Genomic DNA, 248,969 nt, shown 5'->3' with positions numbered 1-248,969 from the left:
ATAGAATGGCCAAGATCATATTAGAAATCACACCAAAATCTATACTATTATAAAAAGTATGAATGAGGGTGTGGAACTTTTCTTGACTAAAATGTCCACATTTGTTATTTAGTTCATCTCTAATTATGAAGGTTGAAAATGTAACTTCAATTAATGTTTTTCACCTCATTTAATCCCTTCTCATTAATTCATGTAAACTCCCATTCTCTCTTATTTAATCACATATTTAAGTTAATTTTTCACTAATAAATGCTACTGATTAGAAACAATATAAATCAATATATTTTAAAACTTACTCAAAAACAAAATCATTCTTTATCCAAGTGATGACTAAGCAATTTAACTATTCAAATCAAATTGGCCAAATAGTTAGTTAATAAAATTTTTGAATAGAAATAAATATAAAAAATTATAAAAATGTAGAAAAAGTAGACACATTTATGATATTTTTTATTAATTAAAATAAAAAAAAAACAAGTGTAATAAACAAGAATTATTTTTATTGATGATGAAAATGAAATATATAATCTAAAACTAACAAAAAATGAAATTATTTTCCTATTTAGCGGAGATCAAAATTTCAACTTTTGGGTTAAATCTATCATTTAATGTCATAATTAAATAATAAAAATTAATAAAATATAAAAACACAAAAATAAAAAATATATATATACATAAATTTTACAAAAAAAAACTTTTGGCCACATGTATAATACCATATATTTAACATATTAAATAAAAAATAAGTGTAAATAACAATATTATTTTTACACAATAGAAATAAAAAATTATAGAAAAATTGAACACATATATAACCCTGTATTTACACTACTGATGATGTGCGTTATGGTCGCTCCCTTCTAGAAGGCAACTCGAATGTCGGACTACTACATAGCTAGGTCAAACTGCAAGACAAGAGGATCAGAGCTCCCGGGGTACTTTATTTGATTTAGGCATTCTGATGCTTAAGTTAGCGAAGGAGGATTTTGAAAGAGTTGATAACTTAAAGAACAGTAGATTGCGAGAGCTAAATCGCGTGTACCTTATGAGATGGCAAAGCCTTTATATATGCGAGTTGTTGTAGGCCTCATGATGCATGTCCGAGATCACCGGCTTGTCTAACCTAGAGTCAGTTTCACCCCCGAAGATGGATTCCGAGTAAGTTGATAAGGCTTATCCAGGTCTGGTCGTATCGGACAGGATGTAGATAAGGTCCATTGGCACACGACGAGATCTCGAGGAGATTGGAGATAGCTAGCTCGCTTCTAGAAGGAGGCTATGTGGCACCTTGGCAAGTCGGTGAGTGTGACGAACTGCTTGGGGCCTGGTCTTGGCTGAGTGACCTGAGGTAACTAGGGCTGCTGAAGTGTCACCAAGAATGGGTCGCTCCACATGTCATCATGTCACAGGTCGGGCCAAATTACCCCTCAGTGGTCGGTTGGTTATGATTATGGCAGTATGGGCTTGGAAGTAGGGGCATAACTTCCAAGCTGCCAGAACTAAGGTGAAGGCTAGCTTCTCTATGTTGGGGTACCCGGTTTCAACTGCATGTAGATCTTTGCTTATATAGTAGATGGTTTGTTGCACCATGTCTACTTCCCGTACTAGTATCGAGCTCACTACCTCGTCATTTGTAGAGAGGTAGAGTTTCAACTCGTCTCCGAGTTCTGATCGAGTCAAGAGTGAAGGTGAACTGAGGTACCTTTTGAGCTCGTCGAACGTGATTTGACACTCCTCAGTCCACTAGAAGTCTTCATTCTTTTTTATTGCTTTAAAAAATGAAAGGAACCGCTCAACCAACTTAAACATAAAATTCAGGACGGCAATCCGGCCTATTAATTTTTACACATCTTTTATTGACCTAGGTGGTTTCATGTCTAAGATTGTCTGGATTTTATCCGAGTTGAATTCGATGCCACGTTGGTTCACTATGTAGCTATGGAATTTGCTTGATGTGACCCTGAAGACACACTTGTTCAAGTTGAGCTTCATGTTAAATTTTCTTAGAATTTGGAAAACAACATTTAAATCATTAACTAAAGAGTTTGAAAATTTTGTCTTCATGACCATGTCATCAAAATAATACTTAATTGTATTTCCAATTAATGGAGAAAAAAATCATGTTTACAAGTTACTAGAAAGTTGTTCCAGCGTTTTTCAGTCCAAAGGGCATTACTTTATAATAGTATAACCCGAGCTCAGATACAAAAGCAGTTTTGTCCTCATCTTCTAGGTCCATTCGGATTTGGTTGTAGCCAGATTAGGCGTCCATAAATCTCAACAACTCGTGCCTCGAGGTTGCATCTACCAAGTAGTCTATTCTAGGGAACGAAAAACTGTCATTTGGGCAAACTCTGTTGGGGCCGGTGTAATCAAGCACATATGCCACTTGCCGTTGTTTTTTCCACGAGCACTAGATTGGCTACCCAGTTTGGGTACTGGACTTCTCTAATGAAGTTTACTGCAATGAGCTTCCCGATCTCCTCATCTACTACCCTCCACCTTTCTAGGGTGATGTTCATTTTCCTTTGCCTGATTGGTGTGATTAAAGAGTTCATATTAAGTTTATGAGTAATGACTGATGGGTCTATGTCGGGCATTTTTGCTGTTGACCATGCAAAAAACATCTAAATTTTGAAGCAAAAAACTTATCAATTGCAACCAAAGTAATTCTACTCTGAGATTTAAGAATAAAAATAAAAAATTTTTAGATGAAGTAAGGAGTATAAGTGTATTATGTGATAGGATATTTAGGCTGCATTTGGCATTCCTTATTTTAAAGACTTATCTCCTTTTTGCAATTAAAAATTCAATATTCATAGGGGTCGTAACTCATTTTAAGCATACGTACAACATCACATCAACAACTTCAATTAATCACACAATTATCTTTCTTAAAAGATAATAATAACAGAATTCCACCACTGCCGGGACAATTCATCTAACACACAAGCTGGGATACCCCTCAATTGGCTATGCTAAGCATAGTTGGAGTCCAATAGGAGACTCCAAGTCTACACTTCTTTTCACGTCCATGATAACCCATTATTATTGGTCAGCCTAATTGATTTTTAACTATTTAGATCTCTCTCTCTGGTTCACGGGAATAAATATAACATCAAGAAAAGTTATGAAATTAATAAAGGTTTAGTTACAATTAATATATCTGTTAGATTGTCTAATTAATTACAATTTGGGGGCCAGTTAACACGAATCCTTTCCCACCATTTTGTTCTATCAAGGTTTCTGTCAAATGATGAGCCTTAAATCATTTTTTCTCCACTTCAATCCACAACTTTTTTGCTCTACCTTATGTTTATTTTAGGTTTTTCTGCTTGTACCAATTCCCACCTTACCAGCGCAGTCGTTACTTGTCGATGCGCATGAAAAACAAATCTATCAACTTTACCACATATTGTCACCAATTAGAGACATTCTTATATCCTCTCTAATGTGCTCATTTCTGATTCTGTCTAACGTCTTTGTTAAACAGTTAAAATGTGATATTTCTTCTCACCATATGATTATTTATCAAAGCCCGAAAAGTTTGAATTGTCCCACGAAAGAAAAATAAGGATTCAAAAGAGTATCGTTATTATTACCTTCTAAAAATTAGGTGTTCAACTTGGGCCAGGTTGGGCTGGGAATTTGTTAAATTGTCAATGGACCTTAACCCTAACCTAAGCCCGATGTAGTTGAAATTCCTCAGACAGCCAGCCTTGCGGCCCTAGTACAAATTCGTGTGGCTGAAGTTCACAGGAAATTTGGAGACAGAAAGCTGTTCGAAGTTAAAGAGGACAATTGCAGAGCAGATTTAAGTTTCTCATCCAGGTAGAAGCAACCCATTTTGATGCATATTCTATACCAACTGACCTACATCATCTTGCAAATTGAGCACATTACAGTGGTTGGTACATCCTCAACCATCTATTCAGAGGACAAAGCAATGTGATCTTTGTAAACAGCATAATAATGACAGTAACTTAAAATTCTCATCCGTGTGAAAAATTTAGGATTAGATTCCTTCACTTTCTCATTAGAAGAACCACGGTATGTGCTGCAATACTTCGGTTTTCCCCAAGGCTGTCAACCTTTTCATGAGTTTTTGCTTTGAGGTTAACGACAGAAGGATCTGCTCCGAGCAGCTCAGACAAGTTGGCCTTAATAGCTTCTTTGTGCGGGCTCAGCTTTGGTCTCTGCAGAATGAGGGTTGCATCCAAGTTTCCAAGTTCATAACCTGCCTCATGCATGAGCCTGACCTGAATTGGCTCCAAAACTTAATAATTAATATCACCTCAACATCACAGGATAATGCTATCAGCTACCTTCTTGCAAGATCTTAAGAAAGGCTATATTGGAATATGTCCAGAAATGATCTCTAAAAGAGCAAAAGGCAGAATATAAAGATGAAGCAGAAAGATAGCGTTCAAGAGCACAAGATGAAACTTTATCATACTTTATGATGTCATTATTTCAAGCTGCAATTCATTCAAATGTATACAATTAGAGAAACTTCTAGAGAATGATCACAAATAATACGGTTTGAACAGTAAAAATGCATGAAACAATGATTTTGCATCAAATATATATTTTACTGAATGCTAAAAACTGAAGAATTGTGATACCATATGCAGAAGGCAGAAGCATGTTCCGCTTGTTGCCTGTCTCTATAATATTGGATGGCACATTAGGAGCTACCTCGGATAACTTCCACCCCTTCTTTTACCTTTTAATTGTGAAGTTTCTTTTACATGCGATGTTGTGTCGTGATTCCTAAGTAACATAAGGCTGTGTTTGGTTTGAAAGAAAAGGTAGGGAAACCTAAGTGTCAGCCCAAATATAATTTACCCAGAACAATAACTTTGTCCTTTAATTTGGACTTATAAAAAGCACAAACGGATGGCGAAATGGCACTTAAAATTTTCTCACTTAAGGTTTTCTTGCATAGCGTGTATACAAAGAAACCAAGGGGATGCCATGCAATGCTCCAAAAGGTTTTTTATCTCATTTCAGTTACCAAGCTAAGGAAGATGGAAGAAGATGACACGAGTCATTCTGTATTTTGTTTTTGTTGTATTTTTGCTTGTTTTATTGAGGTTTGTTTCTCCTAATTGAGGTCTGTATTGCTTGCCTTACCCTTATTGCCAAAGCTTGACATTTTCAATTCCTCGTCTTCAATAAAGTGCAGTTACCAGCCCAAGAAAGGTAATACGAGTAAATTCACACAAGTTGAAAGTTCTATATAATTTCAAAGTGATACCTTGTTAGAAGATAACCTTTTGTCAGATCTTCAAGCATCCACTAAATGGATCACTGTTTGGTGCAATGACAAAACCTCAAGACAGACAACCATGAGAAAGTAGGTTCTAGTTTGAGAGCAGCCATTTCATGCAAGAAAAGGCTGAAGGTTAGGTCCATATCCAAATCCAACCTACCCCTCCCAAGAGCCTGGACCAATATTGTATAGTGGCCCTTCAAGCATCCACTAAACTTTTTCAGTAGAGATTGCATCAGCTGTGACCATGGTTGCAGCACTTCCTTGCAACCCCCCCCCCCGCCAAATTAGACACGGGCATGCCAGCCCTTTGTCAAAATTCAAAACATCAAATGACCTACTTTTTAAATATTTAATTGGGGACTGCAAGGAAGTGCTTTTACTGTGTCACAACAGACATGAACTCTTTTTAGTATGCTGCTGACTAGTTTTTATTCCTTTTTTTTCTCATTTTCATTAATATTGAAAATTGTGTCAATGATCAAAGTGAAGTCTGTATAGACCATAGGTTGTGGACTCAAAACTCAACTGGGAGAGACTACAGCAAAGTTGACTCAACTCCTAATCCTGAGGACCTGAGTCATGGTATTGACTCCTTTCCATAAGATGGTCAATTCATGATATCAACTCAGCTCATTCCCTTGATTCAGCCAAGCCTCACACCTAGTGGCAATTATGTAAAGTTCCATGTGTTTATTTCAACCATTCAGGTTTGCAACAATCGGGGTTCAAAGTATCAATACACCCAATAAACACGAACATACGTATTGGGTGCTTTGGGTGTATCAAAAATTATTTTCAAATTTTGACCAGAGGTGATATTAATGTTGTTTAACATTTAAAACCATGCACCACTCAGTTGGTAGGATCTCTGAATCGTTGTAGCAGAGACCTGGATTTTTTTTTTTTTTTTTTTGGGGGGGGGGGGGAGTATTAAGGGGATGGGAGATGGGCTACCCACTGTTGTGTAGCCTTATGAGGCAAAATAAATTAATAAATAAAACAAAGCTGTGCTTTTTGGAAAATCCTTAAAAAAGGTGTATTGGATAACTTCAAGAATGATACAGAGCATATTATATCAATACTTTGAACCTTGGCAACAAGTGGACATGCAGCATAGGATAAAACTATCTTGAACCTGGAATAGAGACTAAAGGAAGAAGATAACAAGTCATTAATCATCAAGGGGACTAAAGGGAGTAGATCTGCATTTTCAGGGTTTTTTTTTTTTTTTTTGAAAAGTTAATGTAAGAATTTTATTACTACCACAGCAGAGACCAAAATATGTACAACTATAGGAAGCTTCTACACAATGAGAAGCTGTAAGAAAAACCAAAAAAGAAAAGCAGACAAAAAAATTGTCTTATCAACTCATCACTCTGGCACACCTTATGGAACACATGTTGGTTGCACTATATCCAATTATCTAAATGATGCCACTAGGATGGATAACCAGATCAGCTTGACTCTCCTATTATTTTCAGTTACAGAAAGCAGAACTAATCTTCTAATGGCATCTCTCTCAATTTCAAAGTTCCTCTCTCTCTCCCCTCCTTCTTTGGCTAATGTCCTTCACATCCTCTGTCTCTTTGTCACCTCTCTCACTTTTTCTGTACCATTTCTGCCCCTCTGCCTTGCTCTAAAAACAAAAGCATGCAAATAGAGGCACCATAGGGATTTTTTGTTTCAGATTTTCTTCGCTCACTATTTGTTCTTTCTCCTTTCGTGTTTTCCCCAATTTGCAAGTACTTAAATTCTATTCATGTTGTCGTTAAATTCATAGTTAGGGTTTTGTTTCGTAAATAATTTTCAGTCTTGATTTCACAATTTGTCTACAATCATTAGATCTGATGATTAATGTGACATTTTTTGCATGCAGAATTGAGTCTTCAGATATTAGAAGGGAAGAGACAGTGGCTTGAATTTCAATGTGCTTCTCTGCATGTCCACCTCCCTCCCAGCTATAAAAGTTTTACATGAAGAAGATTGTTATTGATTTGATCTGCACTGGTTTCAGTCCTAGAATGAAAGAGAAGAAGAATAGAAGAAGCGTGCGAGCGAGAGAGAGAGAGAGAGAGAGAGAACCCTCAGTTCGAACTAGAGGATTCAAATCAGTTCTCTCTAGTCAACCAGGTTGTATTAATATGTTTCTAATATGAAGTACAATGACAGTTATGCCCCTTATTAAGTATGGGAAATGAAACTTAGTTGAGGTACAAAACACGTAACACTAATCAATTAAAGTAAAACAAAAGGATCAAACTATCCTTTTACAGTCAACTCTAACACTCCCCCTCTCAAGCTGATGAGTATATGTCATATAGTCCCAGCTTGCTACATATGTAATCCACTCTTCCCCGACTCAACCCTTTGGTAAACAAATCTGCCCACCGACTTCCTGTGTTCACATGTGCAGTATTTATCACTCCACTAAGCACCTTTTCTCTTACAAAGTGGCAATCAACCTTTGTATTCTGTTCCTTCATGGAAAACTGGATTAGAGGAGATGTGGACTGCAGCTTGATTGTCGCAATACAATTTCATAGGGCTGTCAACTGAGTACCCAATCTCCTGCAAGGGGTTCTTTAACCATACTAATTCACATGCAGTGCGTGTCATGGTTCTATATTCAGCTTCAGCACTGCTCCATGCTACTAGAGTTAGCTTCTTGCTCTTCCATGTTAACAAATTCCCTCAAAGAAATATACAAATACCCTGTAGTAGATCTTCTATCAAATATTGAGCCAGTCCGATCAGCACCTACTAGCCTTCTATCTCAAGACTTCCTCCAGTGTTGTATAACAAATCATGACATAGAGCTCCTTTCAAGTATCACACAATTCTTAAAACTGCATTCCAATATGGAACCTGGGATTCCACATAAACTAGCTTACCACACTAACTGCAAATAATATATCCAATCGAGTAATAGTCAAATAATTTAACTTACTCACTAACCTCCTGTACCTCCCACCCAGCCCCAGGATCCTCAAATTCCTCACCCGCTTCAGCATTTAATTTGACATTTGGCTCCACGGGTGTTTCAATTGGTTTGGCAGCCAACAATGTTGTCTCCTCTAGCAAGTCAAGAACACACTTCCTTTGGCACGAATTAATATCATGCTTTGACTCTGCTACCTCTATTCCCAAGAAATACTTTAGTTTATCAGGATCCTTTGTTTGGAAGTTATCATTGCAAAAAGGCCTTCAGTCTGTCAATCCCCATCCTACCACTGCCAATTATAACAATGCCATCTACATATGCCACCAATAAAATCTTCCTAGCATCCAAATCATAGTTGAATACTGAATGATCAACCTGACACTATCTCATGCCAAAATCTTTTACCTTATTGATTCGATCTACACTAGTTTTAGTCCTAGAGTGAAAGAGAAGAATAGAAGAAGCAAAAGAGAGAAGAGAAAGAAGAACTAAGAGAGAAAACCCCGAGTTCGATCTAGAGGATTCAAATCAGTTCTCTCTAGTTGACCAGGTTGTATTTGTATGTTTCTAATATGAAGTACAATGATAATTATGCCCCTAATTATGGGACATAACATTTAAAGTGATATATAAAAAGGCATAACACTAATCAATTAAAGACAAAAGGACCAAACTACCCTTTGACGATCGACTCTAACAAAGTTCCTTTCTTGATTTCCACTTTCCACATTGTTTAGCTGTCCTCTAAATAATACAGGACTGACTAACCAACTCAAGCATATTTGTCTCTAAGCTTTCTCATTTTCCATAATTTGTTGACTCATCAATTCTTGGGGCTCTTTCCCATTTTAGATTTTATGCCCAGTTTTTTTGATAAATAATAGAGACAGCCTTAAGGGGCTAACTACAAAGTTTTCATTTGGGGAATGATGTATTGGTACTTTGCTTTGACCCATTTGCAAGGGTTCTTTTCCCTTTTATACAGGTTTACAAACTCAACTATTGAGGCTTGGGCTGCTTGGGAGGCCCACAATTTAGCAAGAAATTTCAACAATAGATGTATATCAATCAAAGGGGGCTCCAAACTTGTCATTGACTGCCTTAGGAACAGGATCAAGCTGCCATGGATACTGAAGACCATCATTGACAACTGCAAGATGATATGCCAAAGCTTCAATGGAGAAATTGACTATCAGCATGTCTATAGGGAAGCCAACAAAGAAGCAGATTGGTTAGCAAATCAAGCCCATATTTCTTCTGTACAATCTGGTTTGATTCCTAGAGCTTTATCCTTTATTAGTTGTATGGATTATTGGGGACATGCTACGCCCAGAGCTGTGTAGCCCCTCTTGTATCTCTCAATTTATCAGGAAAAAAAAAATCATAGGAAGGTATAGAGTTATCACCATACAAAAGAATCCTTCATGCTCCCCTCCTAGCTAAGCTATCAGCCTCCACAATAAGATCCCAAGGAATCTATGGTATAAAGGTCAGTAAGGAGTTCAAAATATCTCTTATCTCATTAAGATGAGAGTGCCAAGATCCATGGGACAGATCCCAATCCATTAGCCCACCGAATGGAATTAACCAAATCACCAAGAACTATTGAATGCTTTAAGCCAGTGAGCAAGGTGACCACCTCAGCTTTGAACCGGTGCACTGAAGAATCAAATTAGAAATCCACTCATATTGGTAAAGACCACCCAATGGATCAGGGATAGACCTCTACTCTTTGGTCTTATTCATCTTCAATCTTGTATGGTTCAATGATTCAATGATGCCTAATGTCTTGTAAATGGGTAAGCATGGGCTGTCTTGGAATCTCCATTAAAACAGTCTCTTTGGGGTCCTAAGGCCAGAGCTCAAGGAGATTGTCATTTGCTTTTTTCTTGTTTCTCTCTTTTGTGTCCTCTTCTACATGCTATGGCTGAATCCTGGATATTTTATCTATGCAACCCTCATTTAGTGAACTAGTTAATGCAGAAACTTTTTTTCCGAAGTGCAGTCCATAAGGATTCAGGATATAAATATACAACAAACCCCATCTAAGCTATCAATCTTATAGATCAAAACTCATCCACTTTTTATCCTTCCCTCTATCATTTACCATGTTTAGATCAAAAGATTCCATAACCAATTTTATCCTAGAAGAACAATTTTGACTACCATATTCTATTCTAAGATCTATAAGAACATCCTTTACTTTCTTGGGAGATGAAATCATGATTAGACACACTAATTTCTAGAGGCATACTAAAGATCAATATTTAAAAAGGCTTATGCCTCAAGGCAAAAGGCATATGCCTGAGAGTGGGGTGGCTCATAACTCAAAAGTGCCCAGGGGTTATAGCCTGGGGTTTGCACCATGAGGCTAAAGCCTTGCACCTGCAAGGCATATGCAGAAGGATGCAAAGCACAGTAAATAGCAAAGTTCTAGCCTCATTATTGCCAACCCACAACAGTTTAAAACATTAAAAAATGGAAAACATAATTTTTTAGTACATCACATCTGCTTGTACACCACATATATGGTATATGAGATCATTCCTGCCCTAACTAATATACGGCAAGAAAGGAGGTAATCCCTAATCAACGAGAAACTTCTTTGTTGGCAACCAGAAACATGTTGATAACACATATCTAACATGATAAAATTCCACCCGAAGCAACAAACCATCAGCATGAATAGCATAGGGATGGAAAAGAAGAGTGAGATGTTTACAAGGAAAAAAAAATTGTTGAGGATAAAGATGTTGTCAGGGGCAACATGAAAGGGGAAAATGAAGAATATATCTGAATATTGTTAATTTCTTGGGATTATTGTACAACATGTCAGCATCTGTGTAGACTATATCCAAGTTCAAACAAAAGGGTGCAGGATTTTGTTAAAAAAAAAAAAAGGCAGTGATGCTACCTAATTTTTTAGAGGAAAACAGCATCCTAATGGCTTTTGGATCCGAAAAAAAAGGCAGAATTATTCATAAGAATAGCCTGTAATGGATGGATTTATAAGATACAAGAGCAGAAATTCACGCCCCGTGCATAACTGAATCAAACAGAATTACTAGGTTTATTGTCTTGACAAGTGAACTGTGGAGCCCATCTAAAGAACATATCTAGATCCTAAGCAGTTAATGATAATCAAGATAACTTGAAAAAGAAGACGGAGAGTTCAAAGAAGCCCATGATGGAGTCAACTAGTAAGCTAGCAATTAGAAAACACACCGCTTCTTTAATGAATACAGATGACGCCGCTCCCTTCCACTTAGGATCGTTATCCGGAAAGATTTGTCCAATGTCCGGAAGCCCCAGAGCACCCAAAATCGCATCTACCACGCAGTGAAGCAACACATCACCTGCAACAACGACAAGAACCAGAGGCTTCCCCCTTAGAATTATACTTGGAGTACATTCGATACCAAATTATACAATTAGAACCCTAGAATTACCATCTGAATGAGCTTCACAGCCTCTGTCGTGAGGGATATTAATCCCTCCGATGATGAGCGAGTACCCGGGTTCCAATCTATGAAGATCGAAGCCGTGGCCAACTCGGAACGGCAAAGACTTGGATGAATTTCTGCTCGTTGGTTCTTTCTCCACTTCGACAGAAGTGGCCGAAGCTGCCGTTAAGGGGGATATTGATGAAAGAGAAGGTCGAGAAGACGATGAGACACGATCGGGAGAAAAGTGGTTACCGTTGTTACAAGGACGGAAAGATGAAGATGCGATGGGAAGAAAGAGTGTCGGTTTTGCAGTAGTTTTGGCGGGAATTACAGAGGCGAAGATGGGAGAAGCCATTGCCATGGAAAGCTTGAGAAGAAATAAGGGAGATATGGACCACAGAGGATTCTCTCTCCTGATGCAGTTATGCTTGTCAGCTCCAAAGTGACAAAGAGGTCACTTCTTGCTTATATTCGCGCCATATTTTCAGGTTGGTAGGGCTGGGAGGAAAATAGCTTGCAGTGTATAATTACAGCAGTCTGTGGTGACTGTGAAACGTCTTGTATTGGTGACTTGGTGTGAGGAAGATAAAACGAATTTGTTTTTTATAACAGGATAAATGCTAACAAAACGGATTGGTCGATCCGTTTTGGCACGGTCTCTTTGATCATCACCATGTCTTGCATTCTTGCTACATCGAAAATATATTTGATCCACAAAATGCACCACGTCACGGCGTTCACACCACCGTAGAGAGGAACGGTTTGACCAACCTGTATGGCTAGTTTTCCTCATCCGCAAAGAATGGTATCCACAGACCACACTCCAGAGTTTTGTCCGATCAATGATTGGGTCACCCGTGGTTGAATCACTCAATCACCTGTTGTCTAATATGCTGAAATGCAGAGCCTATGATAGATCAGAACCGTTGATATTGAAGCAGGTTTTCTGAATGTGGCATGTGTAATATCTGGGACAATTGGAGGTTTACACATCATCGAAAGCTCATAATTCATAAATATATCTGTTTTGGGCATATTTGATGTATAGAAATTGTTAGAGAGGTGGAGGAGACATGGACAGAGATTAGATACAGATTCTAGTGAATGAAATATGGCATTGGAATTCTGGAGTTCGTGTTTGGTAGAAATATAGCGTGGGTTTTGTTTTTATGTGCGTTTCGTGGTAGGTATTTATTAAATTGTTGTTACGGTATTTCTAAATCATCATTTTTTTGCATTATATTCATCGTACGTATTGATATTTATAAAAATGGGTTTTGATTTATGTGCACATCAACCATGGGAGGAAGTTTTATTTTAATACTTTTCCCATCCCAATGGTTGAGGGTTTATTCATTGTTACACTGATGTAGTGCCTAGTTGCCCATAAATGGTTTATCAACTAGTTTTATCAATTTTGAAGACAAATCAATTACAAACATTTAGTTAATAAACATAAGCTATACCAAGCACATGTATATTCATTGTAAGCGGTGGAAGCGGGGCATTGGTGGGGGGAGGGTAAATCTCCTACTAACAAAACACTTTCCAACACTACCAATATAACCCGATATCACACATCTCATGAGGTGGGTCTTAGTTTCATGGCAATATGTGCAAACATTTGAAAGCCATAACTTTGCACTTTGTGGTTTGATTGGGATAATCTTTTTTTTTTATATATTTTGAATAACTTTTCAAGATCTATACGTCCTAAGGGTCTTACGCACTTTGCCTTGATATTTTTGCAAAAACCCCTTTTTTGGCCCCAAATTGCATATTTTAATATTTTTTATAAATAATTTTTTTAAAAACATAAATAAATGTAACATAATACATATATTTTATGTAATTAATATATGTAAAACATAATTATACTATTTATCGATAAAATATGTATTTTTACACACACACATAGTATTGACACAAAACAGTTTGACTCGTTTGACCTTGATAGTCGAACCGATGACCTATGATCCAAAGGCAAAAATGGGTCGACCTCCGTGTTGGTTTTTAAAAATTGTTTATCATACTTATTATTGTTTAATATGTCAAATATATGATGTTCAAAATGTTTTCAAATTTTTTTAATTTTATATTTTTTGCATTTTTATATATTTTTAAGTTTTATTATTTAATTTTGGCAACATAGATTGGCTTATTTGACTTGAATGGTTCAATTTCTTACCACCTCCTAGATGAAAATATGATTTTTTTTTCAAGTAGATTTTAAAATATAAGTTTTTATGTTATTGAAATTATTAATTTATTATGTATGAATTTAATTATAGAATTTAATGATGTGAAGAAACAAAAAATCTTTAAATATATGATTCAAAGAAGGTGAAAATTAATACATTAAATGTTTGATTTAATGTGAGAGAATTGAATGCATTGGATATCTTAAAATTATCTCTTTTCCACTCATTTAATATCAATAACCAATTACCTTATTTGCCCTCGTTTTTTATCAATAAATTTAAATATAGAGGGATAAATTTCATTTTCAAAAAGTTCAAAAATATTCTTGAGGCTATTCCAACTTTTTAAAATAACCAGTAAGTGGGTATGTGCATTGCATGTGAGAGGTTGTCATGATAGTGATTAAAGTAGGGAAAATTAAAAAGAAATTGTGGAAAAATTTTCAACACATTATAGAAAAATCAATTTTTGATTAATTAGAATGTTAAGTCCTTTAAGCATGTGCTGCCTAGGTTGATACTTGATAGTGTGGATAGCATATTCAATTTCAAATTATAAAGGAACCATTGAGAAAATATTTGAGTAAAAAGCATCAATGGTTCTTGATGGTTGGTTGGCAATTGGCATCCTTTGAGGTGTAGAAAGGTATCATCTCCAAGTTGTGAATGTTAATTGGCCCATATATATTCCTATTAAGGGTGCAACTTGACCAAGCCCATCCCAATGTATCAAACACATGGTACGTTTTCAAGGTCACCAATATATCAATTCCCTAAATACAAATAATAATGTAATATCATTTGTTTTGAATTTTAAAAGTTAAAACCTTCCTTGACATGTATGCATTGATAAAATATCAGGGCAACATAATTTAATAAAAAAGTTCAAATTGGATGTAATTTCATTTGTTTAGAAATGTACATGCGTGCAATATTCCTATCTAGTAGTTAGATAGGCTTAGGGTCATTTTCAATACATTAAACTTTGATATTCAATCATATTTCTACACAACTTTTTGGTCAAAATCGATCTCCATTGTCTAACTTGGACTCTCTAGCATTGGTGAAGCGCCGATGGAGAGAAACACAGTGAAGTATTAGGTGTGTTGCCAATTGGTGAAGCATGGTAATCATTATCTATGCAAATTACAATCAATGTATATAGTATGAGTACAGTATAGAGAAGTCTACTTTGTAAATCATTGTACATAAATTAAATACACAAATAACTACATTAATGAAGATTATGAAGAACTACTCATAGTCCAATCACAGTTATCAATAAGCAACAAATATTTGTGATACCATCAAAGATTCAATAATGTGAAAATCAGACCATATAATTTTGTTCATCAATAATGGTCCATCAGAATTTTATTGTATTATTCATATTGTTGCACCTTTACTCTTTGTTGTAGATATTGTTAGATTCATCATCTATCCCAAGCTTGGACATAGGAGACTATGAACAAAATACGAAAGATGTTCAGAAACTAAATGGAGGATGCGCATCAAACTCCTCTTATCTCTACTACTACTTCAACAACAGTTCAATAAAATAAAGCCAAAATCTAGAAACCAACAGATACTAGAAGTAAGCCCAATACATACCAAAAGCCAGAGACTGGTAGTCCTTGTAGTAACAATTCCTTTTTGTTTCCTATATGAAAAAAGAAGATTTGTAGACATGCATGGCTCACATAAAATCACCTTCTGCATGCATTTTTGTCTTTCCATTTGTTTCCTGTTTTCTTTGTTATTTCTTTATATTGATTATGGATCAGTCAGCTGTCAGTGGCCGTGTCTTGCAACACCTAAAATGAGACTTGATGATGGTAGTCATGATCTCCATCTCAACATTCTCAGCATCCCAACAACCTTAGTGAATGGTGGGAAAACCTTGGGGTTGGCATCCCAACAATGTGTCATGATCTTTCTCAATGCAGAAAGACAATCATTATGGATGATAGACCAGACACCTTTGTTCACAACTGCAAATGCTGCCTGCATTGTTGTCATATTCTATAAGGGAAGCATGCCGATTATGAGCTCCCATAGAGCAATTCCAAAGTTGTACACATCGACATTTTGTGTGTATGGCCTATGTTGGATCATCTATCCGTGATATCAAACAATAAAAGCACTAAAGTAGCCCCAATTGGAAATTATTTGTTATCGCTTAACAACAAATTTATAAACATAATTCATTTAAAAACAAAAGCAAAATAAACATTCAACATTTGCAGGAAAAAGAAAAAACACCTATTTCACAACAAAAACAAATTAGAATAATGAAAACAAATGTTGTGTTTTGGATCTTGATCCTAAGAGAAATAATGATTAAAGGTCAATCAACAATATGTGGATAATGTTTCAAAATATGAACCCAACTGTGGGACTGGATAGTTTCACCAAAACCTAGGCAATTTAGTTCACTTTAAATTGTTATTTTTTCAAGAATGAAAAGATTCCAAAGAACCAAAGATTGGATCTACACACCAATCAAACCAGAGCTTTCAGACTTAATCTAAACATGGAAAAAGCAAGGATAAAAAATTTCGTACTATCTCTAGTAGCAAAGCAGAAGCTTCAAACATCATTTTGAATGAAAGTTTGGGTAAATTTGAATGAGAAATTAATTGATGTAGGCCTAATGAAAGCTTACAGGGCACCATTATGGATGTTTTTCAAAAAAAATTGTAAATGTAAGATAAACTTTTGAAAATAGTAGTACAAGAATCCATTCACAATAAGACTAAATTTATAGCCATATCAGGAAATATAGGATTTAGTGTAAAGCATATGAGGTATGAATATTTAAATTTGTTCATACTCCTTTTGTATTTCTTTCTTTTTTAAGTAGAAGAAAATTCCTGAAATTGTACTATATTTGCCATTTAATATCAATTAAAATAAGTAATATGCCATCACATAAGTTCTATACTAAAAATTGAACTTTAATGAGGATTAAGTACTGAATTGAAACAGAAAACAATAATATTTGGAGATCAATAAGCTCGAGATAATTATTTTTTTTCTTCTAATAATCTTATCTTGAATCCTACCTTGACAGTTTGGGGTGGTTTAGTACCAGATGCCGAATCCTTCCGAGGATTAGCCAATTCCATGGTCGACCTTGATGATGTCTTTGTACCACTTCTTGTTGTAGAAATTAAAACTACACTTCCCTGCGAAAAATAGATGAAACTCATTTGAAATTATCAGTAAACGAAGATCATAAGAAATGAATTAAAAAAATAAGAATCTTCCTAGCTTTGAATCCCATACCTTTGCAGTAAAGGGCTCTTTGCACAAATGAAATGCATCCTGAATTTTAAACTCAAATTCAATTGAGATAGATAGAGAGGGAAGGAGGGAGGAAGAGAAAGGGACATATTGGTTTTCAATTACGATTTAATTAATAGTTACAAGAAGGAGGTAAAAAAGCCAAGAGAAATATCATTCATGAATGAATAATGGAGAGAGAAATACACGATTAGAGAAGCTCTAGGATCATCATACATTTGACGCTCTCAGGTGTCCCACAAACAGAAAAAGAAAGAAAGGCGAAGGAAAAGAAAAGAAGAAACAAATATACCCTCCTCTAGCCTTTCTAGTACGCTAGAACTTGCAAGGATTTTATGATCAGATTATTGACACGTCATAGTCGAAAAGAACAGGATTTTTTTTCTCAAAATTCAAAATTTCACCGACATCACCACAGTTTGTATGTGTAGTTGGAATTTGGATAGGGAGAGGACATAGGAGACTTACTGTTAAAAACTGTTTGTCTGTAAGAGATGGGGCAAGCAATCGGGAGTTCATGGGACACTTTGTGGGGGGTTTTGATCAACGGTTAGCTTCTTTAAGGAAGGTTTCTTGGTGGGAATTGGAGGGGGAGGTGAGAATGAGAGATCTACCTCTATTGTTGTAGTTGTTCATCAGCTACTGTGGAAATTGAAGGCTTTATCAGATTGGATAGTATCTCAGGCCTGCGTCTCCTTGTTAGCGAGGAGGAAAGGAATGAACTACTTAATCTGGACAATGTAGGAGTTCCTAGAAACCCAATATTGGGAGAAGCCCAACATTTTCTCGAGATGAATCCAGTCAAAACAATATGGAGCAAACGGAGATTTCAATAGTTCATATGCTCAAAATACTTTTCTCATGACCAAACTCTCTTGTTGAAGGATCTTATAAACAATATCAACAGGTAATTGAAAATAACAACAGCGGACATCACTGTGACTACGACACCCTCTAAATGCAATTTTGTATTATGTTGAAAAGAAAGAAAAATACATAGAATATAAACTCAATAGGAGAAAAACCTTAAAGTGGTGTAACTAATGCTATTTATGAACAAAATAGATCAGAGAAAAAAAAAAATGGAAGTTCATTTGATATAGGCAAACGTAGGAAGAATTGTTTGACCTTCTGGCTTCTGGCTTCTATTCAAAATGGCTTTTGCCATGCCACAATTTTGTAACCGATGGAACAAGGTAGGAGTGGAAGTTGGGCGTATCTCATGTCATTTAGTGTGGAAGTAGGTGTTATTAAAATAAAAGTACATATATACCCTCAATAAACATAGATATGTGAGGGTAAAAACTATCCAATGAAAATTCCTAAAGTCATTGCACTACATTCATACTTTTATATATAGTATATATATATATATAAATTATGTAATATTTTAATTACTTTTATTTAAGGGCAAATTACAAAGACCCCTGTACTATGGGGTCTATGACAAAGACCCTCCAGTATTATGACCATGAGACAAAGGCCCCCTTCCTTTAGCCTTCCGTAAAAAAAGGTCGTTACAATATTTTTTTAATCCCTATATTACCCTTATAAATATTGTTCATCTTCCCCGACCTTTCTCTTTTCATCATTGTCTGCCAATCAATGGGGTATCAGGCCCTCGAGCTGCAATACATCATAATATAATGATCGGTATCAACAGTTTGTCACCATCTACAATGCACCCTTTTCATCTCATTTTCTATTAATAAAACCTCAACAAGCACTAACTTGTTTTTTTCTTTCTTTTATCACAGTGAGCCACATGGAAACCAAGAACAAGACCAAGACCATGACCAACTATCCAATGATCTATCTATAATTAAGAATACAAGATTTTTCTTACATATGATATGACAACTTATAATGATATGATCTTTTTGCGGTTTGGTTGCTTGCTTATATGCTTCAAACTTTCTCTTCAAATCCCTATAATTAAAATAGGCTGCATTGTGATTGTGAAATCATAAGAAATCACGTAAATTGTCTTTGTTCATTTTTTATATATTTTTTGTGGTTGTAGGGTTCCCTCATAATCGTATACGTCCAAAATACTATTCTCTGTTATTTATTTTTTCTAAGCTTGTACAATGTCCAATCAAAAGAATGTTTCATTTCATTTCACAACCAATCCAATTTGACTGAGAGAGAATGATGGAAAGAGAGATTGGGGGAGAGAGAGAGAGGGAGAGAGAGAAATGTGAAAGAAGTTCAGGGGAGATGAATAATATTTATAAGGGTAGTACGGGGATTAAAAAATATTGTAACGACCTTTTTAAACGAAAGGCTAATGGAAGGGGGTCTTTATAATTTACCTTTTATTTAATTCACTTATAATACTCAATACCCAATTGTAATACGAGTTTGGTTGAAATCCGATGTAAATCCGAAGGACATTCGAATTGAATTCGAATATAGACGAATCAGATTTAGATCTACCCACACCCGATTTGATTGGATTCGTTTCATTACAACCGTGCAAATTTTATAAACAACGTTCTAAATTTTCAGTTGCGGTAAATTTTCCTTAAAAAAAAAGTACTCGAGCGTCGGCCCAGCACTACCAGCGACTTGGGTCCACAGTTTCTGGTTCGAGATTCGAGAATAAAAATTCCCGCTCATCTGTGTATCCGTTTTGTTTGCTCAGAGAGAGAGAGAGAGACGCAGTGAAATGTCTTCAGATCCCATGGACGATGTTGATCGCCTGTTCGAGTGCTTCAAATGTGGCGTCTCACCTCCTCGTAAGCTCTTCAATCTCAATCTTGTCCTATCATAAATCAAAGTTAGTACTACATTTTATTCGTCCTCGCGACCATTCAGGTTATCCACTCTGGAGATGGGGATTTTAAGTGGAAATATAAGTAGTTGCATGATTATATCCACCACAGTCACACTAATCGTAAGATTGATTCAAAGGTTGTAATTTAGAGCCCATCAACATATCGAGCAGGTGTGGTTATTGCTTCGTAAATATATCGAGGTGAATTAAAATTTCTCTTGTTGATAGGTAATGGAATGTTGTATTCTTAGATTATGCCCCGAGTTTACCATCTGAATTTTCTATTTTCTTCTTCCTGTCTCCATGTTTCACTAAGATCAGTTTGTTTATTCCTTCCAAAATGCATACTTTACCTTAGTGAAATTTTAACCAGCGTTGGACTTCCCAGTTAGCATAATGGAAAGCTATTAAAAAATAGGCAGAAAGCAAGGAGTGAAAAATATCATAAGTAAAATAATACATTATGCTTTGCTGTTTTACGACATACCATACTCGATAAGTTACTTTCCTCCTGTTGCTTCTGATGAAATATTTAGTTTTCATAGTTCTTGCGTTTGCGATTAATCTTTTATCATTTGGTTGTATGCCAGAGTCAGCAGTGAGAGAAAGAAGGGCTCACCAAGACAAACTAAAGAAGGCAAGTTCAAGACAAGATGTCTCTGCACTTTCTGGCTTTGCATCTCCCAGTTCAGCTAGACAAAAACCGCAGAAAACAGCAGATCTGCTCTGCATGGAGAACGTAGGTCCTCTATGATAATTTCAGTTAAAAGTTAAGATTGATTATTGCCTGTTGCATGGGTTATATGTGCAGTTTTTGTGTTGAATTGGCATTTCCTGTTATCTATGTTGCATTGGATTTGGTGTGGGTGCGGTTATATGCTTATGAATTGGATCCATCTGACCTTGGAATCTGGGGATACAGGGATTCAACTAAAATTGACCCACCAATAGGTACTAATTTATCCACACACCATACAATGAATGATAAACATTAAAATTCCAATTATGTAAATAAGCTATTTTTGATTTACATGTGCTCCATTGTTAATATTCAAAAAGTGAAGTGTTAACGGTAAGTCAAAGCAAATAGATAAGCTTGTTACATGATAATTAAAAACCTAAGGGGTTTTGGAGCAAGATGGTGCAATGGGCCATTTTTCAATTTTGGTGAATGGAATAACTAGGGATTTTTTTTTCTTGCTATGAGGGGCCTTAGACAAGGAGATCCCGTGTCCCCCTTTCTATTTACCCTAGTTGCCGGTGTCTTGAGTGATTTGATTACAAAGGCAGATGCTGATAATTTGCTTAGAGGTTGGAGAGTAGGGAGGGAGGAAGTGGTGGTCACACACCTATAGTTATGACATCATTTTATTTTGTGAAGGAAAAGCAGAGGAGCTTGTGAACCTAAAGAGGCTTGTGAATAAATTTGAGAGTACCTCCAACCCTAAAGTGAATTGGGGTAAGAGTTGTGTGGTGGGAATGAACCTAACGAGTGAAGAGGTGAATACTTTAGCTAGGCTTTTGGGGTGTGAAGTGGGAGATTGGCCGTTACAGTATTTGGGGCTACCTTTGGGAGGGAATCCAAACTCAAATAGCTTTTGATACTCAGTGAGTGATTGAGAGATTCACAAAACAACTGGCAAATTGGAAGCGGAACTACTTTTCATTGGGGGGTAGGATAGCCCTTATAAAGTCAACACTAGCTAATTTACCGATATACTTCCTTTCCGCCTTCAGAATTCTAGCGAAAGTGGAAAACCAATTAGAGAAGATCATGAGGGACTTCTTGTGGGAACTAGGGGACATTACCACCTAGTGAAGTGAGAGATGGTCTCTAGGTGTAAAGATAATGGAGGCTTAGGAATAGGAAATATCAGGTTAAGAAATACAACCTTGTTGGGGAAATGGTTATGGAGATTGCCGTTGGAACATGATAGATTGTGGTATAGAGTTATAGTGAGCATTCATGGATTGGCAGACAATGGTTGGGATGCGGGTCTTGATCCTAGGGCTTCTCGTTGCTCTACTTGGAAAGCAATTCATGGTACCTTGCCTTCTATGGTTCCGTCAAATTCGATGCCTGTGCATGAAATAAAGTGTTGTTTTGGGAAGATGTCTGGGTAGGGGAGAGTTCCTTTAGTGATAGATTCCCCTATATTTATTCACTTTCAAATAAACCTGTTCATGGGCCGGGCCGGGCTGGGCTCAGGCTAGGCTTTGCCTCTTTATCAACAGAAAATGTGTAGGCTCGAGCGCGAGCTCGGCCTGACCATCGGGCCTAGATCTTGAGCTCGAGCTTGACCCTTATATAAAGCCCAAAGCCCGAGCCTGAACCCAAAGTCCGACTTGTACACAAAATGTCTTATTTTTAGTGTACTTTTATAAACTAATATTATATTAACTTATTAGTAATTTAATAAATTAATAAACTAATTTGTATTTCCTAATAGTAAAATAATATTTATTAATAATTTAAGAAATAAATATATTATATATATTTATTATATATAACATAAATGCTTTTTTATTATATGTAATAGTATCGGGCCAGGCTTATTTGAGAAAGCTTGAGCTTGGCTTGAAAATGACCGGGCCTAGTATTTAAAACCCGAGTCCGAGCCCGCGGGCCTAAAGTTTTGTCCAAGCCCGAATAATAATAGGCTGGGCCGAGCCATTGGGCTACCCGGCCCATGAATAGGTCTACTCTCAAAGAGTAAAAGAAAAGTAATCTCTTCGGTCTATATTAATAATTCATGGGACTTGGGACTGAGGAGAGGGCTAAGGGAGTTAGAAATGGCAATGTTGGATGAACTTGTTACTCTTTTAGGGTCAACCTATTTGGTTCAATCTTGCTTGGATAGTAGAATTTGGAAACCTTCCCCGTCTGGAGTCTTTACTTGCGCCTCTTTCTTTTAGGCCCTTCAGCCTTCTAACATTGCAAGGATTTTTCCATCATAGGAGGTGTGGTGTAGTCCTGTGCTCCCAAAAATTAGGGCTTTTTGTTGGGGGGCAATACTTCAAAAAAATCAATACCCTACATGTGTTGCAAAAAAAGAGGCCAATTTTCTGCCTCTCTCCCCATGTTTTTAGTCTTTGCTTGGGTGCTGGTGAGACCATCACACCCCTTTTAACCTCTTTTCCTTTTGTACTCTTTATTTGGACTTGGTTCTCTACTCTCTCTTTGGAAACAGGTGGACACCTCCCTTGGACGTGGTAAGCCTATATAACCTAAGTATTTTCAGGCAACAAAAGAGGCGTGGTACAGTCATGTGGAGAGCAACATGGAGTGGAGAAATCTAAGGAGGAAACTATTTAAAGAATATCCATCGTGATACATTGGTTGAAATCAATTGACTTGTTTAAGGATTTTGTTAAAATGTTAATATTTTAAGTTTAGTACCACAGGGTACTATTGTACTTTCTCCCTCTTTTGTTTTGTTTTATGTCGCCCTAGTATAAATACAAAAAGCTGGTGTCACTAGCTTGACTTTTGGCTCTCAATCTCTTTTCTCTCCTCTCTCCTCTCTCCTCTCTCTTCCTTTCTTCCTCTCTTCTGAATAATATGGTATCAGAGCGGGACTATCAGATCTGAAAGGAGAGATCGAGCAAGCCTTTCTTCTGTCTTCTCTCTTCACCAGCTACAATTTGCTTTACTGAAGATCCAAAATACAACATCGGACCGAAGTATCTTCTCTCCCTTCCTTTTTTTTTCCTAGTTGTGTACTAGGACAAAACCTGTAGTAGGTTCACTTGTTTGATGTGAGGTGATCATCACCTCTTTCTTTCCTTTTTTGTGGGATTGGCTGATCCTTGTGATGTATTGTAGGTCAGTGATGACCTTTATATGTTGCGACAACAGCCTTATGATGGGTTTGTAGGTCAGGAGATGACCTGTATGTGCTGTGACAACAACCTTTTGATTTATTATAAGCTAGTGATGACCTGTTAGTGCCGTAACAGCAATTGATTTATTTCTTGGTGATTGAAAAGTTGAGTTTAAAAAAAAAAGTGGTTGTCTCTAGTCTGGGGAAATTGTGTGGACTGGAGACAAAATTTATCTTTTTGGGTGTTAGACTGCACTATTTTAAGGTTTTTTGTGCCTACTTTGAGTGTTACCTAAAGCTGTTACCTTGAGTGGTGAAGATTCTGCCACATCTGGTGTTTCCTCAATGCAGAATGGAACGAGTGGCGGTATGGGGTATGGATTTATCCTTTCCTATGGCTGTCATACCCATGGATGGCTTAAATTATTTAGAATGTTCGAAAGGGATCAGGTTATACATTACTGCAAGGGGAAAGATAGGGCATATAATTGGGAGAATTAAAGAACCTAATTCTGGGAGTGCTAAGTATAATAGATGGAACTAGGGAAACAACATGGTTATGTCCTAACTTTTAGTGTCTATGCAACCTCAGGTGAGAAGGAACTTTATGTGGGCTGAAACGACTTATGAGATTTGCGAACAGGCAAAGTCAACCTATTCTGAACTACGTCATTATGTAAAAATCTATCAATTACAAGCAGAATCATCTACTTGTAAACAATGGGAGAGGAGTATTTTTGTGTACTATTCAGACTTGACTTCCATCTGGAAGGAGTTAGATCACTATCAAAGTGTGGACTGGAAGTGTGATGAAGATGCAAAAGCGTACAAGTCCCTTGTTTCTCAACAACATGTATTTGCATTTTTCCATGGCTTGAACCCTGTGTATGAATCCATCAGGGTCTAGATCCTAGGAAGCAAGGATCTTCCATTTGTCTAGGAGGTATATGCATTAGTACAGTCAGCGGAAAGTAGAAGAAATTTGATGAATAATTATGAGGGGGATGCTGTTGTGTTGGCAGCGAAAGGGAATGTTGCTACAGGTGGGGCCATGGGGGAAATCTCTTTAAGAAGGGGGACTTTCAGAAAAGGGTGGATGACAAAGACAAACTATGGTGCACCCATTGCCAGAAATCCCAACACACTCGTGATACATGTTGTGAACTTCATGGGAAGCCAAAATGGGCTCAAGAATTGAGTAAGAAGCAAGGTTCAGATCTGAATAAGAAGTCTAGACAGCAAGGTCAAAGAAAACTCACTATAGCAAACATGGCTACTCAGGAGAATCAGCCCCCTACTACTATTGTAACTCAGACACACACATCTGGTTTTGACCCTAGGGAGGATATTATTAATTCCTTCTGTGACCATTTAGAACTCTATGGTAGAGCAATTCGTTAGATAGATGCTGTGAAGGCTTAGCCATGATTTTTGCACCTACGTACAGGTGTTGTACAGGGGTATGTGATCCCCTGTCACAAGTATGTACTGTGTTTAAATTGGTGTGTGAAGTGTGGAGATTAGAGCAGTATACTCCTTATTTCTGGACTGTTTAGTTGCTGCTAGTAGCCCTTCAGTATTGTGTACCTGTTTCCAGAAGCAGAGTGTGGAGTTTTGTGCCCTAATTGTGATTGTTAGAAGTAGTACTGGTGTGGAGATTAGAGCAGTATACTCCTTATTTCTGGACTGTTTAGTTGCTGCCAGTAGCCCTTCAGTATTGTGTACCTGTTTCCAGAAGCAGAGTGTAGAGTTTTGTGCCCTAATTGTGATTGTTAGAAGTAGTACTGGTGTGAGCACTGGTCTTGTGCACCTGCAGTTTTGTTTTTGACTTGTAGAGCTGCCTTTGAAAATGGAAAATGATGATTCTGCTTCATCTGGGGTTATATCAACCCATAGTACAGCAGGTATGGGGACTGAAAGTATGATGTTCCTTATGCCAATTACTCCTTTAAATGATCTGAACTACCTTGAGTGGGCCAAAGGTGTAAAATTTTATGTAACAGCAAGGGGAAAAGCTGGTTACATAAATGGATGGGTGAAAGAACCCAAGAGTGGGACAGCTGAACATGATTGATAGGACCAAGAAAACAGTATGATGATGTCCTGGCTTCTTGTAGCCATGGAATCTGATGTGAGAAAGAACTTTATGTGGGCAAACATTGCAAATGAGATATGGGAACAGGCCAAAACCACCTATTATGAGCAAAGGCACTATGCTAAGATTTACCTGTTACAAGCTGAATCCTCAATTTGTAAACAGGGAAATCATAGCTTATCAGCCTATTATTCGGCCCTTACCTCAGTATGGAAGGAATTGGACCACTATTAGGCTATAGAATGGAAATGTGATGATAATGCTAGAGCCTATAAGAAGCTGGTTTCTCAGCAGCGGGTTTTTGCCTTCTTGTTGGGACTAAACCCCATATATGAACCCCTTAGAGTTCAGATTTTAGGAAGCAAAGAGTTGCCTTCAGTTCAAGAAGTTTATGCCTTTGCTCAGTCTGAGGAAAGTAGGCGGAGTGTGATGGTTACAACTGAGGGGGAGCAATAGGTAGCATTAGCTGCAACGGGTGGAAATAATATGGGAAAGAAAAGTGACTCTAGGAAAGCTGATGATAAGGATAAGTTCTTCTGCGCCCATTGCCGTCGTTCAAGACATACGTGTGACACATGTTGAGAGCTCCATGGGAGACCAAAGTGGGCTGTAAAGAACCAAGAATAGGGTAAGGTACAGGGTCAGAAGAAGCCTAATACAACAAATGCGGTAACCCAAGAAACTCAGTTTGCTGGGTGCCAATTGATACTACTCTAGAGTACTTTATTGGTTCTGATCCCAAGGAAGACATTATGAACTCCTTTCGTAGTCACTTGGAATCTTATGGTAGGGCCTTGCACCAGATGGACAAATCAGCTACTGGTAACCTTTCTACTTCATTTGCTTCTACATCAGGTAATGCGGCTTCTTCCTTCCTTGTGTCTCCATTGCCATTGATTCCCCTTGGATCATTGACTTTGTGGCTTCTAATCACATGATCGGTATGCCAAACATATTCAAGTGTTATAACTTTTTGTCAGGAAGGTATAAGGTGAGACTTGCAGATGGATCATTTTCCTCCATTGTAGGTCAAGGATCAATATCCCTTGCTCAAGGACTTAACCTGAATAATGTTTTGTATGTCCCTTAACTTCCCATCAACCTTCTTTCTATTAGTAGTATCACAAATTCATTAAACTTCAATGTAACATTTTTTCCTGATTCATGTATTTTTCAGGATCTAACTTCTGGGAGGACGATTGGTAGAGGAAGCTTAGTGGATGGTCTCTACACTCTAAACAACAAGGCTGGTTTCTCGGTGTCATCCTCAGAGTCGCATAGTCAGTCAAATAAGAGTCATTTTTTTTTTGTGGCATAATTGGTTAAGTCTTGTGTCATTTGAAATAATAAAGCCTTTGTTTTCTTTTTTATTTAAGTCCTGTTCAGTGTCAGATTTCCATTGTCAAACGTGTCAGTTGAGCAAGCAATGTAGAACAATATTTCCTTTAAGTAATAAAAGATCAAGTTTCCCTTTCCATATTGTGTATTCTGATGTGTGGGGACTTACTAAAATAACTTTAGAGGGCGGGTATAAGTACCTTATCACATTGATTGATGATTTCTCCCGCTATACATGGGTATTTCCCATGCGTAGCAGAGATTTCCAAAGGATGGTGTTTACATAGTTTCATGTTGAAATTAAGATTTTTCAATCCGATAATGCGAAGGAATATTTCCATGGTGAGCTAAATGAGTTCTTTGCTTCCCATGGATCTATTCATAAGAGCTCATGTGCAAGAGCACCACAACAAAACGGTGTTACAGAAGAAAGAATAGACGCCTCCTTGAGGTAGCCTGAGGTATGATGTTACAAATGAATGTTCCCAAATGTTTTTGGGCTGATGTTGTACTTGCTGCTACTTATGTCATAAACTGCATGCCCTCTAGAGTGTTAAACTACAAGGCCCCTCATTAGTTATTGTTCCTCAGTTTCCTTTATTTATTTATTTTTGATTAATCAGTTTCCTTTATTTTTCATTCCCATGAGGGTGTTTGGTTGTCGTGCTTTTGTCTGTGACTTATCCCTGTCTCATGGTAAGTTGGGTCCTCGGTCTATTCCATGTGTCTTTCTGGGGTATCCTTCCTCGCAAAGGGGTATCGATGCTTTGATCCCGTTGGCCATAAGCTCTTTGTCTCCATGGATGTCTCTTTTTTTTTTTTTTGAGTTTGAACAGTTCTTCCTTGCTTCTCCTTAGGGGGAGAGTAATGTGGAAGAGGAGAAGCAGGTGTAGGTCTCCCTTCCTTCTATTCTGGATCTAGCTCCTTTTCATGTCTTCCAACGTCAGCACTGTAGAGATTAGCAATGTGACAAAGATATGGAGCCACCAAACACTAAGCAACCAACACTGTTTGATTCCCAGGAGGTAAGTCCAACACTTGTTGATCCCCTAGCTCCTGTTTCGGTTGTGGATGACCTTGACATTCCTATTGCTCATAGAAAGGGGGTCAGGTTCCCCTTCTACAATTGAAAGTATTCCCATTCCCAGAAATGTGGCAAAGGCTTTAAAATATCCTGAATGGACAAATGCTATGAAGGAGAAGATCACTACCCTCCATAAGAATCAAACATGGGAGTTGGTGAATCTTCCAATAGGAAAGACCTAGTGGGGTGTAAGTGGGTGTTTACAGTGAAACACAGGGTAGACGGGACAGTTGAAAGATACAAAGCAAGGCTGGTAGCTAAAGGGTACACCCAAGTTTATGGTGTTGACTATGATGAGACATTTGCTCCAGTAGCTAAGATGAATTCAATACGGGTTCTTCTATCATTGGCTGCAAACTTTGACCGGAAATTGCATCAATTGGATATAAAGAATGCCTTTTTAAATGGTGATCTATAGGAGGTGTACATGGTTTAACCCCTAGGTTTCTGTGCCAAATCCAAGGAGCAACTTGCTGATATTCTCACAAAAGGACTTCCACGCCTGTGGCACTATGAGTTGTGTGACAAGTTGGGCATGATAGATATATTCAACCCAACTTGAGGGGGAGTGTTGTTAGATTTAAGTTTTTTACTTCTGCTGTTAGAATGCTGTCAGCCTAGGCTGCTGTCAGTATGTTCTTTTCTTTATTTTAGGGTGTCCCGCTAGGGACCTTCTTGTAATTTCTTTATATTTTATTTGTTATATCACATTAAGATAAAGTAGAAGCTGGGCGCCACCAGCATAGTTCTTTTGACTCTCACATAATTTTTCTTCCTCTTCTTTTCTCCTCTCTTCTTCCTCTTTTCTTGTAAGAGAACGATTATAATTGAATAATAAAATTTAAAAATATAAAAATACAAAAAATATAGTAGAATTTGGCACATTCTACTATTATATAGCCATCATATTAAAGAAAATAAGTTTGACAAATAAGAATATTTTTATTGATGTTGGAAATGGTATACAAAATGTAAAATTGTCTTGAAAAGGAAAATGTTTTCCATTCAAGGAATGGTTCAGAAATTCAATAATCTAGGTCTTATACAGTCATCACATTATATAAAAAGGAGTTGTTTTTATTGATAATGAAAACAGAGCAAAAAGTTTAAAATTTACATAAAAATAAATCTGTTTTTTTGTGTTATTGTTATTACAACTATTATCATCTAAAATTGTCACGTGCAATGCATGTGCACATTTACTAGTATGATAAAATAAGAGAAATTAGACTAATATGCGTGGGCCTTTTCATGCAATGCTATATACTACATTAGTAAGAAAAATTGAGTTGACACAAGTTGAAGGGTCTAGAAGAGCTAAATGCAGACTAAAAAGAACATGAGCTGAAGCAGTGAGAAATTATTATAGGGCTTACAATTTAACCATGGATGTGACCCTAGATAGAGTGGAATGGCCAAACAAGGTAACTATGTAGCGGGATAATTAAAGACTTGCTGTTGTTGCTATAAAGCTAGAAATTGCATGGACCCATGGTTTTTAGGAAATAAAGGACAAATTTTCCAGAAGTTGGAATGGTCTCCCTTGTTTGAAGTGAAGGAAAGAGCTCTAACTTTTATGGTTACATACACTTAAATTGACCAAAATGGATTGAACAAACTAGGGGTGAGCATTCGGTTTTTTGGGTTCAAAACCGAACCGAAAAACCGAAATTTTAGGAACCGATCTAGTGAAATGAAAAACCGAAACCGAAACCGAAATGTACTAAAACCGATTAAACCGAACCGATTTTTTTTTTCAGTTATTTCGGATATTTTGGTTAAAACCGAAATAATGGGCATGAGCATGAAGCACTTATGTACCGAAGCAATTGGACGTAACAGTCTAGCACTACCACGCTGGGCACTGTGCACTTGGAGTCTTGGACAATAGGACTAAAGTCTGGATTTGAACTCTGGACTGAAGTCGTCGGCTCGTCACTGGTTTGCTGCCTCCCTCTCTGTCTCTCTGGGGTCTCTGAAATCCTAAGTTTCAAAGGCCAAAGGTAAACTCAGAAATCAAAAGTCACAAAGTTCAGAACAGTAAAACTAGAAGGAAGAAGTGAAGAAGAACTATTTTGTTGATTGGTTTCTACGAAAAGGGAGGAGGACTGCGGTGGCTGCCTATTCATATTCCCTCTTTTACTGGATTTATTTAATTGTTTAATAAATTTGGGCTTTCGGAAAACATTAGATGCAGCAGGGACCACAATTGTATTGTGTCCCATCGAATGACCCAAGGATATAGAGTTTCAAAACTAAATAGGTTTTTTCGGTTAACCGATCTCTCAAGCATGAGAACCGAAACCGAAAACCGAACTGTGTATTAACCGAATTCCAAAACTGAAACCGACCAAAACACCGATTAAACTGAACCAATTAAACCGAAACCAAAATTTCGGTTCAGTTTTTCGGTTTTAACCAAATTGTGCTCATCCCTAGGACAAACTTATATTATATCCATATACAAAAGGGGATAATAGCTTATTTACCCCACCAAAATTTTTATATTGCTCATCTGGTCCATTGCCTTGGTGGTAGGCCTCCAAAATGCTTAGTTGGTCGCCTAGTGAACACATGGGCAACACTTCAACTGCAATGATACAGACCATGCTCTGTTTCAACTTTAGAAGCCAAAACTGCATTCTGTTTTTCTTCCATGTCACATGGTCCTTTTTCTGATGGACATCAATGTTTGGAAGTTGCTATTATCTCTATATTTATCTGATAGAATTTCTTCCTTTGTTCCATTGGCATTTTAGTTTACTGTCCATCTCAAATGAACTATATCTATAATTTCTCATAATCTCATTAATGTGAATAATTATCCCTTCAGCCTGGTACAACAATGGCTAAAGCAATTGCATTTAGCAGTGGAAAGCAGCTATCTCCAGTCATCTTTTATGGATCTCCGTATGGTGTGCCAGCAAAAAGACCATACCGTTTGTTGAAATTGTTAAATGAAATCCGTGAAGATCTCACAACTCAAAATAGCTTGCAATCAAGGTAAACACACATTTAAATGATTTTTTCTTCTTAGGAGTTTACTCATGCCAATTGTTTTTATAGGGAGGATGTTTGGGCTACATTCCCCAGGCAAGATGAGGCCATAAAATTTGCAAAGGGCCATGCCTATGCTCATGTTTTCAGCTATCAAGATCATCTGAATGGACAAAGAAGGTTTCTTGTCTCAACATATGCTGAGTTTTGGAGAAGGTTATCTTTATTATTCTTCTTTTATAATTATGTATTGTTAACCATTAAGGGGTAAATTGCTGAAACCTCCCCTGAAGTTTGGTAATTGCAATCACCTTCCCTGAACTTTCTGACATAGTCGCAAGTAGACCCCCTTTATTAGAATCCTCCAAAAAGAGGCATGAAAATGTCCAAAATACTCATGCAGATACTTTTGACCAAACTGTTTATTTTCCAATTTTTCTCTTCAAATGAATCGCTAGCCCAAAACCCTTCCATTCTCTTTTCTGAAATTGATTTATTTTCCAAATTTGCCTTCATATCAATCACCCAAAGGTAAAGCTTCATCTTTAAATTCTCTTTTTTTTTTGTTGTTTATAAAGTTTGTATTTTTTTTTTCTGTAAAAACTAATCTCAATAGTAACTGCATAGGTATTTTGGACATTTTGTGCCTCTTGTTAGAGGATTCTAACAGAGGGGGTTTACTTGTAACTGTGTCAGAAAGTTCAGGGGAGGTTTCAGCATCGGTCAGAGACTTCAGCGGAGGTTTCAGCAATTTACCCAGCCATTAACAGTCATACTTTGTCTTCTTTTCTTTTCAACTATTGTCTCTTGCTGAAAGTGAGTTGTTTCAGGTACAAAAATATGGATCCCAAATTTCGCCATCATTATGAAGTGATTCAAGAGGTGATGACATCTGTTGTTTTTTTTCTTGATAGGGCATTTATACAAATACATTTAACGAAAAGAATTCATTAAGTGGAGTGGTTTTGAATTTTTTCATATATCCATATGTTATCTTTTCTTTCTTTTCTGTTTTGATTAGCATATTTGGTCAGTAACCAGTTGTTAGACATCAAAGATGATTAATGGAATTTTTGTTTTTTTTTTCCTTGTTTTGTTCATAATGCTTGATCAGTGTTTTAAAAGCGAACGACGCAAAAAAGGTGCAAGGGCTATTTTGCGCCTGAGGCACAAGGCGAGGCGCACGCCTTTTTGAGGCAAGGCACACAATTAAAAAAAATCTAAAAAAAGCTAAAAAATAAAAAAATTCAAAAAAAGCAAAAAAATTATAAAACATAATATTAATAAAAATATAAGCTTAAATTTTAAAACAAATGTTTTAAAAAACCTATTATCTAAAATTAAAATATATAAACATAATATGTGTAAAGCATATTCAAATGAGAATTGAAAAAATGAAATCAAACATATAAAACCCACAATCTCCTTTTTTCGCAATTACATCAAGTAGCTAATGTGACATATTACATTCCCAATTCTACGAGCTGCCTTTGTGCCACGCCCTTGAGGCTATCCCAAACAAGTCCATGTTAGGGTCTTAAAATTATTATTTTTTGTGTGAAAACTAAGAATTTAAGACCCTAACATGGGCTTGTTTGGGGAGGGGCATGGCACAGGGGTCCGGGGCTCCCGGACCAGTTGCTAGACCCAAAAAAAGGAAAAAGCGTCAAATTTTCAAAAGGCACATGCCTAGGCGCACGAGCGAGGCGCCTACCCTAAAATGCACCTCGCTTGTGCACCTAGGCATGCCTTTTAAATCATTGTGCTTGATAGAAGGATGACCATTCATCTAGATACAAGTATGGTGCATCAAAACATTTAACTAACTGAATGCTTGTTCATGAAGCAGCTTTTAGATTTAGAGGCATTAATTCACTCTTAATAAATTTTGTATATGATGGGATGAACCAATAAAAGTATGCTCGGTTATCATCCACACGAGATCTTATTCATGTAAATTCAAAAATTCCATTTCAGAGATAGCCTTAACTAGTAGAGTAGTAAGTTGGGATGGGTTCTCTGTCCTCAGCAAAGATGATATAATCTTTTGGCATATCCAAAGAGTTGATGTTTATGGAACATTCTTTGACACTGGAATCGATTGCTTTGAGTCACTTAGCAACACTAGTTAATATATTTTGACACTGGAATTCATTATTTGGAGACATCTTGACACTGTTTTGAGCCATTTTCAAGGTTTTCTCTTTCAGTAAATCCTGACAAACTAACTGCTACTTCCAGGGTCTACCATGTCATTTGTATTTTGACTTGGAGTTTAATAAGAGAGCAAATGATGGAAAAAATGGAGATGAAATGGTTGATCTCTTGATTTCAATCATTTTAGATGCCTTATTTGACAAATATTCTATACAAGGGAACCAAGAGTGGATTATAGAACTTGATTCATCTACTGAAGGTATTTCATTGTTCTAGGTGGCTTGATGATTTCATGTTATTTAGCAGAAAATTCTTTAAATATGCTACTGACTGCATAAATTTGTGAACCATTGGGTTCCAAGTTTATTTTTGTGCTAGTTCCTTATCTACTCCCATTCCCGTCTTCTGGACATGTGCTATCAGGGTGAAGTAGGGGTTGTCGATGTTACCCAAATACAGCAAGGGCATGGGTGGAAACGTTGTTGGATATGGACTTTACTCTAAAAATTTAAGTACCCAACATGATCCGGCACCTTGTAGAGGTATCTGGGTATTACAGGTTAAGCTCCCATACTTCACCCTCTTGACAAATAGTATCATTAAAGGGCCAACAGTATCATTTCAACTAAGATGTTGGCTCAACCACCTATTTCTGTTAAGCTGTTTTTTAAAGAAACAGAAAGTGCTAGTATAAATTTATAATTTTCCTCTGTTCAAAGACAAGAATGCTTGGTTAATCTCTTTGATTTATATTTTGACACTTCTACTTGTAAGAGACTGGATTTTCCATGCAGAATGGCTTTGTAGATTTAGAAATTCAAGTTAGAGTATGTACTCACATTAGAGACTTGGATTATTTTCTTTTTCTTTTTCTTTTTTAAGTCCAGGGCCATCCATCAAATGAGAAACTAAGATCAAATAGCACAGATAGGGCGAAACCTGGACAATGGACATGTTTTATCTTTCTTTCCTATTGTTGTCTCCCATCTGGAGAACTGAAAATTTGGCTAATCCATTTCTTCAGTTTTTGTCCATTCCTGTGATTACATGCTTGGCAAATATAACTTTGCATAGATTTGTTTTCATCCTTCAGATCATCCTAAGTGATATCACTTTTGAGCCATGAGATGCTATTGCAAAAGTGACAAGGAAGAGTGGTCTGACAGAAGCTTCTATTTCAAATGGCATCCTATTTGTTTTCTTTTTTCTTTTTTTTTTTTTTGAGAAGTAACAATAAATTTCATAAAAAAGAAAGATTACAAGACGAAGGTAATAAGAAATCACCCGAGAGAGACACTGAACACTCAAAACACTCACTGAAATCAAAACAGACATTGCACTAGACCTCAAACATCCAAAAATCCAATAGACTGAAACAAAGGACATTAAAAACACCCTTTTACCCCTAAATCAAAAGACTGCTGCACACCTCCTCAAGACCTTTGTCCTGACACTCTGGAACGGAACACTGGCAAACAGCAAACACTGGCCCTCTCCTCAATCCTCCTCTTCAAGACCTTTGTCTTGACCTTCGTCTTCTTTGTTCCAAGTCTCTTCCCCTCCCCTAGTAACCACTTTCTTCAAGCTCTCTTCTCTCCTTTTCCTCTCAAACTCCTCAAAGGCTTTCCTAGCAAACCCTTCCCCACCTAGTAACCACATTCTTCGCGCATTTCTCTTATACACCTTCTTGAAATTCTTTGTTGGTCCTGCCCCACCAATCCAAGTTTCAGTTTAGAGAAGACTTTAGTTACATGAATAACTTCCTTGGGATGGGATTCGTAACTTATTTTCTCTCAGCTTAGTAAGAGTAAAAAGAGAATATGTAATTTGTTTATGAAAATGGAAAGAGGAAAGGAATGAATTAAGAAAAAAGAACAAAAAGGAGAAACTTGCATGATTTAAATACCAGTGGTCTGTAATTTCTATGCATCTATTATTCTCCCCCACCCCACAGTTTCTCATTTTTTTTCCTGTTTGTACAGTTGGGAATAGTGACAGGTGGGGAAATCTGACGCAATACAAGGGGGTGGTACTGTATCATAGGTGGGGGTTTTGGAAAATAAAATCAGAAAACAAATAAAAATATGTGAGGTGGGGTAAAGTGAATATTTCTCTAAAAAAATATCTATGCATCTATTTTAATTCATTAAAAGATGACCTAGATCTCATTCAACATAACTTTTGCTATTATTATGGTATGTGAATCATGAAATGACAACATTTTTCTGCAGAAAAAAATACTACAGTAGAATTTGTATGGCATATACGAAGCTTTGTCCTGGAATATGCATCCTTCTTGTTCTATCTTATGGGTGTTAGTTCATGAGAAAGTGAAGAGACAAGAGGAAAGCCAATAGTCCAGATCTGTTAGGGTTGATCAATCTGATCGAACCAACCCAAAAAGAGAGTATTTATATTAAAGAAATATGAACGGGCAAGTTTGTCATTACAAAAGAATTAAAGCAGCTGTACATTAATGCACACACCTACTAAAATACAAGACAGAAAGATAAAATTACATAAATACCTTCCATCTTCTCTACACTCCCCTTCAAACTAATGTTGGGGGATAAGCATCAGTTTGTCTATAAGAAAATTACTAACAACAGACCCGTGTGATGCACAGGAAGATAAAGAAGACTAAATGAAAGAAAGAGGAAAAGGTCATAGTATTATGCACAAACATCTACATATAGACAATCACTCAAAGCTAAAACTCTTCATTAAATTAACATTTCCTTAATAGAAGCAATTTTTAAACCTTCTTTAAATACAATCAAATAATGCTAAAATGATAATTTTATTCTATCTCAACCTAACAACCCTGTTAGTTCGTGCGGGAAGATGCATCTTATGTTTGCAATTAATGTAAATGAAATTGCAGGGCTAAGAGCTGGTTTAAGCAAGTAAAATGAGTGTTTTCCATGTATGTAAAAGCAAGGTTTAAAATGTCGATGTTGATGGAAATGTCGCTTACCAAAATATAGGACATATGTCAGAAATGTTGAGGGGAAATATTGTAAAAATTAGAGATGTGGAAATATGCAATGATATTTAGTAAAATGATAAAAGAAGCATTAATACATATTTCTAGACTATTATCTTATTCCCAACATTATATAAAGCTAAGAAACTAAGATCAATAACAAATTAGTAAATGATGGTTTACTAATTTAATATGCATTTTGATGTTTTTACAAGGTTATCTGATATTTTCTTTTCTTATTTTTAATTCTGATTTATTATAAATTCTAATATATTTATTTCATGCCAATAAATAGAAATACATTTATTCTGATTTTTTAAATATTAAAGTTATAATACATTATGTTTTATTATAAATTTAATAAACTGATTCTCCTTTTTGTAGTATTAAGGTTATGATAAATTCTGATTTCTTATAAAACTTAATGAATTTATTATGATTTTTAATACTAAACTTATAATAAATTATGATTTAGTATAATGTTTAATAAATTTATTCTGATTTTTATATTAAATGTAGAATATGATTTATTATAAAATTTGATAAACATTTTCTGATTTTAATAAATATTTTAAAAAGTGCTAACCAATTAATATTTTGTTACTTAAAAAATATTTTATGTTTTATATTATAAAGTAATTAATTTATTCTTTTGTTTTTATATTTTGTTAATTATTTTTTATCAATATTTTATTTGAAATATTAAATAGAAATTATTAATGGATTAATTTGTATTAATATATTGTATTATAATAATATGATATACTAATATATTATATTTTTAATGTACATTAGTTGACATCCTATCAATATTATCGACATCCTGCCGACATAATAGGAAAAACTGTCTTCTTTGGTTATTTGGACCGATTTGGTCGACATTTCCGAAATATTGGAAATGTTGACCGAAATAATGTAATTTTTATATTACTATCCATTTCCATGTCGGTGAACCTCGACATCGACATATGTCGGGTGACATTAGGACATTTCGCGACATTTGAAACCATGTGTAAAAGTGACATACGTAAATATCTGATTCTCACTTCTATCCTCATTTTCTAATATATATTCTATTATAACATATATTACAGGTTTGTTAATATGAATAACCTTAAATATAATGCTTGTCTTTTTAAAAAATGGAAAAGATATAAAACTTCATTTTTTAAACCAAAAAACAAAATTTAATAACCACTCAAAGCAAGATCAACTTGTAAAGCTTGTATAATGAAAAGAGGTGCACAAGACCAGGTGTAGTGGTGAGACAGAGAAAGAGCATGCCTAGCTAAGATATGTGCAGCTCTATTGCAAGAACATTGTACAAACTTAAGAAAGCAGGGGCAAATAAAATCAATTAACACCTTACAATTGGCTACCAAGGTTTGGACTTGACAAGGAGGAGAGGAATTCTCTCCCAACAAGGTGTGGATGATAGTGAGCATATCCCAACCAGAGCAAGTGGTCACTTATCAATGGAGTCGTAATAAGCCACTATTAACAAAAAACTTCAATTAATGTTGTGGCTATTTCTTCAATAAAACTTGCTTAACTTGCTTACATGCTTACTAGAAATAAAAGCTAAATTATGTTTTTCCTCCACCTCTGCCCTATCAAAATACAAAGTAGTGGGACCTTTTTTTTGTCCTAACTTTCCATTTCTCCTACAATAAAGAAGAGAACCTTAATAAAACCATCTGGTTGAGCTTCTGAAAAGAAGTTCCCTAATGAAGATTAATTAGAAATACAAGGTTAATAGATACACAGTGGAAATGGGAAATGCTAAGCAACTTTACAAATTGAATGCAGGGTATACTAACATCTTTAAAAGAAAAGTAAGCAAAAATACCACCTTCACTCACATAGTTTTAACTCAGAAGTCTCATGCTAAGATTGGTGTTTCACCTACGTTTGCCTCAACCTCTATCCAATCTGAGTAGTTTCATTGAGAGTCTGAGACCTTTAAAAGGCAAGTGCAAAAAAAAAAATGGCAACAATAAGTGATCCATGGGAATATTACAGTTTATTTTGATATGTAAATATAAATGGAGGAACGAAGACAAAAAAAAACTCAAATTACATGGGAGAAACTATAGATTCAACAAAAAACACAATATACATCAGCCAAAACTATAGAAATTATGGCTCTCTACCTATAGATTAAACATTAAGGTCAATCTCCCTAAACATTTGAAGACATCTTAGGAATATTGTATAGGTACATGATTCCGAAACTACATAGTTGGAACAATGCTTTTTGAATTTACGTTTATATGTTTTGGAAGTTCTGAAACCAAGATTTAGTTTCCTTTTTTTTTCTTTTTCCAGAAAGGCTATCAAGGATGAAATAATAATATAGCATGAATAAATCATTTCAAATAATGCCTACAACATCATTTCAAATACAAAATGATAGCTAAGGAAATGGACTTACCATCGTCACTTCGTGCAATCTCCATTGTTTAATGGTGATTAGAGAGAGCTCAGAAATAACATGGATGATGAAAGAGGTCAAAGGGAAAAGGTCTGAAAATATTAAATCTTGGGTTAATTAGAGCAATTGAACATACATTACTTTTTAGGGAGAGTGTGCGCAAGAGAGAGAAAGTGTGTTTATGGAAGAAAGGTTTGAATAGATTAAATCTTGGGTTAATTATAGCAATTGAACATTAATTTTTAGGGAGTGTGTATAAGAGAAAATGTGTTTAGGAAAGAAATGTCGGAATAGATTAATGCTTGGGTTAATTAGAGCAATTGAACATACGCTTACTTTTTAGGGAGTGTGTGTGTAAGAAAGAGAACGTGTATTTGGGAAAGATCTTAAGATATTTAAAGAGGTTGAGTGGGGTGGGAGAGAGAGAGAGTGAATCAAAGCCAATTAAACATTTATAGTAGAAAATGCTAAAAATTTATATTAGAACCATAGAGGGGCCCCAAAAGGGTGGAAGAGGTAATTTATTGACAAAAAGGATCATTTTGGTAATTTCAAAATAGAAAACCCACTCGTGTATGAATTGAGAAAAGCAATGCTTACATGTGAGCAATATGGTGACAGGACCCTTGCCTCCTCTCTTTCCTCTTTGTTATATAGATATAGATGTCGGGCTTTGGTCATAGCTTTGGTGAAGAGGTCTGCAAGCTGTAGGCTTGAGGAGACATGCGGGAGAGAGATGTTACCTGCAAGGAGAAGATCGCGAATGAAGTGGCAATCCACCTCAATATGTTTAGTGCACTCATGAAATATTGGGTTTGAAGGCAATCTTGATTGCACTCATGTTGTCAACAAACATGGGGATGGCAGATGAGTAATCAATGTCCAAGTCATGAAGTAGAGCCTTGAGTCAGACTATTTCACTGCATACTGAGCACATTGTTCTATACTCTACTTCTATAGATGACTTGGAAACGGTTTGTTGTTTCTTGCATTTCCAAGAAATCAGAAAATCACCAAGAAATATACACCAACCAATAGTGGAATGACGAGTGTCAGGACAACCCGCCCAATTTGCATCTGCATAAGCTTGATGTTGGGTGGAGGATGAAGATGAGAAAAACAAGCCGTGAGATAGAGTGCCCTTGACATAATAGATGATTCAAAGAACTACAGAGAATTAGGGCTAACGTTGAGCAGATACAAACTGACTCACAAGCTGGACCGCATAGGAAATGTCCGATGTAGTCATGGCTAGGTAGATAAGGCTACCTACAAGCTGTCGATATAAAATAGCATCGGGGAGAAGCTCCCCTTGTTCTTGCTTAGTTTACGATTAAGCTCTAAAGGTGTATCCACTTGTTTAGAATTAGTCAAGCGAGCAAGTGTCACCAAATCAGAGGCATATTTCTGTTGATTGACAAAATAACCTTGAGGACATTGCTGAATTTCAAGCCCAAGAAAATAGGTGACAGGCCCAAGATCCTTCATTTTGAAGGAGTTGTTGAGAAGGAGCTTCAAGTTGTTAATGCCATCTACATCATCTCTGGTGATGTGTATATCATCAACATATACCAAGAGAAGAGTCAACCCTTATGCTCGCTTGAGAGTGGAAAGAGAGTAATTTGAAACATTTTGCTGAAAACCAGCCTCCAACACCATTGTATAGAAGAGGTCAAACCAAGCTTGTGGAGCTTGTTTAAGACCATATAAAGATTTCTTCAATTTACACACCATAAGAGGATATCATCACAGTAGCTGGGAGGTGGTTTCATGTAAATTGTTTCTTGTAAATGCCCATGGAGAAAGGCATTCTTGACATCCATCTGGTGAATTGTCCATTGTCTAAGAGTAGTAATGGCCAAGGGTAAATGGACTGTTGTCATTTTAGCCATTGGAGCAAAGGTCTCATCATAGTCAATTCCATATTCTTGCTTGTAGCCTTGAGCAATCAGCTGGGCCTTATATCTGTCTAGAGTGCCGTCTGATTTAAGTTTCACTTTGTAAACCCATTGGTACCAATGATGGAGGCATTTGGGGGAGGAGTAACAAGCTCCCAAGTATCATTCTTCAATAAAGTCTGAACCTCTGAATCCATTGTATCTTTCCAATGCTTAATTTCTATAGCCTAATTGTAAGACTTAGGAATATCTGTGGATGACAGAACAACTGAGAAGGAGCTATGACTAGAAAAGAAGCCATAGTGGTTAGGTGGACGAGAAACACGAGATGGCTGATGCAAAGGAACGGATGGAGGCAAATCAACAGGATGGGAACAAGAACTTACAGTAGTGATGGATGGAGAGGAATGACCAGTCACTAGTGCTGGTGGTGAAGGCATAGGCAATGGGCGAGCTAGATGCTTTTTGGAATAAACCTGAAGTGGCCAAGATGTGGGAGGAGAATCACCTACAGAGCCAAAATGTTGTAAAACAGAAAAGGATGGTGTAGGCAATTTACTAATATGTTCAAAGAATGAAAAGTTCTCAAGAAAAATGACATTATGAGAAATGCACAGTCTTCGGACTTTGGGATCATAATAGAGAAATCCCTTGTGTTTCATATTATATCCCATGAATGCACACGTCGCTGATTAAGCTGTTAGCTTAGTGTGTTCATGAGGAGGAAGATGGACAAAACAGGCACAACCAAAGACACGAAGCATGGTAGATTAGGTGGATGGTGAAACAAGAACTGGTGGGGAGAAGAATTTTCAAGGATAGCAGTAGGAAGAATGTTGATGAGATGAACAACAATGCGGGTCGCCTCCACCTAGAAGGTAATGGGAACATGGGAGTCTTGTAACAACGATCTCACTATACTAGCAATGTGACAATTCTTGTGCTCAGATACCCCATTCTGTTGAGGTGTACCTGGGCAAGATCTCTGGGACTGAACACTATGTCGTTTCAATCAAATTTCCCTGTGCATTAGGTTTGTGAGCTGATGAGGAGGCATTATTATTTGGAGTCTGTTCAGCTGAGGCTTGATAAGCCTTATTTTGTCCTTTCTTGGGGGGCTTGACTGGGCATTCCACAATAATGTGTCCCTGCTGTTTGCGGTAGGTGCAGAAAATTTTCTTCTTGCAGTGGGATGCCACGTGTCTGTATTCCTTGCATTCATAACATTGCATCTTTGAGAAATCCTTCCCCTTCTGTTTGGTAGCTAAGAATACAATATCTATTCCATGTTCCTTCTTTTAATCAAGTGCAGACTGAGTGAAGAGATGAGTTTCCTCTCTTAATAACTCTCCAAGTATTACATCAAGATTGGGTATAGGCTTTCTGTTGAGTATACTAGAGCGTAGAGTCTCATAATCAGATATGAGATGCATTAAAAAATGCAGTCTTTCTCTTACTGAGATGTTTCTTCATAGCTTTCACACAACAGTCCATAGAGAGGTCCCCCAAAGTGATTTAATTCATATTCAGTCAAAAAGTTCACAAACCCAACATAGTATTCCTGAATCTGCTTCTCCCCTTGAACATAAGAGAAAATATCAACTTCAATATGATATTGCGTGGACATATTTGATTGTTGATACACCTTTTCAAGGTAGTTGAACATGTCATGGTTAGATTTGAGTCCTCTCATTGGAATATTGACATCCATAGTGTTAGAACCAAGAATCCACGAAACAACCTGTGCATCCTCAGTTTTCCACTATTTCAGCCCTTTGACATCATTAGCTTTGGATATGGGTGTGGAACCGTCAATATAACCCCACATACCCCTCCCTTCAACAAAATACTGAAAGCGAAACTTCTAGAGAGCATAATTGTTTCCATCGAACTTAGCAGAAATAGTTTCATTCTTTTCCAGATCCATGTCGAGTAAGAACACAAGGCGAAAACTAGTTGAAGCAAGCAATATAAGCAGAGAACAAATTCAAGAGAGTAAAAAACTAAGAGAAGAGACCTCTTATAGTTGAAAGATTGTCCAAGATACAGCAATAGTTGAAATCTGAGAACACAGTCCAAAAAAGGAAAGACTGGTTGCTGCCGCCTAGAAGAGGTGTATAGATCTCTCTCATTTCTTCTCTGATCTTGATGAAACTTTCAGAGGATGATGTATAGGACCAGGCGACACTTCCTTTTAATTTTCACCGCAAACGGATGTCTTCCGAGAGAGATCCAATGAAATCTCTCTTGCTGGATGTGCAAAACACAAAAAACTGGTTCCTGGAATGATCAGAACAGTCCAGAACCAATCGATGATGAGGGCAGCTATCAAACAGATTAGAAAAGGAGTAATGGATCAGAGAACAGCCTGCTCTAATACCATGTTAGTTTGTGAGAAAGTGAAGAGACAAGAGGAAAACCAATAGTCCAGATCTGTTAGGGTTGATCAATTTGATTGAACCAACCCAAAAAGTGAGTATTTATATAATGGACAAGTTTGTCCTTACAAAAGAATTAAAGAAGCTGTACAATAATGTACACACACATTAAAATACAAGAAAGATAAAATTACATAACTACCCTCCATCTTCTCTACAATGGCTACAAAATCAAGTAGTATGCTGAGTGAAATTTCATAGGTTTCACGTGTCTAATTAAATTCTGCACATTCATAATATTTTTTTTGGCAGAAAAATTTTCGCGTCATTTGATCATTCGCATACCAAAAACTGCCTTCAAGGACAACTTACATGCCGGTGCATTTGTTGCTGAGGTATGCCTTAGGGAAGCATTTTTGTGCATTAATTGTTTATTTCCTTACTGATTAAGTCCTATATGCATGCCGATATCCTACTGAAGTTCTTGATTATTCTTAGTATTTAAACTTAAACTCAAAAAATCCTTGTCCCAACATAGGGTCAACTACATGAATCCTGTTGTTCATTCCACTCTGTTGAATGCCATATCCACTGTTAAATGTTGTGGCCAACAGATTCTCAGAATTTTCTCTATGATAAATTTTACTTGATGTCCAATTACTTCTTAGCTATGATACTCAGTTATGGCAAAGGAGCATCATGTATACAACGTGGATATGGAGCCTGTTAAATATCGAACATAGATATGTAACCTACTTATCTAGGATGCATATAGGGTTGCCTTGTTTGAAGCATTTGTACTATTTTGGGCTTGGGTCTGGATACAGGATCAGGTCCCTTCAAAATTTAAAAAATGCGCAATTCAATCTGACCCAAGTTGCACTAATCTAGCTAGCAAAGCTTCCTAGCGCACAAATTCCTTAAATTAGTTGAACCCAATTTGTTGTACAGCCATAAATCATTCTATGTAAGATGGGATCTTCTACAGTTTATAACCATGAACTTGCTAGATGGGAATTTCTGCCGTCTCAGATATATTTTTTCTTCACCTCTCTGTGGATAGATTAAGTAGTGTTGGTTTGCCACTGTTTGATGCCATGATATCAGATATGCTCACGGATTTGTAGTGCAAGGGAGAGTGATCGAAGACTTGATAAACTTTTTATCTCAAAAGATCCAAGCTCTGATGAAATCCCTTGTCAACTTTTTGTTGATACTTCTGTATATTCTCGAAACCGCTGTTTTCGTCTATTTCTGTCCTCTAAGGCAGGGAAGAATTCAGTGCTTCTATCCACTGGGCGCTTCAAATGTAAAAGCATGGTATGAAACTTACTCCTGTTTAAATTATCACTAGTTCCATACTCTTATATTTAAGTCAGTATATGCTATCTTCATTTTTTGTTTTGATTATTTTCTTTGACTACAACACACCTAAGATGCGGTTGGCACTAATTTCAATCTGTGCATGTGAACAAGGAAAGTTGAAAATCTACAAGGGTTCAAGGCTGAACCAAGAAAACAAGTAATCAGAAAACTAAAACCAAAGCAAGAGAAGCTGAAGGGGTGTCAAGAATGATCAACCACCACCCTATATAGCCATATCTTTATTGAAGAGGGGCTTAATATGTTCAATTACAGTTGCCCTTCTGGGCTAAGAATTAAAGAAATACGTGACATAGTACTACAACTATGGGCTACTGCTGTAGACCAATTGTGTAGATTCCTTCTTTCTACAGTGCAAAAGCCTTTTCATGGTTCCATTCACTTGCCTGATGCCTGATCTGTGTCCTAAGCCCAAACAGCATAGCATAAAACAAAAGAAGGGTCCTTCAGCATTTTCCATTCATTTCATTTTCTTTTTTAGTAATTTTGTCATGCATTTCATTTTGTATTGCCTTGTTCACATTTAGCAAGCTCTGCTACATGGGCACAAAACATAGGTAAGAATTTAGTAGCAGCGAGTTGGTTATACTCTGTTCCTTCCTCTGTATCTTCTAAGCAGGGCTATACTCTGTTCCTTCCTCCGTTCTTTCAGGTTGCACATTGCATGACTTGAATTTTAAATAATTTTCCTCCTGTACTTCGATTTTATTTCAAGAGCAGAGGCCATTACTCAATGTTGGTCCCGGCAATCTGGGGTCTTGAGAGATATGAACTGGACATGGGCCTAACGTTGGGTATTCTTTTTGGACAAAATGGCAGTTCTCACACTCAAACCCATGTTCTCACGCTTGTCAGCCTGAGATTTTACTATTACTCCAAGCAATGGCTCTATTTCAAACACATAGGGATCAAGCTAAAGTTACCTTGAATGTCTCTGCATATTTTTGAGAAAGGCTCTATTTTCATGTGGATAACATTCTTGACACATTCTGAAAATAGACCATCTGATTTTTCAATGTGAGATATGTACTATGTTAGTGTCGACTGTATAGGGGTAGTTTAGTCTTTCTATTTTATGTTTAAGCTGATGTGTAATGTTTATGTTAAGTGATGTGTCCCATACTTGAGTAGGAATATAACAATCATTTGTTTTATTTAATAGAAACCTATAAATATAACCTGGCTGACTAGAGAAATATACTTTTCTCTCTAGTTCGAACCAATGTTCTCCTTCTCTCTTCTCTTCTCTTCTTCTCTCTTCTATCTCTTCTATCTCTTCTAATCTTCCTCTAATACAAACTTGGACCGGCCCAGCACGACGGTTCGCGGGTTGTGCCAAGCCCGACACGACCATGCAGGCCGTGCTGGGCTTGGGGTTTTAGGTCCACGAGCCAGCACGACACGACATGACTGAGCTAAGTGGCTTCAACAGTTTGAAAAGGAACAATCAAATCTGATAGCTAAACCCTATTAGTTGACCATAATATGAATTAAACTCTAATTAGTTGTACAAAGACTAAGCTGCCCCCACTTAAGTATGGGATACAGGAAGTCTCTATTAAAACTGCCACATAAGCACATAACTTAACAAAAATAAAATGACCATGGGCTGTGCTGGGCCAAACCCCAAAATTTTCATTGGGGAGGGTGGCACGACCCCCAAAATTTTGCGTGGGCCGTGCCGTCCCACTTTACACCTCTAATCAGAGCCACTGTGACAAAATCAGATCTGGCCAGAATTCTGTTCTATCGCCATTCAGCATAGGGTTTTACAGTTTTCTTCTTCATCTGTTGGAGATAGGGAAAAGGGCTGAAAAGGAGTGGTCACCCTTTCCCTTTGGAGGTTTTCATGCCTCCAAGCAGTGGTTTAGTGGGTGTTTGTGGTGGTTTGTAGGAAGCCCTCTAATCGATGGTACTAAGAGGGCTGTTTCAGGTGGTGCAGTGGACAGTCGAGTGTCAGGTTGGTTTTTGGTGATCAAAAAGGTGGGCTATATGTTTGTTTCAGTGTGAATTGAGTGGTTGGTGAGTTGCTAGTGTTATGGTGTGTATTTGTCAGGTTGGTTTTTGGTGATCAAAAAGGTGGGCTATATTTTGTTTCAGTATGAATTGAGTGGTTGGTGAGTTGCTAGTGTTATGGTGTGTATTCAGGTAGTTGTGGGATAGTTTTGTGGTGCTGAAAGTGAAGAAATCAGTGATGGGTATTATTGAAAATTGTGACTATAGGTGGTTTCACTAGTGTGCAGTGTGGTGAAAAGTGATTTAGAAGTTTGATATACGAAAGAAAAAAAGGGAATTCAGATATGGAAGACAGTAGTGAACACAAATCTAGTGTTATGGTTCCCATCGACTACCTAAATGTTCAGATGACTTCTATCAAATTGAATGGGGGGAATTATGTGCATTGGGCGAAATCTGTAGAGGTCTTTTTTAGAGCTAAGAAGAACGTGAAGGATGTAAGAGAAGAAAAACCTCCTGCTGACTCTCAATAGTTAGTGACTGGGAACAAGAAGATGCATAGGAGTACCATGCATCTTCTTGTTCCCAAATCTCCTTGGTTGTATCTAGGAACATAAACTTCAGACTGATCTTGGGTTCCATACCATTCCATAACCATGTCATAGTATTGGGCGAAATCTGTAGAGGTCTTTTTTAGAGCTAAGAAGAACGTGAAGGATGTAAGAGAAGAAAAACCTCCTGCTGACTCTCAATAGTTAGTGACTGGGAACAAGAAGATGCATAGGAGTACCATGCATCTTCTTGTTCCCAATACTATGACATGGTTATGGAATGGTATGGAACCCAAGATCAGTCTGAAGTTTATGTTCCTAGATACAACCAAGGAGATTTGGGACCATGCCAAGAAGTTGTACTCGGGACAAAACAATACTATTAGAGTGTATAAGCTTTATTAAGAGTACTTTAATCTGCAACAGTAATCAAAGTCTTAAGGAGTACTATGTTAGCATGAGGAACCTTTGTAATGAGTTGAACGTGTACCATCCCCTCACTTTTGATGTTAAGATTCAGCAACAACAAAGAGAACAACTAGATGTAACTAGATTTTTAGTAGGGTTGAAATCTGAATATGAACTAGTGAGAGCACAGGTACTAGGAGGATCAGTTCTTCCATTTCTAGAATAGGTATTTGCTTGTCTTTGGAGAATTTCTATTGGGCCCACAAAGAATTCTACTATCTCTGACAAGTCTGCCTTTGTAGTGACGAGAGGGGGACATCGTGGTGTTAGAGGCGGAGCTCAAAAAGTTAAGCCTGGTCGTAGTGGTAGCAGTGGATCCATGTATGGTCGTAGTGGTGGTGGTGGACCCATGTATAGTTATGGCGGTGGATGTGTTGGAGGTCGAGATTCAGGGGGAGCTCGTGGCAGAGGACATAGTAATGGTCCGAGGAGGTGTACACATTGTGGTATGGAAGGGCACACCATTAATTTTTGTTATGATTTGCACGGCCTACCTTCAACTTGGGCAAAGTGGCCAGTGATGGTAGTTCAAGACATGATATCCAACAAGCTGATCAGATGCCCTCTACATCTATGGATGCCTCCAGGAAGGAGATGATGAGTGTCTCATGTGATGAGTATGAGCGATTTATCCAAGCCACCTCTCAACAGAATACAACTACTCTCCCACATTCAAGTATGGCTTGTCTGGCATCCAAACCCACCTCCTGGATTATCGACTCTAGAGCTTTTCGATCATATGACTGGGACTCCAGGTGTGTTCTCCTCGCTTTCACAGTGCTCCACACCGCACTTTGTTACCCTTGCTAATTGTTCCACATCTTCCATTTGTGGTGTTGGTAATGTTGACATAGACCTTAAGCCCTATCCTTAGTTTTGTATGTTCCCACATTCCCTTTTAATCTTATGTCTCTGTTAGTAAGCTAACCAAGTCTCTTAATTGTTCTATCACCTTTTACCCCTCTTCTTGTGTTTTTCAGGATCTCAAGACGGGGGTGAAGATTGGTAGAGGGCATGAAGCTAGTGGACTGTATTATATTGATGGTGGTGGTGGTGGTTCGCCAACAACTCTTTAGAAGTCTCTTTCTCCTCTTCAGTGGCACTGTAGACTTGGTCATCCATCGCTTAAATCATTGGAGTTGCTTATTCTATCATTGAGTCGTCTTTTTGTTTTGGATCGTGAATCGTGCCAGTTGGGGAAACTTCATGTTCCCTTTAGTCATAGGGTTGATAATCATATACCGAGTCCTTTTTCTTTTGTTCATTCAGATATTTGGGGTCTATAGAAGCTAGAGTCCTTTTCCTTTGATGATTATTCAAGGATGATATGGCTTTACCTAATGAAAGAAAGGAGTGAATTGTTTTCCATTTTCCAAAAAGTTTATGCTGAAATTCACAATCAATTTAGTGTACACATTAAGATTCTTCGTTCTGATAATGGCCACAGATACTTTTATACACTGTTTTGGGAGTATTTGGAACAACATGACATTATCTATCAAACTTTATGTACCTACATACCACAACAAAATGGGGTGGCTAAGAGAAAGAACTGCCATCTTTTGGAAATTGCTCAGTCCTTTTTGCATCATATGAATGTATCCAAACGTTTTTTGAGTGATGCTGTACTTACATCTTGTTTCCTCATTAACTGGATTCCCACACCCATCCTTGAAGGTCATTCTCCTTTCACCACTTTGTTTCCTACCTTATCTCCTTTTCCCTTTACTCCCAAGGTTTTTGGGTGTGTATGTTTTGTTCGTAATCTTGGACTTGGAATAAACGAATTAAATGCACGATCCACCAAGTGTATATTCGTTGGCTATTCCCAGACCTAGAAAGGGTATAAGTCTTATAACCCTAGTTCTCGACGTTCCTTTGTTTGCCCTGATGTTACTTCCTTTGAGTTTGTTTCGTTTTTTTCTAGGTCCGGTGATGTCTCTTCTTCTTCTTCCTCTCCTCCTCCTCTTCTAGTTTCTATTGAGGACACCATCCCATTTGTTTTGGTTGTGACTAAGTCTTCACCTCCAGTGCAACTTCCTATTGAATGGCCACCCATCTGCCAAATGTATACGCGTCAACAACATGTACCAGTTCCTCCTCCAGCTTCTTCACTGTTGACAGATTTGGTAGTTGTCCCCCCACTAGCTCCACCTCTTGTTTTTGACCTTGATCTTCCTATTATTGCCTTGCAGAAAGGTAAGTGTAGTTGCACACTTCATCTCATTTCCAATTATGTTTCTGTATTTCACCTTTCTACTTCCCATCATCAGTTTGTTTCTTTGTTGTCTTCTATTTTAGTTCCTACAGATGTTTAGGAAGCCTTGCCTCTCCAGGGTGGCGCCATGCAATGGAAGAAGAACTCTCAACTTTGGCTCATAATCACACGTGGGATATTATCACACTCCCTCCTGGTAAGCATGTTGTAGGCTGTAAGTGGGTATACACTATAAAGTATTTACCTGATAGTAGTGTAGTGCAATTAAAAGCTCGACTGGTTGCCAAAGGCTATTCCCAAACATATGGTATTGACTACACAGAGACCTTTTCTCCTATTGCTAAAATTGGTTCCATTTGTGTTTTGATATCTCTAGCTGCTATGTATGATTGGCCCTTGTTTCAACTTGACATCAACAATGCCTTTTTGCATGGTGATATCCTTGAGGAGGTCTATATGGAGCAGCCACTGGGGTTTTTTGCTCAAGGGAAGGATGGTAAGGTGTGTAGACTAAAGAAGGCCATTTATGGACTTAAATAGTCCCCTGGTGCGTGGTTTGGTAGATATAATGAAGAGATAAATAAGTTTGGTATGAAATAGTGTCAAGTTGATCACTTAGTATTCAACTATGATTCACATGTTGAGAAGATCTTAGTGGTGGTGCATGCAGATGATATTGTCATTATCGATAGTGATATATTGGGGATTGATAGGCTGAAGACCTTTCTGCAGGTGCACTTTCAAAAAAAGGACCTTGGTAAATTAAAATATTTCTTGGGGATAGAAGTAACAAGGCCTAAGCACGGTATTGATTTGTTGGAGGAGACCAGATCGTTAGGTGCCAAACCGACTGAAACACCTATGGAACCAAATACCAAGTTAAGCATGGGTGAGGAATTTGAAGATCTTGGAAGGTACAGGCGGTTGGTGGGTGTTGAGTTGGTTTGAGTTGTTTTTTATTTAGTTAGGAAGTTGTTGGGCTTTAGGCCCATTTGTTTATGTTTTTTTTTAAGTTGTTGTTCAGCTATATTAGTAGCCGCCCTACTAAGGGCATCCTTGTAATATATCATCCTTTAAGTTAAGTATAAATATAATGAGAGGTAGGCGGCTAGGGTTAATTCTGAATCCTGGTTGACTTCCTACTCTTCTTCTTCTTCTCCTTTCTTCTCTACTGCTGAAATCTTCATCTTCCCCCTCTTTCCTTTCACAAGAAACTCGACTAAATCTGCAATTAGTTATTTCTACTTGGTATCAGAGCGGGCCGAAGGTTCCTTGAAGTTGTTCTCTCATGCAGCTCTAGATCGGCTGACTGCATGGTGATTTAAGAGGCTGATCGAAGCTCTCAGGTAAGCCCAGTTTTTGGATTTTTTTGGTGGATCTGTGTACCCTGTAGCTGGTCTAGGGTTTCTCATCAAAATCAGGAAAAACTGGAGAAAGGAGAAGTCTTGTTTCTGTTGGACTCTTCAATTTTGACCTAGGAAGTGGCGCCCTAATTTTTTAGGGTTCCGTGGAGTTTTTTGTAAGGGGCGATTCAAGTCTTGCCTGATTTGGAGGCTTCTAGAGAGAGCGACTGCCTCTTCTCTCTCTTCTTCTGTCCCACAGAAAAGGATTCTTTTGTGGGAAGAAAGTCTAAGACACCAGAAAGGTGTTGTTGGTTCCAAAAAGTGTTTTGTTTGATCTTGTTGCAAATTTTAGTTATTTTCTTTACATTTTTTTAGAAGCATGCAGGGCCACGGAGTTGAAAATAAGTCGGGGAGTGAAATGAGACCAGTGGGAGGAGGTGCTGGAGACCCTTTCGGGGTTGGGACCATTACTACAGTTAGGTTGGATGGTGCAAATTACTTAGAATGGCCACAATTTGTAAAGATGGCCATTGGTGCTCGTAGGAAATTAGGGTATATCACTAGTGAAGAGGTGAAACCTGAAACTAGCAACTCCCGGTGGGTACAGGAGAATTATATGGTGATGACTTGGTTGTGTATTTCCATGTTGCCCCTTATAAGTAAAAATTTTTTATGGGCAATTATAGCTAAGGAAATATGGGATGGGGTTGCAGAAACCTATTCACAGAGGGAGAATTTTGCTAGGTCTTATCAATTGAGAAATCAGATTATTTCTACAAGGCAGGGAGATAGATCTGTTGCAGCCTATTTTTCATTTAAAACCTTGTGGCAGGAGATTGACCATTTAGAGACATTTGCTTGGGAAACCACTAAGGATGCAACTACCTATCAGAAACATCTAGAGAAGTATAGGGTGTTTGAATTTCTTGCTGGCCTTAATCCTGAGTATGATATTGCACGACAACACCTTCTTTCCAGGGACTGTGTTACTCTCCCAGGCATATGCCTTTGTGTCAGGGGAGGAGTGCAGGAGAGATGTGATGATGAAAAACCTTATTCCTGATCAGTCTGCCATGGTAAGTGCTGTGAAACCTAAACAAAGTGGAGATCGGGGTGGTAGTGAAATCAAGAAGGAAGATAAAAGAGATTTGATCTGTGACTACTGTAAGAAGCCTAAACACACAAGAGATACTTGTTGGAAGCTTCACCCACATCTTGTGCCGACTAGATTGAAAAATAAGAAGGGAAATGCACACATGGCAGTTACTGGTGACATTCCGGTCCCTCCTACTACAACTGCTCTGGAGTCTGTTGCAGCTGCTGCAGTAAGGGCCGAACTTGAGAGATATGGGCTACTTCTGAACCAGCGGGACACAGCCAGTTCCAGTTCAGCCGCAAGCGGACAACAGGGTACAGGTGGCATTGGTGGAGTCCACTCTACTTCCTTTGCTCACACAGGTAGTTCACACATCACTGCAAATTATGTTTCTACTTCAGGTAAGGAGGGACCTCCTTGGATTATAGATTCTGGAGCCTCAGAGCACATGACCCAGAGCTCTACTATTTTTTCAACTTACCAGCTCTGCTCTGGCAGAGATAGGGTCTCCACAGCTGATGGATCCCATGTTCCTATTGTTAGGAGGGGATCTGTCAAGATTAGTGATTCTATTTCTCTACCCTTTGTCCTTCATGTTCCCAGATTGAGCACTAATTTGTTATCTGTTAGTAGTTTGACTAAGAACATGAATTGCTCAGTAATTTTTTCTCCTGGTCATTGTATTTTGCAGGATTTGGACTCAAAGAGGACTATTGGGAGTGGTCGTGAAGTAAATGGAATCTACCTCCTGGATGTACTTCCTCCTCATCAGACTCATCATGTCAGCAGGGATAGTGAGTTAGGGTCTGTGGGTCAAATTATGCTTTGGCATAACCGTTTGAGCCATTTACCTTTTTCTTCTTTGAGTTTTTTGTTTCCAAAACTTTTTGAGTCTATTAGTTTGTCAAGTCTGGAGTGTGAAGGTTGCAGAAAGAAAGAACAGACACATTGTTGAGATTGCAAGAAGCATGATGATCACATCTATAGATCTAGTTCGGTTTTGGGGTGATGCAGTTCTCACGGCAGTATATCTAATTAACAAGGTGCCCTCTCGTAGACTTGGATTCAGCACCCCATTCAGTCTCCTTTTTCCTTGGGGGCAGATGTTTCATATTCCTCTCATGGTGTTTGGGTGTGTCTGCTTTGCACATATCCTTGGTCCTCACCGCTCGAAGCTTGATCCCAAGGCAAAAAAGTGTGTCTTCTTTGGATATGTAGAGAATCAGTAAGGGTACTGCTGCTATGATCCAGTCACTGGGAGCCGGTATGTTACCATGGATGTCACCTTTTTTGAATCCACATACTTCTTCTCAAAGAATCCTTCTCAGGGGGAGTGTTTTGGGGAAGTGAGTCAGCAGTCTATTCCTCTCCCAGTTCCAGTCCCTGTGTCTACTCCTGTGCTTGACCACCGCCCTGTGTCACCTACCTTGCCACCTCCTTTGCGTTCTGCCTCTCAGTATTACTTACGATAGAGACTTCACAAGGAGGTTGATTCCACTACAGCAGAACTCACATCACTTCCTACTCTTTTCTTCTTCTCCTTTCTTCTCTGCTGCTGAAATCTTCATCTTCCCCCTCTTTCCTTTCACAAGAAACTTGACTAAACCTGCAATTAGTGATTTCTACTTCCTTCATTTTGTCAAATACGACCTTTATGCGGGGGACCAAATTAAATTCTAGGAACATGAGTGGGTGGGGATTTCCTCTATTTTTTCCTCATTATTTGTGTTTTATTACCTTAAAAACAAGCCTATTTCCACTTACCATGTTCCCTTTAATTCAACATCTGGGTTTGATTGGGACTTGGGGTTTAGAAGATGTCTTGCTCTACTTCAAATCCTTGAAGAGGTCTTCCTTGATCCATTTAAGTCTAATGGTCGAATTTGGACTCTCTTTCCTTTTGGCTCCTTTTTCTTGTGCTTCCTTTTTTAAACTCTTAATCCTCTCCTAGTACTTTGCAACCTTTTTCTTGTTAAGGAGGTTTGGTATAGGCCTATCCCCCTTTCCCCCCATGGCCGGAGCTTTTTGTTGGGAAGCTTTTCATGAAAGAACTAATACTTGTGACTTGATCCAAAGAAAGAGACCTAAGTGTTGCTTATTCCCTAATTAGTGTGTCCTATGTAAAGCCAATGATGAGATTTTCCATCACTTATTAACCTCCTGTGCTTTTGTTGTTTGTATTTGGAATGGTTTTTCTCTTTGTTTGAATGTAGGTGGAATCCCCCAGTTGATGTGCAAAGCCTCTTTGGTCCAACAACTGCTTGGCCAAAGAAAAGGGGAAGGCTCATGTAGAGACGTACAAGGGCTGCAGTAAAAGAAAGAAACAAAGAAGCTATAATTGAAAGCATTATGATTAGGGTGGCTCATTTGATAAAGTCTTTGGAAACCTTCTCAAATAAGTCTTTGGAATCCACTTGCCCCATATCTCCCCAAATCCACAGCCTCTTTTTACTTCCAACAAGGACCAATCCACCAAATTGTAGACTTTCGCTAGGTTTAAGTTGCAAATCAAACCTTTTCTTCCAGTTCTTCTCATCTCCACACACTCATTAGCAATCAAAATTTGATCTATAATTTGTCTATCTTGCGTAAAGACATCCCGATTTGAAAATATGACGGAGGGAAGAACTCTTTTAATCCTCGAAGACAAAACCTTGGATATTATTTTATACAAACTATTAACTATGCTAATTGGTCCGAGGTCTTTAGGATGAGCATTGCCAACCTTGTTTGGGACCAAGGCAATAAAACTGGCACTCAAACCCGATAATGTGGCTGGATATGGATTTAACCTTTGGCACATAACATGGCTGCTCTCAGATTTGAGCCCATGTTCTCATGCTTGTCAGTCAATTGCCATTGCACCAAACAATGACCCTTCCATGGATAGAGCAGAATAGAGAGGAAAGGATTCTATTGCCAGCTTCACCAAAGTGGGATAAGGCAGACAACAACAATGATGGCAATCATGATATCTTTGATTTTTTTTTTTCTTTTATTGGATGCATTGGTGCATCTATGAAAGTAAAAATTCCATTGTTCAATTGTAATTTCTTGAGTACTTCATACAGCAATAGGTGAAAAATCTTAGGCTACATTGTGTTTTCTCTAACTTGAGTTTAATAACTATGTCCAATTTCAAATTCCATGCTCCAATGAAATGTGCTGATGAATTGTAGAGTGAGGAAGAAATGTTCATGGCATCTCTAATTTGCAACATGGATACTGATTGCAAGAAGCTCCTTATTTGCAAGATGGATTTTGATTGTGTGAAGACCCTGTGCTTTGATTCTGAGGTAGCCTTTCACTAATTGAATAAGTTTACTTCCCCTCTTTGGAATACCCTACTAAATCTGTGCACTCTGATCTTTACAACACATTGAATTGTTCCTTATAGGTCAATGGTAACTTTGGACAACATTCTGGATCCTCCAATGAACTTGCATGGCATGCTTGCACAAAGGATGTTCCAACAACCTACTTCATGGGGAAATCACCATTCCCAACTCTAGATGCATTTGTGGAATCTATTGCTTCCATTGGAAATGTAGCAGGTGGTTCCATATATTTTTTTCTTGCATAAAATTCCTTGTTCAAGGTTGTCTTATTCCAAATTTATTAATATCTTATTTTCAAAGGATAATATACAATGGTTTTCCTTCTTTAGAGATTGAATTTATGTTTCTAGTTTGGTTTTAGAGCAGATTAGATGGTGCTAGTAAAACTGTTGACTGCGCTTTACAGAACAAAATGTTGGCAATAAAGAAACAAGTAGGAATATATACATATAATGAGATCATTTTATGGTAACTCCAGACCCTAGGAGTCGATTGTAAAGAGTGTGATCTGATAAACCATCATTTTTACTGTTTTCTTTGTATTTCTACTTCTACCTTTTAAATGGTAGGGAGTTTTTCACACATCTTGCAATAAATATTTTTGCTCTTAGTAAAAAAAATACATACATATAACAATAGTAGGTAAGATGTGGAATTAAGGATATTGGGATGGATGAGTATGAATCTTTGAAGGATAGAATTAGAAATAAGAACTTTCGTGGAAATCTAAGTGCAGCAACAATAGATGGCAAATTGCTGTAAAGTTGACTAAGATCTTTAACAAAGGGTGCAAATTAAGGTATTCAAATTGAAGAATTTCAACAGTGTTGGGCCTTGGTTTCAGGCTAGGCCCCTCTGAAAATTTTATAAATGCTCAACCAAGGCCTGCATAATAACTATATCAACAAGAAATGATTCTATGAAAATTGAGCCCTAAAAGTGCAAGGATGTAGATTGATGCAGTGGAAAGCACATGAACAATTATGGTTTGATCAAACATCATTATTGGATTAAAAGCAATGGTGGTAGAGGAATGATGCATCCACCTCAAATATTTTGGGAAAAGCCTAGTCCAAGTGCATATCTAGTAGACAACACAGGTTTCTGCAGTGGATCTAGCAAGCATGATGCTTGCTCCGTGTAACAATAAAATCTAGAAACAATTAAATAGAACTCCAGGGATTCAATAAACTAAAAGAATGTAGGTCCATACCAACATAACTTTGTCAAATACTCAATATAATCCTTTGTTGAGGAGAATTTCGGATCGCCCACCTTGCTGCAGTGTACAGGGTTCTTGCCTACTTGAAGGGTTGTCCAGGGAAAGGAATTTTGTTCTCTAAGCATAACCACTTAAGAATAAAGGTGTATACTGATGCATATGGGCAAGTTCCCTTGATGACAGGTGGTCTACTTCAGGTTTCTGTGTCTTTGTAGGAGGGAATTTAGTTTCTTGGAAAAATAAGCATCAGTCAATAGTTGCTTGTTTCAGTGTTGAGGGGTTGTACATGCCCATATTAGAAGAGCTGCGGGTTACTCTATTTTGATAACCAGGGAATAATCAATATTGCCATAATCTAGTACAGCATTGGCACTGTACATGCCCATATTAAATATTGTCACTTGATTTCTCATCCTTTGTTGTGCACAGGGATCCTGTTAAGATGTTCACATGCTAATTTTTCCATATATTCATGTTTATTGTCTTCTTGGTTATTTCCTATCATTGCAGGAAGAATCCGAAGTTGGTATTGGTTCTCAGAATATGGTTTGATGGTTTATAGTATGTCAAAGAACAGATATTGTGAACGGATTGGCAGACAACATAAAAGCAACCATGGTAGGTATTTCTGGTTATTATCTTTTCAATGAAGCTTTATGCCCATTTTACCTTTTTGTGTCCAAAGAAGTTTTGTAACACATATTTGACATTTGGAAAAACTTAGCAAACATATCTCTATGCAACATTGTTAGTGCTTTCAAAAGTCAGGCATATATTTAGATGTGGTTTTATGAAATTAAATGTGAATTCCATGCTATCTATGACACTAATGAATTGTATTACTTCTTTATGTTGCTGATCAATCATGATCATTATTGGGATGAAAACTGTCAAAATGCAAAAGAAAGCAGCAACAGAACACATGGCGTATTCTAGATTGAACTTTATGAGTGACAATCCCATCACTTTACTTTATTCTCTTGTTTGTGTCGAAATATTTCTCAATGTCTTGATTTTACTGCTGAAAAAATATTATTCTATTACCTACACTAGAAGTCAATCATTGCATATTTTGCACATGATTTTTTCAAGTTACAGTAGATTTACAAATAGAGTACAGGTATATAACAGGGGCCTTTATTTCAGGAGTATTTTGGTTGTTGTGTAGGTTCCAATGGTGATCAAAGCAACTTTATCTTAAATTATGTGTTATGTTTTCTCAAAAAATATATATTTTTTGATAATTGAATAAATTTTATTATCAAAAGATAGAAACTGTTACAGACATCATGAGGGGGACGCAAGGTACAGCCACACCCTTGTACAAATAGAGTACAGGTATATAACAGGGGCCTTTATTTCAGGAGTATTTTGGTTGTTGTGTAGGTTCCAATGGTGATCAAAGCAACTTTATCTTAAATTATGTGTTATGTTTTCTCAAAAAATATATATTTTTTGATAATTGAATAAATTTTATTATCAAAAGATAGAAACTGTTACAGACATCATGAGGGGGACGCGAGGTACAGCCACACCCTTGTACAAATGACATCTCTAAATCTAGAAATTACATCACAGCCCAGTAAAGAATTTCCTTAGAATCCCCTTGTTTGGCTAAGAAATCTGCCATTGCATTAGCCAACCTGCTCACCCATTGTATTCTAGTTGTCATGTTCTTTGTTAGCCACTTGACTTTCTTTAGTAGGTCTCTATAGTGCCAAGTAACAGAATCAGATCCAGCATCCACCCCACCACCACCTTAGAATCTCCCTCTACAGTTACGCTGTCCACACCAAGTGGATTTGCAATCTGAATTCCTTGTACATCAGATAACAATTCAGCTCTAGTAGAATCTCCTATTCCCACTGGACCTGAGAACAAAGATAAGATGTTGCCTTCCTCATTTCTCAGAACCCCACCTACACCTGACAGCCCTGGATTGACCTATCTGCTTCCATCAAAATTCAACTTTATAAATCCTTCCAAAGGTGGAGACTAAGCTACATAGATCCTGTTTCTTCCAGTAACAGGATCAATGTAGCTTGGTCTCCACCTCTGGGAGGGTTCTGAGAAATATATTTCTTCATGATAACATTATATGAAGGTCTTTGTATTTTTAAATGGGAATTTGCCTATTGGTTTTCAATTACACTAAGAATTCTTGGTATTACCTGAATTGGCATCCTGTAGGAGGTTTCTCCTTGGCATGCTTCTTAAAAACCAAGGCTTCAATGGTGATCAAAAAAACTTTATGTCAGCATTTAGGTAACAATGGAGTGCCTAGGGGCCTGCCTAGGCAATGAAGTTTGACAAAGAAAAAACCTAAAAATTTATGTTGATTTCCTAGTTTTATAACCAATCAGCAAGCACAGAAATTGAAATAATTCGATATAAAATACTAATGAATTTTATATTAAAACATGGTAAATCATCATATCTAAAAGAAATTGAAGGAGCTTGTCAAGTTGTAATCAGCCGATTGCTGTCAAATACTCAAAGGTTGAAATACCATGGTGTGTAGACATCAAATAAGAGAAGCATTGAGCCATTGACATTACCTACCAATCTGAACTGCTTGTTTAGTTGGATCCCTAGGTCTGCTAATAGGATAGCAGGCAGCTTAGCTAAATCAGAGGTCAATAAGAAATAATTTGAGTGGGGAATGCCGGTTCCAGTGGTAACACATCTGTAAGTTAATTGTTGTTTGATTACTTGATATTTGTCAGTATAAGACTGTTGTGGTCCTGAATTACCTACCTCACTAACTCTTTGGAGGGTAGGAATAATCTTTATATTATCCTTATTTTCTGTAATATAAATAATTATTAATGGTTAAAAAAAGATAATAGCATTTTTAAGTCTATTATTTTCAATATTTAAAACACATGTGCAATATGATAAATATTTAATTGAGAACTTGTTTTTTTATCAGAAATATATATTTTATTTATTATTAAATTTTGAACCACACGAAACTAGTACAATTTGGTGATGGGAGTGTCATTCGTAACTTTTAACCTCGAATTAGTACAATTTTCAGTCCCAAGTTACACAGCCGCCCAAAATAGTTGCTGCCTCAAGGCCCCTTGTTTGGCAATGGAATCAGGTAGCCCATTTGCACTCCTAACCCACTTGTATTCAGCCTCTACTTCCTTTGCAGTCTTTTCCACTTCCCTAATCACATGTCTGAAAGTCCAAGGGGTACGTCTGTTGTAACTTGCCCCTGAAATAACTACTTTTGATTGAGTGATTTAATTGAGAACTTGTTGCCTAGGTGATGCCTTGACAACTGAGTGATTTATAAGGGATGTTATTAATTTGGCATTGTTAAATTGAGATTTGGATGGCAAATTTGAATAGATGCCCAATCTCTACATATTATATTTTTTATATTGATTATTCATCCATGCCCATTGGCAGAGTTGTGGGCTTTAATTGTTGAGAATGACATAGCAACTGCAGTCATAAAACAGTTAATACAGATATGTTCATTCCTTTCCAAGATCAAATCCGATAAGCCTAAAATAATTAGGGAGTTTACATTTAGCTAATGGTGGGTGAATAGGCAGCTGAATGAAGATAATAGGGGCTATAGATGATGACAGAATGCAGGTAATGGAACTTGAGAGGGTTATTTTTGAACTGTTAAGACTTGAGAGAATCAAATGGATGAAATATGGGTATGCTGTCTGATTATCTTAATGTATGGATGAAAATGGGGTTGAGTTGGAGAGAAGTATAACTAGTTTAGCTTAGTCTTTGATAGAACAGCACCAACAACACCATACTTGCAAGCAAGGATTAAAATATTGATATAATACGCCTAATATGGGGCATATTACATTAGTATCGGATCACATTGACACAGGATACACTACGATTGGAGGTGTATCCTGTTAGTCATGTGTACCGGTCCTAAATGCCACCATATCAGTGCATATCATACAGTGTCAGTCAATATGGTCCGACACACACTGATAAGGAAGCATATTGAACCTTGGTTTGACAACAAGCGTGCTCACTATAAAAAAGGGACCTAGCATGATTTGAACCTAGGAACCCAAGTCGCTCAACATCTAAGTGTTACATGCATCCTTAACTACCAAGCTACCTTTTATTTCATGACAATAAATGAAATAAATTAACTTTTATTAATGTTAAAGTCTACATGCAACCAAAAAAAATATCATACACATATGTTCAACAACTTCAGCTACAAATTAAAAAGAATAATATTCAAAATTAGTATTTCCTAAACCAATAGGATAAATAATCTATAAAATCCACATTTGTATCAAAAAAGAATTTTAATTTCAAGAATTTTATATAAATAAAATATTAATAACAGAGTAATTATTTTAATACTTAGCGTTTATAAATTTGCACATTATATCTATCTTAAAATTTTTATAAATTACTAATTAATATTTTAATTTGCATTAAATAACAATGCATTTATTATTTACAAAAATGAAAATATTGTTTACAAAATATTTGTGAATATAATATAAATTGAACCTATCAAATCCACTAGTTTACATTTATATAAAAAAACTAATTTTTTTATTTTAGAAAATTTATAAAATACAAATATTAATAATAATTATTTTATTAATTAAAATTTATGAATTTTCATTTGATATATATCTTCTAAATTTTTAATAGATTTGATATATTTTTACAAATTATTAATTGATATTTTAACTTACATTTTATAATAACCAATTTACTGTTAAAATGAAAATATTGTTTACCAAACATTTGAGATTAATTTTTTAGTTGATTTTTTTTTGTTAGTGTTAAAAATTAAAAATAGTAAAATAGAAAATTTTGATATAATAATTCAAATACAATAGTTGCATATGTTTCGTGCCTTGGACTTTAATAGAAAATAAAATAATAATGGCTTTGTGCATGTATTATTTTGTAAAAATCTATTTAATGTGTCTTGGACTCTTGGTTGATTTATTATCAGTAAATTTGTAGGATATCTATGCATTTCGCTATATTAATTGTAATATATTTCTTCATATATACCATTAAAATATGCACTTCCTATGTATTTATACATTATTTCTAGCTATTTTGACGTAAAACTTAATGTTATTAATATATTTATGGAATTTGTATGCATTTCCCTAGTATATCCAACATTTCCATTTTTTTCATCCGTATCCATGTGTTTCCAAAGTGTATCCGTATCTGAGTTGTCCAATGCATACCCAACAACGATACTTTGATCCTTGCCTACAAGCATCATTAGAAACTAAAACCATAAATTAAAAAAAAAAAAAAAACCATTCCATCCATCATTCTAAGCAGAACGTTATAAATAGATCAGACCTGTTGAATTGGAATCCAACACCTGAATGGAAAAATGGTCAATTATCTATTATTAAAATCTGAGTATAAACACCAGATTTGGTTTTATCTTTTTTTATCCTTATTTGGAGACTCTTAGGTTATGTCTAATAATTCCGTAGTGCTCTTGACAAACTGCTGAGTTGGGGGACTTGGTAAAAAGGTATGGCTACAGAACAGAAACCTGGTTGGTGTCTACAGACGAGTTTGCTAGTTTGGAGCATCAAAGATATTCTTTCTGATCCTTCATTCATGAAGAAAAAAAGAGCTCCCCTATTCTTGCTGTACAGAGTAGAGTAGCTTTATTTATGGTGATTCTTTGATTTCATCGAGTTTGATCCCCCCCCCCCTCTGTATTCTATATAGTTGCTGTCCTTCGGTCGTTGTTTGGTTTTCTTTCGACTTTTTGGTTCTATATATGTGAACATGTAAAGCTAGCAGCATGGGCATTGTCCATCACAGGGAACTAAAAGCACAAGTAGACAAACCACAAGCATGGATTTTTGTGCAAATAGAGGGGGTAACAGGGTGCCATGTCCCATAATGCCCATATATGACTATCAACATGGACAATAATATGGAATGCGAAAACATGACTCCTCATTTCCTAAAACCCTGGGCACAAACAAGGGGTGCATAGGAATCATCTTTTTGGGCTCATTTGTAAGATTTATGATATAGTTTAGAGGCTGCACCTCATGCCTCTTTGTGGGGATTTTGTTATATGCATCCTTTGCTTTTAATTAACAAAGTTACTATTATCTATAAAAAAACATAGGTATGGATATTGTTGCCTATATCATGCTTTTGTATCAAGTTTTTGGAGCTAGGTGTCATTTCTCTAGGCAAATGTCTTGTCAAATTTATGATATTTTTATAATATCACTTGTTAAAACATCATTTTACATATTTGGTAAGTTTTAAATTTTATAGTCTATATAGAAGTGCCAATGTAGTATCTAGTGTGATATTGGGTATGTATTGTGTCCAACACTAGTAGCTAGGCTCGTACAGGTATCTGGGTATCATTGGTTATGACTTGTCCCTTTGTAATGTAATGGTTCCACAAGAGCCAAGCCCATGATGCATATTTGTTGTTAGTACTCTCCTTTTTATCTTTATTTTATAGTGGGTTCATCATTCAATTCAATTAATCCTTGAATTCTGTTCTACCGTTCTACTTTGTTCAGTTCCATACCCATTGTTAGATTATGAATCCTTAAATCATTTGTACTATTTTAACTCATGTCTTTTTTTTATCTGCCCCTGGCTCTTCTAAACCCTTCAACTTGTAACAGATCACTTATTCTTGTCAACACTCTTGGCCGAATAGAGAAAAGAACAAGAATAATATTAGAGGTGTCAAGAATGAATGACCCCCACCTCAAAGAGTCTCTTATGTATTAAAAGATATGTACAATTACAAGAATGTCCATACAGGGCTGAAAGAGAAAAGAAGAATAAGATGTAAAAATAATATACAACATGGACTATACTAATAAGGTACATCAAGTTATAGAGTCTCCACACCCCCCTCAAACCGATGCCTCAACATAAGCATCGGTTTGTCAATAAGAAAGATGTCGAACTGTAGTCATAGCTTTGGTGAAGATATCAGCAATCTGCATGCCCGAGGCTACATGAGGAAGTGATGTAGACCCAGTAGTGAAGAGATTTCAGATAAAGTGGCAGTCCACCTCGATGTGCTTGGTCCTCTCATGGAAGACAGGGTTATATGCAATCTTGATAGCACTTGTATTGTTTGCATAGAGAGGAATAGTAGTAGGAACCTGAATGCTAAGATCCATAAAGAGAGACTATAACCAAACAATCTCACTACAAATTGAAAACATGGCCCTATACTTTGCTTCAGTGGAAGACTTGGAGACTGTTTGTTGTTTCTTATACTTCCAAGAAATGAGTGAATCACCCATAAAACACACCACCCAGACGTGGACCTACAAGTGTCTGGACAACCAGCCCAATCCGCATCAGCATATGCTCTCAACTGAATAGGAGAGGAGGAGAAGAATAGTCCCTGGGAAGTTGTGCTTCTAACATATCAAATGATGCGATGAACATCAATCATATGAGGTTGACGAGGAGCAGAAACAAATTGACCAACAACCTGGACAACATGAGAAATATCAGGCTGAGTCATAGCAGTGTTTTAAAAGGTGCGCCTGAGGCGCAAGGTGAGGCATTTTCGAGAGTAGGTGCCTCGCATGAGTCAAGGCGCTCGCCTCTGCACCTAAGGCGTGTACCTCAGACCAGGCGCCAGGCGGTCCAGGTGCTCGCCTATATTTGTTGCCTTTTGTTTTTTAATTTGTTTTTAAATTGAATTTTATATTGACTTTTATAGATAGATTATAATGCTATGTGTATAGACTATTTCCTTTTATAGATAGATTATAATTCAAAAGAAAGTCACGACCCTCTCGAGAGAAAAAAACTTGCCATGCAAGGCTTCTTAGACTCCCAATATCAATCGAAGTTTCAAGCCCTCAACCCCCACGTTCTTCTTGGATCAACAAGTTCAGGCCATCTCTTAGTCAGACGACCAACAGGATTTCAACAATCAGCATCAGGTATTTTAGTATTTGTTTCTTTTTTTACACTGAAAACAAGGGTTCTGCCCGCCCCCTTCTTCTCCTCCTTCTCCTTCTCCTTCTCCTTCTTCTTTTGCTTCTCCTTCTCCTTCTCCTTCTCCTTCTTCTTTTGCTTCTCCTTCTCCTTCTCCTTCTCCTTCTTCTCCTCCTTCTTCAGTTCTTCTTGTTCACAGAAAAACAGGGGCTTCGCCCACTCTTGTTACTTGTTTTGTTTTCATTGTCTTTCTTCTGAAATGTTTTTACAATAAAATGGGGGCTCTGCCCCCTTCTTACACTGAAAACAGGGGTTCTGCCTGCCCTCTTCTTCTTTTTCTTCTTCTTCTTCTTTTTTGTTTTTTGATATTTTCCTGATTTCTTAGAATTTCTACATGTTTTTTTTCTTTTTTTTTAGTTCTTTTTTTAATTTGTGTGCCCTTTTTAAAAAGGCGTGCACCTCGCCTTGCGCCTCAGGCACATTTGGAACCTGTCGCTTTTTGTGTGCCTTTCGCTTTTAATGAGTCATAGTGAGATAAATGAGGGACCCCACAAGCTGGCGATATAAGGCAACATCAGGAAGTAATGAACCTTCAGATTTAGATAGCTTAAGATTTAGCTCCATAGGTGTATCAACATGCTTTTCATCATTAAGATCAGCAAGTTTAACAAGGTCAGAGGTATACTTCTACTGACAAACAAAATACCCTCGATCACTACGATGTACATCTAGTCCCAGGAAATATGTGAGAGGCCCCAAGTCCTTCATGTGAAAGGAATTATGAAGTAATAGTTTCAATTCATGAATTCCTTCAGCATCATTCCTATTCAACAACATGTCATTAACATATAGTAAGAGAATGGTAATACCCTGAGGTCGTCACTTAACAAATAAAGAGTGATTAGAAGAACTTTGGCTATATCCAGCAGCAACAACATCACGAAAGTGTTCAAACCATGCCCTTGGAGCTTGTTTTAGACCATATAGAGATTTTTTGAGGCGACACACTAAAGAAGGATAACTGCAGTATCCAAGAGGCGGCTTCATGTAGACCGTCTCCTTCAACTGACCATGTAGAAAGGCATTCTTCACACTAAGCTAGCATATGGTCCAAGACCGAGCAGCAGACACTGCTAAAAGAACACAGACTGTGGTGATCTTTGCAACAGGAGCAAAGGTTTCTTCGTAGTCAATACCAAACTCTTGACTATATCCTTGGGCAACTAAACGTGCCTTGTATCGATCAAGAGATCCATCAAACTTCAGCTTAATGTTGTAAACCCAAAGACTCCCAACAATGGATGCATCTGGAGGAGCAAGCACAAGATCCCAAGTGTCATTCTCATGTAAAGCATGAATCTTTGCATCCATGGTTCCTTCCAATGAGGGCTACTATTAGCTTCCTGGTAGGAGCGAGGAACATCTATGGAGGATAGGATAGCAAACAAAGATCTATGGTTCGAAGGAAAACCATAGCAGTCAGGAGGTCTAGATATACGAGTAAAACGATGAAGAGGAACAAAAGTATGAAGAGTGTCTGAAGTAGAGGTATCACTTATAGGAGCAGTGGTAGGATGATGATTTGAACCAGGAGGAAGGAGAGTCGCAGGCACAGGGGCTGGAGCACGTAATCGCTTGCGAGAGAAGACGATAAAGTCCTCAGTAGAAGGAAGTGGAGCATCCTTTGAATTTGGCAAAATAGAAACAGACAGTGTAGACAATTTAGCAATTCCAACAAAAAATGAAATGTGCTCAAGGAAAACAACATTACGTGATATACGAATGTGGCGAATAGAGGGATCATAACAAAGAAATCCTTTGTGGTCAGGACTGTAACCCACAAAGGCACACGTGACAAACTGTGCAGACAATTTAGAACGTTCACGAGAGGGAAGATGAACAAAGCACACACATCCAAAGACATGAAGCATAAATAAATCTGGAGAACGACCAAATAACTTTTGAAAGGGAGACACATTACCAAGAACTGAGGAAGAAATGTAGTTGATCAAAAACACAACTGTGTTGGCTGCCTCTACCCAAAAGGAAGGTGGAGTATGGGACTCCTACAATAATGTTCTCACAACACTAAGGATGTGTCCATTCTTGCACTCGGCTACACCATTTTGCTGAGGAGTATCTGGACAACTTCGTTGCACTTGTATTCCATGATCCTTCAAATAGGATAAAAAATCTCCATCAGTTTATTCTCCTCCTGAATCTAAATGGAGAATACGCACATGTGATTGAAACCGAACCCGCACCATAGCATGAAACAACTTAAATGTTGGGAACACCTCAAACTTGTGGCGAAGAAAGTATATCCATGTGTACCTGGTACAATCATCAATGAACGGCACAAAATATTTGTATCCAAGCCGAGAAGAGACAGAAGCAGTCCAAACGTCACTATGTATAAGCTCGAAGGGAGAGGTAGCATGTTTAGATGTGTGAGGAAAATGCAAGGTACGACTCTTACTTAAGCAACAAGAAACACAAGATGTATCAAAGGTGTGAAAGGAAGGAACTTTATTCTTAATAAGGCCAGAATCAAATAAAAATTTTAATTTTTCAAAATGTAAATGGCCCAGACGTTTATTCCATAAGTCCCAAACATTATTTCTATGATTGAGCAAGGAACTAGAAGTGGAGGTACTGAAATAAACTGATGATGCTGCTGTTTGAGGCTTCTCGAACTCCAATGCAAACAGACGGCCTAGCCTGCACCCCTTCTTCCCTTTCACCTTCCCAGTGTTCCAGTCTTGAATCAAACATCCGTCCTGAGAGAAAATGAGAATGTTACCTTCATCAACTAATTGGCTAACAGAAATCAAGTTTGTAGTGAGGTTAGAAACAAGAAGGGTCTTGGTAAGAGGGAAAGATGCTGTGGGTGAAAGCTTAAGAGACAGATCACTACTATCAATGATGTTTAACTTTTCACCATTGGCAGTAACAATATGTTTGTGATGGGTTTTAGTAAGGTTACTTGGTTGATTAGGGTAGGCTCCTATCATGTGGTTGGTAGCTCCAGAGTCGATGATCCAAATATGAGAAGGAGAAGCACAATAACCGGAAAACTCACCAGGTAAGCCAATAGCAGAAAGAGCAGAAGGAATAGTAGACGTTACTAGTTGTCAAATGTTTTGCTCAACCATAGATGCCAGAGAACCACTTTAACAAAAGAATCGCCACTATCGGAGGCCATTTCAGTAAGAAAACAGCAGTCTAGGCACAAGGATATCAGAGACAACCAAATTCAGCAATCAAGAAGATGACAGTCCATAAAAGGCAAGTTTTTAAGGCTGTCGAGTCAAGGCCTTTCAAATATGAATCTGAAGTCTGAATCAAATAAATAGGAGGCAAGAAAACCCTAGGACAACACCAGATCTAGGGTTATAGATTGATTGAGTTATCCGATTGAGAGAAATCTGTGATTTACCAACACATCAGACGCCTTCTTCACGAATAGGGAGGTATCTTATGCTGATTGAGGCAGTCCTTTAAAACTCCAAACCAGAAACTGAGTGTAGGGTTAAGGAGAGCTTGAGAGAACCCTTTGATCTGGAGAGAAAAACTTAAATCGCAGGCTGATGTTGAAGGCCTGAAGTCCAAAAAAGGTTGCAGTCCAAAAATGGAAACCGTAAGTGCTGCCACCCCAAGAAGAAGATCAGAACTCCTTCGAAAACTTCACCAAATCAGGTGCTGTTTGTAGGTGGAATAAATCAGGTCTAGGCTACACCAGATTTGAAGTCCAAAGCTGTTGCAGTCCAAAAAAGGAAATTGTAAAGTGTTGCCGCCCCAAAAAGAAGATCATAACTCCTTCGAAAACTTCACCAAATCAGATACTGTTTGTAGGGAGAATAGATCAGGTCTAGGCGACACCAGATCTGAAGTTTGGACTCAAACCAATGTCTCCCATCTATCTAAAGAAATCTCTCCTGTTGGTTGTGCAAAGAAGAGCAGAAAAGGGTTGATCAAGACAGCCCTAATACGACAGGTTTACTGCTTCTAGTAAGGTTCAAGAGAGCGAGAAAATAGATCAGAGAGCAACCTGCTCTAATACCATGTCAACACTCTTGGCCAAATAGAGAAAAGAACAAGAATAATTTTAGAGGTGTCAACAATGAATGACCCCCACCTCAAAGAGTTTCTTATATATTAAAAGATATGTACAATTACAAGAATGCCCATACAGGGCTGAAAGAGAAAAGAAGAATAAGATGTAAAAGTAATATACAACAGGGACTATACTAATAAGGTACATCGTCATAGTCTCCACACTTCTGACCGGTGTTGTAGATGGTCTTCTCTCATATGACCAAACTATTCCTTTGAATGGTAGTTTCATCACTATTGATCAAAAGGCTTGCATTTTATTATATTTTCTTTGTAAAAAAGGCCACATTTAATATATTTAATAATATACAAAAGAGAAATATTCCGCATAAAAACTACAGTCATATATCAAGATAGATTAACAAGATTTGGTCTATGCAGTACTGGAATGTGTATGGAAGTCTAAGGAACTGAATATACAAAAGTCAGTCATTGAAGGGGACTGAAAGCTGGTCTTAAGTTGGTTACAAGAAGGTAGTGGACTTTGGAAATTTGCTAATGAGAGGAGGGAGATTAAATGGCTAACTTGAGGACTGGAAATCAAGTTTCAGTGTGTCAAGAGAACAGCAAATGCATTTGCTGATGCTTTGGCAAAGCAGGGGGTGGGAAGGGATAAAATGTTTTGGGTTGTTCTGTAACTTATTCTTTTTTGTTATCTTCCTGGAGAGAGTTAAGCCTGTTTATATCTCTCTGGAGCACTGTAACTAAATTCTTTTAATCTAATGAATTCCAGTTATTAATAAAAAAAAAAAGTAACAAAAAATAAGACCTCAAAGCCCTATAAAGGTGTTCAAATTGAAGACCCTTGAACAGTTGAACTCCTTGGAAATCATAGACCAAAAGGAGCTTCCTGTCTACTTTCCCTAAAACTTCTTCCCAGCTACCTAGCCTTCAAAATATGATCGTTGTCTTCTAACTCTGAAAACCACTGTTGGAGAATAAAAACCTATTTAGGGACCTCACCTCACAGCTTAAGCTTTTAGGTTGAATGATTCCTTGAGATGGTATCAGAGTCTGTTGACCAAGTGGTCTAGTGTTAGATAAAACAGTAATTGAGTTTTGAAGAAAAGATCATGATCACATGTGTATTATGGGTTGATCTAAATGGTATTTATATACAGGTAATATTCACAGTTGCCTTGAGTGAAAGGAGAAAAAAAACAGACTACAACATGTAACATGAAGAGTTGGAATTCTACTAGAACCTAAACGTGTGTGGTGAATGGGCCATATCTCTATCAGCCCCTTCAAGCTGGATGGGGGTGCACCAACATTCAGCTTGGGAAGAAGAATTGCTAGTTGAGAAGGCAAGAGGCCCTTGGCGAATAAGTCTATTAGTTGGTTGCAATCAACACATACCGAACACCCAACAGTTTGCGAACCACCTACTCACAAACAAAGCGGTAGTCTACTTTAATGTGTTTGGTGCATGCATGGAAGAGTGGATTCTACGTAAGAGCAATAGCAAAGACGTCACCATACTAGATCACTGCTGGATGAGCAAGGCAGCGATATTCAGCCTTAGTAGAAGGAGCTACAGTGGGTTGCTTCTTAGCAGACCAAGATATAAGATTGGACCCAAGAAACATGCAAAACCCATTTGTAGAGTGACAATCCAAAGGGCAACAGGCCCAATCAGAACCACAATAAACTGTAAGTTCAATAGGAAGGACCAAGGCAAAGATGAAGAGATCCTTTCAAGTAGCAGAGAATATGCTTCACCATTGTGAGATGGGCCTCAATAGGTGACCAAAGGAATTGACAAGCTTGGTTGACAAGGCGATATCAAGCCTTGTAAGTTACATATTGAAGAGTACCATTGATGCTACAAAGCCTAGAATAAATGGATGGATCAGATAGTGGGGCACTATCACAATGTCAAGTTTAGTGATTAAGCCAAGAGAAAATATGGGCTTGCAACCAACCATGTCACTACGATCTAGAAGATCCATAATGTACTTGGATTGAGTAGAAGATCAAGACTGTAATCAGTCTTGAATCCTAATAGATTTTAGGTTTACAAAAGTATAAGAAAAGTGAGAAAGAAGAAGGAAGAGAAGAGAAACAGGAAAACACAAGGAGTTGAAATGAGGGACAGATTCTAACACATCTGCCGCCGCCACTCTCTTAGCATTTATAGGTTATGTTCAGTACATAATGAAAAGGACAGATCTGCCCTTAGTATGTACATGAAAAATAAAGTGAATAAAAAACTGAAATAAATAACAACTAAATTAACAAACTGACCCAAACTGACACTACTATAACTGAAAACAAATAACTACACATGCTGTCCTATGAACACAGTAGGGACCACTGATGTGGGGCCCAGATCAGTGTTCTCTATACTCCCCCTCAAGTTGGGAGTAGATATCTATCATTCCCAACTTGGATAGGACTGTCTAACTTCTTCCTTGGTGCAGCCTTGGTGAGGATATCCGCGAGCTGCATATTAGATGTGATATACGAAAGACACACTTCTTGTGATGTGACCCTTTCTCGCACAAAATGTCGATCAACTTCGATATGTTTAGTTCTGTCATGCTGCACTGGGTTGTGGGCTATATTAATAGTTGCCTGATTATCACAATACAACATTAAGGGCTTTTCATAGTCAATACCCAATTCTTCAAGTAGTGATCTCAGCCATAAGATTTCATCCACTCCGTTAGCCATTGACTTGTATTCCGCTTCAGCACTGGAGCGGGAAACAACACTCTGCTTCTTACTCCTCCAAGAGACAAGGTTACCTCCCACAAGGGCACAATATCCAGAGGTAGACCTCCTGTCATCAACACTCCCAGTCCAATTGGCATCTATATAGACCTCCACCCTCATGTGATTATTGTTCTTGAGTAGTATACCTCTACCCGAGCATCTCTTCAAGTATGCTAATATTCTCTCTACCGCAAGAAGATGAGAAGTTCTAGGGGAATGCATATACTGGCTAACAACACTCACTGCATAACTGATATCTGGCTGAGGCAGAGATATAGGAGCTTTCCAACCAACCGTTGGAACATAACTTTGTCTTCAAGAGGCTCCCCGCCCTCTGCACTAATCTTGTGATTTTGTTCAATGGGTGTATCAGCAGGCTTAACACCCAACTTTCCAGTTTCCACCAACAGATCTAGAACATATTTTCTCTGAGAAATAAAAATCCCCTGCTTGGATCTAGCAACCTCAATACCCAGAAAGTACCATAGTGCACCAAGATCTTTCACCTCAAACTCTTGATGAAGGAGTTGTTTGAGGGACTCAATCTCATGGCTATCATTTCCTGTCACCACAATATCATCAACATTTACTACAAGTAGTGTTAGAGAGGACTCCACCCTCTTGATGAATAGTGTATGATCTGACTGGGCCTGTACATAACCAAACTTTCCAAAGGATAACCTGAACCTATCAAACCAGGCTCTAGGTGACTGCTTCAAACCATACAATGCCTTGTTCAGTCGGCAAACCTTCTTACCTGTCTCTGTATCATAGAATCCAGGAGGCAAGTGCATGTAGACCTCTTCCTGTAAGTCTCCATTCAGAAAGGCATTTTTAACATCCATCTGGAACAAGAGCCAAGAATGATTTGCTGCAAGGGATAACAAAACTTGGGCTTTGTACCTTTCAATAGAGCCATCAGCATTATGCTTCACGGTGAACAACCATCTACATCCCACCGGTTTCTTTCCTTTTGGTGGATCAACCAGTGCCCAAGTATTATTCTTCAACAGGGCATCCATTTCGATTTGCATTGCATCTTTCCATTCTGGAACTGATAAGGCTTCTTGCACTGTTCTTGGAATAGGGACATCGGCAATGGAAGTGAGATAGGACCGGTAAGAGGGAGATAGGCGATCATAGGATAAGAACTGTGAGATGTTGTGAGCTGTAGAAGTGGTGCAATGCTGTTTCCCTTTGCGGATGGCAATAGGGAGATCAAGGTCATCCATAGGAGGGGAAGTGGCAACAGTGGAAGGTGTCTCAGTAGGCTTTGGATCTGGAGCCGCAGAAGGAACTGGAGCTGGCCGGGACTGCCGATGACTAGAATCGACTTGCCTGCATCGCCTGTGATAGACTCTCAACTCCTGATCCCTCTGACCACCCTCACCACTACAGCCTTCATCACCCAGCAGAATAGGTAAAGGAACAGCCCCACTCCCACTGCGCTCCCCCTGAGGAAAGAAACTCAAAACAGCCCCACTCTCATTGCTCTCTCCTGAGGAGAAACCCTAGGATAATAGGGTGTCTCCTCAAAGAAGGTGACATCCATGGAGACAAACCTTTTCCCTGAAACTGGATCATAGCAGCAATAACCCTTTTGAGTTTGTGCATAACCGAGGAAAATTCATTTGGAGGCCTTAGGTTCAAACTTTGAATGATGAGGCCCGAGAAGCTTAACGAAACAGGTACAACCAAAGGTTTTAAGGTGAACAATGAACAACTCCTCGTCTGGGTATAGAAGGGAAAAAGGGGTTTTTATATCAAGAACCCGGGAAGGAACCCGATTAATGAGATATACTGCCGTGAGGATAGCATCACCCCATAAGCGAATAGGTACATTGGAGGTAAACATAATGCTTCTAGCCACCTCCAATATATGCCTATTCTTCCTTTCGGCAATGCCGTTCTGCTATGGTGTATAAGGGCAAGTGCTCTAGTGAATAACTCCATGGCTAAGAAGGTAGGAGGTCAATGGCTTAGCAAAGTATTCCTTTGCATTATCAGATCTAAGGACTTTGATTTTGGCCCCAAACTGAGTGAGAATCATCTGATGGAAGTGTTGGGTCAGAGCAGGAACCTCATCCCGAGAACGCATAAGATAGACCCAAGAAAAGCGGGTATGGTCATCAACAAACAGTAGAAAATATCTGTACCCACCCATAGAAGAGATATGATATGGCCCCCAAACATCAGTATGCACAATATCAAAAGAGGAATTACTCCTTTTATTACTCAAAGAATAAGAGGTTCTACAATGTTTGGCAAACTCACAACTCTCACACCTCAACTTTGACAACTCAACAGACTCAAATAATGCAGGAAACAAACTCTTCAAAGACCTAAAAGACAAATGGCCTAATCGATTATGCCAAAGCATAACCGGACTCACAGACTGAGAAACAAAAGACTTCTTATCCACTAACTCCTCCCGACGAGTACTCTCTCCAAGCAGATAGATCTCGTTCGTCTCACGGCTAGTCCCAATCACCTTCCTCGTCTCCAAGTCCTGAAAAACACATCGGTCAAGGAAAAAGGTTACTGAACAGTTCATGTGTTTGGTAATACTATTAACTGAAAGTAGGTTAGTATCAAGCTTATGGACATGCAAGACAGAAGATAAAGAGATAGTATCCAGTAGCTTGATGTCACCTTTGCCTGAAATGGGAACAAGAGAGCCATCAGCAATGGATACTCTATCTCGGCCAGAGGACAAGTGATAAGAAGTGAACAATGATGGCAAGCTAGTCATATGGTCAGATGCACCTGAATCTATTACCTAGTAGTGGTCAGTATTACCTGGAGCTGAAGCATGGTAAGCTGAGGCTCGAGTACCTGAATGTGCAAATGCTGATGTGGCAGGAGCTGGTGGTGACTGAGATGACTGAGCTGAACTCCCAACTTCCTTTTCCAATTGTATGAGGGCAGCCCGGACAATGACTGAAGTCTCTAGGGATGTGCCTAATGAAGATGCTGAATCAGTGTTTATGGCCACATGAGCATTACCCTTATTATTTCTTAGTTTTGCTGGGACTAAGTGAGGATGTAGCTTCCAACAAGTGTCTTGTGTGCTTGGGTTTCTTGCAATGTTCACATATCAGGTCCCGTTTATCCTCCTTCTTCCGGTTCCTTTCTGGATCACCCCTTGACTTAGGTTTAATAGTTGTTAGGGCTGGGAAAGGGGGCTGAGGCTACATCATGACTTTCCTCCTGGTCTCTTCACTATGCACCAGCGAGTATGCTTGAGAAAGGGTCACACTATCTCTTGTCAATATCTGTTGTCGCACAATGTCATATTCTGAATTCAAACCAGCCAGAAACTCAAATACCCTATTTGTCTCAACTTGCTTTCTCTGAGTCTGTACATCTTTGGGGCTCTCCCACTCAAGGGTCTCTAGATGGTCAATCTCATGCCATAAGGATTTCAAGGTAGAGAAGTAGACAGAAACTGGTTTCTCTCCTTGTTTAAGGTTGTTCACCTCACACTTCAGTTCATAGGCTCTAGCAACATTAAGGGGTTGGAAATAGGTTTCTTTCACAACATCCCATATCTCTTTGGCTGTCTTTGCCCACAAGTAATTTCGGCTGATATGTGGCTGCATATAATTACACAACCATGCCATAACCAAATAGTTCTCTTGAACCCACTTGGTTTATGTCGGGTCTTCCTTGGAAGGTTCTTTCACATCTCCCAAGAGGTAACCCAGTTTTCCCCTTCCTCCAATAGCCATCATGGCTGATTGAGCCCATTCCAAGTAATTTGACCCATCAAATCTCATAGTTGTAATCTGAACTCCGGTTTCAGATACACTACCATAACTGTTGTTTCCAAAACTACTTTCTCCCTGACCTTTAAACTCCATCTTTGGTTAGGAACCAGTGGCTACAAACTGTTAGAGCCACTACACCAGAAAACAGAGTAAAACCAATGCAGGTCTGAAATCTGATCTGATCCGAAATCTGATCTGATCTGAAATCTGATTTGAAACCAACACAAATCTGATTTGAAATTAATCGGCTATCACAGTATGTGCAAGAAACCAACTCAAATCTGATCTGAAATCAATCGGCAAGCACAGTACCAGGCAGTCTGTCAAGTTTTTATCCTCTAGAAGAGCAATCTGAGATGCTATTTTCTGAAACCACTGCTGTGGGGCCCATTGCTGCGAGAGCAGAATTAGGGTTTCAACTGTAGGTCTGAAATAAGTGCTCAGCTGCACTTTCCAAGCAGTCCGTACAAGTGGGACCTGTCGTAGGGTCAATATGAAACCCTAAGACTGATCACCTCTGAGAGAAGGGGGGTTCGGCCCAACAGTCAAACCCTAGAAACAAACTTAAAACAGTTCGGCCTCTCCTTCTAGATTGGTCCAACCCATCTCGACTGATTGCAGTCTCTGAAACTAAATAAAAAACTTACTTATGGATTTTGGTTTACTGCCTTCCAGGGTTACTTGAACCCTAACCTTCGTTGTTTCTTCCTGATTACCAACTCTTTGCAAGCCGCGGCAAGTCCTCAACTGCTACAAACCTCTCCTGATAATCTCCAAGAATCAGCCGCCGAATACTTCTTCATAGGCTTCCAGCCCTAGCTAGTCCTCATGTGGTCGGCTGGACTAGACACACATGAGAAGCCCTAGATAGGCTCTGATACCAAGTAGAAGATCAAGACTGTAATCAGTCTTGAATCCTAATAGATTTTAGGTTAACAGAAGTATAAGAAAAGTGAGAGAAAGGAGGAAGAGAAGAGAAACAGGAGAACACAAGGAGTTGAAAGGAGGGACAGATTCTAGCACATCTGCCGCCGCCACTCTCTTAGCATTTATAGGTTATGTTCAGTACATAATGGAAAGGACAGATCTGCCCTTAGTACTTGCATGATAAATAAAGTGAATAAAAAACTGAAATTAATAACAACTAAATTAACAAACTGACCCAAACTGACACTACTATAACTGAAAACAAATAACTACACATGCTGTCCTACGAACACAGTGGGGACCACTGATGTGGGGCCCACATCAGTGTTCTCTACAGATTGATTAAGGAAGATACCATGTTCACATGTTCATGATGATGCATGTGAACAACAAGAAATTAGGAAAGTGGCCTGGTGTCTTTCATTTCAAAGGAGCCACCGAGAAATTTAGAGACGAAATGAAGGAGCTGCTAGTTCCTGTAATCATGATATCGTCCACATAAATTAGGAGCAATCTAGTGATGCCTCCATGATGATAGATAAAGAGAGAAGGATCCGAATCAGAAATGTGAAATCCAAATGCAACAAGAGTTGACCCAAACTCTCATACGAAACCCTAGGTGCGTGGTAAAGTCTATGGATGGACTTATGCATCTTGCAAACATAATTGGGTTGACAAGGATCAATGTACCCAGTTGGTTGAGCCATTAGACCTCCTCATGGTCACCATGTAAGAACGCACACTCAACATCAAGCTGACAAAGAGGCCAGCCTTTAGTCACAACCAGAGAGAGAGCAACCTTTAGGTCCTTTCTGGTAGTTTGCTTCACAAAGGGGTGCAAGCGTGGTGGGACCATAACCCATAGGTCCCAGGATCGAAACTTGGCTCCAATACCATCTCAAGTAACTGTTCAACCTAAAAGCTTAAGCTATTAGGAGAGGTCCCTCTTTTAGCCCCAAACTTTACTCCTGGAGGGGGGTACCGTTAAATTTTATTAATTAAAACCACAAAAAGCCTATGAGGGGGACATAAAAACCTTACCCCTCGCAAAAACCTATACAAGGAGACCAAAAGCTCATATAATACATCTATGTCTAATGGTCTCGATAGGAAAATTAAATAAAACCTATCTACAGCATATGAAAGGAAAACCAAAACCATCCTCTCAAACCAGCCTCTGATTTTCTGGAGATAAATCATCAAAACTATTGAAGTAAGAATCAAAACCGTTAATACAAGCTAGCTTTGCTAAGCTATTGGCCATCTAGTTACCTTTTCAATAATTGTGAGTAATTTTAATGTTCTGCATCTGAGAAAGTAACAAGAAAATTATCTTGATCCAATGGCTGATGTGCCAAGGCCATTTTCTTAAGCCTTTAATAATATCCACCACAAAAAGATTTTATTATTCTCTAACAACCACAAAAGATAGCACGTTATGCACAATATGCTCCCCTCTACTGTGCCTCACATAGGCCACAATTAATTTGAATCTGGTAAGTTAGTTGGGGGTTACTGGGTATTTTCTGAATAACATATGAAGTGGGACCATAAATGTAAAGAGAACTCACAAGGTAACAAAAATGAGGATTGATCCACCGCTTCTTGTGAGCATTTGTTTCATTTATGTGAGTCTATTGTCAAAATCTTAGTCCAAGATCAAGATCCACATAAAGAAAGAAATTTTCAATGGGATAGGTGAGGGCCCTCTAACCATACCCAATAAACATTGAATGTATGAACTTCCTGAACAATATAAAATTGGTTAGGATACCCCTCATACACTAGACAAGAGTACCCTAGCTTCCTAACCATGCTCTTTATGGCCATATTTGTTTCTTATGGCTTAACACTGTAATTTGTCCTCTGTGCATCAAAATCTCCACTTGTCATTTGCTTAGTAGAACTTTTTCCATCAATTTGTGGGGATCGAGTCTTACTTCACCTCTACATTTAGGGATGAAAACCTCACTCCAAAAATCACTCAAGACATCATCCTCCAAAAAAAATTCCCCTCCCCCCCACCCACACACACACGCATTTCTGCTACAACCATAGAAATAGCAAAGAGTAGAGTGTAGTAAAATAGATTATTTGCTAGGGCATTACATTCTTTCCTGCCTTAAATGGATAAGACATTTCCTAACGTCCATCTTCTTGCCAAACCATCCTGACTGGATCTCATATTAACCTTCTTGTAATTGGCCCTAAAGGGAAGGCTTAAGTATCTTCATGGAAGGGATCCTCTCTGACATCCAAGGTCCAAAATATCAAAACTTATCAGTGAGTATTGACCAATACATATCAATTTTCAGAGTGACCAATACACTGAATTAATGGAATTAGGTGTTTCAAATTAGTTTGATCATTAATAGCTGTCACATCATGCCTTTTGTCACTTTATCAAATCAATAAAGTTAAAAAAAAAACATTGTGTTTCGATCAAAATGATCTTTCAATACACAACTTTTGCATATCAAGAGTATCAATACTTTGAACCATGCTAACATCTTAGAGTATCCACCAGCCTCTCCATGCTTGGAACATCACCTTGAACACCTAACTCTTAGCACGGCTAATCCTAAGACCACCTAACTCTTAGCACGGCTAATCCTAAGACCTAAGATTGCCTCAATGGAAACCTGTACATGTCTTGAGTATCCAAGCATCTCATGGTGTGTATAAGAAAAGAAGATAGTGCATCAGAAAATTGCCTTCTGCATAAATCTGGTCAATTCCTCTGCAAAGATCAATGAATAGTAATAATGGATCTCTTTTTCTTATGCTGTGATCAACACAATAAAGCCTTTGAGAGGGCATAAAAAATATTCCTGATTTTTTTAGCATGTTGGGCCTCTTCCTTACTTTTCTTGTGGCATTGATTTTTTTCCCATTTAGTAATACACCCTTTCTCGAAATGGGGAAAGATAGGAAAATGGTTTTGAAATAAAAAATATAATTAGCATCTATTTTGTTTTGTTGATCAGAATTTTATGATACTAAAACATTTGGTATGTTTCAATAGAAGCTATTGAAACATGTATCATGATTTAATTTGATGTTGCATTGGACTGTCAATTGGCTGCATAGAAATGTTGGCTTGTCCCGATAAATTATGTGCCTTGAATTTGAATTTTGACCTATGATGTGGCCAATAGCCAACTTACTTCAGGTGGACCTGAACTGAGCTGTCTATACCTGTTGGTCCATTTGGGCAGCCTCTGGGATAAAGTCTCATTGGGCCAAGTCAAATTACAGTGAACAAGAATTTTCTGTCCGTGTGTACTTTGTAGTTGAAACTTGGACCTAATATGTCCTAACCTTTCCCAATTATAGTGGTGTAAGCGGATTGTGCCCATGTATACCCTTACCTGGATCCTATAGTATGCATCATTTCCATGTCTTATCAGGTTCAGTCCTGGATATGTCAGAGGTTATCTTTATTGAAGACCCAGACTTACCAAATGATCATAACTACTTGGGTATGCAGAAATTATCAAATTCTTATTAAAAATAGAAAAATGTATTTGCTTTATTATCTCCCATAAATTTCAAGATTCGTACTGTTTATCTGACTGGATTAGGGGTTGGACCAGTGAAGACCAGCTAACCAGGCAAGGACTCAGACCATGCTAACCAGAGATGGTGATTATGTTGGTATATAGGTAATTGGTTTCCCATTGCTACCCCTTGCCAGTATATAGCCTTGCTGGCTTGAGCCTGAGCTTGGAGTTTGACTTGCATGCAGAGCTGAGGCTTGAAATCAGGGCCTGTTCTAAACCTGGTCAACTTTCCTTGGCAGCTGTACTCCAGTTGGAATTGATCAAATGGATAAAGAATATAATGGATAAAAATGGACAAAACTTTCAGATCACCAAAAAAAAAATTAGCCACCAAGGTTGGATAGTTTTCATTTCTTAGAATATTAATACTTCTATGACATTTTTTGCCTCATCTGAAATATTTTGCTCAAAATTGTTTGTTGTTGATGAATTTGGTTGCATTTTTTTGTTAAAATTCTCAGAGACCTTGTTTCAATGTGCTGATCTTAAAACAAGCTAATGATTGTCTGACATCTTGTCGGTTCAGTGATGTACATTGTTGACTTAAGAAGGGCCGTATATTATCAGAAATGTTATGATCCTGATTGCAAAGGTAAGAAACAACCTTACCTGCCTTTGTTGTCTTCATTCTGAGACCATTTGAAATGCATAAATGGTCATTTTTCACTGAGTTATGATGCCAGGATATCGATCTCCCTTGCGTCCAATCCCTGGAGATGTTTTTCCTGATACCATGGCTGTACTCAAGTCGCTACAGATGGAGCATCCTGGAGAGATGATATATAATGACCTTCACCAAGATTATGATGAAAATAATTTGGAGCTTAGTTCTTATAGCAATAAGAACGTTACAGATAGCTGCATGAAAGATGGGTGGTGGCTTGAAGCGATAAGAATGACAGATGACATTGAAAGTATAAGGACACAGGAGCTTGTTGACACGGTTAGTTCACTCCATTCATCCATACATGTTAATTCTGTTCTCATATTCTTGGTTTTCTTTCGAAAATTTTGAATATGCTGTTCAAGGTCTTCTACATTAGACATTCAGTTGCAACAGACCTAACAAAGTAACAAACCTCAACTCATTTATTCTTATTTTGAATGTCTAGTGTCATTTCTTAATATGTCATTTTAACTTCTATTAAGTCTTAACTATTATAAAGGACATTCCTCCAATCATTCTGATGGTTGGTGGTTCATGCATAGTTATGATAATACACACAAAGCCAGAAAACAATCTATGGGTAAGTAGCTAGTAATAATAGGAAGGTGCCCCAAGTTATTGGAAGTTTTCTTGTCATTGAAAATTAAACTTTGCATTTTTTGGACTGTTTAATTAGGGAGTTTATAGTGGTGCCCTTTTGGACATCCTGATACTAATTATTTCCTGAGATAGGCAGGACTTTTTGTTATCATCTTTTCTAATAGGTGCTAAGCACGGTAGCCAATAACCACCTTGGTTTCATCTCATGTAGCAGAAAATTACTTCAGGCTAGAACAAAATAATTCTATTAAGACATTTCTATAAAATAAACAAAAAAAATTGCATCATAACTGTGATCCTGTGCATCCTAAGGCTTAAACCACCACCATCGTCATCATCCATGCGTTGTCCCAACTATATGGGGTCGGCTACATGAATCCTATTTCGCCAATCCGTTCTATTTCTACTATGGTTCACAATTTCCCAAAAACATAGCAAAGTTTCACCAAAATTGTCCCATTTTCCCCTAGAGGCAAAATAAAAACATCCTGGAATGAAATTTTCCAAAAATCTCTTGATATTTCCATGATATTTCAATGGGTCGGCTACATGAATCCTATTTCTCCAATCTGTTCTATTTCAACTATGGTTCACAATTTCCCCAAAACATAGCAAAGTTTCACCAAAATTGCCCCATTTTCCCCTAGAGGCAAAATAAAAACATCCTGGAATGAAAATTTCCAAATATCTCTTGATATTTCCATGATATTTCAAATCTTGTTATAACAACAAAAAATTTAATTTGTTATAGTGCAAACATTCAAATTATTGGCAGAATATGGGGAAATTTCACTAGTTTTGCAATAATCATTGGGAAACGAGTGCAAGGCATAGAAACTGCTCAAACTACTTTTTTTTGCATAAAACTAAAAATGGTTATTTGGTTTTATTGATTCTAAACGTTTGAATTGATACCTGCAAAGTAGAAAGCTCTTTTAAAAATTTTAGTTGAATAATTATTAAAAATAACTTATTCTTTATAATAGTTTTACAATAATAAAATTCATAGTACTAAGTAATATAGCCTCACAATTCAAAATAGATGTTATCCTAAAGATTCTCAAAGTGAGGGAGTTAGCAGTAGTTATATTCGGTTATTAAGGATGCTTGCCTTGTATGTTAATAACTGTTCATATTTATGCTTATTTAAGATTTTTAATCTTTTATCATTTGTGAAATATGGTTGGCATAATATTTTAGATGTAGGTTTGTAACTATTCCATTTTTAACATTTACATATTTTCCTAATATTTTAAATATTTTTCCTTTTTCCTCAGATTTTTCAAATATCTGATTGAAATTTACAAAATTTCCCAATTGTGCATGGTGAAATACCTAATGAAATTAAAACTCCAAATGATGAACTAAAAACGTGGCTGCAAGTTCATTTTTGGAAAGTAGTAGAGTCAAGTAAATCTTTTCTAACTGGTCACCTAACTGTCAAAAAATTCTCTTAACCAGTTGGAATGTTGGATAGAGTAAAAAGAGAGAATGACAGAATACCTATAAGGTTGAATGATGGACAGAGATGTTAGAAGAAAAGATAGGGATGAGATGAAATTGTGATAAGAGTACAGTGTTTGACTTGGAATAGGATAAGATTAGTTGGAGTTCAATTTGATTTGCATTTGTCAGTCCATAAATAGTGATGTAATTCTTAGATTTATTGATGCAATATTGCCAACTTCCTTTGATATTTCACATTGTTAAGATGTGCCGAATAGGGGTAGTTTAGTCTTCTTCTGTTTATTAAGTAACTTGCTTATGTGGCAGTGTTATTAGAGTTACTCTGCCCCACACTTAAGTAAGGGCATTTCTGTCTCTGTAAACATTATTAGAATCTAATATAGATTAAGGGGGTCGACTGAATGGATTAACCATCAGATTTTCGACAGACCCTTCGTCTCTTCTTCTTCTTCTTCTTCTTCTTCTTCTTCTTCTTCTTCTTCTTCTCCTCTTCCTGTTCGGACTACTATAGCAGCAGTCGAAACATGGTATCAGAGCCATGCTCCTGACCTACGTCAGTTGGTAAAGCACCTCAGCATTGTTCGTGACTCTTCACCTTCGTTTCTGGTCAGTCAATGGAGAGAACTGGTTCGCCCTAGGTCAGAAACATTACAGCTTGTCTCTCTGCTGCACATAACCTTCTTCAACAAGGAAAGTGACTTCAGCAGTGAATGGTTGATTGATATTCTCAAAGGAAGGTCGGTTCTCTCTTCTTCTAGTGTTACTTATATTTCTGGGTAGAAACCCTACAAGAAGCTGTTAGTATTGATTAGAACCTAGAGAACTAGGTTCATTGTTGCCCTAGGAAGGGCTGTGTGTGCAGTAGCCGAATGGTGTAGGTCTGCTGTAAGCTGTTGAATGGTGTAGGGCTGCTGTAAGTTGTTAAGTGGTGTTAGGGCTGCTGTAAGTGGCCGAGTGGTGTAAGGTTGAATTCAGTGACCTTGTCGAACTCCTTGTGGTTGTGTAATGCCCTCTTAAGTGTGTTAAACAAGTCTGAACTGGGTGCAGCAGATTTGACTGTGTTGTGGTGCTTGTGATGCACAATTTGTTTTGAGTGGTTGTAAGAGGGCCTACTTGTGATTAGTGAATGGTAAACTGATGCTTATGTGTGACGTAAGTGTGTGAAGTCAGCAGTAGTGTGAATAAGAACAAGTGTGTGCTTCCACTGTTGTGTTAGAGGCAACTGTGAAAGAGTACAATGGCAGCAATAGGAGATGGCTACAATGATTAGAAACCTAGTGTAGTAATTTCCTCCGACTACCTAGGGGTACAAATGACTTCAATTAAGCTAAATGGGGACAGACAGAGAATAGGGGGATAGACAGACAGAGAACCCCACACAGTCTGATAGATCAGCACTTGTGACAGCTAGAGGTGGTGGACATAGTACAAGAGGGGGAGGTCATGCTCCCAGAGGGGGCCGTAGCAATTTCATGATTGGTCGGGGTGGCCGTGACTCAGGGGGAGGCCGTGGCAGAGGAAAAAATAACTCTACAAGGAAGTGTACTCATTGTGGTAGGGAAGGACACACAGTGAATTTCTGTTATGACCTACATGGCTCTCCCTCTAAATGGGCTAATCGTGCTGTAGCAGGCGAGGTTGTTATTAGTGACAGTAAACTGGCAGACCAAACACCTCCCACATCTACATCTACTTCTGGGAGGGAGACGATGAGTGTTCCGCTTGATGAGAATGAACAGTTCCTTCAAACTACTTCATAGCATACCATTGCCACATATGCCCAATCAGGTATTGCTTGCATGTCATCTAAAACTCCTTGGATTATTGACTCTGGAGCCTCAGATCATATGACCGGGACTCCAGGTGTGTTCTCTTTCTGAAACCTCCACATCACAAACTGTTACACTTGCTAATGGGTCCTCATCTCTCATCTGTGGTGTTGGTAAAGTTGACATGGCTTCTGTCCTCTTATCATCTGTTTTATATGTACCTAAGTTTCCATTCAATCTTATGTCTGTTAGTAAAATAACCAAAGCTCTTAACTGTTCTGTTACCTTCTTTCCTTTCACTTGTGTTTTTCAAGATCTCAAGATGGGGAAGAAGATTGGTGGAGGGCATGAAGCTGGTGGATTGTAATACCTTGACGGTGGTGGATCTTCAATTGCACTTCAGACTTCTCTTACTCCTCTACAATGGCATTGCCGACTGGGACATCCATCTCTCAAGGTTCTCAAGATGTTGGTTCCATCATTGAGTCAGTTGTCAGTTTTACAATGTGAGTCATGTCAGTTTGGTAAACACCGTCATGTGCCCTTCAGTCCAAGAGTTGAGAGTCGTATGTTGAGTCATTTTTCTTTGGCTCATTCAGATGTTTGGGGTCCAATCAAAATAGAGTCTTATAATGGGTACAAGTATTTTGTCTCCTTTATTGATGATTGTTCAAGAATGACATGAATTTACTTAATGAAAGAAAGAAGTGAATTATTTTCCATTTTTCAAAAATTCCATGCTGAAATACGCACACAATTTGGTGTTCCAATCAAAGTTCTCCGTTCAGATAATGGTTGTGAATACTTTCTTACTTCATTTCAACAGTATTTAGAACAACATGGCATTATTCATCAGACCTCGTGTGCTTTCACCCCTCAACAAAATGGGGTGGCTGAACAGAAGAATCGTCATCTTCTTGAAATTGCTCGGTCTATGATTCATCACATGAATGTTCCTAAAAGGTTTTGGAGTGATGTTGTACTCACTGCATGTTTTCTCATTAATCAGATGCCCTCCTTTATTCTTCATGGTCGGTCCCCCTTCTCCATCTTGTTTCCCACTTTATCTCCGTTTCCATTAACTCCTCATGTCTTTGGTTGTGTATGCTTTGTTCATAATCTGTCCTGGAATAGACAAGCTAGATGCACGCTTAATTAAATGTGTCTTCCTTGGCTATTCTCAAACTCAAAAGGGGTACAAGTGTTATAATCCCATTGCCCGAAAGTGCTATGTTTTCCCTGATGTCACATTTTTTGAGTCTGTCCCCTTCTTCTCCAGTCATGAAGCACCCTTGTCCTCACTCTTACCTCTTCCTCTTCCTGTCAGTGATTCAGTTCCAGAGGTTGTTGTTGGAGTAGACTCATCATCTCATCCAATGCAGGTCACCACTGAACGACCACCAATCCGACAAGTATATACACGTCGAACGAAACCGGCCCCTCCTCTTGTTTCTACCTTATCTGCGGATCCTCTCATGGCTCCTATTGCTGAACCTTCAGGACCTACCCATTACCTTACGGAAAGGTAAACGTAGTTTTACACTCCATCCCATTTCCAATTTTGTTTCATTATCTCGTCTTTCTACCTCACATCGCCAGTTTGTTTCACTTTTGTCTTCTATTTCCATACCTAACAATGTTCAAGAAGCTCTTAGTTCACCTGGATGGCGGCGGGCAATGGAGGAGGAACTTTATGCTCTTCAACATACTCAAACGTGGGAACTTACTACTCTCCCACCTGACAAGCATGCTGTGGGTTGTAAATGGGTGTATACTGCGAAATACTTGCCAGATGGTAGTGTGGAGCGTCTGAAGGCCAGACTTGTTGCTAAAGGTTACTCATAGTTGTATGGTGTGGACTACATGGAGACATTCTCTCTGGTGGTTAAAATCGGTTCCGTTCGTGTCCTAATTTCCTTGGTAGTTATGTATGATTGGCCTCTCCTTCAACTTGACATAAAGAATGCCTTCCTCCATGGTGATCTAGTGGAGGAGGTATATATGGAGCAACCACCTGGGTTTGTTGCTTAGGGGGAGGGTGGTAAGGTATGCAAGCTGAAGAAAGCAATTTATGGGTTGAAGCAATCTCCACGTGCTTGGTTTGGGAAGTTCAGCGAAGTAGAGAAGAGTTTTGGAATGAAACAATGCCAGGTTGATCACTCAGTGTTCAGCTATGACTCAGAATCTGGGAAGATTTTATTAGTGGTCTATGTGGATGATATTGTCATCACTAGTAGTGATAAGTTGGGGATTGGCAAACTAAAGGTATTTCTACAAAATCATTTTCAAACAAAGGACCTTGGAACATTAAAGTATTTCTTGGGAATACTTTAGAAGGTGTGAATCTGTGCCAAAGGAAATATGTCCTTGATCTATTAGAAGAAACAGGACTGTTAGGTGCAAAACCGGCTGAGACCCCTATGGAACCAAATGTTAAGTTGAGTAGTGATACAGGAGAAGTATTTGAAGATCCTGGAAGGTATAGACGACTAGTGGGAAAGCTGAACTATCTGACTATCACGAGACCCGACATCTCCTTTGCAGTCAGAGTGGTGAGCCAATTCATGCAGAACCCCCGTATACCTCACTGGGATGCAGTCCTTAGAATTGTGAGGTATCTGAAAGGAGCTCCAGGCCGTGGGCTATTGTATAAACCAAGAGGAAAACTTGAAGTAGTTGGGTATACAGATGCAGACTGGGCAGGCTCAGTGAGTGACAGAAGATCTACTACAGGCTATTGCACATTTCTGGGAGGAAATCTTGTGACATGGAAGAGTAAAAAGCAGATGGTTGTGGCCAGAAACAGTGCTGAAGTCGAATATAGGGCCATGGCTCACACTACCTGTGAATTAGTGTGGCTAAGTAATCTCCTACAAGAAATTGGGTTTCACATGGATAAACCTATGAGATTGTACTGTGACAACCAAGTTGCACTCCATATCTCATCCAGTCCTGTCTTTCACGAGAGAACAAAGCACATAGAGGTTGATTGCCACTTTGTGAGAGAGAAGGTTCTTGCTGGAGAGATAAATATAGAACATGTGGGCTCCAATGACCAGTGGGCAGATTTGTTTACAAAAGCTCTAAGCTCAGGGAAAGTGAACTATCTATGTAACAAGCTAGGATTATATGACATATATTCTCCAGCTTGAGGGGGAGTGTTAAGATGTGCCGAATAGGGGTAGTTTAATCTTCTTCCGTTTATTAAGTAACTTGCTTATGTGGCAGTGTTATCAGAGTTACTCTGCCCCACACTTAAGTAAGGGCATTTCTGTCTTTGTAAACATTATTAGAATCTAATATAGATTAAGGGGGTCGACTGAATGGGTTAACCATCAGATTTTCGACAGACCCTTCTTCTCTTCTTCTCTTCTTCTTCTTCTTCTTCTTCTTCTTCTTCTTCCTGTTCGGACTACTGTAGCAGCAGTCGAAACACACATGATATCAGAGCAGGTATGGTTTACTGATTTCTGGACATGCTTCCTATCTTTCATTTCTTTTCCCTAGTTTTATATTTAGTCATTCTAGAATTCTATTCTTTTCTCTTGTTCTCATTTTTCACTTTTATCACTTCTCCCACAAAATAACCAATTTCACCTTTGATCTTGTCTCATCCAAGCATAACTCCCTTGTTGTACTGAGTTCACCATTGAAATCTCTCCAATCACTAACCTAGCCTCTCACTACTAGACTTCATCGCTAACAGAGAAGGAGCTTTTACTCTATGCTTTCCCAAGACCAAAGCATCTGGCGAACTCTGATCCAGTGCTTCCAAGGCACATCCTTACTGTGACCACCACTGGTTCTGTTGTCGGGGCACATTCTCAAGTCAGAATGAGATGGGTATCCACATCTGAAGCATCTAAACAGAGTTCTGTCTTTTTCTCCATCAGATTTACGAGTCACACCATCCACCATTTCTATTAGCATACCCAGGCCTACTGTGACATTTCTCTGGTTCCCTTTTTTATCTTTCATCAGTTCACCACCATTGATCGGAAATGGAACAATCAAATAGTTGTTCTGTTATATCTTCATTATGACACCTGTTTGGATGCTTCAAACATTTGTTTTCTCAACCAACCTTTGATGGTTCCTATCTTTTGGATGGTTCAGGCTTTGTTGAGTAAGTTCCCCAATTCCATGGGACCATGGATGCATGCAAGCCATCCATCGCGCTATGCTGATCATGGACACATGGCAGTATTTTTCTTCACCCTTATATGCATTGATAACAAGTTCCCATGCAATTGGTGCCCCTTTTACAATTGTCTTGTGTGACACCTTTGGTGCAACATGCTCATTGCATCTTACATGACTGCACATCAATGAATCAGTTGAACTGGTTGAATCAGTTCGTCTTCAAAGGACTGTTGCTCTTCTATAATCTGGCCTATTGATGCCCCCTATCTTAACAGCCCATTGTGGCATTTTTTGTTTTGGCCCATAGTGGCCCATCTTTGGTTTAGTCTATCAATGGCTCAATGCATCTCTGTTAACCCATTGTAGTCTTTATTGCCTCTTATTGGTCCACTTTCGTATTGTACTGATGTGCCCCATTATCTGATCAGCTAAAGAAGCCAGCCCATAGAGGCATTTTGGATGACCTCATGAGATCTATTGTTGGTCTGTTTTAGCCTATCTTCTATTTGGCCTATACTGGCTCATTGACAGCTTTGTTGATCAACCCATGAAGACTCTTGAAGTAGCAGGTTCTTGTCATTATGCCATGTCATCACCAGCTCAGTCATTTATTACTTGCCACATCATCATCATAATAGCTGGATTGGAGGATTTAGACACACCATCACATTTCAACAATCTTGATCTACCACGAAAATCTTTGATCCACATGTATTTGAGCGGGCATGTTAGAAGATATGATAGGGATGAAATGAAACTGTTGTGACAAGATGTTTGAGTTGGAATGGGATAGATTAGTTAGAATTCAATTTGATTTAGGTTTGTCAGTCTATAAATAGTGATGTAATTCTTAGATTTATTAATTCAATATTTCCAACTCTCTTTGATATTTCACGAGACTATGGAAAGTGTGGAAAATAATATTGTTCTACCTTACGCGGGAGTGTAATGTAAAGTTCTGCAACCGGTTAGAAATTGTTTGCAACTTAAAAAAAAAGGTTAGAAAAAGTTTACTTGTGTCTATTATTCTCTAAACTTTAACCGACTGCCACATGTTTGTTCTAGATATTGACTAAACTTTCCTTAGTCTAGATTGAAGAAATAATTCCCCTTCCTAGGTAATAGTTAATTAGGTTAAACTGAATACTTGGTTACCTGGAGTCTTTAGATAGTTGGTAAACAGGTATACATTCCACACTCTATGTGGCATAATCCAATTGACCCATAATCCATGTGATTACCCCATCAAATTTATCAGTTTTTGTCTTTCAGTCAGTTATAGTTCTGCTAATGATATCTCAACATGTCTGTCTATTTTTTTTGTTGGTTTATTAACACTAATGCATTTGAATTTTCATCAGAACGCATAACAGAATGCTTTTAACTAGTTACTATTCCATATAAAAGTTCACTTGAATAATCAGAAAATAAAAGGAAATTTTACTTTTTTTTCTCTTCCCACTTATGTTTTCTATACCTGACCTGATACTCAAGCAGAAAGTTGATGACGATGATAGTGAGTGGTGGATGGCTGTGGAAAGGACTGCCTCCCAGGCTGAACAAGCACAAATTCAACGTTAGTTTGACCTTGAGAAACTATTATAATGGAAATTTCATCATAAGCTGATAAATGAATAAGCAGCAAAGCAGCAAAGGATTAAGAGATGAAGAGTTGCTTTTTGGCAGCAGTATATCAACATCTCCACCACGAATATAAGGTTGGCCAGTTTGCCCTTTCTCACCAGCGCTGAGAAGATTACTATTTCCTTCTTTCAGGTTGATTTGGTGATCTCACCAGGATCCAAGGGTCAGTCCGTATATATTGCACTTCTAACAATGTCAAGTTCGATGCATAGAAATCATGAATATGGTCCAACATGCAATGAGGGACTTTATTAGCTCAACCTATTGCTCAGGTATGAACTCGTGTATATTAACAGCAAAATCGACTTGGATAGCTCAAAATATGCCAGGAAGATCAGGACTCATATCTCATACGAGCCAAAGGATAACTGGTATTAGTCTTTACATGAAAGTGGTCCTTCATTAGCTTCCACGAAGATAACACATCAAAATCTCATCCTTTACCTAGCTGAAAAAGAAAAGATGCTGCAATCATAATGCAGGTCTTGAGACTGTAGATTTAATCCGATTCAAAGGTTGAAATTTTATCCCCAGATGATCAGGAAGAAAATGAGTTGCCCTTGATTGAAGAGTTTCCAGCTGTGGGACTTCCCAGACCAACATTTAACTTGGGAAATCTCCCTGGTCTACGTATAAACAAACTTGAGGATGAAAATGATGCGGCAGATTGTATAGTTATATTTAATACAAATTTTTCATGTATATATAATTGTGGTGAACATTCCATCTATTTTATTCCTTTTGAATTGCGCAATATCCTCATTTAGTTTGGGATGGAAGGAAAAAACAACACAATTGCGCAACTATTTGGAGAAAAGAACTACTATTACTAGTATTAATTAGTATTGTTGTTATTGTTATTATTGTTGGTTTATCCGTTAGTCCATTTAACCAGTTATAATGCGTTTCACCAAACTTACCCAACTTGATATCTTCACGCGGTTTTGACAATAACAGTACCTTGAAAAATTCAAAAGGGTTAAAGTATAATACCAAAAGACATGAACATGATATCTGAAAAGTTTGTCCAATGAACTGGTATCATAAACGCGTTAACATTGGTCAAAGCTTTTTTGTCATCATGTCTTTCTGGCACAAGTTTTTCCAATTCAAAAAATGCCAGTATCTCCCTTCCGCTCTGTCATATTTTATCAGGTAGGCAGAACTGTTATCCTTAGATTCGAAGTGGGAACTATCAACCATGTGGATGACTGGGAAAGCATTAACGTAGGAACTGGATAGCATTAGATAAAGACCTTGAATCTATTGCTAGCAAGTTTCCAAAATTTCATCACATGAAGGTTGATACGTATTGTATTGGAGCCTTCTTGATATGGCTTTATAGCGGGTGTTTTGAGTTGGTGAGTGGTTCAGAGGTAGACCAGTCCCTCAGAATCAGATTCGAAAAAAAATATATAAAAAAAAATTAATACAGATACACCTTACCAGCATATTGCCTTGTATCAATATTTTAAACCTTGATTGCTAGGGCTGTCAATGGGTTGGGTCCAACCTGATGGACCCAAATTGATTAGATCAGTTTTGGTTTCAGTAACAAGAAGCCCAGATCAAACTGATAAATCTGCAGAAAGGTTATGCCTTTTACCTTTGTACTTGAATCTTGAAGCATGTAAATTTCCATTCTTTGAACTAGTCAAAACTCTTGAAGCATGTAGATAATAGACTTCAAACATGTTAGTTATTTTTCTGATTTTTTGTACTCGGTTTTGCTCTGATTTGCTATTAATAAATGATGAACTAATCATAATTTCTAGGTTTTTTATTTCAGTACAGTTAGGAAACCAGAGGATGTTATTCAAGAAAATTTTACTACTTCATTTAGTGAAATTCCACCTCTTCATTTCACCTCTACATTTGAATCACTTAAAATAGATTGACAATCAAAGAACTTGCCATTACATTTTTTTTCCTAAGCAGGTTTATTATAATTAGGTCCATCAGGTTGGATCCGATTATCCCAAGAATCGATCTATTCGGTTCTATGTCTAAAATTATAGACCCTATCAAGTCTAGGTTGGTCCCAGGTCTTACATATTTCTTGTTGGTTCAGGGCCAGTTCTACCTGTTAGAGAATATCAACTTATTCAAGGACCTCACCTAATAGCTTAAGCTTTTAGGTTGAATCGTTCTTTGAGATAGTATTAGAGTCACTTTGACCAAATGTTCTAGCATTCGATCCTCATTACCCTCATTATAATTAATTAAGTTTTAGCACAAGGTATGAGTAGGCCTGGGCTTGTTCTCACTTTAAACCCAGTGGGCTTTCGTGTGAAGGGGCGTGCTAGAGAATATCGACCTATTCAATGACCTCACTTAACAGTTTAAGTTTTTAGGTTGAATGGTTCTTTGAAACTACCTAGAACTAACCCAGACCCAACTCATTGACCAAGGTTTTTAAAACTAGACTGAAGAGCCCTATGGGCTCTAGTTCCTCAGTCAAACGGTTCAACCGTTCAGTACAAATGGAGAGCCTGCTTAGACAAAAATTAAAAATAAAAATAAAAAACAAAAAAGGCCAAAACCATTGTCCGAGTCAATAGTTCAACTACACGGATCATTGGGGCAGGGGGAGGGGGGGAAGTCATCCTCAACCTGACAACCTCCGACCATGGAATATGGGCCTCTGGATCTGTTATCCTACTTGTTCCCACATCTATACCCACTGAACACCGCCATTGTATATTGGGAACATCTCTCTATTAATGTAAAGGGAAATAATCCCAATGCGCAACTGTGGGTAAAGATGTGAGAACAAGTAGTGGGTCGTAGATCCAAGACCTGACCATGGATATATTTTTCCTCATTGTCCAAAATCCCAATCCAATTCTACCCATTCCCGAGTTCACATTGGCGCCCCACATGCACATCTCAGCGTGTATCCAAACATTCCCGTACTTGTCATTGGAAGATATTTCCGGTACGCTATTGGGATGTGCTGTGGGGCGCTGAAGAGAATTCCTCATTCCCAATGTACAGCCGTAGTCTCTTGTGGGTAGGAGATGCGAATTGCCAAATTCAGATTTCAGTCATACTTTCCATACAAACACGATCACGCTTCCCAGGTCTCGAGATTGAGAGTTCATTTTGAGCCACACGTCTGCACGAAGATGCATTATGGTAAAGCCAATGGTAATAAAATCCAGGATGAATCCAACAACAGCAAGGGCAAAATGCATCCAAGATCATGGTTTTTAAAAACAACCCGGAGACTGAATCGGCCAGGGGTCCGGCTGCCGGGTCAAATGGTCCGACAGTTCAAATCAAATGGTCAGCCCATTCTGAGAAAAAATAAAAAAACGGTCAAAACCGTTTGAATGATTAACTGCCCAGGTCAGCGGTTTGCTGACCAAAATCAATGGTATTGGGCAAATTTCCGGTTTTGGGGAAAACCAAAACCAGTCACCTGACTGGTTTCCGGTTTTTCCGGTCCGGTCCGGTTTTGAAAACCATGTCCAAGATACATAATACACGGTGATAAAATCCAGTCCAACAGAAAATCCAATGGTAAAGCTTTTTGGCACTTTTGACGGGAAAAACATCTAATTGCTTGTACCGGTGGGTGTTGCCTTGCTCCACCCCTCTCCCTTAATTTATTCCATTATAAACCATAAACACATAATCTACATGGCTGGATAAGCATACAACACAAATGAGCAACCCAAGAAAGACTAAGATATCCTTGGCATGGCCAGTAAGAATTGATAGAGAAACGTAGAGAAAACTCAGGACGTTATAATGAGAAAGATTCAGTTGGAAGTATCCACGAAAGAACCCCTTGGTTGTTTGCATCCATGCTCTGGAACCAGATGATCGGAGGCTGCTCTTTTTAGTCTCAACTGAAAATAATGCACCAGTGAGAAACTAAGTAAAAGGGGTGCCTCTCACATATGTGTGTATGTGTGTGTGGACATGGTTATGTGAAGTGCAGAAGTCAAACCTTTTCCTCCGCACGTTGATAGAACTGTCTCAAAAGAATATTTGTAGATTCAGTTGATATAACTGCTAGAGTAAACAAGGTTAGTGATTTCCACGAAAAAACTTATGGAAAAAACAAGATGAAATAAGTGGATACATGACTACATGCCTCAACTAAAAAATAGGTGCAAAAACCTGGTATTATCACAGATCTAGTCCTAGAGGTTAACTGACAAAGGGGACTTGCTATGCCAATATGGTGAGACTTACCGCCATTCAACAGTATTATTTAAAAATACATTTAGATCTTGATCTTCTTTTTCATGATGATTGTGGAATGTACAAGTGTTTTAAAAGGCATGCCTCGGGCATAGATAGGCACGTAAGTGAGGCTCTTTTTGTTTGCCTTGCCTGAACCCGGGTGTTTTCGCCTGCTTTGTTGTAAAGTTACCACCAGTAAGATGTGAATATGTAATTTCTTGTAGGTCTTGAATGAACCTATGATGATTAGGGTTTAAACTGGTTAGCCTATGTAGGTCTTGAATGAACAAGGCGAGACAAGTACAGAATGTCAAGGGGAGAGGTAAGCTCTCTTAACCCTCCCCACAAAAAAAGTACGTGATTACAATAAAGCCCAAAACAATTGAACCTTTCCCCACCCGTTGTTTGAAAAGTGCATCTATAAAGGAATTAATGTTGTTTTTCCCCAAAAGTAGCACCTCATTTTGTTTGGGCATACGCCTCACCTTGCACCTCAGGATCTAGGAACTCGTTGCACCTCAGCCTTAGACAAACCCTCACTCACCTTCCCTAAACCTGCCCATAGCCCCACAAACACAATCATCAAAATCACCATTTACTTTTCATTTTCCCACCAAATTGGTAACCAGTCCAGCCTTGGATCATTAGTCCTACATCATCTAGTAACGAGCTATCAGTCCCATATCATGCCTGCTTGGAGGATTTTGGGTCCCTGGGTCCCTCATCAACTGAGTTTCTAAGGGTTCCACTTCGATCAGCTTAACCAATCCAGATTCAATAATTGTGTCAGAGAAATGAGGATAAGACCCCATTAGAAGCTAGCTACTTGATCACCTCATCCATCTTCATATAACAAAATACAACTCCTCCTTGGACAACATGCAGTAAATGAAAGCAAATAAAGCAATAAGAAAGCTACTTAGCAAAAAGAAATATGTATCCAAGATTCAAGTATAGGCTGCAGAAAAATTCTAGAATTCTAAGTTCAGCTTCCATTTTCCAATCATCCAGATTTAAACAGAGAACAAAAAAAAATCCCTCAAAGCAGGAGCGAAACAGTAATGCAGGATGTCTAACCCCATCAAACTAGTTCAAAACATCAAGCACTTGCCTCCAAAGCAAGACAGCAGTATGCTGGGCGTAACCAAAACCTAAAAAGAAAACTATCCTGCTACAAATATATTCCAAATGCAATGCGAAGGACCTGTCTCTGCAACTTTCTTCTTGCACTAAGAGAATAGAACACAGAATATCAGGGAGTGCAGGTTAATGGATTAGCCCTCAGTAATTGACATCTATAAATGTAAGCCACATTTGATTATTTCAATGCACAAGAAAATGGAAAGGTCATGCAAAGAGGATATACAATGAAGCACAGAGAAAACTTTCATGGAGAAATTCTCCATATCCCCTAACACTCTTTAACACTCTTCAAGTTCCAATTTTTTTATGAAACCTTTTACATGATAAAATTTTCATTGGTAAATGTTTTCATGTTAGCTAACGCTCAAGCATGAAGTGGATAGACTGAAAACCAATGATACTTGGGTTTTAGACAGCTGGAGGGTGTGTGTGTGTGTGGCATTTCATGTGGCATTACAACCTCATATGCTCTAGTTATTAGATATCATATGCAAATATTAATTATATCATACTTTTACTGATGTATTCATATTTATTATCTGATCAGTAAAATTATCATGAATATGTTAACAATAAAAAAATAGTTGTGTGATTTTAATATTTAACCAATTATCTATCATTCTTTTCATAATTTGAACATGCTATTAATGATATTGACATGACAATTAAACTGTATGTGTCCATGTATTGGAAATCCAATTAGCATTTGCAACACCGTTTGATAAAAGCGAGAAAACTTGTGGATTACTGACACACCAAGTCCAAATGCAAAAGAAGAAAATCTACACCATATCATGAAATATGTAGTTCTAGTATGAAACTCCCAATACTATACCAACAAAGGATATGCAAATTCTAAAGCCATTCAGCAGGAATGACTTTGCACATTAAATGTCCAAAACCATATTTGAGCAGGGTGTAAAAATTAATAACAAACAAAATGATAGGATGATATAGCGAATATGTTTCTAACCTTGGTTAGGTGGTGGAACAGTCCGGTTATGAGTAGGATGATAAGTAGCAGGTGTAATCTTCTGAAAATAGACAACAAGATAAACAAAGGAGATCAATACCATAACAGAGGAAAAAGAAAATGTGGAATTATGATTAGAAGGGGGAAGCTGTTCTGATTGTAGATTCTCATAGTTTACTTGTGGATGCCATATGTTTATTTTCTTTTTCTAATAAATGGTTGTTGAAATACTAAGATTAAATCAGCTCAAAAAGACTTAAAAAAGACTTAATGGTAAATGAGATAGAACCAAGGCAAGAGAAACCAAATCAAGAACCAAAATTATATCAATCCATCTATGTTCAAGATCTGACAAGCTGCATCCATGAAACTCCTTCAGTACACGACACCAGTATGCCATCATGAATCCATCTTCTTGATAAGTTTGTTCTCTTGGGTTCAAAATTTTTGTTGTTTCCTTTCTCTCTACAGGCCTCAACATAGTGCAGACAGAACCAATTTCCATAGAATGGTACCCCTTTTCTGTAGCCCTCTGTGTGCTGTAGGCTTCTTTTCTTCATTTGTTTGAGAGGAAATATCTAGGGTCTATTAAGAGGAGAGCTGTTCTTTTTTTTTTTTTTTTTTTAGTGATGGCTCTACCATTTCTTGTTTTCTCTTACAATTGGAGATTATTCTCCTGAAATGAAGTGCTTAATTGGTGGGTTAAGGTATTAAGATAATAAAACCGGTATTATAGCGGTAACCTTTTTTCAATATTGTATTTACATCATTACATGACATCACAAAAGGGCATTTTCTATCAAACTTCTATAATCAGGAATTTTTTTATTTTGAAAAATTAAAAGATAACATATACCTGCACTAGAATAACATTAGAACCAGAAAAAGCTAATGGTTAAATCCTTACTCATCGTGGTTTTTGTGAATTCTAAACTTAGTTCATGGATTCTCACTAAAACAATTGTGTTAACCTACTTAAAAAAAAATCTAAGTACCATAATCCAATAATGATTTTTTGACACCAAGCAAACTTCAATATTCCACTATCATTTCCTTTTACTATGAAGCAATACTTCGGTAACCAACAGAGGAAATACATGGGAAACATCTTTTTTTTTCATTTTTGATCAGCAATGTACATTGGCAGCATATTAACCTATGATATCCGAATATGTCAAGTGTAATGTTGGACAATGTGTAATTTAGAATTAAAATACAAGTGTCTGAACAATAATGTACCAAATTAAACATGGGCATTTATTATTTCTTCATTCTACTACTATTATTATGAATTGCCAGGTGGACTTGGCTGGATACTTAGGCATTATTGTGTAGGAAAGGTCTTAATTAATTCAGAGCTAACAGTTAATTTTATGGATACAAACTTGCTCTTTCTTCCATGATTGATAGCAAACATCTTTTACCATAAATGATAAAGTTTTCAACCAAATAAAATAAACATTCAAAGGGTACAAAGGTCTCCTCTAATTGTACATGATCGCTTCCACTTGCACATCCAACCCATAGATCGTTTTTCTAGCATAAATATGTCAAGTTGATTTCCAATTCTGAGGCAATTACGTAATTTCAGATATTTTAAGCTAAAAATGTCCACTTACAAACCCTAATTTTGCACTAAAAGAAAACCAATTACAATGTCCAAGTGATTAAAAACAAAACAACTGGAAAAAAAAAATAAACTACTACGATCTTACAAAGTTGTGGGAAAATGAGAGAGGTGATAGGAGACAGAATGACAGATGATGAGATGAACTAAATCAAATTCAAAGCTTGCAAATTAAGGTACAAAGAACATGGGATCGCACTACGGGTTGATTAAAATGGAAATATACAGTGAGAAAAGGGGATAAAACAAATCCTTACAGAAGGATTGGAAGGATCCGATGGTCGAAGTTGGCTGAAATTGTGAGGATTATACGAAGGCCAATCCCCGAGCATAGACCCCATGAAAAGCTGTACTACGTAGCGAGGAGTAAGAATATGAGGGGAGGATAAAAGAGCTCCCCCTAGAGCTCCATTTTAAGGGAATCAAGGAGGAAGCCCGCAGAGGCTAAGAGGGGGCGGGATATAAGAGCTGTCCAGAGCTCTAAAACCTATAGCCCGGGAGCCTCAAACGGTCATTCCGGGTCTCTTCAAAATGGGAGGCACTTCAGCTTCTTGCAGCCGTGAATTGAGAATATCTCCCACTGAATACAAACATACGGGTAAGGAGATGATCCTGATGCACGGCTGCAAAAGGATGTGAAAAACAGTCTGAGGACTGTTTTAATATTTTATGACGATCAAGCGTGTTTTTGAAACTGTGGGCGTTTATTGAATAAACGCCACCAAATATGCACCATTTAAATATTTCCTCATTATGTAAATATATAGGGGCATGCAAAAGTAGACTTCGGCTTATGTGCATATCTTACTGGAGAAACTTCCCCCAATAAGTAAATTCATTGTTTTGCTAATATAGCACCTAAGTGTTAATAAACGGTTCATCATTATTTTTTTTTTTTTATTTTTCAAATAAATCAAGTACAAAATGTTTAGTCAATAAATATTTACAAACACATACCAAATCTGATCAAACCCACAATTATGCGGATTCTCTCATTTGTAATGTTGTGAAATAAATGCTTACTGAGGCCATATTTGATTGTTGCTTTGGGCCTATTTTTTAATTTTAAATCATTTTGAACAAAAATAGATAATAATGAATAATACTAGAGTGTTTGGTTACAAACTTATTACCATGGACTATTCTTTTCAAATGAAAAAATCAACTCATAACACAAAAATTGAAACATCCTATGAGATGAAAAAATAATCATGCCCAATCTTGTTCATTCTCATTTTTTAAGATCATGTTTGGAAGCATGGGTATTTTTTGGGACCGATTCTCAATAAAAAAATGCATTGATTTTGTTTGGGAGTGATTTTGCCATGTGGGCAGTGAGCAACACAATGTTGTTTGGTAAGGTGATTTTCATCGCCGTTTTTCATGCATGTGCACATATTACCCCGTAAGATGATGTGCACTAATATCATACCAAAATATATAACGATACTTACCAAATGGTCTAGATTAATTGGATGATTGTTTTATAACATTTGGCCTAAAATTTTAAATCCAATGATTGAAAATGTTATTGGAATAGATCAACAACACCAGCATGAATAACGGCATCATATTCAACGGTTGTGCGTGATCCAATTCACCTAAATGCTTCTGATCATCCAACCTGATATACGAAGGTTCTCAATTCACCTTCTTGCTATATGTTTTAGGTGTAAACACCCTTAGTAAATCACTTCCCACCCAAAGAAGAAAAGTACAATGGTGACTAGTGGGAAGAATGAAGAAGAAAATATGTTTCGTTGCTTAGTGGGCCAAGTCTATAGTAGTTTGTAACCAAACATCCCCTAAATGCTTATGATCATCCAGATTTAAGACTAATGGCAAGCTACGTGGCTTAAGTGACCACCCTCTCTGACCTAAGGATAAAGTCCCATCTTTTCTTTTAGCTTGGAAGGCTGGCAATACATACATTGATACACAGGAAAGAGAGGAAGCTACCAATGGCCGCTGTAGAACCTATAATGGCGACGCCTATGAAAGTATATGGACCACCCATGTCCACTGCCATTTTAAGGGTCTTAGCATGTCTCCTCGAAAAAGAAGTTGAGTTTCAGCTCATCAATGTTAATATGTCAAAGGGCAAACACAAGAAACCCGATTTTCTCAAGCTTCAAGTATGAAATGATATGACCATACCAATTCTCAGGCTCTTAACTGCATACATTTTTTATCCCCTATATATTTTAGTTCCATTCTGAACCTTCTTCTCTATAACAACCCTTCAGACAAGTCCCAACCTTTCAAGACGAAGATATTTCTCTATTTGGTAACTAATATATGTTCCTCCCTTTTATTTCCTTTTCTTTTGAATATGATTTCAATCTTTCTACCAAATAAGCTTAATTTCTTCCAAACATCCCCTAAATGCTTCTGATCATCCAGATTTAAGACAGATGGCAAGTTATGTGGCTTAAGTGACCACCCTCTCCAGCGACGACAGTGACGAAGGAAATGAGTAGAGGTTACAGAGCATCAACTGTGAGAGGAGAGAACTTTCGACGATAAGAAGAAAATGAGTAGAAGTAAAACCCTACCACTCATTGTGTTAGAATGTTCCAGTGGGCCAAGAAGCACTGGAACATTCCCACTAGTGACAACTCATCTACACGTAAGCACCACATAGGATACAGGTATTTTCCATATCAGTCAACTGTTGGGGGCAATGGTTCACCGAAGCATGCAATGCCAAATTTATGAGGCATGCACGTTTTTCTAAAAAATGCTTGAACCAAACAATGATGCATGTGGGTGTTTGTTGAATTGCCTACATGGATCCAATGTGGTGTCGTTTTTCAAAAAATGGACACGCTTCCAAACATCCCCTAAAGAAACTCTATGCCAACAACCATTAATCACTGTCCTAGGTCTACCAAACCACCACCATTTGTGTTTATTGGTGGGTTGTTGTGAAAACTTATGCCAAGGGGCATTGATCACCAACCATCCACTAGTAAGCATCTATGTGATGATTTTGGAGACTTAGGTTGGCGGTCTATGACCACTAACACTGATTTGTTTAAAAATAAAAATAAGCAACATAGGGCACTATCTGGTTCGAAAATAATTCATTTTTAAGATAAAAGTGTTTGGTTCATAGCAATATTTTCTCATTCTACCCATTTTTACCCATTCTTATCCATTTTAGAATTTCATATTGGATAAGAATGAGACGAATGAGAATTGAACCGAAGATGGCCTATGGCCTAGGAGCCTCAAAAAGTCATTATTTTTTGATAGATGAAAGGGTTTTAACTGTTTAGTCCACCCCTAGAAATCTTAGCTCCACCCTAGGGGTGGAATGAATCCTGACCGTGGATTGATGCCATATTCACAAGCAGAATGTGGTTTATAGGGGGGGCTATTAGTAGACTAAGAGGTGGCTTTAATTTCAGATTTCTGAGGGGGAGTACAATCTACTTATCCCTAGATGAAAAGGCACTTATTTAAGAGTATATGTATTTTCAAAATAATGTGTTGGGTCAAAACATGTCATAAAGAAAAGAACAATTTTCTTAAACTACCCTTATTGATTGACTAAATCTAACCTTATTGTTTACATATTGTCTTAAAAGTACTTCTATTGTTTTTGACAATTGTCTAAAATCTCCCCTACCGTCATTAAATTGTTCACATGTGACAAAAGGTGACTGATATATTTAAAAAAAAATCCTAAAATACCCTTTTATCACAACTCGGGGCATCCTGTAGACCGAGAGCGAGATCCACACGGTTTTCTGGCAAGAGAGGATGGTTCACCGCCTTGCCTTCTCTTGCTTTTGAAGAGGATCTAAATACCAATCGAAAAGATACCCCACGATGGAGAATGGGAGTGGCGAGCAAACAACAAAGAAATTTTCAATCGCATCTTGTTTAACTTTGACCTTCTGATAATTCTGCCCAAACATCGCCACCTTGCTTGGGGGTGGTGCTAAGGACGTAAAGAAGGGTATGTGCGTGACAATTCAACCCGCACAAACCCATTAATTTTATATTTATGTTCTTAAAAAAAAAAAAACTAACTATTTCTTAACAAATAAGTTGGTTATAACTTGGTGGTAATAGCAATTGCTATTTACACAAGTGGTGAAGGTTCAAATCACATTATATCCATGCTATTTTTACACAAGTAGCAAAGCCATTTGACTATGTTTAGGTTTTGGGTTTGACCAAACAACTTAGGTTCAAACCGATCAGACCAACTTGAACTATCTAATTGGATTGTCTTCGAACTAATCACATCAAGGGTGGTTGAACTGTTTAGATTTGGATCAGTCCAGTTGGATTAGACTAGAGCGGTTCAATCAATGGTAGATTGACTTGGACCGATCCATATCATGTTCGTGCATGGATTTGGGGCTGAACCGACTGTCTCAAAATGGGTCAAGATAAGCAAATCGGACCTGCCCGAATTCGGGTCGGGTTGTGCATAAACAGTTAGGGTCGGACCTCTCCCGCCTAGATTTTTTTTGAAATCAGGTCAACCCAGATTGTTGTGGCCTAGGTCGGATCGGGTTTGGACTAGGCTGCCAAATCAAACGAATTGAACTAAGGTGATCTGTTCATATTTAGACCAAGTTGAGTTGGTCCGGACTTGGTTCATATTTAGATCAGGTTTGTTTATATTTGGATTTATGTCCATATTGACCAAGTGTACCCTTACTGTTTGAAATACTTCCCTTACCTTTAACATTCCATCATAAACCATTCAAATATGCATCACGTGACTTATAATTTTTAAAAATATCCAACTTACCCTTGTGATACGACAATTGTCGAACTTGTTTTCATTCTCTTCCTAGTTTTCTTCCTCGTTCTCTAATCCTTTGGTAAATCTGATACGATCGAATCTTTCGATCCCTCGATTTTGACTGTTTTGTTTTATATTATTTCTATTCGCTTTTAGGTTTCAGTTTTCAAAGGCATGGAAAATTCTAGGGAAGGTTGCGATGGAGCAAAGAAGAATGAAGAAAGCCCTAATTCTGTCGCAAAAGCTAAGACTGAATCAAATTTGGCTCCATCTCGGCAGACTTAGATGGAACTAAATACTAATTTGGAGATATTTCCCTTCCTTGCATTTTTCATCAAACCAAACATAACCTAAGGGATCTTTTGGGTTTGTTTATTATGATTCTAATGGTAAGATTTTGGCTGCTTCAGGAGGACAATGTTTTACACAGGTTGGCCGAAAGTGGAATTGTAGACTATTTGGAAGGCTCGAGGCTTTTTATTTGTGGTTGTTAGGTTGGATAGTTCTGTGTTGGTGGCGACATTATTTACTGATTGCTCAAATCTTCCGTGGCAATGTTTGATTTTGGTGGACAAAATTCTCTCTCTATTTTTAAATTTGCTGAAGTTAAATATGTTAATAGATCTTATACTAGAATTCAGATGTCTTGTCCACAAGAATTTTGTTCACGTCTTCCCACAAAACATTGCAGTCACAAATAGGGACATCACATGCACCCTTTGGCTCTGCAGCCTTGCTAAGTTGCTATATCCCCACTCCAAAAGTCTCCTTGAAACCTTGTTATATAATTACTTTGTATTTCTTTCCCACACTTATGGGAGATGTTCCGTATGCACGCTGGTAGTGTTCTGTGGGTAAGGATGTAGGAAGAGTTTGTGTACAGGAGATTCGAGCTCGTTAAGTAATATTGAAAAAATGCAACAAAACACACAACTTGATACGTTTTTTTTTTTAATTTAGATCGATGTGAATTCAATTTATCAAAATAATATTATGAACTCATTAGCACAAAAAAGACCTTTTTGTTAAAAAAAACTTAATATTTCCATTTTAAACGACATTAATTGTGTGTTTGCCAAACAATGGATTTCACTTGTTTTTTTCTTTGCTCTTGGTGAAATAAGATGAAGTGAACGTTGTTTTATTAGAAGTTGGTTCAAGTTATTTTTTTTTAAGTTCCAGAAACAAGTTAATTTTAATTGGTTTGATTTATGATATGCAACATCAAAGTTATTTTAATTTTTTTTAATAGTATACAATATTTTTTATCATTTTGAATTTAATTTATTAATGCTAATCAATATCCAATTGTTTGCATAAAAATATCAATATCCAATTGTAATTCCATTCCAATTTGAGCCAATGGGTTGGGCCAGGGCCAGGGCCAGGATAGGGTCAAAATGGAACTAAATACTAATTGGGATAATCGGGTCGAACTCGAATAAACCCAATTATACTTGGCATCTATGATTACGAAAGATGACAGTTTATTTTTTTTTTGGGGGGGTAAAATATAAAAATCTCCCGAGTTTTTTCACAATCATAAAAACCTCCTCTGTATTTTCACTTTAACATAAACCTTCCCTATACTTTTTTAGAAAATATGCAACTACATCCCTTCGTAAATAAAAAATCCAATCAAATGTATTTACTTTTTTCAAAATGTCTATCTCACCCTTATAAATGCTGTTATTTTTCTTCCTGATAATTGAGAACTAGGGTCGTCGACCTTCTAACCCATTTGAAAAGGTCAATCTACAACACATCACCTACAGTGGCAGAAGCAAGGGAATCATCCCACGACATTGTAGCCTCTCCATGGGTTGGCTAGTGGGGGCCTCACCGCCGAACTACAAGCTTTTCGTAGGATGGCTACTGGCTAGTCGGCCTCACATCTACCATGTTCTATCTCTGCTCCAACAATTGAAAAAAGTGAGAAACAGAGTTATTGTCATTCGCATGTCACAACAGAAGAAAAGAGTGGAAAAATATCACTACAAGGTAAGCCATTATCCATTGAAGGTGGCTTCTTGCTTTCAGTGCAAGAAAGACCACCCAGAGTCAAAAGAAAAACAGTAAAATATTGAAATGACGACTACTTGAAAAAGGTTTGAATAAGGAAGGAACTGGAGCATGAATGTCTGAAACTAGAAACGATGGAAAGAGAGGTAAAAGGAAAAAGAATCAGAAAGTGGATTTCGAAAACGGGTCGAAGGAAATCAATCTTCCTAAACCTCGTTTACATCCCAGCCCATGTGCTTTATGGCTTACGACCAGTATGCAAGCTCTAGTCTAAGATGATATTAGAATAGTATTAGTGTAACGAGTGAGACCGGATCTGCTCCTCACAGAAGGCGCCTCACATGAACATCGTACCATGCATTGGGAACATGCTCCCAAATCCCAATGTTCCCAATGAATAGTTGTCCATGTGAGGTGCCCCTGTGTGAGGAGCAGATCCCGTTCCATAACGAGTTGGGCTCGAATACCCATTTAGCCATTTGAATATTTGAATACTGTAACAAGCTGCAGCCCAACTTACAACCGTTTGTTTTCCCTGCACAACTGAAGAGAGAGAAAGGGAGCGTGGGTGATAAATTGATAGACCATGTCGAGAAAGGCCACAATGGACATAGCAAGCGTGCGCACGGTGACTCGGTTCTCAATCCTTTGAAGAAAATGAACAGTATTGTCGAGAATATTTAAATAGATATGCATAAGGGAAAAATAGGTATTTAAAAAAATAAATACATTAGGTCAGTTTTTTTGTCCAGAAAGGGAGGTAGTTGTATATCTTTATTAAATATAGGGGAGATTTTGTTAAAATGAAAGCGCATGAGAGGTTTTTATGATTGTCAGAAAACTCAAGGGAGGTATCTAATTTGAACTGTAGACCTATAACAATTCAAAATTATAAACAACTCCACCTATAACACTCATACCAGCCAGTGAATTGGCATCAATTCTGATTTGACACCTACCTCCAACTGTATGGTGGAGATTGGATTTTTGAGGTGGAGTGCAGTCTAAAAACCCTTTTTTTATGGAAAACAATGATGACAACTTACAACTTAATTTCGATTATATAACCCTAATAAAACTAATAAAGTATAAATCATGCATTGATGGAGGTAGATTTGGCCCGACCCCTTGGCTGCGCGACACGTGGAAGAAAACGGGGTGACCTGGCAGGAACGCCAGCTCGGCACGGCAACATAGCATGGCCATATCCCAAGAAAAGGCCCGAGCTTCCGAGCTCCCCAAGAAGAGGCCCTAGCTCCCCAAAAGGAACCCACACTTCCTGGGAGGCAAAACCCGAGCTCTCCCTAAGAATCTTGAGGTTAACAGAAGCTCGCGAGGGGCAAAGACCTGGACTAGCCCACCTCGGGTCAGTCTGGAACATATGCCGGCACCTTGGACAGTAGGGCGCTCCCATTCGAACTCAAGACTTCACCTCGTGCACCACTCCAGCACCTTGGTTCTAGGTCATGCAACTGTGAAACAGTACCTGACAGGTCCGTACTCTGAGGCAGCACACCTGACTGGTCTGGATCTGATAGATGGTAATCACGTCGTAATGGCCACCTGCTACCGTCATCTCAGTTGTGGCAGAGACGACTCTGACAGAGAGGGCAGTGACGGTTATGTCTGCCCCCCACAGAGGTGGTTATACCTGATTTGGCAGAAATTTGAGAGTGAGTGCACTAGGTGGTTATAAAAGACCTTCTTCCCCCAGAGAAAGAGATACTTGATATTTGTGCTTTCTGGTCTTGAAATCTCTTATTTTCCCTTGCCTTTCAAGAATATTAACTTGAGCTTCGGAGTATTCCCACCGGGTTCCTCCTCAGAAATCTCCAATTTCTTCTTTGTTTCAAGCATCTTCGACTCCGTCTGAGGCAAGGTTACCGGCAGCTAAGACCGACCGGGTCGTGCATCATCATACATTTTTAATCATAATATTATATATTTTTTTATGGAATTTGCCCTTTTAATACAAAATATATTAAAAACTAGAAAAAATCTAGGAATTCCTTATATATTATTAACTATATAGTCAGTTTGGAGTATAGAGTAAGAAAAAAACAGTTCTGACCCAATTATTATATAAAAATCGGTTTGGTCAATTTGTTATATTAGTGAGACCTACCCATTTTACAACCAGGGTGCAACTTGTGTGGGTCCAACCTAAGCTTAAACTGAGACAATTCAAAAATTTACACAGGTTGGGCTTAGATTTTTTGGTCATTTGCCCCAAGACTTTGGTTTTTATTTTTATATTTTATTTTTTGGGCTAGATCCAGACCCACTCATTAAAGCAAATAATAAATCATTAATAAAAATATTAAACAATAAATAATTTAATAATTAATTGTTTTTTTAATAATAAAATTATTAATTAAGTATTTGGTATTAATAAAATATAATATTAATAATAACTTATAAGATAATAAAATATAAAATACTAATTAATTAAAATATTTAATTAACTAATTATGGATTTTAAATAATTAATATTAAAATACTAAATAATAAAAGTATTATTAACTAATTAATAATCAACAAAAAATAGTTAATAATTAATTAACTAAGTATCGAATGAATAAATAAATAAGGATTTTATTATTAATATAATTAATAATTTAATAAAAATAATTACATAATAAAAATTTTAAATAAAATAATTAATTAATTAATAATACATATTAATAAAATAAAATTTAAAATATTAATTCTTAATTAATAATTAATTAGATAATTATCAACATTAATTAATTGTACACTTATTTCATTAAAATATAAATAATAATTAATTAATAATAATAAAATATAAAAAAATAAAACTATTATTGATTAATTAATTAATAATTATTATTAGGGTTGATTTTCTCACTATTTTCCCTTTTGCAACCAAACAACGGAATATAACAAATTTCCACCCATTTGCCCTTTTCCAACCCATCCCACCAAGATCTTCCCACAAAACAAACGGAGCCGTAATCGACCATTAACCCGGCCCAGATTTGACCCCTATATTCGGTTCGACCGGATCCGTTGGGAACCCTACGTTAGTTTTAACTCGACCGCCCTTTGTAAGTCTCTCTCTCTCTCTCTCTCTCTCTCTCTCTCTCTTCGTCTTCCTTTCCGAGGCACCCTCTCTGGGGCGAGCACAGTTTGAACACAACGAAAGAGAGGATCATCGGCAAGAAGAAGAGGGCATGGCAGCACCCGAGGCTCCTGTCTGCTACGTTGGAATTGCGAGGCAGTCCGCTGCCTTTCGACTCATGAAACAAATGGCAATTCTCTATTCTTCCTCTTATTTTCCTTCATCAGCGGTGTTTTAGATTACACAGAATAGGGTTGTTCAAGTTTCAATTACACTATAGATGATTTCAGGACAAACATTAGGTAAATTTTATCGTGGTGCCTTTCTGCTTCAGGGATGGGAAGAAGGTGAAGGACTTGGGAAAGACAAACAAGGAATTAAAGGATATGTTAAAGTTAAAAACAAACAGGACACTACAGGTATATTTCTTCTTCAGTTTTAGACCCTTTTCTCTATTTCGTTCGAAGTTTTCTTTTTTCCCACGCGAATTTAATTCGTTCGCATATTTTTTTGTCAGGTATTGGTATAGAAAAAGTCACTAACAACTGGGCATTTGATACTGTACAGTTTGACAGTATTCTGAAAAGATTGAAAGTGGTAATGCCTTTTATTTTTTATTTTGAATATTTGATATTTTCTTCCGTTCTTCCCAGAAGATGTGAATAGAAACACAAGGTACTCAGATTTGACCCATTTCTTTTTTATTGGATTAATTGGCAGCAAGTGGCAGAACCTGATGCTGAAGGTAAAGTAAATGGAGGGATGCGATATTATTGATTCTATTGTGAAATGATTTGATAAGAATTAGCTTTTTTATGCAGTCCTTGAGAAGAATGGCACTCAAGTAAATGTAGAAAATGATACTTCCAAAGAGGATCAGGATGCAGTGATTAAGGCCACTAGACCACAGGGAAGGTCGATACATTTTTTTTATTATTGTTTTTGCATATGGGTTATTTCCTTTATAGTTATTATTTTTTTCTCTTACATTTGTTTTGATTTCATGTGGATTTTAAGCAGATACAAGAAAAGAGAGAGAGGGAAGCTTGTTCACACATATTCTTCCAAGGATCTTGAAGGAATTCTTGTAAGTTCCCTGTTTCTTCATAGATTTTCCTGCTAGATATGTTGCCACGATATTATTGTTCTTCAGTTCATCATCAATTCCTTAGGCTGTGTTTGGAAACGACGCAAATGGAGTGTAAATCCTGGTTCAGGGTAAATTTGCACTTTGGTTCACTTTTGCCTGTGTTTGGCAACATTACATTTATGCATTGACAAATGACAGATCAATGCATATTTACATTGATAATAAGATGTAAAAGTACATCAATAAAAAAGAAGTAAACTTGCATTCAAGTGGGCTTTCGAAAAAAAAGCATATGCTTTATTGAAATTCATGTTTGCATCCATTACAGCTAAAAGTATGTTTGGTAAGAAGGTAAATTTGTCAGTGCAAAACTAACCCAATTTTACATTTTATATGAACCATTTTACACTCTACATATTTGCATTCACACTTATTTTGTTTCCAAATGCAGCCTTAATCATGGCCTCTATCCTAAATGGTATCTGTAGTAGTCTTTTTAGTGTCATCTGAGTCTGGATACCTCTGTCTTTGTATGCAAGTTATAAATTTATAATGCATCTAATATATGATTTCAAGTTCCAACCGAAGGATGAGATGTTCAAGTTTCCAAGTTTATATGTTCTTACTGTTTCAATGCTTTATGGTTATTTGTGTCATTGTATTATTCCAACAGTCTAAATTCAATCTAGAACATGGGTGTTTTGAAGTTGTCTGTTATGGTTCTAAAGGTTAAAGAGCTTGGCTTATTGCATTCCAACAGCCTGAAGGCTTTTTGGTAATGGTCAAGTATGCATCAATTGGTATCAAAGACTATCACCACATGTTGAGTTTGAATCATGGAAAGGCATACCTAGAGTGGAGTGTGATCTATGATATATCATGGAAAAAGTTACGTGGTGTAGAGTGAGAGCTATCACAGAAACAACTACTTGGAGTAGAGTGAAAGTCATCATGAAAAGGGTTATCTAGAGTAGGGTGAGAGTTGCCAAAGGGAAATGGCTACCAGCCACTAGAGTGAGAGCTGCCCATAATGAGAATTTCCAAGGCATCTGTTGTGGAAGCATGGTGGTATGCTACAGTCTTGAAGGTTAAATGATCCCGAAAAAAGGATGGGGCATTGGATATTAGAGACTTTAGACCAATAAGTTAGTTTAATCTACAGTCCATATAAACTCTTTGCCTAGGTATTGTCAAGGCGGCTTAGGGGAGTGATTCATGAGGTGGTGGGAGAGACTCATATGGCATTTGTGGAAGGAAGACAAATTCTAGATGGGGTCTTGGTGGTTAGTCAATGCATTGATTTGAGGCTAAGGAACGGAAGGGCTGGTTTGGTGTGTAAGTTGGATATAGAAAAAGCATATAATCATGTGGACCGGGGCTTCTTGGAAGAGGTGCAAAGATTGATAGGATTTGGAGAAAAGTGGAGGAGTTGGATGTATGCATGTGTTTTGACAGTATCTTTTTCAATCCTTATGAATGGGGTGTTGTTGGATTTTTTTTTTATGGGAAATAGTAACTTTTATTAAAAATAATGGATAAAGATTATAACTATCACCATCCAAGCGCCGGATGGAGAACCCTTTGACAAAAACTGTCTCATATACAGGCCCAAAACAACTCCTGCCTATTGACTCCTTGCTTAGCTAAAGCATCAGCCATACCATTTGCTGATCTTCTTGCCCAATTAAACCTCACACCAATCTCCCTTGTTAAGCTCAGTGTTTTAAAAGCGCAAGGCGCAAGGCGCAAGGCGAGGCACACACCTTTTTGAGGCAAGGAGCACAATTTAAAAAAAAAAAAACTAAAAATTCAAAAGAAATGCAAAAAAAATCAAAAACTTATAAAACATACTATTAGTAAAAATATAAACTTAAGTTTTAGAATAAATGTTTTAAAAAACCTATTATCTAAAATTAAAATACATAAATATAGTATGTAAAGCATATCCAAATGAGAACTTAAAAATGAAATCAAACATATAAAACATTTTCAAGCATATAAAACCCACAATCTCTTTTTATTTTTTTTTCTCAATTGCATCAAGTAGCTAATGTGACATATTACATTCCTAATTCTATGATTCACCTTTGTGCCACACCTCTCGAGGCAAGCCCAAACAAGTCCATGTTAGGGTCTTAAATTCTTAATTTTCACACAAAAAATAATAATTCTATAGTTTTAATTGCTTTTAAGAAGATATTTTATTAGGATGAATGAATGGACAACATTACCAAATAGGGGATTCTTGAAGCTTCAAAAGGCGCAAGGCGACAAATTTTCAAAACGCACACGCCTGGGCTAAGGTGCAAGGTGCACCAGGCACATGCCTGGGCTAAGGCGTAAGGCGCGCTAGGCGCACACCTAGGCGCACCGGGTGTGCGCCTTTTGAATGGGCTGTGCCTAGGGCCTGGGCGAGGCACCAACCCTAAAATGCGCCTCACTTGTGCGCCTAGGCGCATCACTTGTTAAGCTCGAGATTTCTCTTTGCTGTTGTCTGAAAAGCTAGGTGGATGCTTACCTAGAGTGGAGTGAGAATGAGATCCATTATGGAAGAAGTTACATGGAGTAGAGTGAGAGCCATCATAGAAATAGCTACTTGGAGTAGAGTGAAAGTCATCATGGAAAGGGTTATCTGGAGTAGGGTGAAAGTTGCTAGAGGGAAAGGGCTACATGCGACTAGAGTGAGAACTGCTCATAATGAGAGTTGCCAAGGCATCAATTGTGGAAGCATGGTGGTATGCTACAGTCTTGAAGGTTAAATGATCTCAAAAAATAGGATGGGGCATTGGACATTAGGGATTTCAGGCCAATAAGTTAGTCTACAGTCCGTATAAACTCTAGGCCAAGGCATTGTCAAAGTGGCTTAGGGGAGTGATTCACGAGGTGGTGGGAGAGACTTAGATGGCGTTTGTGGAAGGAAGACAAATTCTAGATGGGGTTATTGGTGGCTATTGAATGCATTGATTTGAGGCTAAGGAGTGGAAGGGCTGGTTTGGTGTGTAAGTTGGATATAGAAAAAAGCATACAATCATGTGGAGTGGGGCTTCTTGGAAGAGGTGCAAAAATTTATTGGCTTTGGAGAAAAGTGGAGGATCTGGATGTATGCATGTGTTTTGACAATATCTTTTTCAATCCTTATGATGGGTCATTGGAATTTCAAGCATCTAGAGGGTTGAGACAAGGGGATCTGATTTCCCCTCTGTTTTTTGTGTTGGTTATGGAGGTTTTGAATCTATTAATGAACAAGGGAATGCAGCTGGGTTGGGTTGAGGTGTTCAAAGTTGGGTCGGATGGGCCTTGCATCTCATACTTGCAATATGCTGATGGCATGCTTATTATTATTTTTTTGGATACTTAAGTGGATCTAGAGTGCGAGAGCTATTCTTGCTAATTTTGAAGTGCTGATAAGGTTGAAAGTGAATATTGTGAAAAGCCTTTTGATTGGAGTTGGGGAAATTAGAAGAGAGGAAATGGAGCAGTTTGTTGCTATTCTTGAGTGTCAGGTAGGAGAGTTACCTTTCCAGTATTTGGGTCTTCTGGTTGGCTTTATGGAGTCCTCTTATAGAGAAGAGAGTGGAGAGAGAAGGTTGGAGAGTTGGAAAGCAAAGTATCTTCATTGGGAGGTAGAATTACCTTGATAACCTTGATAAGAAGTGTTATCATGCCTTCCTACTTATTACCTTTCATCGCTGAAAATCCCATCAGAAGTGGCCGGGAGGGTAAAGAAGATCCAAAGGGGTTTCCTTTGGGAAGGAGTTGGGGGCTCTAAGAAGTACCATTTAGTTAAATGGGACAAGGTGTGCAGGCCAAAGGATTGGGGAGGGTTGGGTATTAAGGTTGGAAATCTTTAATAAGGCACTGCTGGGAAAATGAATCTAGAGGTTTTGGTTGGAGAGGGAGAGGGAGAGGGAGTCTCTTTGGAGGAGAGCGGTGGTAGGGAAATATGGGTTGGGAATCAACGGAGGTGTCTAATTCTTATGGGGTGAGTATATGGAAAGGAATAATGGGGTTCAATTCAACTAGGAATTCAGGAGTTTGGTTCGATTCAAGGTTAGAGATGGTGCTAGAGTGAGATTTTGGGAGGATGATTGGAGTGGAGTTGGGAAGCTGTGTGAGGTTTGCCCAAGGTTGTACAGGCTGTCGGAGCATCAGCTAAGGATTGGTCAATGCTATGAAGTCAGAGGTGAACAGGTGGTTTGGTGGCCGAAGTTTAGAAGATCACTGCAGGATCAGGAACTGGAGGAATTCATTCTGTTGCTGGAAAGATTGGAGCAGTCCAACATTTCAATCTCATCCAGTGATGGTCTTTGGTAGATAGAGAGTAGGGATGGAAAATTTTCAGTGAAGTCCTTCTACTTGGCCCTTATTAAAGACCATCTGACCCCACTGGACAGGCAAAAGGTGTGTGCGAACCCAATCCCACCAAGGGTGGAAGCTTTTGCGTGGTTGGTCTCCCTGGATAGTATCTTAACAGCAGATCTCACTTGAAAAGCAGAGGTTTCAGCATGGCGAGCTTTTGCTATGCGTGCAAGATGGAAGAGGAGACAGTGTGCTACTTTTATTTTTTTTATCAGCCGTGTGCCACTTATTTTTCCCATGCAAGGTTGCTAATTTGATTTGGAAGTTTTACTCTGCGCTCTTCGGTGTGAGTCTTTCAGCCAAGTTCCACTGCTGAAAGTCTGGAGCTGCATACCTTTTGCAGTGTTTCGGGCCATCAGGAATGAAAGGAACAGAAATGAATGAGTGGTAGAAATGCCTATGATGATATGGATGAGTAGAAAAGCTAGAAAGGATAGCAATAATTCAACAATGGATATGGCATTAAACAGAATATAATGGCGTAACAGGATTCGTGTAGCTGACCCATATAGTTGGGATAAGGCTTGGAGGATGATGATGATGGTCAGGTATGTAACATTCATATTCTTATTCTTTTTATTGCACAGTATTTTGTTTTGATCAGCAAAGAAATTCATTTATTAATTTAGATTTTGAAATTAAGCTACAATAATGCCCAAAATAAGGATGGTCTATCAGCTCCCTGCTCGGCTAACACATCCTCCAACCTGTTAGCTTCCCTTTTACCCATTTAAAAGTAGAGTTAAATGTCTTTGCAAGTTGGCCAATCTGTCTAAAAGTGAATCTGAGTTTCCAAGGTGTTGACTCAATTTCCTTTGCCCATGTTATGATCAGGAGGGAGTTTCCTTCAATTTCTAACTCTCTGCCCCTAATTGTTCAGCAAGCTTCAGTCCTTGCAATAGTGCTTTTGATTCATCCTGAAGCGAGTCACCTAAACCGATTGGTCCCGAGAACAAGGCCATCACTACTCCTTGATGGTTTCGAAAAACTCCCCCTATTCTTGCTCTTCCTTGGTTGCCAAATGAGCTACCATCAAAGTTTAGCTTCAGTTTATTTAAACCTGGTGGTTTCCACTTCATTCTTATAATTTCTCTACGTGGTTTTGAGAGTGCCACTTCTCTCCAATTTCTCAAGAAGTCATCCGTGGGGATACCTTTGAACAGTTCCAAGGTTTTAACCCAATGTACTGATCTGATTTTAATGGCTTCAATCACCTCCTCGAAGGATTTACTTTTTTCATTGAAGATTCTATGATTTCTCTCATCCCAAATAGACAAACCACAGTTGCACGTACTATCTTCCACATACATCTTCCCATTTTTCTTCTGTTGCCTCGGGAAATTTGGGTTGAAAAGTCTTACTACGTATTGTGGGGAAGCCCATCTGCAATCAAAGAGAGAACAAAAATAGTCCCAAATACAAGAAACAAATGAGCAGGAGAGAAGTAAGTGAGAAAAGGTTTAACCACGAGCCTTGCAAAGAACACACACATGAGGAGAAAGGCACATGTTTAGCCTTCTTTTTTGTAGCACACCACAGGTGCTTACCTTCCCTAGGAACATTTCCCAGCAAAGAGCTTGTACTTTAGGAGGAATTGATTTGCACCATATTTCTCTTACAGGGAAATTTACCCCCACACTATCCGATTGGGCAAGTCTATTGAAGAAAGAACAGGAAAACAAGCCATCTGAAGCAGGATGCCAAATTCCATTATCAATGCCATTTTGGTCTAGGTAAACCATTTCCAGCAGTATTTATTGCACAATGTTTAACAAGTCTGAGAGCTACAACTTGCTAATTTATAGACCTGTAATGGTGTAAGCTACAAAACTTTATAGCAAAGAGAGATCTTCTAGATGACATGTCTATGATTGTTCTCTAAACTGCATCGTTGAACATATGACTCTAACTCAAGGTTCAAAATCGGCATGCATGATACCAAAAATTGGGTATTGTGTGTATCGATCGGTTGACTTTTTTTTTTTCCACTTCGTTATTTAAAAATGGGCTTGTTAGAATGGATATTAACTGTTTCTTCAAGTGTTAATATCCCCCAACTCTCAATATTTGCACTTCGGTGGCCTTCGATACCAATACAATACACACAATACAATGCAATAGATATTGATATTTAAACTTTTCTCTTGCCTACAATCCTACAGTAAAAAGAAACCTCTTGATGACTTCCATAGAGAATTGTTTTCTAGATTGCAATCCCTTTTCTAGCCATATGGAAGGATTAAGGTGTTATCCCACTATGTCCATCTGATAGAAGGTCTCCCTGATTAGTACAACATTAATAACAATGACAATAATATTAATCCTCTTGATTGATAACATGTGCAATGATCTTACGCATGACACATGGTGGCCATTAAAGCTGTTCATGCATCGGTTCGGTTTGGTTGCATTTATTTGTCAACCAAACTGAAATAATCAGGTTGATTTTAAGGCCAACTGAAACCAACCAACAAATAGTGAAAACCAACCTCATTTTTCATTTTGCTTCATTTTGTTTTAATCGGTTTTAATTAAACCGAACCGAAATCAATGCTTATAACATAAAAATGTCAATCTTATATAAGTGGGCCCATCTACCTATGCTCCCTACAATTGCAATTGGCCTATCAGTCTCTCTTTGTAGTGTCAGTCCTCATTAATTATGTCGTCGCTTCATTCTCATAGAGGTATGGTTTGCTTTTATTTGTTGCCAGTTACCTTTTACCTTTTACCAAATTGAATGGAGAGTGACATGGGTGAAAGGACAAATAGGGAGAATGGCAGTTGTCAAAGTGTCAAAGGAAAAGATTCATAAAAAAGTGTCAAATGAAAAGAAAAAAGACAAAAGATAATAGTCAAACACAATATGAAAGGCATATATAATTATGTGGTGGTTTGGGTCGGTTTCACATCGGGTTACAAAAGGTATAACCGCAACCAAACTGAGTAATCTGTTTTTGCCATCTTTTAAACCGAGACCAACAGAATCATTTTAGAAACCAACCATCTCGGGTGAAATGGTCAGGTTTGGTCGGCTTGATCAGTTTACAATATCTTGTGAACAGCCGTAGTGGCCATTGGTAGAAAGCTATTTGGTTGATAATTGCAGTCTAAATAGAGTAAAGGATCTGGTGGTGATAAGTTAATAATGGTGTTTTTGGTAGTCTCCCAATTTCGTGATCGATGGTTTCCATAGCTGTAAAAATTCCTTTTCTAGCCAGGTTGGTGGAAGGCAAGGACTTGTAGACAAAGGGCTAGACAATATGGAGGGTACTGCTATTTTTGATATCATCAAAATGGTCCTCGATAATCTACACCAGGGACACCCTCATTCCAAACGACCTGCTTTTCAATATGCATGAGATATTGTCAATGGTAGATATTTGGATGTCTGTTGTTAAATCAGGCCCAAAAACTTAAAATGAACTTGAAACCAGTGTTTTAAAATGTGTGGGAGGCGTACGCCTCCAGGCGAGGTTCTCCCAAAACGCCTTGAGGCGTATGCCAGAAGCACCGACACCTCTGAGGCGTATACCTTAGGTGCAAGAGGCGTACGACTCATGTGCTTTTTTCATGAGGCGTGCTAGAGGCATATGTCTCATGCACATCTTATATAGAAGGACAAAAAAAAATCAAAAAAAAAGGAAAGGAAAAGAAAAGAAAGGGAAGGGAAAGAAAAAGAGGAAGAAAAAAAGAGAAAATGAAAGAGAAGGGAAGTAAAGACAAGGGGAAAGAAAGTGGTTTGCCTCCTGCTCCTTCGACTGGGGGGCCCCGGTCGCCCCCCTTTCAACTGATGTTATGCATCTTTATTCTTCTTTATACAAAAGATTTTTATTAAAAATAAAGAAAAAATGAGATCCTCCCTTCTTCTTCATTCTCCTCTCTTTCCTCCTCCTAACCCCCCGCCTCTGGAGGTTTACACCTCCTTTGTTTGGGCTTACGCCTCTTGCATTCTGAACTATGCCTCATGCCTCTAGGTAGTGGAATGCCTCGCGTCACACATTCGCATTTTTAAGTTGACTTATTGTTGATCGAGTGCATTTATTTCTAATTGGCAGGTCTTGGTAATGTGTATGAGGAGGTTATTTGAATTTACTTATAAATGGTTTTCAAGTTGATGATCATGACATTCATGTTGAGAAAGCTTGATTTCTCCTTTAGTCTGAGGGAATGGACCCCAACTGATTCCCACACATGCAATGCCAGCAGTTTCTAAATTTTTTAGTTGCAGTTTCACATGCCTTGAAGCGGGGATGTATCCTAATTAGGCAAACTGATAATTGGAGTTTAACAGTTACCAAATCATGGGATTCTCCATGGGAACCATGAAATCGATATCATGTCAATGATTTCTGTGGCATTTCTATGTTTCCTTAAGTCACCAGAAGTGGCAAATGTTTGATTAGCTTCAGTGACTGGAGTATTCTTCAGGGCAAGGTTAAAACACCTGCATCAGCCACAAATTCTGGGCAGAAGAAACTTTCTAACTCAGCTTTGCCTGAAAGAACACAAGGAGGCAAAACTGACCGAAATAACACTTTGATGCAAAAATATGGAATCAAGTTTGGCCAAAAGGAGGATGAGAGAATCAGAGTAAAAAGACGAACTTAAGAGAACCCTCACCCTATAGACGAATTCTCCTCCAATTTTTTCTTCAAGGTTCTGGTTGTAGAGATATCACTATCATGTTCTAAGGCTGGTTGAGTGCTAGCTGCTGAAGATGGAGAAGAACGAAGGGTTCTCAATGGCCGGAAAATGGAGAAGAGTGATTACAGCAGAGAGAAAAGAGTTCTTGATGGAAGAAATTGTATACCAGAAGAAGCTTACGATAAAGATAAGGAAAGGAAGAAGAGGAACGATACTTTTAGTGGGTGAAGCTGTATCATGGTTTCAGAGCTTCCTGCACAGAGTTGGTGTAGGCCCTGGAATAAGTACCATTAGGCAGTTAAGGAGGGAATATTTCGCCGAGAGAAGGAGAAACTCCAATGGATGGTTCATTGTTTTGGAAGAAAGTTTTGAGCAAAGAAAAAACAAAGGATCATCATACCAGAAGGCAACAAGCTGCAAGGTTGGAATATGATTGCAAACGAACTTCACCGGAGAATGGTTGAGAGAAAGAATGGAGTGGTAAGGGTACCAGAAAAAATGACAGCAGTACTGGGAAAATGACAGAGAGAAGGAAAAAATGGAGAGGTTGGGCTTAGAAGAAAATGATGAAAATCCAGACTCAATGGTCTCTTACAACACCAGAACCAAGGACCTCATTGGAGGAGGAGAAAGGAAGTTGGGAGCGAAGATTAATCCTATTGGCAAAGAAAGAAGTAAACAATTGGAAAGGATTACTAGAGAAGGTGACATCCAAGCTTGGAACTCGCCAAACTGTGATATTAATCCCTTTCAGTGACAGAAAAGCTGTAATGGATGTGGGGGGAGGGAGATAATGGACTTCAAAACCGTAGAAACAAGTGAGGGTACTGTAACAATAGAGAACTAGTGCCCTTCGGCTAATGCAGTAACAAATGGCGATGGGAGTTTCAAGTTGAAGCTTCTGGGTTTGCTTTTCCATTTATGGCGAAAAACCATTCTCCAAAAAACAGTGACAGCCGTGGGTGGTGCTCTCCTATCGTTCAAGACGACAGACTTGAGAGCAGTGAATATGAAGGTCGTCGGTGTGAAACCTGAAGCTGTTCCAAGAACTCTCAACCTCTGTGCTGACGGTTACTGGTACAAAATCTGGATAGCCTCGGAGGTGGAAGCGTCGCTCTGGTATGGAAGGTCGGAGCTTGAAGATGATGGTGATGTGGCAAGGTGGGTTACACTTGGCGAAGAACAGGGAGGGAAAGATGGACACGTGAGAAGACTTGGGAAGGAAATCTCTCTTGCGAATGAAGACTCCCCCACTTTGGAAGTTGAACGGCCAGAACCCAACAGTCACCCATTTAAAGAAAAAATTTTAAATCTTTTTGAACCGAAAAACATAGAGGGCCAATCGTTCGCAGAGGTAGTCAAAAGGACAACCTGGTCGGACCAAGGTCTGGGCCCACCTAGAGGAGAGAAATTTGTGTTTAGTTCCCGATCTGACCCAACTGGTTTCTTAGTGGGTCAAACAAGGTCCAACCGGGAGAAAGGACCAATTGTCTTACTCGACTCATGTGATACTTTAAAAGGTCACGTGAGCCAAGTCCATTTGGGTGCGACTGGAGACCATATGGATGTTCTATCATCGTTCTCACAGAAACTACAAAAGAACGATTCACGAATCAACCAAAGTAACAGAACTAAGGTGAAGTTAAATTTACAACGAGTCCCAGTCTCCAAATCCTAAGTAGGGAACCAAGGAAAATTGAGAGGAGAACGAAGAGGACGTTGGCTGGGTTCACTGCAAATCCTCAAATGATGACTATGAACCAGATTCAGAGACAGAGAGCGACGGTTTTGGGGAAGATACGAAGGAGAAAGAGGAAGTGGAGGACCTGCTTAGTGCAACTGCCGAACTGTTTGTTGGGGAACATAATGGGTTAACTTCTACTCTAAAACCTCCTAATAATGGTGGAATGCTGAGAGAAGCAGAGTACACTTTGGTGGATAAAGGGGAGAACTGTGTATTGGAAAGAGGAACACCAAGTTAGAAATTGAATAGTGGGCAGGGAAATTGTAAGATAATATCAGTCAATCTTCAAACTTCGAATAAAGGTATCACAGAGGGGGATAAACGATAGAGCGATGGAAGTAATTGTGTGTGAATCAGGCTCAGGAAGCTCCTTGCTAAAATTCATTTTGGGAGTGAATTGTGAAGTCTAGACCCTTGTCGAACCTACCTCAAACTCAGTTCCAAGTATGTCTGTGCCTTTAGGTTTTGGTACTAACTCTAGCTCTGGTCTTGCTGTTTGTACTCTAGGTTTCGGATCTGCTTCCTTGCAGTTTGCCCATGATGAAGTTGAGACACAAGAGAAAGAGCAGAGAGGGGAGAAAGTGTGGAGCATTATAGTGGAAAAGCTAAATGAATTGACAAGGGAAGCCATAGAGAAAAAGAAGGAAAGTGAGAGCGCGGACAGAGGGAATAAAATTACTGGAGAAGAGGTGGAATATAGAAAGAGTGAGGGAACAGAAGAGAAGGAACCAGAGGAGTTTGAAAAGGAAGAAGCAAAAGAAGAGTCATTGGATGAATTTGTGGGAAAATTGGGTTGTAAAATAAAAAATTTGAATGATCTGAAAGCATACTTGAAGAATAGAAAAGAAGAAGGGAAGGTGAGAAAAAGAAAGATGAGTGAAGCTGAAAGGCTGAAGCTAGATGTGGAAGGGGATAAAAAAGTCAGTGAAAGAAAGGGAAGGGGAAGGAAAGGAGGAAGATAGGAAGAAAAGAGATTGGGGACAGGCTAAGAAGGCAATATGAAGATTGCGAGTTGGAATGTGAGAGGTTTGGGGAATATAAGAAAGAGGGTGTTAATAAAGGAGCTACTAAGAAAAGAAAATCCAGATATACTCCTAATTCAGGAGTCTAAGCTCATGACATTTAATAGTAGGTGGGCCAAAAGTGTATGGAGTGCAAATGGTATCAGTTGGGCAATGAGCCCCTCTTGGGGATCTTCTAGAGGAATAGTGACCTTGTGGAAAAATGAAGTTGTTGAAGGAGTTGAAGAATTGGTTGGAAAATTTTCAGTTTTTGTCAAATTCAAACAGGTGGGTGATGGTTTTGAATGGGTTTTAACTAATGTATATGGCCCCAATGGGTACAAGTAGAGGAATGAGTTGTGGGAAGAGCTAGGAGATATAAGAGGATTATGGGAAGGTCCTTGGTGCTTAGGAGGGGATTTTAATGTAATTAGATTCACTGAGGAGTGTAACAAGGTGCAACAAAGAAATACTACAAGTATGAGGAAATTTAATGAGTTTATCAATGTGTTTGAGCTCAAAGAACTGAATCTGTCACATAATTGTTTTACATGGTCCAATCTCCAAGCTGATCCAAATTGTTCAAAATTAGACAAATTTCTTTTTACTGCTGATTGGGAAGAACATTGGGGAGATTTGATGCCAAGGACATTGCCTAGAGTCACCTTTGATCATTAGCCAATTTTGATTAGTAAAGTGGAGCCTAGGAATAGAGGACCCATCCCATTCAGACTTGAGAATATGTGGCTGTCCCATCCATGCTTTAAGGAGAAAGTGAAAGAACGGTGGGTAGCAAGTAATCCAAGGGTCAATTGGGAGGGTATGAAATTTCAATGGAAGCTGAAAGAGTTGAAAAACAAAATCAAAGAATGGAATATTCTTTAATTTGGGAGGCTTGAGGAAAGAAAACAACAATTGATGAATTAGATTGAGGAGTTAGATGCAAAAGAAGAACAAGGTTTGTTTGTGGAAAGGGACAAAGAGCTTTGGTGGGAGTTCAGGAAAAACCTGGAGGATGTCCTCTTCAAAGAAGAAATTAGCTAGAGACAGAAGTCCAGACACAAGTGGGTAAAGGAGGGTAATAGAAACACAAATTTTTTCATGCTATAGCCAATGGCAGGAGGAAGATGAACTTGATCTCCAAGCTAGTGATTAATGATGCAATGTTGACTCAACAAGAAGAGATTGAAGGGGCCTTTGTGGACCATTTTAAATCAATCTATAGAAGGCCTATGTCTAGTATATTATGGATTGAGGGTTTGGAGTGGCCAAGACTCCCGGAAGAATCAAGGGTGTGGTTGGAGAGAAGCTTTGAATTGGAAGACATAATGGTAGCCATATTTTCAATGAATAGATCTAATGCACTTGGTTCTGATGGCTTTACGATGGCTTTTTATCAAAATTGTTGGGAGGTATTGAAGGAGGATATTCAAAAAGTGTTTTCTGAATTCTTTGAAAGATGGGTGATTAATCTAGGTCTAAACTCTACCTTCCTGGCTCTGATTCCAAAAAGGGAGATGCTTGTCACCCCAAAGAGTTCGGACCCATTAGTTTGGTACACAACCTTTATAAAATCATTGTTAAGGTGCTATCTCGGAGGATTAGAGAGGTGCTACCCTTAATAATTTCCCCAAATCAGGGTGCCTTTGTGAAGAATAGACAAATTGTGGATCAAATCCTAATTGCAAACGAGAGTGTGGAAGATTTCAAAAGAAGTGGGAAGAAAGTGTTAGCGTGCAAATTGGATCTCGAAAAGGCATATGACTTGGTGGATTGGTCATTTCTATTGGAAGTCTTAAGAGTCTTTTGGATTTGGGTAGAAGTGGTGCAAGTGGGTGAAACGATGTATTAGGACTTGCCACTATTCCATTTTAGTGAATGATAGGGTGGTAGATCATTTCCAAGCTACTAGGGGCATCAGGCAAGGAGACCCCCTTTCTCCTTTCCTTTTTACTCTAATTGATGAAGTCCTAGGAAAACTCATTGAGAGGGCAAACTCTAGAAACTTGGTGAAAGATTGGAGGGTAGGGAGGAATAGGGTTCCAGTAACACATCTACAGTTTGTTGATGACAATTCTTTTATGTGGTGGGGATGAGGTAAGTTGGGTGAGTAATCTAAAGAAAGTGACCAATGTATTTGAACATGTGTCTAATCTAAAGCAAGTGACCAATGTATTTGAATAGTTGACTAATCTTAAAGTGAATTTAGACAAGAGTTGTGTGATTGGCATTAACTTGAGTGAAAGTGAGGTGGAGGATAGAGCCCGAATTTTGGGTTGTGAGATTGCTCAATGGCCATTGATCCATTTGGGCTGCCACTAGGGGATAACTCAAGTAAAAAGAGTTTCTAAAGCTTGGTGATTGAGAGATTCACTAAGAGGTTTAGCATCTTGGAAGAAAAATTACCTATCCATGGGAGGCAGGATAACTCTGATTAAGTCAACATTGGCAAATTTGCCTGTGTACTTTTTTTCAGTGTTTAAAATGCCTGAAGGAATATGTGGGATTTTGGAGAAGTTATTGAGAGACTTCTTATGGGAACCGGAAGAGGAGAAAAAGGATCATAGGGTCAGGTGGGATATAGTTACCAAAACCAAAAGTGATGGTGGGTTTGCTTTAGGCAATTTGCAGAAAAAGAATGAAGCTCTGTTGAGGAAATGGCTTTGGAGATTGACTTTGGAAAGGGATAAATTATGGGCTTTAGTTGTCTTAAGTATTCATGGGCAAGCGACGGATGGCTGGGACTCTGGAGTTTCAGATAGGGCTACGAGAGCTTCTCCTTGGAAATCCATTCATGCCATACTTCCTTCTTTCCTTCCTTTAATCAGGTATGATATGTGCTCCGGTAACCTAATGAAATTTTGGGATCATGTTTGGGTGGGAAGCACTCCGCTGAAAGAGCTTTTCCCTTGTATTCTTTATCACGTTTTAAAAATGAGCCAATCTCCACTTTTTTTACCACTTCTAGTTCAACCATTGATTGGAATTTGGGTTTTAGAAGGGCCCTTAGAGACTCGGAACTGAACCTCATTGCTGACCTGCTAAAAATCCTAGAGGAGGTGGATATTGGCCACCTTAGGAGGGATAGTAGGACTTGGGCTCCTTCTCCTTCGGGTGTCTTCTCATTTTCCTCTTTCTTCAAAGAACTAGCTCATTCCCCACCTGTCTTTGGAATCCCTTTTCCAGTTTTGGAAGTCTGGGGTAGACCAATTCCTCCCAGAATTAGTGCCTTTTGTTGGGAAGTTTTCCTTGAAAAGTGTAACACTTGCGACTTACTCCAAAGAAAAAGGCGTAATTGGTGTTTATCCCCACGCTGGTGCCTCCTTTGTAAGAAGAATGGTGAGACTTGTTATCACTTATTGGTTTCTTGCCCATTCGTTTAAGAAATCTGGTGTTGGTTTTTCTATCTTTTTGGTTGTAGGTGCAGCCCCCCTCCCCCTATTCCATTCTACTACTGTTAGGGGGCTGAAGAAGAGAGAGAGGGAAAATTCTGTGGAGGTGTGTAAGAGCAGCTATATGTTGGACACTCTGGGAGGAAAGGAACCAATGGACCTTTCATAGGAAAGAAAGAAATAAGGGTGTAATCATTGAACTAATTTCTATGAGGGTGATCATTAGGTTAAGACTTTGCAAATTTTTGAAAACTATTCAGAAGGAGATATCATCTGGAAGTGGAGAGAAGTGGCTTGGTCAGCTCCAAGGAAGAATGTATCTTTCCCAGTTTGGTCCCCTTCAGCATCAGGGTTCACTAAACTAAACTTTGATGGTAGTAGCGAAGGAAATTCAGGCCTGTCAGGTAAAGGGGGAGCTTTTAGGGATGATGAAGGTTGAATTATCGCTTTGTATTCTGGTTCTATTGGATGGAGGGACTCTCTTAGAGCTGAAATATTGGCTGTTTTGGAAGGGTTAAAAAGAGCTCAAGAGTTAAATTTCAGAAAACTGATAGCGGAAGGTGATTCTAAGTTGGCTATAAACTGGTTAATGAAGGATGATTCTAGTTTGTGGAAGTTTCTAAATGAAAAGAAGAAAGTTAGACATCGCATACAAAATATGGAAGTCAAATTTCAATGGACTAAGAGGTGCGCCAATTCTTTGGCAGATTCATTGGCCAAACAAGGGGTGGGAAGAGTTAATTTTTTCTAGGCAATATTGTAATCTGAACTGCTTTCTTGGGAGGGTTAAGAGTTTTTACCCCTCCTTTTTTTTATCAATAACTGTGAATTGTATTAATATTATGAAAAGTTACAGGGCAAGGTAGCTAAACAATCTTAGCTCCTGAGAGCAACCATTAAACACCAAAAAAACGATTACAATACAGCCCAAAATATAGAATTTCTGTTCACCCCTTGTCTAGCTAGACCATCTGCCAATGAGTTCGCACTCTTTTTACCCATTTGTATTGAATTTCCATGTCCTCAGTCAGCCATTTAAATTTCCTCTTTTTATTGCTGTAATTCCAAAGTCTAAAGCTATCATCTTTCAGCCAGTTTTCCACCACTTCAGAATCTCCTTCTATGATCAGCTTGTTAATATGCATATCATTGATTCTTTGTACCCTTCAAGAGCTGCAAGTATCTCAGCCCTCAAAGAATCTCCCACCCCTACTGGTCCGGAAAACATAGTTAACAGATTCCCTTGTTCATCTCTTACTACTCCCCCTATTCTGGATGGCCCTGGATTACCCATGCTGCTGCAATCAAAGTTCAGTTTAGCAAAGTCATGAGGTGGAGGGAGTCAACAAGAGTTTGAGGCTTTCTTTATTGGAACAAGTTCTGCTATCTCCTTCCATTTTCTTTGTAACTCATCAACTGAGAATTCTGCAAACAAAGCCAAGGTTTTCTGCCAGTGTATAACCCTAATACGGATGACCTTCAATATTGCTTCCAAACTTCTCTCCTTATCTGAGAAGATCCTTTTGTATCATTTTTTATTAATATCTATTAATAAAAGTCTTTGTTATCTATCCAAAAAAAAAACTTCAGGGCAAGGTTTCTTCAAGGGGGCATTTGTATCACTTGTGTCTGCAACTGATTTCAAGCTAATAGATGATAGAGTTGATTACATATTGAATCATATTGGTATCTTGCTTATTGCCATGAAGGAAAGTAGTGAATGATGCCGAATTTAGACCTAATTGGTCTTTATGTTAAGGGTTATAGACTGTATGTAATCCGGTTAGTTATTTCATGGCCTTGGCTGGAAAGGAATGGGGGCACAACCAATGGGTGCAACTAGGCAGATGAGAGGGTGATTATTTCTGTAATTAGAATTGTTTTTTTATTAGTAACTGAAAAACTTTATTGATAACAATGTTCAGAAAACCGGACTGGGCATTGAACTGAAAAAGGGAGCGAGGTTCATGGGTCAGAGGTTCAACTAGAGTCAAACCATGTGGCGTAATATATAATTATATTATGCTATAACATATATTTTTATTTTAGTTTCAATTTTTTATTATTAAAAATTAAGATTTTATCTAAAAAATATTTTTTTGGTAACTAAGTGGGGCAAGGTGCCTTGGAACATGTGGGTCTCAAAAAGTTACCTAAAAAAAGATAACCCCAATCGGACAGTTGAGTGCAAAGTTATGGCCTCCAAAAGTTTGCATTTAAGTTAAAAAAAATGAAAAAAAATCTGGTTACACAAAACTTGGACTGGTTCACAGGTTGGGCCAACTGGGTGGATGGTTTTAGCCATTTTTTGGTGATAATGGTTTTAGGGGGTATGACTGAAGTCACTGAACCAGCCAGGGGCCCAATTCACAGTTTAACCAGTTTAACTGCCCAGTCTGGTCTGGTTTTCTAAACATTGATTGATAGCGAAAATATAATGTAAGGTATAATTGCATAGAAAAATACTTTTCAACCATTAAAGTTAGAGCTAGCCCAATTTTACTGTCCCCAAAATTCTAGCAGGTCCCAGGAAGAGTTGTTAATTCTTTATTGATGATTATATCAACACTAGTTTCCCTAGAACAAATCAACTAATTAAAATCTAGATACTATGTTTTGTTATGTAATGAAAGCTGCATTAAAGCATTTTTTTCCTTCTATAAACAGACTGTTGCACTTATTATATGCAACACAAGTACATATTGTCATTCTTACTATGAATTGTTTCTGCTACTCCATCAGATTTAGTATCCTCATCTTATTTTCAGGTTAAAAAGATGGAAGAAGATGTTCAGAGAAATCTTGATCAAGCTAGTGAGTTGACAAAGGGATATGAATATCATGCTGAAGGTGGCTTTTATAGTCCATACATAGAAAAAATAAAACTCTTTCTTTTGATATCACTAGTGAAAGATTTTTCTATCTAATAACTGGTGATAATATTATTGCAACCTTTGAATTGCTTTTTGCAAGTGGTGATATGTAATGAAAACCAAGCCGATATCCATGGCACTCTAAAAGCTTAATGCCTTTCTCCACCATTCCTTTGATGCTCCTCTTTTTGATTGGTAACATGTACTGTGTCCTATAAAAAAAAGAAGGCATAAAGTCTACAATCTATATGCACAAGGAGTAGAAGGCAAAGGAAAAATAAAGAACCTCCATGGCTTCATAAGTGTCGAAAAAGGCCTGTAAGGCTTTGGAAAAAATGGAAGCCCAAGTATATGCACCCTCAAAACCCAAAAGGAATCAAAAACACCTAACTTTGAACAATTCCCTTCAACAAGCTCCATAGCATTTGAGAGAATCATTATTATCACTTTGCCCAAGGTAAAAAAAAAAACTGCAATCTGACCATAAGTAAGAACATATCAACCCCAGAAACCCAACTAACAGGAAAGACAAAATGCCAGTACTCTGAATATAGAAACATGTTAGAAATGTCATACGAAAATAGTCTAACAGTTACAGACATGGTAGAAACATTGTTAACAATGCAAAACTATTTAATGATACTTTATGAAATGATAAAAGAAGCATAGATACCCCCTTTTTGATTATTATCTTCTTCCAAACCATCAAACAAAACCAAGAAACTGATGGACAAAATAATATGCAGGGGAATTGTCCTGTATACTTAAAGAGTTAAAAATACATAGTTCAAGCAAAATTATTACTCATGGAATGTGGAAATGATTCTAATAGACCAATCAAATAATCTATTACATAAACAAAAACTAAGATTTAACATCATATCTAAAAATAATTTTTCTATCTGGCTTCCTGGCTCAAGGTGGTTATCATCTCCATTAGGCAGGTGATAATACTCCTGCTCTACATATCAGCAACATCATTGCCAACTAATCATTATGATACCATCTCATGTTTTCCACATAATGCTAGTAGTTTTCCCTAGAGAATATGTTGATTCTAGTTATACCTTGTCTTGGTACCTATGGAAATGAAAACGTGTTGATATTTTAAGCTATGCTACTTCTCTGCTGATAGAATCTTCTTACTGCACAATTTACCATTCACTTAAGGATGGCCATTTGATGTTATTGTGGTAAAATTTATTGCTTCTAGCATTGTGCTGCTAGTTATAGTATTTGGTGCCAAAATGCTTATTTCTGAAATGAAACTTCTGCATGTTGTGACAGGGAGTGCAAATGAAAATATGCCATCGGAATGGTGGGGCCATAAATATGGATTTGTCTCAGGAGGTTTTCTTGGAGCAGAATCTAGAGCAAAAAGGACTTTAATGTCTGACAACCCTCAATACTCTGACAAGAGGACTGCATTTGTTGAAGAAGATCAAGAGAATCTTTACAAACTAGTCCAGGTACCTTTCCTTTTTGTTGGTCTGAACTACATGACATAGGATATCTTTTCAAGAAATAGTCTTGTTTTATATAAACTAAGCAAATTTACCTATTGGAATGCGTATATACTTGTGTTATGATATGCATAACTGCATATGTTGCAAGCTAGTCACAAAGTGATGAAATACGAGATAAATTCTGACCAAGCACTGAACAAAATTTTATTTGTTAAGGCACTGAAGAAACCTAAGGGTGGTCTTTGAAATGTTTTAAATAAGGAATCTGTTAAACTAAGAAAACATAGAAATATATATAAACTTGTTTCTCACGTATATATTATATTGAAGGCTCAGATGATGATGACAATATTGTTTTGGGTTTAAAGCGTAGTGATCTGTTTCTTATGTGTATCTATATATAAAATTGGTGAATTAAGCACTGGTGGCAGTCCATGCCCTTAACAAATACCTAATTTTCCAATGAAAAGCTACCTGAACTATTGGAAATTTTCTTTTTCTTTTTTATTGATAACAACCAAGGAGGAATATACGTTAGTGTAAATATTATGAATTGAGTACAAGCCCCTGTTTCAAAACCAGCACCATGGGCATCCTAATCTAACAAGAGGCTCCTTTACACAACGTATATAAATACTAGAAGAATTACAAAAGACATCTATACCACTTCCTCCATTGTCAAGCTGTTGGCAATTGATCTTTGATATGATAACTAAGGCCATGTTTGGTTCAACTCTCATTCTTGCTCATTCTTTCCAATAATCAAATTCTTGAATGGACAAGAATGGGTTGAAATGGGCAGAATGAGAAAATATGGCTATGAACGAAACGCTTTTTACCAAAAATGAATTCCTTTTTTTGGCAGGAATGAGTTTTAGACGTGTTTAGTTACAAATTTAATTTTCATTCATTTTTTTCAACCAAAATAATAATATAGGCATACTTACACTACTCATTAGCAGATATATAGTGGAAACATGCAAGATCCACACCACCACCACCACCACCATCATCCATGCCTTATGCCAACTATATGGAGTTGGCTACATGAGTCCTGTTTTGCCAATCCATTCTATTTATAGCCATATCCACAGGTAAATTATTAGTGCTTAAATCATTTCATACTACTACCCATGTTCTTTTTTGTCTACCCCTAGCTCTTCTAGCCCCTTCCACTTGTAACAAATCACTACTTCTAACTGGAGCTCTTGGTGGTCTTCTATGCACATGACCAAACCAAACTATCTTAGTCTTCTCTTTCCCATTTTATCACTTATTGGAGCTACTCCTAGGTTTCTATGGATAGCTTTTCATTCCCGATCCTATCCTTTCTAGTTTTTCCACTCAACAAAAGACAATTCAACCATGTGGGCCTCACACATGGTTCAAAGTATCAATATGCCCTTGTGTATCAGTAAAGGCATATCAGTACTAAAAACTTGCACTTATATATTTATATCTATATCTATATCTATCTATATATCTATATCTATCTATCTATCTATCTATCTATCTATATATATATTAGTTTTTTTTTTTTTAAATTGGTTTTTGGGTAGGTTTTTATATGATACAATATGATACTATTCACCCGATACAGGGTGTACCGTATCAAAATTTTGATCATTGGCATCACATCAATAACACAACATATAAAAAAGAAAAAAAAGACAAGAAACTAGAAAAACTTTTGCATTTGGTTGCATAGAGGAAATATAAAAGAAAATTTAAAGGAGGCAATTAGTACCTATTTAAAACTAATTAAAATGAAATTAGTTTGCTGAATTGACTAGGCAATTGTGCAAATGAAAAATAGAGCTTGGGAACTTCCAAATAGAAATCGTAAAATTAATAAGATGAAGTACAAAATGTTTAACAATTTCATCAAATCGATAATAGTATATTTAATAAAGATAATATATTAAGAAAGTAGTTTAACTAAGCAAGGGTTCAAAGAGCACAACTGTTTTGGGCACAATTGTAATTTGGGTTGGGTCAGCTTTCTAAAGTTGGATTTCACAACGTATTGTTGTATCTGTTTTTCTTCTAATTAATGGAATCTTTTCTCTGTTGCTGATAAAAAAAAAGAAAGATAATATATTAAGAAAGTCATGATATATGGTAAAACGTCATATAATCATGTGCTCAATTTTCATTCTTCAAAGAAGTTCTGTGCCAACAGTCATAAACTGTTAGACAGTTTTGTATGCCCTTAGCTTCAATCCGATTTGATGTACTTTTGATATTTAGTGTAAATAAATAAAGTGCATGTTTGATTCATGTTGTTTGGTATAATTCTGTGTAAGACCCTAAAACTGGACACTTATTGAGACTCGTGTTAGTTTTAAATGTTCACAGCCATTGGATAAGTCTGGGGAGATTTATCCTACCAAGGCTGATACTGGTGTGCCACCAAGTGTTGGGATGGCCTGTCTTGGCCACCAGGGTAAATCCCAAGGCACATGCAGTATGGGATTACTCGAATCCTTGAACCGGACCAGATTTCCAGTATTGCTCTGGACCTTGGAGACAGATGGGCAAAACTGGAAAGTTACACCTGACCCTTAGACTCGATTATGACACTTCACTAGGTGTCGGATCGGGCTGCCTTTGATATGCCAATCAGTGAGATCCTTAACGGGGGTCAAAACCTGGGCATGTTGGGGCAGTCTGAGAATTCATCTGAGTGGGTGGTCATAGTGACAGGATCAGCCCCTTTGTCGGACAAAGGTAATGATAAGGAATGCACTCTCTCTGATGGAAACCAAACTGCCGACAGTTGATTTCAATCGTTGGAATTTTGTTTTGCAAAATTTATATATGATATATACATACAGTTTTTGAAATGTTTGCAAATGGTTTTAATTCCCGGGATCCATGTGAGTAGAGAGTGCGGCACTGTTTCTTGCAACCGAGGGAGAGGTTCTCTTTTGTCGGGCAGTGCTTGATCATTAAGGGCTGAGAGGTTAAGTGTAAGACCATTTAGGATAGCACCTGATGGAATAATCTTGCACCTGCCCACAATCCCTGGGTTTTTATAAGATGGCTTGGCCCAGGGACCACTTAATGTAAGTGTTGGGCCCATAGGGTCCATGCGATGGGCTTAGGGGTTCACTGAGCTTTTCAGTGAATTCGGTTGGGCCGAACCCATGTGGCTGGTGTGTAGATCAATGCTTAGGTCCCACGCCATACAAAGAAGCCCAACTAGGCAGCAGATTGGAAACTAATAAAGCATTGAACACTTAATGGGCCAAAAGCCCATTTCGAGCTGGGCTGATATGATCACCCATCTGTGGGGTGGATCTGGGATTAAAGTTAGCAAAAGGGTTGGGCCTTTAACCTTATCCACTCTAGGAGACCAAATTCAAATCAGATTTGAATCTGGTATCCTCCTGATAGGATCATGAGTAAACTAACTTACTCTGCAGATAGGATTAAGATCATCCCCTATCCAAATACTGATTTGGATTGGGATAACTCCTAATTAGGAGGTTTTTTAATCAAGAAGAAAAGAGGAGAAACCCTAAGAGAGAAAAAAATAATCAGATTCCGAACCTAAGGGTTGTGTGCAAGAAATTATCCTGCAAATTGAGATTAGATCTCATACACACTCCAGAGAGAAGAGAAGCAATTCAGCCATCTTCGTCTCAGGAGTTCTCCTCCAGCCGCCGCCATTCTTTCTTTCAAGATTCGATCGTTGAAGAAGAAGGATATCAAGAAATTGGTTCTTCACATCAATTTTGCAGAAAAGACTGAAAAGATTTGGTGCTCTGAGTTTCTGTGGATTCTTGCGAAGGATTCAGTGTGTAGGACTCACTCTACTGGTTCCGTTCCACATACAACTGTGTCATCTCCAGCAGGAGCGGATCTTGGTGTCCTCTTTGGGCGTGAACACCAACTTTCGGAGATACTGCTTCTCTGGATCAGGTATAATTCCTCCATTCCCTTTTGATTCAGATCTGGTTCGATTATGGTACAAGTAGGATCCTTGAATGTTGTATTCTAAATTTAGGGAATACGATTCCCAATTGGGAGAAGGTAGGAAAATTTTTGAAATTTGCCCACCCATTCCGCAATCTTTATGGCGTCCATTAGATGGATCCTACCATTCTTTAATAAACCACCAGCATAGATTTTTACCAGTGGTCATGTCCATTGGCATACGTTTTCATGACAGCAGTGAACGATGGACAGTTGGCTGCTTGCTTTCTGCTAGTAAAAAAATCTAGGCTGGCGGTTTTTGAGATGTAGGCCAGCAGTTATGACTATTGGCATAGAGCTTCTTTGAAGAATGAAAATGAGCAACATGGAGCACTATTATTTTTAATGCTGCAAGTTACCTCAATATGGACTCTTTTCATTTTAAAATGAATGAGGCCTATGGCAAGAATTTTGTAACCAAACGCTCTCATGTAATTCGTTCTTGCCTAGAATGAGTAAGAATTGAAAGAACAAGGCCCATGGAAGCGAACCAAACATGGAGCCTCTGTAGTCCTCTGTCCTCTAGCATGTTTTCATATCCAATCAATGATAATAGAAATCTCCTGCAATTAGGCACTTGTGGCCTAAAGAACAAGATAGTGGTGATCTATGAGATGCAGTGGCAGTTCTGCGGCTTCTGCCCTCATTGAGCCACCTGAATCCACAGGCTTGAAAAGTAAGTGATTAACCAACTTTGAACTACCCCACTTCCTTGCAAGGGCAATATAAATGAGGTGATGAAGCTCCATTTGCCATTCTTTTGAAGCAAATCATGTATTGACTTTCTTATTTTTTGATCAGCAAAAGTGATTTTATTAAGAAGATGATAATGGATTTAGTACAGATAATGAGTAGCCTTGGCTACCCTAATAATCTTTAAAATTCCACCTAGGACTTGCTTTACATCCTTACACCTGAGCCCCAAAACAATGTTCCCTATTAGTCCCTTGCTTTGCTAGCTGGTCCGCAAATCCATTTGCTGTTCTTGGAGTCCACTGATATAATATTTGCATATCCTTCGTAAAATGAATAATTTTCCTGATCTCATTTCTGAATACCCATGGAATCTTCCCATCTTGCTTTAGCCAGCTTATAACTACTTTGGGGTTGCCTTCTACCACCAACTTCCTCACCCCTATTTCCATGGCTTTTTGTATTCTGAAGACCACTGCTTTCAGTTCAGCTGTAATGGAGTCACCCCTACCAATCGGGACCAAGTACAGCCCCACCATTGTTCCCCTGTCATCTCTTATGACCCCACCAATTCCAGCCACAACCGGGTTGCCAAAGCTGTTTCCATCAAAGTTTAGTTTGAGGAATCCAGATTCAGGAGGATCCCAACTTCTTAGAGCCTTCTTTTTTGCAGCTGACGAGGATGCTACAGTCCTCCAGTTCCTGATTATGTCATCCATAGTAAAGTCTGAAAATAAGTCCATAGGTTTCACCCATGAGATAACTCTCTGATTTCTTTCCTCCCATAACATCCATAGTACTGCTGCCTGTGTGCATCTCCACAGAGTTTTTCCTCTTCTTTTTGGTCATCTGAAGGTGGAGGCTTCAAACAGTCTTCCCAAGCTCACCGGGGTATCCCACCTGCATCCAAAGAGAGAAAAAAACCAATCTCAAATGGTGCTAGCTACAGGACAGGAAACAGATATATGAAGAGCAGTTTCACCATTTGATTCATACAAACAACACCAATTAGGTGAAAGGCACCAATCAGGCCTCTTCCTCTGCATCAGATCACAAGTGTTAATTGCACCATAGTAGACCTCCCAGCAAAAAGCACCCACTTTAGGGGGAACAGGTCGACACCAGACTCTCAGACTGGGAATTGGACCCCAGGGTGATTAGAGGTCAAAGTTTTGAAAAAGGATGCACAACTGAATGCTCCAAGGGGATTAGGAATCCAGATTCTAGTATCTGGCTTGGTAGGATCAATGAAAACCCCGTCAAGCAGCTGAACAATAGAAGACACCAAATCCAACTCAGAATCTCTCACATTTCTGTGGAGACCCAAATTCCAAGCAAAACCAGATTGTGAAGGAGAAGGGGACAGGAAACCAGCAATTGGATTACCCTTGGGGCAAGACAGGTCATAAATTGATGGGAATAAGGTCTTTAAAGAATAGTCACCCACCCATACATCTTACCAGAATTTAACTTTGATACCTGAATTGAGATCATACCTGACATGATTGAGAAACAAAGGTACGATTTTGTGAATTGCTTTCTGAGGAGAAGCGCTGGAAGCCCTGTAAGACATTCTAGCATCCCAACTATTCTCAGAGAGCCCATGAATGCTAGTCACAATCTTGTGCCACAACCTGTTTGTTTCCTGTGGGTATCTCCATAACCACTTTTGTAGTAGAGCCTCGTTCCTTTCCTTCAACCTTCCTAACCCCAAGCCTCCAAACTCTTTCCTCCTAGATATTATGCCCCGCCTCACTAAATGATCTTTCTTCATCTCTCCCGGTTCTCACAAAAAGTCCCTCATTATTTTCTTCAATCTCTTCCCCAGCTTGAGGCATGCTAAACACCGAAAGGTAATAAACTGGAAGGCTTGCTAGGGTAGACTTAATGAGGGTAATCCTTCCCCTCAAAGAAATGTAATTCCTTTTCCACGCAACAAGTTTCTTTTGAAACCTTTCCACAACTGGATTCCAAAAATTTATGCATTTGGGATTTGCACCGAGGGGAGGCCTAAATACTTGATTGGCCAATCACTTCTTAAACATCCTAATTCCTCAACCCACAAATTAACATCTTCTTGTGCTAGATTAATCCCTGCCACCTGATTCTTATTAAGATTCACCCTCAAATTTGTCACTTTTTCAAATAGTTTATCAACATCCTAAGATTTCTTGCTCCTACCTGATCTCCAGCCTTGCAAAAAATAATGATCATCCAGAAATTGTAGATCAGTTAACACTACCCTCTCCCTCCCAACTTTCCAGCCCTTTAACACCCCCACCTCCTCTGCCCTCGAAATCAATCTACTAAGGACCTCAGCTAATATGTTGAAAAGGAAAGGAGATAAAGGGTTCTCACTCCTTGTCGGGCACCAAAGAAATCCTTGACTGTTCCATTCACCAATACTGAGAAGTGAGAAGATTGTAGCACCCTTTAATCGATTTACACCATCTTGCTCCAAACCCACACTTCCTTAAAGCCTCAACTAGGAACTCCCAGTCCACCCTTTAATCGATTTACACCATCTCACAATGCCCTTCCTTCCAGCTTTCTTGAAGTCCTCCACACATTCATTGGCGATGAGTATTTGATCTGAAATTTTTCTCTTGAATAAAGGCCCCTTGGAATTGAGAAATGATTGATGAGAGGGCCTTTTTTAACCGAAGTGAGAGGACTTTTGCGAGGATTTTATATTGACTTGTCACCAAGCTGATTGGCCTGAAATCCTTGGGGTGGCAAACACCAGATTTCTTGGGAATCAGCGCAATAAAAGTGGCATTAACCCCTCTACTAACAATCCCCTTATTATAAAACTCCTCAAAGACATGCATTAGATCATCCTTTAACCACTCCCAACAGTCTTGGTAGAAAGCCATAGTGAATCCATCAGGCCCGGGAGCTTTAGAGCGATCCATAGAAAAGATTGCTGCCTTCACCTCATCTACCTCAATTTTTTTCTCCAAATTTCTACTCACATCATCTTCTAGGGCTGGCCAGTCAAGTCCTTCCATCTCCCATCTTCCTGAAAGAGGCCTTCTAACCTCCTAACAGAAGACATTATTCCTATTATTTGAGAGTGGATCTACTCTTTTTGTCTCTTATTTTTCCTTGTATATGCGTGTGTTCCCTCAGGGGGGGGGGAGCTTCAAAAGCAACTTAAGAGGGGATAGGGTCGTGTTGGTGTCTCCATTAAAGGGGAATAAAGAAGGAAGATGACAAGAAAGTTCCATTAGGTTCCAAAACCCAAGCTGACTTTCAGAACCCTGTTGAAAGATGAAAGCCTCAAAAAGGCACTTCAATAGATTGGTGGCAGAAGACTGTCATCTTGAAAGCATTTTCTCTATGTATGATGTTTCCTTTATTTCTGTTTTATTAGTGTTTTATTTCTTTTCATTTTTATTTTTCTTTTTTTTCCTTGGAAGGGGGTCTTTCTGCTGTCTCTGGGGCTCTGATACCAGTGAAATTTCATGTGAGCTCTCTAACAGGTCCCCCTGAGGGTGATGGTAAACTATAGCACATTCTTGATGATAAATACATCAACAGTTGGCAGTATACATGTTATGTCGTGGTGGAAAATCTCATGCCTATGAGTTGAAAGCAGATGAAAGAAAAGCATAATTTGGAATGTACATCTACATTATAAAGTGTTCAATGCTATTTTTCTTTCTTTTGCAGGATAAGTCCACAACTGGAAAACAAGGGTTGGGCATTAAAGATCGTCCAAAGAAAGTAGCTGGCTGCCATTGGAAAGGACAGAAGACATCTATTAGTGACAGTGATGAGGATGATTCTGCTGATGTTGGTTCTCTGGTGAAAAGAAAACACAGTGAAGTGATTGAGATGGAAGGGAATGGTGAACCAAAATTGAAGTTGAAAAAGCTATGTAAACATTTTCTTCGTGAGGTGCTCATTCAAAAACTGCAGTCTTGTTTCTGAAAAAGTGAAGGTTGTTTTTCATCACTGACTGACTACTCATCACAGGTTCCAGATAAGTCGCTTAAGCTAAAACAGCTTAAGGTACTTATTGATGAACATTCAGCTTCTATTTTCTCTAGCTTCTCTTCAAAGCGGGATGCCATCTCGTACTTGAAACGAAAGGTATGACTCTGAAGCAATTGTTTGATTCATGGCAAAAGATTTGAGTACTTAAAAAGCAGTACCTCCTTTTCTCTTTAATTTCTGAACTCAACCGATTTTACTTAATGATCATCTGATGTGATAGCAAATTAGCAATGAAAATGATAATCTGTTATAATGGAGCCGAGCCCCCTCTTCCATATAAATGGTAGAATTTATTACAATTTTAAAGCCTATACAGGCTAAGTTGATAATAAATTCAGAGGAACCCCTAAAATACTCGAGCAATAATTACTTTTGGCATCTTCAAAATGTTTTAAATTTATATGAACAATGATTTTTGCAATTGCTCTTACTGGTCTTCCACGGTCAATCACACCAAGTGAATTTTCTTGACCATCTGATAATGGTGACTTTTAGGATGGTGCTTTGTTTTGGTCAAAAGAAGGTAGGTTGGATGCACACGTCACCCAATTGTGCTGATTTTTTGTTAGAATCTTGGCTTCTACTGATCTTTTTCACTCTTTCATGTTTGGCAAATATTAAGAAATCGTTGGCATAAAGATAAAAAAACTAAGACCATTAATAGAAATCTAATTATGGGCCTACAGAAAAAAAGATGTAGTTATGGATAATCCTGATGTTGAATTGAGGAAGTGGACTGATTAGTAGAATTGGTTAATTGGGCTGTTTGGTATATAGGGTGTGAATCGTGTGATGGGCAAGTTTGTCGTTTAGGGAAACTGGATTCAGTCAGTGTAAGGCCCGTTCCAACAACTTGAATATCCTTACATTGAGAATATCTCCCCATGAAATAAAACACAGAAGTATGGAGATGTTCCCAATGCAAGGCTGTAAAGGTTGTTTGAACGGGTCTTGCACTGACTGAAGCCGATCTCTCATTTAGGTTGTTTGATGTAGTTGGTGGGCATTTTGGGTTTTTTAATCTTTTTTGTTTTTTCCTTCAGGTGATGTCTTATTATCTTTTCTCCTTGTATTCCCCCCTTTTTTTTTTCTTTTCTTAATGAAGTTTCCTTTTTAACCATAAAAAGTCTAATTATGGGCCTAGTTCAAAATGTCGATATGGCTGATATGCCGCTCATTTCTCTTATTGTTTTTAGTTTTTTCAAACCTGGTTCAGAGGGGTCGGTTTAAGGCCTGTTTACCTCCTGAATCGGGTTAAACCCCAAAACACCCCCTGTAGGGGTGTATCGGGAATCCCTCGATACGATATATACCGGCTGATACAGCAAGATACATATCGAAGTTTCGAACCTTGGGCCAACTTGGTAATGTGATATTGGCATTCTTTTTTCCTTTTGTTGGTGCAGTTAGAAGGAAGTCAGAAGTTTTACGTGGTCGGAAAGAGAGTGAGTCTCTCAACAAAGAGAGACTGAAAATTTCGTTGGGCATTGGCAAGCGTGTAACGATCTGTACATTGCTACCGAAGCAGTGATGCTGAACGAAGACCATTTACTATTTATTATGCTGTTCATTTGCATTTGGTAGGTCAAACATGGATTTGGAGATGTGGTTGCTTAAGTTATAAAAACCTTGCAGGGTAATAGCAATATTCTCAGGTCATATACGAGTTTTGGTAGGTCAAATGAAGATTTGGAAATCTTATGATTGATTGTTATTAGTGGTAAACTTTTTTGTTATATGGTAATGACAAATTTCTTTCCGGTGACTCGTGATCACCTTGGTGACTTGTGAATTTGCCGTGTAATGTGGAAACACGTCCAAATCCCTAGTAGTTTTAAAATCTACTCGGTAAGACAACCCCACATAACATAAATAAGCCATCACTTATATATAATCCTGAACAAAACGTTTAGACTTTACATGCCCTTTAAATTTCATTTTTCTCCTTTCTTTTCTTCATTGCCTTCTATCTCCCGATCAATTGAACTAGCTTGAGGCAACACTCATGTTTGTAATTGATTTGTTTTTAAAACCGAGAAAAAGTATTTGATAAACCATTTATTGATAAATTGATGTGATTATATGCCAACATCAACAGAATGATGAATAAATGTTTAACCGTGCCACATTAATAAATCATTTATTGATAAACCTTAATGGTTGGCATGCACATAAATCAAGATCAACTTTTATCAATACTTATGCATACGAATAGGCATGATGGAATAAATGCTGATTTGGTGATAGTATGGCACTGTTTATTTATGAAATAAACAGAAACTTTACCAAACACTGCCAAAAAATTTGGGTTGTAATTCATTTGTTCACTCTGATCTTGATTCTATGATGAGGTGTGTTGGCCTACAAAATTAACTTTGGTTTTCAGTTTTGAAATGTCAGAGGTACCTTGTTGTTTCCAATTACTGCCGGTGTTTTTGCTCTTTTTGATGAGCAAATTACTGCTATGTATTTTTGACAATAGCAAGGTATTTTATTGATTCTCCTTCCATTATGAGAGATTGGATCCGCTCCTCACACATGGCACCTCACACCGATTTCAAAGGCACATCCCACCAAGGTTTTTAAAATCGAATTGAACAAGGAATCGATCAGGGGTCCGGTTTTTAGGTCGAATGGTTTGACCTTTTGAATTAAACGAATGGCCCGTTCTGACAAATAATTAAAAAATTAAAAAATTAAAAAATGGCCAAACCGTTGAACAATTTGAATGGTTTGATCGCCTAAATCAGTGGTTTTTTTACCAAATCAACAGTTTTTTGGGAAGTAACGATTCAGGGGTAAAATGGAATCGATCACCTAACCGATTCCTGTTTTTTCTGGTCCAACCATCTAATCTGATCCAGTTTTGAAAACCATGCATCCCACCATGCATTGGGAACATCTCCCTTGTGCCCTTGTGTACCCTTGGGTACAAGGGAGATGTTCCCAATGCATGGTGGGATGTGGCTGAGGTCGTTGTGTGAGGCCCTATGTGAGGAACAGATCCCAATTCTCATTACAACACGACAAAAGAGGGGTTCAGGTACTTATGGCCGTAGGCTCTCAGAAATGCAATCATTCCGTTTGCAGAACTTGTATGACATTTTATAATATTAGGGATTTTTGGACTGCAATCCCCCTCAGAAATTGAATTTGCAGCCCCCTCCTAGTCTATTATAGCCCCCCTCCCCCCTATAAACTGCATCCTACCCATGAATTTGGCATCAATCCATGGGTAGGATTCAGTCCACCCCTAGTCTACTAGAAGCTCCACCTAGGGGTGGATTGAACGGTAAAAACCCCTTTATATTATTTAATTTGTAGTTACCAAGATGTGGGTGTCAAACAAGCTATATCATTTGCATCAAACCTGAGCCTAGCCGACCCAGCCCACAATTTTATGTGGATTAGACTTGGATATTAGTCTAAAGTTCAGGCTTTCTTTTTTTTTTTTTTTTTTTTTTACTTTTTGGGCTGGCTGGCCCAACTTATTCCCCTACTGCTCTTAGTAGAGATGGAAGAAGGGAAGAAAGAGGAGGCAATAGGGCTCAACATTTCAAATAGGGCATATTTTGAAAATTTAGTGAACAGTTTGAAAGGTTTAATTTATCCTTTTTATCTATTAACATTTGAAGGAACAAGGTATATACAAGTAAATCTTGAAACTACATGATATATGTAAGTGATTTCCTCAAACTTCATAGTATACATATTATCCCATCCCAAAATATACCAAAAGAACAAGGTCTAACTAACTACACATTATCTATCAATGAGCATGGGCCTTACCATTGCTTATAAAAAATTGAAAAAAAAAACCTGAACCAAACTGAGAAAATTGAATCGATCAATTTGGTTAATTTGGTTTTGATTTGGTATTTTTGAAAAACCAGAGGACTAGTTTAGTTTTTAGTTAACCTAAAACAACCAATGGTTAACAAACCAGCCGGTATATATACACATTTTATAACTAGTAATTAAGCACATGCATTACACGTGAAAAACTTTTCTTCATATTAATTACTTAAATTTTAGATCTATCATAGTTAAGATAGATATTGAAAATTAACAAAAGTAACAATATGATTAATAATTAAACTTAAATATTTATTATTCAATTATAACATCATGGATTTCTTTGAAAAGTTGGATCATTGACCCACCATCTAGATAAGAAAATAACATTGCTTTTGGATTAGTTTTAAATTAAGGAAAATTATAGTTGGAATTGCTTGTACATTTAAAATTAGGCTACAAGTTGGTCCATAAACCAGCAAAACTCTAACAACTGGCTCTACATTTCAAATTTTAAAAACCCTCGCCATATCATCGGAGGCTTATGTGGTTATTACCAATATGGGACTTATAATCCATATTGGACACAACAAAAGGCTTATACTAAAATTGCCTTTTAATGTTGGATGATTGGAAAATAAAAAAAAAGGGGTTGTAGTTTCTCTCTGTCTCTCTCTTCCAATCTCCCACACAATCACTCACAATCATCTTTATCTGCTCAATGACTATGTGATTTGAAAATAAATAAAAATGGTTTTTGTATTTACGTTCTATATATCAATTTATCACATTCTCTCTATCTACTTATCATTTTCCCTCAATACCTCTCATTCTCTTTCTTGGTCGATTTTTCCTTCTCCCTTAATTTCTATCATTCTCCCTTAGTTTTTCTCCTGCTCCTCTCATTTTTTTTTATTTTCTTACACACATGTATGGTATTAATCAAATCGTATAAAAGAACATGAGACCAACTTTTTTTCGCTTCATGGGGCTGCACAACAAGGGGTAGTCCATCCCCTTTCCCTTAACCCCCCAATCCCTAGTGGCAGCAGGATTTGATCCCAGATCTCTACACAACATGAGACCAACTTGGCATGGTTTAAAAATTATTACACCAATTTGATAAAAATTCACAAGATATTCTTGATATAAAATTTACACCAACTGGGGAATGATAGATATTGAGGGAGAAGGAGATATCGACCAAGAGGGAGAGTAAGGAATAAGAATGAGAAAGATTGAAAGATGACATATATATATATATATATATATATATATATATATTTATATATTTATTTATTTATTTATTTATTTATACATGAGAGAGAGAGAGAGTGAGATTTTTGTTGTGTCCAACATAGACTAAGAGTCACATGTTGGCAGTAGCCACATAAGTTTTGTTGGTTTCTGGAACAACCTGCAACCTAATTTTAAATGTACAACCGACTTTGACTACAATTTTTCCTTTAAATTTTATATTTCATTTACATTATATAAAATATTTTTTACTTCACACTTAAATTTTGTATTACATTTCCATCACTGATAAAATTATTTCTTATTTATAAAACTTATTTTGTTGAATATAATGAAATGCACAATATTAGAGATGTACCCCTATATTTTATTTTTTATAAATATATAACATTAGATATGTGCCTAAAATTTTCTATATCTTTTTTTTTTGTGATTCTCTATATTTTTTTATTATTAAAAATTTTATTATTTGACTATGACATCATTTAATTTCTAGGTAGATTTTGAATTTGGCATTCCATTTTCACCATTAATAAAAATATTTCTTACACTTTATAGTTATTTATTTTAATTTTTTATTATTTAATTATGACATTATTTATTAATCCATTTGACTCCAAATGGCCAAATTGCTACCCACCACTGGGAGGGAAGAAAATGGTTTTGTTTTCAAATTACTTTTCAAAATGGCTAATTTTTATACTACTAAAATTAGTATTGTGGATTTAAATACAAGAATTTAATGATGAGAAAAATATATCTTAAGTATAGGATTTAATGAAGGAGAATAAGAAAATACTTTTATTTCCATTTGATTTTAAATTTTACATTCCATTCCCATCATTAATAAAAACAATTCTTAATTATCATACTTATTATTGTTCAATATGTATGTTAAAAATGGTCCCAATTTTTTTTTAATTTCTATTTTTTCATTTTATCTATTTTTTAATTTTATTATTTAGTCGTGACAACATGGATTAACCCATTTGACCCAAAATGATTTAATTTCTAGGAAAAGTATAAGCTTTTATGTTATTGGAATTATTAATTTATTAAGTATGGATTTAATTAATAGAACTTAATGATGAGAAGAAACAAAAATGACTTAAATATATGATTCAATGAACATGAATGAAAGTTAATAACTTAAATGTTGGATTTAATGAAAGAGAATTGAATATCTTTAAATTACCTCTTTTCAACTCATTTAATATCAAGAACCAATTATCCTATTTGCCCTCATTTTTTATCAATAAATTTAAATATTGAGAGGTAAATTTTGTCCTTAAAAAATTCCAGAAATATTATTGAGGCCAGAAATATACTTTTTAAAGTAATATAAATATAGTATAGGGTCATTTACTAGAACACTCCTTATAGTTTCACAGATTTACTTAAACATACCTTAGTATGCATTTTTCTAAAACATCCCTTATAATTTGCAACCTATTTACTTAGCCAACCTTTAATTAAGAACTATGTGTGTGTGCCATATGAAAATAGTAACATGATCACCTAAACTAAGTGGAAAATGTTCAAGGGTATGGACCCATGGTTGTTTATTCCAAAAGTACTCCTAACACTTTTTTTTTTTTTGTATAGAAAACAAAATTGAACTGAGCAAATAGGGAAAAATAGAGTGATTGCAAACCGTAAGGAATGCTTTAAAAAAGCACAAACTATAAGGGTGTTTTAGTAAATGACCCTATAATATATTATAAATATGCATATTTATAACATATTATATATTTTATATATTTATACATTTATTTAATATATATATATATATTAAGAATATAAAAAACCAAGAAACTGAAGAACCAAACTGGTCAAAACCAAAACTGGTCAACCGATTTGATTTGGTTTGGTTTCAGTTTGGGGATTTTCAAAAACCGGTAATACCGGTTTGGTTTAGAAAAGCACCGCTAAATTGGGCCTCATCATTTTCATGGCTGAACCTGAGCAACAGAAGAAACTCCCTTGCGTCCGAAATAATATGCATAACTTTCTACTAAACGTACAATTCAATTGTATAAATCTACATATTTCATGCTGGTATAAGGGCTGCCAGGCTAGCCAAGCTTTTGCTCTGTTCAGTGCAGGGTTGTTGAACGTGAAGCAGGGATGCACGTTTTGTTCGCTAGGTCTCTCTCTCTTGAGTGCATGATCCAACGTCTTAAAGGTGTGAAGATTGAAGAAACTTGGTGATGAACCTTTTATTTTAAGGTAAATTTTTTAAATTATTCTTATGATTTAGCTAAATGACTAAGTGTATCCTTATTGTTTTAAAATTGACTAACGCTATCCCTACTATTTTTGACAATTGACTAATACTTCCCTTACCGTTTGCATCTATTATCTTTCTGTCAAAACCTGCATATACGTGAGACCACGTGGTGTTTAAAATTCTTTTAAAACCCAACATTACCCCCTCCATTGTCCCAAATTCATTTTCGAGAGAACCAAAAAACACTATTAATCATCCCTTTCAATTCTCGGCACAACGGCAGCGAACAGGCATTGACCCTCTCCACCTCTGACCAGGTCCCTTCCCCGATCTCTCTCTTTCCCCCTCTTCTTCTCTTTCTCCATCTTGATCTCTTTCATCGTCTTCTTGACGGTGAATAGAGAACTACCACCAATGAAACCCTGTTGGTAGACCAGCTGTACAGTTCGACAACTAGGGTACAAAAACTTGAGATGCTAACAATGAGTCATCACGATGATCTCAGCAATGGCCATGAGAGCCGATTGGCACATGCCTGATTTAGGTACAGAAACAACACCGATAAACAATCTACCCCCATCTCTTCACATCTCCACCTCGTCGGAGGATCAAACCAAAGAATTTAAGAGGCTACTACATCCTAAATTGCTTTGCCTGCAAGAAGGCATCTCAACTGCAAACAGGAGTTGAGCGAAGGGACCTGCAACGTGCTTATAGTTGATTTACTGAGTGGGGACTTGTGTAGTGACAGCCAAGAGGGCTGATTTACTAAGACAAGATCAGATCATCGTCTCAGAATAGCTGATGGGAGACTCGATAATGGTTTGAATAATGGAGCTCTGAATGGAGCAGAGCTCTGGGTTTCACGCTTGCTGTCTGGTCAAGGAGAAGATTTGGTATGCTAAGTCGCCACGACTGGGGATATAAAGGCAGATTTTGGATGGGGAAACCGAAGGAGTTGGCGTCAATCAACAAAACAGGGGCCATATTTATATCGAAAAGCTGCAATGGAAATGGGGGGCTGAAATCACTTTGTTGCTTAGAGGACCCAAGATGGATGCCTTACCTTCTGTATTTGTTAATGGTCTTAAGGGAAAAGGCTATGTGGTGTACAGCTCTGGACTCTGAAACTTGAACAGTATGCGATTGAAGAGGTTTTCAATCGCCGCTTCCATCCATGGACCAGTTGTTTTCATCGTTTGTCATATGTTGCTTTTCTTCTCAGAGTTTAGTGTCCAGAGCTTACATTTCCTTCTCTCCTCCCCTCATCGGCAAACAAAAGTATTGAAGCGATTGGAGTTAATGTTTAAATTTGAAAATTTAAAAGACAACAATGGATAAAATAGTTTGCAAACAAAATGGTCAAGCCCCGTAACTACGATCTGCACGGAGAATTCACAACTCTATGCAAAGACCTACCTGCCTTGAACGGCTCCAATCACCAAGGGCCTCCCGAAGAAGAGCTCCAACAGGGTTTGGTGAACCAATGTTTTTCCCTTTTTTACTATTTTGTTTTAAAAATTTGAAGAAAAATAAAGGGTAAAATAATCTTTTTGCCTTTCTGTTAAAGGGGAGTAACAGTAAAGGAAGTATTGGTCAATTGTCAAAAACAGTAGGGATAGCATTGGTCAATTTTTAACAGTAAAGGTACACTTAGTCCATTAGCTAAACCATTACCCTTTATTTTATCAAATTTAAGTGCCTATGCGTTTTTGGTGGCAAAGCTACGTTTGTTTTGATGTAAAAGTGAGAATATCATTGAAAATAGGTGGTACCGGGTAGCAACAGCAAGTGAAAACCTTCTGATAACTCAAGGTGCTTACAGTTATCACGCTTGAAGATTATAAGAAATCAGAATAAACAAAACCTAGATAAGGTGAAGCTTTCCATGCCTTTACCACGCTTGGCTCGTGATGGTCCAAGACTCCAAGCTCGTGAACTTGTTTGGCTCTAGGTGCTGATTTTACCATATCCGGAGTTCATTTCTTACCCACTAGATTCATTTAGTTATGAGTCAAAACAGAAGCGGACGACAAACCCCCAAGACCAAGAGGTTTGAGCTAAAGTACTGAATTTACTTTTCATTGTTCATTCTTTCAATTGAAATGATGCACAAGGCTTCAGAAAACATCTCTACAACGATGGGCAACTAGTTTGAAGTTTTAAGTTGCAAGAGACTAGATTGATTGGCTGCCCAAGATGCGGCATTCAGCTAGATTTTACATCCGCTGCCTATAAACAAAACCTATCCCTTATCCCTTCAAGGGAAGAGAACATAATCAGGAGATGGAACCAAGGATAACAGGGAAAGAAGAAATATATAGGTAGGGAGGTTACCCTTAGATGTAATCAGATTGTACAATTTTTGTTGCAATATACTTCCCCAAAAAATCATAACCATGGAAATGGAGTGATTCAATTTCTGCCCTTTGGCCACTCTGAACCATTAATGTCAACTCTTCCCTATAGTTTTCCTACGGGGTAAAAGGACCACATCAGAGAGCAGTTTCAGATCACAAAAATCAAAGGGAAAAAAAACAAGAACTCTCTCTCTTGTATGATTTAGGATGTATACTTTCAATAATATGAGAGGGCAAAGTTCAAATTGACCTCACCTGCAACATCTCAGAGGACATCAAACTTTGAGCAATTTGCAGGTCCCGTGGCTTCAGCGGATTGAATGATTGTTCAGGTATAAGGTGTAAATCACACCCTCGCATACCCAACCACCTAACATTGCAAGCTGAAAAGAAGAGCAAAGAGTACATGGATATCCATAGGATTGATTTATGCTAACTTGTATTGTAGCCAGGAAAAGGAAGAGTACCATATTTGTAGGCCTCCAAACCCATTGTTATACTTCCAAACTTGAAGGTACAAAGTATAGCCAGTCCTGCTGGGTTCCTTCAAAATAAGAACAAATAAATAGAAACAGAAGTTGTGAGCACTAATAAAATATATGATGTGGCATGAAAAGAGGTCCTCATGGTCCACCAGTCAACAAGTGCAAAGATTGGAAGATCTGGAAGAGCCCGGGTCAATCGATGTAGAAGTACCCTGTTTGAAATTGTAGAGATAGGCTTCGATGAGTTGGAAACAACCAAGGGAATGAACACATTCATTGATCAAAAAATAAAAAAGAATGAATACATTGAAACACATCCTTTGGATATGAGAACTGTAGAATATCTAACTAATCCAATAGGAGATGCAATTGAGTTTATGCTATAAACCATATAATCTGATTAGAATTACCTCGTGGCAATGTCTGGATATCCCTTGGCTGTTATAAGTATACTTGGGATCTGATTAAAAATCCGGTCCTCAGCCAACCTCTGGAATATAGCATGCTATAGAAATATACAAGTCCTATGTAAGAACAGTCTAGCTCACATACATGGTGAAGGGAGTCAATTGCTCAAATAGAATTACAAGGGGCAATTTACCTTTTCCACCACAATGATGTACCTAGCATCTGACTTGATGACCAGATTCTCTAATGAATTCAAGTCACCGGTAATAGCATGTCCAGAAGATCCACAAGTAGAACAGTCAACAATCTCTTGATTTGGCTCCTTGATTCATGTTTTGGATTGAAAAAAAATATCGAGTAAGCAGCTATGCATGAAACCTTACTATGGGGTTCAAACCTAACTAGCAACATCTAGTTGAAATGGGTTCATTAGTTATGACCTTATACGTAGATCAAATTTCTAGGAAACCAGTCTCCAAAAAAACACAATTTTCATATTCAAAAAAAAAAAAAAAAAACAGCACATGATATGGGAAGTTAACATACAATCGACATACCAGAAGAGAAGCCAAGAGACTGAATTTAACCATCAATTAGGGAGTTGCTTGAGTCAACAATTACTTATCTGGATCATATTATTATTGATAAGGTAAAAATACCATTTCTAAGAACAGCTTCTCTAAGTTATTGGACATTTAAAGAACATGAGTGCTTACAGCTTACAAAAATCATGGCTTAACAATATGGGTATAAAGCACCTGTATCAAAAAGAACATGGTATTTTTTTCTCTTTAATTTAATGCATTTAGGCAAAACAAGAAAAGAAATATATACCTGAAGAAACAAGCGGCCTATGAGAGCCCCTCTGCTAGATGCCATGATCCCAAGGCTGTAACGACTGCACCGGAGAAAGGCAACAACATCTGTGATGCAAATCACCAAATATCCCAGAAAGTTAAATAGCAAGATGGTGTTCTTAGGAAAGGAAAGGAATACCTAAGGAAAAGAAAACCAACAGGGAAAATTGCTAAGCAAACCATGTCCAGTGGGGCATTGACCTTGGATGGTTTTGTTAACTTGCAGCTGAGAAGTGAAGTAATCTGGAGAACTACAAAGCAACTTGTAAAAGAGCTCCCTCTGAGTGACCTTCTTCTCATGAACCAGAAGCTCAATGCAGATTTCCATAACTTTCCATACTGGAGTAAAATGATTCAGCAAAACAACTTAGGCTCCATTTGTTTCTAAGTAAAATGAGGAAACAGTAAAATTTTACATTTGGTTCAGTTTTGCATTTATTTGGTTTAATTTCATTTTACCCACCCACTTTAGAAGGTAAAATTTAACTCCCTAAATCACAACCTTACTAAAAACTAAGTACAACAATGATTCATTATTTAGAAGGAATTTTTAATGGAAGAATCCTTTTATTCTCTTCTTCAATCTCCTCCCTCACCTCTCAACTTGCAATTTGCATTTTTGGCTCTCGATCAATTGAACCAGCTCTATCACATCTTCAAAGAACAAAACCTCATATAATGTTTTCTCTAATCCATAACCCCACCTCAAAAAAAGCCTAGACGTTATCTCAGATCTGAGGGATCTTGCCTCATCCCATTTTATTTCATCAATCGGTGCATCCATCTCTCTCGGTCCAAGCTTATCATGGAAATTAAAGGTGAAGATCTTAAGACCATTTTTGTTAGAAATAATAAGATACCATTTTAGTTCCTTAAAAACATTGTAATCAGAAAGCAGTATCTCAACAAACATTAAACCAATACATAAAGTCTGATAATGGCTGCTATTGCAAAATAGAAAACCATTAATTGTTATGGAAGTATTATCTTTTGACACTGTAATGGTCTATGAAAGTTATGAGCAGAAGCTCAAGGATATAAGTAGTTCTCCAACTCAAGACTTTCCATTTCTTCTAAGCTCGTACTACTAAGAAATGTAAATTAGGAGCAATCAGATTTTTCAAACTTGGTTTTCATTAATAGATAGAAACATTTAAACCTAGCATAAGGGTTCTTTAATGAAAGGCTTTTAAGAAGACTGGACTTAACTTACCAGACAATATATGATGATGGAACCATGTTTGTCACCAAACAGGAAAAAGATTCTTTCTCTAAAAATAATCTGAAAATTGAGTCTAACAACCCAGACCCTACACGTTCTGTGGTGCCTGCTCAATCCATGGTCCATACTTTACAACAGAATAAGTTTGACAGTGCCCTTAAGGCTTACAATCAAGATTGAGTCTTTTATGAATGACTGAGTTAAATTCTTATCTAGGTGAGGTGAAATGGGTCATTAAATTATAATTGTATTACTGTTATCTTTTGATTCTCTAAAATTTTTAATTTCAGTGGCATACATCCAAAATTCCAAATAGTGAAGTGCCCCACTCCACATCATTCTAGAAAGCAGTGTAAAATTTTTTATGGATGCCATCAAAAGTGGAAAATTTTTCATTATTTTTTTTTATAAATGAATTTTTTCACTATTCTTTTTGAGCTAAAAGGTAACAGATTTCACTATTTTTTTTACCAATAACAGAAAGCAATTTTATTAATGAACATTAAAAAGATACAAGATGCTACAAGAAACAAGGGGAGAGGTAAACTCTCTTAACCCTCCCCAAAGAAACAATTCAGGATTACAACAGTGCCCAAAACAAGCAATCTCTTTCCACCCCTATCAGCAATGGAATTAGCACTTCTCTTCACCCACTGCAGATTTATTTCCATATCCTGGGTCAGCCACTTAAACTTCCTTTTTCATTAAAATAGTACCAAAACCCGCTTTCCTCCTTTTGCAAATAACCAATTTTGAATCACCTTTGATAATCAACTTTCTAATGTTTAGCTCCTTTGCCCTTTGTATGCCTCCCATTGCCGCCAAGACCTCTGCTTTGAGTGAATCACCCATTCCAATAGACTGAAAATAAAAAAGAAAAAGCAATAACTTTCCTTTCTTCATCCCTGAAAACTCCTACACTTTAAGGACCTGCGCTTCCTTCACCGCTTCCATCAAAGTTCAACTCAGTGAAACCATTAGTTGGTGAAGACCATGAAGGACTAATCGCAGTTTTGAGGGGTGCTGAATTTGCCACTTCCTTCCAATTTCTAAGCAGAACATCCGTATGATATATCCTTGAAACTTTTTTCATTATTTTCTAAACTAATGTGGAGTAGGGAACTTCACTGTTTGAAATGGATGCCACTGAAATTGAAAATTTTACATTGTTTTTAAAATAATTTGGACTAGGACCCACATGAGGTGGTGCACATTTCAATATTTAGAAGAATGCCATCAAATTTTATAATAGAAAAAATATCTTTATTTTTTAGAATGATGTAGAATAAGTCACATTAGTAAGTGGAGTGTGGGCAGTTGGGGCTGTTTGCAAGAATGGCTTGGGTGAAAGCTTTGGGCTCTTTGAAGTTAGTTTATGTTTCCCAAAGGATTTTAAATCTCTCTTGTGGTGTTGGCAGTTCAATGGTTTGTCCAAGAAAGAGTCTTATGGGAACTGATTCCACCAGCAGTGATTTGGACAGAGAGAAATAGGGATTTTTTTGAAAATAAACACAGTACAATAGATATAATGTTAAAAGGCTTATGGGGCAGAATTTACTCATGGGCAGCAATTCACAGACAGCTAAGGATATACCTTTCATTTCCTTTTTTTTTTTTTTGATAATATGATATTTTTGTATCTAGATTCTAGATCTGCAGTGTAATCAGCTTCTCAGTGTTTTCCCCTTTGCAATTTCTTTTTTGAACAGGGGACAGGGCCTTGTATATTTTGTTCAGTTTCCTATAATAGATAATTAGCGTGTAACTAGCGGACTGGTGGGTTGGATGAGCTGAAATGTACTGTGTCCGGATGCACACGATATGTTAATAACGAAACTACGCTAGGCACATCACAATTTTGTGCAGATTGTTTTTGAAGCTTTCCATATATATTGAGGGCATGTTGCACAAAACTGTTTTGTGTTTTTTGTATTTTTGTAACTACCGTCCTAGCAGAACCGGATATGGAATGCATGCAGGCCCATTGTCAATTTGGCATACACAATGCGGAGAGCCTGCATTTCTGGAGGTTCATCAATGGCAATGGGACTCGCCGACTGGGAGGGATGACCTCATAGATTAACACTACATGGTCATTGGCATTTAAACAGGTTCTCATTATGTGTATATGTTTTACATCCAAACCTTCAATTCTATATTCCTGGATGAATACAAATGGGGACAAATAAAAAGTGCGTAAAAACTGCAATACACTGTAAATTTTCCCTAGATAAAATCTTATTTGGAAATAAACGGAGCATGAATTTTGAAGAAAAGGTCTACATTATTACCTCTAACGAAGGCCTTGGTAGCATTGGTTTTCATCAGAGATCTTGCACAGAAAGAATGTGAAAGGAAAATTGATGACACGTCGGTCAACAAGCCATGACTCACTCGTCTATTATTTGACCTTCTGTTGATCTGCTCATGAGACCAAAAGAAGGATTCAATTGCAGAAAATTATCTTTGTTTGAACACTTCAAAGCACAGACAAGCATCATTTGTTCACTAAAATATCGAATTATCTCAGGAAAAATGTCGAACCATCAAACTTAAATTATAATTCGGAAGGTCTTGCTGCTTCTCAGTGGAATATTGAGGGATATGGAAAAAAATGCTCACGTTCGGAATTGACAATATACTTTACTTAGAGAGAGAATGTGTTTCCAACGAATCTAACCAGAGGAAGGCTGCTGATCGATGGATTTGGAGAAATCAATGTCCTGAGAAAATTCAGGACTGCTACTTCGATTCTTGCTCGAACCTGAACAAAATACATTTTGAGAGAAGAGATATTCCAGTGAAAGAACAGGGGAGAAGAAACAAAAAATTGTAAATAGTAGTCGGAGAAGACAGGGGTTGTGATGACGACACCTCAGATGGTGGAAGGATTTCTGCGTAGCAGAGATGCTGATCTGAATAGAACAAAGAACTCTTGCAAAAATCCTCCATTAGAGCGAGTTTTTTCGCTCGCACGAGAGACCTCTTCATTAGGCGTGGGCAATGCTCGGCGTACGGATTGGTCGAACTTGTATTACGATACGGTGCTTAGAAGTTAGGACCTTCACCGTGTTCCGGGCCTTCCGACTCATTGTATATCTCGTTATTGCAAGGTATCGTCTTAAAGACGGGTTTAGCATTTGCAAGTGTACATGTACCATTAATATGTTATTATTTATTTAAATTAGATCGTTAAATTATAATTATAAAAAATATATGATTTATCTAAAAATTATACTAGCATGAGAATGTAGAAGAAGATCCATAAATTCGAGACTAAGACACAAACTATACGCAATTATTACATTTTTATTATTAAATCAATTATTCTATATTTTATCAGTATTCTTTTGTATATTACCAAAAAATAAATTAATTACTTAATTTAACCTTAAAATCTTAATACGCTAGCTAATAGGTATATAACTTCATACTATCAAGGAGGCGGATAAGTAAATTTTGATTCATATTTCATAATATGGATATATTTATATATTATAGTGGCATTGGTCACAGTATAACTTATAACATAATGTTATAAATTTTGATTAATGTTATAAATTTTGATTGATTGAATCCTTTCCGGCACCATATAAATATCTTTCCGCCACCAAATTTTCTTATTTTTATTATTAAAAAAAGGTTTTCCTATTTCATAATGAATTAGAAAGTTTAGTTCGTATCTTTTAATAATAAATCAAATTCAATCATTCAAATCAAACTCGTAACTATTAAAAATCAAATTCGGCTTTCTTCAGTCCTATTGCTGTGAAGGTGAAGACAGTTTCAGACCATTGCTGAAGACTGATTGTCGTTGGAATATTGATGGCTGGCGAACTAATACTGTTTCAGACCACAACGTCCCACAACACATTTTTGTCGTGGAAATATCTCCCAATGATAATATCAGAATTGATGATGTCATCATCAACAGATATTCCCAATACATAGCGGGGATGTGCTGTGAAATGTTGTGGGCGCAAATCTGAACTCATTGTACACTGGTGCCTTGTGAAGTTGACTTGGAGCCATCCTACTCTGTACTCTCAAAGATATTCCATCACTCTGCTATTATCATGGAAGTAGTTTTGGTCCTTCAAATACCTGCTCCAGCATGCTTTACTCTCTCTCTCAAGGTTGATGCCCATCTACAATTCACACTTATTGATTAAGGATTTCCTACTCACTTTTCCTACCCACTCTCTACCTGCAGTAAATTGGAGTCACACATCTCTCAATTCATGGCGGGTAGAGAGTGGATAGAAATAGTGAGTAGGAAATCTGTATTTTTGTGAGGCTAATCGTGATGCGAACACTGATTTCAAGCCATCTTTTGTGCTTTCCCTACTTTTGGAGCATCTAGCATGCGAAAAAGCAAGAACCAGCTTACTTTTGAGCAAGAACAGCCTTTTGTTCCTGCAATCAGTGATGAAAATACTCGAGCCACTGGAGATTTCTACTACCCAGCCTCACTGCTGGTAGGCCTCCCTCAACACTGATCTCAATTAGAGACGCTTTAATTTGGCAAAAACCTCCGGCTGGCCTCTTTAAAATCAACATTGATGGAGCTATTGCATGTAATCCGTCTGGCGCAGGCATTAATGCATTATCATCAGAGTCAGAAACATGGGCCGGTTCCTTTTTGCGAAAGGGGTTCAGCCTCTCCTTGCCCAGCCACTATGGCTGAAACATGGACTTTATTTGAACTTTTGAAGGGTTAAAGATAACCCAGGATCTGAACCTTTTTAATACAATTGTTAAAAGTGATGCCAAGTCCATTGTTGATATTGCGTTGATGGATATTTCTGAGGCACCATGATGCATTCAGAACTTGATTACGAGCTGCAGAGGTCTTTTACATAAGCCTAAGAGCTTTGTTTTAGGTCAGTCCAAGTTGTAATGCTATGGCCCATAAGAGCTATAAGTGAGCAAAATTTGCTTTATCTTGTATACACGTTTTCTTGCCCCCCCCCCCCCCTTCATTTCTACTGTTCTGGGGAGAGATACCTAACTTTGTTGTTATTATTATAGTAAAGGAAGAAACCTATTATGCTGAAAAGACATGATACCAGAAAAACTTTGACCAACCATCTCCCAGCAAAAGGCTTTCCAGAAGTTAAATTGGTATTAATCTCAATCTATTACAACAAACATGGGAACCTTTTTCCTTTCTCATTTTCTCATTCTGTTTTTAAGTTTAATAGAACTGGTAAATAACAGTTTGTGCCTTTGGCTACAAAAAAACATACATGGCAGCACAAAAATCAGAGCCCATTTACACTCACATATTTACTATCATGCCACTTTTCTAAAGAAATGCTCTATTTGCAAGCAGCCTTGAGATTGCTGGGCACTAGATTTGAGTCTCTTTGGCAACATGGTATTACCCTTATCATCCTGCACATGATAACAAATTAATGCTTTACTTATGGATTTGAACTGCTAAGAATAGGTGTTGAATTAAGCAGTGGAGGAGAAGACCCACCAAGAATGATTGGTTTTGAGATCTCAAAACTTTGATTCTGCCTCCTCTTCCATCAGCTCCAACAGCAATTAAGCTTCCACAACCTGATTGTTGCTCTGGTGCCTTGCTTTGGACACGTCTACACCATTTACCAAGATATCTCTTTGTTCCATCAGGCCCAATAAGCCCCCCGGAAAAGCATTGATCTCCTGTAGGTTTTAACATGAATTAAAAAATCAACAATGTAATATGAAATGTTTCATAAATTTCTATATAGATGCCATCAGATAAGGTCACCTGTGAGGAAGTGCTCTATGAACACAATATCGAGACTCACCTATCCTAGAACTTTGCTTATAGATGGTCCTGTTAAGCTTAATATATGGCAATGATGAACTTTGTTGATCAATACCTGTTCTCAGGCAGCCCGTCAGGTTCAGCTTTACAATGCTTTGGGCTCAAGGCCCATTCAAAACTTGATAAAACCTGAACCAGAGCCTAGCCCATGAACAGGTCTGTTGGGCCATCATTCAACAAATAATAATAATAATAAAAAGAACAACAACAACAACAACAATAATAACAATAATAAATTAACAACAACAATAATAATAATAATAAAGATGTAAAATATAGGTAATATTCCTTTGTGGCTGCCTAACTTGAATTTCAGAAAGCTCACCTGGCTGGGTAATGGGAACAGGAGATGGAGTCTCTTTTCTAATATGAATTAAAGGCGAAGCATCTGTAGTGTCATCAACAAGCAATTTCACATCTTTGGCTAAAACGCCAGCAGAAGTTTTGTTTATGTAATTCTTAGTAGCAATGCTTGAATCTGAGAACCCAAATAAATGGCCATCCTTATCTATAACTGAGTAATCATCATTATCTGGATCCAGAATGACAGTCGCATCCTGCTTTGAAGTATTTACACCTAAATCTTTGCCAAATTTAGAATGGTCCATTTTCCTGGAATGAAATGTATCATTGTTCAAGTGTCCACTTTGATTTGAGTTCTTGATGGATTTAACAGGATGCACCAATTGACTCGCTGATGGACTATTATTGATACATGGAGAGTTGGGGTTCCGATTCAGATCATTTGTATCAACCCCCTTGGTGGTAGTTTTCTTGGAGGCTTTCAAAGCCCTTAGGGCCTCATTATCCTTTTCTTCAAGAGCTGTCTCCAGTTCTTGCACCCTTGACTGGTAGAGACCATAAAAAAAAAGTTCAGGTCAAATTTCAAAACCAGAAAAGGATGCATTTAGCAAGTACAAAGCATACCTTCAGCTTCTTTATCTTCTCTTCAGCCTTCTCAAGCTTTCTAAGAGAACGATTCTCTCCTCTTCCTAGCAGGTTGCATTGGGCCATCAATTCTTTGTAGCTCCTGCAGCAATGTATGGGAATAAGAATCATATAATAGATAAAAAGAACATAACCAATACTTCGTTTTTACATTCCATAAGTTACACCTTAGCTAGGTCCAAAGCTTCCATCAAAGTGAAAGATCTGATTGAACAGAATCTGCTACTAAATCTGATTAATCTGATTTGATCACTGACAACAGCCTAAGAGTGATCAAGTCTATCCTGGAGGTGCACTTAGGGAAGGAGTGTAGTCCTTATTAGGCAGGACAAGCTTGAGCAGAATAAAAACATCATAATAACAGTGCAAATTTTAGGATATGAGCATTCTCACACAATTAAGTTGATTGACAGTTCTAAACAACGACGATATGTTACTTGAACTGATGCTTTAGTCCAACTGACTTATTGGTTCATCATTGTTCCAATAATAATAGATCTCATGTGTATAAACCCAGTTGAATGGTGTTGAACTATGAAACTGTAAATGGTTGAGCCATAAAGAAGAATATAGGCCAGAGCTCAAAGTTCAACATCTTTTTTTTTATCAATAACTGTGAAATGTATTAATTAAGATTAAGAAAATTACAAAGCAAGGGGGCTAAACAATCTTAGCTCCCTAGAACAACTTAGCTCAAAGTTCAACATCTTCTTCATTTTAATACCATATATTCAAGTTTAGCCCTCACCTGTCTCCCTTATGTTTAGTTTATAAATAGTCGTTGTAGTTGAAATCTCAGAGTTGAATTAATAGAATAAGGGTATATTTTAATTTTTAAAGTTAACTGCAGGTAATAGCATGATGATCTTTCTCTTTTTTCTACCTCTTTATCTCTAAATTTGCAATATTTCTTCTTTTCTTTTTCTTTTTTTTATCAATAACAACAGCTTCATTAATTTTAAAAGAAAAAAGGGATTATGGATACAAGAGGGGAGATAAAATATCTTAGCTCCCCAATAACAGAAGACAGAGAGAAAAAAATAAAAACTAGCCCAAAAGACAGACTCCCTATTCACCCCTTGCTTGGCCAACCCATCCGCAAATGAGTTGGCACTCTTCACCCAGCTGTATTGTATCTCGAAGTCCCTACACAACCATAAGAACTGTTTCTTTTCATTGTTATAATTCCACAAACCACCATCCTCTTTCTTCAACCAGCTAACCACCACCTTCGAATCACCTTCCAGGATCAAACGACTGATATTTAATTCCTTTGCTCTTCGAATTCCTTCAAGCGCTGCAAGGATCTCTACCATAAGAGAGTCACCTTCTCCAATAGGGCCAAAGAACAAAGCAATAACAATCCCTTCCTCATTCCCGAAAACTCCTCCAATCCCAGAGGGCCCTAGACTCCTTACACTATTGCCATCAAAATTCAACTTTATAAAACCCAAGGGGGAAGGGGACCAAGAGGGACAAAGAGTCCTCTTGCACCTAGCAGTGGAAGCAATCTCTTTCCAATTTCTTAGCAAGTCATCCACGGGAAAGTCTGAAAACAACTCCAAAGATTTTAGCAAGTGGGCAGCCATTAAAAGGATTAGGTATAATAGTTCTTCCAAGGTTCTTTCCTTATCAAAAAAAAAAAAAAAAAAAAACGTGAATTTCTTTCTTCCCACAGGGATCAGCACACAATTTCCCTAATACTCCTCCACATAGTCTTCCCTCACTTCTTAGGCCATCTAAAAAAAGGAGAACAAACTTTGGATACTCTCCAGAGGATTCCAAGTAGGGGTGAGAAAAAAACCGAACCAACCCAAAAAACTGACTGAAACCAAACCGAAAAATCAGTTAACTAAACCGGTCGATTCGATTTCGGTTAACCATTTAATAAAACCAGCATTTAGTCAAACCGACCGATATATATAAAGTAATCTATATTTATATAATATATATATATATATTATTTATCATTTCTTTTTGAAAATCGAATATACACTTTCGATGGTAGACTTTTCAAACTTTCTCTTTGAAAGTTTCAAAAAGAGCTTTGAAAATCGAAAATGGAAAGTTTCAAAGAGAAAGAGAAACTTTTGACCTTGCTAGAGTGCCAAACTAGAGACTGTCAGACTCTCAGTCTTGAAAATCGAAAAGTTTCAAGCTTTAGCCCTTTCTTTTCTTTTGTCACGGTGGTTTTTTTCCACTAGCAGTTTCTTCGAATCACACTCTCAATCTCTCACAATCTCACTCTCAGATTCTCAATTTCTTCCCCAACAGACCGACGGCCTCCGATGCTCCACCCTCCAACTGAATCATCAATGGCTAGCGTCTCCTCTCAGATTCAGCCTTCACTCTCTCAGACCGGTATCTGGTGTCTTCTCTCAAATATGAAATCTCAATCTCTCATCTCTCAGTTTCTCTCTCTCATTTCAACACTCTGACTCACTGATCTCTCTCAATCTCAGCCACTCATCTCTCTCAATCTCTCTCTCTCATCTCTCTCACTCTCAACTCACAGTTCGTTCACTCTCTTCAGACCATCGACAGGGAAGGTTCCCCCCCTCTTTTTAATATTGAGGGCATAATAAACAAAAAAACCAAACCAAACCAAACCACACTGGTTAACCGGTCAACCAATTAACCGGTTGCATTAGTTTGGTTTCAGTTTAGTTAAATTGAAAAACCAAATAGTTCAGTTCGGTCCAAAAAATCACCCTAACTGAACCGTGAGCACCCCTAATTCCAAGAACACCCAAAGTGGGAGAAAACCCACTCCCGCACAGTTTTAGTAACCTTACAAGAGACCATGAGATGATAGCCAGATTCCCCATTAGCTTTACAAAGAGCACATCTATTAGGAAGTAAACAATAGTTGGGTCTCTTTCTCGGAAGTAAGTCAAATGTGTTTATGCTTTCCAGGAAATTTTTCCAACAAAAAAAACTAACCCGAGGAATAGGCTTGCTTCGTATTTCCTTAGCCGGAAAGGACAACCCAAAAGGGGTGGAAGGCTGAGTTAAGGTTTCCAAGAATGAAGCACAAGAGAAAGTACAAGAGGTAGATGGGGTCCAAAATCTGGTGTCTTCCTTATCAGGATTTAGGAAAACATTCTCAAGGGTGGATAGCAAAGGTAACAAGCTGTCCAAGTCTGTATCCCTAATTGTCCTACGCAGGCCTAGGTTCCACCCAAAACCAGACGTGGAGTTTGAAAGAACCAAGAAAGAAGAGATAGGTTCATTTTTCAAATCTGACTGAGCATACAAGTACGGAAACTGGTCCTTTAGAGGTGATGTGCAACATTTCTTCTCTTTCTTTTTCTTCCTTTTTTTTTTTTGTTTTCTGGATGATCTACTCGTAATTTCAATCCTTAGTTTTCCTCTTCCCACCATGTGAAGATTGTGAAGCCTTTCTTCTCATCTTACATCATCACCCCATGTTATATACATGGTAGATTGTAGGCAGCAATTCCACATGAAAAATGTGGAAATTTTCCTACCTCTCTTTGGTCTCTAGTGAACAATACAGTGTAGGACAACTATATGGAACTGCGTTTGAGCAACAATTATAGAGTATTTAGGAAGAGAGGAACTCAAGGCCTCAAGGGTCTTTTCCAGTATATCTAATTCTTTTGAGATTGTAATTGATTTGATCAAAGTCAGTGGCTCATTAAACCTGGACGAGAGATGAATTCAAAAACCTAATAGATTCCATAATTAAAAGGTGGCAATTGTATATCTCTTTTCTTCGTCCATAAGCAAGGTGTGTTTAAGCCTCTTGGGCAGTGCTACTGGGCCCAGCTCTAATGACTATCCCATTGGAAACCTAGGCATGTTTATGACACTTCAGGGATTAGGCGGTGGAGATCATACTCATTAGTTTGGTACCAATTTGGAGAATATTGGAGAAAAGACTGATATTACTGCCAGGTCATAAGCTGAAGCATTAGAATCTTGTAAATCATGATACAAATTACAATTAGAATGAATCACAAAGACTCCCACTCAAATCCTATGATCCAATCCTTTTCTAAGATCTAACAGTCATTATCTTTTTCATTTTGGTAAACAAGAACTACATTAAGCAAACAAAACCAAACAACAGAACAGACATAGAACAACAACGAACAGAGAAAACGGCAGCTAAACAAATCAACCTAAAACAAGAAAACCAGATACCTAAATACCGAAACTACCAACAGAGGAAAGAACATCTAAAGGCCAAATGGGCACAACAGAAGTAAAAGGTTCAGTGGTTGAACAACTCCTTAGAGCAAACTCATGGGCAGCCTTGTTTTGAGATCTGGAAACAAAAGCAAGTTTGACATCAAGGCCCTGAATCCAGACTCGAGCATCTTTAACCACAAAGCAAATCTCAGACAGCACTTCCTTCTTGTGATCCAGGATAGCCAATACAAGGTTTCTGCAGTCACTAACAGTTATTATCTGAATCTCACCATCAGTTCGTGAACCTTATGATTTATCTGATTCAAGCAATTGAAACCAATTTGATCAGGACCTAGTTCTGTACTTTGTTTTGATTTCTAACTTTTCACTGGGTTCTTGTTTTAGAATCATTACCAGAAATCTTGTTTAGGTTACTTAAACCTTTGTTGAGTTTATTTCCATCATATGCAAGTTAAAAACCATTATGCACATAGTTATGTTGTCTTAGGTTCATAATGTGCAGTTGGTAAAGTTTGTTGTCTTAAGTAATAGTTAATTATATGGTGGATGTGGATTAAAATGAGGTAAATACATTTTTATATGCTTTAGCGTGGGTATCTTTAAATTTGACAAAACTCTGAATAACAGAAATAACCATATAATTTGTGAGATAATCCACCTTCAGGAGTCTAACTGATTCAATAGTCTCTATAATTTATAATACAATTTGATTTAAAGAAATGGGTTGAAGCCATATTTGGTAGGGTTTGAGCACATTAAGGTGGAAGTTGACTTGGGTTTTTGGTTGGATGGGGATGGCTCTTCTGGGCCATGGAGCTTGAAACACTACTAGGGAGTTAAAAACTTTGGCATCTAGAGCTAACATCATTCAGATGGATCCCTAAATCTGCAAATGTCTTAGCAGGTAGACTTGCCAGTGCTGGTTAGAAAGGTCTATTTTTTTATCAGGCTCTTTTTCATAGTGGTATTCCTCTGTAAGGAAAGTGATTGCATCCAATTGTTTTTAGGATTTTGTGGCATCTAGTTGTATTATGGTCTTGCTTCAATCCATTAAGAAGTTTCTTGTGTTTGAATTCAAAAACATGAGTAGACACACACACACACACACACACACACACACACACACACACACACACACACCAAAAATAAACCTAGATGGCTACTGGCATAACCCTATTGATTTAAAAAAACAAGAATGGTTTCAATAGCTAAGGAAGCATTTTTCATATTTGACATTGCATAGCCTTCTCCATACTTTATAAAAAACATCTTAGCAAAAAGTCAAGGCATAAACATGTCAAAACTTTCATCCTTTCTATATTTCTACTTCTATAAACAAGTTGCACATCCTTGGAACTTGGTAAAAGATTCCAAGTTCATTCATCAAAATAGCTTCGTCTTCATCCTTACCATACTCTTCTCATTCCTTAATACCTCTAAGTTTATCGAAACAAGAAAAAGGTCAATCAGATTTGCACCTTTGTAATGATTTTTTATCATTTGCAGTTTTCTAATGAATTGGCTTGACAATTTGTCTACTGAACCCTCTAGAGTGTGGTGTAAAGTTCTCTATATCGTGTTCAATTGTTCACCCAGATGCTACTGTGTTTGATCACAGGTTAGTCCATACCCCTATCACTCTGCTCACTTAAAAATGGACACGAGGGGTCCACAGATACCTTAGGAACATCGGTGCAATCATCAATTACACCAATGTTCTGACATAATGACAGTTATAATACCCATGTTCTGACATAATGGAATGGGTATTATAATCATCCCTGTCATATTTTCTGTAAGAAGAAAAGACTTCATCAAGCACAAAACTCCCTAGCAACCAAAAGGTTGGGTTCCTTTCTTTCATCAAATCAAATAAAGATGTATTTCTTTATTTTTGAAAATAAAGAAACAGCAGTGAATTGTGTTATTGATCAAAAATAAATAAATAAACAGCAGGATTTTTTTAAAATAAAACACCTTCATAGATACTGATAAAAAAATATTTTTTGTATCTACTCATAAAGGGTTTGTACAGCAGGAGGATAAACTTGCACAGCGCCTCTGTGTAGCTTTTGATTGTAATTTTTTGCATACTTTAATGAAATACTTCACCCTTTTTCAAAACAAAAAATAAATAAATATGTATGTCTTTACCTTGTCATCATTGTTTACTCTTCTTCAACACACTAAAATAACAAATTGCCCCTATAAACTTGTAGGGGGACTTGATATTTATTATACTAGAGGTACCTAATTGATACTGTTACACATGCCAAATCAGCATCCATAAAGTCTTAGGTTAACTCTCTGCATGTAAGAACCACTACAAGCCCCAATTAAGTTCTTGATCTTTCTCTTTTTTTTTTCTGATAAGTTCTTGACCTTTCTCATGTTTCCAACAAAATGAGAACTCGACAGAAGTGTCTCTCTTTCATTATCAATTTTAAGATGCTTGACATTCATTTAAACATACTTTTCAAGAGTCACGTAGGTGGGCATCTAGGTGACCACTGATTATAGGCCACATCATGCTTGCATCATCAGACCATGCCTTCTGGTTGAGAACATAGTAGTCAAAGCACCAAGGGGAAGACAAAGGATCACCTAGCAGCCTAGGTGGGCATCTAGGTGATGGATATTTAAATACAAAAAAAAAAAAAAATTAAATCCTAAGTTAACTCCCTAGTAACCTTCATCAGGTAAGTACACATTTAATATCAAAACATAGAAACCAGCATATTCACACAAAAAAAAAATACTATCGAAGTCTCATCAGTTGGCTCTTGTGTGTTGATTGGCCAAAGCCCTCAAGAGCTTCAGGCGGCTTCTGCAGACTTGTTTGTTAACCAAACCACAACAAATAAGAAAACAATAAAAAAGAACTAGTGTGTGACAAAATTATAAACCCAACAAATGAATAATTTAGTATAATAATGTACATTATAATATTGTAAACAAACAAAATATAAATATAAAAATATTAAAGAGCACCTTGTGCAGAAACAATCAGGTGATTGGGTGAGGTGATCCATCATAGGCGTTCAGTCACCTAAGCATCAGTTTGACAACTACAGTTGAGAAAACAATAAATTGGCACACTCAAAGAAGAGGTATTTGCTGGTTTTGAAGCCTTGAATTGCCGGTTCCAGAACTATCACAAAAATGAACTAAATGCATGATTTTACCTTTTTTTTGTTCCAAAACCAACCGGAACACATCCATAATGATGGACCAAATATTCCCTAAATCACCATGAATAAACCAAAATTGAAGCACTGCCATTTCTTAGGCTTCCTCTTGGGGGAGGGGTTTATAATGGCCTACACTGACCAACCATGATCAAAAGCAAAATACACCAAGTATAATGGATTAATCTCTAATCTCCATCAACTTGATTTTGGTAATGGTAACACCTTTCTTTTCGTGCCACAGCACAGCCCAAGAGTAACAATTTTGTCGTTGCCTTCTTAATGTCAAAAACCATATAACTTCCATTTGCGGTGAGATTATGTCCATATCTGGAATTGTCATTCTAATCATCTTCAAAATTAATTGAGACCAGTGCATCCACCACACATTTAAACCATGAAATGGCTTTCACACTTGCATTAACATTGCCTCTTCTTTTTTTCTGAGAAAAGGACAACTTTCATTAAAAGAAAGGATGTAAATGAGGAGACATACACAACAGCCAAACCAAAACCCAAAACCCAAAAAAGGAAACCTCCAAGGAATTAAATTCTTCTCAGCTGATAACCAATTCTTTGATTTCATTGAAGATGAAGCTGAACCTCCAATGTCCATCTTTTAAATTCTTCACCCAGCTGATAACCATTTTAGAATCTCCTTCCACCACCAGACCAGTTAAATTCAGAATAGCTGCAGCTCTCAAACCCACTAACAAGGCATGAATTTCTGCTTCTTCCAAGTCTGTTATACCAATCAGCCCACTTAACACCCATAGAAGATCACCATTAGATTTGATGATTTGGCCCTCAATCCCAACCTAACCCCTATGACTCAAAACACTTCTGCAACTGCCGTCAAAGGTCAAACTGAAGAACGAAGTCCACAGGGGTCTGGGAGAAAGGCTAGAGTGACTAGGAGACATCATACACAAGGAGTTTAGAACCTGCCACAGGTTTCAGTCCATATCTCCAAAAGGCACCAAACCTCTTTTCAGTTGATCATGATTTTTTTCTAGTACATTCATGTTTAACACATTAGTTACACTTGGCACTGCCAAATTTCATTATCTTTAATGAATGATTCTCCACCACGCTTGTTAGAAGCATCAAGTGAGTTTTCATAATAGTCAGAACCTTTCTGCTTCTCCGTCTCCTTGATAAAGTTATTCTAGTTGCCAGGAAAAGAAACAAATCCATCATTTACAGCAATAGAGAAACCAAGCATTTGGCAAGCTAAAGACTCTTCAGACATGTAAAAAGTTTGAATATCACCAACAATGATTGCCTAGCCTATACTGGGACTGGTGAAATGTATAAAATATTTTTCCTTTTTATGTACAAGTAATATGCAATCTAAGTCCATCCTTCTAAAATATTTCCCAATGAATTTAGGAGTGAATTTTCAAAATCAAGGATTTTTATCTTTAGAACTGTTGCCAACCCATTGCCCAACAATTGTCATTACATCATATTATTTTACTAAAAATCCACCAAAAGTTGTCTGTATCTGAACAAGTAATTTGCAATCTAATTATTCATGCCAATAATTTTAAACAAGGATTAAACAGAACTAATCAGGGAGTTCACATTGTCACCCCACAGAGCACTCCACGTGCACCCTACAGCACATCACCGCATCCTGACCGTGTATAGGGAACATCTTCCAATGACATGTACGGGAGATTTTCCCAATGCACACTGAGATGTGCATGTGGGGTGCCCATGGAGCACTGATGTGATCTCCTAATCAGGGATCACCTGCAAGATCTATAACAATCCGTTCCTCTCATGCTTAAAAGAAAACAGAGCAGCAAGAAAACTTACTTGTTACGAAGGACCAATGACTTCTTTAGGACATCTATTGTATCTTTGGTGTTAGTTCCATTACCAAACGAAGCAAGCTTCAATACTTCTTCTTCCTCCAGGTTCACATCCGATACTCTAAGTTGCAAAACTTATGGTGAGAGTAAACTAACAGAAAAATAAACAAAGACAATAATTTTATTTTCTTCTTACTCAGAACTTCCCTTACAATTTGAGTGCAGCAAATTCTTTAGCCAGAGCCACATTCCTTTCCTGAAGCCTGGAGCACTCCAATGATAACTTTTCAAGTTCCTGTAACATATAACATCTAATGGAAATGGTGTAAAATATGAAAATATGATGCTTATAAATTTCATCCCTATTCAGAGAGTATAGAATCTAATTTAGGGGGAAAAAGAAAAGACACCTCGGATTTTGAATGAAGCAACTGCTGAATGACCGCTTTCTGTTTCAAAGCTTCTTTTTTCAGTTCCAACTCTTTCTTCAAGATGTCCTTACAGAGACAAAGCTGAGAGGAAATGGCAATAAGAACCCAAACGGAATGTGAATAAAAAGAAAAGTAGCCCTAATAAGATTTCTGCAAGATGAAGATTCAATATAAACATCCGTAATCAGAAGAACAGACAACACACAATACACAACAATAATTGCAAATATATGACTAAACCAAATACCTCTTCGCTGAGGTCTTTGAGATCACGCTGTTGGCGCTCAAAAGCCGAACCAAGTCCCGACATCTTCCCCTCCAACCTCTTCACTTCCCTGCGCAACGCCGCAGGATCTTCTTCCTCTCCGAGGAATGGTTTCTGAGACCGAATTAAATCGGCGGAATCGCCAATCCACTGGAAGTAAAGTCTTAGGGCATTCTCTGGAGAACAACATTGCTTGCAGACAGGACAAGTGCTCTTTTTTGCCTTGGAGCAGTATTCAAACCATTGTTGGAGGCTGTTCTTTTAAGAGACGAAAGAGGTCTGATTAATGTTGTCGTCCATGAAGAAAGTAAGCAGCGATAGAAGGGGAAAAAATACAAACCAGAGCTCGTGAAAGACGTGACCGCAGGTCGAGATAGCTTGTAAGTCTTCGACGATTGGTTTGAAATCCTCGTAACAGATGGAACAGATGGTTTTGCCAAAGCCGCTCTCATCGCTCATGCTTGTTTGCTCCCAATCTTCCAGTCACGTCGTCCAGACTATCGAGTCCAGACTCTTCCCTTTTATCCTTTTTCCTTCAATTCCTCTATCGCTTCCTTCATGTAGGGCGATTTTAAAATGGCAAAATAAACGGCAGAGAAGGGAAGTGTAAGCGGGAAGGGGAAGACATCATGGAGGGAACCAAAATTGCACAAAAATAACAAACTACCATTTGTGCATCCGTGAAGTGCGATGGTGTTGTGGGACCCATTTTGTGATGTACCGTCGTGATTGTTTTTCCCATACCTGTGCAAACTGCAAACCCCGCACACACACACAGCACACATCTCACTTTCGGACTCCAGTCTCTCGCTCAGTCACTCGTAATGCGTAAATCGTAATGCTGTGGTAACTAACTGGTGGGAGAGTCCGGACCCAGGACCCCGGATCGGTGTACTGGGAAACATCTCTCGTCATTCGTGTTGTTATTCGTGAGAGATATTTCTAATACACGATGGATGGGGCCGTGAGGTCTCTGTAAGATGCGTTTGTGAGGAGTAGATCCCCATTCGTGGTGGGGCCCAATTTAGGGCCTTTGGTTCAGCTCACGAGTTGGATCTCCTCGCAAGAAAACTGTCTAAGACTCCAAATATATCTGTGTCCGCACATCTCATCGAAAGACTGGGACCCACTGTACATGAATGTGTAGAGAGTCCGGATCACCTTTCACAGAGCGCTCCTCACATTCACGTCGACCTTACAGTATGATCATCCGTACATTGAGAACATCTCCCATAATTCTCTATATTATTTATGAGACATTTTTCTATTATACGGTGGGAAATGGCTGTAAGGTCGGTGCGAGAATCACTTTATAAGTGCATATGAGTTTAAATCAGCCCCCACAACATCCTACATCACATCCTCTACATTGTGGGGGTCAATTTGATTTTAGTGTACATACAAATGATGTTGTATGGGTTTGATTTCGTTTATATTTATTGAATAAACGTTTGTATTTTATTTATGGTAAAATCAAAAAATATAATAATTATAATTGTTTATAATAATTAGGCACCATTAGATTCTACATCAGCATAATAGTGAATAAGCATTTAGCTATTTGTAGAATCTTTTAAAAATAATTTCCACAAATAGTTGGCATACACAAAAACTAAAGTTTATTATTTTCATTTTCAATGCATGCAAAAGAGCAAGAGAGAGAAAATGTTAAAATGACATCATCAATAAACCTTTACGGAATAAACATAAATAGAACCAAACACCCTCGTTGAAAGTTGAAAGGCATCTAAAGGTTCTTTGTGGGATGGATAATAACGACTTTGGGTCGGCATGTGGGCCCCATGTGTATTCACGTGCTGGGTGCTGCTCGCTCCACTGTGTTTCGCGGGCTACATGATTATACTGAGGTAAAAAGTTGGAGGATGGACTACCCCTGTACCCCGCGAAAAAATCAAGTAGGAACAGAGGAGAGTTGCACACCAGGTCAACTGCGCTATACGGCCCATAACACGTAGAGCCGATCCAGGCGTGCGGCGTGCTTCCCTTTTCAGAGTGATACACTTGTACCCAAGTGTTCATCGAAAAAACAATACTTCAGTATTACCAATTACCAAATCCATGTACTGACCCAACATCTGGATCTGGATGGTCCGAATAGAGAAGTTTATCAAAATTGTAACTCTTAGGCCATGTTCGTTTTTCGTAAAGTGGAGAGGGAAAGTTTGTAATCAATTGTGGGACCCATGCTAAGTTTTATCAAAATTGTAACCAATTTATCTGCTTCGAATTTTAAATTTGTGTGGGACCCATGCTAAGTTTTATTTTCCCGGATAATGATACTCTTACGACACTCGGGTAAATTGGTTTCCCGAGTAGGGTAAACAAATAAAAAGTAATATCTCAAAATTGCCCCCACAAGATAAGAGTCCCTTCGACTTTTTTTTCCCAGATCTCGGCTCTGTGTTTCTCCTCTCACCTCTGGGCTCTGCATTTCTTCTCCTCCATTCAGATTTTCTCCTCTCACCTCTCGGCTCTGCATTTCTTCTCCTCCATTCCGATTTTTTCCTCTCACCTCTTGGCTCTGCATTTCTTCTCCTCCATTCCGTTTTTCTCCTCTCATACTACAACTCTCCCACTCCTGTCTCCCTTCAACTATCTCTTCTGCCTCTCTCTCTCTCTCTCTCTCACACACACACACACCAGTCACCACCGCTGCTGAGTTCAAAACGGCAACTAGTCGCCATCGCAGTGATGCCTCTCAAGCCCTAACATAACCCGCCGAAGAGCCAATCTTTCCCTTTCATCACCGCCAAACAAAGGACTTCCTTGAGTCGTCTTCAAGAGACAGGTATTCTTCCGTAAAGGCATCAAGGCCTCCTGCAGGTTGTATTCCACTCAAACATTTGAGCTTAGTAACTTACAGCAGAAAACGAAAACTGTCGTGTCCGCCGGTTTTCGCTTGCTTGTGTGGTAGGAGAGCCGCTAGCTGTGTAACGGCTGCGGCAGCTCGATCAATTGCTGGGTTCACGGAGTCTGTCAAGTATGGTGTTTCGCTATCGCCAGTTCCAAGCGGCCACTCCCTTGCCTCAGCTCGTTATGTGAGTATGTCTTCTGAATTCTGAATTTATCCACCTTCATTCTTCTTTGAATGTGAAAAGGAAAGGAAAAAAGGTTGGTTACATAAATCATAAATGGATGTTATCATGGAAAAGGGGTACCGGATTTTGCTTGCTGTCGATGAATGGATGCCGAGGAGACCCAAAAATCCCAATCAGAACTGTTGAGACCAGGACTTTCCGGTGGTTGAAACACTAGCGATGGCTATGGAAAGTCTCAAATTCAAACTGATTGTTTGTATGCTTGATCAGTACTGTTGTTTATGATACTATTTTTATTGTTTTCCAGATTTTGTTACCAAGACTATGGAGATTATGGTGGGTATGGTACTCCTGGAGTCACTATCTGCCCTTATCAGGGTACTTTTCTTGCAGAGAGCATGAAATGCTGTAGATGTGTCAGTTGCAGCACCTTTTAAAGGAGCCAAGGGGCAGAAAGGCCTCATAGAGCGTCAACTGGGACTTTTGGGTGCAAAGCCAAAGCCAGATTAATGCAGAGGCATGCTTTTATTGAGTCCGTAGCTATCTGCTTATATACTCTGACCCTATAGTTAGTTCAACTCCATTTTTATTGAGTCCAAGCTTCTATAGTTAGAGGTGTCCTTTTAGTTAGTGAAACCTGAAGTTTCTAGCCTTACCATAATGCAGAAATTTATTTAATCCATTGTTCTGCTTCTGTATGTTTTTATTGATTATTATTTTTTTTCTATCAAAATAGGTGATTAAGGGACTTGACGAAGGGACTATGAGCATGAAAATTGGTGGAAAACGTCGACTCTACATGTACTGTTGGAATGCCATGATCTCTGGACTTGCACTTCATGGTTATGGCCAAGCTGCTGTAAGACTATTCGATGGTATGAAAGACAGACACATAAGGCCTGATGATATCACCTTTGTTGCCCTTCTAAGTGCGTGTAGCCATGCAGGTTTGGTTGAGGACGGCTACCAGATATTTGAGTCCATGGAGGACTTTGGGGTCCTTCCCAAGATGGAACATTATGCGTGTATGGTTGATCTTCTGGGTCGTGTTGGTCTCCTTGACCTTGCATACAGTTTCATGAAAGCCATGTCGTTTGAACCTGGTGCAACTGTGTTAGGTGCTTTGCTTAGCTCTCGTCTGGTTCATGGGGATGCTGAATTAGCAGAAACTGTATCAAAGCATATCATCGACAAGGCCGGTTGTCTGAGCGATGGAGAATACATGATGCTGTCTAACATGTTTGCATTGCATGGTAGATGGAAAGAAGCAGATAACTGGAGAAGAATGATGAAAGAAGCAGGGATTAGTAAAGTTGCTGGTTGTAGTACTATAGAGGTCAATGGTAGAATGTACAAATTTCTGGCCGGAGACAGAGAAGGTGGTTAAAGCTAGCTTGACGACATCAAGACCTCAAGAATACTTGATTAGAAAAGCTGGGTTGCATGAGTTCCCTTGATAGTTGATACTTGATATCAGCATATTAGCATCAATCATAAACATGTCTGATCCAGCTTCCAACATCTTTCAGCTCTTCTAATCAGCAAATCAACATCTTCAACAATTTCTGTTAAAACAAAACAATGGTGACACCAATAAATAAGTTATAGGTTTTGGATATCTGAGGCTAACTGTATTGTGAAACAAAGAGCACTTTCTTCAATGTGTTTATTGAGGCTGAAGTATCCATTATACAGTTTACTAAAATAGCATACATGCAGGATATCTGAGGCTAACAGTCCAGTCACTTGTTGCCTTAGCTTTTCTATATCAAAGCCTTACAAAATGCTTTGATTTTAGACCATCTGATAGCCTTTCCAATTATCTATTCAGTTGTCAATTAATTCTTATTTCTTTTTTCTATTTTTCAAGTTTTAAGTCTTAAATGCCTAAAATTTGAGCCCAAAATAATGGCAGATGGTGCTTATTTCTATCGTTCTAGAGGAAAATTTTGAATTAGGCTCAAATTGGGTTTAAAAGAAGAGGTAGCATGGTTTATTTCCAAAAATTTTAAGGGCATTTAAGACTTTGTGACATGTTTTTCATGTCCAAGGGTAAAATTGGAAAGAGATGAAAAAATAACAATTTACCCAAGAAAGTAGGTGTTGAATAAGGACATGGGAAAATAAGAAACTTCATTTACCTAGATAAACAAAAAAAAGAACATGGGTAAATATATTTCCGAAAAAAGAACATGGCCTTAGTCCTTTCAAATTCTCTTCAAATAGTACTTCACTGGTACCCGATATTATATAAATCCCAACGAACAATAAATTGGGAACTGATTTTGATTTCCAAAGGTAGCTTCGTACCCCGAAAGTAGATACTAATCCTATTTACACAAAAATTCAAGGCGAAGATGTTTTATTTAACAAAGTTTTCTATTCTTCCTTTTCTTTTTGTTATTCCGTCTTATTGAGACCTGCTATGCTGTTGCAGGAAATAATACGCCGGCTGATTCAAGGAGTGAAACGTAATTAAAGGAAGTTGGGAAAGGATGATCAACGCGAACAATGTCCTCTGTTACCAGCCTCCGACCTCTCAAGTCTCAACAAGAATGCTTTGCTGGTCAAAGATCTTGATGTTCATTATGTAACTTGTTCACAGTTCTATTTTCTTTATCAACATCTCCGTTTGCAAATTGTCCAATTGCTCTTCATTTAATTGTTCCCAGCTTCCAACCACGATAGAATTGGCATTTGCTAAAAACAATGAAAGTAAAATATAGACAGCGAGAAGTATCGCAAAAACTATGACCAAATAAATGAAAGGCAATGGATACCCAGCACCTTCTGTATATATTTCACATAAAATACATAAGATGCGTATCATTTCAAGGAACAGCTGACCTGACAGATTCGATTCAGGGACCCATAAATTACTAATAAAAAAATAAAAAAAAATTAAGCAAATGGAAATGTACAACCCAATAGAGTCAGCATTCCTTCTGGTGGGCCTGTTGCGGCTTTGGTAATTTGTGGTGGATCCTTGGGAATAATAGTTCACGAAGTTGTCTCTCAGCACTATACTCTGAAGTGGCCTGCAAATAAAATTCATTCTTTCATTTACAGAGATAACATTTCAAACTCCTGTCCCCAAAAATTTCGGATATGCTAGGCTCTTCAGATTCATAAGATCATAGGAACAGGAGCTAAAAAATCAAATTGTAAGAAATGAATTTTACATTGAAGATGACATACCAATAGGATTACAATGCAATCTAGCAGTCCTGAATTGTGCATCTACCAGTTTCTGGTCAAACTGATAGAGACCCAATCCATACTGCACTTCGTGTTAGGATAGAGATCTGTTACCAACACAACGCTCCCAACAATCACTGCAGCCACACATTGGGAACATCTCCCTTGTCACTCATGAGGAGATGTTCCCAATGTGCGACTGTGATGGATGGTTGGGACAGTGTTGGGAGCAATTGTTGGTAGCAGATCGTAACTCTTTGTATTAGTTCATAACACAGCTTACTCACAACAAACAATCAAGTGAGTAGCATTGTTGGCTGTTAACTAACATGGAGAGTGAACGGGCTCCAAGAGAACTTTCCTGAAAGTATAACATTTGGTTTGAGTCTTCTTCATGATTTTATCCGAAGCAGAAACCTCAAACTTACAAAAGGAAACTTAAGAAGACCCCTTAACTGAAATTGCCTGACTAGGGTGTTTGAATTCAAAGAGATTACAGAGCAACAGAAACTTCAAGTGCATATTAGATATAAAGATTTTTAATCACCAAAGCATACCCGTGTCTTAAAAGCAAACCGCAATGTCTGGACCTGTGTTCCTGAGCAAACCCTCAAATCAAAACCAAGACTATCTACACCAACAAGCGCTGCCTCCTGTATCAATTTGCAGAAACAGTCAATATCTAAGATAACCGATTCCAAAATTTCATGTACTCTAGGAAAATTCAGATTAGGGTAGATGTGCAGTTACTCTACAATACAGGCTCATAATCAATGTTTTAAAACACAGAGGCGATGCGAGGCATTCCACTACCTAGAGGCGTGAGGTGTAGTTCAGAACGCAAGAGGCGTAAGCCTCCTCAAATAGGAGGGGGGTTAGGAGGAGGAAGGGGGATTTCATTTTTTTCTTTATTTTTAATAAAAAAAAATTATATTAAGAAGAATAAAGATGCATAACATTAGTTGAAAGGGGGGGTCTTGTCAAATTGGGGGCGAGCTTGCTTTGCTCGCTTGCCGGAGCGGAACAAGACCCCCCTAACTCAAAAAAACAAATTAGACTGCATCGAAAAGGGGGCGGGGGGGTTCGCCCCCCAACAGAAGGGGCAGGGGTCAAACCATTTACTTTCCCCTTATCTTTTCTTTCCCTTTCCTTTCCTTTCCTTTTTATTCTTTTTTCTTTTTTTTCTGTCTTTTTATATAAGATGCGCATGAGGTGTACGCCACTAGCACGCCTCATGAAAAAAGCGCATGAGGCATATGCCTCTTGCACCTAAGGCATACGCCTCAGAGGTGTCAGCGCCTATGGCATACGCCTCAGGGCGCTTTGGGAGTGCCTCGCCTAGCGGCGCGCCTCTAGGCATACGCCTCCCACACCTTTTCAAACATTGTTCAGAATGCATGTAACCTTTCTCCTAGGGATGCAAACAAATCGGATCGGATTCAAATCAGGGCATATTCAAATCCGATCCGACACTGTTCATGTCGAGTCCGATCCGATCGGATCTGATAGGACTTGATTTGAATTCGAATTCTAACGGTAAGTTGGATCCTCTGATCTGATCCGATCTGACTTTAAAAAAAAATTAAAAATTATTAAAAAAATAAAATATACTAATTTAAATAAAGTAAAAACAAAAAATACAAGTATTTTTTTAATTATTTTCATCATATATATACATGTTTTTATAAAAAAAAATGTAACAAATTTATAAAAATACAATATAAAAATATATTTATAAATAAATGAATAACATATATGTATATATATATTTATAAATATATAATATATATCAGATCAAATCTTCTCGGATCGGATAGGGGTGATCCGAATCTGATCCGTTCCAAAGATCTGAACAGGGGTGATCCAAATTCGACCAAATAGGATTGGATCTCAGATCAGATCACGATCCGATCCATTTTCACCCCTAAACTTTCTCCCCCTCCCTCCCTCTCTTCTCTCGGCCCTAATTGGGTCAATTGGGAGCTTCCTACATGAAACTATGTATTTCTGCCACATTGAGGGGTCTTGTGGTCAATTCAAACCATCTGCCAGATAAGGTACCCACTGGATTGGTATGTGTTTAATCCCACTGTCCATCACCCTTATGTTCCACCCACCTTGTATTGGAGCTTTGCCCAGTTGATTACAGTCAGTCATTTTTTAACATAAAGGTTGTCCATAAAATAAGTCTATCTCGAACATGTCACAAGGTCGGTCAAAATTTTCCATTGACATAGGATGGGAAGAGGAAAACTGCTATTCCTTTTAAGATCCAAACTAATTTTCCATGTAGAAGATTCCTGGGTTATTTCGAAGAGCTCACTAAACTCAACTGGCAAACCCACAGTATACATTCATGCATGTGTGTATTGGAACAAATTTGCTAGTTGGATCATTTAGTGAGAAGTCTAAACAACCCAGGAATCTTCCACTGTTCCATGTGGCAAATTAGTTTTGAAGTTGAAGAGGACTCTCCATGTTCCTCTCCCCAACCTATGTCACGAAACAATCTTATGTGTAAAAGACGTTGACATACAGTCAAAATAAGCCCATCTATGGGTACCTTTTGAATTAAAAATTGAAATTTAAAAAATCTGGATTGGCCATAGGATGATTTGGACTGTGAGAATGCAAGCATGCACTATGTCTGATCCAGAGTTCCCCTATCCGATGGCAAATCTAGATTGGTTGTAGGATCCCTAGAGTTGCATAAATTGGTGGGGTCATCTACAGAGCTTCCTTGCTTGACCTGAATATACACATGTACATTGTTTGCAGAGAAAAAAAAAATTTCTTTCCAAAACATTCAAACAACATGAAGGGTTCATTTCTTCTTTTATGATGACTGGTGGGTAATATTGCAAGTCCCCAACTACAAGTCACATGGCTCTCTTTTGTTCCTGGAGTTAACCAAGCCAAACAGCCACAGGGCAGGCATCATTTCTACACATTACACTTCTCAGAGTGGTACAAAATTTTACTAGTCTCTTTTTTTTTTGTTTTTGAAAACTGTAAGGTAAGTTTTGTTTTCAATTGAAGTTTTGATAATAGAAAATCTATAATATTTATTAATTAATTTATTTCGTCAAATAATAGGAAACCTGCAAATATCAGCAATAAACAGAACTTGATAACAAAGAGTTCTGTTTTCTCTTTATCCTCCTAGCAAACTGCTGGGAATAACAATTAGTCATCTGTTGAGATCTCTAAGTAATATTAAATGGTTAACAGGTTTCAGTGAGCATTGAGACATGGACACTTTGGAAACAAAGTCAAATAAAATATAAACTAAGGGGCTGATCATATGAGTGGTTTTGTTTTGAAAAACAAAAAATACATGTTGGTAAGCACCATCTTGGTGTATAGATCTCTCTAAACCCAGTCATACCACATACCATAACAGGAAAATTCTAGTGAGGGAGCCACTTGGCCATTTTCCACTTTAAATTCCTGTTAAAGACCTCAGAAGCCCCAAAACATGCAATTTCCATAAGAGCTCTAATAGGAACGAAAGCCCACACTCAGGACCAGGCCAGGTTGATACAGCCCAAGCCCAAGCTCCAAGGGACTTGGCCAAAGGCCAAGGGGATATAGGCACATGATACCACCACTCAAGTTCGTATATTCTGGAAGGCCACATCAGTGTAATTAGTTACTCGGTGTTTTCCTTCATGTGCTCTAAGAGAGTATAGATACTGAGACAAGTGGTTGTCTACTTGTCTATAGAAAAACTAAAATAACAATTAGTCCACAGTTTCCATATGAGATCCAAGAGACCAAGATTCCCTTGCACAAGACCATTTCCAATGGCACAAGCTGCAACGTGTATGTAAACAAGGATAATCAATAGAATATTTCAAAGTGTACTTAATTAGTAACAATAAGTTTGGTTGAAAAGAAAAAGAAAGGCAAAGAAAATCTAAAAGAGAGTAACTTTCCTTAGTTTGGTAAACAAGGGAAACCAAAAGACAAAAGAAAGTTGAGGCAAGATAGGAAGGTAAGTTTTCTCTTTGACTTCTTGTACTTTCTCTACATAAGGTAGAGAAAGCAAAAGAAAACAGTGAAGAGAGTGAGAGGAAGCCAAGCTAGCTGTCAGCACCCAATTTTTGGCTCAGCTCCTTCGCTTTATGCCTTTGTTCTCGATCCCAAACTTTAAAATCATTGAGATATGTCAACTACCATATCCCATCCCAAAATCATGACAATCAATCATAGAAACTGATAAGCCCCAAGGACCAAACCTAAATTCCTCACAAGATTCAACAACTTAATTTACGTTTCAACTCAAAATCTCTAGAGTTGATCATCCCATTGGCAAATATTCCAACTGCACCAAGAATTATAATCTTGATGATCAAATCCCTCTCAGTAATTCCAAAACCCGAAATTAACTCACCCATTCAATTTCAACCGTAAATTCCCTCATTTCCTTCCGAAACTAGCAAGATTCCAAGTTAAAACCTTAATCTAAGCTAAATCTTCCAATTCAAATATCTGATCAAAGATCCATCTTTTCCATCCAATCTAAGATGTTTAGTAATGCCTACCCACCAAATTTCATCTTGAGATTCCCTCATTTGACCCACCATCAAGCAGAGATTCTATTTCAGCAAATCTCATTGATTAGAGCACATCATGCCATGGATCTCCATCATTCCAGATTTATTTGACCAATTGGACTTCACCACCATGTTCAAAGACCCAAAAAACCCCAATATGTCAATTTTTACGGCCTAACTCCTCCATTTAACCGTTAAACTAAAAAGATTCTAGTGCTCCAGATTAAATCACCCTTAGTTGGCCTTGATCTAGGGTTTTAGGGAGGTAGTGGCTGATGGCATTCCTTCACATAATCCCCTCTAAACATTTGGACCAATCAGCTTGCTCCTAATAGGCCAAATAAACCCAAAAACCCCAAAATAACCCTTCTTGGACCTAGGAAGTGACATAAAGGCCATTATGGCCATCTCTAATTTATGTTTTCTGCCATTAGCATGCCTAATTTGAGCCCTTCAAGGTCAGATACGAAAACCACTTCATTGGGGGGTCAAAAACCCCAAAATCTCTTCAATCTTTCATGGGGAACCATCGACAAATGATGATAGGAAGCTTTTATAAGCAAAATCTTCGAGATTTCACACATGGAGAAAGCTCTATGAAGTCTTGGACGCGTGGAGAAGAAGTTGCAGACGTGGTTTGCTTTCTATCCTCTATAAATCATGCATTTTTTAAGGGAAAATGGGAGAAAAACGAAGGGAGAGCACCCACAATCAGAGAAACTCGACCTTGAGTGAAAACATATCCAAACCCTATGTCAATGGGAATCCTAGGGTTTTGACAAGCGTCCAGATCACTCCAGCTCTCCCAATCTCGTCCCTAACTTATAGCTAAGTCTAAGAAACTCTAAAATATACATTTCCTACCATCCAAGAACGTTTGGAATCGAACTACCAACGAGGATCACCTTCAACATGCATTTTAGAGTCCGTCTTAGTTGCTGGAAATTGTTTGTCAAGGCTACACTCGAGAGGTAATCTTCTCAGCTCATCTTGTTATTGTTTTTGCTTGATTTTTAGTAATTTTATTTGATTTCTAAGTCATTTGCTTGCTTATTATGGTGGTAAGTTTGAAGGAATTTAAGGTTCATGGAAGGATTCTTTAGTTTTATCAGCCATGGTACTTAAGGGATCACTAAGGGATGGCCGGTCAAAGGTTGAAGTGAACTGAGATGGAGACGAGTTGAACTGAGATGGAGAGAGGTCGAAGTGAAGGAGTTTTCCAGAAGGTGAACCAGGTGGAAAACTGAGTTGAAGGTTAAGACCAAGAGGATCTTGTTCGATCTTGGAAGGATTTATTGATGGAGTAACCTATTCTATCAGGAAAGAAGGCTGGAGGAATTTTTTAAAAGTATACAGGAAGAGATTTGAAGTTGAGTTGAGAAGAAATGAGAGAGGATATCACAGAGTTTTTTGACAATAGGAGACAGATGGTATGTATTCCAAAAGGGAAGGAGGTCCAAGGATGGTTGGCTGTTGCAGACAAATTACAACAATATTTGTTACATATTGATAGTGGCTTGAACAAGGTACTAGATGCAAACAAAAAGGAGTCTAGCGAACATAACCATTCGAACCAAATGGTAGTTGACGAAAGTGATGAGGTGCAGGAAACTACATAACAGAGCTCTTCTCTTTGCGGAGAAGCAATTGCTAGTTCGATGGGGGTTAAAAGATTCTTGATTGAGGTGGAGAAGAGTATCTGGGAGAGAAGAATGGTGTTAACAGCTAATAAAGAAGTGAAGGATTGGAGGAAAATTGCTGGACACAGTGGTGTGCAACCTAGGAACAAAATCCGATGTAGCTTTGAAGCCTTTCTTTGATAGGAAGGCAATCATCGATGTAGGTGATGGAGAGTGGGACTTCACTACGTTCAACTCTGAACAGGGATTGCTCCAGCTCCAAAATTGGAAGCCACTTTGTAATGAGATGGAACACACCACTAGAAGCTTCACGCTTAAATTGTTTGATCTTCCGTTTCATCTTTGGAACGAGCCGAACCTGGAGAAAATAGTGAGGTTGATGAGAGGAGCCTTGGAGGAGATTAATCTTCAAGATTTATATGCTGCTGAGGCTATTGCAGGGGTGAAACCAGAGTTGCTGCCCAGATCCATTGAAGTGTTCTCTGATGGTTTCTGGTATCGTGTCTGGTTGATTTCAGAAGTGGAAGCGACTCTTTGGGGAAGAAGAACCGAGGTTGAAGACGCTGATGTGGCGGGCTGGTGTACACGTGGCTTACAATTGGTGGTGAGGAATAGTGGCGAGCAGAGAAATCTTAATGGGGAAGCTGAAAAGTTGGTAAAGGAAAATCAAGGGTTAAGTAATATATTTAAGGCAAAGATTTCAAAAAATTTTGAATTAATAGGAGCGAAAGAGGCCCGAGCTTCCTACGCTGACGTGGCCAAGAGTGGTTGTGGGTCGATTAAGTATAAACCAAGAACCGTTTGCTCTGAACCAACCGGGAGTAGGCGCGATTCAATCCTTGGTGTGAAGACCAACCCACGTGATTTTTTAAGTGATCACGTGGGTTGGGTGAAGAAGCCTGCGACTGTAGACAGTAGTCTGTCTATCTTCTTCTCCAACGAAGGTAGCTGGGGCTGGTTTCGTACAGTCACAAAGGACCGATCTTGGATCAAGGCGCCCTTGGCAATGGGCATCTCACTTAGATGCAGAGTCGGTTAGTGCTGTCCAGTCCTACTCAGACAGGCCAAACCCAAGGTATGCACGAGCTAGTGTGGATGAGAGGGAGGCAGTGGATGAAGATTGGGTGGCCTGCATTGTGGAGGAGGTTGAAGGAGAGGAAGAGTTTGAAGATTCGACCAGCCTAGGAAGTGTAGGGGAAAGGAAATTGCAGTTAGAAGAAGTTGAAGCCACATTAAATCTAGAGTGGCTCTTTACAGAAGATCCAGAAAACGGAATTAATGTTGGTGTGAAGGCTCGATCTGATAGAGAAGAGGAGGCCAACGTAGCTGAGCACAGACAAACCCACGGAGATGGAAACTTTTGCTCACAACCAGAAGTTCCATTGCCAAACCAGAATGCTAGGCAGGTTATTTGTAAGGAGGTTTCTGAGGCTTCTCAGCGGCAAAATAGAACCATCTCAGTAAGGGGTAAACAGAAGGGTGTAGGAAGTAATCTTTGTGTTGTACAAGTGAAGGGAAAGCTGTCTGTTCAGAACCAAGCCGAGGACACAAAAAACATTCACAATCCAAAACAATGAATGACAGGAAATATTATCAATCCTTGCAATCCCACCCGAAATCAGAAAAACTCAGGTATCTGTGTCCATTCGTTTTGTGTTACTAATGATTGCTCTTTGTCTGTTGTGCTAGATTCCATTCCCATTCCAGAGGACGAAGCACGTGTTGGAGAAGAGGGAACAAAAGAGAATAGTAGAAGTGGAGAGGCTATTGAGAAAGGTGAAGGGGAAGAGGAGGTAATGGAAAGAAATGCAAGACTTTGGGAAATTTTTAAGAGGCTATTGGATGAGTTTGAGGAAAATAACATACAGAAGGAGATGGCAGGTGGGTTAAGTGTGAGGGTACAAGTAAGGAAGGAGGATCCAATAAGCAAAATGTAAGGGAGGTGAATAGTGAGGATTCTGTGGCAGCATTTGTGGGGAAACTTGAGTGTAATTTGAAAGATCCAAATGATCTTAAAATTTTCCTACAAAATGAGGGAGGTAAGGTGAGGAAGAGAAAACTGAGTAAGGCTGAAAGATTGATGAGGGATATTGGAGGAGACTGGGTGTCAAAGGGGAAAGAAGGAAGGGGGTTAAGTAATGATTTACAGGAATGGAGGGGGGGGGGAAGAAAAAAGAACAAAATGAAAATTGTCAGATGGAATATTAGAGGGTTGGGAAGTGCTAGAAAAAGAGCAGTAATTAAAGAGGCAATTAAGAAGATAAACCCAGATATAGTTATGCTACAGGATTCTAGAGAGCAGATTTTGATGTTAGGTGGGTTAGGAGCATTTGGAGAACTAGGGGAGTCAGTTGGGCTACCGCACCTTCTTGGAGGTCTGCAAGGGGTATAATAACATTATGGAAGAATGAGGTTTGCATAGCAATGGAGTTGATAGGCCAATTTTCAATTTCATTAAAGTTTAAGCAAGTGGAGGATGGATTCGAGTGGGTGTTAACAAATGTCTACGGGCCTAATGATTATAGAGAGAGGAGGAATCTAAGGGAAGAGTTGGGGGATATAAGGGGCTTGTGGGATGGACCTTGGTGTTTAGGAGGTGATTTTAATGTAATTAGGTTTTCAGAAGAAACAAATAATCCTAGACAGAGGGTGACTACACGCATGAGAAAATTTAATCAATTTGTGGAGTTTCTTGAACTCAAAGAGATTCCTTTGGCACATTTACTATACATGGTCCAACCTACAAGTGAATCCCATATGCTCAAAGCTGGATAGATTTCTTTTTTTAGTAGATTGGGAGGACCATTGGGGTAGTTTGATTTCTAGAGCACTTCCAAGGGCAACTTCAGACCATTGGCCTATTATGATTGGTGAAGAAGAGTTGGGAAATACAGAGCCTGCCCCGTTCAGATTTGAAAATATGTGGCTACACTACCTGGGTTTTATTAATGGAAAGGGATGAAGTTCCATAAGAAGCTACAATTCTTGAAGGTTAAAATTAAGGAATGGAATAATTTAGAATTTGGGAGGTTAGAATAAAGGAAGCAAGTTGTGATTGCACAACTAGAAGATTTTGATGTGAAGGAGGGGAGGGGTTGTATTACACAGGAGGACAAAGAACAAAGGTGGAAATTGTGAAAACAATTAGAGGATGACTTGCTCAAGGAGGAAATTAGCTGGAAACAAAAGGCAAGGTGTAAATGGTTGAAGGAGGGGAATAGGAATACTAAATTCTTTCATGTTTTGGCAAGTGGGAAAAGAAGGAAAAATTTTATCTCAAGTTTGGAAGTGGAGGGGATCACCTTATGTAATCAGGGTGAGATTGCTAGGGCATTTGCAAACCATTTCAGATCTATCTATAGAAAACATTTAAGTAATAGGGTGTTGATTGAGGATATGGAATGGCAAAACCTAAGTTTAGAAGATAGGGAATGGTTAGAGAGAAATTTTGAGGTGGAGGAAGTAAATGAAGCAGTATTTTCTATGGATAGGTCAAAGGCTCCAGGCCCAGATGGTTTTATGATGGCATTTTATCAAGACTGTTGGGAGATTTTGAAAGAAGATTTAATGCCAGTCTTTGATGAGTTCCACAGAAGAGGAGTGATTAATTCAGGGTTGAATTCCACATTCATTGCTTTGGTTTCCAAGAAGAGAGAAGTCCCTTAGGATTAGACAAGTACTCAATACCATTATATCAAATAACCAAGGGGCTTTTGTGAGGGGAAGGAAAATAATCAATCAAATACTTATAGCAAATGAGTGTGCGGAGGACTTTAAGAAATCAAGGAAAAAGGGTGTTGTTTGTAAGCTAGATTTGGAAAAAGCTTATGATTTGGTAGACTGGTCCTTTCTGTTGGAGGTGATGATCAACTTTGGGTTCAGAGATAGATGGTGCAGGTGGGTTTTAAGGTGTATTAGGACTTGCCACTACTCTATTTTGGTGAATGGAACGGTGGTGGACTTCTTCCCAGCTTTGAGGGGAATAAGACAAGGAGACCCCCTTTCTCCTTTCTTGTTCACCTTGGTTGATGATGTCTTAGGGAGATTGATCTCTAGGACAAATTCTAGAAGTCTAACCAAAGGGTGGAGAGTAGGTAGGGAGAACATACCACTCACACATTTGCAGTTTGCAGATGATACGATTTTCTTCTATGAGGGAGGGGACATGAATTGGATTAGGAATTTGAAACTTACAATACAACTCTTTGAGCAAACGTCGAATCTGAAGTAAACTTTGATAAAAGTTGTGTTGTAGGTGTGAATATGGGGGAAACTGAGATCCTTGCGTGTGCAAACATTTTGGATTGTTAAGTGTGGAATTGGCCTCCAGTTGTGGAGAGGTTTGAAAAGAGACTTGCATCTTGGAAGGAAAACTATCTATCTCTTGGAGCAAGAATCACCTTAATTAGGTCTACTCTAGCTAACTTGCCCATTTATTACCTTTCGGCTTTTAAGGTGCTTGCAGGGGTGGCTAGCAAGTTGGAAAAGCTAATGAGAGATTTCCTGTGGGAGCCAAGGAAGGAGGAGAAGGACCATAGGGTTAAATGAGAGAGGGTGTGTAGGAGTAAGCAAGAGGGAGGGCTAGGCATTGGGAACATAAGGAAGAGGAACTTGGCTTTACTAGGGAAATGGTTGTGGAGATTTTCATTGGAGAAGGAAAAACTATGGGCTAAGAAAATTTGTAGTATTCACAGGCTTGCAGAGAATGGTTGGGACTCTAGGATTCTAGCTATGTCTACAAGAGCATCACCTTGGAAATCAATCCAAGCTATTTTGCCTCTGCTTTCTCTTTGGATCATGTATGACTTGCACTCAGGTAACCTCATTATGTTTTGGGAACATGTTTGAGTTGGGGAGTCTCCTTTGAAAGACCAATTTCCAACCCTTTTTGCAATATTCACCTTAAAAAATGAACCAATTGCCACATTCCTTGTTCCTTTAAATTCAAATTCTGGGTCTGGTTGGAATTTGGGTTTGAGAAGAGCACTCAGGGATACAGAATTGGATAGTACCTCAACTCTCTTGTCCATTCTTGATGGGGTTTTCTTGGAGCCTACAAAAACAAATAGTAGGATTTGGACTTTGTCTCCTTCCGGATCCTTTACTTGTGCCTCCTTTTTTAAAGCCCTAATACAACCGGTAATTCCTATTGGCTTGTCATTCCCTGTCAAGGAAGAGTGGTGTCAACCTATACCTCCGAGGGTTGGGAGTTTCTGTTGGGAAGCTTTCCTGGAAAGAGTTAACACACGTGATTTACTTCAAAGAAAAAGACCCAATAGCCATTTATCTCCACACTGGTGTGTTCTTTGCAAAACTATTGGTGAGTCTGGTTACCACTTGCTAATATCCTGTGTTTTGGCAAAAAGTATTTGGGAATGGTTTACTTCTTTGTTTGGGTGCAGGTGGATCTCCCCAACAAATGTGCAAAGCTTGTTTTCCTCTTCTTCTCTTGACTGCCCAACAAAAAGATCAAGAATCATGTGGAGATGTGTGATAGCTGCTGTTTGTTGGACAATATGGGAAGAAAGAAATTCAAAGATCTTTTCAGAAAAGGAGAGAGGTTTGGAAACTATGCTAAAAGTGATTCATATAAGAATAATACATTGGCTGAAAACACTAGATGAGTTCACAGATTTTTGAACAGATGATATGTTAAGAAAATGGAAAGAAATTGTTAGGTCAGTCTCAATTAAGAAAACCTTGAATCTCACATGGAACACTCCACCTCCTGGTTTTATCAAACTAAATTTTGATGGCAATAGCATGGGGAATCCAGGGCTTTCAAGTATTGGGGGTGTTAAGAGATGAGAAAGGTAATGAAATAGCTATGTTCTCTGGTCCAATTGGAGTGGGAGACTCTTTAAGGGATGAGGTGTTAGTAGCTTTAGAAGGGGTACAAAGGGCTAAAGACCTAAATGTCAAGAAATTGATTATAGAGGGAGATTTTGTGATCGTAGTGGACTGGCTAAAAGAAGACACTTCTAGATGTGGAGCTATAGTAATGAAAAGAGAAAGTTCAAATGGCTGATCAAGAATATGGAAGTTCAGTGTACATGGGTAAAGAGAAATGCAAACTCCTTTGCTGATGGATTAGCTAGGCAAGGGGTTAATAGGGTGTATAGGTTATGGGCTCAGTTGTAATTGTTGTTTTTATCAGTTTGGGTGCATTCCCAACTTCTGGGGAGTTAAGATACCTTAGCTCCTTTTCTTTGTAAGTTTACTACTATTTAATGAAATCTATTGTTATTAATAAAAAAAAAAAGGTATTTAAGGGAGAGAAGAGAGGGGTTTGGGGAATTCAGTACCCACTCCCTGAAAACATCCCCATTAAACCATGGTTGACATTTTTTTGAAGAAATTGTTTTCCATGAACTTTACAGTCCTTCGGCCCTTCCTTGTGTTCTAGTCTTGTTTGTTGATTAAGTAAATCTAATTTGTTTCCTAGAAGCCTAGATAGATCTCAAACTGGGTTGTGTTTGCAACTAAGGAGAGGGGTGCCTAACCCCTTCCCTCCCCTTATTCAAAGAACTCTTGAAATTCTTTTTCTAGGCCAGTGAAAGAGTAGAGTCCCTATTTGTCTAAAAATCTGAACCGTTCAACCTGAAAAGAGGACCCATTTCCTCTTAAACAAAAATGGGTGGTGACTCTATTGGGCCGACCATGAGCTTTTTGGAGCTCACACTAGCACTATTCACTCCTAAAAGAAAATCTTTCTTTTCTTTTCTCTCATGTTTCTCCACAACCAAACACAATGTAAAGATACTTATAATGCGGAGTTTCCCGGTTTTGTGGGGACATATAGTTTAAAATTTAGTATATTCAAACACACAAAAATTGAAGACTGGTTAACAACATGCAAGTTGTGCATTGGAAATAGTATAAACCTCCAACTGCCATGGAGCACAAAGTGACTCAATGACCCTTCATTTCTCATAAAAATACTCAGACAATTGCCACATGAGGTACAGAAACTTATTCCAAAGCACAGAATGCAGTACCTCCACTTGAACATTCTTGCATCTCCAACAGAGAGATTTTAAGGCTTCTGTGATCTTTTCCCCGCTAGCTTTCAGACGGGATAAAATTTTCGCTGATGAATGTGCAATAGCATCTGGCTTAGCTTCCTGAAAATCTTCTATTGCCACAACAGTCTGTAGGGAGGTCAAATGGAAAATAATGTTCACTGTAGTTTTGGAGATTGAATACATTACATACAAAGACATGTCCAATAAATGTAAGTCAGCAAAGAATTTATGATATGTAAAATAGTTAAAATACATACAAATGAATTAAAAACAACAAAAAAAGATAGGCTTCATCATTGATATCTAGACTGGAAGGAAAAAAAAATAGTTCCAAAAAGTAGAAATAGCAACAATTGGGAACAAGAAATAACTTTTTTGTAACAAGATAATTTTAAGAAGCCTGTCTTTTTTCTTTTGATAAGTGGCAAAAAAGTAAATGCCAAATCCAATCCAAACCTCACAAAAACCTGGATAGCCGGAGCAAACATTGGGTAATGGCCCTTAAGTAGGGGTGTCAACGGTATTCGAAAATCTGATTTTGAATTCAAGATTCAACATAATCAAATTAAATTTGGGTATGACCTAATTTGGTATGATAAATATCCGAATTCGACCAATCATTTAATTCTTATATATAATATATAATATATAAAATATTTAAATATTTTATATAATTTCTATATAATATTTAAGTTATGTAAATAATTTATATATTTATATACATTATATAGATAAAATATTTATTTTATATATTTATTAATTACCTAAAATAATTAACCGGTCAAATTCAAATCGAATTCGAATTCAAACATTGATTTTCAATATCCATCGGGTGTCGAATCGAATTTTCTAATCGGATTCAGATTCGATCCGTTTACACCCCTACCGTTAAGATTGGATTACCAATAGAAGATACAAAATACATTGTCTAATTTACCATGCATGCTTTCAAAAAAGATGGTCTGATGTCGTAAGTAGTTAACAAAAGCAATTAACTACTGTCAAAAAGAAACTACAAAGCTCAGAACATGCCTGGTTTCCATGTGCCAAAATCAGCTGAATCTTAACAATCTCTAATTTGTAAAACGAAGTCCTAGTTCTTAATCTTTCATTTTTGTCCAATTCCTCTGCCACTGGATAATCTTCAGATGTTGACTCACCATTAGCCATGCCAATATCTTCCAGTTTATTTTCTGCATTTTCCTCAACCTGATTATTTGAGTTATCATTTCTGCGCTCATGGCCTGGTATATACTTTTGGATGAAAGAACTCTCTTCATTAAAGGCAGGTCTTAGAAGGCCTTGTATAGCAAGACCAGCCGGAGGTTGTTCCATGCAGTCCACAGGAAGATCAGATGCAACCTAAACAAGGAAACACAAATTTAGGGTGACAGCAAGAACCATTGCAAGCAGTAGACAAAAGAAGAAAAGAAATAAAATGAAGGGTCATAATTTTTTACAAGGATATTTCTAGGCTGTTTTTGGTACTGTTGGTGTTTAAACCTGCAATGCTTTGAGTTGAAACAGGCTGCATTTGGAAGTGCATAAACACTGAACCAAAGTGAATTTGCACTTCAATTCAGTTTTGCAGGCATTTGATGAGAATACATTTTTGTACTGAAAATGACAGCAAATTTGTTTTTTTTTTCCAGCATGTTAACATTCAAAATGGGAGGAAACTTTACCTCCAAAAAATGGATGCAAAGTTGGTCAATGCAAAAAAGGTAGATCAAAGTCTTGGAATTTGTTTTTGTACCCATAACAACCAAATACATTTAGTGAGAATGCAAAACCAAACCAATTTGCATTTTCATGAAGCACATAATTTGCATTTGCACTCTTACCGAATGCAGCCTTAAAGCACAAGCACTATTGTTTGTACTTGAACCCTACTTTGTAAGAAATGCATGTTTCTCATCCATGTCAGCACATCAGTGCCACATCAGTCAGGGTGTTGAGACTTTGCTTCCTAGGAAGCATCAAATTGATGTTTCTTGAAACACCCTTAGCATGGATTTCCATGTGAAGTGTTTTATGGGCATTTTAACTTAAAGCATCTCCAATCAAACAGAAAACTGACTGTTAACTCAAAGTGTCTGTGTAGCACTGATATGGCAGCATATTTATACTTCAAGCGCCAATGGTACCAAACAGCCCCTTAGATCTAAGTGTAAGGGGATGAACTTATATGTTGTGGATATGATAGTACAGAATAACCACAGACACATCACTGTGGTGACATCATCACAGGATAACTGTGGCCACCAACAATAGTTGACTGCAGACATCTCCTCTATTCACAGAAAAAACCACCGTCTTTAGACGCCAGACACAGACAGATGCCAGGCCACGGCAAAGCAAGCTGCTGATCAGCGGCACAAAAGCGAGGCCTGCAATCAACAAAAGCACCATACAGGCATGCGAGACATTCTGCATACGACACATGGTAAGATAATAGAAGTGAAGGCCGTTACAGTCTGTGCAGGCTTCTAACTGGTCACCCACCATAGAATCTAATGTGTGTCCCTATCAAATCAGCCTAGATGTACAAGTTAACTGCCTTGAAAATATTTTCTGGAGTTCCTCATTCCATGCACAAATGATCCCTCTTCCTCTTCTATTAATAGCAGTCCCCTTGATGGAGGAGGGACAGACTCTCTCTTTCCCATTAATTCCTCCCTCCATTAGCCTTTGTTTACCTCCATTAGGGACTGAGCCCTAATCTATGTCTCCTTCTCAACTTCAAAGCCTAGACCACCACCACCACTGCCTTAGGATAAGATGATAGGATACTAAAAATATTAATCAATGTTACATACTCGGTTAACTAACCTCAGCCAGCCTTTTAGCAAAATACATTGGATGAGAAGAACGCATTGTCTCTAATTTTGCCCAGTCACCAAGTGTCACATCAGAATCCGATTCATCTTCCTCATCTTCAAGAATTGCAACCCAATCCTATGAAAATTAAGTAGAAAAAAAAAAAACAGAGAATGAAAACAAGGAAAATCTTAAATAGTAGAGTTGTTCCATAAATAGAAAATCCAAAATGATACCACAAAATCACAATTATAACCACACCTTTTCATGGTTATCGTTCTCATCTTCATCTTCATCTTCATCCTCATCCTCATCAATATCATCACTATCTTCTTCTTCTTCTTCAGCGATTTCTTCAATGCCAAAGTCGATATCAGATGCCATCAGTTCCATCTCCCTAAGCATTTCCATAGTGTCCAGGCCTATAATCACTTGCTGCATTCAATATCGTGATTGCCAGTGAGACATTTTGAGAATCGGTCAACTCATAAAAGATCAGAATCCAGAAGTTTATACCACATAGTTATTCTCAGAAGTTAGAGTTTGCAGAATGTCTTGATCTTCATTCACCTGGAAATAAAGATCTGGAACATGCCCGTATCATTTAAAAGTTCGATAAGGAAACCGAGGATATCTATGCCAAAATACGCCATGACGAAACTTATTTATTAAGAAGCATGATTAATCCTACTTACTCCCATGTTCATCAGTTACATAAGGCAACTCGGGCCAGAAGATGTTCTCGTGAACTTCATCATTAACCGATAAAGAAAACATGAGAGTTGCTTTGCTGTTTACCTACACAAGGAGGAACCTCCATGACTAAGAACTATATGAGCCAATCATGATTATGTTTCAAACAGAGTAACTAGAGTTATCAATACAATGTGTATCTAGTGAAAGCCCTTTTTATAACATGCCAATAAAGTTTTTTTCTGGATACAGAGAGCTTGTAGTACCTCAATTATGGTTCTAGCAGTTTCAGCGGCAGTGAGACATGCTTCTTCACTGTCGTCCTGCAACGTAGGCTCCGCTATCTCCTCAAACGGATGGTAACGAGGCTTCCCATTCCGGTCCGGATGAGCAGAGGCCGAGCCTGCGTGGTTTGCTGCTGCCCGAACTCTGGTTTTCAAGATATTGTTTCTTGTTGGGAGAGAACAACCATCAATGAGCCTTGGAACTCTGTTCCTGTAAATCAATTTCACAGCTTGTGAGCTCCAACTGAAGCACGACCACCGGAAGCAGTTCCAGAAAAGTACCAGGGTACATCAAGACTGCCGCCGTAAGACAGACGACGGGAAGTAATGTGGACGCCGACGGGGTCTTCGGAGCTCCATATGGGACGATAATCTAAGACCAAGAAATGTTCAAAATAAGAAAATAAGATATACAAAAGGAGAGGTGGATTTTGAGGATAAATGAATAAAAATTACAGAAATAATCACTTGCTATGCCGCCAGCGGAGCAACAACCGCCGATTGTGGTGCCGCGAAACCCCATCGCCACGGATGATTCGATCATCATCATTTATCCGGTCTCTCTGTAATCTGTGACGGTGGCGCTTTCTTTCTTCCAGTAAACAAGATAGAGAGGTGCGGAGGTTGGGTAAATTACAAAGACCCCCTGTATTATGGGGTCTGTGACAAAGACCCCTGTACTTTGTTTTGAGATAAAAACCCCTTTATACTATGACCGTAAGATAAAAACCCCCTTTCGTTAGTTTTCGGTTGAAATCCACCGTTTTAATTCCTATACTACCATTATATTAAATATTCAAACAATTGGGAGAAAAGCACTCTTCATCTTCCCCGAACAGCACCCCAATTCCTGCTTCTAGCCTTGGCCGCCCAGAAAACCACAGATCCATAAGAGCTCTTCAAGCTCTCCCTCCAAGTTGCCCTTACCGAGCTGCAGAAGTTGTTATCGGCTTCCAAGATCAGCGACCTCAGGACATTGCTCAGCGCGGCAATCACGAACGAGCAGTCCTGCTTGGACGGGCTACAAGAGTTGAACAGCACCACCGCTGCAACAGTGCTTGAAGAGTTGAGGGTAGCAATGAAGAACTCAACCGAGTTTACAAGTAAACCTGGTGGTGATAGATTAGGTCGTTCGTGTCAACAGATTAGCCGAGCGGAGCGGCGCTCAGAATGATTCTTTATGCATTTGATGCTCAGAATGCCGCATTTGATGACTGCAATCAGTATGCCGTATTTGATGCTCAGAATGATTCTTTATTTAAAGTGGCTTCAATTTCATTTGCACTGTGTCTGTTGACTGATAGAGTGCTCTTCTGATCTCTAATAATCACGCCATACCCGACTGATTCATGGATGAGTCTCAGAGAAAAACATGGTTTCCTTGGATTACTCGGTCAGGGACCATCCCTTCAAGTCCTTGAACTTTTAATATAGAAAATCACTATTAATGGAGTCTGAATTTACTGGGCCTCAAAACCGACCACCACCATCACCAATTTTTTAAAGCTGGATTGCATGTGGGCCTTTAGCTTTACTCGACCCATCATACGACAATGAACAATGTATGTATGACCAATCGGATCCACAGAACCGTTTCCTGCAGCAGTCTCCGGTCACCAGGGTGCATGGACGAGATAGAGTCTTCAAACTGGGTTAGGCAATCACGCAGCGTGGCCGAGAAGAGGATCGCCGTTGACCTTGGGGATAAGCTTTGTGGGTAAAGAAGCGAACTTTAAGAACACGATAAGGCAACTTGGAGGGAGAGCTTGAAGAGCTCTTCTGGATCTGTGGTTTTCTGAGCGGTCAGTGAAGAATGGAGAGCCTGAGAAGCAAGATGAATAATGCAAGGATAGTATAGGATTAAAATTGTAGATTTTAACGAAAAACTAACGGAAAGAAATCTCTGTCTCACGGTCATAGTAAAGGTCTTTGTCGCAAAACAAAGTACAAGAGATCCATGTACAGGGAGGATTCGGATTTGGATTTTCGAACGAAAAGAAGAATGGATTTGGATTAGAATACGTACAATAGGGGCAGGTAAGTGCTGGGCTATCAAATCATGTTATTTATTCTTTATGGGCTTTGGTCAATCCGGCCCATTTGCTAGTCCTGGTGGTTCGGTGAAAAGTCGGACGACTCAAACAAATGTTTGAGGGTGGAGTCGCTTCGGCTCCTTTTGGTTTGTGGGAGCCGAAGAAACAGAAGAAAAATGAAGTCCAGCAAGATGGAAAACATACCCGAACAACGCGACGGTCTTTGTGGTGGATCAAACAATAAGAGCACGCATAGATATAGCATTCCCCATGCAGTCTAAGCAATACAGGTTGCACTCGCTCTGGTTGGAATCTCCGTGGATTAAACAGGGAATGAAGTAGCTGGCCTTCAACATGAGTTTCAACCACGGCGGACCCAAATCGTCGTCGTCCATTGGAACCATTGGACTTACCTGAGAGAGCATACAATACCCAAAATCCATCAAAACTCAAAACGAGAGCCCCAGAGAATGAATAATAAGAAGAAGAACCGAATATCCAACAGCGCACCATGACTTTCTTTTGCTTGGTCTTTAGAACCTCGATAGCGTGTTGTTGATTCTCGATATCAGCTTGTCCGGTTATAGAAGAACAGAGTAGAAAACCCTAGTAACCAAAGTTGGGGGGGAAAGTAAGCCACATTAGAAAGGAAAGGAGATTGGGAGAAAGGAAGTGGAAAAGCAGCAACTTTCAGTCTATCAATTGTTGGGCTGTAGCAGCAACTACAAGAACCCAAACATACAAACACCATAAGAACACTAAGCAAGAACCCAAACGGTAGTACAAGAAAACTCCCAAAAGAAAAGAACGAGAAGTTCATATAGAAGAATATATATAGAGATCAACATGCAAATACATTTGCTGAGGAGAAAATTGATAATGGCTAGAAATTATTATTATACCTATTTATCTAGACAATCAAAAGCACAATCAAACGCAGCCGAGCATGCAAGTGGCGGCCTATCAAATTAATCCTACAAGTGATGGGCTATCAGATTAATCCCAGTCGAGTGCTATCAGATTAATCAAACACTGACGAAAAGACAGATTAACCCTCGATCATGCAAGTGACGGATTAATCCTAGTCGAGCAGTGACAGTAGGTTATCAGATCAAAGAGGGGTTGTCGTTCGTCGTTCGTTCGTTCTCTAAAGCATGTAAGGTAGCTTTCCTTAGTCGTTCATTCTCCCGTGCAAGGATCGTCGGATGGAAATCAGTGCTGTCAGGATCATTGAAGGGCAAAATAGAGAGGGCAAATTCTCGAAAGTCGTCGGAAATGGCCAGGATTGTCATTCGTCATTTGTTCGTTCTCCAGAGCATGCAAGTTCCTTCGTCGTTTGTTCTCACGTGCAAGGATCGTCAAAGGGCAAAACAAAGATGGAAAATCCTTAAAGGTCGCCAGAAATGAGAGGAAAACTCGAAAGTCACCGTTCTCCAGCAACCTTTGCCACAAGAGAGTCTAGCAAAAGCGAATTGGAGGAAGAAGGTCGTCAGAGGGCAAAGGAAGCATTTTACACGTATAAAATGCTTGCATATGAGGTGCGCTCTATTTTATACGTACAAAATATTTGCACATGAGGCCCCTAATCTATTCACATGAGTAGATTCCATTTTCTATATATAGACAGAGAGAGATGGGATGGGATGAGAAAGTGTGCAAATTTTATTTTTCACCATTTGGTTATATAAGAGAAAATAATAGGAATATTTATTTTTATATTGTTTGTTTTGTGGGAAAATAATTAGAGGTCGATATGAATTTTTTGTAATCTTCTATGTTTTTCCCCTTATTTACCTTTCTTATTTTAAGATTTTCATGCTTGTAGACTCTTTTTCTCTCTATTTATTTACATAGCCATCTTTGCCATGTGCCAAAGAAAAAAATTGACTATATGTAATTAACATAGCGTGACTTGGCCTTATTAGTCATCTTTCTTTCTCTCTCATTAATATCTTTGCTTCAGGGTTAAGGTTTTAGTTAGCACGAGCCCCTTGTTGCATGGGCTGATGGGCATGTCCAACTTTATATGTAATTAAAAGAGAATAAAACCGGTATGGCAGTTTCAAGATGCTACCAAGTAACTACAGGGCTGTTTGGTAAGTTCTTTTATCAAGATTTTCTAATAGCTCTGATGGTCAAAAGATGTATTGAACTTTTACATTAAGATCGGAGCAATCTGAAGTTCATTTGGTTTAAGGCGTCTTTTCAAGCAAAGACGAAGAGGAAAAAAACGCAAAAGCTCCATTTAGAGCTTCCAAAAAATTGCATGTTTTTGGCTTCTCACATCTTTTTGGCGTATCGACTTTTGGTGGTTAGATCTACCATAAATCAAATGGAAAAAGACCAAATCGTAATCCATCGAACTTATAAATAACCGACAAACCGCATGAAAAGACACACCAAACAGAATTTATATAGACTTGACCTTTCTATACACCAATTTTATGGCAGATAAATTTATAGATGTAATTTCAATTTCTTGCATAAAAGATATGCATCCATGTCCATACTTTTCGCATGTTATTTAGCTTTTTAGATTGTTGGATGACTGCATGGTGGTTCATCAGTTTTCAGGTCTAAAAATGTCCAACAAATTGTGAGTTGAAAAGTAGAAGAGCAATCTAGACCTAAACATATCCAGTACTTATGATCCCCTATCCCCCATTGTCATTTTAATTTGTTTAACTCGAAGTTCCGAATGGAAAGTGTAGACAATTTATTTATTTCATGCACAGGATTTTTTGAGAAATGACTCATAAACATGGTGAAACAACATGGTTTTATCCCTGTTCTTCATAAAACCAACTCCTGTTGTCAATTACGCTAGAATTATTTAAAAATTCATGTTTTCGATGTCAATTTGCCATATTTGCAATGTACTATACTATTCTTTTGATTTTCAACTACAAAATACAATGAACTGACTAAGCAAAACTAACTTAATTTTACTATTTAGGAGTAGCTTTTTCATGGACTATAATCGCTCAATTTAAGACATGCAAATGCTTGTCAACCAGTGGTTAGGGAAAATATATCTCTCAATCTCAAAATGGGCTTGGCTACATAAGTCATCATATGTAAACACACAAGAATTGATGCTTGACAGAATTTGGTTACATGATCAAATTACCTAATACCAACTTAATAGAATTTATCATGGATCTACAAAATACAATTCATTCTTTCTATTTCTTTGTATTTAAATCAAAACTTGCCTGATCAGAAAGATTTTCAAGCGTAGATCTTGTAAACAATGAAGAATTGTCAAAAAAAAAGTAACATTGGATAAATCACTCGCAATAAAATACATACAGAAATATTAATGGTTCAAGTAATTGATGTGAGGAAACTTAAGTCATGTTTGGGAGTGCTTAAAAATATGTATTTATTCAAAATAAGTGTTTATTTGGGCAAGGACCACACCATTAAGTATTTATTGGTGTTTGAGAAGTAAGCCCAAAAAAAGTGCTTATTTTAAAGGCAAAATTCCACTTCAGTACCCAGAATGTTGGGGGTAGTGTCAAGTTAGTATCCGAACTTTCAAACGTGTCACTACAGTACCTAAACTTTCAAAAAGTGTCAAGTTGGTCTTTGTCGTTAATCGATCGCCAGTTATATGTTGAAAATATCAAAACTACCCTTTAAAAGAAGACATTGTTCATTGTCTTCCACCTTGAGACTGAACTGGTTATCTTCAAAGAAAAACAGAGAAAAAAATGAAATATGATAGAGGGAATTAAAACAATAACTGAAAGCAAAGAAATAACTAGACAATAATGTGTTTCATATCTAAAGGTATAAGGCAATGACTTCGTTAGTCTAGAATCTCAAACACCTCAACCAGTTCAGTCTCAAGGAGAAGACAATGAACAGTGTCTTCTTTTGAAGGGTAGTTTTGACATTTTCAACAAATAACTAACAGATGGTTAACGGTAGGGACCAACTTGACACTTTTTGACAGTTTAGGTATTGCAATGACACGTTTGAAGTTCGAATACTAAATTGACACAACCCCCTAAGTTCAGGGTACTAAAGTGGAATTTTCCATATTTTAAAAATAATGGCTTATTTTTTAAGCCCAAACTTCCAGCTTTCTTTTAAGTGCTTATACAATAAGCACTTATTCAATTTTTTCTTACAAAATTATCCCTAGTTGAATTTTAAAATACCACTTATAAAACTATCCCTAGTTGAATTTTGTAAAAGTACATTTGTAAAAGTGATTTTATAAAAGTACTTCTATAAAATTGCTTTTATAAAAGTACTTTCACAAAAAGTACTTCCATAAAAGTGGTTTTATTAAAGTGCTTTCATAAAAGTACTTCAATAAAAGTGTTTTTATGAAAGTGCTTTCATAAAAGTACTTTTGTAAAAGTGTTTTCGTAAGAAAGTACTTTTATAAAAGTGTTTTTCATAAAATGTGAAAGAAAATGAAGGACAAATTAGTCATAAATGCTTATTGGAGAAAAAAATTATCAAACACCCAATATAAAATAAATGCTTACTTTTTAAAATTTTGCACTTGAAAAAGTTGGGTGCCAAATGCAAATAAGCGCTTGTTTGAATAAGCACATGTTTTAAGCACTTATTTTTAATATAAGCACTCCCAAGCATGGCCTTAATTACCCAATCAATTTTCTTGCTTTCATTTAAATTCTACAAATGCAACTCTATCAATCTCTATCCATTATTTTCTTCTAGGAACCTATCTCCACAAACTTACCACCCATCTCGGCATGCTCAACCCTCTGAATAGAGGATTTTTCACTAGCTGAAACATGAATCCTCTTTCACTACTATGCACCAACCATATGATTTGCAACACACCCACAGACCTAGATTTGTTCAACAATCTAACAAAAGGCATTCTCACAGCTAAACTTGATTTTCTCTAAATTAGCGCAAGATGGTTTGTAGCAGAGCCAATTTTCCTTGCAGTAAGCAGACTAGTTGATTTAGATCAAATGTAACGAGTACCAACGAACAAACTAAACTACTTGCTACTAGTCGTCACCCAAAATCCTTGGCAATAGCACTCATTGAACTAATTGTTTCTCTCCCAGAACAAACACCAACCTGAACACTGGATACATTTTATTCCTCTTGACAAAGTTCTACTCCCGGGTTTGGAGGCCTTGACAATAATCACTTCTTCACGGTCAATCGTCGAAGATGGCTTTCTCGCCTGCCTCCTAAGATGGTTCCAAACTGCAGAGGGAACTTTATTCCTAATAGTTCGAAGAGAGTCAACTGTCGTTACCATAAACGACCTCTTCTTAGCAATCTTCCCAACACACTGAGCTGCCAATACCGCCAACCGACGTATTACTGATGGATCCCCTAGTGCCCTGATCTAAGGATCGAACAGAGGAATGAACTCAAACTGCTTGATAAGTGGCAGGACTCAATGAACAATGGAAGGCAAGTTGTAGTTCACATTAATGGCGCTCCTGCCTCTGATAACTTCCAACAATAGAATCCCAAAATTGAAGACATTGCTCTTGGTACTAATATTCTTAAACACAACTCAAGCAACGATCCATTAGTCTCGATGACCTCGAAAATGAGTGTAGTCTTACTTCCCATTGCTTAAAAATGTCAAAAAAGTGACCAGAGATATGACTGTTGGAACGTGTCTGAAGTAGATGGAAAAGGCAAAGGAGCTTTGATTTGGTGCGACCCCACATTCTTTCTTTCTGCCCCTAATACTAATAAAAATAACACTTTTCATATAATAACTAGGATAACATAGCCTTTTTGAAAAAAAAAATTATATATATATATATATACTAAATAAGGGTAGCTCATCTTCCTCCTCTACCTCTATATCCATGCGAACGGAATTTTTACGATAAACACACAGAGATTTCTTAATCAGAAGAACCGGCGAATGCACTCTCAAAGCAGATACAAACCATTTATGTCTTGCACGCAAAAATAGGACAGATGGCAGAAAATCTAAAAACAACCCCAAATGAAAGAGAAATAGAGAAGTTTCTTGAAATTACTTACCTGCCACCCTTCGTATCCTTGCATGCTTTCAAAATCCAATTTCCACCCTAGCCAAGCACAATTTTGGGTTTAAAAATTCTTCATTGCGGCATTTAGTTCTGCGAAAGTGAAAACCTTCAGGTGTGGGGTCTATAAGATTTACCCATCTGGATAATGCTTCACCGAGACTTCTGCTCGTCGAATTCTGGTTAGTGCCAATGCTGGCATTACCTGAAAGTCCGAACTTTGATATGCGATAATTCAGTACACGCAATTTAGTATCAGTTGTTAACCAATCGTTAAGTGGTGTTTAAAAAAGACAATAATGCTCTTGAGTGTCATCTAATTTTCTTTATCAACCATTTAAACATTGACAAAAAATTAACAGTCCCAAATCATCACCTCTGCTATTTTAAAAAGTTGGGGTCACGAGAATTTCCATTGATACATGACCCCAACTTTCTTAAATAGAAGAGGCAAGGATTTGGGGCTGTTAATTTTTTGTCAACATTTAGATGGTTTATAAAGAAAATTAGATGACACTTGAATGTTATTTAGTTAACGGTAGGTATTGAATTGACATGTTTTGAAAGTTCCATTATTGAATTGTCGCATTTTAAGGTTTGGGGACTAAAGTGTCACTAGGCGCAAAATACAAGGTACTAATAAGGAATTTTCCCTAAAAAAATCAAGGAAGTGTCCCTACCTCTTTGGCAGCGAAGGAAGACTAGAAATAGTGTGCAGTGCCCTTATTTGATATTTTTCAAAAAATTTATCATATTCTGATTATTATATGAAAATTTTTATTTTTATTGATATTAGGGGCAAAAAGCAAGTCTTTGGTTTGAAAGAAAAGGTAGGGAAACTCATAAAATGTCTCCTTCTTTTTCCCTATAAATTCTTACTTAGGAATTAAATATATTTGAATATATTTGGATCTATTTTAATAGGATTAGGGAAAATTCTCAATTAGTATACTATACTTTGGGCCTAGTGCCACTTTGGTCACCGAACTTTAAAATACGACAATTCAGTATCCTAACTTTCAAAACATGACAATCCATTACTTGTCGTTAATCAAATGTTAACTTACCGTTAAGTGACATTTGAAAAAGACACAAATGCCCTTCAAGTGTCATTTAATTTTCTTTATCAACCATCTAAATGTTGACAAAAAATTAAGAGTCTCAAATCTTTGCCATTTCCATTCAAGAAAGTTGGGGTCACCAGAATGCCACACAAATGTGATCCCAAGTTTCTTGAATGGAAGAGGCAAGGATTTGGAACTGTTAATTTTTTGTCAACGTTTAGATGGTTGATAAAGAAAATTAAATGACACTTGAAGGGCATTTTTGTATTTTTCAAATGTCACTTAATGGTAGATTAACATTTGATTAACGATAGGCACTGGATTTTCATATTTTGAAAGTTCGGGTACTAAATTGCCACATGTTAAAGTTCAGATATCAAAGTGGCACTAGGCCCAAAGTACAAGGTACTAATTGGGAATTTTCTCATAGGATTATAAAAAATAAATTTTTATTTAAAAAATCTAGAATAAATTATAAATAAAAAATAAAGTTAATTTAACATGGGGAATGAGGATCCAAGGGAATGGGAAAACCAGTGTCCCCGTTGGTGGGGATGGGGATTTTTGTAGGTCGGGATGAGGAGTGGCTCCCCACCCCATCCCACCCAAATTCAAATATACAAGGTGTTTGAAAGCGTTGGTGCTTTTTGGAACCGATTTTCAAGAAAAAATGCCCATGCTTTCAAGACCCGTTTTTCACATAAAAATAAAAATAACGCTTCTGTCACGTAGGTGGTGAGCAATACTATGCTATTTGGTAAGGTGATTTTCATCACTGTTTTTCATATATGTGTTGACAGGTAAGCACCACATAAGATATACATCATGCATTGGTGGGGTCCCGATTTCAAGGCATGCCCAATTTTTTAATAATCGGCTGAACCAAACAATGAGATACATGGATGTTTGTTGAAACTCCTATGTGGATCTAACATGACACAATTTTTTTGTAAAACAGCCACGATTCCAAATATCCCCATAATCCCAACACAGGTTCCAATGACCTGTACTAGATGTTCTTAGTGTACAGCTGCAATTGCCGTTGGGAGTCCCATTGCAATTCCTATCGCTATGTACGTAATCAAAAGAAACAGAATTAATGAAATCTTATGAGAAACCAAACCTCTTTTTTAAGGTAAATAGTTAACCAATCAGAGAGAATTTCTTAATCCCCAAAGTCAATGACATCCCACTTTAATAGAGAACTTGTGCAGGCACCCAACTGGAATTTGGAAGACTTCATCCAATCTTTCATCTTGAAAACTTTTCAACATTATGCTCTGTTTGTTTGCAGTGCAAATTCGTTTGCACTAGTATAAGAGCCGTGGAATGCAAAATTGCAAATGAAAAGAGTGCAGATTCTGGTTCAGTTTTACTTTACATTTGAGCTTTAATCAGGATTTATTTCATTTTGAACCTAAGGCTGAGCTTGGAAGGAGTATAAATGCAAATATGTAGAGTGCAAAACCTTATATTTTGTATTATTTTGTATGTATTTACATTGTACATATTATTTGCATTTGTACTGCTTCCAAACCGAGCCTAAGGTTCCATTTTGAAGAAGTACAACTGTACAAATACAAATATGTAGTGTAAAACCTTGTATTTTGGTTGCGTTTGGAAACAATGCAAATAAGTGTGAATACAAATATGTAGACTGTAAAATGGTAGGAATGGCAATGGGGCGGGGCAGGGACGGGGAGCCTCTCCTTCCCCATGATTTTTTATAATGTTAACTATTTTACTTTTGTTTTTTATTTTATTTAAAAATATAAAATAAAATAATTAAAATTTATGATCCTATTAGAAAAGATTCAAACATATTCAGTCATATTTTTAAAAATACTAATATATAAATGCATGATTATATATATACATATATAACGTATGCATACATATATATTAGTGGGGATCCCACGAGGCGGGGATCGGGGCCCCGTGGGGGGAGTGCTCTCCCCATCCCCGTTAATGGGGATGAAAATTTTCTTTCTCATCCCCACGGGGGAAAATTCATCCCCATCCCCGCTCCATTCGTGGCGGATCCCCACAGGGATCAAAAAAATGGAAAAAATTGCCATCCTTATAAAACAGTCCATATAAATTGCAAAGTTGGGTTAGTTTTGTACTAACAAATTTACCTTCTTACTATAGGTAGGGTAAAGGCTAAGTTGGGGAAGTGGTCTCTTTAAAAGATAGAGAAAGACTGAGGGTTAGAGGGATTTGGATATTAGGTTAGGGCATCAAGCTCGAGTGGTAGAGCTGGGAGTCACTAGCAAGGGTACTTGATTGCTGAATGACTTTCAATACGAGAAAGATCTCTATTTATGGGGAAGATCCCGAGATCTTTAAAGGTAAGAGATAAAGGTGCTCATCTCCTGTTAGGAAAGGGGACATTGTATTTGTTACCAATCATTAAGTGCACCACTGGAGTTTTGCCACGTGTCTCGTGGGGATCTTCTTGAGGATCAGCTTTACTTTCACTCAAGAGCCCTCATTACTCACATGTGCTACCACCTCTTGTGTGCCTTACTTAACTGACATGGTGCTAGTGATGATGTCAACGTTAGTAGGCAACGTCTTGTTAGCCCTACATGGCGCCTTGCCATGTTTGCCTCCTTTAATGTTACACCAACGGGTGGCGTCTGGGCACAATTGTTTAACGGGTTGTGGTGTCGTGCCGGTAGAGGGTTTATCACAAGTCTGAGCATGTGCGGATCTCACCGTGGGTTCGGCCCAAGTTTGCCATGGTTCAGGCTGCGAGTGGGCTCATCGAGAGCATGCGATGAACCACGGGTTTTATCGTGGTTCTGTGATGCGCACTATATGTTCATCGCAGGCCTATGGTGCATCGCAGGTTCATTGCAGAAGGAAAGTTAACTGTAAGTTGTTCGCATGCATCCACGTGGTATCAATACAGTGTTTAATGTTCTATAAGAGACTGAATGAACACTATATACTTACACTTACCAATCAAACTTTTAAATGTAATGAATGCAAACATGAATTCCAATAAAGCATATGCCTTTTTTTTTATCAAAAGCCCACCTTAATGCAAATTTACTTATTTTCTTATTGATGTACTTTACATCTTACTATCAATGTAAATATGCATTGGAAAATGTGTTTTATGTCATTTTTCAATGCATAAATATAATGTTGTCAAGCACAGGAAAAGTGAACACGAGTGCAAATTTACCCTGAACTGGGATTTACACTCTATTTGCATCATTTCCAAATGCAACATTTGTATTTATTTGTGCTGCGTATATTTGTATTTGTACTCCTTTTAAATTGAGCCTATGCAAAAGTAAAACCTAAGACAATAGCAAATTATATTTTGCCATTGACTCATTCGCAATTACATACTTTTGCACCGGTGCAAATGAAAATTGTATTTCAAGCCTTAGTGACTACCGTGGCAATCTTTTTTAGGTAGCATAGATTATAACAAGGGTAAATCTTTATTCTTGTTTAAATTTTCAAAATAAAAAAACTCTAAACTTGCTAAAGGTTTATGGGGTTAACTCAAAATTTACAACAGTAGCTAGAAAAACAAAGACTGTCTTTCAGAGAGCTCTCTCTCTCTGCAAAGGACATTCTCAAGAACCTTATCGTTGGATGATGAATCGCAGTTGGACGACAACCATCAGCATTGGAGAATTCAGTCCCCATGATCGCCGGCCTCAATTGAATGGCTGAGGCTCATCGATCAGGTGACGAGCGGAGGGATGGAATGGAATGACATTGTCTGTTATCTACAAAATGCGGCTTGGTCCCCGGCGTGGACTGGTCGGAGCTGAAGTCGAGCAGAAAGCTTTAAGCTTTCCTACCCTTATCCACCTTTAGAAGCAATCCTTTCATCAGATCACCCAACAGCTGCATCAGAACTCATGGAACACCATTTCACCGGAAACAGGAACAGGAACACCACCTCGCCGGAAATTGCAGAAATTGCAGGAGCTCAAAAAACCTTGTGATTGCTGGTTTCGGTAGTGCCACCCGTGGCACCCGCTCCTTAGCTGATAGCTGCTTCGTCGCCTGGAGAGAGATGGAGCAGCGAAATCAAATGGCTAGAAGGGTCCAAAGAGTTCAAAAAACCTTGCGACTACTGGTTTCGGTAGTGGCGCCCTCTCCTTAGTCGATAGCTGCTTCGTCGCCTGGAGAGAGATGGAGCAGCGAAATCAAATGGCTAGAAGGGTCCAAAGAGTTCAAAAAACCTTGCGACTACTGGTTTCGGTAGTGGCGCCCTCTCCTTAGTCGATAGCTGCTTCGTCGCCTAGAGGTTGATGAAGAGAAATCAGATGCATTTCCCAAGCGTACGGTGGATGCAGTTCCAGCTAAAAAAGGCATCAAAGATAGAAGACATTATGGCCAGAAAACAGTGACCAGGGTTTGATATATTGCCGTCGCTAGAGATTCGTTATAAATGTGGAGGCCATACTACGAAAAAAACTACTGGGTTCAAAGCTAGGAACTTGGCAATAGTGTTAAGTGGCATGAGTTTGTAATTAAATTGTTGAAATGGGTTTAAAAATCAAAACCAAGGACGGTTTATTTCTTTCATCAGAATTTAGAGTGGTGACGACCGGTGAGATTTGGTGTAGTTTTTCCACCAAATCATTGTACACACGTTCCACACATCCCACCATTTCTTCACAAGCATTGTTAAGAAGAAGAGAAACTCAATTAACAAAACATCAATCCACGAGCTATCAAGTAAGAAATGATTGAAAGAAACTGCAAAAACACTTACCGTTGCACAACAATGAACGACCTTCACTTTGTCAATCTCTGCGTTCTCAGGGTGACGCCACAACATTGCCAAGAGCAGGTTATAGATCAGAGGAATGGGCTTATAGATATCCCTGAAGAACGCATTCCAGAATTCTTAACTCTGCAGACAGGGTTGGAGGAGTGACTTTCAGGGTTTTCAGGAGATCGTCGCAACTAGTTGGAGGAGTGACTTAGCTGATAGCTGCTTTATTGCCTGGGCTTGGTTTGAGAAAACGAACAGGACTGGGTAGTGGGTTTTGCTAGGACTGAGCGGTGGGTTTTTAGAACTCGTGCTACAGTGGCGATGGCGGAACACCTTCAAGAAAATGGTGAGAAATCACCGATGACGAGGGGAAGGAGAGGAATAAGAAGAAGAAGAAGAAGAGAGAAAGAGAAGAAAGAAGAAAAGGGTTCGGAGTCTTTGTTTTTCTAGGAAGAGAGAGCGCTCTGAATTCTTTTCAAACCCAGATAGTGCCGATGTCAGAGACGCTGTTCCGAACCAGCGAACCAGTCGTTATGTGGATGATCGTTTCGAACCTCTGGAAATGTTGACCGTCCATTTCCAACCGCGAGTAATAGATGCTGCTGCGGAGATGCCATGCTAGTGCCAGAGGGGACAATGAAATATTCCGTCGGAGCCGGTGCTGGTGTTGGAAGTTATAGACGGTGCTGGTGTTGGAAGTTATAATAAAGGTAAGTTGGATATTTTTGAAAGTTATAACAGTTATATGATACACATTTGAATGGTTTTTGACGGAATGGGTTAGTCAATTTTCAAAGAGTAAAGATACACTTAATCAATTAACTAAATAGTTTAAAAAATTTACAGTTATAACAAATTATGAATAGCATCAGTTCAAATTAATCTCTTTGCTCATTTTGCTATCATTGCACTCAAAACCTCCACGTTGTGATTGTGCATTAAACCACCAACACCATGATATAAGAGGGACATCCGAATTTAGAAGTAGCCACCTCAAGTCGAATCATATTTAAACTGTCGAGACTCTCAATGCGGAAAAGTTGTATATCAAGAATTTCAAATTACCCCAAACTATTAATTCTGATGGGGACTGATTTCAAATTACCCCAAACAATGAAATAACAAAATTATAAGTACACATGGTATCAGATATACCCTAATTCCTATCAATACTTTGAAATTAGCATCACTGATAGTAGGAGCGGGCCTGAACGGAATGTTCTGATTTGCAAAGAAAACTATGATTATTACCGACATATTCTCTAAATCTTAAGCACAAGACCCTTTTTGAGAATTGAGATGGATAAAGATAAATGTGATTGAGGATTTGCTCAAATGCCCTAGTTTTCTGTAGGAAACGTCTTTTCCTTTCATCCAATAGCCCATATACTGTTGAATGTTCTGATTAAAAATCATATTAATGTTGTGAAGAGTCGCCAAAACTTTTGGAGGGGGGAAGAGCACATGTACAAAGTACAAACGTTCAAGACTTGCACACAAAAATAGACACGCTTAAGTTATAAACCAAGAGCCTAAACCATTGCACTCTTGTATACAAGTCTTTACACCACTCGTTCCTTTCCAATGTTGAACACTCTCTTCATTCCATATACTAGAATCCCAACAATTAAATTATTTATTTTAATCTCTCATCACCCAATTTGGAGGCTACCCATAGAGCCTCTTCATCCATTTGCTCTATTATGTACCATGATGGAATAAATGATTATATGAACCTCCCGCACCCCTAACCCATCTATGAATGAACGATAACGAAAAGAAAATATTTCGGTTTAACCACTCTATGTATAAAAGAAAAGACTTTAATATGAACACTCATTCGTAGTATGAATGCATAATATCAATACCCTACGGATGCATAATATCCTATCTTATTCATGTAAGCTTGTTAAGGTTGAAGCCAAGTCCTTTACTCAGATTTTAAGTAGGAAAAACAAAGTTATCAGTTTTCACTCTTCATCTGTGCCTGAGCCTTCAGAACTCGAGCCGCTTCCTTCCCCATGTGCAACACCATTGCTCAAAGCACCAGTCTTCTTTGTATCTTGTCCATCCTCATCATCTTCACTATACTCACTCTCATAATCGTCGTAGCCATCTTCTTCATCATCCTCTTCCACCTCCAGTCCATCATCCACAGTAGGTCCCTCTTCTGTCGTGAGACCACCCCTTGTCCCAGCTCGGCTTCGTTTCAAAACTTTTAACTTCAAATTTGTCTTCTTATCACAACCTATCCACGAGTCACACAAGCAGTAGGAAGTCAAATTGTAATTTCCCTCCGCAGGGGCCTGGAATTTACCCATCACCAGTCTCGACCCATTCCTCACTTTCTCAACTGCTTCACTAACTGCAGCGTTTATCTCCTTCACGCTAGCCCCTGATCCCTCCTTTGCTTCTTGAATGGCCTTTGATGCTGCTGTAATAGCTGTGGCTTCATCCATGAAACTAACCTTCTGGGACATCCATACTTCATTTGAGCCAGAGTCTGCAAGAAGCAACCAGTAGTTCTCTTCTTTGTGAAATGGGAAGTAAGGAGCATGGGGAAGTGCACCGACCAGGCCATTATTGCGCTTGAGTGTGACCCAAGCATGCATGGTAACAATATCGCCTTCTTGTATGCCCTCTTCGCCTTCTGTTTCACATGTAATTTCAATTGTTATGTAAGGCATCATTTCAAGGACTACTTCCACATCTTGTGCTTCAGCAGCAGAAAACCCAGCAGCTTGAGTCAGCAGGTCAGCACGTTCCTGTGGACTCATATCCCTTAGCTCTTGAAATGTTCGCACTTTCTGCAAATGCCAAAAAAAAAATGAAGAAATCAAATACATGTTTAGTGGGGAAACAATAATGAGGTAAAAGAAAGCCTAGACTCTGAACTGACCTGCAGGCCATGGATGTCAAATAAACTCTTTTCTAATGACAGTCTGGTTTAAGCAGTTGGGATTTGTATTGGGGAACATTTGATAACAGCTAAAGTGGCTAAACTGAATGAATTATTGCTTTGTTTTTTAGTGGATAAAATAACTAAACAATAGAACATTTGAGGTTATAGTAATCAACCTAATTTCAGCTTCAGCCATTAAGAAGCTCACAACCTCCTTAATAATATATTCATTAAAAACAAAGCAATAAGTCAGTCAGTTCAGCATTTCAGCTATTAATGGTTTAGCCAAAACCCGAAGTTTTTTTGGTACAGCTTAGGCAGGGCCACAGGGATAGATGTTCACTAATTTGTTTTCTGATAACACTTTGTGGTCTAAGTTAAGCAGTTGGAATTTGAATTAACCAAAACCCCAAGTTCGGTCAGTAAACTAGATAACGCTGGTTTATAAAACAAGTACTACTATTCTAGAAGTAGTGCACCTTTTTGCATCACAGACTGCAGGTTCTAATGCCCAGCCATCCCCTTCTTGGTCAATCACATTTTCCCCTAATTCAGTGCTTTAGAAGCATATATTTGTACAAATACAGATGAGAGAACAAAGTGGCACAAGACAAAACACATGCATAGATGGCTACCGGTTTTCTCCCCTAATATCAGGTATGATTTGAATTCCAGTAACTCCATAAAATTTTGGGAGCAAACCTGGGTGGGGCGTACCCCTCTAAAGGATCAGTTTCCTTCTTTGTATGCTCTTTCTGATTTGAAAAATGAGTCAATCTCGTCCTTCACCACCCCGTCCTCATCCACTTCTGGGATTGGGTGGAACTTGGGTCTAAGAAGGGATTTGAGGGACTTTGACTTTGACAATATTTTGAGCCTTATTGCACTTCTTGATAATGTTGTCTTAGACCCCACTAAGGTGGATTCTAGAATTTGAACACCTAACCCCAACGGCATCTTTTCTTATGCTTCTTTTTTCAAAGTCTTAAGTCAGTCCACCAGTCCTACCTTCCCCCCTTTTCATGTTGATGAGGTTTGGTGCAGAGCAATACCTCCTAGGGTTGGTAGTTTTTGTTGGGAAGCCTATCTGGAAAGAATCAACACTAGTGATCAACTCCAAAAGAAGAGATTCAATACTTGTTTGTCACCTCAGTGGTGTTCTTTGTAAAGCGGATGAGGAGACCGGTTTTCACCTACTAGTGTCTTGCCATTTTGCGAGGTCAATTTGGGAATGGGCTTTGTCCCTATTTGGATGTAACTGGAATCCTCCATCAGACTTGCAGGGCCTTTTTTCCCCCTTCTTTTTTCAGGTGGCGGATAAAAAGGGGAAGGACAATGTGGAGAGGACTGAGGGCTGCAGTATGTTGGACACTTTGGGAAGAAAGAAACTCCAGGATATTCTCAGAGGCTCAGAGAGGAGCAGCAGATCTGAGGGCTATCATTCATATTAGGGCGGTACAGTGGTTGAAATCTTTGGAGAATTTCACGGATTACACTGTGGATGACATGCTGAGGAAGTGGGGTGAAATTGCAAGTTGCACACAGACCAAGTCAGTAATGAGTGTGGCTTGGACCCCTCCACCTGGTGGATTCGTGAAACTAAACTTTGATGGGTGTAGCAGGAGAAATCCGAGACAATCGGGGATTGGGGGTGTTTTTAGGGATGAAAATGGGGTCATTTCTGCCATGTTCTCAGGCCCAATTGGGGTGGGTGACTCCCTTAGAGATGAGATCTTTGCAGTTATGGAAGGAGTCCAGAAAGCTAAGGAGTTGAAAATCAGGAAACTCTTAATTGAAGGGGATTCAGAGGTGGTGATAGGGTGGCTTATTAAAGATCACAATGGCTTGTAGAAGTACAATAATGAGAGGAGGAAATTCAAGTGGCTGGTGCAGGAGATGGAAGTTAAGATACATTGGGTTAAAAGATTGACTAATTCCCTAGCTAACGGTTTAGCTAAACAAGGGGCAAAAAGAGATTCATTGTTTTGGGCTAAGCTGTAACTATAGTGTGTTTTCTTTCATTTTTTCCTTTTCTTGAGGTTCTTTGTTGCTCTTGGAAGATAAGCGTATTTGTCTTCCTATTGTAAATCTTCTATTGATGAGTTAATGAAAGTGTTATTGATAAAAAAAAAAACACATGCACAGATGTGCTAATGTACTCTTCTCTACTTTTTCTGCTTACCTGCCAACAAGGAGTTCTCTATTGTTCAACATTTGTCCAACAAACAGGTTGGACATGCATCTTACACAACTCCAATACTTACAATGCAAAAAACACGAGTCTTTGGTTACTGAAAATATATGATGTTTATATCTACTTCTCACTTTTCTTCTGCCATAAAGACCCTTACCCGAACGACCCAGCTGTCATGGACCTTGGGAGGGTTGGATTGGATATCAATCTAACCATTGGTGTTTTCTTTTATTTTGCCCTTTGTGGCCGCTCACAAACTCGAACCCACATTTTCATGCTTGTCAGACCAAGAACCATTAAATTAAGTAATAGCCCCATATTCTTTATATGGTTAATTCTCAGCTTTTAAAATATGTAATATTAACTAAAGAACCAAGATACTTGGGTCACCTAAATAATATACCAACATGGATTCCATGCCAGAAACCATGTAATTTTAAATTGATAAATACAAAACCAATGGGGATCTAAAGAATCCCATCTTTCCATCCTAAAAATTTCCCTATTGAAATTTTTTCTCAAGGCATAGCAATCCATATTTTTTAGCTCCTCTCCCCACGATACTGCAGGGAAAAGATGACTTGATGATTGATGCAGAAGATTTTCTTCCTGAAAGGCAATAATGATACCTAAAGTTATATAAATGTACAAAATACCTTGCGGGCTATCTTTTTGACAACAGCCTCACTAAAATGTGGTAGTTGCAGAAGTGGTGCAATGCCTTCAGCAGATGCTCCAGCTGCTTTTCTTGCACTGAGAGGGACAGCCTGCACCAGATATGTTAAGTACGCAAAAGATGGAAATGAAATAAGCAGTTAATAACTAGAAGTTATATTATTTTCTTGATGAAAACACATGTAATACTTTCTCGAGAAAATAGGATGGATGAGCTTTGAACAACACAAAATTTTTGCTTAATGTGATAAGAATTCAGGAAAGAATTAAGCTACTCAATAATATGAATGCTACAAAACAATGATCAGTGAATTCATGTAAACATGCAACAATTTTTTGATAAATAACAGTTACACCATACTGCTCACAAAAGCAGGCAGTATGCCAAAAGGTACAAAACATGCAACAATGATCCTGATTTATGCTTATGGCAACAGTTTGTCAATGATCCAAGCAGCTCCAGAGGTAACCAATGATTACAAGAACCAAAGTTCCACATTTTTGTAAACTAGATGTAGCATATGCCAGAAGTGATTAAAGACAACAAAAGGCAAAAATAAATAAATAAATAAATACTCTTTCCAAAAAGTATTACCTGGATGATACTTTGAGAAAGCTCGACGATACCAATTGCTGGCCTCAGCCATCCGTATCTCTGAGGAATGCGTGGCATAATTGCCATCTGTAAAATATATTAAAAAAGGGCAATAGTTGTCAGAAGTTCTTGTATGGAGAGAGATAGAATGCTAAGACCAAAAATTTTCAATATTTGTGACACTTAAAGCATGAAAAGCATACATGAAAAAGATATAATAACAAATGCAGCTGGGCCATAATAATCATGGCAACTATTAGCTTGCTAATGTATTCCTGATACTCGTACCATTTAAATTATGAAATATCTCAAGTTCTCAACATTTATAGTTCCTCAACAACAATGAAGAAGAACAAAGTAAAGAAAGGGGAAATGGATGGAAATATGAACAGAATTCACATGATCTGGTTTCAGCTGGATTTTAAATTGGAACCATTCCCTTTCCAAAAAATATTTTCATATTTCAATCTCTCCCTTGGCCATGCTGTCAATTTTCTCCTTTTAGTCATAATACCACATGCTTAAACCATCCAATCTACATTCAAGAAAGACAATGAGTGCTACTGTTTTATAAGTTAGGTTTCCCAGCAATTTGAGCATGAATACCACAGGATTATTGATTACCTGCAGATTTACTCTGGTTAAATCATTAAAGGCCTTGTTGGACCAAAACCTTCCAACAAGTAAAACGTTGGCACTTGGCAGAAAATACAACAAACCTAAACGGGTGTTGAAGTTTCATAATTCCTTAAAACTACATATAAGAATCTGGTTAAGGAGTGAATAGGTAGGGAATATTGATATGACCTTCATTAGTTCTTCAAGAAGGGGAGGTGCAAGTTCGAGCACACGTCTGAAATCGCTTTGCAAAGCTGAAGATAAAGCCACTGATTCCCGGGTTAATTGAGCCTGAATCAACAACTCTGTCTGAATAGGCCAAAGGCATTCATGTAAGAATGTGGACCAACAAATCAAGTAAAAAAAATTAGGTCAATAACACGGATGAAAGATGCTATGACATACTACCTTCACAAGGGAAGGATGCTGCTTCCAGAACTTTGCTTGCTCTTGCTTAATATTCTTAAGATCTAGGTTCAACTCACTTCGAACTAACATGAACAGTTTCTGAAGGGGTTCAGTATCACTCCTACGAACTGGAATTTCCATGTATTCAGCAGCCTTGATAAAGACATCCATAACCTTGCTGTAAAATTTATGGTGCAATTAGTATAAACAAAGTGACAGATTTTTAGATAAATAATAAGTAACAAATTTTAATAAAGTCAGGTAAAAATGACTTATTAGATAAATCATTGCATGGACACAGACATGAGAATCAGAACCAACCTGTATTCAGGAGTCTGACTTGACAAGACAAGAAAAAAACAAGGACTTGCAGACACATCTATAAGCAAGTATAGACTATTAAAATACTCCATATGTTGTTGAATTTTAACATTTTAAACCTATAAAAAAATTAGAAGATTATCTTTCTTCATAACATTTTCTGGGAAAAATAGCATTCAGTGTGTACAATTTTTTATGAATCATTCAGTGTGTACGTTTTAAGTATTACATTTATGTCAAATAAGCAATGAGAGAGAAAAAAGTCACATAGAAGTGTCACCAAAGAATCCATGAGTATAAGAAACCAATGCATATCTGACGTACACTTCATTAATTTTGAAGTCCATGCAATTTAAACACTTAGCAATGTAAGTAGTAATAAAGCTGACTCCATGTTGGCAGTGGGTTGGAATGTGAACAATAGTGAGAGTCCTTGGGTATTCAAAGGGGTAATAAGGCAAATCAAGAGGCCGGCAAGAGAAGCTGAGGAGGTCAGCAAATGCACCGGAAGATTCCTTATTTTGGACTAACTTGTACATATAAAACATATGTGGGGTTGACTTGGACTGAGAGCCGTGGACTACTACTTAAATTTCTAATTTAACACCTACTGAAGACCCCAGCCCAAAAAATAAAAGAAAAAGACACAAACAAACACATAAACACAAAGACACATACAAAACCCTTCTCCCACTTGCCCACACATATAAATAGAGCAATGCCATCATCAGTGTTTTCGAATTTCAAGGCAAGGAACATGCCATTTTGCAGCAAGGTGTGAATTTTTTATAAAACAACTACAAAATAAAGAATCAATAATACATAAAAAAGCAAACCTGAGTTTAAAAGAAATTAAATGTCTTGGAAAACCCTACTATCTTAACTTAAAATACATGAGCATAACATGGAAAACATATTCAAGTAAAAACGTAGAAGGAAAAACAAACATATGTGGATTGTAACAAGATGCTTCAAGCACTCAACAATTCAAGCATGTAAAACTTTCAATCTGTTTATTTATCTCTTAGTTGCATTACTTCAAGTAACTAGCACGATGTCGAACATCTTTCATACTTAATCCTAGTGGATTGACCTTCTACTTCCAAAAAAGCCCCTTAAGGCAAGGCCAAACAAGTCCATGTAGGGGTTTGGGGCAATGCTCCCAACCCAAATTTTTGGCCTGTATATATAAGGTGGTTGATTTTGTGATTCTAGTAGTAGTTCATTCTATTTTCATATTAAGGATCATATATTAGTCATATTTTTGTTGCTTCTTTAGTGGAAATTTTGCTATTTCAGATCCTATTCACAAGAACTAAAATTCAGGTATTTGAAAATGTCTTTATTTTTCTTTATTTCAAAAGTTCTTTTTCTTTATCAACTTTTTCTTTTATCAATAACAACAGTTCATTAAATTAAAAGAAAAGTGGGAATATGGATACAAGAGGGGAGATAAAATATCTTAGATCCCCAATAACAGAATACAAAGAGAATACAAAGAGAAAAAATTAAAAACTAGCCCAAAATACAGACTCCCTATTCACTCCTTGCTTGGCCAACCCATTCGCAACGAGTTGGCACTCCTCTTCACCCAGTTGTACTGTATCTCAATGTCCCTACACAGCCATAAGAACTGTTTCTTTTCATTGTTAAAGTTCCACAAACCACTGTCCTCTTCAACCGGCTAACCACCACCTTAGAATCACCTTCCAGGATCAAACGGCTGATATTTAATTCCTTTGCTCTTCGAATTCCTTCAAGCATTGCAAGGATCTCAGCCCTAAGAGAGTCACCTTCTCCAATAGGGCCAGAGAAAAAAGCAATAACAATCCCTCCCTCATTCCTGAAAACTCTTCCAATCCCAGAGGGCCCTAGATTCCTTACACTACTGCCATCAAAATTCAGCTTAATAAAGCCTGAGGGGGGAGGGGACCAAAATGGACAAAGAGTCCTCTTGCATCTAGAAGTGGAAGCAATCTCTTTCCAATTTCCTAGCAAGTCATCCACAGGAAAGTCTAGAAACAACTCCAAAGATTTTAGCCAATGGACAGCCCTTAAAAGGATTAGGTCTAATAGTTCTTCCAAGGTTCTTTCCTTGTCTAAAAAATACGTGAGTTTCTTTCTTCACACAATGACCAGCATACCGCTTCCCTAATACTCCTCCACATAGTCTTCTCTCGCTTCTTAGGCCAACTGAAAAAAGGAGAGAACAAACCTTGGACACTCACCGAAGGATACCAAGAACACCCAAAGCGGGAGAAAATCCTCTCCCATACAATTTTAGCAACCTTACAAGAGACCATGAGGTGGTAGTCGGATTCCCCATCAGCTTTACAAAGAGCACATCTATTAAGAAGTAGACAATAGTTAGGTTTCTTTCTCTGAAGTAAGTCGAAAGTGTTGATTCTTTCCAGGAAAATTTCCCAACCAAAAAAGCCAACCCGAGGAGGAATAGGCCTGCTCCAAATTTCTTTAACCAGAAAGGACAAACCAAAGGGGACAGGAGGTTAAGTTAAAGTTTCAAAGAATGAAGCACAAGAAAAAGTACCAGAGCTAGGAGTCCAAAATCTAGTGTCTTCCTTAGTAGGATTTAGGAAGACATTCTCAAGGGAAGCTAGCAAAGTTACCAAGTTGTCCATGTTTGTATCCCTAATTGCCCTACGCAGGCCTAGGTTCCAACCAAAGCCAGAAGTGGAGTCTGAAGGAACCAAGAAAGAAGATATGGGTTCATTTTTCAATTATGATAGAGCATACAAGGAAGGAAACTAGTCCTTCAGAGGAGAATCCCCAACCCAAAGTTGTTCCCAAGATTTTATTCGGTTACCAGAGTTTAGACCATATATGATCCAAGGGTAGAAAACTGGAAGCAGATTGTGAATGGATTTCCAAGGAGAAGCAGTTGAAGCCCTTGCCAAGATTCCAGAATCCTAGCCATTGTCTTCCAGCCCATGTATGTTAGCCACAATCTTAGTCCGCAATTTATCACTTTCCAATGAAAACCTCCATAACCATTTCCCTAGAAAAGACATATTCCTTTTCTTGAAGTTACCAATCCCAAGACCTCCTAGTTTTCTACACCTAGTGACCACCTTCCAACTCACCCTATGGTCACTCTTCTCTCCAGTCTCCTACAAAAAATTCCTTATTAATTTTTCCAAAAGATTGGAAAACTTTGAAGGGATCTTAAACACTGACAAATAATACACAGGTAGGTTAGCTATGGTAGACCCAATGAAAGTGACTCTCCCACCTAAAGAAAGATAATTTCTCTTCCAGGCCGCTAGCCTCTTGTCAAACCTCTCCACAACCGGAATCCAAAAGCTTACACTCTTAGGATTATCTCCTAAAGGGAGATCCAAGTATGTCAGGGGCCAGTCCGAAATTGCACAACCTATCTCACTTGCAAATTCCCTTAGGTCCCTTTCATCCACATTCACTCCCGCCACACAACTCTTATCGAAGTTCACCTTGAGGTTAGATATCTGCTCAAAGAGTTGTATTGTCACCTTTAGATTCCGTATCCAATTAAAGTTCCCTCCTTCACAGAACGAGATAGTGTCATCTGCAAACTGTAGATGTGTTAAAGGAACCTCCTCCCTTCCTACTCTTCACCCTCTTATAAGATTCCTCGAGTCTGCTCTAAGGATCAATCTCCCAAGCACATTAGTAATCAGGTTGAAAAGAAAAGGGGAAAGAGGATCTCCTTGTCTTAGACTTCTCAACGCAAGGAAGAAGTCAACCACAATTCCATTCAACAATATAGAATAATGACAAGTCCTAACACAGCCCCAAATCCACTTACACCACAAGTCTCTAAAACCAAAACTCCTCAAAACCTCCACCAAGAAAGACCAATCAACAAAGTCATAAGCCCTCTCCAAATCCAATTTGCAAACCACTCCCTTCTTCTTTGACTTCCTAAAGCTCTCATTTGCAATGAGAATCTGATCGGTGATCTATCTTCCTCACAAAAGCACCTTGGTTGGGTGTAATAATAGAGGGAAGCACCTTCTTTATCCTAAGAGACAGCACCTTTGTAATGATTTTGTACAAGATAGTCACCAGACTGATAGGTCTAAAATCCTTTGATTGTGATGCCTTTTTCTTCTTTGGGACCAAAGCAATGAAAGTTGAGTTCAAACCCGGATTTATCATTCCCCTTCTGTGGAACTCCTCAAAACTGACCTAAGATCATTCTCCAAAATATCCCAGCAGTCCTGGTAGAAGGCCATTGTGAAGCCATCTGGACCTAGAGCTTTTGTCCTATCTATTGAGAATACTGCTCCCTTTATCTCCTCCATATCAAAACTTTTTTTCTAACCACTCTCTCTTCTCTGCACTTGGAGTCGATCAATCCAATCCCTCCAACCACACTCTCCCATTCATAGGTCATCTAAAAATACATTTGAAGTGGCTTACTAGAGCCTCTGTAATTTCTGTTGAGTGGGACAACACTGCTCCATCTTCCAAATTAGATATGAAATTCTTCTTTCTCCTCCTACTTGCCACTGAATGGGAAAACCTTGTGTTTTTGTCTCCTTCCTTTAGCCACTTACACATGGGTTTTTGCCTCCACCTGATTTCCTCCTTAACCAAGATGTCCTCCATCTGCCTCCTGAAAACCCATCTCAGCTTCCTCTCTTCCTCTCCAAAGGAGCCACTCTCTTCCTTCAGGTCCAACTCCTCAATCTGCTCCACCAGAACTTGTTTTCTCTCTTCTATTCTTCCAAACTCCAGGTCCAACTCCTTCCTTCAGGTCCAACTCCTCCAGATTGTTTTGTTAGGAAAAGAGAAAACCACAACCATATCCAACCCCTCCTAGCAAGATTTAACAGAAAACAGACCAGATTTAGATTTTAGACCATTTCCAGCATCTGGAATCTTGAACTTGGGGGTTAACCGCATGAGATTGAAGCATGAGAAAAAGATGTGAAACTAAATGCAGCTCCCAATCATTGGAGGTACTCCTAGGTTCCTTCAAATAGTACTCTTGAATTATTGGAGGTACTCCTAGGTTCCTTCAAATAGTGCTCTAGACTTGGGAAAAAGATAGTAAATCTCACTAGTGGCATTGTTTTATTAATTATACTTCAAGACAACTGAATGATCTTTTAGTTATGAAAAATACAACACCTCACTAATTACTGTTTTCTCAGTGATGCTTCCAGACAATTAAATACTCATAGTCCCTCATTTTATCAGTGATGCTTCCAAACAACTAGATGACCTTTTCAATTGTTGGATGTATCCAGAAAAGTTGTGATGCATCTCAATTATGAAAAAGTAGCGTTACCAACAGCACTGCCATCCTATGATCAAGACGACTATACATATGTAAAAAAATAGTAAGTGTTGAATCTCAATTGGTGTGAGAAAAGATGCATATCACAGTATGATTTATAATGATCAAGATCCCGAAAAATAAAGATAGATGGATACCTGGGGGCCAAGGAAGGTTTCATGAAATAATAGTAAGTAGACAGTGTTTGATGCATGACATAGTTTCCAGTATATTTCGACGACCTTGAGAGATATATAACAGCCATTATCAAGGGCAAAAGAATACACACTCCAACAATCCCAAGTAAAAGTATTCCACCAGATGCCCCATCAATATTTAACAGGAACTGAGGGAGAGCTATACCCATTTGCATCCCCTGCATCCACAACAAATTAGGAAATTCACTTTTGAATGTAGTTGTTCTGTCTTTCCATGCTTAAGAATAATGGGAAGATGAAAGAGAGATCCTAGATAAACAAGTATATAATTATTACCTGCCTGCCATCCGGATGGCCATACTTTTCAAAATTTTCACGTGATACAGGATCTGTTAGAGCCTGGTAAGCCTTTGATATGAACTCCACAAAGTATTTGTGAGCCTCTGCAAAATAAATATTTAGCTATTGGTAATTGAGATTCATCACCGAAAGCCATCATATATCCTGAACTGAAGGTAAGAAGCAACAAATAGACTTTTCACAATTAATAAGTTACAGTTATCCAAAAAAGACAGCAACAACAAAAAGAGACTAAGAAACATTTAATGCCTTAAACCTGGATCTGGATTTTTATCAGGATGGTATTGAATAGAGAGCCTCCTGTAGGCCTTCTTTATTTCTGAATCAGAAGCTCCAGGTTCCAATCCAAGAATACTAAATGGCTCAAATACTTGGATCTGTAACAAAGTGGAATAACATATTGCAAATGAGAGGCAGCATCTGAACATTCTCAGTATTGACATTAGAAAGGGCTTGAAATATTAGAATCAATGAACTTATTTTCCACAAAAAAAATGCCTAAAAATAAATGGTTAGAAACTTTGATGCAAAAGATTCAGGCATAGTGTCAAACAACTAATACAGAAACCTGCAGATATGCACCAAAATAATCTCTGGATGACCACATAAATATAATATATATGTGAATGGCATGTCTCAATATTTAAACTAAAAAGCATCTGACATTACCAACTCTCTTCAGTTCACAAGAAAGGAAAGGAAAATAGAAAACATGTTAATGTTACATTGTAACAAAGGCAACATTTTAGACCACTTTTTTGTAGGTATATGAAGTTGGTTCAGAAAACATTAACTATTTTAATAGCATATACTTTTGCATAGGTGTATCCGTAAGTTGCCGAATCAGACTCTTGAACATGTATTAGATTCCAACTCCTATTTATGTTTTCATACAACACTGCCTACTACATTAAGTCCAGAACATGTCTTCATATAATGGGTCTGTTGGGTCCAATCTTTGAGGACCAATGGTAGTTGGAGTTTTATTGGGTCTAACCCATTTTGACCTACCAAGGACATAAAATGGTTAACTATGAGTAAAAGCCAATATATGTTATCAGTCATGCATAGTACTTTGACTTGCCCCCTCGGCCCCTCCCAGGAATTTAAACTCGGTACCTTAGCTTGTTTTCCTTAACCTCACCCACTCCATTATCCCCCCCCCCCCTCCTCAACATATCTCAAATATTCCCCTCTCTGCAGATTGAGAAGCACTGCATGGCAGCACATTCCTCCTCAAGCAAACTCGTGTAGGATTGAAACAGAGAAAAATTGAACCCTTTCCCATGGATGTAACACTAACCGATCTAAACAAGTCAATTCAATTCCATGACCACTTCGCAATTTGCTCTGGTCAAAAAAAAAAAAAGAAATTTCTTTTGCAATGGATCTAATTTTCCTTGGACCAAATCTGATGTTGCTGCAGAAAGTGCAAACTCCAAAGCAATGGAGTCCGATTGAAATCATGAATAAACCCTTGGTATTGGTAGATTAGTTATTAATAGGCTTAATTGGTAAAGTGCAACTACCGAAGGGGTTAGTTCCATACTAGTTGCCTACAAACCATATAGGGTCTGGGTTGGTATTGGGCTTTTTTGTGGTTGGTTAGAGACAGGCCTACCCAGATCCAGACCCCATTCAGTCCACCGATGGCCCTGATTGATTCAGTACCACATCAGCCACAAAGCCTATCACTTCCCACCAAAAAGCAAATAAATAAACAATAAAAAAAGGATAGAAGTAATGCTATCACAATATAAGCAATCAATAACAAATTAGCAGCCTCTCTAGATTTCAATCATGGATAGAAAAAGGCCATTACCCAATGTTGATCCCAATCAATTGAGGTCTTGGGAGGGGTGACTAAATATGGGCCTAACATTTAGTATTTTTTGCACAAAGTGATCGCTCTTGGACTTGAAAGGGGGAGTACAAGTTCAGAAAACTCTTTTTGATTTCCGACAGGAACATATGGCAATAGCTGCAAACTCTTGTTTTTCTGGGATCAGTAACTCTTGATGTTTTATTGTCTAAGTAAACAAAGATATTGAATAAGAATGAATGATGGCAAAAAAATACCTCACGGCTTATATGTTTAATGTAATAAACCAGGAATGCCATGATGATCCAGAGAAGAACAAGTGTCAAGTTACTACAAGTTGAGAAGTTTGATATCTGCAGAGATAAACATAAAAGTTGAAAAAATGGACAGAAACATACAAAATCGTTGACTTCCCAATTTAAACTTAAACAAAGTGTGTTACTTGGAAAGAAATGAACTTACCCGCTTAAATATGGATTTGCGGTACTTTCCCGAATGTGTACATACGGAACATGAACAATGTATGCTCTTTGTCTTTTTAGAGGCAGCACGACATAACTTGAGTATTGTGTAAGGCACTAGAGGCAGTGCCATTATGGTCAAAATGAAGATTGGGAATAGTGCATTGTTTTCTTCTGATGTAGCCATTAGGATCTTCTACCTAGAACAATGTAGTTACTTCCAATACCTGCAGAAAATATTCTATTTAAACAGCCAGACACCTCTAACATCAAGACTTTTTGCATTCTATATCATAACAGATTAGATGTAGGCATGCTTGAATATGAGCAGTCATGCTTATGAGCAATTAAATTGCAAAAATAATATAATTGCAAGAGACTGAGAAAAGAGTTTCTTTTAACCAAGCTTGCCATCTATGATACCTGTATACCTGTACAAGGATGCCATATCATGTTACATATTTCAATTTTTAGTGTAAAGTAAATAGCATTTCCAGCTGTCTTTGCTATATCCAGGTAACACAGCTCATATTTAAGTTTTTTTTTTATTTTGTATTAGATGTTAGCTGTAACCTTTCATTAAAAATATAGCAAAAAAAATATTAACTACAGAACCCCTTGAAACAAAAATTAAAAAAAAAAAGGCACAAAGCTGTCACAATACAAAAATGCCTTTCCCATTCCTGATTCAACTGCCATCTAGATTAGATTGACAATAACTACAAAAAGTGTCTTTGAAAATAAGGTAGTTGGCTAAGTTCCACAAGCCTTTGCCCCATGTCATTGCATTAGCAACATTATTGAGTTTCCATGAAGTAACCACATCCCAATTCAAAAAAGTTCAAGTATTGATACACGTCAATGTGCAGTTGTACACAATCAGGGATGAAGAAATATATCGCATATTAATAAATAATCTCACCATGGAAGCCCTAATTGTCAACTAAAAAGAAAAACTGGACATAATGACCTTGTGTTAGTATGTGATAATGTGAGTGGAAAAAAAAAAAGGAAAAATAAAATGAGGAAAAAGTGTATTTGAAAGAACCAAAGGTGGCATGAATTGAGGATATAATAAATGAAAGCAAACTGAAATGATTTTACCCACGTAAAGCAAAGGCCAGTAAATGCAACATTTGGAAGGTGATTTTTTTTATAATTTAAATATGATTTTATTAACAAGATATGAGAACTATTACAGGCATCCCAAGGAGAGGCATAAGGTGCGACCTCTCCTTAAAAGAAATTACAGTTTAAACAAGTTGTAAATCCCACCTGTGATAATCTGAAATAAAAGAAAAGAAAAACAGGAGAGAAGAAGAAGATGGAAGGAGATGGAAGAGAGAGAAGTGATGGAGAAAGAAGATGGAAGAAAGCGAAGGAGAAGAGAGAGTAGTTCAATCCTCTCTTCAGCCCCCAACAATATCTTTTATTCTTTGATTGTAACAATGAGGACAATACATGGTTACCCTTAGTAGGGCGGCCAGCACTAAAGACAACAATAAAAAGAAAAAACAGGCCCATAACTAAGGCCCACTGCTAACAAACATTAAGTCATAAACACAACTTAAAGAGAATAAGGAAACTAAGGCTCATTTCGCACACCATCACATAACTAAAGAAAAATAAGGAAGCTAAGGCCCACTCGGCCCATCACCTCTACAAAACAGTAGAGAACATATTACAAAGCAGCCCAGTACCAAACCACTGAGTCCAGTGCAAGCTAATATTCATGTTTGGCAAGACAATCAGCCAAAGCATCCACCGACCTCCCCATTCAGTGTAAGTTAATATTCATGTTTCTCGTTAACCACTTAGCTTTCTTTAAGAGATCCCTGTAGCATCAAACCACTGAGTAAATATACCAGCCACCCAACAACAACTTAAAAGTCTCCTTCAAATATTAGATCTTCCACACTAAACTGATTTGCAATTCGAATACCATGTAGGGCCACTAATAGTTCAGCCCTATTAGAGCCCCCAAAACCCACTGCGCCAGAGAAGAGAGGTAAGATGTTGCAGTCCTTATCTCTCAAGACGCCTCCTATTCCAGAGGGTCCTGGGTTACCCTGACTGCTCCCATCAAAATTCAACTTTACACTTCCTTCAGGAGGAGGAACCCATTCTGCATTGAACCTATCTTTCCTAGAAGAACTAATTGCCACAGCTGACCAACTCCTCCAATGGTCAATTGGAAGGAGTTATTTGATGCAATTTGGCATTTCTAGTCTAGGGGAAAAAATGATAAAGGGAAGGACAAGAAAAACCTGAGTTTGGGTGGAAAAAAGGTTTCTTGGATTATTCCCTAACAGAAGGAATATGTAGATTGGATTGAGAAGCAGGATTCCTGCTGCCAATCTAGAAGTAGATGGTGATGATGGTGGTATATCCTAACAACCAAAACATATTTCTATGACCAGACATGAGAAGAAAATGGAAATGAATGAAAAGAAGGTGCATAAGGAAAAGGATAACTACGAATGTATAATGGTGGATGTATTCATAAAGAACTATGAAGCACATGAACCAGATAAAAAAATTATTAACAAATTAACTAATGTTCTGGCAGAATTTCTGTCAAATGAAACTAAAGAAGTCCTCAATATTGCAACAATATGATGACTTCAACATAGTATTTAAAACAACCATTGGTTGATAAAATTCATGTAATATTAGACAGAGAAATACCAAACAATCACCACAAACGAAAAAGCAATTCCAATAATAAAACATCAAAACATTTACGGAAGCCAGTAAACATTCCATCAAAAGGGCAGAATGGCAGGTTTCTAGCATCAGCCTGATGTCCTCTCTTTTTCTTAAACACTGTAGGAATCCATAACCAGAGAGGTACTCTAAGATTGTTTTCAAGCATTTTATTTAACATTTAGTGTTCGTGTATATACAATGAAATAATATATAAATATGTCTTATTAGCAGATTAACATCAACAAATTCTTTGGCATCTAGTTTGGATCTACACATGAATACCATCTTATTTCCACTATTCCATTATATATAGGACCACATTTTTGTAAACTCGTAGGTCGTGATTAATCATATCACTAACCAATACCCCAATCAGCATTCAACCTCCCTCTCACCCTCTTAGAGCTTTCTAACTCTACTAGAGCATAAAAGTGGTCTTCCTTGCAAATAACCAAGCTTTTTAAGCCAGAATTCCTTACCCAATCACCAATTGCACCTATTATTAGGTTGCCTTAAATGTGTTCAGTTCTTTCTTTTTCCTGGTCTTTCCACTCATCCAACTAAGCATCTTCTCAAGTTCTCATCGATAACAATCATTACATGTAGTGCACAATCAAGTGCCCAACATTAGTCTTGAGACTAAGTCCTTGGGCCATTACATGCGTCGCTTGCCTTCTGTTATCTCATGGGCATTGGTCGCCTAGCTGAACTACACACAGTATACTCCAAGGTGGCTTGATCTATTGTCAAACTACAGAATCCAATGTATTCACCACGGTTCCAGTTATGTACATAACACTTACCTCTCCCTGTTCTAAAGTGCACAGTATAAACGATAAAAGCATTGAAATCAAATACCCACTAGCCAAAGAAAAGAAAATTCTCAGGTCCAATTGTTCTAACACGAAGATCAAAACAATAGGAAATACTTAAATCCGAATTCTACATATCCAAGGATCCATATAAAAAGCAGAACATATCCAAGATTCATGAAAAAAAAAATCAATACTAAAGCAAACAAAACTAAAAAAAAATAAAAATAACAAAATACATTAAAAAACCCAGGAAAAAAGCACTTCCAAGTTCTAACAGTGTATGCCAAAATCCAAAGACAGATACTTAAAAAAATTATTGAATCATCTATGATCCATATTATTCAGTTAAGTAAAAGAGTCTCGAATTGCGAATTCTGAGACCTAAATTTCAAGTTAAAAGCCATTGTCTTTCAATTTATAATCTTCAAATATAGATAAAAAAAAAAACTTACCTTGAATATGTTGGATTCGATTCTAACCAGTCCAATTCATTTGCAGCACTAATAAGATATGTTGGATCTTATTTTTATTTTCTATGGGTCACATGTTTTCTATCCTGAGAACAAAACTGTTTTTTTTTTGTTGGCACTTCTGAATTTTCAAATGGTTGAAGTCGTAATTTTGAAAAGGTAGAGCTGTGAGATGTAGAGAAACGCACAAACGCCACTGTTTGGGTCTTGCCTGGCATTCCCATCTTTCACATGGAATTTGAGAGAGATTGAAAATGAAAGCAAAAAGCAGAGGAAAGCAATCCACCGCTGGTAGATTAAACATTGAACAGAAGAAAGCAAAAGACAGAGGAGCACTGATCAACCAAGCAAAAAACAAAAGAAAGCAAATCTTAATAGATTGAAAATGGGTAAACGAACCTAATGGGGAATTAGAGGAAGAAATATACATTAGGCAACCTAAAGGTTTTATGCCAGGACAAGAGAACAAAGTTTGTAAACTGATTAAGTCTTTGCATTGCTTAAAACAAGCTCCCAAACAATGGCATGAAAAGTTTGATAATGTGTTAATAAAAAATAGATATAATAGAAATGATTCTGAGATACGTCTATAGTAAGTTTGTAGATGATAAAAGAGTCACGATCTACCTATATGTTGATGATATACTAATAATGGGTACAAGTCTAGAAGTAGTAAAGGAAACAAAACAATTTTTAATGTCCAATTTTGACACTAAATACATGGGTGAGGCTGATGTAATCATGGGGATTAAAGTCCATAAACAACAAGGAAACTTTATTCTCTCCCAATCACACTATGTGGAAACTATACTTAGGAAGTTTGGACACTATGACTATAAACCAATTAAGACACAACTTGATTGTAGTATCCACTTAAGAAAACATATAGGATAACCTGTTTCACAAAACGAATATGCAATTATAATTGGATTTATGTCATACTTAATGAACTACACAAGATCGGATATAGCAATAGCAGTTGGAAAACTAAGCCAACATACTCATAATCCTGAGAATGAACATTGGGAAGCTCTAGTAAGATTATTAAAATATTTAAAGGTTAGTAGGGAACCATAAACTTTGGTTTGTATTATTCAAATATTCCTTCTATTTTAGAAAGTTTTACTGATGCAAATTGGATTTCAAATTCAAAAGAAAGTACTTCCACTAGTGGGTATATTTTTACCTTAGGAGGTGGAGAAGTTTCTTCAAAATCAATAAAGCAGTCCTATAATACAAGTTTGACAATGGAAGCCAAATTCATTGCATTAGAATTGGCAGGGTCCGAGACACAGTGTCTAAGGAACTTAATGGTAGATATACCAGTTTGGCCACAACCGGTTCCATCTATATCTCTCCATTGTGATAGTCAAACAGCAATAGCTAGAGATGATAATAAAATGTATAACAGTAAAATAAGTTACATCCACCTAAGGAACAACATGGTAAGATAATACCTCAACAAAGGAACAATCGCGCTAAATTTTGTAAAGTCTGAAAAGAATCTTGCAAATTCTTTAACCAAACCACAAACTTTTAAAGTGGTTTATGAGGCATTGGTAGGAATGGGGTTGAAGCCCATAACATAAGTAATTAGTGATGGATACCCAACCTATGTGAAAAGAAATCCCTGGAATTAGGTTGAATGAGTAAAAACAAATCACTAGATGACTTGAGAAAGCACTATCAAATTGTGCCCCATTATAGATGTCGAAGTAAGATAGTGCTCATTGCAAAATGAGGAGGGTGAGTGTAAGACTCTTAATTGGTTAAGAACGGTGTGTGCAGTGCACACTAAATAACCGACCTAAGTGAGTGTGATGTGTGGCCACTTCTATCAGAGCTCTAAGGGCTGACTTTGTAAAACGCTCATGATTCCAAGAGGGGAAAAAGGCCGAAATGTTTCAAAACAAAAAGAACCACTAAGGAAAGGTGAGTTGAGTTGGTTGGCAAATTAGCTAGTTACATCAAAGGGGAAAAGTTGAAGGAGTTTGACTCTACCCGTACTCCGTAGCATAATTTGTCATACCCAAGTGCTGAGTGAAATCCAAAAGGCATCATCATGAATACTTCTCTCACCATGATGCTCATGTGTCTGATCTTGTAATTTTGAATCATGTGGAGGATTGCTGGAGGGACATTCAAAATTTCACGAATCTCCTCTCTCCCTCCTTTGTTTGGTTTTGTTTTCTCTCCTTCCCTCAATCCCTCTTAGTGCATGTAGGAGACTCTTGTCCCACATTGCTTGGGAAAAGAATTGGCGTTGAGTATATTACTAGGATTGCTCTCCTTATGGGTAGGGACCCATAGGAGGAGAGCAATATATATCTCTACATGCATGTAGGGAGAAGGGGGGTTAGGGGTGCTTTTCATACATGCACGCGGCAAGCAGAGGAGTGGGAATGAGCGAAGGCGCGAGTGCGTGTGTGTGTATACGCGCCTACACCAAACTGTTTTACCTTTGACCGGTTTAACCCATTTCGACTTTTAAATTTCAAAGTTTGTTTGAAACGTTTTCTTGCTTCTACCTTTCAGTTTGTGTCTCTTCGAACAGATGCCTTGTGCAGTGTTCTGGAAGAGACACTTCTCTTTTAATGGAAGTGGTGGTCAACCCAATTTTACACACCAACAAATCCATAGTTTTATGTCTATTTCTTTCCTAAGCATTATCTTTTGTGGTTCACAAAGGTCTAGTAAACGAGTGCACATCTACCAATGGCTTGTGTTGTTTTATCTGGGTAATCGATTTGCAATCACCCGACTGCACCATAGGGGTCAAATGCAGTTTTAAGAAAAGTGACCAAGTGGCACAACTCAGCCCTCCCCATCTTCACAATTCTACAACACTGTCGAACTTTGGTTCAAAAAGCATTCACCAATAAGTACCATTCGGCCTTATTTACATTATTATTCTAACAATTGATGTAAAAGGGATTTAACGGAGTTGCTATCTTAACGGCATGGTTTAAAGTATCAATATAATACACCCTATATCGAGCGTATCGTATCGTATCGTATCTTTTGAAAAAAGATGCAGTCTGAAATGCCTATTTCTAGGTGTTTCGGGGCCTCAACTTTTTTAATAATAAAAAACATGTTTTAAGATTCTCAAAAAACCAAAATTTGAAAAAAAGTAAAAAATAAAAGGTGTTTCGGCCGTTTCTAAGTACCAATACGATGCCGATATGCATATCGTATTGATACTTTGAACCTTGCTTAATGGTGATCCAACTAGTTGAACCAGCCTCTAAAAGACAAAACAAAGAAAAAATTTCCCTGATCATTCTAACTAGCCTGCAATTGTCTCTCATCCAAACCTAGCATATGGTGACCAGACCATAGGCAACAACAACAACAATCGACGTCCGGCATTGGGAATCAACCAGCAACCAACAATGAGACTTTCTACCCACCTCCCTCTCTATCTCTAAAGTAATAATTTCGCCACTCCCATATTGTTCACACCTAATTTTTGCTCGATCCCTTCACATACATCTTTGTACTCTACTCTTAGACCCCAAAACTTGGAAACACAACTAGATCAAATCCAGGTAAGACTTGGATGAAAGAGGGAAGGGGTCAAGCACCCCTCTCCCAAGTCCAATAGGTGAGGCCCACATGGGATTCCAAACAAGCATGAGCATAAACAAAATATTCTTTAATTAACTACAAGCATATTTTCTTTATACATATTAACTAAAAACATACTAATAATCAATAAAGCAAAACAAATTAAGAACAAGCCACCACAAGATAATCAAACCTATTTCTGTTTTATTTTCTTTTTTTTTTTGGTTTCTATTATTATTTATTCTCATTTGTTATTTGTTGTTATATACTTTTTTATCTTTTTACTCGCATTTTTTATTTTTTTTATTCTTCCTCTTTTTTTCTGATTTTTTTACAACTGAGTTTTCAATGACTGACCGAAAATATTACACCCACGGTATTCTCCAGCCCTGGTTAACACAACAAAATTGGAATCGCCCCTGCAATCTCAAGATTTTTTACGAAATACAATTTTACTTCTAAACAGCTGATTTGATAGGCAGCCAACAACTAAGCAATCAATCATCAAAACAAAAGAGAGAGAGCATGAAGACTCGAGGCACGATAGCAATACTGAAATAAAAAAATTAAAAAAAAAAACCAGAAAGACATAATAACCTATGGGACAAAGAAATATGGCAACCCAGTTCACCGTTAACAACATAACAGAAATAAACCCAACGCCTCCCACCATTACCCATATGAATTTGATTCAAAGAATCATGTTCAACTAATCAAAAAAACAACGATGAAACAAACCCAACCAATGAAAAGGCAATGAAACAAAAAAACAACGATGAAACAAACCTAACCAATCAAAAGGCAATGAAACACGACAAACCAGTTATATTTGTCATCGGTCAAGAAATAACAGAGAACGACTTCATTGTCGCCTCTGAAACCGAAAGTATTCAGTATTCTACCACAGAATAAAAGTAAAAATAAAATAATAACAAAGAAAAACAAGTGAAAGGTGAGAACGAAGCATGCCTAAATCACGTTGTGGCCTGAAATCGTTCGATGGAGCACAGATACCGGGCTCGTGATGTTGTTGATCTATTTCTCCGAACCACGGGCTGTAAATAGAGATTGCTTTCTTGGGAAGAGCTCGATAGATCCAGGAACGAATATGACAGGGTATCTGGGATTGGCTGAGTGCGAGATGCGCTCCTGAGTTCCTTTCTTCTATCGACAATGGCGATTGGTAGCTTCAACCGAAAACTGGAAGATGTTCAACGATCTAGGCGCGGGTTTCACTTGGAACTGACGAGGATGGATCAGTCATCGTTCCTGTTCAACGCCGCTACTCACCACTGCTGCCGGTTTGAACCCGCCGCTGCAACGGGGATGATGAACAGGGAAAGGGAAAGAGTGAAGTCTAAGGAGAAGAAGAAGAAGAAGAAAAAGAAGAAGAAAGAGAGAGGGTGTGGGAGAAAAAAGAGAGATGAGAAATTGAAGGTGGAGATCGGAATGGATTCACCGCCGCCGCTGGTTCTATGTCGTGAGTAAGTTGATGAACAGTGGATTTCGGGGGGTTCTGAAGAAGAAAACAATAAGAATAATGAGATTGAGAGGGAGGCCGGAGATGGGGTCGGAGAAGGTTGCCGCCGCTGATGCCCGGAGACGAAGGGAGGGGTCGTCGCTGCTCCGCCTCTCTTTCGAACGAAGACGAAGCTGAATCCCCCCAAATTGAAAACTTAGGTTTGCTTTTATCACGGGGCGAGGGGTAGTTTTTAAATTTTTGGGAATGCAAGGGGTATTCTGATGATTGTAAGCAAATGGGTCAAATCGTGTCTATAAGGGTCAAACCGGGTCTTCTAGTTCATTTACGAGGACTTGGGGCAAAAAAAAATAGAGGATTGAAATGGGTTTGACTACGTAGTAGGATTGTGAGATTGGTTGAAATGAAATCTATAGACACAAGAGTAAATGAGGGTAATTTTGGCTAAAATTTTATAAGGGACTAGATTGTGAGTCTAGAAAGGGATTTTTTAGGTTAATTTTGAGACTCAAAATATAATCTTTGTATGATCAAGGGGAAAACAATTTTTGTTATGGATGAAATTTCAAAGAATAGGGTTTTCAATCCATTATGGAGGATTTTTGTAATTCTTTTCTGTAGTAATTGTCGATCTCTAGCCAAATCATTATAGTAGTATGCCATATAATTTAAACTACCTAAGAATCTGTGGAGTTGGTTTTTTCCCTGATTTCATTGGGAAATTTATCGGCAAACTCTATTACCCTTTGAATAGTGCTATCTTTCCCTTAGAGATTTGATATCCTAAAAATCTAATTTCAACTTGGAAAAGTTTCATTTTTCTAGCGAATGCTGCCAATTCATTTTCTTTCATTACCTTTAAAAAGAGATTCATGTGTTTCCAATGAGATGTTAGTGATGGGGAATAAATCAACACATCATGTACGTACACTATTATAAATTAAGTGTACAGGGTAAAAGTTTCATTCATAATTATTTGGAGCTCTGAAGGGCATTTTTTAAGTCGAAAGGCATAACATTCCATTCATAATGCCCAAAATGAACTGTAAATGCAGATTTATATATATCCTTTTCATTTACTAAAATTTGCCAATATCCTTACTTTTGGTCAAATTTAGAGAATACTTTTGCAACATATAATCTATTTATTAAATCTTTCTTATTGGGAATTGGGTATGTAATCCATCTTTAGGCTTTGTTTAATTGTATATAATTTATCACAAGCCTAGGGAGACTCTCTCGATTCCTGCGGCGTTTTTGACATAGAATGCTGGACAACTCCACAAAGACTTACTTGGCCTAATTAGACCTTTATCTAATAATTCATGAATTTCTTTTTTACAAATTTCAAATAATATGTTGTTCAATTGAATTGGTTTGGCCTTCATTGGGATTTTAGCTTCATTAAATCCCTCTTCATATGGAAGATCCACCATATGTTTTTTTTTTTTATTCCTGTACCAGAATGCGGTAGGGGTTTAAGCGCATTTTTCTTTTCCTATTTTTACTTGGAATTTTTTAATTTCCAACTGAGTTTTTGGGTCTTTTAGCACCTTAATTGTTGATTTTCTTTTATTCTATTTGTAGTTCAGAGATAAACTTGACTTTACCCTTCAGGCTTTATTTTAGGGTGTTTATTGTAGTGATTTTTTATTTTTGACAAAATTTATAGGTGACGGTTATTTCACCTATGGTAGTTGTGATCCCTCTATAATCTATTTGGCAAGGAAAATATCAAGAAAGGTGTTCCCAAAATGACTTATTGCTTTAGGTCTTTAATCATATGGAAGGTAGATTTTAAACAGGTACCTTGATTATAGATATGGGTTGTAGGGATTTTATATTTTATTCCTAATTTTCTTCCATCAGCGACATTCACCTGTTGAAATGTTTTCTCAAAACATTTAGAATGGACAATCCCTTCTTTAATGCAATTTATATTTGTGACCGAATCTATTAATGTGAGAACCGAGAAATTAAAATCTTTTATCCTAATGGTGACTTTTGAGTATCATTTTTGATACTTGACTTCTTCAATAGAGTTTATGAACTCTTCATATTCTCCAACAAATTATGTGGGTTCTAATTCTGAAGACTTTTCAGTTTGCTCCACCCATAAATTCTCATATTCTAGTTGATTAACCATGTCTTTTAGGGTTTTTATTTCAGTTTTGAGCTCATTGACTTCGTGATTGAGATCATTCAAGGTAGGAGGTGGAGAAGTTCCTACTTAAGCTTTTTTCATAATCTCACTATATGAAACTATATTATTGGCTTCAAATGGCTTGTTAGCCTTTTCCTTATTTTCCTTTTATTTATTTTTGAGGGCCAATAGTAGATGCTTTTTTCTTAATTTCCTCATCAGGAATTTCTTCAAGAATTTCTAAGAGGTGTTCTTCATCTAGGGTCAATATATTCATTTCCCTTTAATCTTCTTCTTCTGTATTTGTCTCATTTTTGTAAGTATATACTCCATTCGTGTAACACTCTTCTGAAGAGGTTGAGGACTCTCTCTCTGATTGCTCTTCCTCCTCTGATTCTCCTAATTAATTCACATTTTTTTTTGTATTTTTGAAACACTTATTAGCTTAATGTCCATTTTTTTCACACTTAAAACAAGTAGGGCTTTTGTTTTCTTTATTTTTTTTGGAAAATTTTGGTTTCCTGCTTATTTTTTCTTCTTTCTTTATGTAAAATTTTGATTTCTTTTTTCAGTGAACTGATTTAGAATGAGACGGCTCAGGAGCCATTCCAAACTGGTAACAGAAATCTCCTAACTCTCTTTTAGAGTTAGCCTTTTCTTTCTTAATTTGCTTCTTTAGACATAGATCATTACACAGTTATAATCCAACTTGTTTTATTATTTGGACTAAGTACCCATATGTATAGTGTGGGTACAACATTCTACCACCTCCTATATTTTGGAGGTGAGTTCTTACTTTTTTCACAAATACTGGAGGAAGACTAGAGATAAATTGTTCTTTCTAGTAATTCTGCGTGAAGTTGGGGAGTCTGTGTAGTTAAGACAGAAAGACATCTTTATACCATCTAAAATCATATAGTGTTTTACATCTTAGATTTTTTGATTGTTCATTTAACATTCCATTCATATTTTCTAATTCGCCTATAAAATGACTGAGAATGTTGAGAACGAATGTTGTGACGACATACTGAATAGGTTGGCCTTAGCTTAAGACCATTTCGCCATCAATGTCTCTTTTGACAGAATTTATGATGAATTCTTTTTCTATTTCGGTTAAGTAGTTATGCCACCAACCCTTTAATTGTCCTGTAAAGGACTCGGTGATTACTATGGCGATAACCTTTTCATCATTCCCATCTAATTTACTGGCGTTAGCATACATTGTCATGTAATATATCATCTCACGATTCTGATATTTAGATTTTCCATTTAAATTCCATTCATAAAAGGTATTCCAATTATATCCAACCTTGGGCTTGACTTGTTCTTCAAATAAAAATCAACTGGTGTATGCCTAGGGTAATAAGGCTTATTGCTTTGATAATAAATCTTTTTTATCTTTGCTAAAGATTATTCTAAATCTTTAATCGGTTCTGCATTTTCTTCTTCACATCCCTCTTCCTTACTTAGTAAATTTATCGAGTGAGAGTTTGAGGCCTTTTCCCTTCTCTATTTATCGGTTATGCATTTTTTCTCCCTTTTCCCATTTTAAGGGATAAATTAATCTGGTTGTTAACCCAGAGCCTGTGCCCTTCTCAACTTTAGAATGTCTAGATGTCTCTCCTTTTTTCCCATTTTGAATAGGAGATTAACTTTGTAAATAGCTCCTTGTAACTTACCTTTATTAAATCTAAAGGAGTCTTTGCTTCGTATCAGTTGGGAAACTTGACATTACTGCCATAGGTTTTTCTTTTTTGCTCATGGTTCTACAAAACCTCTAAAGAACTTAATAGGTTTTCTATTATATTAGTTTGTTTGCCTAGAACATTAAAGCATATATTTGTCTAATTATTTTGTTATATAATTTGAGAGCAGTGTTTGGGAATGACCTTTTTGGATTCTTTTATTATTATTGAATTTTTTATTGGGCTTGCAATTAGCTCATCTTTTCCTACCTTGATTGCTTCTAATGGTCGATGAACTAATTCTATTATTTTCTTAGAAGCAGTCTTCCATGCACTAGAAAGTTTTTTTGTTACACATAATTCTAAATCTTACATGGGGTGTCTCATGGCTCTAAATTGGTTCTGTCTTGAGAACCATGCGCAAAAGGGAATGTTTTCCTTGACTTCATATCCTCGCACCACTCTTCCCTGATACAATCTCTCTTTTCTTTAGAGAATTTAAAAAAAAAACCATTTTCTCTTCATTGGTTGAGAATTAAAATCTAATCTTATTAGATATTTTCTATCTGAAATTCTTCTTTAATTTCTAGGGTATTGATTTTGAAATATACCTCTGTGGGCTCATAAGATTTCACCGATGGATTACATTTTGGAGCTGGATGATAATACGAAGGTGGAGTGCCTAGTATTGGTGTTTCATAGCATTGATGAAGTCGAGGTTCTCTTGAACCTTAGCTCTATAAATCCATCATATTCACTGAATACATAAGCTAATTCACTGGACTCCATGGGTCTGGGAGGTTCAATTCTAGCTATTGACCAACTATTCAGTAATTTCACATCCTTCCATGTGATTTGCCTAGGAATGGTACAATATTCATAGCGTTCATCTGGAACAAGGTAGTCATTTTCCTTGTTTTTGTGATCCTTATATTTGGGCAAATAGTATTCATGGTCTTAAAATATACTCTATAGACTAATGCTACGTTTTCCAAACCTGATTTCGTATCGAAATCTTGGGTCTGCAGCGTAAGGGTTAAGGCTTTATGTATCCCTAAGCCCGTTAGTAACACCGAAAGTGTTGAAATAGATGGGACCTTGGTGAAGACTTCCTTCTATGACTCCTAATAAGGAATTGTTGAACTTATTTTGGAGACCTGGTCTTATTAATGGTTTTTATGGCTACCTGGATTAAGCCAAAGTGTATAAAATGACAACCAAACTTCTTTTTATAGTTTTCTATTACTCGTCTATCTATAAGGGGAAAGATTTATGATTCGTTTCCTATTGTTACAGTTCTTACATTAAGAAATGTTTTTAAGCTAAACATTCATTTCTTATAGATTTTCCAAGGGTGCAACCTTAGGTATGGTCCAATTTTGTGAGGGTTTTTCTATATTACTATAATTTATTTCTTCTGTATTTTTTATCAACATTGACATTGTCAGGGACGAACTAGTACCACTCTCATCAGGGTTTTCTTTTACACTAGAGGTTGTCCTAAATAGTTTATTCATCTTATCCTTTTACTTTGCCAATTAATGGTCAATCAACTATAGCGGCCTTCAAATCTTCATGGCTTAAATGCGACTTCGACCTTGGTTCAGGGGTTCTAGCCTTGGTGAAACTGGTAGGTGTTTAGACTGTCCAACTTGGGTTCTAACCAAGTGATATCTCTGAAAAAACTACAATCTTTGGGTTCTAGCCAAAGGTTTTATGAAGTATATAGTTAAGATGAAATCCTAATAAGGCAGGTACAGGAGAAGGAAGGTTAGATAGGGATCAATGGCTCTGATACTAATTACAGTGTGAACAGTAAAGTAAACAGTCAAGTGAATAGCATCAGTGAATACTATTCACTGGTACAATTCACTATTCACCAGAGAAGGACAATTAGATAGGAATAGTACCAATGAATAGGTAAGTAAAGGAGATTGCAAGGGTGATTCCAATTTTGTTGTGTTTTGTTGCGGTAACTAGGGCTAGAGAAGACTATGGGTGTTATATTCTTCGGTCAGTTAGTGAGAACTCAGTTGTTATAGCCAAGAAAAAAAATCATAAAAAATAAAAATTGCAAATAAAAAGATAAAAATAATAATAACAACAAATAAAAAATTGTAATAAATAATAATATAAATGAAAAATAAAAACAAAAATAAAACGAAAAAAAATGTTTGACATAATAAAACAGAAATATGTTTGGAATCACCCCTACAATCTCAAGATTTTCTACCGAAAGAAAAATTGACTTCTAAACAGCTCACTCAAATGATTTGACATAGTAATGAAATAGCTCATTTTAACAAATCTCGACGCAGTAGCTATGATAGGCAACTAACAGCTAAGCAATCAATCATCAATTCCAAAAAGAGAACACGAAGACCCGACACATGATAACAATACTAAAAAAAAAAACAGAAAATAGATAATAACCAATGAGACAAAGAAATAAGGCAACCCAGTTCCCCGTTGACAACACAACTAAAATAAACCTAATGCCTCCCACCATTACCCATATGAATTTGCTTCAAAGAATCATGTTCAACTAATCAAAACAATAACGATAAAACAAATCTAACCAATCAAAAGGCAATGAAACATGACAAACTAGTTATATTTGTCATTGGTCAAGAAATCACATAGAACGATTTCGTTTCAAAGTTTGTTGGAAACATGACAAACTAGTTTCTTTCATCTTTCTCCTTTTAGTTTGTGTCTCTTCAAACAGATGCCTTGTGCAGCGTTTTGGAAGATACACTTATCTTTTAATGGAAGTGGTGGTCGACACAGTTTTACACTTATCATTCGCGGAGGTATAGTAAACGAGTCCACATCTACCAATGGCTTGTGGGTTATTTTATCTTGGCGATCAATTTGCAATCACCTGACTGCACCATAGGGCAACAATGTAGTTTTAAGGAGATGGGCCAAGTGGCACGACTCAACCCTCCCTTTCACTACAAATCACAATTTCATGTTCACAATTCTACAACACTGTCAAAGTTCTATTCCTCCTTATTTACATTACAAGCGGGGTCACCCCTGCTTCACAGGGGCTGGAATGAAATTATAACATTGCTATTTGTTACATTAAAAAAAGTAAATGGTTTCTTAATAAGATTCTTATAACTATAAGTATTCAAGTCTTGAAACTCATCTAAAGACTTAAAAGAGATCATCGTGTGCTCGTTTTTTAAAAATTGCTTCAGCAAAGCATCTTATATAAAAGAAGATGATCATACAATGATAGTTTTGAGTTTACTTCATAACTATCCATTGTTTCAAATCGAGAACTCTCAGTTGACCTAGACGGTAAGACCGTTCGGCCTAGGAACCGTTTAGGTAACTGGTTCCATTTTAACCCAAACCCGGTTCTTGGCAAAAAATCATTGAATCAGTCAATGACCCAGGCGGCGAACCGTCGACCTATTCAACAAACGGGCAAACCGTTGACCTAGAAATCGGTGGCCTGAACAGTTCCATTTTCAGGTCATTTTTTTCTAGATGTCAATAATTAGATGAAATAACTTCGTAGTCATAGTCATGGGAAGGGTGGACATTGCAAGGAATTGCAAAACCTTGAAAGATAAATCCAAAGTGGCCTTAAACACACAAAAAAAGCAGTAAATCCATAAAACTAGAAAAACCAAGGAAAAAAGAAAGAAAATCGAGTCCAAAGTTTCGATTTAAGATGGAGCTAAATATACATGCAATCGAAGAAAGAGACAAAAAAGATTGTCTTGTTGGAAAAAAAAATGCACAAAAACCAAAAGAAAAAACAAAAGGGAAGAAATAAAATGGTGGTAAACCTTAGACCGTTTTGGAGAATCATGAAGAAGAAGACCAAACACAAAAATAAAGAAACATACCGTACACACTCATATGAAGGCCATAGTAGAAGAAAACTTTGAATAGTGAAAAGCTAGAAGCATAAAAACCATGGTTCTTGAACCGTTGTTTACCAACACGGACGAGACATTTTGACCCGGGAACCATCCAAGGACCCGGTTCCGTTCTACCCCAATCTAGGTTCCTGGCTAAAAACCATTGAATCGATAAACAACCCATTGATTCAAGCAGCCGTCAACTTGTTGACTCGCTCAATCATTTTTGGTGATTTTTTTTTTATTATTTTTAATTGGAAACCATATAGGAAACCAATTCTGTTTTATCCCAATCCCGGTCCCTGGCCAAAAACTGTTGAATCAGTCAACGACCCATTGAATCGGGTGTTCAAACTGTACATCCGTTAACCCGTTCAATGGTTTTTTGTCATTCTTTTATTTTTTTTAATTTTTGCTGTCAAAATGGGTTGTCCGTTCGAATGGTCGACCCAAAAAACGGTGCCTAGAATGGTTCAATTTTCGGATCATATGAGTCACACGCTCGGATGGCATAACACGTATGATACTACTTAATGGACATCTCTCATCCAAACCTAGCATCTGATTACCAGACCATAGGCAACAACAACAATCGATGTTCGATATTGGAAATCGACCAACAACCAACAATGAGACTTTTCACCCGCCTCCCACTTTATCTCTAAAGTAAAAATTTTGCCATTACCATATTGTCAGCACCTAATTTTTGCTCGATCCCTTCACCATACATCTTTCTACTTCACTCTTAGACCCTAAAACTTGGAAATACAACTAAATCAAATATGGGTAAGACTCTGATGGGAGAGGGAAGGGATTAGGCACACCTCTCATGGGTCCAATAGGTGAGGCCCACAAGGAATTCCAAACAAAACATAGTAATATTTTCTTTAATTAATTGCAAGTATATTTTCTTTATATATATTAACTAAAACATAGTAATAATCAATAAATCAAAACAAATTAAGAAAAGGCCAACACAAGAGAATCTAACCTATTTCTATTTTATTTTATTATTTATTTATTCTCATTTTTGTTTGTTGTTATATATATATATATTTTTTTATCTTTTTATTTACATTTTTTATTTTTTTTATTCTTCCTTTTTTTTTTTGATTTTTTTTACAAATGAATTTTCATTGACCGACTGAAAATATTACACCCAGATAGCACAACAAAATTTGGAATCATCCCTACAATCTCAAGATTTTCTACCAAAAGACAATTTTACTATTAAACAGCTCACTCAAATGATTTGACATAATAATGAAATAACACATTTAAACAGATCCAGATGTAGTAGCCATGATAGGTAGCCAGCAACAAAGCAATCAGTCATCAAAACAAAAGAGAGAACATGAAGACTCAAGGCACGATAGCAATACTAAAATAAAAAAAAGAAAGAAAGAAAGAGATAAAAACCTCTGAGACAAAGAAATATGGAAACCTAGTTCACCATTAACAACATAACTGAAATAAACCAACGCCTCCCCCCATTACCCATATGAGTTTGATTCAAACAATCATGTTCAATTAATTAAAACAATAGTGATGAAACAAACCTAACCAATCAAAAGGTAATGAAATCGATAGTATTCAGTATTCTACCATAGAATAAAAGTAATAATAATAAAAGAAATACAAGTGAATGGTGAGAACGAAGCTTGCCTAAATTATGTTGTGGCCTAAAATCATTTGAAGGAGCACAGATACCAAGTTCGTGATGTTGTTAATCTATTTCTCCAAACCTCAGGCTATAAATAAAGATTGCTTTCGTGGAATGAGCTCGGTAGATTGTGGCAATGAAAATGGCAGAATATCAGGTATTAGATAAGTGCGAGATGCGCTCCTGAGTTCGTTTCTTTTGTCGGCAATAGTGATTGGTAGCTTTAACCGAAAACTAGAAGATGTTCAACAATCTTGGCACGAGTTTCACTTGGAACTAACGATGATGGATTATGAGAAGAATAATAAAAAAGAGAAGAAGAGAGATGGTGTGAGAGAAAAAAGAGAGATGGAAGATTGGATGTGGAGATCGGAATGGATTCACCGCCGCCGCTGGTTCCGTGTCGTGAGGGAGATGGTGAACATTGGATTTTGGGGGGTTTTAAAGAAGAGAAAGAAGAAGATTAATGAGATTGAGAGGTAGAGTGGAGATGGGGTTGGAGGAGGTTGCCGCTGTTGCCCATAGATGAAGGGAGGGGTTGTTGCTACTCCACCTCTCTTTCAAACGAAAATGAAGGTGAATCCCCCCCCCCTTAATTTGAAAACTTAGTTTTCCTTTTATAATGGAGTTAAGGGTAGTTTTTTCATTTTTGGAAATTCGATGAGTATTTTGGTAATTTTGTTAAAATGGGTCAAATCGGGTCTATGAGGTTTAAACCGGGTCTTTTGGTTAAATTGTGAGAATTTTGGGCCAAGGAATGGAGGGTTGAGATTGGTTTAACCACATCGTGGGGTTGTACGTGTAGGCCTGTGAGATTTACTGAAAGTGAATCTTTTTAGATAGAAGGGTAAATGAGGGTTTTTTTGCTGAAGTTTTATAGGGAAGGGTTTTTGGACATTTCGAGTTGATTGGTGAGGGTAGACTGGCCTAAGTGGGCCCAGATCGAGCATGTATGAAATGGGTTTACTTCGATTAATTTGGGGGCTTAAAATAAAATCTTTGCATGATCGAGGGGCAAACAAGGTTTGTTTTGGATGAAATTTCACGAGATGGGTTTTTTGGGTAGTTTGAGATGATTGGTTTACTCATATTGGGATAACCGGGACAGGATAGAATGGATTTGGAATCCGATCAGTCTAGAGCCTTGAAATGGAATCTAAGGCGATGAAGGGGTAAACAAAGGTGTTTTGGGCAGAAATTTTATAGGTGGGTGTTTGGAGGTGTCCGGGATATGATGGTGATGTATGATTTGTCTTGGGAAGTCAAGATCATAAGAAATTGAGTTAATGGAATATTTTGGAACGAAATCTTGATTTGGTGAATGGGCAAATGGGGGAACCTAGGGTTAAAATTTTATGGGCAGGTGTTTTGGTGCACTCAAAGTTTAATGGTGTGGTTTGATCGGTTTGGATGTGTCAAATCAGAGGAATCTGGGTTTCGAGTGTTTAGGTTAACGACCAGGGTCAAAAAGGAATCTTCGCTTGATAAACGTGTGAACGAAAGAATTTTGAGTTCAAATTTCATGGGTAGGTATTTTGGGAGGTCTTGGATCTGGTGATTGTGTTTGATCTGAGGGTTGTGGTGTTAGTGATGGTCAATTTTATTAGGGGTGTATTTATCAATTTATCAATTAATAATCAATTCGGGACCGGTTCTACCAAGACCTGAACTTGACCCGACTATTTGAAAGCCCTATTATAATCATCATGGTAGATCATCTTAATATATGGCTGAATTTCCATGCTTTGTGTGCAATGTTTTGATTTGCAGGCTTTGTGTGTTCCAATACATTGTTAGCATCAATTGTTTAACTTTTATTACTACCAAAAAAAAAATCATATTAAAGCAATGGTTTGGTTTTTACCGGGCCAACTGATTTGCCATTGATACCATCTTATGCATGTAGAACCATCTGTATGCCAAGAGAAATTACTACAAAGTCGATGAGTATTTGCTCTATATGGACTATTCTAATTCTTCTTCATTGTTGTTGTTATTGTTAATATCTTATAAAACCATAACCACTTTACCCACCAATTTATTGGGTTAGCGGTTGGATTGTCCAATTCAAATAGATTGTTGCAATTAAAAAAGTAATAAATCAATTAAAGTAAAAAATGGCCAAAAATTGTTGTTTGGGTCACATGGATCGATGGTTCAACCACCTAGGTTAGTGGGTTGTTCACCAACCAATGACCTGGACGGTTGCCTATAGAGTTTATAGGTTGAATTGTCCAACCCTCAAGGTCAAAACAGTGGTTCAAAAACCATGCTTTGGCTTATCTCTTTTTAAACCCAGTCCACTAGAGCAGTTATTAATTGAGAAAAAATCTCAACAATAACAACGAGTGTTTCATGCATGGGTGAAGACCAATCCCAACTAGTTAGAGATTGTGGGTAGTTCCTATCCATTGGAGCAAACCCAATAGTCATAAAAAGCATCTATAAATATAACCCAAAGTGATGAAGAGAGAACTTGATCAACTATCGAGAACATACTATTCTCTTAGCATGACTATCACCAAATCTCTCCACCTTACATTGATTATTAGCAAATTTGGCCGTAGTATAACATTTTCTCCACTCGGGATCTTCAAGAAATTTGGGCTTCATGTCTAAATTTGGAACACATTCCTTGTATATCACCAACACCACAAGAGTTTTGCAATGGCAGCAAAGCACTACTTAACAAAGATATTAGCACATTGAAGTCTTAAATCTTCTCGAAATTGTTGAATTAACTATTTATTTCAAAAATTTAGGTGTGATTATTCCATTATTTATTGTTTTATAGCAATATTAAGATCCCTATCTGTCACATTAACATTTTTTTAATTAATTGTTGCTTATAACAAACCAATTTTATGTTATAGAATTGAATAAAGCTAAATGCTACATATGAGATGGGCATTTTAGAATTACTAGTTTGATTTTTTTTATGTGATCAGATTTTTTAAGGACATCCTTTTTTTTTTTTTTTATCTGAATGTCTGCCTAGCTAATTACTACATTGTTTTGAGTTCCGAAATAATTACAAAATAGTTAATGTTGGTGGCTTCACATACTTTTGAGGCTTCAAACTTGTTTTAGAAACTCACAAAGTATAAGAATGTTTTCCTTATTTGTTCATTGTATTTTAAGCTTTGATTCAATGAATTAGAATTTTGGCTATCTTATTCTCCTATTTAATAGCTTAAAATTTAGTTGTTTAAATTGGTATTTGTGTATAGGCATTGTATAATTTGACAAGTCACGTAAATTCTAGCCATGTTTTCACTATTTATCCCATTAAATTTGAACCACTTTTTAAGCGGTTTTAGTAGTATTTAAAACCAATCAACATAAAGGTTAATAATGGATTAGATAAACCCAACATACTTGAGCTAAATTGACCCAATTTTATAAGGTATAGACCTGCATTATTTATCCCAAACATAGGTTGGATTCACAAAGTCTGTGTGCAAAGATTTTTACTTGCAAATTACCCTGTTGTCCTCCAATATACTATTAGCATCAACTGTTTGGCCTTTATTAAAGTAATTATCAAGATTCTTCTATAGTCTAGTTGCTTGTTATCAACATATATTTATGGCAATATGATCAAAGACACCCGAGGAAAGTGGGAATGTAAGGGAACAATACCCCATCTCGTCACCTTGTAGCCTCAAAGGATCTAATCTCTCTCTCTCTCTCTCTCTCTCTCTCTCTCTCTCTCTCTCTCTCTTTCTCAAGCTAAAAAAGCCATACACAACATATCAGGAAAACTAAGTTTTTTTTTTGTTAGCAGAAAACTAACAGCTTGTGGAGCAACAAAACCACCATTTAGTGAACAAGATTAATTGACTTGAATAATAGAGATTAACCAATATGTGCAAACACCAACATGAATTCCATGGTTGTTGGAACCCAGCCGAGTTAGGACATGAACGTCTTTGTTCATAGAGTGCTTGATATACGAGAAAAAGCATGGGAGATATTTAGGGTGTCATAACCTTTGTGTCTTAATTAACAATTGATTGTGGCTCAGTTTATCTGGCTCTGGCTCATTGTAGTAGATACCTAGGATCAAATTCCGCTGCCACCAGGGTTGGGGGTTAAGGGGATAAGGGATGGTCTACCCCTCTCTGTAGTCCCATTAAACAAAATAATAATAATAATAATAAAGAACACAATTTAATTAAGTAAAACTATAGGCTTCAACCAATATCCAGACAATTAGCTATCACACAATTGTTTTAACTTGAGTTATCTAATTCAACCCCAATATTGATATAACCAGAAGGCATAGCAACAACAAAACCTCTTTTAACATGGAAATAAAATCAGCTTAAAGGGGGTGAGGGATGATATATATCGAGTATTAGGGGTGTCAATTGACTGGTTTTGGGTTGGACCCCATCCATTCTAAAGGTGATATGGACGGACTAGACAGTCTATATAGTTGCATGGGCCCGAACCAGTCCAAATTTAAGTGGTCCATATATAATGCAAACCACATTTGGACAAAACCACAGAATCAAAAGGTCCAGTTCTTCAAAAGTTTTGTTCAAAGACCTAGCACTCCACGCCTTCACCGCTCCCTCTAACGATTGAATGAAGAACCGAAGAACGTTTATCTCCGATGGTATTCCTCGAACTTTGGTGGTACTCTTGGCGACATTATCCTCCCTTCAATGATTTATATTTAGCTATTTTTCTCTCACTCTCTATCCCTCTCTCTTTAGCGAATAGCAGAAATGGTCATTGTCACGTTGTTCTACTGTTATCCAGTGATCGGCAGAATTCCCTAGCCTCTTCTACGATTATCTATCACGCCTCTCTCTCTATCGAGCGGTAGACTCCTCACTCACTCAAGTATTTTCTCTCTCATATGTCACTCAAACACTTTTGTTTTTGTTTTGTTTTTTATTTTGGTTTCGACTTTTGTTCTTAAACCGGGGAATACTTGAACAGGTTTCAATAATGGAACCAAATCTAGTTTTTGAATGCTTTGTTTTCTATATGTAGGTGGCGTTTGATAAATCTGAAATCTGAAAAGGTAAAAAAATACTAAAAGTGTCTGAAATCTAAAAAGAGACATGAATGCTTTTCTACTTTTTAGTGGCTCTGAATATATAAAGTTGTTTATGTTGGATCAACCTTTCAACTTTTGAAATTCCCTAGATTACTAATTTACCCTAAGACAGGCTATGTGGTAATTTTGAGTTCAACTTTCATTATTTCATATAAATAATTTATTAAATTCAAAATAACATTAAAAATATGAGTAAATTATAAAATAAAAATAAAAAAATAATCTATTAAAATAAGAATAAAATTGAAAAAAACATATAAATTCATATTAAAATGAATTATTAAGAGTTGAAATAATAATGAAAATATTAATAAAGTCCATGAAACAATGAAAAAAAAATTAATAATTATCAAATTATTAAATTAAATCTATTAAAATATAAAAAATTAAATCAATTAATAATTAATACAAATAAAACATACAAAATAAAAACATTATTATTTAATAAATTTGTAAATTAAAAATAAATTCATAATTTAACAATTATTATAAATAAATCTATAAGTTATAATTCAACTTCTCTCTACCACTATCAAAACCTTCCCTACTACTTCCTGCTCTCTCTCATGAACTCCACAAACACAACCATCAAGCTAGACTTAGAACCCGAGCCGTTCAAATCTCCATCAACTCCCCAGTGTTATCTGACTCCGCACCGGAAAAGAGCATAGGAGTTGTCATTGTTGGAGTTGGGTTTCAGATCTTCATCACTGCATGGATTAAGGGTTTCCTTTAAAATAAACATTGTTGACGAATTTATCTTGAATCAAGGGTTCTAGATTTTCATTACTGCCTACCTCGAACAGTACCACTGTCGGCCGATTGAGAACAACGATAGTTGAGGCCGATAGGAAGGCATCGTAGAGAGAGATATATAGAGGGAAGGAGGGAGAGGGAAATCAAAGAGGAGTATTGATTGAGAACGCCGTTGTTGAGAAATCGAATAGGACCACCGGCAACCAACTGAGAATAGTGACAGTGGAGAGAGGATGCGAGAAAGAGGGAGTGAGTGAGAGGGAAATCAAGTAGGACCGCCGACTGAGAAATCGAATAAGACAGCCCCTGGCCAATTGAGAACAACGACAATGGCGGTAGTGTTTCTTCGAGTTCTCCTTTGCCATCTCCCTTCGAGTCTTGTCCCTACATCACCGATGGTTAGGAGTTGAACGAAAATAAAGGGTTTAAAAAGGGATGTCTATTTCAATATTATGGGGGGCATTTAAGACTTTCAAACACATCTTAGTGCGTCCAGTGATGGCTTGTGATCTAAACGTTTCATATATGAAACTCAAATTCAAATCAATTATAAGATGTATACCCAAATGCTTCTAGAGTCTGGAAAGTAATGTTTTTAGTTGACATGGTTAGTCTCATTTTGTTGACAAAACAAAATCAACTATAGTTTAGTAGGCTTAAGTGCTTAACTATGTCTCTAGAAACAACTTCCGAAACAAAGGGGACTAAACAGGATAAAAACCTCTTTTTCTTTTGGTGAAGAAGACCCTTCCCCTTCCCTTTGTTCGGAAGAAAAGGAGGATATGGACAAAATAAGAAGAGATTCGAGTGAATAGAAAGGAAAAAACAAAGGATGAATTCCACTTTCACTTTAAAGATACATGCTATAAAAATAGCCCATCTTACTGGATGAAAAAAAAATTGAAATTAGAAATAGATATGACAATAAAGAGATGTTGAGGCTAATGTGTTTTTATGGTTTCGGTTGGACTTTATTCGAATCAAAACCAATTTGGATGGGTTGGATGGTCCAAGATAATGTTGAATTGGACCATTCCAGACTAGATGGATTTAGTCCATTTGTAATGGACTCATATTGGACCGGATCATATTGGACCAATATCCAATCCATGACATCCCTATTTGTAAAAAATCTCATTGTCTTATGGAATCACTATTTCACAATTAATATATTTGTTTATTTTGTTTAATCTCTTTCAAACTCATGGGAAAAATTGAGCTTATTTAATATTTATTATTTATTAGTGATAATGTCATAAGTGTTACTATATGAATATCATTAGACTTTCTTGTGTTTCGTGTTAGTGTGAAAATTGATTTATTTTCTTTCTTGATGCATTAATGATGGATGAACCAAGTGCTGAAAATGTAAATGTGCCTGAAAACCCGGTTGAATCATCTATAGCATTTAGCTCTACTATAAAGAAGGTTAGGTCCAAAGTATGGGGGCATTTTAAGAAAATCAAACTGGATTATGGGGAGCAGAGATATTTGTAAACATTGCAAAAAACAATATATAGTAGGAAGTTTTAAAGGAACAAGCCACTTTTTAAGGCATGTACCAAGATGTCCTACATTATAACAAAAAGATACTAGTGAATAAGAAGTTGTAGAAACTTCAAATTTGACCGAGGTAAGAGCCGAATGGACTTAGCAAAGATGATAATGAAGCATGAGCTTCCTTCTAGTATAGTTGTAGAAGAGTTTTTTCATATATTTGTTAATAATCTTCAACCATCATTTAGGTTTGTTTTTAAAAATACAATAAAGAATGATGTCATGAATATTATTTAGATGAAAATGAGAAATTATATAAATACTTTCATGGTTTAGATTGTCAGATTAGCTTAATCACCAACATTTGTACTTTAAAACAAAATTTGGGGTATTATTGTTTAACAACACACTTTATATTTGATGCATGGGAGCTAAAGAAGAAAATTATTGCATTTGTGGGAGTTGAGTGTCCCCGTGATGGAAACACCCTATATGAAGTTGTTATGGAGAAGTTATTGATTTGGAACATTGATAAAAATATATATTCTATAATAATTAACAATACCTCTAATAATGATGTTATGATGAAGGAGCTCAGGAATTAACTTAGTGTTAAGGGTTTGCTCCCATTACATGGTGACCTATTTCATGTGAGATGTGTTATTCACATCTTAAATCTTATTATGCATAATGGATTGAGAGAAGTATCACTATTGTTACATAAGATTCAAGAAAGTGCAAAATATGTAAGGCTGGCATCGCATAAGAAGCACAAATTTGATTATGCAATAAGCCAATCAAAATTACAGCATAAGATAGGGGTGGTTGTTGATTGTCCAACGCGATGAAACTCTACATATGACATGTTGGACACACCTTTAGAGTTGAAGAAAACATTTTGCCAACTATTTGAGCTAGAATGTGACTATAAGAATCTACAATCTGATGAGGAATAGGATATGAGAGTAGTGGTATGGGATTGCTTGCAAGTTTTTTATATCTGTACAAAAAATTTCTCAAGTATTACTTCCCAATCCTTAAATGTATTTTCCCGATATTTGCATAATCAATAATTTATTGTTTCGGTGGTTAGATAGTGAATATGAGTATGTTCGTTCAATGGAAAATAGAATGAAGCAATAATTTGATAAATATTATGATGAATGTTCTTTGGTGCTTGTAATTGTCGTTGTCTTTGATCACAAGTTTAAGATGGAGATTGTAACATATTGCTACAATCTCATTTATGGAGAGACTGCTGATAGGCATGTTACAATAGTTAGAAAGACATTAACGATCTATTTGGTTTGTGTGACTGGGATGGGAAAATAGGAATATTCTTCAAAGATTCCTATTTCCTCAGGTTTATTTTAGGCAAAAGGGTAAGATGCGATGAGAACATACGTCTCAATTTATAGGATGTGGGGTCTCACCAAATAAGTGTAGCCCAAATGAGATAGGAACCTGAGTGAGAAGGGAAGCAACTGAGCATAGTTCTTCCACCGTCATTCTTCCAAATATGGCGTCGTTCTTCCACCGATGTCTGCCTCTTCCAAATCCGGCATCGTTCTTCCATCGGTGTTTGCCTCTTCCAGATTTGGCATCGTTCTTCCACCAATGACTGCCTCTTTTAGAAAATGGTTTCCAACTTTCGGCATCCAATGGTTTTCATTGTCAGAAAATGGCTCCCGACATCTACATCTTCTAGATCTAGTGTTGTTCTTCCACCGGTGTCTACCTCTTCCAAAAAATAGTTTATGGCTTTTGGCGTCCAACAGTTTTCATTGCCAGAAATTGCTTTTGGCGTCTACCTCTTCCAGATCCGACATCGTTCTTCCACCGGCAACTTTCTCTTCCAGAAAACAACTTTCAATAACTTTCATTTTTTTTCCCTTGAGCATATAGGTCTTAGCAACCAAACATAGGTGACAGGGTTGAGAAAAAAAATCCCCTTCTCAACTCATTCTTTCTCATCCCATTCCATGTCATCTCATCATTTCTCAGCAACCAAACGGAATGTTAATGACCTATATGTAGTGTATATGTGTTTTGATATAGAGGATATGCCACGTTTATGCTCTAGTATTGCATCTCAGCCATTGAAGATTCGTGGTGTTGTGGATTTTTTTGCGATTTTGATCGGTGGTTGGCTGAAGAGCGTCTGGAATGCTGTATAGGGACTCAAAAGTCATAGTTGGATATTTATCCTGAAGAAAAACTATTTCCTAGAGGTGAACAATTTGATATTTTGAGATTCTGGCGAGTTAATGGTCCCAAATTTCTAAAACTCTCTAGATTGGCACATGATATTTTGGCAATTCCAATATCCACCGTAGCATTAGAGGGAACATCCAGTACTGGGGGTAGAGTAGTTGATTAGTATCGTACTTTGTTATTTCCAGAGACTGTGGAGGCACTAGATTGTGAGCAAGACTGGTTAAAATCTCCAACTACAAAAAGTAAGTTAAAAATTGGCTCTTGAAACAGTTGTTATCTCTCCTATACTCGGCGAGTATGCGACTTAGCAAGTTGCAACAAGATTGCCCAAACTACCACCATACATTTTTGTGCTATGTGCTGAGGCTCTTACTATAAATCTTGAAAAATAGTCAATCTCAGGGGAGAAGCTTATTGGGTGTGCAATTTCAAGAGGATGTCCTAAAGTCCCTATTCAGCAATTTTGATGATGACTGCATTATTTTTTCTAATACCTCTATTAATGTCTATCTAAAAATTTAAGAAATATTGGACAAGTTTGCATTAGCCTCTAGCCAAGCCCCAAATTATGCCAAATCGGTTATTAACTTCTCAATAAATATTCCTAAAACACTCTGGAGGATCATGTATAGAATCCTTAAAATCTATCGTAAATCAAAAAAGTAAAAAAACAAAATACTCAGGAGGCCCAAATATTAAGGGGAGAGTCTCAAAAGACTTTGTTCAAACTTCTTAGCGTGAAGATGGAAAAAAAGGCTAGTTGGTTGGAAGAACACCTTTTTCTTGCCGGTACAATCACTCTAGTTAACTTAGTTACTTGTATGATCCTCTAGTTTATCATGAGATCCTTCAAAAGCTCTATCAACACTATAAATGACTTCGAAGAAATGTAAAGAAACTTTATTTTGGTCAAAGTGAAACGACAAGAAGCCTCTCCATATAGTAAATTGGAGGAGGGTGGGCACCTTTAGGAATTTGGGTGGAATGGGGATTAAAAATCTAATAGAGCTCTCTTAGCCAATCTTGAATAGAAAGTTCTTATTGATAGTGAACATATTTAGGTTAAGGTGGTTATTAGTAAATATTGAAGAAAAATATTTTTCTATGGGAGGCCTCCCAAAAAAAATGGTGTTTTGTGGGCTTAGTGGGGGATTCTTTCAACATGGCACCTTATTAAGAGAGGCATGGGGTGGAATGTAGGTGATGGTAATAATATTAGATTTTGGGCCGACACTTAGGCAGGAATTGGGCCTCTGATTAATGAAGTAACTCAGGATAGTATCAAAGATTTGGGCTTAATTGTGAGAAATGTTATCGATCAATATATAAAGATTTGGAGATGATAGCTTATTATAACATGAGTTCATTATTGTGTTTGGCATGTTATAGAGCCTAATTTAATACCACCAAACCACTTGGGTTATCAACTTGCTTGGAGACTTACTCCAATGGGTAAGTTCTCTATCAGCTCCGCTTACAATAAGGAAGGTAAAACTAATGGGGTTAATGGGACTTGTGATAACCAGTTGAAGAATATATGGAATCTCAATCCCCCCTAGCTGAAAGTTTTCACATTTTTAGTTATAAGTGGTAAAATCCACTAAAAACAAGCTTCATGTTAGATGATTTAACATAGATAGTGGAGAAATACCAATCACTTGTTCATTAGGTGCATATATGCCAAGAAAGTTT

The 248,969-nt window shown here is 37.7% G+C and overlaps 8 protein-coding genes, 3 long non-coding RNA genes and 1 pseudogene across 31 annotated transcripts; 3 read left to right on the top strand and 9 right to left on the bottom strand.

Annotated features, from left to right (window-relative positions):
- Window positions 1–3,832: 3,832 nt before the first annotated feature.
- On the bottom strand, window positions 3,833–12,438 carry ISPF (isoprenoid F). The gene is made up of 3 exons (XM_088961504.1): window positions 11,669–12,438; window positions 11,445–11,575; window positions 3,833–4,259 (listed from the first exon to the last, which is right to left on the bottom strand). The coding sequence occupies exons 1-3, from the start codon at window positions 12,024–12,026 to the stop codon at window positions 4,026–4,028; spliced, it is 723 nt and encodes a 240-aa protein (XP_088817630.1). The 5' UTR covers window positions 12,027–12,438; the 3' UTR covers window positions 3,833–4,025.
- Window positions 12,439–14,869: 2,431 nt separating this feature from the next.
- Window positions 14,870–17,285, bottom strand: LOC148879798 (uncharacterized). Its single transcript, XR_016104335.1, has 3 exons — window positions 17,155–17,285; window positions 16,932–17,054; window positions 14,870–15,003 (listed from the first exon to the last, which is right to left on the bottom strand). It is a non-coding gene; the product is annotated as an uncharacterized LOC148879798 (long non-coding RNA).
- A 2,444-nt stretch (window positions 17,286–19,729) lies between these two features.
- LOC148879796 (DNA primase) lies at window positions 19,730–90,916 on the top strand. Of its 7 annotated transcripts, none has more exons than XM_088961497.1 (14): window positions 19,730–19,913; window positions 20,542–20,690; window positions 31,126–31,295; window positions 31,359–31,505; window positions 32,120–32,171; window positions 33,531–33,705; window positions 43,455–43,537; window positions 44,250–44,462; window positions 55,337–55,453; window positions 55,555–55,711; window positions 57,228–57,335; window positions 80,282–80,347; window positions 80,439–80,698; window positions 89,899–90,916. In XM_088961497.1, the coding sequence occupies exons 1-14, from the start codon at window positions 19,844–19,846 to the stop codon at window positions 89,980–89,982; spliced, it is 1,851 nt and encodes a 616-aa protein (XP_088817623.1). In that variant the 5' UTR covers window positions 19,730–19,843; the 3' UTR covers window positions 89,983–90,916. The 7 variants fall into 7 exon arrangements, 6 of the variants coding, with proteins under 6 accessions (XP_088817623.1, XP_088817628.1, XP_088817624.1 ...); XM_088961498.1 differs by having other exon boundaries at window positions 19,746–19,913; window positions 31,164–31,295; XM_088961501.1 differs by lacking the exon at window positions 19,730–19,913 and adding an exon at window positions 19,975–20,122.
- LOC148879797 (uncharacterized) lies at window positions 37,786–90,629 on the bottom strand. 2 transcript variants are annotated; one of them, XR_016104332.1, is made up of 4 exons: window positions 90,490–90,629; window positions 89,884–89,956; window positions 38,295–38,392; window positions 37,786–38,096 (listed from the first exon to the last, which is right to left on the bottom strand). It is a non-coding gene; the product is annotated as an uncharacterized LOC148879797 (long non-coding RNA). The 2 variants fall into 2 exon arrangements; XR_016104333.1 differs by lacking the exon at window positions 37,786–38,096 and adding an exon at window positions 80,365–80,522 and having other exon boundaries at window positions 38,140–38,392.
- A 2,693-nt stretch (window positions 90,917–93,609) lies between the features above and the next one.
- LOC148879795 (DET1- and DDB1-associated protein 1-like) lies at window positions 93,610–98,719 on the bottom strand. Of its 2 annotated transcripts, XM_088961496.1 has the most exons (5): window positions 98,243–98,620; window positions 96,359–96,419; window positions 95,354–95,471; window positions 94,004–94,065; window positions 93,610–93,902 (listed from the first exon to the last, which is right to left on the bottom strand). In XM_088961496.1, exons 1-4 carry the CDS (start codon window positions 98,324–98,326, stop codon window positions 94,053–94,055), a joined length of 276 nt encoding a protein of 91 aa, XP_088817622.1. In that variant the 5' UTR covers window positions 98,327–98,620; the 3' UTR covers window positions 93,610–93,902; window positions 94,004–94,052. The 2 variants fall into 2 exon arrangements, with proteins under 2 accessions (XP_088817622.1, XP_088817621.1); XM_088961495.1 differs by lacking the exon at window positions 95,354–95,471 and having other exon boundaries at window positions 98,243–98,719.
- A 9,103-nt stretch (window positions 98,720–107,822) lies between these two features.
- LOC148879794 (D111/G-patch domain-containing protein) lies at window positions 107,823–138,897 on the top strand. The gene is made up of 11 exons (XM_088961494.1): window positions 107,823–108,047; window positions 108,192–108,276; window positions 108,375–108,454; window positions 108,578–108,602; window positions 108,679–108,772; window positions 108,878–108,944; window positions 126,859–126,940; window positions 128,251–128,432; window positions 136,779–137,006; window positions 137,085–137,201; window positions 138,512–138,897. Exons 1-11 carry the CDS (start codon window positions 107,970–107,972, stop codon window positions 138,575–138,577), a joined length of 1,104 nt encoding a protein of 367 aa, XP_088817620.1. The 5' UTR covers window positions 107,823–107,969; the 3' UTR covers window positions 138,578–138,897.
- A 7,544-nt stretch (window positions 138,898–146,441) lies between these two features.
- On the bottom strand, window positions 146,442–152,839 carry SPO11-2 (sporulation 11-2). Of its 8 annotated transcripts, none has more exons than XM_088961491.1 (12): window positions 152,594–152,839; window positions 152,400–152,483; window positions 152,011–152,140; window positions 148,699–148,836; window positions 148,475–148,563; window positions 147,834–147,962; window positions 147,643–147,737; window positions 147,382–147,444; window positions 147,215–147,291; window positions 147,003–147,130; window positions 146,725–146,861; window positions 146,442–146,645 (listed from the first exon to the last, which is right to left on the bottom strand). In XM_088961491.1, exons 1-11 carry the CDS (start codon window positions 152,708–152,710, stop codon window positions 146,727–146,729), a joined length of 1,185 nt encoding a protein of 394 aa, XP_088817617.1. In that variant the 5' UTR covers window positions 152,711–152,839; the 3' UTR covers window positions 146,442–146,645; window positions 146,725–146,726. The 8 variants fall into 8 exon arrangements, with proteins under 8 accessions (XP_088817617.1, XP_088817612.1, XP_088817619.1 ...); XM_088961486.1 differs by having other exon boundaries at window positions 148,678–148,836; window positions 152,594–152,811; XM_088961493.1 differs by having other exon boundaries at window positions 152,264–152,483; window positions 152,594–152,732.
- A 1,986-nt stretch (window positions 152,840–154,825) lies between these two features.
- On the bottom strand, window positions 154,826–167,012 carry LOC148879792 (RING/U-box superfamily protein). 2 transcript variants are annotated; one of them, XM_088961483.1, is made up of 9 exons: window positions 166,712–167,012; window positions 166,354–166,624; window positions 166,086–166,187; window positions 165,888–165,970; window positions 165,680–165,796; window positions 156,468–156,570; window positions 155,866–156,388; window positions 155,205–155,392; window positions 154,826–155,116 (listed from the first exon to the last, which is right to left on the bottom strand). In XM_088961483.1, the coding sequence occupies exons 1-9, from the start codon at window positions 166,828–166,830 to the stop codon at window positions 155,015–155,017; spliced, it is 1,608 nt and encodes a 535-aa protein (XP_088817609.1). In that variant the 5' UTR covers window positions 166,831–167,012; the 3' UTR covers window positions 154,826–155,014. The 2 variants fall into 2 exon arrangements, with proteins under 2 accessions (XP_088817609.1, XP_088817610.1); XM_088961484.1 differs by having other exon boundaries at window positions 166,354–166,629; window positions 166,712–166,920.
- Window positions 167,013–169,162: 2,150 nt separating this feature from the next.
- LOC148879791 (pentatricopeptide repeat-containing protein At5g15340, mitochondrial pseudogene) lies at window positions 169,163–171,135 on the top strand (annotated as a pseudogene). The gene is made up of 3 exons (XR_016104330.1): window positions 169,163–169,180; window positions 169,307–169,430; window positions 170,167–171,135. The product of XR_016104330.1 is annotated as a pentatricopeptide repeat-containing protein At5g15340, mitochondrial pseudogene (transcript).
- Window positions 171,136–172,167: 1,032 nt separating this feature from the next.
- LOC148879790 (uncharacterized protein At3g49140-like) lies at window positions 172,168–191,127 on the bottom strand. 4 transcript variants are annotated; one of them, XM_088961480.1, is made up of 11 exons: window positions 190,118–191,127; window positions 189,932–190,022; window positions 189,632–189,860; window positions 189,368–189,470; window positions 189,189–189,256; window positions 188,934–189,107; window positions 188,685–188,810; window positions 186,885–187,214; window positions 185,826–185,978; window positions 173,186–173,281; window positions 172,168–172,468 (listed from the first exon to the last, which is right to left on the bottom strand). In XM_088961480.1, exons 1-11 carry the CDS (start codon window positions 190,197–190,199, stop codon window positions 172,364–172,366), a joined length of 1,557 nt encoding a protein of 518 aa, XP_088817606.1. In that variant the 5' UTR covers window positions 190,200–191,127; the 3' UTR covers window positions 172,168–172,363. The 4 variants fall into 4 exon arrangements, with proteins under 4 accessions (XP_088817606.1, XP_088817605.1, XP_088817607.1 ...); XM_088961479.1 differs by having other exon boundaries at window positions 190,106–191,045; XM_088961481.1 differs by lacking the exons at window positions 189,189–189,256; window positions 189,368–189,470 and having other exon boundaries at window positions 190,106–191,045.
- Window positions 191,128–202,205: 11,078 nt separating this feature from the next.
- On the bottom strand, window positions 202,206–204,191 carry LOC148879789 (uncharacterized). Its single transcript, XR_016105746.1, has 2 exons — window positions 203,517–204,191; window positions 202,206–203,100 (listed from the first exon to the last, which is right to left on the bottom strand). It is a non-coding gene; the product is annotated as an uncharacterized LOC148879789 (long non-coding RNA).
- A 1,114-nt stretch (window positions 204,192–205,305) lies between these two features.
- LOC148879788 (dnaJ protein ERDJ2-like) lies at window positions 205,306–228,741 on the bottom strand. Its single transcript, XM_088961461.1, has 11 exons — window positions 227,848–228,741; window positions 219,316–219,541; window positions 219,111–219,206; window positions 217,288–217,408; window positions 217,008–217,114; window positions 216,672–216,889; window positions 210,912–211,089; window positions 210,693–210,812; window positions 209,886–209,972; window positions 209,272–209,382; window positions 205,306–206,326 (listed from the first exon to the last, which is right to left on the bottom strand). Exons 2-11 carry the CDS (start codon window positions 219,499–219,501, stop codon window positions 205,490–205,492), a joined length of 2,061 nt encoding a protein of 686 aa, XP_088817587.1. The 5' UTR covers window positions 219,502–219,541; window positions 227,848–228,741; the 3' UTR covers window positions 205,306–205,489.
- Between the last annotated feature and the right edge of the window lie 20,228 nt (window positions 228,742–248,969).

Source organism: Nelumbo lutea, chromosome 1 (genome assembly GCF_056320005.1).
Source record: "Nelumbo lutea isolate HS-2025 chromosome 1, American lotus-T2T, whole genome shotgun sequence".
NCBI classification, from domain to species: Eukaryota; Viridiplantae; Streptophyta; class Magnoliopsida; order Proteales; family Nelumbonaceae; genus Nelumbo; species Nelumbo lutea.
Note: the sequence above shows the minus strand (reverse complement) of the source record. Positions and strands in the feature narration are given on the sequence as shown.

Bases quoted from the DNA above. Each gene is read 5' to 3' on its own strand.
- LOC148879795 (XM_088961495.1), bottom strand. From the start codon at position 98,326: ATGGGGTCTATGCTCGGGGATTGGCCTTCGTATAATCCTCACAATTTC. The intron at 96,420-98,242 runs GTAAGGATTTGT...GTCTATTTTCAG, and splicing joins CGGATCCTTCCAATCCTTCT to AAGATTACACCTGCTACTTA. The intron at 93,903-94,003 runs GTTTGACTTCTG...CATTATTTTCAG, and splicing joins ATCAACGTGCGGAGGAAAAG to TTGAGACTAAAAAGAGCAGC.
- LOC148879790 (XM_088961479.1), bottom strand. From the start codon at position 190,199: ATGATGATGATCGAATCATCCGTGGCGATGGGGTTTCGCGGCACCACA. The intron at 190,023-190,105 runs GTAATTTTTATT...TCTTGGTCTTAG, and splicing joins CATAGCAAGTGATTATTTCT to ATTATCGTCCCATATGGAGC. The intron at 189,861-189,931 runs GTACTTTTCTGG...ATTGATTTACAG, and splicing joins GGCAGTCTTGATGTACCCTG to GAACAGAGTTCCAAGGCTCA.
- LOC148879796 (XM_088961497.1), top strand. From the start codon at position 19,844: ATGTCTTCAGATCCCATGGACGATGTTGATCGCCTGTTCGAGTGCTTC. The intron at 31,506-32,119 runs GTTATCTTTATT...GAGTTGTTTCAG, and splicing joins TATGCTGAGTTTTGGAGAAG to GTACAAAAATATGGATCCCA. The intron at 55,454-55,554 runs GTAGCCTTTCAC...TGTTCCTTATAG, and splicing joins CCCTGTGCTTTGATTCTGAG to GTCAATGGTAACTTTGGACA.
- LOC148879788 (XM_088961461.1), bottom strand. From the start codon at position 219,501: ATGGCTACATCAGAAGAAAACAATGCACTATTCCCAATCTTCATTTTG. The intron at 216,890-217,007 runs GTAATAATTATA...TTGTGGATGCAG, and splicing joins GCCATCCGGATGGCAGGCAG to GGGATGCAAATGGGTATAGC. The intron at 209,973-210,692 runs GTCATATCAATA...TATATTTTACAG, and splicing joins TTCTTGAAGAACTAATGAAG to ATGGCAATTATGCCACGCAT.
- SPO11-2 (XM_088961485.1), bottom strand. From the start codon at position 152,710: ATGAAGAGGTCTCTCGTGCGAGCGAAAAAACTCGCTCTAATGGAGGAT. The intron at 152,484-152,593 runs GTGTCGTCATCA...TATTTTGTTCAG, and splicing joins AAATCCTTCCACCATCTGAG to GTTCGAGCAAGAATCGAAGT. The intron at 147,963-148,474 runs GTATATATTTCT...ACATGAATCAAG, and splicing joins TAGGCCGCTTGTTTCTTCAG to GAGCCAAATCAAGAGATTGT.
- LOC148879794 (XM_088961494.1), top strand. From the start codon at position 107,970: ATGGCAGCACCCGAGGCTCCTGTCTGCTACGTTGGAATTGCGAGGCAG. The intron at 108,945-126,858 runs GTAAGTTCCCTG...TCTTATTTTCAG, and splicing joins AGGATCTTGAAGGAATTCTT to GTTAAAAAGATGGAAGAAGA. The intron at 137,007-137,084 runs GTGCTCATTCAA...TACTCATCACAG, and splicing joins GTAAACATTTTCTTCGTGAG to GTTCCAGATAAGTCGCTTAA.
- LOC148879792 (XM_088961483.1), bottom strand. From the start codon at position 166,830: ATGAGCGATGAGAGCGGCTTTGGCAAAACCATCTGTTCCATCTGTTAC. The intron at 156,571-165,679 runs GTAAGTTTTCTT...ACATTGCTGCAG, and splicing joins TCATTGGTCCTTCGTAACAA to GAGCTACAAAGAATTGATGG. The intron at 155,117-155,204 runs GTGGGTCTTCTC...TATCATGTGCAG, and splicing joins CTCAAAACCAATCATTCTTG to GATGATAAGGGTAATACCAT.
- ISPF (XM_088961504.1), bottom strand. From the start codon at position 12,026: ATGGCAATGGCTTCTCCCATCTTCGCCTCTGTAATTCCCGCCAAAACT. The intron at 11,576-11,668 runs GTAATTCTAGGG...TCGTTGTTGCAG, and splicing joins CTGTGAAGCTCATTCAGATG to GTGATGTGTTGCTTCACTGC. The intron at 4,260-11,444 runs GTGTGTTTTCTA...GAGCCAATTCAG, and splicing joins CTGTATTCATTAAAGAAGCG to GTCAGGCTCATGCATGAGGC.